This window comes from Eleginops maclovinus, chromosome 11 (genome assembly GCF_036324505.1).
Source record: "Eleginops maclovinus isolate JMC-PN-2008 ecotype Puerto Natales chromosome 11, JC_Emac_rtc_rv5, whole genome shotgun sequence".
Lineage (NCBI taxonomy): Eukaryota > Metazoa > Chordata > Actinopteri > Perciformes > Eleginopidae > Eleginops > Eleginops maclovinus.
The window spans coordinates 10,276,543-10,526,476 of record NC_086359.1 but is presented as its reverse complement, the minus strand read 5'-3'; the positions used below and the strand labels follow the sequence as shown (position 1 = coordinate 10,526,476).

The 249,934-nt window shown below is 40.3% G+C and overlaps 17 protein-coding genes, 1 non-coding gene and 1 pseudogene across 28 annotated transcripts; 6 read left to right on the top strand and 13 right to left on the bottom strand.

Moving 5' to 3' along the window:
- The window catches only part of LOC134872313 (transcription factor COE1-like), a 74,748-nt pseudogene extending 19,420 nt beyond the window's left edge, over positions 1-55,328 (top strand).
- Positions 55,329-95,434: 40,106 nt separating this feature from the next.
- Positions 95,435-97,399, bottom strand: LOC134872748 (golgin subfamily A member 6-like protein 22). Its single transcript, XM_063896178.1, has 3 exons — positions 97,240-97,399; positions 96,142-96,852; positions 95,435-96,020 (listed from the first exon to the last, which is right to left on the bottom strand). The coding sequence occupies exons 1-3, from the start codon at positions 97,267-97,269 to the stop codon at positions 95,739-95,741; spliced, it is 1,023 nt and encodes a 340-aa protein (XP_063752248.1). The 5' UTR covers positions 97,270-97,399; the 3' UTR covers positions 95,435-95,738.
- Positions 97,400-97,489: 90 nt separating this feature from the next.
- htatsf1 (HIV-1 Tat specific factor 1) lies at positions 97,490-103,010 on the bottom strand. The gene is given in 11 exon segments (XM_063894989.1): positions 97,490-98,408; positions 98,411-98,566; positions 99,051-99,188; positions 99,379-99,468; positions 99,552-99,648; positions 99,747-99,910; positions 100,085-100,239; positions 100,333-100,380; positions 100,545-100,770; positions 101,155-101,319; positions 102,800-103,010. Coding segments are annotated over 10 exon segments (1,350 nt in total). The 5' UTR covers positions 102,800-103,010; the 3' UTR covers positions 97,490-98,297.
- On the top strand, positions 103,004-118,206 carry LOC134872159 (uncharacterized). Its single transcript, XM_063895318.1, has 7 exons — positions 103,004-103,374; positions 103,809-103,933; positions 104,205-104,416; positions 107,524-107,655; positions 109,537-109,679; positions 116,270-116,481; positions 117,296-118,206. Exons 1-7 carry the CDS (start codon positions 103,225-103,227, stop codon positions 117,612-117,614), a joined length of 1,293 nt encoding a protein of 430 aa, XP_063751388.1. The 5' UTR covers positions 103,004-103,224; the 3' UTR covers positions 117,615-118,206.
- On the bottom strand, positions 118,113-121,197 carry bnip1b (BCL2 interacting protein 1b). The gene is made up of 6 exons (XM_063894990.1): positions 121,046-121,197; positions 120,495-120,587; positions 120,225-120,316; positions 119,761-119,868; positions 119,391-119,509; positions 118,113-119,245 (listed from the first exon to the last, which is right to left on the bottom strand). The coding sequence occupies exons 1-6, from the start codon at positions 121,127-121,129 to the stop codon at positions 119,049-119,051; spliced, it is 693 nt and encodes a 230-aa protein (XP_063751060.1). The 5' UTR covers positions 121,130-121,197; the 3' UTR covers positions 118,113-119,048.
- A 279-nt stretch (positions 121,198-121,476) lies between these two features.
- crebrf (creb3 regulatory factor) lies at positions 121,477-146,043 on the bottom strand. The gene is made up of 10 exons (XM_063894287.1): positions 145,902-146,043; positions 137,835-137,977; positions 137,510-137,635; positions 135,490-135,665; positions 132,421-133,541; positions 132,077-132,274; positions 131,663-131,852; positions 131,485-131,558; positions 131,229-131,348; positions 121,477-131,109 (listed from the first exon to the last, which is right to left on the bottom strand). The coding sequence occupies exons 2-10, from the start codon at positions 137,841-137,843 to the stop codon at positions 130,991-130,993; spliced, it is 2,133 nt and encodes a 710-aa protein (XP_063750357.1). The 5' UTR covers positions 137,844-137,977; positions 145,902-146,043; the 3' UTR covers positions 121,477-130,990.
- A 4,299-nt stretch (positions 146,044-150,342) lies between these two features.
- LOC134872570 (prenylcysteine oxidase-like) lies at positions 150,343-157,089 on the bottom strand. Its single transcript, XM_063895943.1, has 7 exons — positions 156,753-157,089; positions 155,753-155,959; positions 155,191-155,365; positions 154,340-154,551; positions 153,915-154,055; positions 152,794-153,205; positions 150,343-152,645 (listed from the first exon to the last, which is right to left on the bottom strand). Exons 1-7 carry the CDS (start codon positions 156,859-156,861, stop codon positions 152,396-152,398), a joined length of 1,506 nt encoding a protein of 501 aa, XP_063752013.1. The 5' UTR covers positions 156,862-157,089; the 3' UTR covers positions 150,343-152,395.
- A 505-nt stretch (positions 157,090-157,594) lies between these two features.
- tcerg1b (transcription elongation regulator 1b (CA150)) lies at positions 157,595-169,730 on the bottom strand. 5 transcript variants are annotated; one of them, XM_063895933.1, is made up of 21 exons: positions 169,618-169,730; positions 168,108-168,339; positions 167,677-167,817; positions 167,114-167,381; positions 166,783-167,025; positions 165,694-165,753; positions 164,923-165,120; positions 164,661-164,767; positions 164,295-164,383; positions 164,050-164,210; positions 163,787-163,874; positions 163,295-163,430; positions 163,089-163,178; positions 162,876-162,994; positions 162,437-162,587; positions 162,095-162,259; positions 161,777-161,959; positions 159,414-159,608; positions 159,209-159,292; positions 158,771-158,871; positions 157,595-158,378 (listed from the first exon to the last, which is right to left on the bottom strand). In XM_063895933.1, exons 1-21 carry the CDS (start codon positions 169,662-169,664, stop codon positions 158,177-158,179), a joined length of 3,060 nt encoding a protein of 1,019 aa, XP_063752003.1. In that variant the 5' UTR covers positions 169,665-169,730; the 3' UTR covers positions 157,595-158,176. The 5 variants fall into 5 exon arrangements, with proteins under 5 accessions (XP_063752003.1, XP_063752004.1, XP_063752005.1 ...); XM_063895934.1 differs by having other exon boundaries at positions 159,429-159,608; XM_063895935.1 differs by having other exon boundaries at positions 166,783-166,989.
- A 3,613-nt stretch (positions 169,731-173,343) lies between these two features.
- On the bottom strand, positions 173,344-183,791 carry LOC134871953 (clathrin interactor 1-like). 4 transcript variants are annotated; one of them, XM_063894991.1, is made up of 12 exons: positions 183,588-183,791; positions 180,656-180,760; positions 180,078-180,174; positions 179,686-179,794; positions 179,211-179,417; positions 178,527-178,695; positions 177,841-178,120; positions 177,663-177,744; positions 177,034-177,111; positions 176,375-176,691; positions 175,723-175,903; positions 173,344-175,610 (listed from the first exon to the last, which is right to left on the bottom strand). In XM_063894991.1, the coding sequence occupies exons 1-12, from the start codon at positions 183,626-183,628 to the stop codon at positions 175,246-175,248; spliced, it is 2,031 nt and encodes a 676-aa protein (XP_063751061.1). In that variant the 5' UTR covers positions 183,629-183,791; the 3' UTR covers positions 173,344-175,245. The 4 variants fall into 4 exon arrangements, with proteins under 4 accessions (XP_063751061.1, XP_063751062.1, XP_063751063.1 ...); XM_063894992.1 differs by having other exon boundaries at positions 177,847-178,120; XM_063894993.1 differs by having other exon boundaries at positions 177,841-178,057.
- Positions 183,792-184,734: 943 nt separating this feature from the next.
- LOC134871954 (pinopsin-like) lies at positions 184,735-188,866 on the top strand. The gene is made up of 6 exons (XM_063894995.1): positions 184,735-184,868; positions 185,703-186,058; positions 186,434-186,602; positions 186,850-187,021; positions 187,166-187,399; positions 187,524-188,866. The coding sequence occupies exons 2-6, from the start codon at positions 185,722-185,724 to the stop codon at positions 187,731-187,733; spliced, it is 1,122 nt and encodes a 373-aa protein (XP_063751065.1). The 5' UTR covers positions 184,735-184,868; positions 185,703-185,721; the 3' UTR covers positions 187,734-188,866.
- Positions 188,867-189,264: 398 nt separating this feature from the next.
- Positions 189,265-197,223, bottom strand: LOC134871955 (protein-tyrosine sulfotransferase 1-like). Of its 2 annotated transcripts, none has more exons than XM_063894997.1 (6): positions 196,965-197,223; positions 193,139-193,822; positions 192,455-192,613; positions 192,018-192,271; positions 190,564-190,765; positions 189,265-189,898 (listed from the first exon to the last, which is right to left on the bottom strand). In XM_063894997.1, exons 2-6 carry the CDS (start codon positions 193,541-193,543, stop codon positions 189,863-189,865), a joined length of 1,056 nt encoding a protein of 351 aa, XP_063751067.1. In that variant the 5' UTR covers positions 193,544-193,822; positions 196,965-197,223; the 3' UTR covers positions 189,265-189,862. The 2 variants fall into 2 exon arrangements, with proteins under 2 accessions (XP_063751067.1, XP_063751068.1); XM_063894998.1 differs by lacking the exon at positions 196,965-197,223 and adding an exon at positions 195,590-196,530.
- A 1,555-nt stretch (positions 197,224-198,778) lies between these two features.
- Positions 198,779-202,074, bottom strand: crcp (calcitonin gene-related peptide-receptor component protein). Of its 2 annotated transcripts, none has more exons than XM_063895475.1 (6): positions 201,553-202,074; positions 200,600-200,636; positions 200,409-200,507; positions 200,210-200,304; positions 200,030-200,087; positions 198,779-199,466 (listed from the first exon to the last, which is right to left on the bottom strand). In XM_063895475.1, the coding sequence occupies exons 1-6, from the start codon at positions 201,558-201,560 to the stop codon at positions 199,320-199,322; spliced, it is 444 nt and encodes a 147-aa protein (XP_063751545.1). In that variant the 5' UTR covers positions 201,561-202,074; the 3' UTR covers positions 198,779-199,319. The 2 variants fall into 2 exon arrangements, with proteins under 2 accessions (XP_063751545.1, XP_063751546.1); XM_063895476.1 differs by lacking the exon at positions 201,553-202,074 and adding an exon at positions 201,451-201,540.
- A 636-nt stretch (positions 202,075-202,710) lies between these two features.
- LOC134872255 (serine protease FAM111A-like) lies at positions 202,711-209,888 on the bottom strand. Its single transcript, XM_063895474.1, is given in 11 exon segments — positions 202,711-205,117; positions 205,120-205,222; positions 205,456-205,512; positions 205,730-205,786; positions 206,011-206,067; positions 206,245-206,331; positions 206,551-206,607; positions 206,821-206,892; positions 207,107-207,163; positions 207,554-207,663; positions 209,535-209,888. Coding segments are annotated over 10 exon segments (2,361 nt in total). The 5' UTR covers positions 207,611-207,663; positions 209,535-209,888; the 3' UTR covers positions 202,711-203,360.
- Positions 209,889-210,025: 137 nt separating this feature from the next.
- asl (argininosuccinate lyase) lies at positions 210,026-216,500 on the top strand. The gene is made up of 16 exons (XM_063894897.1): positions 210,026-211,645; positions 211,855-212,049; positions 212,709-212,792; positions 212,958-213,014; positions 213,121-213,218; positions 213,319-213,396; positions 213,475-213,552; positions 213,644-213,696; positions 213,844-213,906; positions 214,023-214,137; positions 214,514-214,598; positions 215,085-215,144; positions 215,236-215,319; positions 215,425-215,505; positions 215,832-215,938; positions 216,084-216,500. The coding sequence occupies exons 1-16, from the start codon at positions 211,631-211,633 to the stop codon at positions 216,226-216,228; spliced, it is 1,398 nt and encodes a 465-aa protein (XP_063750967.1). The 5' UTR covers positions 210,026-211,630; the 3' UTR covers positions 216,229-216,500.
- A 367-nt stretch (positions 216,501-216,867) lies between these two features.
- LOC134871900 (carbonic anhydrase 4-like) lies at positions 216,868-223,384 on the bottom strand. The gene is made up of 8 exons (XM_063894898.1): positions 222,707-223,384; positions 220,424-220,471; positions 219,434-219,598; positions 219,175-219,320; positions 218,871-218,963; positions 218,704-218,770; positions 218,410-218,573; positions 216,868-217,809 (listed from the first exon to the last, which is right to left on the bottom strand). The coding sequence occupies exons 1-8, from the start codon at positions 222,759-222,761 to the stop codon at positions 217,630-217,632; spliced, it is 918 nt and encodes a 305-aa protein (XP_063750968.1). The 5' UTR covers positions 222,762-223,384; the 3' UTR covers positions 216,868-217,629.
- Positions 223,385-223,527: 143 nt separating this feature from the next.
- On the bottom strand, positions 223,528-231,989 carry aldh3a2b (aldehyde dehydrogenase 3 family, member A2b). 2 transcript variants are annotated; one of them, XM_063894895.1, is made up of 11 exons: positions 231,881-231,989; positions 230,849-231,011; positions 230,004-230,235; positions 227,920-228,005; positions 227,428-227,636; positions 227,169-227,286; positions 226,576-226,717; positions 226,317-226,483; positions 226,113-226,212; positions 224,953-225,191; positions 223,528-224,325 (listed from the first exon to the last, which is right to left on the bottom strand). In XM_063894895.1, the coding sequence occupies exons 2-11, from the start codon at positions 231,008-231,010 to the stop codon at positions 224,311-224,313; spliced, it is 1,470 nt and encodes a 489-aa protein (XP_063750965.1). In that variant the 5' UTR covers position 231,011; positions 231,881-231,989; the 3' UTR covers positions 223,528-224,310. The 2 variants fall into 2 exon arrangements, with proteins under 2 accessions (XP_063750965.1, XP_063750966.1); XM_063894896.1 differs by having other exon boundaries at positions 223,528-224,322.
- A 4,009-nt stretch (positions 231,990-235,998) lies between these two features.
- LOC134872158 (homeobox protein otx5-B-like) lies at positions 235,999-237,577 on the top strand. Its single transcript, XM_063895315.1, has 3 exons — positions 235,999-236,113; positions 236,369-236,547; positions 236,966-237,577. Exons 1-3 carry the CDS (start codon positions 235,999-236,001, stop codon positions 237,575-237,577), a joined length of 906 nt encoding a protein of 301 aa, XP_063751385.1.
- Positions 237,578-237,841: 264 nt separating this feature from the next.
- Positions 237,842-237,915, top strand: trnat-agu (transfer RNA threonine (anticodon AGU)). Its single transcript has one exon. It is a non-coding gene; the product is annotated as a tRNA-Thr (tRNA).
- Positions 237,916-238,563: 648 nt separating this feature from the next.
- vtnb (vitronectin b) lies at positions 238,564-243,195 on the bottom strand. The gene is given in 9 exon segments (XM_063894455.1): positions 238,564-238,909; positions 239,036-239,356; positions 239,856-239,936; positions 239,939-240,013; positions 240,801-240,957; positions 241,092-241,231; positions 241,373-241,633; positions 241,744-241,860; positions 242,961-243,195. Coding segments are annotated over 9 exon segments (1,353 nt in total). The 5' UTR covers positions 243,025-243,195; the 3' UTR covers positions 238,564-238,772.
- Positions 243,196-249,934: the final 6,739 nt, after the last annotated feature.

Sequence of the window (249,934 nt, the reverse complement as noted above, 5' to 3'; positions counted from 1 at the left end):
ATAAGGCCTAGGAAACATGCCAAGACTTTTACCACCTGGTAAAAGCGAGGTGTGTCGGTCGGGCGCTGGTTTACCACTCTTGTGCCAACGTTCAAGGGCACAGAGGCATGTTACGCGGTTGCTAACAGGAAATAATTCAATAATATCAAACTACTATATAATTTTAATGTTGTCTATGGGAGAGAGAAAATACAACCCTGCTTAGCTCTGTGCTAAAATTATACATTTTCTCCCTCATATTTACAGTTGACTTATATTTACTAAAGAAAGGAAAGATGTGTTTACTGGTCACACAACATACTTTCCAAAAGTTTTTCTCTGTGTGCAGATGTCAGGGTGAATCATAGGCGATTGTGAAAGCTTGTACACCCAGCTTTGTAGCTTGCTTACGCACACATTGACAACATTGTTTTTTAATGTGCTCTAAAAACGCAGCATGTGTTTGGATCCTAAAGAGAACTTTTTGTTGTTGCGTTAAAGTATGAATCATCTTTCTTCAAAATCGCTGTCTATACATTTAACAATCTTTTTTTAATGTATTATTGTGGCATAAGACAAAGCCAAAAACCTCCCATAAATGTGAATATTCTTTGATTCAGCCTCCCTAAAGGCATGGCTCAATGTCGGTCAGCACCAGAGTCAATCACTGTTCACTTAATTGTGCCTACGAAACCTCTGATTGGCCCTGTTGTTCTATCAAGAGAAACGAGCATCAATAAACACAAAAACTCATTTGAATCTCTGACAAATATTGGATATGTGGGCAGTGATTCAGAGGTCTGCAACCCGGTTATATGGCACAGCGCTCCTGGGATTTATAGACTTGACTCAGTACATCAGAAATCATTTCAAGCCACAAGTATTACAGTTTACTAAATGTTGTATCATAAAGGGAAAAATTAAGCCTGGTTGTGCTGCAGGCCTGGAACAAGAGATGCAATTTTATGCTCAATCTATATCAATCATTTCCATTCAGTTAACGGACTAATCAGCTGACTGATGGATTTACCGCCGTGGCTGATTGATCAACAAACTTTACTGACTGACTCAGTGAGTGATTATTTAACCTACGACTGAACTGGATGACTTCTTCTCTGGCAATCTAACAAAACTCTCTGATGTGTGTGTGTGTGTGTGTACGGTGTGTATTCCAGTGGTATGTGGGTAACCTCCAGGTGGGCGATGAGACTGGTTAGAAGCCTCTGGGTACCTATACACAGAGATTGCTCTTGTGCACCCATTACTGGACAGCCATTAGTCTCTCTCTCCTTCTCTCTCTCTCACACACACACATACACACACACACACACACACAGTATTAAGGGGGAAAAAATACAGAGCGGCCCATTCACGATAGGTGGTTGATGCTGGTGTGCGCGCATGTGTGTGTGAATATCTTAAGCTCTGTCATTAAAAAGCAAACACATTTAGTTGATCTGGAAACTCCCTGCAGACTACACACACACACACACACACACACACACACACACACACACACACACACACACACACACACACACACACACACACACACACACAAAAACACACTGATGGGGTTGGGAATTTTCCCCCTACCACAAATTGAACTGGTGGTTGAGGTGTTTTGGGAGGCCGAGCGAGAGTGTGTTTACCTACTGTAAGAGAGTTTGTTCAACTGTAAAAAGGAATTTGTGCAGTAGAGGAGAGGAGAGGAAGAGTGTGTAAATGCGCCGGCCATGCATCATTTCATTATTAATAGCCGTGTCGGAATAAAAATGCTAACCTTGTCTGATCTAACGGACGGCTGAGTCTGCAAGCACTACACTCATCTGTATGTGTGAGTGTGTGTGTGTGTATGTGTGGGGGGGGGGGGGTCGTCCACAATGAAGTTTTGTTTCCCCTTTGTTAGGGCTGTGCAGGGCGAGCTGGTGAAGTCATTGTAACCCACACAGGTATTAATATCTGTGTGTGTGTAGGTGTTTGTGTCCGTGTGTGTGTGTGTTGGGGCGGTGTTTCCGTTACAGAGCAGGCCAGGAAGAGAGCACCAGTGTCCTGCCGAGAGGGGTATTGTTATCTACCTCCTAACACACACACACACACACACACACACACATACACACACACACACAAACACACACACACACAGACAAATGCATCACCACTCCCAGGCTGAGCTGCCTGATCTGCACACCGTCTGTGTCGCCACAGTAACACATAGCACACACACAAACAACAACAAACACTGTGTTTTGCACAACCATAGACACAAAACAACCCACAACAAACACGCACGCACGCGCACGCACACACACACACACACACACACACACACACACACACACACACACACACACACACACACACACACACACACACACACACACACACACACACACAATTACACATTTATAACATTCATATGAAATGGACTGACTGTTGTGAAGCTAGTGAAAGTGAAAAGCAGAGCAATACATAAACACAAACAGCTACACACACTCACACACACAAACAGACACACACAGAGGCAGGCAAATGCAGTCCTATGGAAGTGCGGAGGTGTAATCTGTCAGACAGAAAGCCAGCAGGGTCAGAGGTCACCGAGCAATAATCGATTAGCCGTCAGTTAGAGCCGCGCTGGAGAGGAGAGCACAGCTGAGGCCAGCTATTCCACAGTGTGTGTGTGTGTGTGTGTGTGTGTGTGTGTGTGTGTGTGTGTGTGTGTGTGTGTGTGTGTGTGTGTGTGTGTGTGTGTGTGTGTGTGTGTGTGTTTGTGTGTGTTTGTGTGTGTGTGTGTGTGTGTGTGTGTTTCATGCTGAAGTGTTCCGGTTTTTCAGTTTGTATGTGCCCATTATGAATGTGTATTTGTGTAATTGTTACTGCGTGGGTGGGTATATTTCTTGGACTTATTGATCACAGGGAACTGCATTTTTTGGTCTGACCCTCTGAGGTTAAATGCTGCTCTCTCCCTTTTCCTCCCTTTCTCTCTCTGCCTCTTCCTCTCCCCCCTCTCTGTATCTTTCTCCGAGCGGAGAGAGCGAGATAGAAACACTTGAACTTGGGTCACGCTGTGTAGGTGTAAGCCAGTTTAAGTGTCAAACCCACCGCTATCATCTGGGTGTTTATTTAAAATGAAAGACAGTTTCTGTAAATCTGCATTTCTTCTCTGTGACCTGTGGCTTTGGAATAAATATAACTGGTCTTTTCTGAGTATTTATGAAGCAACGCTTTCATAAGAAAATGCCCCAAGAGCCAAGAGGTGAAGGCAACTTTGTGGTTGTGTTGCTTTGCTGACAGACAGAAGAAGACAGACAGATAAAGAGTTTAAATCCAAAAGCAGCGATTTAACACCTCAGTGATATTTGCCTGCACATAACAATTTTCTCATGTCAAATATTTATCGAGACAGCTATGATTCCTAGTACAGTACCTGTTTTACATGGCTTATATGACTGTTACGTCAAAAGTCAGGTTTCATGCTACAGAGCAAGATCATATAAACATCTCCATCTCCATCTCCATCTCCATCTCCATCTCCATCTCCATCTCCATCTCCATCTCCATCTCCATCTCCATCTCCATCTCCATCTCCATCTCCATCTCCATCTCCATCCATCATTCATAAACCTATTTGTTTTGTCAGTTTCCTTCAACGAATGTTGTTCAAAGCACTGAAGTACTGCTGAATTTCAATAAGTACGTTTACCTTTATTATACCTTTTCCTGACACAGTTATGGAGGATTGCATTAATCATTGTCTAACTATGGACCTTATTGTCTCCAATGTCTGTGTCCCTGGGTCTAATTATGAGCCACTCACAGTGAGCGGGTCTCATGGGAGGCCGGTAGGTGAGAGCGAGCGAGAGACATCAGGGGATTAGTTTTCTGAAGGTTTAGAAGGTGACCACCTCATGTTATAATGATTTGTGGTATTGTGTGTGTGTGTGTGTGTGTGTGTGTGTGTGTGTGTGTGTGTGTGTGTGTGTGTGTGTGTGTGTGTGTGTGTGTGTGTGTGTGTGTGTGTGTGTGTGTGTGTGAGTGTGTGTGTGTGTGTGTGTGTGTGTGTGTGTGTGTGCTTTATAATGATACTGAAAGTCTCTTCCTCTGGGAGCAGCAGTGTTTGTTGTCTTTCTCCTGGGACCCAAGTTTCTGACCTTTCACCTCCCTAACTACCCCCTAAAACCTAAGAAGCTAAGATTTCCCAGCTTTGAGTTAACACTGGCATTATCCCAACACAAACATGGATAAAGAAATAACACTTACTTGACTTTGAAGCAATTTTGTAACAATTGCAGCTTCCAACTGCTGCTGAAAGTCAGATGTATCCCCTTCAGTCACTATGTGTTCATTTTGTGTATACGTGCTTGTGGCGGCTGTTAAGCAATAACAGATAGCCTGAGCGCGCTGCGTGGCGATGCTGTCATTACCGTTGTGCTTCTCCGCTGATGTGTCACGGCTGATGTCACACGCTCAATTGGCCCCGTCGACAGCCGCCATCACTCAGAGTGTTTACCACACTTTTACTACAGTTATCACTCACCCGCTGTCGCCGCCACTGTGAAGACTAGATGCCCCATGCTGCTGCCAAAACCATTCGCTGAGATAACACTACACACACTGAAACACACACAGTTGGTTGCTTGAGCTCTTTGTCTTGCCCATCAACACACGGAAACACTCATTTAGCCAGGAGTGTGTGTTTGTGTTTGGACGACTTAAAGGAAGGGAGTGAAGATCGGGGACAAGCCTCAACAAAGAATAAGTAGTTAGGTTTAGTGTTGACTGCTTTATTTTTGATGCTTGCCTATGTAATTTATAAAAGTGTTGTGTTAATCTGCAGTGTGTGTGTGTGTGTGGAAGAGTGTGAAGGAACTTCCATGTTTATTGTGGTGCACATGTCCTGTGTATCCACATATAAAGCTACATGTATGTGTGTGTGTGTGTGTGTGTGTGTGTGTGTGTGTGTGTGTGTGTGTGTGTGTGTGTGTCCATATTAGTGTGTGTGAATCTAGGTTATGCTTCTTATTTCCACATGATTAACTAACTTGCATCTCTGAGACTGTTCCCTCCACCTCGGCCCGTGCCTACCCATAAGGCCCGGTGTCAGTGGGGAGCGCTTGATTTATTCCGGTTGAATATGTAACGAGAGGTTGTAAATTCACCAGCCGGGGCTACATGCATCACTATTCTACACTGTCGTAATTTAGGTGCCACCCGCATATCTGAGATGCTAATGGGTTAAATTACTGAGTTAGTTCTGGAGATTTATACCCGGCTAACGAGAGTGGCGCGATGGGAGAGAGATGAGGGGGGAGGCATAAATAGGGGGGTGGGGGAGGTGGGTTGGAGAAGCAGAGGAGGGTTGAAAAAGAAGGCTTGAATAAAGAGTGGAGGGAGAGAAATACAGGAAAGCGTGACGGATTAAAGGAAAACACCAGAGTCTGGAAATCTAACCTTAAAGGAACTTTCCATTTTTTATGAGAGACACATTGTTACCTTTATTTAGCCAGGGAACTTTTTTCTACTTTTCTGATACGGTCAGGCTTGTTTGACTTTGGCTTTTTTACATTTTACTAATAACATAACCATTATTTAAGTAAAGTGTGCCAGTAAGTCATGACAGTGACACATTATGCACAACACCAAACCCTTAAATTGAAGCAGCTAAATGGAATTCAGCCATCATTGATTTTCCTACTGTTACATGCCAGTCTTTCATGAAAAAGGCCCATTGGAGATTTTGTGCTTTGCTTATCGGTAACTTGAGAAAAAGGACAAATGGAAGAATACATTATTCACAGAAGTGGCTGAAAACACAACAATGGCGGATTTTAGGCTTTCAAATTACTAGAGCACCATTAGCAATAATTCTGAGTCATGTTTCAGGCCACCCAATGAATGTAAGCCTGTCCTTTAAGCTTTTTTTGGTTTCCATTGATGTTTGAGAGATATATGTGTCCCTTCATCTTTTTAAATGCTTCATCAGTTAGTCTCTTACTTCTTCTGCTACTTTGAGCTATTTGGTTCAAAAAACGTTGGCTTCTACTGCTGGAAAGAAGGCTGATAAAAGTGGTGAAACTGAACTAAAACATTTTGGTTGCAAGCCGTAAAAGCTCTTGTCATTTAGGTCATAGGACTTGTTGACAGCTACTCAACCCATGCTAACAACCCGGCTCTTCTTTATTCATCCCCAAGCATTTGTGCCCATTGTATCAGTCAAAATGTGACAAACAAGAGGGGGATCTTTTTATTCGTAAACGTTGCCTCTTGCGTGGAAACTGGCGTCAGACATCAGCTCATAGTGTTCAGACAGTTCTTTTTTCAGCTGGAGGGTGGAAGGTAATTATTGACGCAAATTAGCTCCAATACACAAACGAACACATATACACGTGAACGAAAAATATATCTCTTTCCATTTCTCCATGTGTGCTGCTTCTCCACCGCTCTCTCTCGCTACCATCTGTCTGCACTCAGTGCCAGCCGTAATTAGTCCTTGTAAAGTCAGTGTAGTGAGGAGTCCCTGTGTTTGGATACTGCTGTCTAGTCAAACACTGGGGAAGGGGTTGTGGGTGGGGGGGTTGCTAACAGCCCGTGTTTTATCTGTCAAGTTGCTGCTGTTATGCAACACACTTCAGGGTAAAGGGTAAATCTCAGGAGAATGTTGTGACTTTATTTACCAGTTAAATCCGTTTGTCTGCCTCAGTGAGTGTGCAGCCACACATAAATGGTGTGAGAATCTTTTTTTATTTTTTAAATGTGTCTATTATTTTATGCTAATTCTTGTCTTTGAACATCTTATCCAAATAGAGTTTCTGGTTATTTATGCAATGTTTGTGTCCTGCTCGAATCAGTCAGTAAGAATATAAAACATACCGACAAAATGTGCAGAATAAAAAAGATATCATTATTATTTTACGGATTACATAACACATGTGTTTTGAAAATGATACTACTGGATTTATAGTGAAAAATATCTGTATATTTTTTATTTATTTATATTTATATAGAAGTAGTAGAGTGGTAAAGTTGTCCAACTTGTTTTCTTTATGTAGCTTTAATATCTAATATCCCTCAAAGTAGGAAATGTGTTATGAATAGAAAGAGCCACTTACGAGGTTACTGTCTCAGTACTGGCAATATCTCATTTGCACTTCTAGGGAGGATTCCTCCAATATCAACTGTTCAAATAATATAAATAAAGTGCTACCAACTTAATGTAACAGCTACTTTCCAAAACGTTTGCTAATCACTGCTAAAAGTGAGTCTAGTCGAGTAGAGCCATGCTGTACCATGCAGTGAAAATTAAGCTCATGGTATAATATCCCATAGTGCACGACACAAACTCAGGGGCCTTTCACTTGATACCACAGAGTAAGAATAGCAATTTATTAATAGGACTGTTGTTATTGGTTTATGTAAAGAGCATACACACACACACACACACACACACACACACACACACACACACACACACACACACACACACACACACACACACACACACACACACACACACACACACACACACACACAGAGAAAGCCCCCCTAAGCAGAGTTGTGCTGGGAACAAAGAGTATGTATTTACTGTATGCTCAGGTGACAATACATGACAAACTGAAATAGCTTGGGTGGTGGTCTGCAGTGTGTGTGTTTGTGTGTGTGTTCGTTCTTCCATATATTTATGCTTCAGCTTGTGTGCGTTTGCGTGTGTTTGTGTGTGGTAACACCCTGGGCAGCTCGCCCCGCAGATGAGATTTCCATCCGTACAGGAAGTGGATTGCTGCCACTTCCTGTGCAGAACACAGCCGGTACATGAATACTGTTTCATTACACACATGCACACACAGACATGCATGTGCAGAGGTGCTGTGTTTGATGGGCTTATTCTTACAGTTGATTTATATCTTACACTTCTCTGTATGTGTAAATGCAACATGCCGTTTCCCGAATTCCAAGAGACTAAGACAATAGGAGGCAGGTTCAGACTGATGTAGTATCTTTTCACGGTCTGGCCTTTCGCCTTTCTTACCCTCTCTACTCTGCTTCATCTGCTATCCATTTGTTTTTGGCCAAAGAAATCTAGGCAAAATTAAACATACGGCCTCGCATTTAATTTGAGTTTTAAACAGTTTATATTTAATCCATTTGACATAGGAAGACATATTTGCGGTATGTGTGGAGGGTGCAGAGTCAGATTTAAATCAACGTCTTACATGAATGAAACAGACAACACCACAGATATGTAAGGCTTTGCCAAACAGACAGACAGGCATTATAGTGGGCACCGTACAGTACTGGCAGACTGACTGACACACAGACGAGCGGGAAGGCTGAGTTACTGTTGTTGCTTTTTATAATTAGTTCAGGAAGCCTCTACAATCGTCTGTCAGTAAAGAGAGGCGGTATCAATCTCAGTCTGACAATAGCAGGAAAGACAAACACACACACATTGCACATGGTGCATTCCACCACATTCCACCCTGTGTGAGTGTGTGTGTGTGTGTGTGTGTGTGTGTGTGTGTGTGTGTGTGTGTGTGTGTGTGTGTGTGTGTGTGTGTGTGTACAGTATAGTCTGGTGTTGACTCTTGTAATGCATCTTGTATGCACAGTTTAGCCAAAGTAAGACTCAAAATGTTTATAATCTTTTTTTCAGTGATCAAATTACATTTTAATGAATGCGCGATAACACAAAATAGAAATAGAGACACAGAATATACACTAGGATAATCCAAAATCCTTTATATCTTTTATATATCCTTTGAAGAGTCATACATAGTATTAGTACTAGAAGAATAACACCCTTAGAGTTTGTGAAGGCAAATTGAAATAATAATAATACTAAATAGATGTGTTTTTAAAATGATTGTAATCAATGTTACAAAGAACAAGATTCATCATCCCATCATGTTTCATTAAAGAACACACACATATGATTTTGAAGTAAGATCAAAACAGACCAGGCCAATAAGCATAATTTAAAAGCCATGTTTAAAGATGATTCTTTTTTTTTAAATCGCATCACAGGTATGTGAGAAACCCAGTTGAGCTGACATGTCTCAATAGATACAAGATATTGTAAATGTCAATTAACAAAATGTGTATGTGGAAAATGTTGATTTAAACAATATGAAAGCATTCACGTGAAATACAAGATTCATTATAATGGGAATCTAAAACCAATCCAATCCAATCAAAAATATATTGTATATATATTGTCTATTATGCGTCATATTTTCAGAACCAAAATGCTTCAGGCGGAGGTTGCTAAAACTTTTTCGCTTTGGAGGTACCTTCACTTAACTGAAGTAGATAATAAATGTACTGAATGTGCCAGATTGTTTACTCCACCGCGTATTTTCTCTCTTCATCGCCTCCAAGTTTCTCCCCCCCTTCGGGCCACGGCTCCTGCATTTAGTCAGTAAACTGAAAATGTATTTTTTAGGAACTGTTTTACGGCGATCCCACGCTGTGTTTACGACTCGTCTCGCCCAGGAGGAGAAAGGCCGAGCCAGCAAGTAAAGAGGCCACAATCCTGATCCAGGAAGCTGCTGAACTTACCGTGGTCTCTCCTCCTTCACTCTCTCCCTTTTTCTTCCCCATAATACTCCTGAAACCCCCCCACTCCTAACTTTACGCCCTACTTTTGTTGAGCCTATTCCTTTACCATCTTCTCATCCCAATTAGCCTGCAGTTCTCTCTCACAACACTTATCTGGTTTCTTATCTTATCTTTTCCTCAAGTTGTCTCCCAGCTCTTACCTCCCTACTTTCTCACCCCTATTTTGTTTATCAACTGCCCTCACCTCCTCAGTTCAGTTCCTCTCCTCATCAATAGTCCTCAAACCATTTCCATACTGTTCCAGAAATGTACATGTGAGCAGGTATGCGCCTCCCCTTGGGTATGGGCAGAGGAGGAGGAGGAGGAGGAGGAGGAGGAGGAGGAGGAGGAGGAGGAGGAGGAGGAAAGGCAAATTCCAAAGCATTTTCTTTGCTCTATTCAGACATATCGGAGTCCTCCTCCTTCCCCTCGTTCTTCTTCCATTTCTCTTTCTCACCCACCACCTCTTGCTCCCTCACATTAATTCAGCGAGGTACTAAATATTTCTTTTAGTAGAAAAAGTGATTTCTCTCCGTGGCTCGCTGAGGCTGCCGCTGCGCTCGCCAGCGCTTTCACCCTCTCCGCACACCTCACCCCTCACCCCTGCACACATGGGAAGTGCTTTTTTTATGGACTAGCCAGAATTATAAATGTTCAGCTGTGTTTATGGCTTATTAGGCAGTTACAGGAAGGAGGGGAGCATGTGTTTTATTGGCTTAATTGGGAAAGAACAGCTTCCTTGCTGCATTAGCACTATTTTCCTCTCATCAACGGCCTTGGCTGGCAAGTCGGCGCTCTCGACAGTGAAAGGTGCCCTCGCTGTGCCACTCTTTCTGCTGAGGAAGAGGAAAGAGCTTCTGTGAACATGTGTCCTCCTGTCTTTTGGATGCAAGTGTGTGTTGCAGAGAAAGAAAGGTGTGAATTGGAGCTGAACGTGCACATTGACGCTACGGCTGAATAAAATCTGTGCTGTGTTGTGAATGTGAGCAAAATGTATGTCTGGTTGTTTTCTGAAGGCTAAGCGTGTACGTGTGTGTGCATTTGTGTGTGTGTTTGCAAGTAGGCGTGCGTCCTGGTACTTGACTGTGAAGCTGTTCCTTTCATTAGTCAAGAGGAGAGACGATCCTGGATAGTCCTTTGAATCTGACAACAGAGTGATCTTGTAATGTGTTTTATCTCTTTCTCCATCCCTCCTCCCACCACTCCATCCCTCCCAATCCCTTTAATTCTCCCCTCTTTCACCTCCCTCCCTCTCCGGCGCGTGTTGCGCTCTGTCGCTCCCCCAGCGTCTGAGGTGGAGACTAAACAGCCAAGTTATTTATTGTGATGTTTTCGTGGCCGCCTGGTTTAAATAACAGTTTGGTCTCTCTGCAATCCTCCGTCTCATCTCTCTGCCTTTATTCTCTCTTTTCGCTCCCTGCTCTGTCGCTCTTTTTCTTGCTCTTCCCCCTTCGCACACACCCCCTCCTCCCATCATGCTCTGGATAATGGTACATTGTTAACGGGCTGTCTATTGTTTGGGTTGTGTTTTTGGCTAAGTGGAGGGTGAATATTTTTTAGATGACAAACATGTAAGCTCGCTGCCAGCCATTCTGATCCGCTGGGCTGGAGCTAGTTATACACAGAGCCGTCTGAAGCCAGCTTACCCTCAATCAGTGGAGATTTACAGTATACTGCACCATGGTGTCACAGCAAGGCTGTGTGTGTCCATGTTTGTGTGTGTGGGTATGCATTTGGTCCATTACCGTGCCACAAGTAAGCTTGTAAGTTTGAAATACAGTTTTGGCCTCACTGACTGATTTGAAAGTTGTGAAAGTTTCTCAGTTTTACTGCAAACAAGTAAATGATCATCTCCAGGAACAGAGAGCCACATTAACCCAGTTCAATTCACTTTATTACCTCTTAAGGACGACAAAGCCCCATAATATACATATAACAAATGGATTAACAGCATCCATCTTTAAGTGTGTTTGCAAAGATTCTGTGTTGATAATTAAAGGGTAATGCTCTTTTGTTTGAAAAATGTTGTTTTTAACATTTAACAGTAGAAATCTGATTGAAGTCAAAGACAATGTGTCCTTAAACACACACGATATTCGAAACTACTTAGATTTGGCTTTTCGTTTCATTAAGCTCATGGACAGAGCATTTATGTTATATGGTGCTCTTGTAATATACATGTCCTCAATTATTAATATAGAATACAGAAGTGGCAAAAAACAAGTAATTTAGAGTTTGAACATAATGAAACACACTCAGACATACACTCACAGACACATGCATACTCACATGCACACACACATCCAACGATCTATATATATATATATATATACATGATATTATACACTGACCTACCTTAAACCTCCAGAAGCACATTTCTGGTCTCTCTATAGGCTTTTTAGACCTAGATCTATCACAGCTGAGTGATGCGTGTGTGAATGTGTGTGTGAATGTGTGTGTGTGTATACACACACACACACACACACACACACACACATATACGCATCATTTATGGCAGCAGTTCCATCGTGGACGTGATGGAGGGTGTGAAGCTGCATTTTAATGGATGATTATGTTTTATGTTTTCTCTACAATGACCTGCACTGGCAGACCGATATTGTTCCCCTCCCATCCCATCCCACCCATCAGACACACACACCACCCACACACACACACACACGCACACACACACACACACACACACACACACGCACACACACACACACACACACACACACACACACACACACACACACACACACACACACACACACACACACACACACACACACACACACACACACACAAACACACACACACATATATTGCCTCCTCCCCTCTCACCCTGGCTGTGCTTTAGTGACATTAGGTGCTCCTTTCTCTCTTTGGGGCAGAGAGGAGCGTGACTTAACATCCAGCCTTTATAGTAAAGGACATTCTCCTCTCTATTACCTACTGATGGAAAGGTCAACCAGCATGAATAGAAAGGTTGGAAGCACTCATAATGTAAAACGCATGCTCCTCTCCCCTCCTCTCCTCTACATGCCCTGTCAGCACTCTCCACATTTTACGTTTCTTAATCTGACACACAGAATAGACCTGATGGAAAGACAGACGGAAAAGTGACAGGACTCTGTCAAAATCACATCCTGTCAGTGTAGGGAGGGATGGAAGAGAGAGCAGAGAGTGAGATACCTCTCCTCTATCAGTGCTGAGTGGCAGAGTGGGACAAAGGAGAAATTATTTTTGAATTCTGAGGACCATTAGCATGACTATAGATGCATTAAAATGCTAGATAGTGGGAGCGGAGAGGGGGAGGAGAGTGCATGGAAGAGGGAGAGTGAAGGGAGGAGCATGATGAGGGTATCATGACAACTTGAATCCATCTTTACTCAGTAGATTCCACATTTATGGCAGTAAGGGTATATATGTGGGTGAAATCTTAAAAAGAGGAATTTTAAACAATCAGTTTGTTCTGCTAAATGTGGGCATAATAAACAGCATCATATAACCTCAGAGGGCCTGAAGGCCACACCTCACTTATCCGCCAGGGCAAACCATCTCCAAAAATGTCCACTACCTACAATACGGTATGAGCTCACAAAACCAAATACTGTTTTAAATAGTAAGTGGGTCTTCAATTACATGTATTTGGATACTTTTATGCATCTTGTTTTTTTTCCATTTTGATTTATGTTTCTCTTCTTTCTGCTGTTTGTCTTGTTGTGATTAACATCATTCGACGTTTTTCTATCAAGACCTTTTTCTGTGCAAATACATGAACTTAACTACATAGAAACAGACAGACAGACTCCTTCCCTCGTTCCATATCCGTTTCACCACGAATTTGGTTGATGTTGCCTGAATGAAAATGTGACGCCTCAGATCCCCCCATTACATCATTAATGGAAATTAAATTATAAAAATGAATACCTAAGGTCACAATGTGCTCACACATTGAAGGACCACCTTCAGACCAACTTTAAATGAACACATCTCTGTTTGTATTTCCAAACCCTTCCCCATCACATAGTTGGTATTGTGTGTGACTACCCTTTGGTAGGAATCAGTTTGAAGATGTGAATCTGTTGCATATAGATTTACAAAGCTGTAGCACTTTTTCCTTTCTTCTAAGGTTGAAACCCAAAGAAATATAATATGTATGGCTAACTCTTTAAAGCTCTGTAATTTATTGATTATTGACCAGAAGACAGCAGAATTATTCCAATAAAAGCTTTTAGCCCAGGTTTGGTCTCCACCAACTCCTGAAGAGATTATCTGCATTTTTTAACTCGAGCTATCATGTTCATATACAGCTGCGTACATTGTGTTCCATCTCTTTGGTGCTGTCCTTACAGTGTGTTTATCAAAGCTTTTTTTTTTTTTAAAGCAGCTGCCTGCTGAGCTAGAAAGGGAGTTGATGAGATCATTGACTAAACTGTAAATGTGCAGGCTGTAAAACAAAAAAAAACAAGAGCTACAAAAGACTAAAAGGCATTGTGCTATTATTGAGTTGGGTGATAATTCTTCCTGGGTTCATTAGTGGAAACGATCATGACCACTGTGTTTGTAGTAAAAATCAGACGTCTGCTGTACCTCTTCTTACATTTCTACTTTGTGTATCCCGGTGTCTTTCTACCTACATCTGCTATTGGACTCTGCCATTGTCTGGGTTAGCTGTTAGCTTTAATCCTATAAAGTGTGTGTGTGTGTGTGTGTGTGTGTGTGTGTGTGTGTGTGTGTGTGTGTGTGTGTGTGTGTGTGTGTGTGTGTGTGTGTGTGTGTGTGTGTGTGTGTGTGTGTGTGTGTGTGTGTCTGTGTGTGTATGTGTGTGTGTGTGTGTGTGTGTGTGTGTGTGTGTTGTGTGTGTGTTTGCAAATCAATAGTGATATATAATTCACTGCATCCCGGCCCCACCACTCTTTATACCCACACATACTGCCTATTTAATATTGCATGAGGAAACACACACACATACAGATGTGGGGGTAGGGGAAAGAAATAGATGTGTGATTTGTGTTTGTGTGAGATGTGTGTGGTGTGTGTATGCGTGTGAGCCCCCCTTTTGGATCGTGAAAGAGGGCCTTTTACGCCCCTCTAACCTCCTCTGTCTACGTAACCTGGGTGCAGTTTTTCCTCTTTAAACTTCCCTCTTTCTTACATTTCCATCTCTTTATCCATCTTTCTGTGTCTTTTTATTTGCCTTCTTTCCCTCTTCCTTTGCTAATCTTTGTTTTGCCCTTTCTTTTCGGTGTCTATATTCGTCTCTCTCACTCTATCCCTCACTCTCTCTCTGTATTGTTTTGAACCCTTACCCTTGGGGTCTCCACATTCACTTTTTTCTATGTGAATAAATAAGAATTCATCTCCACATTTAAATAGCTTCAGGGTTTCCAGTGTGCACACACACACACACACACACACACACACACACACACACACACACACACACACACACACACACACACACACACACACACACACACACACACACACACACACACAAACACACACACATATGCACTCACATACACTTCTCAGTCATGTTTATAAATCATTAGAGTTTAGGGTCACCGGGGGTCACATATCTCTCTCTGGCCACCGCGCTCCATCCTGATTGGTTGTTGACACTGCGGGCCACTCAGCATGCCTGTTAGCTTAGCTGTGCTTTTACCCTCACCTTGCCTCCAGTGTGTGTTTGTGTATGCTGAATTATTTAACAGTTACTGCCTCTGTTTATGTATTTTCATATGTGTATGTGTGCGTACATGTGTGTTTGTGTGTGTGTAGGAAAAAGCTCAAAGACTAAAATGCCCCCTGTCCTCCTCATCCTAGTTGTTAGCTTAGAGTTTCATCAGATTCAAATGTACTTTATTCGCTCACACAAATATGTGAACAAACACACACTTTCTCCTTGTCTTTGGGGCCTCTGCATTCTTAATTCATATCCTTATGACTCTCTATGTGTTGTTACACTGTGTTTTATTGCAACATGAAAGAGCCCGCTCCATAAACATGTTAATGGCTTTGATCACATAATGAGCTGAACAAATAGGAAACAACAGGGAGATTAACCAGAGAAGGATGGAAAAAAAGAAGCTGTATGCACACTGCCTGCACAATCTTGGTTGTCTGAGTGGGAGCTAATTAGTGGTTTACGCTCTGCAATTCTTCTACACTGAGAAACTTGCCATAACAGGAAGTAACACTGGCAATAGTCAGGGAGTCAGCAAACACACACACGCACACACTCAACACTATCACACATATGATATTTGTCATCATGATAACATCCACCCTTGACAGAGAACATGGGGGGGAAATTGTTAATTGAACTAAAGGCTCTAATTAAATTGGGTCATGTGTTTTTAAATAATTAACAGTTTTCTTTGTATAATTGGTTGAGCAAAAAGAAAGAAAGACAGACAGACAGACAGACAGACAGACAGACAGACAGATAAAGAAGGGTGCAATCAAACTAATCTTTGTTTATTTTTAATGGAAGATATTTTCACTTGTCACAGTTTAAAACATGATAGGTATACATAATAAAATTCACAGTGGCTGAATGGCGTTGAGCTGCTTCATTGTCAGGGTCTTGAACAGAAGAGAACAGAGTCATGGTTAATTATGAGTAGGTGTGCTTTACCTTTATGACAAGTCATAATGTGGGCAGTAAAAAAAGCAGGATTACTGAATATATGCTTAATTATTTGATCAAATTAAATAATACAACTACAAATGTTCACCAAACTACCAGAATGATTGCTAAGGTTCTGCAGGAAAACAATGTTAACCTTTAAAGCTGGAGTGCAGGCATTTTACATATAAATTAACATCCATTAGATTCAAGCCTTTGCCGAACAAGTTTAAACAGTTGTTTTTCAGATCTCCTCCTAGGCAAGATCTTTGTGGTGTCTGTGGCGACTTTACCCCGCTAGTGCATCAAAAAAGATGCGTTTGAAGTAAACCAGATGGAGCTAAAAAGAGGGAAAGAAGGGTTCATAAAGGCGAATCAGCAGCTAGAAGTATCGAAAAAAATATGGGAAATAAAGGTTCAGCTCTGGATACTACAGAGAAAAAGGAGAAACATGGAGTTCAGGTAAAGGATAAAATAAGGAAATATAACATATTTATCTTCCCCTTTATTCAGTGTCATTTATTTATTTAAAATCACAGTCTTCCCTAAACTTTACCTTGTGGTTATTCGTATACCTCACCTAATACTAACCAAAGCAAAATGTTTTTAAAAAGTCATTTACTTTGGTCTCAAACTAAATCAATCCATTAACCGTTGTGTTTGTCAACTTGTAACCGATTTCAAATTAAAAAAATCATAGAATGTAGTTTATGAATTACGTAACTTTATTTTAAGGCCTTTTTAATGTATCATTATAAGCATTCATAAGTACAAATGAAACACCAGTCATGAGGAAGGCAGCTTCAGATTCACACCAGCAGTACTGCGCTGCTATTTCTAAACACCTTTGGTTCATAAATGAGTTTGAGGGACACCTTTTTTAACAGTGTTATTAACGTTTATATTAGAATTCATTTGACTTGTGAATATGATGTAATATTTTTAATTATGGCGTTCTTGCAAAAACACATATATTGGTTAAGTTAAAGGCAGATTAAAACAAAGTGAGGAGGAGGGGAAAGATAAGTGGATGAGTGCAGATTTGTTTCTATTTTCATCATCATCCCATCGTCTGTTCTCCTCCTGAGTGGAGCTCCTTGCTTAGGAGTTCTGGCTTGTTTTGTAGTCGGAGCGTCTCGTTTGTTCTTGTTTTGTTTTTTTGGTGTTTTTGTCGTGTGTCTTCCTTGTTCTTCTTCTTCTGTGTTCTTGATCTGTGAGGTGTTGTGAGTTGTTTTGTCTGGTTAATTACCTACACCTCAGTTTGTGAGGTGAGTGCTTGACAGTTGTCAGCACTGTGTGTGTGTGTGTGTGTTTGTGTGTGTGTGTGTGTGTGTGTGTGTGTGTGTGTGTGTGTGTGTGTGTGTGTGTGTGTGTGTGTGTGTGTGTGTGTGTGTGAGAGAGAGAGAGGGAAGGTGTAAGTCTGATTGTATTGCAAGACCTCACTTATGTGACAACATGTAGACATGATGGCTTTGCTGTCGTTCAGGTACTACAATATTACTCACTCTCTCACTCACACACACACACACACACACACACATACACACACACACACACACACACACACACACACACACACACACACACACACACACAAATCAAACACACAGCGAGGAGTCTCCCATTGTACTTCGTATCTTGCTGTCACTTTCTGTGGAGGTAGTATTTCTTTGATCACGGCGGCGACACTGATTAAAAGGAATGATGCCTGTCATGAAGGCAGCTGTATTAATAAGACTAAAGGGGGACAAGGTAGCATCTTTCTCACTCTCTCTCTCTCACTCACACACACACACACACACACACACACACACACACACACACACACACACACACACTCGAATGCCTATCTTTCTTTTCTTCCTTAGTTTCTCTCTCCTGTTTTTCAATACTCCTCTTATTGTCAAGTAAATTTCTCTTGTGTGAGTGACACAGCCCACTTTTTCATTTTTCAGTGCTGTATGTGAACGTGTGCGTGTGTGTGTTTCTGCATGCTAAGCGGTGTGCCAGATCAGGTACTTTTGAACAGGACAGCAGAACCTGTCTCCTTCTTTCTCTTCATCTCTCTTTAACAAGTTCATTTATTCATGAGTGTGAACACACACACACACACACACACACACACACACACACACACACACACACACACACACACACACAAACACACACTCTGGTTCAGTGGCAGGCCGATAGACGGTTGGCAGATCAAAAAGAGAGTTCCTGAGCTGTTGTTAAATAGTCTGTCAGCATGACTCACATACACACACATACACACTGCCACATGCTCTCGATTGAAAGTTTGTGGTAAAAAAAACAATGCCATTTTGTTTTCAGATTTATAGATTTTAATTATTAAACATTTAAAAGGGAGAAAATAATGAGCATTAATTATTCATAAACAGCCTGTTAATTGGTTCTTGAATATTCAAAAACAAAACAAGGCCATGAATATTCAGATTTGTAAGGAGAGGATTATAGAGTGCAAATGCAGAGAAAGCTGCCGTTGTAATGAGAGGAGAGGAAAGAGAGGATTGACTACAAGAAATGAAGAGCATGGAGGAGGATAAGGCAGAAAATGAGAAGAGGAAAATGAATAAGGAGGGGAGGAGGTGCTGTGGAGGAGAGAAAATGAGATGAGGAAAAAGCGACATGAGGAGAGAAAAGGGAAACCGCAGAGAGAGTCAGGGGGGTCTATTGTGTTTTCGCCATGATGGATGACAGTGTTGACTAAACGAGCTAAATTAGAAGCTTTTCCTGCAACTCTGTTGAAATATTATTAACACGCAGCAACTTTAGTGAAACATATGATTCAGCTGCACATAATGACCTTGGCTATTGATCTGGGAATAAAGGGGAGCAGCAGTGTTTTGTACTGGGAGAGTGGGGGGTGGCATCACATGGTCTGTTGCAATGCAGGTTATATTGTGTCATTAAAACATTAACTCCTGAAATGCCTTAATATACACCCTCTAACACACATACACACTCACATTTAATAGCTTTAATTAGCCGGGCATGTGTCCAGTCTTGTAATTAGCTAATAACAGCAACATGGATGTGGTTAATTAGTGGTAGGAGGTTCTTGTGAATTAAAAAGCCAATGACACTATTACTGGAACCTGCAGAAACAATACTATCTGAAATACAGTCATAAGAAAGGTGTTTTAACTGGTGTATGTTTGAAGTCTGTTATTAACTGAACATGTATCAAATTGTGTTATGTCCTCTATCTAATCATCCCTTCTCTCTCCCTCTTTTTTTGGCCTCCTCCTGTTCATTCTGCTGTGATATCCACAAAGGTAAGAGACGCGTTCTGTTTGTTTTACATTTTGTGTCTTTAAAGGAACATTACATCCTTTTTGCTTAATCTCTCATTACACATGAAGAGGAAGGGATTATCTGAAGAGCTTGTATTCTTTCTTCTCTTCCTCCTCCTCTGTGCTCCTCCTCATCCTCCACTTAATTGGTGCCCCATCAACCCGTTAATCAAATTACTTCTGAACCAAAATTGACAGTTTTCATTAATTATAAAGGATTATTCTAATTGCAATTCAAATTTATTCATTTACAACAGACGGCGCTCAGTAATATTTCAGTGAATTAGCATATTAAATGGAGTGGTTCGTACATTAGTTATGGTAATGTATGCATATTTCCTTATTTGGACCGGGTGAGCCATATGCGTGCCACGCGGGCAGTTTATGTGTGTTTGTGTGTGTGTGAGCGCACAGGTGAGGAACCTGGACAGGGTTTAATTTGTTTGACAAACGTAGTGGGAGTCTAATCCTCCAGCGTGCCCCGCACATTTCCCTTAGGTTTCCTTTTTTCTCTTTTCCCGCCACCGCTTACCTCTTCCTGTTTGGATCACAAATGAACTTTGATTTCGCTGTTCTCCAAATGTTAAAACAGGGACTTATCACACAACTCCATTTATTTATTTTTTTCCCTTTTTTTGTTTTTCAGGTATGGGTTTCTGTGAAAATGTTCAAAAACTTTGTTGAGTAGAGACACAGATGTACGAACAAATCTGTTTTGTTCTCTGCATCTTTATCTAAACAGTCCAAATATAAAATAAAAGATTCAAAAGCGTAATACCAGTCAGTGTAACAGGGGTAGCCAGAGTGAATAGTCAGTGTGTGTTGCCAGACCAGAGCAGAGGAAGCAGTGAGTTTTTTCTAAATATTACATTTCACTAGCATGTTTTGAATAAACAACATATCACCCCTACAAATACACAATATATCAGAATGGAGTACACACATAATCCCCAAGGATAATGCACACAACTAGAAGCACCTGTAGAGAAAGACAATATACAGTATGTACCTCTTATATTCACCAATGTAAATACAAGCTCACACATATAGTACACCAACACACTAAGTCCTCATATGTCAATAACATAACAGGTACTTCTCTTATAGCCTTGCTAATGGACCTTCTGCTGCCCCAGGTTTAGGCTAGGGTAACTTCTGAGCTAATGCTAAGAACAGACTGTGGTTGTGGTTTAAAGAAACTAACATTGACTGGTAAGAGACGGGATGTGAACAAGGCAGTGGTCCACCCCTTTGAGGTTTTGCGTAGCTCTAACAACTTCATACACTTTGCTTCTGAGAGACAGCAGTTATCTTGTGAGTGACCACAAGATGTAATTGCCAGAAAAACATAAGCAGAGGTTGTTCGCAATGTTTGAACAGCTCATTTGCACCAATCATTAAATAAGTGAGGACACACAGAAACATATGGTGATAAGTTGAAGGAGTTAAAAAAAGTAGAGTTTTTCATTATAGCTCGGAATTTCTTCTGTAGTCAGTGTGTGTGTGTGTGTGTGTGTGTGTGTGTGTGTGTGTGTGTGTGTGTGTGTGTGTGTGTGTGTGTGTGTGTGTGTGTGTGTGTGTGTGTGTGTGTGTGTGTGTGTGTGTGTGTGCTTTTCAGTGAATGACTGATGGAGAGAGGAGGAGACAGGAGGAGAGAGGAGGAAGAGGTTCCTGTCAATATCACTTCCTTCATCACTTCCTTCCTCTCCACTCTTCCTTTTCTTTCCCCCCACCCAACATGAATTATTTGTAAGACCAATGACAAAGGAACATACACACATACACAGACACACACACAGACACACAGACACACACACACACACACACACACACACACACACACACAAGACTCCTGCATTGTTTCGATACAAAATGTGTGTGTGTGTGTGTGTGTGTGTGTGTGTGTGTGTGTGTGTGTGTGTGTGTGTGTGTGTGTGTGTGTGTGTGTGTGTGTGTGTGTGTGTGTGTGCGTGCGTGCGTGTGTGTGTGTGTGTGTGTGTGTGTGTGTGTGTGTGAAAGCAACTGAGAGATGTAAAGAGAGGGAGTCTGAGCTTTAGATCGATTTGAGGTAAGCTATATGTGTGTTTGTGTGTGTCCATGTGTGTGTGTGTACGTGCATACATGTTTGGCCCAGAGCTAGCGATCCTTTAGCTGCTCACCCTTCACTCCCCCCTCTCTCCTCTGTCCCTCTTTCCACCTCTTCTATCCTTTTTTCTTTGCCCCCCCACCCCCCCTCTAAATCAATCTCTCTCATCTATAATTCAACAGTTTGCCTTCAGCCTTTAAAATATACACCACAGTAACCTCTTCCTTTCCTCCAAGTCTGTCGAGCCCCTCATCTGCCCTGTTTCTCTCCCTGTTATGAGAAAGACCCCTGACAGTATTTGTCTTGTAGGAGAACATGTTGTAATTTAAAGTTGTCATGTCCCTAAACTGCATTACATTGGTTATTACCTTATTATGGTTTGTATATATGTTGTGTCTTCTGATTCACAGCATCACTGTTGTTTAAGTATTTGTCCATACAAATGACCATGACATTGAATCTATGGGCTTAATATACATCTTATATGGTTGATTATGCAGATTTTCCTGACAGCTAAAAGAGATAGTTTTTTGTTTGCAGGGCTTACCAAATAAATATGGGTTGACACATATACATAAAGTATTTGGCTAAAGATCATGCAGCTGTCTCTTTTTTGTTTTTTGACAATGCGGTCATCACTAGACAAAAGTACATCTGTAAACACTAAAAAACTCACGGACCATAGACCTGAGATTTTAAAGATCGATTTTTAGTTCAACTTGCCTCCTCTCTTTGACGGACAGTATGCGTTGTTTTAGGTGTATCAAGTGGTTTACATAATCTAGCTCATCATAATGTTGTCTGTAAGCGTATTGATAATCCTTTAGCTTATATACAGTTGCTGCTTGTGGTCCATACATAATGACTGCATGTCAGTCTGAGCGACTCTGAGCCGCCTTGTCACAAACTGCTGACATCAGTGTCACGGTTACATGTAACAATGATGTAATGACACTTGTTCAGGTCCACACCAGCGCTGCAGAAGTACACAGTGCAGGTTATTAATACTCATTTTATTTCAGCCCTGGCAGACAGTGCAGGCCTCCTCATAGACATCACACAGGCGGGCTATCTCCGCCCTGGCCTGTTCTGTCATTTAAATATGCAGAGATGACAACAATGACAGCATTAATAGTAATGATAGCAATATGAAGCTAAGCCCTCATCATCATCATCATTAGCATATCTCCTGGGAGACGAGCTGTGATTGACAGCTAGCTGGGTGTTTTTTGGGCTGCAGCTCAGCTATCAATTACCTCTGTGCATATCAACCATCATTATGTAAAATAACTCCGCTTCGCTCGGCTCTGCTCAATTCTCTTAAGTCTTGTTCCCTCGCATAACTCTCTTTTCCTCTCCCATGCATTTCCTCACTCCCTCCCTCCCTCCCTACCTCGCTTCCTTTTTGCTTTTTTTTTTTCACTCCACTTGCCCCCCCTTTGCTCACACTTTCTCCTTGTCTAGGTTTCTTATTCCCTCCTTCTCACTCTCCTGTTACCTTCAGTAATACTCATCCATGGCTCTGAGTGTGTGCATGTGGACGTCTTCCCAGGTCCCCTTTTTGATGCAAATACGGCATGTTTTCAGCCAAAGGGGCTACTTTATACAGTTAAAGTTTTGTGAGTCTCAAACAAACAAAGAAAACACAAAACATTAAGCAGGGTAGAAACACATATCAATCATGTTTTTACATCTCAGTTTGTCACATAACATTCATTGTGAGGCTTTGTTGTGGCCATGGTTAGTTGAGTAACATTATTGGCAAAATAAGTCAAGAGAAAATGCTAAACATCTGCTCTTTCCTTCTTCTCAAGTGTGAAAATGTATTTCTTTTACTTATGTTTTAAATCTTTGAAAATAGTAAATCTTTCAATGTGGACAGTGCCGACAAGCTCTGGAAAAATGTGTTGAAATTGATCGCTAATGAAAAGTATTATTAGTTGCAGCCCGATGTGCTGGAAAGACAAGAATACAATGAATCAGCTTTACACATTAAAGCTTTTATGCTCGCTTTGGCAGTACAGTTTCTACGTTATGCAAGACTTAGTGGACTTCACATATTATTGAAGCAAGAATAAAGTGGATTTCCAGTCATTCTTCCAAGTAAAATTAATTTATCTTCTATTTCAAATTTCTTCTCAGTTACTCTCTTCTTTCTGTTATTTTAATCTCTCTAACCCTTTAAAAATACCTTATCAGTTTATAAACCTACCACACCTCTGGCCTGTAACTCTTAATGACCTCAAACCACATCAAACCCTTTCTTGTAGTTTTTCTAACAGATATACAGAGTTTGGTTTTAGGGACTGTCCGTACACCGTGGACCCAGCCACGTACTAGACTTATCTCTGCTGAAGTGCTCTTGAACAAGTCACTACAAAGGCAAAGAAAAAAGCAAGCATTTCCTCCACAGGAAGCAATACACTATCACATTATTATTGTGATAACAGCAGAATGGAGGGCGTAATAGTATTTCATATCCTTGTTTTTCCTACTGCATGACTACTCAGATAGCGGGCACAGGGCCCAGCAATGCTATCTGATTTAATCACATTAAACAATAACAAGCACTCAGTGTAAACAGGAAGCAGGAAGTTGATCTCTGACAGATCAACAGACCGAGAGGGAAACTCTCAAATATTAGCTAGATTAACTACTTGAAATTACAGATTAGAAGGAAAATGATGTTTAACTGAAATAGTATAGTACACTTCCATGATATCTGATAGTGACAGTATAACCACACAGCTATTATACTGGCCTACAGTATTTTGAATACTACTCAAATGTGCTTTGAATCATATTTATGCATGAGTTTGCAAACAGGCTTCCTCTTTGTGCAAACTGGTGTTGTGTTTTTGAAGCGTGCAACTAGTAACTGATCAGTTACTGGCAGTTAGGATAGATACACACGCATTAGCAAGTGGTTTCACACACACGCACGTAGAGGAAGATGGTGAAAATCATCGTTCTGTCAGAAAGCTCTGCCAAGAAACTTGGCAGGCAGGTGAAATAAGACATCTAAAGGAAGCGAGGAGACAGAGAAGAGACAGAGGAGGCAGGAGCAGCGAAAGCACTGATCTGTTGTTCAGTTTGTCTGCACTAACTGACTGCAATTTCTCCACCTGTCAGCAACAACTCACCAGAACTCTGTGTCTGTTTCGGTGTGTTTTGTAGAGGTTTTTTTTTTTTTTTTTTTCCTCTTCCAAGGCAGCATCGTTATTCTTGGCTCAGTAGAATAGCGAGTCTTTAGGGAATAAGACGGACACAGACATTCAGTCTTAGACGCACTGTTTTTGAAACTCACACACACACACACACACACACTCACACACACACACACACACACACTGGAATTCCCCCGGATGTCACCCTTGCCCTGTTGTCATTGTAACTGTTTAAATGACAGGAGGGTGGTCAAAACAAAACTTCATTCTCTACTTCGTTTGTTTCTATATCCCCCTCTTCTTCTTCACTCTTCTTCTCTACAGTACATCCCAATGCCCCCTCTCCATCCCCTCACCCTGTCACTTCCTGTCTCTCTCCTCAGGTCTGTGTTAGCCCTATATATTAAATATTAATGTCAGTTGTGCTCTGAGCCATAATTGCCATCTCAGCCTCTGAATAATGGATGTAACTGTGCTGTTCACTACTGCGCCAGGGCTAACAGGCAAAAAAAAAACAGCATCCAACCATGGTTTCCTACAATAATGTGGGGCTAACGGGCTAAATAACACTAGCGTGGTTCATTACATTAACATGGTCAGGAATAAACAGCAACTTAAAACAAGACACGTGTGGTTGACTACCTAACGACTTATTTAGCTTAAAAAAACATTGTACTACAGGTAAACTTGATTCAAATTCACTAAATGGTCAGGTTTTCCCCCTTCACAGCAGAAGGAAGCAGAGGACAGACACACACACTTAGCAACTATCAGTTTAAGTATTTTACCAAGGAGTTAAACCAGAAATAGAAGGAGAGTGAATATTGGACTTACATTTATCAGGTGACCAGAAACACTAGCTCCAAATCAATGCTAATGTACTGTCATCTGGATTTATAGGTGTATAATGTTTTCTAACTTGTGAGTCATATCGACATAGGTGATTGACTGATGTGGGATTTTTATTCCCCAGAGAACTGCAGAGGTGTAAGTTGAAATTAATAACTTAATAATAATGACATCCATAACATGGAATTCCTTACTTTTCAATTGGACTTTTTTGAACATTGTTACCACCACGTTTCCTCCACCTTAACCAACAATAACAATACTGTAGCCATAATCCTCCATAACCAAGACTTTCTCATACACATAACTATTGTGCTAGTTATGAGCATATTATAATGCCGAAATTGAGAATTTGAAATGTTGCAGATAACATTAAAAAACAGAATTGAGTGAATCCAAGTTTTTTTTAAATTCATTCAATACTGATGATCTTTTCTTTGCGATTCACTCGGCAGTAACCGTGTAAACTCACTAACATGTGGCGTGGTGTGGCTGACACCCTTATTGTATGTCATACCCTTCTCAGTGGTACATCCCGTGTTTCCTGTCTGAATCTAAACCGTCACTATAAAATACAAAATTACATAAATAATCATCTTGACAAAAAAACCTCCTTTAGGCTACTTTAGCCTTCATACTTTCTACATTTTTGTTATCGATGTATTTGTTCTTCTTTCTTTGTTTTATACCTTCCGCTTTCTACCATTCTTACACTACCCTATCCAGATGGTGTGTGTGTGTGTGTGTGTGTGTGTGTGTGTGTGTGTGTGTGTGTGTGTGTGTGTGTGTGTGTGTGTGTGTGTGTGTGTGTGTGTGTGTGTGTGTGTGTGTGCGCGCGCGCGTATGTACGTGTGTGTCTGTGAGCCGGGTCAGCTCTCTGAGTGTGCTACTCACAGTATAGCAAAGGTCAACAGCGCTGTTATCACTTGAACATGATCGGGCCTCGGAGAGGGGGAGTGAGATAGAGGCGAGAGGGAGAGTGCTCCCCTCCCCCACAGTCATTCAGACTCTTATAATTGCCCGGTTTAATTGGAGGCCTCTTAACGACCAGTGACTGGACCAGCCAATCAATTCACACAAGGTGTCTGTGTGTGTGTGCAGGCGTGTGTGTAGCTGCAGGGCCTTTTTGTAGCGGAGTTGATTAGGCCAGATGGGGTCAAGTGAAGGGGGAAGAGGAAAGCACACATACTGCATTAAAATGTAGAATATCTTCTGTTGGCAATCAATGACAGAAAACGCTCTATCAGGAAATAAACGGATAGAGTAGAGCACTATGAAAATATGAAAAATAACGAGGGATATCATCAGATCAGAAGTGAGATAAGCCAATAATAGACAGAGATGGTTTGGCCGGTGAAATTGTTAAACGAATAAAGAGGAGATTATAGTGATGATTCAGTTTATGTTTTAAGACGCACATATCTTTCTTTATTAGGTTTAAGAGACGTTCTCATTCCCCTTTGCAGAAATAGTGGTCGACTAGTAATCGAGGAATGTTTTGATTAACAAAGGTGTTGCACTACCGTTATTGTTTGTATCTTGTGTTTTAACAAGCACAACATAGAAGTTTCTGCTGACTGCAGATTGTAGGAAGTGGCAGTAGTGAAATGTGTGTCTGTAGCAGCAAAGAAGAAAAATAAACACAAGCTTTCTTTAACAATTTTAGGCTTTAAAACTTAAAAAGAAAATCTGATCTGATACTTCATCTCAGGGTATCTTCGAATAGTGTTATCTCTTTTCCAAATAATAAATCTGTAAATAATAATAATAATAGATTTAATTTGTATTGCACTTTTCATTTCAGCAATCTCGAAGTGCTACAGAGCCGGGAAAAAATTTGTTAAAAGGAGAACCTAAAAAGATATTTAACAAAATGCTTTTTTAAAAAGACGTGTTTTTCGGTTTCATATAAAAACATCTGTAAATTATATTATGTGGAAGAAATTTGAAACATTTTAATGTAAAGTAACATGAGGCCAGAGATTGCTGTGGCCCTCAAAAGTGAATAAGCTGCCTATGAAACACTGAACTTTAAAAAATATATAAAAATCTAACTAAATGTTTTTTTTTTCCAGTACCTGATTTGCTTGATGAGATTTATTTGTACTTGTACCAGTGTGTATTTATTCACCTACATTTCACAGACATAAAGTACCAAATGAACAGATTTAGAACTTGAGTATAGCAAATATTATTGTTTCTTATATGCTAGATATTTAAATACAGGACTGAAGAAGTTTCTCATAAAGATCTCAACTCGCTGCTTTAGTTTTATCATTTTTCAGGCAGATGAGCAGAGTGTGTGAGCCTCTTTTAAACAGAGATGTACGGTGGAGGGTCAGCTGAGGTGGTTGTGTTAACGCTATGCTAGTGTTGTGAGAAGGAGTAGACAGTGGGAGGTCAGCAGGGGTCACCGTGGCTGTCCTCTCCTGTGATAGGCTGTCACCCAGGGGTGAGGGGTCAAGATAATTAGGCATGCGGAATCCAAGCGCCGGTGTTCTAACGAAGCCTGAGCTCGTTAACGCAGAGTTTTACACTCAGACCTGCCACTGGGCTGTGCTGCACCGTCACACACGCACATACACTCACATGTGGAGTACATGTTTGCACACACACACACACACACACACACACACACACACACACACACACACACACACACACACACACACACACACACACACACACACACACACACACACACACACACACACACAAAGCGCTTACCTCTGCTTTTGTTCTGGTGATCCGGTACAAGGGCTGTCATCTTTTGAACAGTAGAGCACCAGGCTCTGCCACGAAGGAATTGAGGTGATGCAGAAAAGTTGAACAAATTTAAGTATTGGGTTTCACTGCATAAAGATAAATACAGACAAGGGACACAATGGGATGAAATTAAGTATAAAACTCTGCTATCTTTGAGAAACGTTCTAATATAATATTTTGTTGTTAGAAAGAGATGCTGATTTTCCTTGATGATCCTCAACAAGTGGTGCCTTACTGATGTGTGCTTTCTAAAACACGACAATAATAGGAAACTAATGTAATGAAGAAAAGACAAAACGCTTTTGCAAACGAACTTGGGCTGGGCGATGTCTCAATCAAATATCATAACATTTAAAACAAAAATGTTGGTATTATTGTAGGGTTGACTTTGGGCGCTTTGGGGCGAGGAATCATTTCCCTGCGAGTGAAGTTGTGTTGCATTTTTTGAGGTTTAACACACAGATGTAACAAACATAAACGTGTATGCATGTGTAGGTCTTTGTTATTGTGCAAGTGTAGTTTTGTGGTTTCTGCCAGGCCGACCAGCTGGCTCACACCAAAACACAACCTGGATGTGTTTGTTAGCTGTTGATGGCCATCTGTGTGCGTGATTTACTCTGTAATATAGATTCATGACATATGGCCCCGTTTCAAACACCCAATGTCAACACTGTTCCCCTTTTCTTAATGCATTGACATCAGGGTTAGCCTCATCTCTGCAAGAAAGATTTCAAAATCTATCTTTTCACATGTTTTTTTACTGTATATGAACTTTAATCGACAAGGTTCTACATGCAGCCATGTAGGCATCACATGATTCTAGAGGGTTTTTAAGAAACATGATGAAATTTGGTTTCACAATAAATAAAACTGAAGGTTCAATTTAAGGTTTTCTAAAACTTAAAAAACGTCACCAGTTTTGTTGGAGTGTGCTGCTTTATTTGCCTTCTTTGATGTTCATCTGTAGCCTTTATGTGAAATTTCAAGGCCAATCTAAGTTCGCCTGGATTTAAAAATAAAAACTTGTTCCTAACATCCACAAGGAAATTCATTTATGACTTTCCAACAGTATGAAATATTAATTTCTATTTCTGTGTGTTGGGTTATGTCTGTGTTGGAAACTGACCTTGAATTCACATATATTGAAGAAAAGCTTTACTCTGGTTCCATGTTAACCCAAATATTGCCTGTCTTCCTACACAGATTCTTCCTCAAGTTTTTCCTCAAGTGCAACCAGAACTGTCTAAAAAATGCAGGAAACCCACGAGACATGCGGAGATTCCAGGTAGAAACCACAACACGTTTTTTTTTACTCTTGTCATTTAATTCTAGCTTTTTCTGTGTGTGGACACAGGAATGTGTGTGTGTATGTGTGTGTTTCTTTGTAAGTAAATAAGCTATCATCGGCTTTACAGGAAACATGAGACCCTGACCCTGACTAGTCAGAACATAAATATACAAACAATTCAGGGAGAAAGAGAGAAGGGTGTTGGAGGGGGGGAAAAAGGAAGAAGGAAAGAGGAATTGGAAAGTTAGCAAGAAAGCCAGGATGTTGTGGGGTTTAGAATAAGATTTAAGGCAGTGCAGACTTTATTATTTCCTTATCTTCATGGCCACAACACAATCAGGAAGACACCACTTGAGCCTGAGTGGAGATACTGGACGCACATAGGATAATGATAGATTTATTACTATGGTGTGTGTGTGTGTGTGTGTGTGTGTGTGTGTGTGTGTGTGTGTGTGTGTGTGTGTGTGTGTGTGTGTGTGTGTGTGTGTGTGTGTGTGTGTGTGTGTGTGTGTGTGTGTGTGTGTGTGTGTGTGTGTGTGTGTGTGTGTGTGAGAGATAGGACAGACAGAGTTGTACGGTAGTGTGTGACAGTATCTGTGCCTCTAATTGTGCAGCTCTATTGTAGTGGAACCACAGAAGACAGCTCTGTTTCCCTGGGAGATAATTAAGGGCTGGACCCATCAGGAACTATTGAACAGAGGAGGATAGACACTACACACACACACACACACACTTAATAAGTGTGATGGTAATAGCAGTGATAACGGGTTACATTTAAGGAGCTTTTCACAGTTTCACGCTTTAAGTCCTCCTTGTTATGATCCGTAGACCCCACACTGTGTAATTCCTCCTTTTTTCTTCACTCTTTCCCCCTTATCCCCCTCATTTCTCACCAAACTTTCTCCTCTTTTATATAACCTTGTTCCTGTCCCTTCTCCTGCCTATCCCCCCCTCTCACTCTCTTCCCTCCCCCCATCCTGTCCCGTCCCATGCCTCTTCAGGTGGTGGTATCGACTACAGTGAGTGTTGATGGACATGTCCTGTCAGTCTCCGACAACATGTTCGTCCACAACAACTCCAAACATGGCCGACGGGCCCGGAGACTCGATCCCGTGGAAGGAACGCAGTCTTACCTAGAACACGGTAACACAAGAGTGTGTGTGTGTGTGTGTGTGTGTGTGTGTGTGTGTGTGTGTGTGTGTGTGTGTGTGTGTGTGTGTGTGTGTGTGTGTCTGTGTGTGTGTGTGTGTGTGTGTGTGTGTGTGTGTGTATGTGTGTGTCTCTGTCTGTCTGCCTGCCTGCCTGCCTGCCTGCCTGCCTGTCTGTCTGTCTGTGTGTGAATGTGTGTGAGAGTAAGCAGCATGGCCACCAGATGGTTGATGGTTTAATCCTATCAGGTGATTCCTGCCCCTCCATCTGGCTAATCCAACCCACCGTGCACACACAGACACACAGACACAGACACAGACACACACACACACACACACACACACACACACACACACACACACACACACACACACACACACACACACACACACACACACACACACACACACACACACACACACACACACACTAGGTCTAATATCATTATGATTCTTTTATACAATACACCCAGACTAAAGCAGGTTGTTGTAATTCAATTGAATGGTGGTAATCCAACACATACTCTTGAAGGAGATTTGGTTTTTGAAAGACAAGCTTTTATTGTTGTGATATGTGATTTAGTTTTAGCTTATACACACTTACACAATGCTGGAGTGACATAAAGCTGACTGTATCCATTTTGTTTAAAGTATTGTGGTTCACGCTGAGCTTTTTGTGTGTGTTTATCCTTGTCATATCATTAGTTTAAAAAATAAGCTCCCATAATCTCATGTCAGTCGGGCTTTGGGATAAATAATTATATAAATGAACAGTACAAGTTCTCTCAAAAAGGTTGTGGAGTATCACATTGCTTGAAACTTGTAGGAGAAAACATGAACACATGTTTCTCATCTTCACTGGATAATAAAAAAAGTATTTCGAAATATTCTCTTTTAACAGCATCAAATTGCACATAGCAGTACATGTTTCAAGGAGAAATTTCCCGACCAAAGGACCAATTGAGAAGGACTCTTTGAATGTGCAGCCCATTGAGAGTACAGTATAAGTGTGCTGTGATGATCTGGACTTGTGCCAAAAGCCAAGGGTGTAGCATGAAGAAATATGACATGCACTTGCAACACAGATGAAAATGATTTGCGCTAGATTCCCTTCCTGTTTAGAAAGTCATTCCTCTTTAAATGAAACAGATTACTTTTTAAACAAGATTTCACACCAGGAGTGAATTCTGATGTAAATGACACCAAATTGCTGTCTTTTTTTTTACACTTTATGCTCTCTTCCCTCCAGGCTCGGCTCCCTGCATTAAGGCCATTAGTCCCAGTGAAGGATGGACTACAGGAGGCGCTACAGTCATCATCATAGGAGACAACTTCTTCGATGGTCTCCAAGTCATCTTCGGTACCATGCTGGTTTGGAGCGAGGTCAGTTTGTCAGAAATCATCATCCTGTCTTGATGTTGTTTCAGCCCCTCAACTGTGTGCCTCAGCCCTCGTAACGTTGGAAGTAATTCAATCTGAAAACATACTTTTCCTCTTGGCGAACTCTTAGCTGTGTGTGATCATGTGAATGTGTGTGTGTAAATGTTTGTCTAAATGAGGTTTGCCTCTCTAATGAGTCCCCCACCAACAAGCGACCGCCGCCCCTCTCTACCTTCCTCACCCACACCCCCTCTTGCTCTTTCTCTGTGGAATACTGATCAAATCAGCACATTTTTATAGCTATCGGCCTAATGCTCGCAAACACAAATACTCACACAAATACACACTGTCGTACTTTTCCCCAGCGCAACTCCTCTACAGAGTGTTTATTTGTCTTCTGACTCCACTCACCGTGTGTGCCGAGCGACCATGGCTCCTTTCCAACAACAACACCCAGTTTCTGTGTGTTTGCGTGTGCATACGCTGGCACACATGGATGGGTGTGTGTGTTAAGAGCTGAGGGGTTTGTTTACAGTGTTGAGAGCCACACTTACACACACTAACATGTGTACAGAGTCTCAGTTCAGTTCAGTTCAAACTGACCTGGCTCTCTTGGCGTTCCTCGGACAGCTTTAATGGATTTTGTTGGCCAACCGAATGTTCCATTTGCACTCAACCTGATTATTGATTCCGAAGCGTGAAAACACGGTTTGAGAAATTTGTCGGTGCGAAGCGATTGCATGTCTGCCAAGTTCCGTTTGTCTGCAGATTTCCCTCCTACCTGCAGATTCCTCAAACCTGGGCCAAGTAGTAAAAGCGTTTTTTGAAACCCATCCATAGAAATGCTGAAAAAGTTAGTGTTTGTCACTTACAGTCGTGTTCGGTTCAATACAATGATTCCTCTTTATCTAACATCAACATAGATGCTGGGAAATCTGTTTGTATCTGAAGTGGTTGTATTGTCTGTTGTACAGTAGGTCTAAGGTCCAGTAACACAATAAAAAACAAAGCATAAATAACATACAGCAATATGTGTTTTTACAAGATTATGATGGATACTAACCCATTTAAAATTATTCAAATGTATTCAACGGATATAAGAGGACCTTTTCATCTTAAATGTGAACTAAATGAGAAAAGGGAAACAATACATCTCGAACCCACTCACTAAATAAAACACTGAAGTTTTGCTCCAGCAAGAACAACACACAGCAACAGTCACAACTGGATTCAGAGTCCGATTTAAAAGAAAAACAGGAGTTTAAATGCATGGTCCAAACAGCAGAACCAGGCTGCACCAAATAAAGATCCTGTTAGAAATCAAACCCTAGAAGTTTCAGTGCTTGTTCTGATTTTTTAACAACCGACCAAACACCGGTTGCATTGTCCTGACGCAGAGAGCCGCATTATTTGGTGTGTTTGTGTACTGACTCTTGGTCCGCCTTTTCCTTCCTTCTTCAGTTGATCACGCCGCATGCAATCCGGGTGCAGACTCCTCCCAGACACATCCCCGGGGTCGTCGAGGTCACTCTGTCCTACAAGTCCAAACAGTTCTGCAAAGGCACACCAGGAAGGTTCATATACACAGGTAAGTCAGCTGTACACACCTATTAACACTCGTGATGAAAATCCACATGTACATGCTATCAATTTAATGATGTTGAGAGTTTTCTTCTATTTTCTGGAGGGTATGATTGCGTGTGTGTGTGTGTGTGTGTGTGTGTGTGTGTGTGTGTGTGTGTGTGTGTGTGTGTGTGTGTGTGTGTGTGTGTGTGTGTGTGTGTGTGTGTGTGTGTGTGTGTGTGTGTGTGTCTGTGTGTGTGTGTGTGTGTGTGTGAATGGCTTGTATGAGTTGTAGTTCAATCCCAGGCCAAGCAGTGTTGAACTAATGACTGTAGATTAGTCAACATTAACGACCCACACTCACTAGAACGCTGCCATAATCAGAGGCTCGTTAAAACCAGCTACAATTAAACAGTCTGCTCTTTATAGCTCTCCATACTGAAACTATTAGTGAAATCATCCAGAACACCCAGTTTACTTACACACACACGCACACACATGCACACACTGACACACCGACACACACCGACACACACACACACACACAAACACACACACACACACACACGTACACACACACGTACACGTTAAACATACAAACACACTCAATGTTGGAAAGGAGTGTGTGAATTCTGATTGTTGACTGTGAATGAGTGTTTTCCTGCTAAATTCAGTCTAGGAACAAAATTACAGAAATGTGGAAGAAAAAGTGTGTGTGTGTGTGTGTGTGTGTGTGTGTTTGCTCATTTTACTCTCACATACATGTGGAAATGGATGGAGGTGATGTGATGTCTGGTATTGATCCGCTCAACATGGCTCCATCACAACGTAATGATGACGTCATTCCGAGGGAGGAAAGACAGGAAAGAAAAACAGCTGCTGTATAAATTCTTCCAAGACATTTAATGACTAACAGATAAAGATGAGGATTTAAACCTGATCAATACATATGAAAAAAAATCCACCATGTATAAATTGTCCCTTTTAATGCTGGCGTCAAGCTCATGAAAGCTTTTAAATCTCCGGGAGAATGCTAAAGGAAGAGATGAGTTTGTGTTTCAAGATTGAGTCATTAAGACAAGGCTGTTAAATGGCAGTTAGGAGGCCTAGTTACCTGAATTGTTGTTAGTCAATATCCAACCAGTTATAATTTTGTTCAATGGAATAGATCCGTTTGCTTAGGATTTAGAAAGTTTGTAGCATCAAGACCGTCAAGCTCTTTGGGTTTGTATAGCAGCAGGAGTGTAGTTATAGTTTTTCTAATGCCATGCTGTACTTACTGAATCTATAGTTGTTGTGTGGGGGGTTTACTCGAATTATTAAGAAAAACACATTTTATTTAGTGTTATTATCATCTTTTTGAAGTTTGATTGTTGGTACTGTTCATCCATCTGTGGTTGTCATCTTCAAGTGGGTTGAAATTGCCGTTTATCAGTTGTGACAGGTAACATTGGGAAAATATTAACCAAAAAGGACCTGAATATCCTTTAAATCACATGCACTGTACAGATAATATATTTAAGAAACACAATGAAATGCAACGGCAGGAAAAAAACTCAAAAGCAGGATGACTAGACAAAGCAAATAGCTCCATCTATTGGAGCTCATTCAGCAATGTGTAATGCGTGATTGGAGTAGCTGTAAAGGAACTAAATAAATTGGTGAATAAACAGATGCAAAATATTGTTCAACGTGTCTTGACCAATTTCAGAAGGCTGAGACAAGTCAAGTTTATTTTTATGGGTAGGTGAGTGTTAGAAGTCGTTTTAATATCCCTACTCGGTAGTTTCTTTGTCCAGAAAAAGGTACTCGACCAGTCAGCCTCCTTCAATGTCCTTTAGTCAAAACATCTTTGGTCTGACCCTGAGGCTAGCCGGCTAGTAATTGGTCCGTCTGGTGTCTAACTTCATCTCCTATTGGGCGGAGATGACCCCCCGTGACCTCGCGATTGGCTGATCGCTTCAACATGTGACCCAGGAAACGCGATCCCTTACTGCGGTTGCCCGACCCCGCCTCAAGGTTGGCTTCTTTCTGGAAGCCGCTGGTGAAAGGTCACTGCGGTGGAAGCTGATTGGCTCTGAGGTTTTTCAGTGCTTCTTAGCTGTGGTTGCCTCTGGGTGTAAGGACCGAGCAATTAAACACACACACACACACACACGCAAGTATGCAAACGCGCACAACGTAAACACACACAAAGCCACCCTTGCATAGGGTCTTGTCTTACACAACTTACCACACACACTTTCAAACAGGGGCAGGAGTTGAAAGTAATTGTAAATCAGGGAGATATGAGGGAAAGATGGTGAGTAGTCTGGTAAACAGATGGTCTACCACACACCAACACACACACACACACACACACACACACACACATACACACACACACACATAATGCCGTATGGCTGCTTCATCGGCATGGTGGGAAAAATTAACATTCTCGACATCACACACTTCTATAAAAAATACAATGGTACAAAGTGACAATCAATAAATGTTCACACACACACACACACACACACACACACACACACACAAACACAAACACACACATATGTAGAGCTGATTTATTGTCAATGCAGCTGCATGAGAAAAATCCATATCTCAGCTGTGGATAGAAGAAACTTTTAGTAAAAGCTGTGAAAACGTCACAATCTCTGTCTTAGCTTTCTTTTTACGAGCAATTCACCTTTCATCTTGCAGACACAGAAGGAGAGAAATAAAAGAGATTGAAATATATAAAGACAGAGACAGTAAAACGAAAGAGACACATAAATAGTGAGACAGAAAGGTGGACTTTTAAAACAAGATTGTAAAATATTGATCCGCCCATAAGTGGATCACACATAAACTGATACACACATGCAGATACACACATGTGCATAGACACATAGACAAACACACAGAAAGTCGCTGAGAGAAGTGGAGCCAGAGAGAAAGAGATCTCATCTCATAAGGGGAAGAATGAAGCAATAATTCAGTGGTATTGAACTGCAGACTGGCCAGAGAATCGATTTTACTACACCTCCTCCTCCCCCCTTCTTCTCCTTTTACATCAGTTCTGTCTTTTCTACCCAGCCTCACCCTTTTTTCTCCCTTCCTGCTCACTTACCCACCTTACTTTTTTAGTTTAAACACTATTCAAAAGATATCCTCACAATTGTACAGTTTAATATATGCACATCAGACATCTTAGACATGCTTTGTTCTCTTTGTCACCTCCCCCTCTTCATCTCTTATGTCTCCCTCCTTCTGCTCTCATTTTATTGTGAAACAGGAGTGGAGGGTCTGTCCTCATGAAACTTCTATGAGTATTGATCTGCGGGCAGCTCTGGACTCTAAGAGGAAGAGCGAGGGTTGGAGGGGGAGTGATGGCGAGATGGATGGATGGATGGGTGGACGAAAGTGGCAGAAGGTGTAGTTAAGTTAGAGGGGGAGGTAGCAGAATAGAGGGAGGATGGGGGAGGTGGAGGAGACGCTTTAATGGACAGCAGGGTGTCAGATTAATACAAGATAAAACAGGTTTAATTCTCAGTATCACCCAAAAATCTGTGAATTGGTTTACTGCTGTTGTTTAGGTTGTCATATCTATAGACATATTTTATTTAGGAAAAGCGCAACTTGCTGTAAGATTGTTATCAGGAAAAGGGCCTGGTTAGATCCTGGAATAAGGCATAATTGCTTTGGGAGTGTCTCAGCAGGATTCACATATTATTTTAAACCTGTGTTCCTGTTCAAATGAATTTGTAATCAACTGGACCCCTTTTTGCTGCATTGATACTATTCCTGTTTTGTACTGTAAGAAACCTCCAAAGAAATCATTAGAGAAACCTGACCTTTTGTCCTCAAAGTACACACAACCTCTGACATGAGCAGCCACACACACATACGTACTTATCCGTACCCTTAAACACACACAAACATTCACACACCATCCAATGATTTAAGTAGGATTTTGTTCTATTAATAAAGAGTCGGTTGGAGACACTTTAGGCTTGAGGCATCGAAACTAAGGTCATCCTGTTATGTACATTATGTGTGTGTGTGTGTGTGTGTGTGTGTGTGTGTGTGTGTGTGTGTGTGTGTGTGTGTGTGTGTGTGTGTGTGTGTGTGTGTGTGTGTGTGTGTGTGTGTGTGTGTGTGTGTGTGTGTGTGTGTGTGTGTGTTGTATTAAAGCTAGCATCGGTTAAACGTCTCCAGAGATGTGCAGGGAGTGTGGATCTGACACTGGCAGTTAATTCTGACAGTTGATATCCCACCGAGTGTTAGGCAGCTGCTTTTCTAGTTTTGTTTTTCTCAACATAACTGAGCTTTTTTCTGTCTTTTTTGGATGGATTAACACATGCTCTCCTCTTTTCTTCTCATTCCCTCAACTCCCTTTTTTTTTTCTTTCATATATCCCTTGCTTAACTTCCTGTTTTGTTTTTTTTCTCCTCAACCATTTACCATTGTAATTCTCACGTAAGTCATACAATCATAAATTGTCCAGAATTGTAAATAGGACTTTTCGTTTGAGTGTGGGAAGTATTGTTCATGACTGTTAGCCATCTGGGATTTTTACAACACAGTTTATGAAGTTATGTTGCTAACAAATTGAGTGGTTTAGGACATAACTGCAACCAGAAACTTGGGTGTGGTAATAAAACAGACATAGGCCTACATGTAAAACATATGCAAAAAACACACACACACACACACACACATGCACATGCACACACACACACACACACACACACATACACACTCATGAACATGCAACTAGAAAAACTAGAAAACAACACATAAGACATTCAGCTGCAATTTATTAGTGTTGGATGTGGAAAGTACCAAATATCACTCCAGCTGCACAGTTGGACATCACAAACACACACACACACACACACACACACACACACACACACACACACACACACACACACACACACACACACACACACACACACACACACACACACACACACACACACACACACACACACACACACTCACACAAACCTTCTGCACAGCACACCTTTATTTCATACAGATTCTTTACCTCCTTTCTCCTTGAATGGTGACACCCTTCAGGCATTGACATGTTTTTTCCTCAATTTGTCAAATGTGAGAGTATTGGCTATTTCCTCAAAATGTTACCTAACTTTTGCATACTATGTTCAGAATTGGGGTGCATACACTTTTTCAGAACAGGCAAATAAATGCAGAAACACTTTAAATCACGGACTTTCTGAGCTTAGAGCCGACTTGATTGACATGCTGATGAGATGAAGACTATACGCACATAATGGCAACATTAAAGCCAACTTTAAGGATTCTTTAGGACCCTTTAAATGTACTCTGCAGTGTTATTATCATAAAGCTGCTTTTGACACCATTAGTTACTTTACCAGGTCTCTCCGTCTCTGTATGTTTGCATGTTTCATCTTGTTGAGCTGCTTCATTTACATTTGATGGGAACAGTTTAAATGCTCATCAACAGACAAAATATGGGAGGCTGCTTGTGTCACAATGTGTAACGTCACACAGTAGTTCCTGAGCGATGTGCTTTTGTCAGCTACAGTTCCCCAGCTAGATTTTAACTGCCGACCTTTCTGTCACAAGCAGCTCTCTAACCTCTGAGAGGCTTCTGACGTTTTTTTTAGAAATCATGCTGAGTTGGTTCATTATTTTCCAACCTAGTCTTACTAAAAAAAAAACGACTTGATACCAGCGTGGTGCTTGGGAACAAAATGTCACAAAATTGTATTTCATCCTCTCTCCTCATCGCTCAGTTTCCCCCCGCTGATGGGCACAGATGTTGTCTGTCTGTTTATCATGTGTGCAGGCTCAGGTTGAACACCAACAGTTTTAAAGGTGCACAGTGTAACATAATGTATTATTGAAATTTAAACATCATTAAGGTAGAGACTTTTTATAACCCTAGTGCCTCTTCCTGCACTCTAAAACCTGTATTACTGTATGAGTGAAATGTCTATGTTAAGCAATAGAGATTTCACTCATACAGTAATACAGGTTTTAGACATATTAGTTGGACATTTTGGTGCAGCATCACCATTGTTTACATTTTTAGATAGTTGAAGTGTTAAATCATGGTTTCTTTAGCCAACTTCTGTATATTGTATCTGCATTGGAGAGCTCCTGTGCTGTGGTTGGGAGAAATGTAGCACTTAAAAGGGTTTAGCACGTTCTAATACTAATGCTAACTAACTTAAATGGTTTTAAGGTAATATATCGGCTTTTTTCTTGTTGTTCTGAGTTTGTATCTTTATGGTTTATTGCCCTTATTGTAAGTTGTTTTGGAAAAAAATGAAATTTGATGTATGGGTAATTTTTAAAAAACGAATTCCCCCTTCCTGTGTGTCTTCTGCAGCACTGAATGAGCCCACCATTGACTACGGTTTCCAGAGGCTTCAGAAGGTCATCCCTCGGCACCCTGGGGACCCAGAGAGGCTGCCCAAGGTACAGAAAAACATATATTCACTTCTTACTGATTTATCTGATACCTAAACTGGACAGGGAACGAAGAACGAGCAAGGCTGCATCTCTTGCTTGGGGGCTCAAAGCACAGACGCTGAAGCTCTTACAGAGATCAAACCAAACTTCTTAGTTACATCGAGCTTCACTGACTTATTCTGCAATCAAAGAACAAGCACACAGAGATACTCACACATTGATTCTTAACACCAAGAACACAATTATTTTGTGTTTACGTTTCATTTATTTGTTTTTTGTGTGTTATTTTTATATTTCTAAGCAGAATATGTCTTTTCAAATCTCCTGTGGGTTGTGTTTTCACCTATTTGTGAACTGTCTGTGTGTGAGATGCTTAAACACATTTACAGGGTGAGCATTTGAATCTTCTCTAGATCAGAGAGTCATATCTGATTATTTGTTTATCAGCTGGAGATCAAGCAGAGTGTTTCAAGGATCAGCAGATGCTATCAATTAGCACCAAACGATGAGCGCTGCTTTGATACCAAACACTGTCATCTTGATCCGTACATGCAGGGTGACTTTTCAAAGTGCACATGTATGAGTGTGTCTGTGTGTGTGTGAGAGCCCAATTCAACTTGGAACTCACCTTTCTGGGTGGGCAGGGTCATGACCTTTCAAACAGCTGCTGTTGATTGGCTCCCCGTCCCCACTGGAGCTGATCCAGGATTGGCTGTCTTTGCTGTGACATCATTATAAATGGGCGCTGGTCATGATGTGATGATGTGGCTATGACGTGATGTCATCGCCCCTGGGCCAACACCCTGGCTCCAACTCATGTGTTAGCAATGTAGCGTGCATTAACACTTTGGAATCACACACACTTCACACCACATAAAGTTTGGGAAGTCCTGGACTCATGGTCACGAGTACGTATTGCTTTCACTTGTTTTATAGTATACTGTACTTTACAAGTGTTTTCACAAGCTTCCTTGGTGTATAAATCCTGGTATTAAAACCTGCAGGCAGAAACACAATAAGGGTCATGTGACTGATGGGGCCTAAATGCTACGGTATATTAGAATATCTACAGTAAGCGTTGAGTTAGAAATTGTAAAGCTGTTTATGTTAACTCAATGATCAAATAGGTGATTGTGAAGTGTATTGTGCTCAGATTCATACCAGAATCATGAAATGGTTTCCATATTGGCCGATTCTGCAGCTCAAAGTTTACCACCATTGTACTCAGTGCAGAAGGTAGTGTGCCCTTTAGGCTGCAACTAATGATCAATTACTCTGACTTTTATTTCAGGATTAGTTGATTAACTTTCAGGCTACAAGACACCACCAGGGTGTGTAAAGTGCCCATTCCAATTTCCTTGAGCCCAAGGTGATGTAATCAAATATGTTGTCTTTGTCCTGCCAACCCATTTAATATACTGAATGTTAACACAAGGCAGCACATTTGCATTTAAAAAAAGTTTTTGTTTAAGCTTTAAAATAACCACAAAAGACAAAATGTGCAAAAGGCTGAAACAGGCGTGAAAGAAGTCAACCCATCATAGAAAATGAAGCACTTTGAAAAGCTTTTACGTGTGACCAGGCCCGTTATATTTAGAGCAACTTACAATGGTGCAGAAAAATCACTGCAGGAAATGACATAAGCATCCCAGAGTGTTTGATACCGTAAGTGATGTTAGGTCCACCTTCTAGGCGTCGAAAGACTGAGTCAGAGCAGCAGAAGAAGTGACTCACTTTAAACGCACACACCTGTGCACACAAACACACACTCTGCACGATGTGCGAGAGATTTACAGAGCATGACACATACCTTGTTAACAGAGCATATGTAACGATTCCACGTTTTCCTCTCTGGATTTTCTTTGAAATGCAGAGGGGAAATAAAGCTGTACCACTGCTGTTGTTGTTGCTAGATTTATTCATACATCGCATAATTTGATCCAAGTAATGTATTAGGTCATGAAGCATGCTGGGAGTGTGGAAAAGGAAGTGGTTGTTAAAGTTTAAGTCATTCTTCTTGGTTAATTATTAATTTTACATGATCATTATTATGTTATGGCACTACACTCAATGTGCCAAAGACAGTACATGTGCATTCACTAAGCCAAATGTGACATTTTGTCAGTGAACAACAATAAACAATAAAACAAAGGAGCATTTAACTTGGACTAAATGGGTCCATGAGCATATTATGAACCAAATATTAATACCACTTCTGAACCAAGTCGACCATAAACCACATTAGCATTATAAAAAACAATATTGGCACTGTACTTTTTTAAGCCTGTTTGTATTTTCCTTAGTCCCGTGGATTACCAATCAATCCTATTTTAAGAAACATGGTGTCACACAGGCTGCTTCTAGGAAAAACATTGAGAACCAGTAAACTGATGGAAATGCAACCAGAGCAGCAGTAGGACGCATTGATCGGGGATCATGTTGGCGATAAAGAGACGCATCGGTGCTAAATGTGGAATATATGTTCCGTCATGACAAGATAAAGAGGAGGCAGCATGAGAAACTAAATATCAGAATTCAGATTGTTATTCAGATTAATTTATCTCTCTATAAACACACTATTTGGACATGCTAACTATGTCTTTCTGTTTAGAGCAATGTTCCTCTTACATGTGTGTTTCTGATACTGTGTATGTGTACATGCATGTGTGTGAATTTGTGGGTAATTCATTATAGTGTAGCCTAGTGGTCGACTTTATTACTGTTGCCCACCAGCCGTGTGTGTGTGTGTGTGTGTGTGTGTGTGTGTGTGTGTGTGTGTGTGTGTGTGTGTGTGTGTGTGTGTGTGTGTGTGTGTGTGTGTGTGTGTGTGTGTGTGTCACACACGTGCCTGCTCGTTGGGAGTATCGATCAGTCCTTTTATTGAAGTTATGAGAGAATTTGTTACAAGCACTACGAAGAAGGCAGAAGAGACACACTCACACACACACACACACAACACACACACACAAACACACACACAGACGAGGCAGTGAAGTGTATGAGAGGATTACCAGTGGACAGTCGATTCCATAATTGTTCAGTGAACATTGAGGGGATTGCACTTGCCACACACACACACACACAACAGTTGTCAGCTGCCATTTTGTGTCACTGTATTTTCTTCTAGATCCATCCTTATGTGCCCATTCAGTTACTGTAGACAGTGACACACATATGCACACGGAGGCCCAAAAACCGTCACACACAGACTGTGTTTGCTTTATCCTGTGTCCTGCCTTGGAAGATACATAGAACAGTCTGTGTTGGAAAATCAGGGACTTTTCCGAAACTCCAGCTGTTTTTTGCCCCAGTTACACACTCCCAGACCTGGAGCTTTTCAGGTCAACCTCATGTGCTATACCGGGAATACTGCAACCGTTATGACCTTAGTGTTTGTTCAGAATGTAAAAATTCAGTAGCTTTAACAAACAAACAAAAACTGTTATTATACTCTAATCTGCTAATGATCACCTGTGTGGGCGATCAGCCAGCAACTAAGAGAGAAGAAGCAGAAATGCCTCTCTAGATGCACAAAGAAATCAATCTCCTCTCTTGGCTTGTAGCCCTTTCTTCAGTGCAGCAGAAAAGTGGAGGAAGGAAAAAACAGCACTGGAAGGCAATATCCAATCTCTCAGGTTTCAGAAAATTCTCAGAATTTTAATGAATAAAAGGTGAAGTTTCTGCAATAATTGACAATTTGATTTAGCCCAGGTCATGTGAGAAATGTGTTTCCAGCACTCCTCGTTTCTTGTAGCTGCCTTTAAGGGGTGTGGAAGATGTTCCATGATGGCGTAAAGGGAGGAAAGGCAGGATACGTTAGAATAATGAAAAGCACCCATTGTGTACAGAAATGTGTGTTTTTTCAGTGAAGGAGTTCAAGGTATGAAGGGCTGACCAGTGTGTGTCACCGCGTTAGATTGGTGACTTCCTGTAGTGACTCACTGAGCTGACATCTGTAGGAAACTCATTCTGATGATATCATACATTGCACTGAGATCAGGTCATCAGCATCACCAAAATGAGTAATCCCCAGTGAACACATGGACATGAAACCATGAAACTCTCAATATACTGTATGTATATATCTGCGGCACTTACACATATTAGTAGAAGATGTTCCCCAGAGGGTGTGTGTGTGTGTGTGTGAGAGAGTAATATTGCCCCTCATGCCTCTGAGCCTACATGTACTGTATGACATCATCCCTGTGCGAGGTGTGACCCTGCATGTACGGCATCCCTAATGGGACATTAGAAGCGGATCAAGCGGCTAATGTACCAGCATTAGGGAGGAATAAGTCATGTGTGTGTCATGTCTGTGCTGGCCTGGCACACGCACATCACACACACACATCTGACCCCACAGATACTCAGCTCAGCGTTTCATGGACCTAATGCATACAACGTGTGTGTGTGTGTGTGTGTGTGTGTGTGTGTGTGTGTGTGTGTGTGTGTGTGTGTGTGTGTGTGTGTGTGTGTGTGTGTGTGTGTGTGTGTGTGTGTGTGTGTGTGTGTGTGTGTGTGTAATGCATGGTTATCACATTAGGTCTGGTCATAACTCAGACAGTAAAAGCACCTAGACACCTCCTGTTATTCTTTCTCTCTGCCAGCAGATCTGTCTTTTATTTCACTCATCCCGTGCTTCTCTGTCTGACTGTCAGTCTGTCAGCATATTTACCTGACACTGACACAAAAAGATTATACTAAAAATGTCTTGATGGCGAGTTAAATAAACTCAAAAGCCTTACATCAGTAAAATATTTTTAAAAGAATGACACGACATGACAATGACAGGTCCATGTCAGGTACATATCCATAAATAATTAACAGATAAAGACGATGTAGGACAATCACATACATCAAGGCAGACGTTTTACTTTTAGATTAAAGCTTTATAATCTGACTTTATTGCAACATTTACAGCAATTAAAGAAAAAGGCACCAATATGTGATTAAAAAAGACACTTTTCAGAGTTGATTTCTGTCACTCTGTTGTCATAATTCATCAATACTTGCTGTAAACACACAAAACAGTTAACGGAACAATAAAGCAGAGGGACAATCACTCAACTGAGTGAAAGTCAAAATTAAGTGACCTTAAATATAGATAAGATTCAAACGAAGGTCAAGCATTCATATTGAATCCTGGACAAAATCTGTTGGCAAAGTATTTTGGCGTTTATTTAACATACTGTTTAGCTTTTGTTTCTATTAGTAACTTGTGTTTAAAACATGTTCACTTATTAACCATGTTTCCCAGTTTTCATTTACAGGTATCTTTTTTCATGCATGATCACATAAGGAGATGCACGCTACATATTTGCAGTATTATGGCACTTAGTTCAGCTAGTTGAACTGATAACAGATTTATTAAGTCCCCAATTAAATGTTTTTGTTGCTGCTATAAGATGTATTGTCATTGTTGCAGCATGCGATCCTTTTGACAAAAGTCAACGCCCTCGGGGCGTCAAAGCCGGATTATTTTAGACTTTTCAATCATTTTGAAACAAAAATGATGCCCACAGGATGAGCACTCGTTCAAATTAATATCAACACAATGCAGCTTAAAGCAATACCTATTTGAATTGAGCAAGAATTAATCCGACGAACAATGCGCAAGGCGCAACCTGGGAGAGATTAATTAGGCGATGTGAGTAGCTGTGTGTCTAAATATGAAAAGACGTAAACAGGCAAAGTATTCAAAGTGCATCGATCCCAGCAGTGAGAGGCTTTGAGTGATTTAGTAGCAGAAGTCTGCAGACCTGATAATGATGATGTTACCAGAGGATCATCTTCCCTTCCCGTTTATCAGCTACTGCCTTACTGGAACCGCTCGAACATTTAGGATCAGGTTTCAAAGAGTGTGTATGTGTGTGTGTGTGTGTGTGTGTGTGTGTGTGTGTGTGTGTGTGTGTGTGTGTGTGTGTGTGTGTGTGTGTGTGTGTGTGTGTGTGTGTGTGTGTGTGTGTGTGTGTGTGTGTGCGTGCGTGCGTGCGTGCGTGCGTGCGTGCGTGCGTGCGTGCGTGCGTGCGTGTGAGCTGCTCACCAGTCTAATAATTAGAGGTTAACTGAGAGCCAGCCTGGCCTTAATAATGTGTAAAAGATTGAATTTAGCTCCATAGACCGCTGCTGACTGGGTTGTGACCTCTCATATCATCACATACACACACACACACACACACACACACACACACACACACACATACACACACACACACACACACACACACACACACACACACACACACACACACACACACACACACACACACACACACACACACACACACACTGATGGATATACAGTATGTTCCACCAGGCGCAAACTCAAAAGAGCACACATGCAGTACAGCCAACTATGTGTGTGTGTGTGTGTGTGTGTGTGTGTGTGTGTGTGTGTGTGTGTGTGTGTGTGTGTGTGTGTGTGTGTGTGTGTGTGTGTGTGTGTGTGTGTGTGTGTGTGTGTGTGTGTGTGTGTGTGTGTGTGTGTGTGTGTGTGTGTGTAAGTGTGTGTAACACAGTGTAGGTTAATACTGTGAAGCAGAGAGTAATTTTCTCTCTGTCACCAGGCGGCCTCACGCTGTGGAAATGACAACACATTAACTGTTAAACAAGACACCTTAGACCCTGAGGTGGAGATGGAGAGTGCGGGCGGCTGAGGAAGAGAGGAGAAACAATAAAGAGACTGAGAAATAGAGAGAATTGTAAAAGGTTTAGTGGGTGGGGAAAATGAGAAAGACAATTCCCAATAGGGAGGCAAAGCGGGAAGAAAGGAGTTGTGGAGGAAAAGGTGAAAATGGACTGGGGGAAGAAGAAGAGTAGGATATTGCAACATCCCATTAAACAAGAATTGGTCATATTAACGTGAATAAGAATGTGAGACCTCAGAGCCAAATACAGGCCGTTGCAAAACTGTTCAAAATAACAATTATAAATATTAGAGAAAACATTAAAGAAAATGCCCATTTAATGGCTGTCACTCCAAAACTCCTCAAGGATCACCGTGGTGAACAGCAATGCACTGCAGAAGAGCCTTCACAGCACTTTGGATTTACTTTGGAGTATATTCTAAATGCCTGTCATTTAGAAACACAGAAATAAGATGCATAAAAGCACTTGACTTGACAGGAGATAATCTCCCTTTAAAAGGAGTGAGGAGCAATTTGTTTATCATGAATAGATGGTGAAGTGGATGTTGTGTGATGGTGTGTTGGGAGGAGGAAGGCGGGTGAAAGATTGCTTGTGTGTTTTTTGATTCCACATCTTCCTTTATGTCTTCATATAGATCTAAAACATGTTATTGACTACTGAATTTTGATGTTTTTCCAAGAAGGCTACATTCCACATGTTTTCTGCATTTAAACTGGCCTCCTTTGTCTCTCTCTTTCTCTCAGGAGGTTATTTTAAAGAGAGCAGCTGACCTCGTAGAAGCCCTTTATGGTTTACCCCATAATAACCAGGTAATGAACACAAACACATGCAAACGTCCACAAAAAAGAATGAAGTGTTATTTCAGTCGCTTCATTTGTGGTAATCATTCCTTTGTGCTTTTCTCTTCCTGTAGGAGATCATCCTGAAGCGTGCGGCGGACATTGCAGAAGCTCTCTACAGCGTTCCCCGAGGACACACCCAGCTCTCCGGGTCCACACACAGCGGCATGATGGGGGTCAACTCCTTCACCGGGCAGCTGTCCGTCAACGTCGCTGAACCCCCACAGGGTAATCAGGGTGAGAACTTAGCCCTTAAATGGTTTCCATACCTTGGGGATACATTTATTTGACAGGCTGTGTCCATGTGTAAAATGGGTGTTATAACAGTGTAATTACGGTGCCATATCGGGTTAATTTACATGGGTGTAATATATCTAATAACAGTGTTATATTAGTCTAATATTGGTGTAAAATTGGTGTCATACGGGTGTAATAATGGTGTAGCGGGGGAAATAGGGGTCTATTAATGTACAATATGGTTGTGATAACAGTGTACTATGGGTGTAATGTAGAAAATAGCAATACATTTATTTTCCACAATAGTAAGTGCGCATTAAAAGGTTAAAAGTGTTGACAGGATCTGATAACACCTGTCTATTCTGTTATAATGACAAAAGACTAACAGAAAATGTGTGTATATGCATGGGGCTTCGAGTAAAAACATGTTAACAGCTAACTACACTTCTGGTGCCGGTGCTTTCCAAATTAAAAAACAGGAACGCATAAATACCAGACCCAGGAAATCGCATGAGTAAGCTGTTTTAATGCCACTTTGACTGTCTAATCACCACATGTTCTTCTTCCTCTCCATAACACTTTCTGCAGGTTTTGTGCGCAGCAGCAGTAGTGTCTCTCCTCACGGTTACGTTCCCAGCTCCACACCTCAGCAGACAAGTTACACTTCTGTCACCAGCTCAATGAACGGCTACACCAACAACACCGGCATGACAAACCTGGGAGGATCGCCCACTTTCCTCAACGGCTCTGCAGCCAACTCGCCTTATGCTAGTGAGTGTTCGCATGTGCATTTACACCTCTGTCATGGGTGTACACACTCTCAGTCACAAACTTCAACTGGGGAGAAACACATGTTTTACAAACTATTAGCTACTTCACCGTGGAAGAGCTTGATCCATACAGTAGTGAAATTACTTATTATAGAGTCCTTTAGCTGCCACCAAGCTACTTCAAAATGCAGTTAAAGAGCTACCAGTTTAATTACAGGTGCTCAACACTGCATATATGCATGCAGATCTTACGTTGTGTGCCTACACGTCTGTGGACAGGAAGTGAAAGTCTCAGATCTGCCAAGAGGAGATTCCCCCATGGGGCTTACTGTCTCTGTGTCTTCAAAAACATTCACCAACTCCATTTTGTCCTCCGTCCATCGCCTCATCTTTCCTTCCCTCGATACCTTTCATGTGACAGCCACACCTCTTTTCTCTCTGTCGGTTAATTGCATATATTTTCCATTTAGCAGAAAGCAAGAGAGAAAGAGGGGGAAGGGGGGGAGTGATTCAGAGAGATGTGATGTGTTTCTAACTGGTGATGATGCCGGGAAATGAGGATTTCACTTGAGAAGAGAAGACTTCAGTGGGACCTTCACGTGTATATGCAAAGTATAAACATCTTGCTCATAGACAATGGGCATCAATATGTTGCTATAACAGCCTGCACTTCTTCTGGAAATATTTTCAGTTGTCTAAAATCATCCCAAATGGTTTGAGGTCAAGATCTTGTGCAGGCCAGTCTGGTTCTTCCACAACAAACTCGGAAAACCATTTTTTATGGACATGGCTTTGTTCACAGGGGCATTAAAACAACAAACAGCCCCAAAGTAAGAAACACAAAAGTAAGTGGACAGCATTGTCTACAAACTTTTGTCCACAAAGGAAATTCTACAAAATCAAAAAAGGCATATCTTAAGCTCATTTCTACGGCTGGGTATTGTTAATTAGCAATACCAGTACCGATGTGGGATTGGAAAAGATTGAATGTAGGTGTCTCTTGATGGGTGATCTTTCAATATTATTTGGTACTGGGCTATTTCATCTTATCTTATCTTATAACATCTTAAAAACATGTATCATGTTGAATGTGATTGATGAAACAATTGGATGATCATCATAGTAACCATAATCTGTCTCTTTCCTTTATTCACACCTTTCATCCTTAATCCACCCTTTTCTCCTTCATCCCACCTCCCTCCTCCTCTCTTTCTCCTTTTTCCTCCCCTCTCCCCTAAAATAAAAAATAACCACCACCCCCCCAGTTGTTCCATCCAGTCCCACTATGGCCTCCTCCACCTCTCTCCCCTCCAACTGCTCCTCCTCTTCTGGCGTCTTCTCCTTCTCCCCAGCCAACATGGTGTCGGCGGCCGTTAAGCAGAAGTCGGCCTTCGCTCCGGTCGTCCGGCCCTCCTCCTCCCCCCCCGCCCTCCTGCACCAGCTCCAACGGCAACGGGCTCCAAGGTAATTTACCATGACAGCAGCCAGTGAGTCAGTGAGAGATGCTGAGCGGGAGGATTTCCCCGGAAACTCTGCCACAGACTCCCTGTTGAGTTTCACATCACCTTGGTGATGCTGAAATATCTCAACAACCATTCATTGGATCGTTCTGACATTTTGGTTAGACATCAATGATCCCTAAAGCGTGAATCTCAATGACTTTAGTGATCCTCGAGCTTTTCCCCTTGCCACACCTTGATATTCACATGTTTTTAGTGAGATGTCTCAACAGGTATTGATTTTTTTTACCATGATTTTAACAAATCATCTAGGCTCCCCTCAGGATGAGTTGTAATAACTTTGGTGATCCCATTTTATCTAGCCTTTTATAGCCTGTCCAGTGGGTTGGTTTATACTCTGTATTTATTGCTAAGCTACAAATGCTTACGTGCTACCAGGCTTAGCTTATAGAAACATTATACCCTCTTAACATGTTAGCATGTTGTAACATTGTTATACGTGTTTTTCTGGTAAATCTCTGATTACAATTGAGATATTATTTAGATACATATTTGTTTCTTGTGATGACAAATGATATCATGTCGGCTTTTTGCATTAATATTTTGTCCCCTCTCTCTCCTTTTCACCCTCCTTTTTCAATTCCTCTGATCTTTCACCCTTGCTTTGTTATTTCTCTGTCCCCTATCTTCCTCTTTGTCCTCCCTCTACCAGATCAGACATTTGTGGACTCTAGCAAGTACTCAACAGCCAACTCTCTACAAGGCCTGGCCTTCACCTGAAGTATGTCCCTCTCTTCCTTCAGCTCTGTTGAATAATTGCATTTGTAACTTTTTGTAAATTTACAAATTTCAATTAAGTAATGAATATTTGCCTGTTTCACATCTCTTATTTGTCAATGACTAACTCTCCTGATTTCTCACCCCAACTTTTCTTTCATGTCGTACTTTCTTGTCCATCTTGTTTGTCTCCCTCCATCTTCCTTTTGTCTCATCATCTCATCTTCATCCTCTTCCCTCCTAACTTTGCCATCTCATCACACAGTACAGATCTGTTGCCTAGTAACTCTTCCCTGTCTTCCTATTGGCCGAGGAAAAATACAGAAAGTTAGATATTTACAGAGACAAAAGAAAAGACATTTGGCACAAGAAATGTATCTCTCAATATCGCAGCCTTTGTTTAGTTGTATGTGAATGTGCATTTGCGTTTGCTCGTGTGAGTGTGAGAGAATGAGCCTGTGCGGGGGTGTGGGAACTCAAAGCTCAGCCTCAAAGCACAACTGAAATAAACACTCCCCACTTACAGCTATATACACACACTTTCCTCTGTCATACACACTCGGTAATCACACACTGGCAGCTTACTGGGGAGCGATCAACACTGACAGCTGTTCGACTCTCTCGACAGTTTATGCTGGCAGTATACCTATCTCCTATGGTGTGTATGTATGTGTGTGTGTGTGTGAGCACCTGAGACAAAAACAAAAAGGGGAAAGGAAATTGTAGATTTTTGTCCGATTCATTATTGAAATCCATTATTTAATAAAGTTTTTTACACACAATCAAACGTAGAACCATTTATGTCATCATGTTTTTGGTATGCTGTGTGCGCATGTGTGTTTGTGTGTGTGTTTGTGATTTTGGGCTGGGCTCTGGCTCTCACATGTTGACACCCATCCCTTGGGTTTTAATACAACACACGCCATGATGCAATCTGTCATGCACACACAAAAATACAGTAAAATTCACCAACTGTTCCAGCACAAAATTAAATATGTGTGTGTGAGTTTATGTTTGTGATAGCAACAGTGCCAAAAGCTAAGTTATGTGATGTGTCCCCGTTCAATTTTACTGATTTATTCTTCTATTGATGTTTAAAATGTCGCTGCGGTCACACAGCTGCACAGCTGGGAAAACACATTGATGTATTTACAAGGGAATTTTTTTATGATGAGAAATATTTGGCTGTGTTTTAAAAGTTTTTTTATCCTCTCCCCCCTTCTCTCTCTCTCTCTCTGTTTCTTTTTCCACCCAACAGCAATCCCGGGAATGATCGTCCCACCCATGTAAAGTTGTGAGTGTATGAATGTGTGTGAGTTTGTGTGTGTGTATGTGTGTGTTTGTAACCATGCGAGATGAACCAAGCACATTGATCCTGGCGGAGGATTTCGGTGCGAGTCAGACTCCGGTCGGGGATGGAAGCAGCTGTCCCGATCAGAAGGAACAAACCCAACTCAGGCCCTTTCTAACACAAAAACAACTGCAAGAAAAACAGATGAAGAACAAAAACAAACAAAGACTGCTTGCAAAGAAAATAAGTTGTTTAGACTTTGTACACCTTGATGCTTTTATAGGAGAACGGCCACGCCTACATTATTACTCTCCAGGGACACAGGAAGTGTATTTATTTTGGAGAGAATCCACTTCTTCTCTCGAGTGAGTTCTTTTCTTTTCGTGCAACAGTTAATGTGTGATAATCCTCTTCTAGGTGTTTCTCACATGAGGGATTTTCTATTTATGAAGTTTGGTCATTGATGAAGGAATATAATGTGAAGAAAACCTGACTTGATGGTGATGGTGATGATGGTGATGATGATGATGATGATGATGATGAAGATGAAGAGACTGAAGGATTCAGGATCAAATCCAGCCGACACAGACAAGCCAAACCAGACACACACTTTTTCTTTTTTCTATGCCAAATCCACAGTCACTCTTTCAGCACATAAACAGACAGCCAGTTCCTCCTCTGCAATTATCGATCAACTGAAGGATTGAGATACTTCCCTCCTGCGACTGATGCTGCAGGTTTAGCTTTTCAAGAAATCCCCATGTTTGCTTTGAGCTCGCTTGCACTTCTGCTCCACTTAACAAACTAAAAATAAATGTCCACCATGGAAGACTTAATAGGGATATTAGAATTGCTAGAGATTTGATTCAGAATAGATTGGACTGTGAAAAGGCCATAAGAAAGTACACATGGTTGTGATTACAGGGTGCCAACTGCATTCTCACTCTTGAAGATTTTTACCCAAAACTCTGCCAGAGTCCGTTCATCCTTCTCTTTAAAGTCGGACAATGCCACAGCACCCTTTCCGACAGAGGGAACTTAAAGACTGCTGCCATTTTCCCTTTGTTTTTGTTTTTTGTGATAGTTGCATTCTGAAATGTTTGTCTTAATACATAAATCCACATATTTTTCTTTCTCTTGGTTTGCTGTGTTTTTTGTATTCTTCAGAACAGCCAATCAGATTGTGTTATGTTTTGTTACCTGCCCTCTTATCTTGTGTGAGTGACAGCTTGAGTGAGGACATTATCCAATAGTGTGTCTTAAATGCTGCGCTGCAAAAAACGTCATCTGAATCGTCTACTGAGTCTTAAAATCCAACTTTTTAAATAATGAAAACATCTTCCACTGAGGTTGACTTTATTTAAAATCTGCCCTTAATTTCTGTTAAAGGTCAAGTGCAGCGTTTTTAAAAGTACACAATATTTGAATGTCATTTTGCACTTCCTAAGTGGTCAAATGAAATATGAATTCCCATATTGTGTAACACACTTTTTGATATACAACTCATAAGGACTTTTTTTGCAGTGCACAACAATTACACAGCTATGTCTTAAATAACCGGTGTGCAAGTACGAGTATGTATTGATTTGTGGTGAGAGTCACTGCTTCCTCAGCCCTGCAGTGTGTGTGCGTGGTTCAACAGTCTTAATTAATTTCTAATCATGTTAATTTTGCCAAAAGCCCTTAGTTGAGACATAGATGTCTCATCCAGTCTTATCCTACATCTCCTATATTATTTGTCTTTTCTTTTCAGCCAGAAACTTTGTAAGATTGCCATACAGTGTCAATCGCTGGTCATTTAGGTTGATAACACATTATTTGAAAGTAAATTTTCATTCTTTACTGGACAGAAAACCTAGCTAGCATCTAGTGCTGTTATAGTAAATCCAAGATATCTGATTAACAGGAAATATGTGAAACTCTTGTCTGATGGGATCTGTCCTGGAAATTAGTGCTTGATAAAAAAAGGGAAGAAAAAATTCATTCAAACCTCAGCCAGATATTAGTAGACTCAGACGGTAATAATGAAGGTCCGTCATTAAAGCAGTGAGCAGACATTTAGGATGAATTTTTATGACGTTATCAAGAATTTGATAAAAGACAGAAAACTAATTTTAAAAATGAAATAAAAACCGTTGTGATTTTAGTAGGAACAACTGAAAGACAGAAAACTCACGTCCTTGAAGTGTTGCTCCTTGTTTTGTCTCTTTTGTCTCGAGATTTGAATGTTCAACCATCTTCTTAGTTTTGTAAAATAGTGTCTGTATTTTTTAGAGCCATACTTTCACTGCTAACTTCAATCAAACTAAAATAAGCCATGGCGTATTTGTTTTAATATTTGTAAATGAAGGAAGCGGCAAATATTTTTAATTTTGTCACAATGTTGTTGTCGTATCATTATTGTTGGGGTTTGCATAATTTAGTTGCATTGACTAGTTGTAGAGTTGATGAAAATGTCACTATGATTATCTGTGTTTGTCTTCCATTTGATGGATTTAAGGAAAGAGCAGAGCTGCTTGATGAAGGCCTTCTCCTGCTTCGGTCAGGCTTTCTGTCCTCTCTTTGCTCCCTTCGTCCGTTCATTTCCCTCCTCCACCTTGTTTTGATTGTGCTTTTAATACACTCTTTTTTCCTTTCTCTCACAACATGAGCCACATATTTATTTTATCTCAAATATGGGTCTGGAGACCACTTTTCTGTTTGTGTCTACATTTGAGATTGCCTGTGACTGTGAGTGTGTTTTTTCTGAAAGAATATTGTGATGTTTTGAAGCTAAAGGATGTCTTTTTATAGTACATATATAAATACCTGTACAGGAAAGTACAACAAGGGTTTGGTTAGAAGAATTATGATCTGAAGCACTTGTCCAACAGCAGTAATAACATTTATCATGGCTTGTCTGCGTTTAGGCTTAAAGTGGTGGTCATCATTCATGCACGCATTATCAGCAGTGTGGAGGGGAAGAGTACACAGGAAACTACTGTAAAGATGATAATGTTGATTCTTTTTTTTAACTTTGAAGTGTAAAATAACTTTTGGACTCTCACTATATTTAATTAAAGTTCTTTCTTCTCTGTGAAAATGTGTTTGTTTATTATTTTGTTGCTGATTGCTGTCACTCAAACTGAAGTATAGTCAAGGGAGCCACCCATGCAAGCACCTCTTTACACTCTCTGTCTGAAACCAGAGCCCAGTCTGCTCTGATTGGTCAGCTGGCTGGCGTAGTGATTGGTCAACCCCTTTGTGATCTCCCGCTCCTTAGTAAATTCCATTCAATGTGTTAGAGCTCTAACCAAATCCTACAGTTTGATTGGGACATTTAATCGATTAGAAAGCTAAAGACTGTCTGAGACGCTTGTCTGAGGCTGACAAGTAAAAAAGATATTATTATTTAATGAAGTGAGAAAATAAAAAGTGAGGCTCTTAATGACTGTGTATCACTAAGCATTATATTAATTACTTCGGTGTGTGAAAAGGACAACTGAAAAATTATTTGAATTGTAGCTTTCATGCAGTGAACAGTTTGCTATTTGGCTGCTGACTCTCAAGTCAATGTAAGGTCTGAGCCATGAAACAGCACTCAATACCAGCTGAAAATGGCAGACATTAAATCAGAGACAGAAATAAGCGCGAGGTACGATTTCTCAATATATCTCATGCAGTGCAATTGGCGCATGCACAAATCAACAACCATGTGTTTTTCTTTTTGTTTTACTTCTGATGTCCAGTTTGAAAACTTAAAGCTTTGATAGATTGAAGAATGGATTCGGCTGAAATTAAGATGAGCATACTTTGTTGTTAAGATCTGTGTGCTTGCATCATTTTAACATTAATGGCAGTCTGTGTTGGTTGATGGCAAGTTCTTTCTGATCAGCTATTTAATAATTGTTTCCATAAAACAAAGTTTATTACCTAAAGACACAAAATGAGTGTTACATAAATTATGTGGGATTAAATATTTGAAATGTGTCTCATCAAAAGATGTTTAATCCTTCACTGTTCAACTGTTAAACTCAATTCCAATAATTATCACCCAACCAGAGCAGCTGTTCTGGGTCGAACTGTTACACAATATCTCGTAAAACTCAAACCAAAGAGGGTACATTAATTTAATAATTTAAATCTTTTTTCTCTTTATTTATTATCCATTCTTCTGTCACATCAAGCTGCTTCAGTTTCCAGCAACTCTGATGTTGAGCAAGGCTCACTGCACTGCCAACAATGCGGTCATACGCCGTGTGTGTGTGTGTGTGTGTGTGTGTGTGTGTGTGTGTGTGTGTGTGTGTGTGTGTGTGTGTGTGTGTGTGTGTGTGTGTGTGTGTGTGTGTGTGTGTGTGTGTGTGTGTGTGTGTGTGTGTGTGTGTGTTCACAAACAATACAAATTCTCCAGTGAGACCAGTTTTTGTAATGAGACAGATGGGCCCTGCCTGGAGTTAGCTATCAGCCCAACCACAGGCTATGTGTGTGTGTGTGTGTGTGTGTGTGTGTGTGTGTGTGTGTGTGTGTGTGTGTGTGTGTGTGTGTGTGTGTGTGTGTGTGTGTGTGTGTGTGTGTGTGTGTGTGTGTGTGTGTGTGTGTGTGTGTGTGTTGTGTGTGCGCGCATGCGTGTGTTTTTGAGGTGTTTTTCTCCTATTCCTAGCCTTCAGGCTTAATCAAAGAGGAGCCACAGATGTCTTATTGACACCAATTAGTTTCTGTCTCATGGCTCACACACACACACACACACACACACACACACACACACACACACACACACACATTGATACACAAGTATTTAGTGTGGACACGCATCTGTATTCTCATTCTATAGAGTTGATATGAGTTGAATTTGGTATTATTTATTGACTCATGTCGATAAGATGAAGAATGCAGTCAATTTGTTGAAAGCTGGACACATACATTAAAACATAGTTCGATAGCTTGTGCGTGTGTGTGTGTGTGTGTGTGTGTGTGTGTGTGTGTGTGTGTGTGTGTGTGTGTGTGTGTGTGTGTGTGTGTGTGTGTGTGTGTGTGTGTGTGTGTGGTGTGTGTGTGGTGTGTGTGTGTGTGTGTGTGTGTGTGTGTGTGTGTGTGTGTGTGTGTGTGTGTGTGTGTGTGTGTGTGTGTGTGTGTGTGTGTGTGTGTGTGTTGTGTGTGTGTCTGACGAAACAGGACCGAAGACATCCATTAGCTAATGGATCTCTTCTCTCGATTTTTTTTCCTCTCGCCTTTTCTTGTATCCCTCTCATCCTCCCTCCATCACCACATCACACTCATGGTGCTCTTAACCCTATCAGGAACAAATCATACACACACACACACACACACACACACACACAACAACACACACACCCTTAGCCCCACCCTTCTCCATACTCCTTCAGCTGTATTTAAAACCTTTATGTTCGCAGGCTGTACATGCTGACATCAACCCTTCTTTTGAGGTTTGACTCTGCTCACAGATCAGTTTCAGAATCATCAATGACCTTTCATTTCCTACTATACTCCATTTAATATCTTGGTTAATAGATCTACAGACAAAGTGAGTTTCATGAAAAGTCCACTTACTATATGAAGGACATGGATCAAAGATTTGTAGTCATACGATCAGGAGTGCTTTGATTGTTTGTGTTTGGCCAAGCTTCTGAGGGACCAGAAATGTGACTCGGTGAGCTGAAAAGATGAGAATTATTAGATTTATTTTGCTTATTATTATTTTTTGCATGTTTAGAAAATACTAAAAATAAATTACACCTTACGATATATAAAAAAACAATGGTTTTGCATGTTCAGCTGGTGATGCATTTTTAGCTACCTGTTCTTCTGCACACTTGGTGAATGAAGCTTTCTTTCATTTGAAAAAAGAAAAAAATCACTTTCATTACATTGTATGGCCGTAACCTTTTTATACACCCATCTCCTGTTTTCCAGAAAGTTTAGCCTACATGAGACTGCTTGACACTCAAAGGAATGTTTAGTTTGACTAGTTTCTCCCGGATTTTCAGGGTTATAGGTCTTTGTTACTTTAACTCAAACATGGGTTGTGTTGACTGACTGGAATTACTGAAGCCGTTATTCTCACGTGGTTGAGGTTTACAGTTTGTTGAAGGAAGCAAGAAGACTGTGAAAGAAAAAGTGTGGATCAAGGAGGGATTCTATCAGAAGTGCACAAGAGCAGAAGATAAAAAATTGAGATAAAAAAATAATAAAAAGGATCATTCAGGGATGGAGGAAGAGGAGCAGGTATCAGAGAGGAGGAGGGTGATAAGATGATAGTGTGTACGAGGGTTAGTGGTAATGGAGTCTTCTCAAGATAGAAAGGTGATTTCTAGGTGTGTGTGTGTGTGTGTGTGTGTGTGTGTGTGTGTGTGTGTGTGTGTGTGTGTGTGTGTGTGTGTGTGTGTGTGTGTGTGTGTGTGTGTGTGTGTGTGTGTGTGTGTGGCCTGTGCATTTATGAAGTGCTGAAGCTAAGTAAAGGGGATGACACTCCCTCACTGCTGCCACTCCAAAAGCACTTGTAACACACACTTGCACACACACTTTAACACACTCACACACACTCATACCCACTCACTTAAGTGGAGGGTTTGAAATTGAGCTGGGACTTGGAACGAATACTCCAAACAATTATCTTTCTCTCCTGCTTCTAGTAATCCATTTCCCATGAATATATTCACATCAGCCTATTTTTTTTTCGCAGTTTTCCCGCTCTTCCTCCCTCACCCTCATCCTCTTCTGTTACACATTCTCACCTCCCCCTTTTTGTCCTCCCGCACAGGTGATGGTGTCTTTCCCTCGGGGACTCGGACAAAATGTGACAATACAGCATCCTACTTCTGATTCCTGACAGCAGCTGTCTGTCACATAATGTCCACACTGTGGTCGCTAATAGCTGCGAGTGACACACTACACTAGGTTGGCAAGATGTGGTTTCTTCTTGATCTGTGACTAAAAGAAAAACATCAAATCAAAGACAGCTCGCCCGGTACAGACTGCAATGAAAATGATGGGGCTTCAAGAACATCCATCCCCAACAGAACATTTATAAACAGTCACTCATTAGACAGGCACAACAAATGACATCCGATCCCAGCCACATCCTCCCCCTGCAGTTCCAGCTCTTACCTTCTGGTAGGAGATTTAGGGTTCCTCAAACCAGGCTAAGCCTGGTACAACACTCATTCCTTCCAATTTCCATTAAGCTTTGCAAAAAAACAATGTAATGTGTAGTTTAAATGTTGTCTATGGGGTTTGTGCAATAGTGTCAGTGTCAGTAAGGCATGAGGACAATAAAGTGTGTCGTATGGTATAATCTAGACTAAATTGCCTTTTAGACCAAATATCACGACCAACTTTTGATCTGTAAAAGGCAGGTAAAACAGGGTTTAAAAACAATAATAAATAAAATAATAATCATTAATAAATCAAATCTGTACTCTTTAAAGGACAATGAATGGTCTGCTCCACTGTGGTTCAGACAAAGGCATTAGATGGAGTCTGCCAAAATTGCATTATCTTGTAATATCGCAAGAATCCAGCTGCAGAGTGAGGTACACATTCAAATCACTCAAAACAAAAATTGAAAACTAAATGTATCTATTAGTTGTGTTGCTCTTTTTCTAGTTACAAAACATGTTTCATTCACCTGCATCACTGTAGACAAAGATTCCTCTCTTGTTTGGGACCCTTTGGGTTTATATTTAAATTCTCTCTACCATCCACTCCAGTGCCAGCTGATGATTTTGAAAAATAGTCATGTTAGATTGCTGATTTCTTAGCACTTTTAATCTGGAACTGTGAAATCCTCATTTACTCCATAATAACATCATCACCCACTGCCGGGAAACTGAGATGATCAAAGAGACGATGCCCAGAAATGTGTGGTGATCAGCAGGGATGAATAATGATGATATCATCCTGTTCATCGCTATCGAACAAAAAAAAACACCTTGGTTTGCGTGGTGATGTTGATGATGTCACTGTCATTGTGTGAGGGCTGCGTGCACATGGTGTCGGATTATAAAATGTGGACATGATATCGTGACGTCACACCGGTAGTAATGCCAATCCCATCATCACAAGGATCTCACGCACACACTGAAACACACACACCAGACCACACACAATGTTTTGGCAGTGATCCTGTTGGAGCCAAATGTCACAGGCGTGAGTTTCTTTTCAGCTTGCAGAAATACTGAATCTGTTCTGAGCGGAACTGAGCTTCTGCCAACCAGCTGACATCAGGTCGCTCTGAAAGCGTTCAGTACTGTGAGAGCATGCACAGTAGAGTCATTTTGGGGAAAAGAGAACCTTTCTGGTTTCCACATGTTTTCACAATCATATACATCCCAATATTCACACGAAAATACAGTACATTAACACAGTTTGTACAGAAAGCTTAACACAAGTTTATTGATGTAATATCATACTAAAACGATTCTGGTTTTCCTTAAATTTTGGTAAAATCGTTTTGGGAAAGTTTGCGTCTTTGATAGTTTGCATTCAATTAAGACAGAAGACCAGAATTAGGGCACGGTCACATATGCATATATTAAATGTAATGGTAAGAAACTTGCGATTATCTGTAGGTTGCCGGTTCATCAGACTGGAATGATTGAAAAGAAATAGAAACACTTACACAAATGAAATCATCGGTATGCCTTTGATTGGCTCGAATGGTGTTCACACCAGGAAGGAACCCCTGCAGATTCACTTAACAGACATTAAAGTTCAGCCTTTTGAGGCAGAACATGGAGCCGTTGTTTGGTCTGAATAAAATAGACTTGAAAATGTGATTTCTAGTGAAACGTGTGCCAGCACTGAAAATAGAAGCAAATAGACGCGTTGTTTGGTGAAAATCATGGTGTGAAGCCAAGAAACTGTTGAAGTTTGTGCAAGTGCTATTCTTTTGTTTATCACTACACATGCTATGCCTGTTTGGTCAGTTTGAAAGTAACCGACCCTCCACAACTTAGCTAAAAGTTTTGTTCTCTGTCTGCAGTAAACCGCATTAGTTACTGCATCTTCATATCATTTTAATGTGAGCTACCAGCTAAATGTCAAGTTATGGAGAAGCAGATGTAGCATTTTGACCTGTACTGAATGAATTGAATCCCCACTGTTTTATTTCATTGAACAATAAAAAGTAGAGAAACGGACAGAAATACGTTTTACTTTAACCTCTTGGGCAAAGTTCACTCCACCCTGTAATCCTCTCTATCTCCCCGAGTGTTGCTGCTGAACCCGAGCCAATTGAATAATGCCGCTGCCCAGTCAACTGTGTGTGTGTGCCTGTGTGGGTGTAACTGAACCCCTGGTTTAAGCTCATTTGAGAATGTTTCAGCAATGGGAGCTTACAGCACATAAACACACACACACACACACACACACACACACACACACACACACACACACACACACACACACACACACACACACACACACACACACACATCCCCAGTGTTTTTACAGTTTCTCAACATATCCCCAGTGCGGCCCTCTGAAGCTCCCTGTTGCCAGCTGAGTGCTCAGGCAGGAGGTCTGCAGCCTCCTCTGACCCCCTCAGCGACCCCTGGGAGGCTTTCAGAGATCCGTGGCTCGAGTGTGTAACACTGAGCCCTGTGCGAGGTTTGATCTGCTGCTGTAGCAAACACAGAAACACCCCACCGGGGATCGAACAGTTATCAATAGTTCAGCAGCTGCCATGGACTTTAACCCTTCGATGCATATAGCTGCACTCCAGCAGCCTCATTGTAATGCATCGCCTTGAATTGAATTTGAAAAATGAATTTTAATTGTTTTCCTCAGCCATGTTTCACTTAAGATGTTTGAATAAAATCTACATTGTTGAAGAGAGCTAGACACCCTTTATATAACTGTTTTACTTTAATACTTTACTGTGTCCTATTTTGTATTGCTATGTCCTTCAGAGATTTAAACCAGATACCTTTGTGGAAACTCCTATGAACAAAACCGGCCCTGCTGAAGAGATTTCAGCTGCATTTTGAGCCAATATTTTTCAGGAAAGTTTTGTAGTTACTACAAAAAGAGAAAACTTCCAAAATAGTTTACAAGGAACCTCAATAAAACTCAAAGGAATAGCTCAAACTTTTGGGAACTACTTGATATTAAAATGTGGTGGATTGAACAAACACAGTGAAATATGTTAACCAGTGAGCTTGACATGGACAAAGCTAGGCTAGCAGTTCCTTGGCTTTCATTATTTATGCTAAGATTGGCTAAACTCGAGCTTCAAGCTTTTTGCTCTTAGCATAATTGTCTAGTAATTAAGGGGAGCAGACCATTTTCGATATGTAGAAGACCGGACACACCTACTAACTGTTCACCTTCACAGGTTTTTTTTATTATGTCGCCTGATTAGACCTCTTGATATAACTGTGTGACTTCTCTCTTTTCCAAATGTTGCCAGACAATGCTAGTCCAGACCTGTCTGGTAAATAATGACCGTGCGATACAGTGGCAGAAAAATGATTGGAGATAAAAGCATTAGGACAGAAAATAGTGGGTTATCAGACTCCAAACCACTGCACAGCGATTCCTTATACTCTGAGAAAAGGACTGTACCACTCTAAAACGTTATTAGGCTAATAGGAATGGTATCCTAAAAAGTAGAAATAAAGAAATACACCAGGACAATGCCATTGAAGGTTAATTTTTTTAACATGGCTGTCAGGAGACTGGTTGTGTTCTGATTCATTACTGAGAACCAGGATGAGTTTTTTTGGCATATTTTTTCATATTTGTGCATAAATATGAGGTAAAGAAAAGGTAGAAACTAATTGTGAACATCTGTATCATTGCATTCAGGAATAATTAAATCTCTCCTTTACAGTAACTTCTTATTTTGGCAACGCAGGAGCAACTGAACTCTCAACTAACTGCTGACAAGAGCGCTTTTACTCACTTCACTCATCACATCCTAATCTGCACACATTTACTGTAGGTCCGACACATACGCCACGTACACAAATATGTATCCCATTCTGTATGCACACTCTCTCCCACACAGAAGTGGACACACACACACACACACACACACACACACACACACACACACACACACACAGACACACACACACACACACACACACACACACACACACACACACAGGTCCAACTGGGTTGTTTTTCTAAGGAGTGTTTATGTAAAGGAAGTTGGATCCTGAAACTCTCTGCATACTTCACATTTATGAAGGGTGGAAACGGCCCAACTGCTGATATGATTACACCAAGAAGCAAGCAGGAAAAAGCTCTGACATTCTCATCTGGAAGCCATTATCCTTTCTCTGCATCACTTTCTCTCTATTTATCTTCACCTTTTCTTTTACCCCCTCTCCCCCTATTCTCTGACTTTCTCTCCGTCTTTCTTAACTTCTCTTTTCTTTCTTCTCAGTTTCTCACATGCTGTTAATGTTTATGAGTGTTTGCTTTGCACGAGCTGCATGCTTGTGCATCTGACGCCTGATGTGAAATGTGTAGACACAAGCATCAGTAGTGAAGCACACAAACACACATGCAGGCAAATGGTTTGATTAATGGTTACTTTGCCTGACTTTCCTCTATGGATCAGACACAGTGTTAGGCATTAAAAACCCATAATTCACTACACCACACCAGATCTGTGTGTGTGTGTGTGTGTGTGTGTGTGTGTGTGTGTGTGTGTGTGTGTGTGTGTGTGTGTGTGTGTGTGTGTGTGTGTGTGTGTGTGTGTGTGTGTGTGTGTGTGTGTGTTTCGCTCATAAGCCCCCTCCGCCCATCAACCAACTCCCAAATGACATCAGAAGAGTGAGGAGTGAAAACACAGTGCATGACTGACAGAGACCAGGACAAGACAGGGATAAAGTAAGTGTGAGTGTGTGTGTGTGTGTGTGTGTGTGTGTGTGTGTGTGTGTGTGTGTGTGTGTGTGTGTGTGTGTGTGTGTGTGTGTGTGTGTGTGTGTGTGTGTGTGTGTGTGTGTGTGTGTGTGTGTGTGTGTGTGTGTGTGTGAGAGAGAGAGAGCTCTTACGCCCTGGATGCTGTAATGACACAACCATCTTTGGCTGAACAGAGTTAATGCGGACAGAAAACACACACACACACACACACACACACACACACTGGAACTGAGATGCACCCCGCCTGACTGCAGCTCGTTTCCAAAAATTGCATCAAATTCCAAGAAATATGACAACAGAAACCTGAGAAGCCAGAGCGAGTCTGTCGTTGACCTCCAATCCCTGCTCTGACTGAGAGGAGTCACCGCTGAAAGTTTCAAACTCATTTAAACTGATATTTTGACATCACACATGTACAAAACAGCTCGCTCTCTCTTAACGTCAACATCTATAACAATTATTGATGGTTAGAGTTCCAAAGTCAATCATTTCAACAACCAGCACTTCACTTGCACACAATATCAAACAATTATTGTGGATTTTTACAAAATCTACAATGTTTTATAGTTCTGCTGTTTATTTCTGTTACTGTAACTCTAATGAATTTCAAATCTGATGTTTTTTTTAACATAATGTATATAAATATGGTTAACTAAGATCTATCACAGCAAGCTCCATCATTAAAATGATGTTTAGGTTTTGATGCAATATTGTGTGCATTTATTTGTAAGCTTACTTCTTCTAAGTGTATTAGGCTGATATTACATGCTTATACTTAAAGCTGTTTCAATCAATATTACAGCTTTGTTTGAAACCTGTCTGAGCAGCTGTCTGCTTGTGTTTATTTCCCCCTCGACTTCCTTTTAGATTTCTTCTGCTGCTTTCCCAGAGCTCAGCAATAATCTGAGTGAGAATAGTGTTATCATTACTATAATGATTGATGGAAAAACTACAAAAACAATATACGTGAACTGGAGTTATCCTTTATCATTTGTGATGGCACACAATGAAACTACAGTTCATGTTATTTTAAGTAGTTCCAGCCACTGGTTAACAAAAATAGAGCAGCAAGATAAACGCTGCTCTCAGAATAAGAAAGGTTTGAAATGTACACATAAGAAAAACCTGCTTTCATAAAAAATCATGCGCCGGCCTGTCCGTCTTCCATAAATAGAGTAGACCAGGGTCTATTTAGGAAAACTTTCACATTTGCAACACAATAGTTTGAGGTCTACCACATATCACCACCAGAGAGGAACAGGGGGTAAAGAGAGACAGACTGCGAGAGTGGAGACAACGAGAGAGACAAAATAAAATAAAATCTGGCAGAGGCAGTGGGGTCATATGCCTCCCGGACTTGTAGGTGTCCCCAGAGTCTCACATTGTTTTACTCCTGCGGTTGCAGCCTGCGTGTTTGGTTCTGGCTTGGGTTAGATCTGATATGTTACTCTATTGAAAACATTGGCATTGCAGTGGGACAGCCTGGGAATATAGCAGGGAAAAGGAGCTGTGAAATGTCTGTTTGTTTGCTGCGGAGAACCAAAAAGGGAAAAGTGAAGGCAATTTGAGTTCATCTTAGGAAAAAGTCTGGAGTTTAATTTACTCCTAGGTCCACACACTTTCCTATCGGTGGATTTGCACATGTCGGCAAGTCCAGCTAGAGAGAAGGTGGGTTTTTCTCCTCCCTGCGGTGTGATTGGTGGTTTGTTGTCCTTGTTGATAGATTGATCGAGGCTGCTCCCCTGCTGTTGGTTGAAGGGTTAATCAATCATTCACCTGTCTAGGCGCACCACAGACATTTACTCTTCTCTCACTTCATCTACAATTTCCTACTAATATAGTACGTCTATTATAATTGTTGCAACAAAATAACTTTCCAATACCAATATTTGTGGGATAGTTGCCTGTTAAGCATTTTCCATGTTGTAGGTTCAGAATATCACTCTTATATCATTGATATACAGTATATACCATGTTTTCAGTCAAAAAAGTTCATTTGAAAATAAACTAAACCAATCCGTAAATAGGAACTGTGCACAAACTGTATGTTGTGGTCTTGTAAGTAGAGTGTGGTAGTTTGGCTGCCAGCAGACGGAAGAAACTAAATTGCATGTACTGATGGTACTCAGAGTGCTTCAGACATCGGCCCATCACATGGCTTACATTAAGGGAATACCCTGCAACCTGCCATAATTGGCATTTTATGCCTGTTTTTTTCGAATGATAAACTGTACATATTGGCCTGGATAGAAGGATACAACAAAATACTTTGGGCCTGTACACATGCATTGTGTCAGAGCCAGGGATCACCCAAGTTGAACTCAAAGAGCAGATTTTTAAGGTGTTGCGTCGGTATCGCCTGCGTTCCAGTGTTCCTGTGATTGTCTAGCACCTGAGGAAGTGAAGGCTCCATTTATGGGTTTCTTCCCACCTGCATTGTTGGCGTGTTCATTCTTTAGCAAAAGGCAACACTTGATACAGAAGACAAACACAATTTAGTTTGCTTGACTGCAGCATAAACTCATTTCAGCAGCGTCGAGCAACAAAACTATCTAGAAAATAGACGTTACATTATATACATACATTCAAACGCACACACACACACACACACACACAAGACCCCAACAAGCCTCAAGTTCCTCTTTAACAACCACTCCTCCTGTAATTCCCTTTCCCCTACTCCTCCTTCACCCCCTCACCCTTTTACCCTGTGCTTCCCTCCACCCCTTGTCCAGTTCAATTTGAGTTGGAGAGTGTGGTGTGTTGGTGGTGGTCCAAAGGAAAGCACCTCCCACACACACACACACAAACACACGCACACACACATATTGTTCATACTGTGAGGGTGGTAAACCCACTTTCTGTGAACCATGTGGAAGCCATTGCTGTGTAATCTGTTGTAATTGTGTTGTATCTGAGAAAGAGCTGGCATACATTACCTACTTCATTAGTGTGTGTGTGTGTGTGTGTGTGTGTGTGTGTGTGTGTGTGTGTGTGTGTGTGTGTGTGTGTGTGTGTGTGTGTGTGTGTGTGTGTGTGTGTGTGTGTGTGTGTGTGTGTGTGTGTGTGTGTGTGTGTAAAATAACTACACTGCTACGTACAAGAGACATGGATAGAGAAAGAGATATGGTATGGAAACAAAAGATGGACAAAAAAGAAGGGGGAATAGATTTCTCCAGCATTAAACATGCAAGTGGTTGTGTTTTATCTTCAGACATACACAGAGCTGGACACACACGGATACACCATTACACACACAAATTGCATAATTAGCTGCACATAATGGATCGAGGGCTGCAGGCACTCTGAACGTAAATCTAGCGTGTTTGTAAGTACACAGACCTCACGCTGTGTTGTTTACCTGTACACAAGCTGAAATGAGCCATGAAATGCATGCTGCTTGGTTTAAGTGCTTATCTAAAGAAGCTTAAATTAAGAAGTGGTACATTATGACTCTAGAAAAAAAAGAAACGTACAATACAAACATGTTTTGTAACTTCTTGATGATACTATGAGGCTTAATCCTATCTACATACTGACTACATTTGACCTTCGATAAACAAGCTGTATATTAATATTCCCTGCATGTGTTTGAATAATAGAAGCTTCCTTTTCCAAGTCTGTCTTAAAAGAATACTGTACAGGAATGTTGCTGATATAAAATCGCATTCTAAAGCCGTCTAAATGTTCGTGATGGGGGACAAAATCCACAGTCTCCGTTCTGTGCAACAATGCATTGTGAAGTTCAGCTGAAGCATAAATGAGGCTTCAGTGGTTTAGGTTAGACTAAACAAGTGGCTTTCATCAGAGGTTTTAGCCTTTTTTAGTATCAAATTGCCTCTTTATGCTTCCATGAACAGTTTTGCCTTGCTGAGTAAAAGCAGGCTGTTCTTATGAACAGTTCATAGCTATGAAAAATAATGCTCTGTATTATTTCGAAATAAATTCAGATGTATTCTCGGCTATTGTGAGCCATGAAGTATAAAGAGGAAAGAAGTCTGCAAAGGGAGGAGGTCATTGTGCAAAATTACAATCTGTTGTATCGGGATACTTTGCCAGGATAGTAAGACAAAGTGTATTATGTGCTGCTAAAAAGATTGTAGCTCAAGTTGAACGTAATTATTTATTTCACATGGGACACCAACTGTTGATTTGCTGTACATAAAAGGAATGAAAAATAACACAAATTAAATATTAAGGCACTCATAATTACATAAAAAATTAAACACATAATGGCTTTAAATAATTCAAGGTGCCCAAATGTAAGTCAAGACAAAGACACAACTCAAAGTTGACTAAATGCATGAGTTGTGTGATGCAGTTCAAGTCCTGTAGAAGTCAGGTCCAGTTGCAGATGAAGATAAGCCAAAACTTTCCTGAGATATCGAGCCAGCTACCTGCCTCGTCCTCGCTGGTCTGAGCTCTGCCCTCCTGGGTAAATTCAGAGTGAAGCCTCCCGGTGCATCACTCACTGATCTGCTCACCGGTCAGCCCTGCCAATGCTGCAGTGATCGATGCATAGAGTTGCTGGCTTCACGCTCACCTTCATCCATCCTCAGGAGGGAGAAGCACAGGGAGAACAGAAAGAAGGATGGAGATGTGAATATCAACAGAGAAGCAGGGCCAGAGAGAAGAAGAAACACATTTCTCAATGCCCTGCAGAGTGAGATAAATAGGAAGGGCAGTCTGATACATGAACTGGTGAATGATTGACCAAACACCTCCCCAAAAAGCCTCCCATCATATTCCTCTTCGACTCACATCCTTACTCTCTCTGTTTATTTATTTACTTCAGCAGAGCAGCGTGAGATGTGATGAATGGAACAGAGAGTCAGACAGGCCAGTGTGTGTGTGTGTGTGTGTGTGTGTGTGTGTGTGTGTGTGTGTGTGTGTGTGTGTGTGTGTGTGTGTGTGTGCGTGCCCCATTTGTGTGTTGATCGTCTATCCTTTTGAGAACCAGTTCCAAGCCTTCTAAGTTATTTTACAGAGTGATGTAACAGTAGGTCAGTGAACACCTTACACTTCTGATAAAGGTCAGTTTATGGTTACTGGTTACAGTTACATTTAAAATTAAGCAGTGATTACAAGATGCCAAATGTTTAAGTCAGTGTAGAAGAGCATCAAAGTTCAGTACCTCAAATGGGTCCAAAAAAGTCTCACTGCACTGACATCAGTGGGAAAGTGCATTTACTTAGGAATGTTAAAAACAGTGCTGAGTAAATATACAAAGATCTATGTTATTGAAGACAGAAGGCTGATTCAGCCAGGTAATCTTGGTGATGTTTTTAAAATATATTCTGTTTGGAAACAGTACAGAACAAGTGCCTCTTGGCTATTGTGGATATCCCATTAAAAACTCTGAAAGCTACATCATTAGTAGTTGAGCAAATGAAACTTGTAAGATAAAATGAACCTGTTTTCAGATTAACAAGTGTTGTCAGAAGGCGATGTCCTGGTCCAGTCTGATACATTCCACATTTATGCTCAGCATGCGAGTGATGTCGATAAAGTCTCCCAAGTCTCACAAGTCTCTCAAGTCTCAGGGCCTATAAAGGATAGAATGGATATTAAGATTGGTCAGTGGTGACAACATTATGTTGATGCTGGCCACCTGCCAACTTCTGACCTTAGGTTATTCGTTTTTAGGCTGTGTGTCTCTAACTAATGAACATTAGTGAGAAACTAAGTTGTCCCACACAAACACACTTTAAATTATAACGAGTCACCTGGAATAAAGAACCAGGAAGTCTGTGCTGCTCAGGGACTAGAATGTATAACATAATATTATGAAAAAATAAATGTAGGGCTCTGATCACTTCCTCTTCATCATACAGATTTGACGTACAGTATAGAGATTTCATCTCAATGTGTGAACGCTTGTCTCTTTGCACTGAATGGTTTATTTACAAAGTATTCCGAGTGTTTTGAAGAATGTGTGTGAGCGATTTTCTTTGCTTGTGTATAAATGTTTACATGGCTCAGGAATGTTCTGAAATGTGATCAACTCACCAGAGAGTGCCAACAGCCACATTAACACACAAACACACACACACACACACACACACACACCCATACACACACACACACACACACACACACACACACACACACTGGTTGTGTGTGCTGGTTATACGGTTGGTTAGATCAGTTTATGCAATGATTCGTCTTTCATTCAAAACTGCACACATAGCACAGATATGTCCTGGAGGAATATATTGTTCTTCACACAAATACACACATGTACACACACGCATACACACTCAATATGTCATTGTTGTAGTGTCGGTTGCATCAGGGCAGAGGGACAAATAATGAATCAGAGCTTAGATACGTTGAAGTGACGTCCCATAAAACATATTCTGCAGAGCTAAAGAGGCCCCACTTGATCCCAAATCCCCACCACACCCACGCACCACACACACACACACACACACACAAACACACACACACACTGAAACACACAGGATAGTGGGCCAGGGGTGAGCACGGCTGTTCTGTTTGACAACTAATGAAGCAGGCCTCAAAGACAAGATGGCACTTGCTGCCATTTCTACTCTGAACACAAAAACACACACACACACACACACACACACACACACACACACACACACACACACACACACACACAAACATACCGGCACTCTGCCATCCATGACTCTGAATAACAATCACATCAAATGAAAGTGGCTGTGAGGGGGAAACTTTCCTCATTGTCTGTTTTAATTTGAGTCTTATTTAACGAGTCGAAAATCAAACGTTGGATAAGGGGGTGGGCGGCAGGCGAGGCAGCGCGCAGATACGACAAAAGACGCTGAGAGGGGGGAGAAGAAGAAGAAAACGACAGAGACACATCAGACTCCATCAGTCTGAAAATAGAGCAGTTTTTTGTTTCATCCGACAGGGAGAGGTGTCGATAATTAGGCTCTGTCAGGTAGAGTGGGGTGTGTGTGTGTGTTTGTGTGTGTGTGTGTGTGTGTGTGTGTGTGTGTGTGTGTGTGTGTGTGTGTGTGTGTGTGTGTGTGTGTGTGTGTGTGTGTGTGTGTCTGTGTGTGTCTGTGTGCGTGTGTGCGTGTGCGTGTGCGTGTGTGTGTGTGTGTAGAGTCTCCCTGACAGTATGTGCTGAGAGCACTGTAAATGCATGGGTAATGGTTGTCAGTGTGTGACAGCTATAAATGGCCCTTTAGTTTTCTTCTCAGCACCACATTGACACACAGACCCTCTTTCTCTTTTCCTTTTTTCTCACACACACACAAACACACAAACCGTCAGCATCTACACCTCTAAGTTAGAGCAAAGGATCTTCATTTTCATGTTCATCGACTTAATTATCATCAGAAACAACAGACGACTGCCTCTCCACTCCAGGGAGTAACACTGACAACGGGTATGATGGAGGTTCCCATGCAGCTTGTTGTACCTGTAAATACTCAAGATTGTGTTAACCTATAGTACTTTACCGGCTAATTTGTGTTACACATGGAGAGTGCTTATTTCAAACAGACATGAGATTAGTTTATATTATTTTCAGCAATAGGAGTTAAATGAAACCTGGCCAAAAAATTACTAAAACACTATCAGTTAACTTTTTTTAAAAAAGACAGAGAAAAGACTTGCGCTACTGCAACGAAAACATTTCCCAATTTGGGATCAATAAAGTACATTTTATTTGATCTTTTAGCTTAAGACAGACAGCCCAACAGTACACAGCAGACTGTCCCTCACTTTCAAGTGGGGTCTTCTTTCACTTCTGCCCACATATTGAGCTCAACTGAAAATAAAATAGGATCAAAATGGAGAGAAATCAATTTCACCTCAGGTAGAGAGGGTTAATTATGTATCACAATAACAGGAGCTTGATTTAAAATATGATCTTATCATGTACATGTCCTTGATTATTTTATTAGAGATTGTAGTAAGACATTGTATCACATTTAATTTGAGTGAGATTTCAGAAAATAGCTTAAACATTTGCAACAATTTATCAAAAACATGACTGATATTGCCCGTCATACCGCAGTAGGGAAAATATAGCCGTGAAACATGTTGAGTAAGACGGTTAATGCATGGTAAGAGATGGTTAAAGGGCTTATGTGTTGCTTTTGCAAATGATTCCCTTCAAAAAAATGTTTGGCTACCAAAATAGGCTCATCAACTCTCCATCGGTCCCTGTCTGTGTTGCTAAAGTAAACACACACCCTCCGCGAGGTCACAGTTCAGACAGCTGGATAATAACATTACAACTAATGGACTCTCATCTGTTTATTCATAAAGGTCTCCTCTCTCTTTTTCTCTGTGTGAACAAGTGCAGAAGTGTGTGTGTGTGTGTGTGTGTGTGTGTGTGTGTGTGTGTGTGTGTGTGTGTGTGTGTGTGTGTGTGTGTGTGTGTGTGTGTGTGTGTGTGTGTGTGTGTGTGTGTGTCTAGGCAGGCAGAGAAGACCGTTTTCAGCGGTTTCACGTTGCGTCTCGGGGGACGCTGTGGTGACTATACCCAGAGTGCTTTGCTGCACAGGCAGGTCTGTGTGGGAGTGAGCCGGTAGTTTTATTACATTACTGTCAGGCACAGAGACCCACTGTAGCACAGCATCATGATGCACACTAATCCACCCCCGACAAGGTGTGTTTGTTTGCCCATATCTGCACATAACGTGTATGTGTATGGTTTTGTTTTGTTTCAGACTCTACATCAATGAATGGCTATTAGAATTTATTTTTGTTTCTATTTTGCCAATAATCAAAAACGGCTGCTTAGAGTGACAGGTGGGTGCTCACAGGTTGCTAGCCACTAGCTTTCTGCTCTGTAGTCTTCTTGCAAGATGGTCCCTAGTTTATACAGTATGTGTTTTTTTAATGCAAACATGTGTGTCTGTTTGTGTTATAAAAGAGAAGGAGAGTGATGAGAGCTGCTTGTGAACATGTTTTGTTTATGGCACATGTCTGCTTCTGATGACTAAATCATCAACAGGCCACAGGTGCCAATAAACACCTGTTGATGACAGCAAAAGGTCCTCATGGGAGCTCGGTGCAGATAGAAGAGCCGGACAGACTGCTGCTGACAGCTGGCCAATCATCTTTGCTGAAACCCTGATGATATCACCAGACCTCAGCCTTTGAGCTGAATTGCTGCTGGAAAGTTTATGAATTCATTCATGCAGACGCAATGAAATGGCTGAATATCAAAGTGGATATTCAAGATTTTGATTTTTTTGTTTTATTTTCTGATGGGTCCACTCTGTGGCATATGGAGTATTAAAGCAAAACTTTATTACGTATATTATATATTTATCACTTACACTTATTATAAAAATGCTAAAATGTTTAAAAATGTACGTTGAAGTGCACATTTCTCCACCGGAGTTAAGGTGCAGAGTTCAGAATAGTTCAAACTTTTTTGTATACAGTAAAAGGTTATTTTATTCTTAATGTATACTTGATACGAAATTACAAGAAATGTATACGTATATCAAAAGGCACATACCATGTCAAAAAGTGCCCACTTGATTACAGGTGATACATAAACCAAAACAATAAAATACCCCCCATGTTTTACTTGAACTTTCATCAAGCTTCTGGAAAATGTGTTTTATGAACTTAAATGTAGATCACTTTCCTCCAAAGTATTTTTTATCATTTTGTGTTAGTGACATTACATTGGTTTCCTGATATATCTAACTGTTGGCTATGTATGTGGAAAAAAAGGTTGTAGGCTGCTGTGTTTCCCTCCGGATTATTCCAGGAGGTTGTGATTCCGATGTGCCAGCTGGGAATTTCCAACGTTAGACTTGAGTGACATCATCGAGTACAATAATATCCACGGAAACAAAGCTGCCTGGCAACGCAAAGAGTTCCAACATCATTTATTCCCTTTTAGGAGGACCACTCAAATCTGTTGATAGGTTTTTTAAACACCTCTAAAGACAAGATTCGTGGCAGATTTTTTTTTTTTATTGTTTTGATTTTGTTTTCTTGATTACATCGTAGCCCTTTTTTAGTTTGCAACATCTCAAAACAAAGTAATTTATTGTGTGCCAGTTGTGACTGAAGATGTATCCTTACCTGCTTAGAGATCTGAATATGTTCAAGTATATTTTAATTCACAATATATGTTTTAACATTCACAAATTTTGCCCGTCATTCATTTTTTGTTATTTATCAATCCGCGAACGTTCTGTGTTTTCATTTTTATTACTGCTGCCACAGTTAATGACCACTTTTACTCCTAAACTGACTCCACACAGCTGCTTCCCTTCAACGATTATTCAACCCAAGTGTTCTTCCCCATGTACATCTACAGTTAAACTCTCAGTTTGAATACACATTGATTACCTGTACCCAAAACCCTACATTGTTTTGATCATAAATATGTAGTTTGTCAGTTTTTCTGCTCTGTTTATCTTATCACAAACTCCCCGGTGGAACATACACATCATGAGTGCTCATTATGAAATATATTTAATAAAAATTGTACTTCAAAGCAACTGACATCACACAAAACCCCAAAGCCAATCAATACTATTTCTGAAACAAAAGCAAAGTTTAAAAGCAAACGTTTAATTATGGAGGTAAAACGAGAAGATCCTTCAGACCCTGTTGAGCATCCCCTCTCAAGTCTGGTTGGGCTTGTTGTTAGGGAATTAGCAACAATGTTAATCTTTGGCTGACTATTTTGAAATATGAAGGTGAACATGGAAAATGATGTTTGTATGGAAGAAAAAATCCTCAAAACACATACATAGTTAAGAAAGATCTACTAAATAAAGTAGCTAGCAGACGACGGCCACATGCAAACATAAATGTTAAAAATACGTCTTGATGTTATTTTTGGCTCCTAAATGGAAACAACTTATTCCCCCTGTGGGGGGAAGGGCTTCCAGGGTGACAGTTAGCTGCTCACAGAGGCAGGTGTGCAGTCTCTGATGGTATGTTGAGAAGTTGTCTAATGCTGTTCAGCCTGCCAGGAATGCAGGAAAGGGGCCTTAATGGTTTATCACCTCATCCATCCACTATTTTTGCAACTAGCTGGTCCCAGTTTCATTTGAATAGCTGCTGTTGTAGTTTTTGTGGATTAACAGACACTCTCATGTCTAAGTTTATTTTCAAGAAGGCTATGTCTGGTTAATTGACTGATATTTATTACAGGTCCACTCCTAGTCCACAAATAGCCTCACCGCCATTGAAAAGTTAGCTTTTCTCCGCGGTTTGAGCAGTCAGTTTGTGTGTTACTAATATGAGCTGACAAGTAAACCTGTGAGTCTCTCCCCCATGCCAGCGCCCACTGCTGAGACGCTGTGTTAGTGTGTGTGTTTGTCGTGCTGTGGGGGAGTAGCCAGCAGTGTGTCCAGGCAGTAATCAGGTCGTAAACTCCATCAGGTTCTGTTTTCTCTGGAAGACTTTGGAGGGGACGAAGGGGAAGTACGAAGGTGGGTGAGAAGGAAGGAGGCAGTAAAACTCTGGTTAGCTCTGTCAGCTCTCCTTCAATCAACAGCGAGACGGAGGGGGACAGAGCAAAGCCAGGTGGGTGAGGAACACATAAAGCATGCAGGGAGAACGAGGGGGAAAGTCAAACAGGTTGGCAGGGAGCGAGGGAGCAGCAGGGGAAAAAAAATATGGCTTCTTGGGGTTTTAAAAGTATTTGTAAAAATGTTTTATAGAATGTTACAGCCTTCTGTGCTGGCAGATGGTTGGCGTTTGACACATGTGACAATAAATAAGAATTATTGGACTAGAGTCTGGTGGGGGGCTTCTGTCCAGCAGCCACAGCCCTGCATAATCTCAGTCATCACTTGTCTCTAGTTTGTCAGTAGCAGGAGACACATGTGGTGCATGCACACACAAACACACTCTGCAGACTTCAGAGGTCATCTTTGGGGGGGGGGTGTAGTGAAAGAGGGGACTGATGATAAGTCGAGGCTATCTGTGTGTGTGGTGATGATGATGATACAGAGTAAATGGTGGTCACAGCAACTGTTGTGATGAATACATTATTTTATTTTAATGCGAGGGAGACACTGGACAAAGTCACATATGATAACATACACCTGGTTAGCTAATCTTCCCCTATCAGAGATATGACCCAGCTGTGTGTGTGTGTGAGTGTGTGTGTGTGTGTGTGTGTGTGTGTGTGTGTGTGTGTGTGTGTGTGTGTGTGTGTGTGTGTGTGTGTGTGTGTGTGTGTGTGTGTGTGTGTGTGTGTGTGTGTGTGTGTGTGTGTGTGTGTGTGTGTGTGTGTGTGCGTGTGTGTGTGTGTGTCCTTGTAGAGGACTAATTGTAACTGAACCCAGTCAAGAAGCTTTTCAGAGCTTCCTGTTGTGACTCTGTGCTTCTGTCGGGGGTCAAACACTCGTCTCCCCCACAGTAACCCAAACAACAGCACAGTGTTTGTTTTTTTAACTCGTATCAATATCATATCAGGCTTGAAGTTAATGTTATACCCCACAGTTTGATAACCGCAGGCAAATTATTCACCAAGTTAAAAGACCTTTTTCATAGAACACAATTTGCTATTTCCACGTACTACGTCATCACGGACATTACATTTCCACAGCTGTTAGTTAATCTGTTCCCAGGTCAGTATGTGTCCAAGGAAAAACTAATAATCTGGCATCTCTACATTTCTTTCATTTATTTGTTTCCGTACAAATAATAGTTTTTCTCTTTTGAATTGTTAAACGTGTGCATTTATATGGCAAACCATTTTAAGAATTATCTAATGAAAGATTTAGTTTGAAAAAATAATTTTCTTTCTTATAATAGAAAAATAAGGACTGAAATAATTACTTAAAGACACAAAGAGCTGAATCCAAGTGTTAAAAAAAATGTGCACATATATTCAACGTATAGTTATTTGAGCTACAGAAAGAGTGCACTGATAGAGCAGATTTAAATTCCCCCGCTCTCACTCACATTATATTAAAAGAAATGGCTCACTTTGAGAAGCTGATTAGATAACGAATATGCTTTGGTGTGAAAGGATGAGTGGTCTATTTGCAAGTGTAAAAGGACTTTTTTCTTCAAAGATTTAATCACTGATTATCCGAGGCAATAATAAACATTCACAAATGTTGACATTTCAGCTTTCATATCAAACAGCGTGTGATTTATTCTTTGTCAGGGGCGTGTGAAAAGCAATTAAGTTCTTAACCAAATCAATTTTCGCATCTCTAGTCCCCCCACTACCCCCCTCCATATAGCATACATTCATGTATGTAGACAAACACACACACACACACACACACACACTCTCTCTCATGAGATCTCACAGTCAGTGTTTGAAGGTGTAAAGATTGTCAGGATGCGTTTCTTGCAAGAGAAACCCATGGGCCTCATTTTCGTTTCTCATCTTTAAGAAAAGAGAGGTGCTTTCACGTGTCAAAAGAAGTGTGTGTGTGTGTGTGTGTGTGTGTGTGTGTGTGTGTGTGTGTGTGTGTGTGTGTGTGTGTGTGTGTGTGTGTGTGTGTGTGTGTGTGTGTGTGTGTGTGTGTGTGTGTGTGTGTGTGTGTGTGTCTCAGAGAGTTATATAGGCTAGGCATCAACAGTTCAAAGAATAAATAAAAGTGTATAGGATACACTATAGGTGTGCAGAGTGGAGTGGGAATGTATGTTTTACATAATGGTAAAGAAGCGTAATGGGTGAGAAAAAACATGCGGGTGCCAAAGGATAACATTGAATATGAAACACTATAGTGGAAGAGTTAAATATACCTCAGAGTAACATAACAATCGGTGCAATTTGAGAACCTTGTGAACACAAATTGACATTTCATACATGACCCTGGCTCCAGTCCTGGCTGTCGAATTTTGAATGGCGATACAACTGAGTTTCAAAGGGACCTTCAGTTTATCGTTACATTTTCATTGTCTTTTATGCTACCCCAAACATACTTCAAACAGGTTTAAACAGAGAAGATCAAAAAGTGCCGACTAGAAAACCATTACGCTCAGCTTCTAACTTGTGTGGCGTTCTAGTAAATTTAAAGCCAAAATAAACAATGAAACAATGAAACATTTCCAATGATACTTGGCATGAAAAAGAAGGCCAACTTTTGGTTTGATTGCATCCTTATTGTCTAAAAATAAAACATGACTTTGGCACGATGCTTATTATATAAGATACTCAGTAGATTGAAAGATTGGAAACTAATTTGATTTCCAATGAAAAATGAAGGTACAAGTCAATATAAGGTTGAACTGGTTATGCAGGAAAAAATGTACACACACACATACACCGAAACACACACGTACCATATTGTTTAGACCAATCAGCTGCAGAGACCATAAACGTCAACTGTTCATTATTAGGCTTGTTTTCTGAAAATTGATGGTATAATTAGCCAAATTAGTTAAATTTACTGTGTCCCCCTTAGTAAGTCCAACCAACACACACAGAAACAAATACACACATACACACACACACACACGCACGCACACACACACACACACACACACACAGTAGAGGTTAAGCTAACACTGTAAATTACTGCAGTGTGTAGTGCGTACATGTATTACAACAACAGCGGGTTGACTAGATTTTGTGCGTGTTTGTGTGTGTTAACAGAGAGAAATAAACAGACTGACATACTTTGTGTGTGCAGTGCCAGCAGTCCATGCTCTAATTGAGCAGCAGTTGTGTGTAATGGCTGTGATATTTATCCGGGCGGAGAGGTCAGGTATGATAACGATCTGAGTTGCCAGGTTTGGTCCCGGGGGTTACAGGACATGATCTTATCACAAGGGCCTCTCCTGCACTTATTATGAAGCCTGTAATGAGTGACAATAACCACTTAATTGAGCACAGGAGGGGGCATTTGTTTTCTGGTTCATTCTCACCAAACTGAAAGTCTATTATTTATCAAGGCCCAGATCAGAGAGTCTTACCATGTATTTATTAAATAGTATTACTGGTAGAAGTAGACGAGGTTTGTGTTGCTTTGGTTCCTTTATTTATCCAAGAGTGCTTTGACTATGGAAATTAAGATTGGAGTCTTAAGCCTTAATCACGAAAGCATTTCAAATGACAAAAAAATCTCTTCTTCTTCTTCTTCTTCTTCTTCCTGGAGGAGGATTCGACCAAACGAAAGACTGGAGAGTTCATTGTAGCTTATTGTCTTGTTTTTAAGTCGTTTTTATATAAAAAAAATATCACAGACTAGTACCCTAGACTGCACCAACTCAGCTTCAACTTTTTCAATATTACCAGTCCTATTTCTCCAACGTACTGTTCAAAAAACATAGAGCTTGCAGAGTTCACAAGCAAAAGAAGAGGAAAGTGATGAGAAAGATTCAGCATCGCTGCTGCATAACACAAACTGGTGTCAGATTGACACTCTTAATCCTTTGACCTTTTTTCTTCTGCGCAAACATACCACATCCTCACAGACACACATATGTTTAGACACTGTGGTCTAATGGTTCATCAGTCTGTGGCCTGGAGGGAATGATTGGTAAGTCATACTGTTGAACTTGGAGAGGGCTAGGGGTTAAGATCAGGTCCTGGGCAAAGCAAAGGGGCAGCTGCAGCCGCTCATTTGTGGCCACCCAGGACAAGCTTGTGTGTGTGTGTGTGTGTGTGTGTGTGTGTGTGTGTGTGTGTGTGTGTGTGTGTGTGTGTGTGTGTGTGTGTGTGTGTGTGTGTGTGTGTGTGTGTGTGTGTGTGTGTGTGTGTGTGTGTGTGTGTGTGTGTGTGTGTGTGTGTGTGAAGTGAGATAGCAGGACAGCTGCAGTGGTCTATTCATAGTGCCCTGATGTCTCCGATGTAGACTGATGACTCTTTTCTGCTCTTAAAACATGCCATCCCTCCATCACCATGACTTATTTCTGTCAGTTTGTCGTACTTCTTGTTCTGCACAACCTCAGGACCAATCTCATCTTCCTAACACACCTGCGAGGAGAGCAGAGGAGAGGATAGACCATCACTGTAAATGTTTTGTCGAAGGTAGAAGCCATTCCATATTAATGTTTTTATTGCAGGATCCTTAGAGATAAATTGTACCGATCACAGTGGTTAGGAAAAAGGTCTGTCTGAGATTCAGTTCACAATCATTTTCAAATATCAATATACAGTATATCAGATTATAGCCAATATGTGCAGAATTACATCTCAATACTTAATTTTTAACATTCAAAGCAACTACCATGGGTATCTTTTAAAGGAAAACAGTAACCTATGTACTCATCCAGTTCATTAGTTACATCTGTCAGCATTTATTTATGTATTGAGAGTCACAAGTCGTCAAATGAAAGTTCAGTTTTCACTCTCCCTATAGCTTTGTTTTTGGTCTGCACCATCTCCTATATTGATTAAGTTGCTTGACTACAACAGTATAATTCAGATTGGAAAAATGTCTTACACAATAAAACAATATTATCACATCATCATATCGATAGCCAATCCAAAGCAATTTATAATGTGATCAAGCCCATATGTTTAAACCTTTCATGGCTCCCTTCAATTAAAGATGAGACCCATGGAAGCCGTAGAAAGATTTTCTCTTCTGTTATATCCTAAACGAGGAAAGATGACCCCACATAGAAACCTGGAAAGGTGATACTCCCCCATCTGTCGTCCCACACTGAATTCTGATGGCCCTCGAGGGAAATTTGCCCTTGAATACTGACAAGGGAGCAGCTTCTCTGCACAGGATCCTACCATTAGTTGGGATATTGCAAAACTAGGCCCTCGTCTGTTGTACCGGTTACAACTGATTGCATCAGGAATCTGTTCTCTAAACACACAACATTTATTAAGTGACGGATGGTGGTGCTATCTATCTATCTATCTATCTATCTATCTATCTATCTATCTATCTATCTATCTATCTATCTATCTATCTATCTATCTATCTATCTATCTATCTATCTATCTATCTATCTATCTATCTATCTATCTATCTATCTATCTATCTATCTATCTATCTATCTATCTATCTATCTATCTATCTATCTATCTATCTATCTATCTATCTATCTATCTATCTATCTATCTATCTATCTATCTATTTTCTATCTATCTATCTATCTATCTATCTATCTATCTATCTATCTATCTATCTATCTATCTATCTATCTATCTATCTATCTATCTATCTATCTATCTATCTATCTATCTATCTATCACTCATCCTCATCACACCCTCTTCTCCACAATTGTTAACACACTCATTAGCACCAAGACACACTCCCTCACAAAAAAACACACACACACAAACAAGCCACAACTTGCCCAGCAGATACACATTTAACCATGATGCCTCAGGGGACAGCCAGAAGGTAGCCTGAGGGTAGAAAACAGAGAGAGAAAGAGACAGAGGGAATAAAGAAAAGTGTGAAGATCTAAGGTCACGTTCCTCCCGGTGCAGCCGGCCTCCCTCTCTGTTTGAAATCAATTAAAGTTGTGTACCAGCGATGATTAGAGTTAAAGATAATACTACTTGCTTCTATTTGTACATCACCTGGTGCATACCAACATGCAGTCTGTTGGCTTCACAACTCTGACAGACATCGTCTTGTTCATGTAAGCCACGTCCTTCCATTTTGGGGCATGTTTCCCATTTCCTGCTATGAATATGTATGCGAGTGGATGGAACCTACCACAAGAAGACCACAGAGAGCTCCTGACGCATACACACACACACCTGAATACCACAGATTGTTAGAGGATGTATATCATCGCTCTGGTGTAGCTAAACTAACAGGAAAAATATGTAGAGTTAACCACCGTTAAATGAACACACCAAATCTTGTAGATACTTCACTCAAGTGCTCCATGGTTACACTTAATCATTAAATACTGCATGCTGAGTGACAGTAGGATACTTATTAAAACAGAAGTTCAGTTATATTCATCAACAGATCAGTGGGTTATTTTTCAGTACCTAAAGTGTAAGTTTGTAATAATAGCTGGCAAAAAAAAAATGGTCAAATGGCAGCAAAGTCACGTGTGTTCATTTCCTGTTTTTGTACTGACAAAAAAGTATTTTGTAATCATTTTTACTCATATCTAGCTTAATAACACACAGAGTTTAACTAACTTGTGATCAGATTGCAAAGAAAATTCAAGATGTGGAGTAAAAAGTTAAAGCTTAAACAATATCACACAAGAAATTACATTCAATCTCTCTAAGAGATGGGAATTGAAGAGAAGATGTGTTTGCGATTGTATTCCGCTTAAGCAAACAATAACAAATAAGCTATCCATTCCCTAAAATAGAATATCTGATATTTCAGATAATTGCTAGACTTTCTTATCAATCTGCTACGTTTTTTATCTTTTAAGTGCAGACAACAGAGTTTTGTGGAAGGTACAAGTTAAACAGACAATGTCAGGAGAAATGACAAAGTGGGAAAAAATTGGAAACACCCCTGACATGTTAGCAGACTCGGGGGTGAGGTGAGTAACCACAGCTTTCTGAATCCACAGTGATTAGTGCCACAGCAACTTCCTCACTTCACCTCAGCACCTTACGGCTGCCTGGAAACACACACACACACACACACACACACACACACACACACACACACACACACACACACACACACACACACACACACACACACACACACACACACACATTGAGAAAACCTCTGTTTGAATTACACGCATGTCACACACACACACACACACCCACATTAACTCTGTTATGCTGTAATGTGTGACAGTGATGTGAAGCATCATTACAGAGAGACAAAGCAAACTATTTTTGTTTTGCAAAAACAAAACAGGATTCAACACTTTGTAGCATTCTGTTCGGAGACAAAGTATAAACAAGCAGTATAATTATGGGCTCATTTGAGACAAACAACCAGCGTCTGTGTGTGTGTTTGTGTGTCTGTCTGTACGTGTGTGTGCAAGCACAACTACGTCCTCTATCAGAGATGAGAGGAAAAGGATGAAAGATACTCTGTCTTACTTTGGCAGATGACAAATAAATGCACACACACATTGATACACACATGAAACCACATATACACGTGTGTAAAAAAAACACACAAACAAATGGAAGAAAGCACAGAGACACACACTCCAAACAAATTTGTTTGAAAAGTGACACTTTTCACACTGTCATTACACAGCTCACGGCTGTCATTTTAGTGTTTCTCATCAGTACATCACACAGATAAAAAAATATGTTCACGCACGCAGAGACAGGAGCCCACACACACACACACACACACACGCTGCTACAGTTCTATACTGAGCTGACAAATGCGCAAAACCATTTTAACACAAACAGCGAATGCACAGCCAGGGAGCTACAAAAACATCTTGTGTTTCTACAAAACAAACTGCCTTTTTTAGTTCTGATGAAGCTCCAACAGCAAGCGCTAATGAATACAAACACCCATGTGACGGAAACAAGGATGTATGTTCATATGGGGTAATATTAGCATCAAAAACTGTCAGATTCATTTTCTCAAGGGACTGAGACATCACTAGCATTAATAAGATGGGTTGAATATCATACAACTCTGATAAGTCAGAAGATTTGACCTCAACAAAGAAATGTTTTTCTAAACATAAATGATTATGTCTTGTGTAAAGTCCATTAACATTTCAAGATTAATTAGCACTTTAAGTAATGATCTTCGGTATTTTCTTGAAATGTATCACAGCAAACATTTTAATTTCTCTGACAACCTTGTATACTTGTTTGTTTTCAGTAAACCAACTAAAGTGTGTTATTGGATTCACCACAGACTTTGTTGTATGAAATGAATCACATACGCACAAATATGATTTTAAGGAAAAGGAGTTTGGTTTGATTCAACCATCATACTCACTTTAGTGCATGTTTCACAAAACTCCAAACTATAATTTCAGGATTTCTTTTCAGTTTTTGACCCCTCAGACGCCGAAATACTCAAATTACCCTTTGTTATTCTTGAGTAATCGTATCCTTTTTGATACAGAAGAAGGTTGAAATAAAAAGAGTGAAAAAATACATAGGAGCTCCAATGAAGTCTCTGATAGCAAGCTCACTGATCCTTATTTCGTTTCGCCTTTGCACCAACTACCAAACTGCAGTGTTGCATTTTCAGCATGTTGAAAAGAAGATGGAAAACAGGCAAAATCGAGAGCAGCATAGTTTTTTAACCGTGTCAAAAATGGGTTCAAGCTGTAAAGTTTCTTCATATATTTCAAAACTAATCCCTATACTTTTTTTTTTAAGTGCAGCAGATTTAGATTGATTGCAGCTGTACAAATTATATAGAGTTGCATTAAAAAAAGGCACACAAACCCTATTCTATCTGGTTTTATTGAAGTTCAAATGTTGTCTTCCATTACATTAAAGAGTATTTTGGTAAGCCTAAAGAGGTGATGGACAGAACCATACTGCCCCCTGTTGTGTCAGACAGTTCATGGCACTAAATGTCTTTAAACAAAGCAGCTGTCAGATAAAGACTTCAGATAAAGACTTTATTTGAATGGCTTATCCAGGTGAGATTTATTCAACATGACATTTACCTCTGGGAGACCTACAGAAGTGAAAGAGCCATTCAGATATTTTAGTTTAGCAAAAGTGCCAGGATGTGAATGTAAAATAAATCTGTTACGTCTTAACGTCCTGTATTCCAAATCTTACTTACGTAAAGGTAAAGAAGTCTTATCAGCAACATGTTTCAGTATCATATGTATTCTTTTTTTTATATAAAAGGGCCCCAATGACTGATAAATAATGCCATATAATATTATCAGACTGTTTCAATGAGGCAGCATTTTACCATTGCTGCTGTATTTCTCCTCCGTGGGGTCACAAGATAAATCTGAGGGGTCCTGAGATGATTCATGCAGAACAAAAAAAACAATTTCTGTTACTTTTTGGATCTTTTTGTGCATCAAACAGTTGTTTAAATGAAACAATCAGAAGTTTAAATGAGAAACATTTATTTGATGGAACAGCTAACAACAACAACAACAACAACAACATTTTAAACGTGACCACAGAACAGCCAAAAAGTTTTAAAGCCACTGACTTCAGGCATTTTATGTTTATAGAATTGGTGTTTTTCTAAAAGGAAAATATGAAATGGAATTAGTAAGAGATGTCAAAAAAATCAAGTAGAGTATCAGTATGAAGATGCATGAAAAGGAAATACCTCAACAGCAGGTACAGTACTATACCTTGCATCGCTGGAAATATGCATTTTTATCATGTTTGATTACATACAAATGCAGCTACAACATTATTTATTATTTCTTATTATTATTTCTTTAATAAAGGTTTGTACTGTATGACCCCACATTTCTCAAATGTTTCTAACTTTTTTATTACATGCATCCAAACATGGCAGCTTATTTCCTCCTGAAGCAATAGAGAGAAAGAAAGGAAGAGATGGATACAAGCATTGAGAAGAAGGAGATAAAGTACGGAGGAAAAATAGAAACTTGTGATGGATGAGCAACAAAAACAGAGATGCAATTGGAGAGATTGATGGCTAGCTGAGAGAAATATAGTGATAGAAGGAGAGAGATGGGTGAGAAGAGTTGAAGCTGGCAGAAAAAGTGAGTGAGAGGTTGAGAGAGGAGGATGAAAAAGTAGAGGAAAGGTTCATCTCTCTCCCCCTCTTCGTCTCAATACCTCTCCTCCTCTCCGTCTTTCTTTCTTGGCCAGTTGACAACTCAGTAGGAGTCAGACTACCATCTGTCTATTGGAGAGGAGCGAACAGCCCTCCACCTACTTCTCCCCCTCCTTCCCTCCTTATCCCCATCAATTTCTCCTCCCCTCCCTCCTCTTCATCAAACTCTTCCTCTCCATTCTGACAGCATGTGAGAGAAAGAGAACCAGACAGAGCCAATTGACAGACAGGATACTAATACGCTAATATGCTAATCCTGCTTTGCACTTCTATGCTATCTGGGCTGATTCATAGTGTGTGTGTGTGTGTGTGTGTGTGTGTGTGTGTGTGTGTGTGTGTGTGTGTGTGTGTGTGTGTGTGTGTGTGTGTGTGTGTGTGTGTGTGTGTGTGTGTGTGTGTGTGTGTGTGTGTGTGTGTGTGTGTGTGTGTGTGTGCGTGTGTGTGTGTGTGTGTGTGTGTGTATGCATGTGAGGCAAGGCCTAGCCCCTGGGTAATAAAACAATACAAAGAGAGCTTTAGGCCTGCTGGGCACGCAACAGCACTTGAATACCAAATCAGCCTGCAGAGATCACTGGGGGAAAAGTGTAGAGTGTGTGTGTGTGTGTGTGTGTGTGTGTGTGTGTGTGTGTGTGTGTGTGTGTGTGTGTGTGTGTGTGTGTGTGTGTGTGTGTGTGTGTGTGTGTGTGTGTGTGTGTGTGTGCAGCAGTAAGATAGCAGGAAGCGGCCTTGTTTTTCCAGTGGTGACCGTTGTTCGCTAACTCCTGCTTCTAAAAGTAGGAGAGCAACTTCACAACAGAACCGGGCACAGATGGATGAGTTTCTAAAAAAGTGAGGAAGATTGAGGACGGGGGGGGGGTGCATGAAAAAGCAAACAAAACAGGGATGTATTAAAAGATATGGAGTACGTATTGGCGTAGAAAGGATTTTACAGTTTTTTTACCAGTTTCACTTCTCTGTTGGGGCAACAGACCCGAACGCACCCATCGCTTTATTTCCCCTCTCTATCTCACCCTTGTCTGTCAGCCAGCCCTTGCCTTAATGGACCATACACACAATTACTACTGATTAATACACCACTTAACATTTTGACCCCACTCAGGCAACACACACATACACACCACTTAACATGCTGGCCTTACCCTGGTTTCATTGCCTTCTCAGGTACCCAGCATGCCACAGGGCAGCCCCGCTGAGACCACTGCTGTCTGAAGAGGACTATGTGTGTGTGTGTGTGTGTGTGTGTGTGTGTGTGTGTGTGTGTGTGTGTGTGTGTGTGTGTGTATGTGTGTGTGTGTGTGTGTGTGTGTGTGTGTGTGTGTGTGTGTGTGTGTGTGTGTGTGTGTGTGTGTGTGTGTGTGTGTGTGTGTGGCGGCAGTGCCAGCCCCCTGAGGGACTGCCATCCAGTGCATGTCCTCAGGGAGCCTATACACTTTAGGAATGGCACTACAGCGGCGCATCATCGCAGCCGAGGGGCCCAGAGGAGATGGAGGGAGAAAGAGAGGGGGAGAGAAAGGAGGTTGATTGGTGAACAGAGGGGCCCGATCATCTTCAAGGGCCCCAAAGGGAGGATCGATGGTTATATGTGAAAGGTCGATAAAAGATTGAGAGTGTAATGAAGAGGGGGTGCATGAAATGCTGTCAAGGTATCGCTGCATTAAAAATGAACTCTATTATATATAGAGAATGGGGGTGTGTGACGAAAGGAATTTAAGGAACCCTTTAGAAAATGATGTTGAACTCTAGGTCATGTAGTATTCTGACCTGGAGACTTTGAGTCAACATCAGCTATTCAATTAATTGTGTTTCTAAAAGAACAAAATTTAAACCTGCAATTGCTGTTTTTTGATGACTCATGGGGCAGCTTAAAAATGTTGCTGACATATTAAATTGTACTTCATTCTGGCTATGTTTACCAGAAAGCTGCTGAATTTGTCTGCATGCTGTTTAGAGTGGGTACTGTGTAGCTTAAAGACAAGGAGAGCAGCAAATTTTAGTGATAAATCCTGGTAGGTTGTGACTTCTTTCAAATTGTGTGCACATTCTCATTCATACATTGAAAATAACATCTCTTTATAATCAGGTTTGATGTCACAAAATGTTGCCATGACACAAATGTTTTTGTTAAATGTCTCTACTGCAACAAGAGTATTTGCAAAACTGTCTGCAAAACAACAGATGGGTGACAAATTAGTAGCAAAACCTTGTAGTTACCGATGATTCTTTGTGGGCATGTGGAGTGTGAATGTTGTGAATTTGAAAATGATGTGTATCATATGCTCTGGTGACTCAAGAGCGCTTTGAACATAAACAGAGACTAGTTTATTATTTTTTAAGCATTTGTAAACGGTGTCACGCTACTGTTTTCTGGACGGCAACAGTTGGTCATCACCAAACAGGGTTTTTTCGACAGTGTGTCTCCGACAGAAGCTAAGCCGGCACTCTCTACAGTCCAAGACCTGAGCTGTACTTTATTTCACCACAAACCAGCTCAATTTTGCAAACCATTCACCTCAATATGGTAAGATTGTCAAAGTGAGCTGAGAGCAAAAAGATAAAAGCACCTCAAGCAACTGAGGGAGTTAAATTATATAAAGAGAGCGGAAAAGGAAAGCCACATTACTGAGATAAAAGGTTTGAATGTGGCATAAAGGTAGCAGTGAGGGAGTAACAGATCAAGGTGTGCGAGGATCACAAGGGAGAGGCAGGGATGGTGTGACAGGGAAGGCTGGAGGGAGGGAGTGAGTCAAAAATACAAATCAGAGGAGAAACACAGAGAAGGGTATTAATTATATTCAGGTATTCACTGATGTGAACACACCATGGGCCTGATGTTCCCGTGATAGAGACATGAACATGCACATCACACAAACCCAAGGGGGTTACCTGGAGAGAGAAGTGTAATAGTGTGACAGCTCAGTCACAAAGTTTGTGTTTCTACTAAGTTGATGAATGCATGAGGTTTGTGCTGCAAGTTCCCAGAAGTGGAGGTAACTGGGGTTTCATTTGTGCAGGCAAAAAAAAATGACCCCTCCGAAAACTCTACTGTCACTATTGTTTTTTTCCTATATTTAACATTTTCTACACATGGGCGTATTTGGGCAAAACACATGAAGCACAACACAAGCACGACACATGATGATTGTCTTTGTTACATGAAATTGCACCTCGTTAAAATATTGTATTACACTTAAAAAGGTATGTTCCATACTGAAAAATCATTGCCAGGTAACGTCAGGCAGTATTTACAATTCACTGCAAAATGTAAGGTAGTAGTATACTACATGCATAGCCATATAGACATTTAAGACATCTACAGTTTGACAAGCATCTCTTGAAAATATTAGTCTCTTGCTCACCATGTGGATGGAATATGAAGATTGGTTAAAATTCCTGGATGAACAAAGCTGTTGAGTGACTGTGTTTTGAGTTAAGTGTTAGAAATGACGTGTGTGTGTGTGTGTGTGTGTGTGTGTGTGTGTGTGTGTGTGTGTGTGTGTGTGTGTGTGTGTGTGTGTGTGTGTGTGTGTGAGTGTGTGTGAGTGTGTGTATCAGTCTGTTTGCAGTCCACTAATGAGATATTGACTCCATTGTGACTTCGGTACATTGTTTATCTCACTTATTTATTTATGAATAAATTGATGTTTGTGTTCTTCTGAGTTTTTTACAAATACACACAGTGAACTAGCGATGCAGGGGGATCAATATGCAACATTACCACAGGATGGTCTTTAATGTTAAATTCATTTGGAAAACACAAACCCTTTGTTTATTTCCATTTCCACAACCCTCATTCTCTTATGATTGATACCTCTCAGTGTAGCTGTTACACCCCCATTCAAACACACACACACACCCACACACACGCCTCTCTCTCCTGGCTGTGTCAGCAGCCGTACTTGGGCCTTTGTGTCTCCTTCGTATCATCTTGTTAAAAATTAAAGTGATTCTTCTCTCCTCCATCTTTCTCTCTCTCTAATGCTAATCTGTTCCCTGTTGGACCGGTATGCAGATGAGACGCAAATATAGCGGAGCGTGATGAATAGTGATGAGGCTACAACACACACACACGTACACACACACACCTGAGCAGCCTTGGAATGCCCTGTGGTTTACCTGTCTGCCTGTCAATCAAAGCACTGACCGAGTGAAGGAGGGTTTGTGTGTGTGTGTGTGTGTGTGTGTGTGTGTGTGTGTGTGTGTGTGTGTGTGTGTGTGTGTGTGTGTGTGTGTGTGTGTGTGTGTGTGTGTGTGTGTGTGTGTGTGTGTGTGTGTGTGTGTGTGTGTGTGTGTGTGTGTCCTTAAAATCACTTATCAAACCACAAAATTAACGTTAGATTAGATTAGAAAAACTCTATCTTCTAAATATAATTTCATCAGAGCAAGTTTTTCCTTTGTCTGATAATATATTTTAGTTGCAGACTTTCCCTTGTCTGTTACCTACAAATGCTCGAATATCTTATCAAAATGTTATTTGTCCAGCACGTTTAATTCCATTTGGAAGCACGATGTACTGCTGTGAGCAACCAGAGAAGTTAAAGCCACAAACACAATATTGAAATTGTAAATATCAAACATAAGTAAAAGCAATTAAAATATACATAAACATTAGACTTATATATTCAAACCATTAAGAACTAGAAATACACATACAAAATTAGGATCAGCATAGGTAAGATATAATGTAAATACAAATAAATCAGTAAAACCAATAGTTAACGATACAAAAAGAGGAAAAGTGAAATAAAAAAAGCAAACTATTCAGTTTAGTTTTACGTTTTTTTTAATTATATTATAACAGTTGAGATAACAGACAAGCCAAGGAGTAAAAACCTGACGTGGCGTATTTTCATGGGAGTTCATACGGACTAGATGTTTTCATATGCTTATTAGTCAGTTAATATGAAGATATGTCAACCTCGAACCTCTAATGTATTTTCCCTCCCAACATTGTTCCCCCCTCTGAATATCTTTAACTGGGGGTGGGGTTTCCTCTTTGTCCCTCTGGTAGATGTATGGTTTCCTGCATTAGTGACCCGGCTGTGAATCGGCTCTATTACAGACACAGGCAGACAGGAAACAGAAGTAAGAGAAAACCCTCCAGGGTAACCATGTGCCAGAATTTGAATCTATGTTGTCACATTAATATTATGTGAAAATAAAAACAGCTTTTTGCAAACATACATGGGTGCATGATAGGTGTAAAGATCATCATCATTTTTATGCAAGGATCAAACAAACTGGAAGATTATTATGCTGAACATTTAAATATTTGTTGCACATTTATCTGCAAAAATCCAAAATTGAAAGATCAAATCTCATTGAATTTTTGACAAGAGAACCAGGGCAATGCTAACTTCCTGGTGGGCCAGCAACAATACGTCTTATTACTGTGTTCATATCGCCTCTGCAGAATATATAATATTCTATAATAGCAAACCGCTGGTACTAATCACAAGCATACATATAAATACTCACACACAGCTGCAGTGTAGGCTGTTTCCTGTATACCGTTCTCAGCGTGTCCACATTTCTGTTCCATCTGCACAGGCATTTCCTGTCCAACCTTGAAATCAGGCCCTCACCCACGACCACCATCATTTCACACACAGACACACTCTTCCCCCATTTCCCAACACATTCTGCTTTTGGAGAGAAGACATCCTTTTGCCATAACATTTACAAATCCATTCACATACTCGCCCATTGTCCGGACACACAACAATTGAAAACACCCAAGCACCACTACTTCCATTTAAGCACTGACAAGTGTCCAAACTAAAGAGTGAATTGGCAAAAACAAACAAGGTATACGTAAACGCCTCAAACCTGTAATTATCAGATATGAAAAATAACCCCCTTTGGGAAAAATATTGGCATTGTTTCCTGACTGGAAGCTAAAATACAGCAAAAACTCCAACTTTACGAGCACCCACAGTTACTCTAATCTGCCACTTTCACACCGGGGAGTCGTGATGTCATCAATCAGCAACCCGGCTCTCGAGTTTCCCCAAACACACCACATGTGTTTTTATTCAGCAGGAAAGTTATAGCAGAAAAGGTTAGGTCACAGATAGTTTACAATAATATTATTCATGTAAAGGAAAGTGGAAACGTTCCCTGCATGTGACTTCACCCTATTTACACAAGCATGCCCTGAATACATTCATATCATCAGCCAGCTAAACTCAACACGTACACATTACACATTAATTGCATGAACTGGATTTCATAAGGTGATGGAAAGAAACCAAGCCAAAGTAAGACAATTAGCAAAGATTTAAAATAACAACTGAGGGCCCGAGGCGTAGTGTTAAAGCAGAGGAGACATAATGAGAGTCAGAGTTATGATTCCAACTCACAGCAGAAACAGAGACACTGTTGTAGTGTTCAAATACCTAATGCCAAATACATTACAGCTTTTGGATTGGCATTCTGGTTGTTGTTTTAACTACTTACTTGATGAGGAAAATATTTATTAAATTACGGCACAGTAAATTTCTGGAACAGGCATTTGTTAAATTACTGCTGTTGGCTATAATTTAAGACCAGCGGCAGGAGAAATGGTTGGATTAAAACTATAAACTGACTATTTTTTATTAACAAATCTGTGTTTCCAAGTATGGGTGCGGAGTATGTGTTCATCTTGTATTTATCACAATGTGGGGACATCACTTTGTTTACACAGTGACATTATGGGGACTCACCTCCCGTTAGGGGTCTAGGTGTGTGTGTGTGTGTGTGTGTGTGTGTGTGTGTGTGTGTGTGTGTGTGTGTGTGTGTGTGTGTGTGTGTGTGTGTGTGTGTGTGTGTGTGTGTGTTAGAGTAATAGTTTCCGTGTGAAAAGGAGACACATCATCAGACACACAGGATACAGCACCGCACTTCCCACTGGAGAATTCAGAACACAGCAAAGGAGAAAAGAAGATGTGGTTATGACTCAGGAACATTCACACAGCTGTGGTCTCACTCAAATAAATGGTTGACACCATAGGCAAAAATCCTAGTTTTGATGTTGTTAAACCTTACTGCCTTCTTAGTTTTTGATATATGTTGCATTCCTCACTGATACATGTCTAGTTTTAAATGCATCAAGGGCTTCTTCACTCCCAGTAACTTCCATTCAAAATATGAATTAGTTAAAAGCAATCCTTCATTGATCATTGAGTGTAATTCCTGCCAACTGCCAGCTTGGCTAACAACTTTATTAATAAGAAGCTAACATTAAGTTAACCATATCAAGTTTCATCTGTTCTCTGTCTTCTTTCCCCTCTTCAATATTCAAACCTCATTATCAATAACTCACTGGTAGGGTCATTTAACTACTGCTGGCCCTTTAAGCTGGTTAAACTTTGTTTAAATGTTTCACTAACCCACTCACAAATATTAACACACCCATCTCCTTAAAGAATCTACCCTATGTCATTTTCCCAGTGGACTGCAGCATCTGCAACAAATCAACCTCGCCTTAATTTCAACTCCCTCTTTTCTCTCTCCCCACCCACTTGCTTCCTTCCTTATTTTGTTGCATTTTTCATTATTAAGATAAACTGTAACAGGCCAAAATCTAAATTATTCTATCTGTACAACAAACACACATTCATTGGCTCTTACTGTTTGCTGTTGTGCACAGGTGCTTGTCCTCAGCCTGTGGCAGCAGTTTCAATGCTGCTCAAAAACTACCATTAGAAAAACAAGGGAAAAATTCATCAATGCATTTCCCATAATTTCACAAGAGCCCTACTCTTTTGTCCTTAGGTGGACACCTTTTGATCCGGTTCACCATCTGTTTTTGAACATGTGAAAAGTGTGTTTTCCTTTACAGACACAAGAATGTTTGTCTTGTCCTCGAGTGGCCTTCTCCTCGTTGATGCCAACTACCCAGGTGTTGAGTTATTATCTCTGTTCTATTAAGAGTTAGTTAAATGTAGCCCTCAAAAATACTGCTGCTTTTGGGTCTTTGGCACATGGTCAGTAAAGTGTTTTGAGTATGTGTGTGGGAAAAACAGAGGAGATCAGTAGTATTGACTTGTGGCCTGAACCACCAATGTACATGACTTTGTGGCACCATACTGCTCTAGTTCACACACTGGAAGTCCCCCCTCTCCTTGTGCATAGTGTTAATGGAGCAGGACCTGTCGATGCTGCACAGCGGACACATCTACTTGCTGGAATTTCCCATGGCTGATCATCATCTTTGGTCACGGACGCCTTCCACCCCCACCATCTCGCCCACTCTCCATCCCAACCCAACAAAACAAATCAAACAATTTACAGTTTCCCATTATTCTCTCCTCTCTGTCTGTCAGCATCTGGTTCCAATCAGCTGTGTGTGTGTGTGTGTGTGTGTGTGTGTGTGTGTGTGTGTGTGTGTGTGTGTGTGTGTGTGTGTGTGTGTGTGTGTGTGTGTGTGTGTGTGTGTGTGTGTGTGTGTGTGTGTGTGTGTGTGTGTGTGTGTGTGTGACACCATGTGAATGTTTTTATTTTCCATATATGTTCTCCTAAGATACAAAGCTCTTTGTCCAAACTCTTTCTCCATCTCTCTGGCTCCTCCTTCCTCTCACGCCCTCTCCATCTTCCATCTCTCCCTCTCCCTCTCTCTATTTTAGTCTTGCTTTTCTTGGCTGCGAGTCAGACCTCAGGCAGACCTAGAGGTCTTTTTCCCAAGCGATCTCCAGGGTGGACTCCAGGGAACAGTACACACACACACACACACACACACACACACACACACACACACACACACACACACACACACACACACACACACACACACACACACACACACACACACACACACACACACACACACACACACACACACACACACACACACACACACACACACACACACACACAATTTCACATGCTCGGTCCATTTCCTCCTCCGTCTCTGCTCCTATCCCATATCTTTCTCTGTCTGCACCTCCTTGTTGGCTCCTACATTATTGTTGTATTACTGTTAAACTGTGTTGCAGTCATAGATTTTTGAAAAACAGAGAACACACTGTTCAAATTCAAGTATCATGTTGTATTCATCTTCTTGGCCCGGCTAAGCTCTCTTCACTACGTAAACCCATTTGTACTTTACATGCTTTGTGTGTGTTATAAAGCTTAATTTATCCAGGTTAGTCCCACTGGGATTAGGGATCACATTTACAAGGGAGACCGGGTCGAAAATGCAGCAGCACATTTAGTTAGACAGGAAAACTGCAAATACAAACGCACAAGGTTAAACTAGGGCGATAGCTTCTAATTGAAATCAGGATTGAAAAACCCTAAAGGAATATTATCAATAATAACAAGATCTGTGCTTATCCTTTATTCAAACCTATAAAAAAAGGTATTTCCAAAGAAACAACATACGTAAAAATGATTGAGCTCATATTCATTTTAAGTGGCAATGAGTGGTGAAGACCATAAACACCATGTGGAAATACTGTTAGAAGAAAAAGACAGGCATTTAAACTTCATACTTGCAAAAGCATCCAAACATACTTAAGGGATTACCCTTCATGCACATTGACCCATAATACCAGTAAAATATATATATTAATTAGTAAACAATGCATAAAATAAAATGAAGAAATGCATAGTAAATTATTTGCAATACTATGTTTGTATTTTTAGTTTGATCTGCAAAGGAACTAGAGTAAAAATAAAAAAAATACATTTATATTTGCTTCCACTTCCTTGGTTAAGTATAAAGTAACACAACATGTAAATACTCAAGCAAAGTAAAACTACAAAATTAAAAAGAAAACTTCATAACATTTTAAGGTTTCAAAATATAACTTTTAGTCCTTTTTTTCTATTGTGACATAACTGATATCTTCTATTATGAGAGGCAACCACAGGATTGTACTGCCCTCTAGTGTTTGACAAGGCAGAGTGAAGACCACTACAACTCTTTACACTCAGTTTTTGAGTAGTAGAGAGTTGCTAGTTTTGGGAAAATGTGTTCTTTTATAAAGAAAACTGTCCCTTTTTCTGTGACAATTAAAACAAGAGAATATCAAAGCAACATTTTATATGCACTGAAAAACAACATTTATGACATCTCTGTTGGTGTTGAGCTTGCTGGCATTGGGGAAGGTACGCGAAGAGACGAAAGGCAAAACAGGTTTGAGAGGATAAAGGATGTTTCTCTGCCCTCCTTCCTGTCCGTCTTCTCTCTTTGCTTCCTTTCCTCATTTTCTTTCTTCTCTCTCTTCACTCTGTCTTTCCTCTCTTTCTCTTCTCTCTTTTCCCGCTCCTTTCTCTCATTCCTTATCCTCTTCTCTTCCTCCTTCTTCATCTTAGTCTTCTCTTTGTCTGTTTTTGTAGCGAGCTCCTGAATAGACAGAGAGAACATATAATTCAGTATTCTTGATTTGTAAGACGATATCTGAAATCAACAATTACAAATAAACATGTTATGATTTAAATCAGAATGATCAGCTGGTGTAGCATACCTGAAGATGAGCATTTTGCTGGTTCAGGAGCTGCATCTCCTCCTTCATCTCCCCCTCCTTGATGAGCCACTCCCCTTCCTTGTTGAGCCACTTCTCCTCCACCTCGCTGCTCTGTTTCTGGTGAGATTTTTTAAGGATCTCCTTTGTTGCCAGCTGACACTCAAGCTGACCCTCAAGGACTTTGTGTTTTGTCTGCCACTCTGTCTCTCTCTGGCAGATCTCTTCCTCTTTTGCTCTCTGCTTGGCCAGATGTTCCTCTTCCAGTGCCATCATTTCCTTTCTGACACTGGTGATGGCCTCCTCCTTCACCTGGATGATCTTGCTCCTCATCCTCTCAGAGTCCTGCTGCAGAGATTCCAGCTCGGCAGCTACTTCCTTCTGTGTAACAGGCCGCCTGCTTTCCCAATCTTTGTTTACCTCTATCTCATTGAGCTGATGGTGCTGTTGCTGCCAGGCCATTGTTTCCTTTTTAGTCTCCGTCTTATGGAATTCAAGACTTTCCTTCACCGACTTGATGTACATTCTGGCCATAAGCAGATTTGACACAAAATATTCCTTTTCATCCAGCAGCATCTTTTTTTCTAGCTCCCAGCTGGCTCTCTGCTCCTTTAAAGCTGCATTTTCTGCTGCCAGCTCCACTTTTGCTGCCTTGAATCCCAGAAGGACCTGTCGCAGAGCCTGCAGTGTTCTGCTGAGACCACTTGTGAAGAACTGAATGACACAAATAAACATGTAGGAGAAAAGTGAATGAGTGTAGCCATTTGCATCTTTTGTAAAAGAGCCCTGCATTTCTACCAAAGAAAGAACATTAGGTTTATACTTTGCTTTAGCCAAAACATTGATATTGTCAATTTACTATGTGAGAAATAAAGTGTTTCTAAATGTCACCGTTATAAAGTAATTTGTTAGCAATTGGATAAATGATCAACAGTCAACTGCACAGTATTCACAAAAACAAATGCAAAATGTGTATGTCATGTCAACTAAAAACACTAAAAGACTGTACAGTTTGAATGTATTGATATAACTTGTTCAAGTGAAATACAAAACAAAATCTTTAGAAAAGATAAGGAAATAAAGAAAACTCAGAAGTCTCACCTCATCTTCTGAGTTGTCGCTTCTCTCCATGTCTGCTGACCACAGGTACTGCAGAGCTATTGGACTTGTAGTATTTTCTTGTAGTTCTGCAGGTACTTTCCATAAATGTATTAGTTTTCCTCAGAGATGTTCTTCAGGTGAAAGTCAGGATGTAACTCACTGGAGGTTTTAATTCTACACATGTTTGTTGTCATAACAAGCTGCAGTTTGAGCAGGGTTTAGAATGTAATGATGTCATGAGGCCTCAAAATGCTAGAAATTCAAAAACGCTTTATTTAGAACATTAAGGATCTTATTGACAAGAAGCATCTAAAGGGACTCTGTATTTAATATGTCTCTTGCTCTGCAGCGATCTGAAACATAAAGCAACACATTCATTTGAAACATTTTTGAATTATGATTTAAAATGGGAATAAAAACTTCAGGAATAAATTGTTTTAAATACTAGTTCTTATTGTTCATTCTTATTTTAAATGAAAAGTATATTCAAATGATCATGGTGTACTTTTTTTCCGACAATCAATATCAAAACATAAAAATATTCTGAATCTGTAGAACACAATTTGTACCCGGGACATCTCTGCAGCATGTTCTTTACATTACATACAATATACTCTGTCCATGTTGTGATAGTGAAGCCCTTATTTAAAAACTGTCCCTTTGAATTCAGCTCTAAAATTATGTTCCAATAAATAAATAACAAACCAGAGCAAAGTAGGCATTTGAAATGAACTGTAATTAGTTAACTGAACAATTTTCTACATCGCATATCCAACATAACTTCAGTCCATTGTCTTTTGTGAATAATTGATATTTTAGGATTTTCAGAACAACACTTAAACTGTAGACACACTGAAATACATGGAAAGCTGTGCAGGTCTATTTACAATGTAAATCAAAAAGATGAAAATAGGGAAGACAGAATCATAATTTTATTTTTCTACATTACAAAACAGCTCCACCTCGCCTGCTCACCACAGAGGTTTGCCACAGTTCTCATAAAAGCAGGACTGTCCTAATTGGTTGCCACTGGGAACCAAAAATGTGTATGTAGACATCTAGGCTTCCTCATCGTCACTTCCTGCCAGGCTGCTGTCTGTAGATCCTGCTTCCTCCTCCTGTTTCTGTTGCAGTGGTTCTGTCTTTGGTTGCTGTACAGGCTCTGTGGTGCTTGGGGGTTCTGTGGGTTCTGTAGTGGTGTTGTTAATGGTGGTGGTGTCGCCCTCTGCTGGCTTGGAGGTGTTGTTTTGCTGGCCCGGAGTGCCTCCTCCAGGAAAGTAGACCAACCCTTTAGTCGCTCCTCTCGCTCACGGGACGTCTCTTCCACCTGCACGATAAGAATTGTGAAGAATTGCAAATTCAACATTACAATAACTCAAATATCAAGTGAGACCAGTAGAAGGAACCTAAGAACTGCTCGTGATAGTCAAAGTTGGGTCAACGATTGTTCCATTTTTACATTACATGCTGAAAAACCACACAAAACACCAGTTCTACAGTGAGGCTTTCTGGGTACAATTTATTTTAAATAATGGCACATTTTTGAGAAATATATCTATATTTGCTAGAACTCATTCTTGTCATTAGAAATGGTATGACAATGAATAAATCTACCTTTTGTCTTTGTGTGTTTACAATGATTTGGCGATCAGATTCTAAAACTTTTTTTAGATATATAAACTAGATAGTCATGACAGTCTTTCACGACATCATTTTCCTGTTAGTTTTTAGCAAAATCTTAAGTATTCCAGTGAAGACACATTTAAATAGACCTTGCTAACAGCCCATTTTGGATAGAACATTTGGTTTACCTGATAGTCTGTCGTTCCATCCCAAAGCAAAGCAACGAGCTGCCTCCCTCCGAACCACCGCCCATTGAACGACTCAATGCAGGCATCGGCTTGTTCGGGCTCCTTAAATGCGACAGATGCCACGCCATCTGGGTGTCTCTGCATCACAAACACAACCATTACATTGCCTTGTTTTTATGCTGCTGCAAGGAAAACATTTCCCAAATAGGGATCAATAAAGTACTTCTATCGGTCTATCTATACACCAGCTCTTTATGATGCCACTAATATCAAATTCAAACCTTTCGTTCTACCTTGACTACAAAACAGCACAATTATATTAACTCACATCAAAGAGGATGACTTTCTTGACCTCCCCAAACTTCTCACACTCTGACCGCAGATCCTCACGATACTCGTTCAACTCCAGCGGGTCTTCCTGCAAAGACCAGAACCGAGGCCGCAGAGATTAATACCCAGAATGGACAGTGTGTTTGTGTGTTTGTGCCTTTCTCTCCTTACCTCAAAGTCACTGGGGTGGAACATGTTCCTAATAATGACCACTTTTTCATGCCGCTTCCTCAATTCTCCTTGCCTCTCTGGCCTCCAGTCCAGCTGTCTACAAAGACACAGACGGAAGAAATGCTCAGTTACTTGTGATCTCTTAATCCAATACAGGAGGTTAAAATTAAAAAAGAATAAGGAAGAATACTTTACTTTTGTTGCGCCTGCATCTTCTTCCTATACTCTTTGTTTTTCTTCTTCTTCTTGCTGACATCATATTGGCCCTTTAGCTCAAACCGTGCTGCTTCCACGTGCAGTCTGTAACCGCGGACCTCTGACTCGTCAATCAGACGCAATGCCAATGCCACAGACTCCTTCTGCAGAGAATCACAAAAACACAACACTGTCACTTCACTGGAGTGTAATGCAATCCAAACTAATAATTGAACTCTGCACTGTGTCATTCAAAGCTCATATCCATGAGTAGTTTATCGACATGTGTGTGTGGAATCTATAAATGAAGCTTAAGGCAAGCAGAAGGACGGACAAACCTTGAGATAGCAGCAGAGGCCATCTCCCTTCAGATTTCCCTCTTTGTCCTTGTAGAGTTTGACTTTGTACTCTTCAGTGATGGGGTCCCTCATAAGAATGCCGCACTTGGACATTATGTCAACAAACTCCTCAGTGCTGACATCAGGAGGCAAGCCTAATGAGAAACGTATGAGGAGAAAAATCAGAGAGACAGTGAGATAGGATGAACAGTCAGTGACTCAGCGGTCTCATTGTTAAAGATACCAACCTGATACGTAGACATTTGTGTTTTTAGTGTCCTCGATATCGAACCATCCTACAAGCAGGAAAAAGGGAAAAGGCATTTATCAAAAGAAGTGTTTGTGTAAATCATTACTTAGAAATTTACATACACCAATGAATTTAGATCTCCCCGGCTATATACCATTTGTGTGCTAGTTGCTGCCCTGGTTTTCTTTGTTCTTGTTGATTTCACTTTACCTTGTTCTGCTTTCCTTTTCTCCCCTTTCTGTTTGGCTTCTTTAGACTGCTGGTCTGGGTCCTGGTCCTCAGTTGCCTCTGCTGGTTTCTTCTTTCCTGATGACTTGCTGTCTGTTTCTGGGGCTGCAGTGTTGGAGCTGCTCACTGCAGCGATATTGGCATCGGGATCTCCATCTTGAGTGAAGCCATAGTTGGCCTGGTAGGCTGCAATGAAGTCCTCTGTTATCTAGAGAAAAGAAGCAGACCTGCTTAACATCAACATGGAAACTGTCCCTGGTTCAAACATGAAAGAGGTCTGCAAAAAGAAGTGACATTTGCCTTTAATGCTTCGTCTTGTGAGTTGGTTAGCAATGATGCATTTTATTGCCAACCGTGAACCTTACGACTCGACATTTGTGTTGCTTTGACATAGCTACCCCAAACGGAGCACAGTATATTTTACATGTCAGTCAATCATGCAAATAGCAGATCTAAACACAACATAATCAATGTAGTCAAAATAAAGTCACATACATGTAGAAAGAAGATCTGACGCTCAGAAACTGAGATACTACAAAGAACAAATATGACGTATGAAAACAAAAACTGAGAGGTAAAGAAAAGCTCATACTTTAGGGAACCAAGCCTTCTTTTCTGGGTCCCAGTCATAGACAGTCCCATCCTCTGGGTCAATGTAGGTGTTGGCGTCGGGGCCATCTGCGTTTCTCCGCTCATACATTTCCTGCATCCGCAGCTGCTCCATAAAATCTTTGTTGGCCATTGATGGATCACTCATCTGCAACAACAATGTTCAAATATTCAGGTCAACAAGCCATTACATTTCAGCATGAACACAACAGTTTTATTATGCCCCAATGTGGCAACACTGAAATCTTGTTGATTTAAAAGAAAAACTAAATACTATGCATGGTTGAACATTAACATTAATGTGCATGTGGCCGAAACAGCATAGTAAACGCATGTGCCACAATCCTGGACCAGTGCTATAAAATAATCAGCCCAATTCTACAATACCCAAATCAAAAAATAGTTTGTACACAACAGATAATATGTTGCTACTGTTACAGCCTGGTCAGTCGTCGATGATTAATGAACTGACAGCTTACATATGTTAGGAGATGTTGGCCGTGGTTAAAAGGCTGTTGAGACTCAACTCACATCTGGGTAATCTATTTATGCACGTTTTGTAACATCTTAATTCAAATTTCAAAGGCTTCATTGTCATATTCACAGTAACTACAGTGTACTTATGGCAATTAAATGATTTAGGTCCAAGACCTCTCCAACAATGCAACATAAAAATATAGAGGACATAAAACTAAAAACTATCAAAATAGTGCAAGAAGAAACAGAGTAGGGGAAAAATCGTGTACGGTTATATTGCAAGACAAATGTGCAAGTAATGCAGGGGAAGTCAAAACAAATACACTAAGATATTATATTGCAGAGAATGTTGCAAGTGACCAAACAAATGCAAAAAGATAAACAAGAACATAATGCAAAATCCAGCAGTGGCTCAGTCAGTAGGGGCTTGGACTGGGAATCGTAGGGTCGCCGGTTCAAGTCCCCGAACAGACTTGAAAAATGGAAAGTGGACTGCTACTTGGAGAGGTCCCAGTTCACCTCCTAGGCCCTGCTGTGGTGCCCTTGAGCAAGGCACCGGACACCTCCAATCCCCCCCCTCCCCATTGCTCCCCGGGCGCTGCACGATAGCTGCCCACTGCTCCTAGTACTAGGATGGGTTAAATGCAGAGGACTAATTTCACTGTGTGTGCTCTGCTGTGTGCATGTATGTGACTAATAAAGAGGGTTTCATCCTCCGATTCTATCTAAATGAAATACTGTGCAGTGGTAGTAATAAATAAATGTGTGAGATGCAAACAGATCAATGGTATGGAGTTAAGAAGGCACTTAAGAGAGCACAGGCGTTTAACAGACGTATGACCTGTGGGATCAAACTGTCTCTGAGGTGGTGGTTTTGGTCCTGATGATGTGGATGTAAGTATAGAGACAGAACATCACATAGACAGAAGCACAGTGCGTGGGGTCTTGCTTTGGGATTCTGAGGGTCGGACCCCTTTCGGACGAAGTGCGTTAAGTGGACTTAAGGTTTGTGAAAGGCCAACACCCCTGTGACAGTAGGGTATTACATTTAAAATGAATAAAAAATAAATTACAAAACGTGTTCTTCTTCTTTTGAAGTAACGTAGCAATGTAGTTGATGTTAGCAAACATAGCTAGTTAGCTATCATTACCTTTAACGACAGTAGTCCAGGCGATCTAAAAAGCTGGTTGGTGTGACGGCTAACAAAACAGACTCTCACCGTCTATATACCCAAATATAAAACACAATCGGTTTGTGTGTTTTATTTTGAATTTAAGATTAACGTAACCGCTCCGCGCTAACTAACGTCTACCCTACACCACCCGGGATTCAACTAAGTACTTCCGATGTCAAATCAAGGTTACAATGCGCATGCGTGACAACTGGGTATAAAGCGCTCGATATGTAAAATCGCTTCTACCGCTTCACCATAAAGACGCCCTGCTCAATAGAAAGTGCACATCAAACGCGCGTTCACTCCGCCTTCTGCACGTCTTGTCAAGAAAACAAGCGTCACTGGCCAGATTTCAAGTTAGCGGTTAAGCTAAATTAGCAGATCAACTTCTGCTGTTTGTCATGGCGGAGGGAAGCGCTAACGTTAACGTAAGTGCAGCCAATCTGCCTCCGGGAGACCCGCAGCTGATAAATATGATTGTGGAGCATCTGAAAAACCAGGGGCTTTTTGATGAGTTCCGTCGGGACTGTCTCGCCGACGTTGATACAAAGGTAACTCACCAGCTAACACGGCTATGATCAACGTTATTTCAGACATAAAGCCATGTGTAGCTTGTGTTGCTCAATATTGTTTTTACATTTAATGTGGCTGTAGCTAGAGCTAGTATTTGACTAGCTGCTAGGTTATTATGAAAGTTCATTGATGTCTCCATTAAAATTATAATATAGGAAGCAGGCGAACTCTTTCAAAATGACATGTCAAATGCTCCTCATGGATGTATTACTCAGTTTTTCCTCTAAAGCGGTTATAGATTTGCAATTTAGGTCTGTCTTAAACAATGCCTGCAGACATATTTTAAAAAATAGCATACATTGTGTATATCGCATTTTATTTTTATGTCAGATTAGATTTTACATCGGAATATGGTCCACTGGATAGAACAGGTGTTTTATGACCAAGTTTGAGTCATTGCGTTTTCTTCCAGCCTGCCTATCAGAACCTGCGACAGAAAGTGGACAACTATGTCACTTCCAACCTGAGCACACAGGACTGGAACCCCTCCATCAACAAGAACCAGATGAGGAACGGACTGAGACAAAGTGTTGTTCAGTGAGTGTTACCTTTACTTTCTAGTACTTGCCCTCTGTGTACAGTGTAAAGGAATACATTTGATTGTTTTAAATAGTGTTGCTGAGAATCGTTATGAGCTCTAAAAAGGTATTAACTCCATGATGATTAAACTGATCTTGGTTTTGTACCTGTGACTTTACCTAACCAACTTATCATGAGCAGCTTGGGGGGGAAGTATTTAGTAAATGTTAAAAATTACTGTGTTTCTTTGACTCCTATTTGTCTCTTCATTCTTTTCTTTTTTTTCTAGATCTGGCATGCTGGAGTCTGGGGTGGACAGGATCATCACTCAGGTCGTGGACCCCAAGATGAACCACACTTTCCGGCCACACATAGAAACTGCCATCCACGACTTCTTGTCAGGGGACAGGAGGGAGGAGAACGCCTCAAGTTGTAACTCTGCACCGTCTGAACAGATAGAACTGCAGGAAGCCCCGTCTGCCTCTTGCCCCAAAACCCCCTGAGGTCCATTTAGAAACTGAAGTACAATGTAAGAGCAAGAACAAGTACAGTAAAGACAAAAAAGTATATTTGATCTTTGCTTCAGGTACACATGGTGTATGGCTGTGTTAGCCTTTTGAAAGGTGCAGCATTAGACATAAGGAGGAAGAAGAAGATGAAGAAGACCAACAGGGGATTGTTTGTTTGCAACAGACTGGAGTCAGGAGGAGTGTTTCTGCATTCAAAATGTTCAGCATGTGATGTTGTAACATGTCCTGTCAGTGCTGCACAAGGCTACTGCTGAAGAAGTCGGAAAATGTGATGCACTCTTACTGCCCTGCGGGGCTTTGCACATAAGAAAAAAAAAGGCACAAACCCGGATTATAATTTTTGTATTCAGTCAGGAGGAATAAGATCCAGCAGTTTCCTTCCAAGTGAAATTGAATTGTTTAAAAACATTTAAGTAAATAATAAATACATGTCGATCAGTAGAAATCATATTCCCGTCTCACTTTTCTTATTGTACCCAGTAAGAACAGAGCATATAATCATAAAATAGTACCACTAGGTGGGGTTGTTTTTCTCAGGTAAGCATTTAAAAGGCTGAATCTGCCAAAAAGTAATCCTAGTATTATATTTAGAGGCATCCCCCATATTCCACCCCCAGAAACATACATATGTCCTAGCTGCACATTTAAGATCATACAATAACTGTTTGATTATGAGAAGATGCACAACGTGGAAGTCATGAATTACGTTGAGTGATGAGTGACTCGTTTCCTTTTGTATGATCCACGGACGTACTGTTGTGTCAGGAGGGCAGACTTGCACTCCAGCTATTTGTTTTTATTCTGGATTGTAAAATCGACCTTGCAGAGGCATGCATAACGTTCTTTAAGCATGTGTGTGTTTAAAGCTTGCGCAACTTTATTGATTAAACCACTTGTTTTTTAGCACGAGACTGATCCACAATTTTCCAAAATATGTGTCAACAAGGGTGTTTGTAAATCTGCCCTATATACGTCTTTTGTTTTCTATGTGTCTGTGTGGAATATGCTTTAAGGATTAAACTGAACAAATTGAAACATTGGATGAATATATTATCAAAGAAGGTAACTACTTAAGCTGTTGTGTTGAACTTTAAAACCAATAAATTATGCATTAGAAATGTTCAAACAAATGTCACACAAATTACATATGTTTTCATTGAACTGTCTGGAAATATGTTAGAACCTCAGCACACAAAACTATTTGCAGTTGTTTTTTGTGTGGGAACTTATAAAATAACCATAGAAAAACCAGCATATTGTCATTGAAGTCTAGTCTAGGTCTAGTGAACTGAAAACACAAGGGCAAAACAGTCAAGAGATCAGAGTTCATAAATTCAAAGGTTATGGTAATGTTTCCTCCTTCAAAGCAGACACTGAATGAACATAATGTATATACACACAAATCCAGAGGCATGCGTGATGTTTACGACATGATCGAGTGAGGGACCTCTGTGTGTACTGTTTGCACAGTGGTGTCTATGTGCATTAGTGTGTGATTTTGGACATGTGAGTGTTCATTGTCGGGGTGAAGGGTCATTGCGTGGGTGGTCATCAGGGGTTGTGTGAGGGAAGCTGCGGGAGGTTGTTTTGAGCATGATGAGACAGATTGAACAGGAAAGGTCAGGGAAAATAAGTCCTTCAACAGACGTCCAAACATCAGCCCCCCTATAAGAGAAGGTTTTCCCTCACTGGGCCTCTGCATGGACACACACACATAAACACACCCTGGCATTGTACCTTGACCTCTTGTTCTTAACCCTGTTTAGGAAGGCCTGTTAGATGTAGGGTATATTAACCTGACGAGCAAGGAATTAGGAATAGTTTGGACTTGCGCAGAGACAGGCCACCGTTATGTGACCATGATGTCACATGACTGTGGCCCATCTCTTTGTAGTTGTCAGGGATCGGAGGTCATGGCTGTTATGAGTCAAAACACAACCACAACAACTAGGCTGAGAGATTGATGTTATACAAAAGAAAAAAACAAAGCTTTACTCACCTTGGACTGGCAACACAAACCTGTTTCTCTTTGATGTGACCACTCTAGCTTGCGAAAACACCAACAGTTATAATAATAATCTAAAACTAAAATGTTGCAAGTAAATATCTTGTGTCATATCCTGTAGAGATTTAAATAGTTGACCACTCCAAACTACAGTTACATATTGTTTGATCACAGACATTTTCAACCCTGCTTTTTTTGCAAGGTATGTTCGACTGAAGTATCAGACACAACTCTCTATAAGGCCAGCTGTTGGCAATCACAAAGTTGGATATAATAATAGTGAGCATCTGGAATCTAGATAGTAGAAAAATACATCAATATTATAAACATTTTGACAGGAGATGTATCTATATATAAACTATGTCCCTGTGTATAAGCATATTATAAGCTTATTTATATGAGCATGTCAGAAAGATGTGATGTAAAAAAAAAGATTCAGTGCACAAGAATGCAGCATTATAAGAATTTGTAAAACCTGACCCCCTTCACAGACTCTCTTTCAGGCTGTGTGCTCCTGAGACGTTCCTCATTGCACGTTTCCCTGCCAGGAAAGCAGCTGCTAACCCTCAAAGAAACACACACACACAACACACACACAACACACACACACACACACACACACACACACACACTGGCTGTCGGGTTAATTGAGTGTGGATGTCTTGAGTGGTTGACCTTCACGTAACCCCACATACTGCAGAAGAACAGGAAGACCTTATATGAGCAATTTTGAATATTATAGCACCATGTTGAATTATACATAGTAAAATTAAGCCAGACTAAAGACAAACCGTATAATCAAGCTCTTGTTCCTTCACAACACAATAACTGTTTCTAATGATATTTTTCTTTTTTTTTCTTCTACCAATAATACAGATTTGGTTCCAGTTAGACGCTCGTTCACAGGGCTGCGCAATGATAGGTGGAGGCAAACGTGAACGTGCAACGCTCGTGCTCGTGTTATATATATCAGCCTTCATGCCCCAATCGTACTCTATAGTGGAAACTCCTCTGCAAGACTATCGTGTTTCAAACAAAAAAACGTTTCTAAAGCTGTGACTAGCTGAACTAAATTATGCCGGCGAACGTCTCCGCTGTGATTCTTCTGCTGCTGGCCTGTCAACAGGTGCTGACCATGGAGCTGCATGATGTCCAGGAGAAACCACTGGGCCAGGCCAAGAGACGCCTCTCTCCGCAGACCACAGGTGAGTTCTAACAGCAGCTGCCCCCCTGCATTCACTCTCTGTCACACTGAATCCATATTCAAAATGTTTGTCATGTCTCCAGAAAAACCACTAAGGGTGTATCAGTCACTGGCCCTTTAATTGTTAGAAAGTATTGGATTCAAAGTATGAGCAAGGGTGCCAAAAGCAATCTCTGCAGGATGTTTTTGGTGTGACTAAAACTCTGACATATCTGGGAGGCTATGGTTACATTTTTGCATGTCATTAAAAGTGTATAGCTCGTTTTTTGCACATGCAGTGGATTTAATGTTTTTAAAGCACTTCTTTAGGCTTGCTTTAACTCTGGGATAGACTAGTTTATGTGTGGTTTCCTTCTGGATCCCAATGTGCAGTGACACTGTCATGTCTAAAATTGATGATATGCACACGTAGATTCATACAAGTGTATTATTACTGACAGTTTTGTTGCAGAGTAATAACTGTGCTCCTTCGGTGCGTCTGCGGTCAGGTGAGGTGAAAGGTACGCTTTAAGACGCATGGTGACATTAACTTCTATATGTGGGCATATCATTGCGTCGTAAAAATCAGTTTAAATTATATCACATCTCCGCCTGACGTCTGTCTCGCACCGTGCAGCAGAGCTCTCCTCTCTCTGTGCTGCTGTGTGGGTGGCTGTAACTCAATGCGCAGCTCCGGAGCTCGATCCTGTCGAAGCACATTCCCCCCGTACCAGCACCTCGGTCCCGAGCTGACTTGCGGGCTGCACAACATCAACATCAGCAACAACCCAAAGTATAGACATAAAACAGCAAAAACCGCATAAAACATTTTTAAAAATCCGATATGCAGAGTGGGAAGAACATTTACTCAAGTACTGTACTAAAGTACAATTTTGAGGTAGGCTATTGTACTTTACTTGAGTATTTTCATGATATGCTACATACGTTTACTCCGCGACTTTTACAAGGGAAGTAACGTAATTTCACAGAAAAGCTTTACAAAATTAATTTAAAATATATATATATATATATATAAAATTAATTTTAAATATATATATATATACCTGATGCAACAATATTATCTAGAAATGTCCCATATATAACTATACACACACAAAGACACTTATATGCAAAATGATTACTTTTACTTGTTATACTTTAAGTACATTTTGCTGATAATACTTTTGTACTTTTACTTAAGTCAGATTTTGAATGCAGGAATTTTACTTGTAATTAAGTATTTTACTTTTACTAAGGCTTCCAAATACTTCTTCCACTCTGCCGACATGCTGGTCCATATATAAATGAATGTAAGAATCCAAACATAAAATGACCATAATCTCCACAGTTATAAAGGACAGAAATCTCTATTCTAAGCAATAACTTCATTTCAATTTGAATAAAATGAATTCATGTATAAAAAACTGACATTTGAAACATGGAGGTTCCTTACAATCGTATGCATCATTATGTACTTCTCAAACAATAATGAAACATTGGCTTCTGCAAAGGGAAAGCAGGTTGAGCCTGCTGCCTCCTCTAGATTATTCAACCTCCCATCATTATGTCCTGCTGTCCACTGCAGTGTAGCCTGTGTTGTATAGGTACACTTCAATTGGTATCAACAAGACATATACAAGAACATTGAAATTATAACTGCCTAAAATTGCATGAAAGACAATTCACACTACTCTCTGCAAAGCTGATGCAGTGCAATATCTGGACATGAGATGACAGGAATTTACCAAGGTCACCCTGACATGTGATATCGTTGTAACTAATGACGTTTACTTTTTTAAGGTGGAATACATCACAGTAGCACAAAAGACGGGCAGCAAAACTGATTTTGAAGACATTTGTTTCTATCACTGTATGTCAACACTTCTCTGTTTCTCTCCCTTAGCGGAAATTCAGAGTTGCCTGGTGAGTTCAGGGGATGTCGGCTGTGGGACTTTTCAGTGTTTCAACAACAACTCCTGTGAAATTCAAGGTCTGCACCAAATCTGTCTCACTCTGCTGCACAACGCTGGGCGCTACGACTCACAGGTGGGGAGGAGAAAGGACAAACAGACACCTCAAAACACGTATTAAGAGTAATTGTTTACCGTTTGACCCCCATCTGAACTAGATGACATAGTCTGAAACTGGGTCCAACAGCATCTTAAGGCAAGATTAGATCAGAAATATTGGGAAGCTTGTTTTTATTTCCTTTAATCCCTTCAGTCATTACAGTCATTTGTGAGGAATGTTTGCTGTATACGGTGTAGTGTATAGTTATGCATGCTAGCACTTGATACAGAACCAACTGAGGCGGGAAGTGAAATGAGAGAGGGAAGAGTGTGTATACTTTACTAGAATAGAAGGACATGAGGGAGTGATGCAATTATCTCCAGCATGATCAGGCACAGTGGATGATGTTCAGTAAGGATCTGTCAGCGAGTGAACTGGATGTTAAAAAAAGAAACCAGCAATAACAGAAGATATTTAAATGCTAATATCTTGGTGAATGTGTGCCCTTGTGACATGGCTACAAGCAGTATTTTTACAATGCAAAAACTCAAATGACATTACAAAAGAAGTCCCTGGTAGGATAAACATACAGAGAATTATCACCTGAATCTGAAGGTTTCAGCTCAATTTTAAGCTGTCTCACCAGCAACTTCACTTTATTATGGTTAGGGATTACTCTCACTACTCTATATGTTTCTTTTTATGCTGCAGAAGATCACTGTTTTAAGTGACAAGCTCTAAAATAAATTCTAATAAACACTACCTGCTCAACAGCAAACTGGAGACAGACAAAGCAAACATCTAGCTGGTTACCATAGTGGAACCATTAGCAGCTAAAGAGACAAATACTGTCCTCGGGAGATGGTAAAAACAAAGCTAAATGAGAGAGAATATTATAGGCTCAGTAGGTGGCCAGAAACGTGACTTCAAAAGAAATGATAAGTTTCCTGTGGGACTGTGTAATAATTAAGAAGACGTTAGCAGGAACGCTAATGTTGGTTGTTGTTCAATCTCTGTTGCTCTTGTGATGTTACTGCTTTTTGACAAATTTGAGAGGCTGCATTAAAATAAGGTCTTCCATGAAATTAACGGAAATTTAATAGAAGTCACCATGAAACCAGAAACACAAAGAATACATGTGCCTGTTAAGGAACCTAGTGATTACAATGTGTTAACGGCTATGGTGTATCACTGTAAAAAAAATATCCGTAGGGTCCTAGCTCAATTTGTGGCATTTGCAAGCAGTGGCAAGTAGCCTACTTCCGGTGGCAGCTGCAGATGCCACTACTTTCCGAGGCATCTGTGGTAACTAGTGGTAGTTGGACGACGGATGCCACTAGTTCACGCAGATGCCAGTACTTGACGACGACGGCTGAACGAGAATTACCAATTGATGCCGAGGCAAACGAATATTTAAGGTAGTTGCCATTCGCTTTCCGTGGCAAATGCTGCTGTTTTAACACTTATTTATCGTGGAAAATGTCTCAGTCAAGTAGAGGGCGCTTTCTCTGTGGAAAGTGTAATATCTATAATAATAATAATTGCTTATAATATATAGGGCCTATATGTTTTCATATTTCATAATAAAATGTTACTAACTATCATCATGTGTTTTAAGTACCTTACTGTTTAATATATACATCCAAACCATTATTACAGTATGTAACATTCAGAGTGCATTTTCGACTTCTGAACACTTTGCTGGGAGAAATATACGTAACGTAAAGTAGTGGCATCTGCCGTAAAGTACTGGCACCTGTAGTGGCATCGGCTGCTACCACTGGATTTCGAGTCAAACAAGCTGCACCGTTACCAGCATTTATAACACTTTTGTGCAACAATAATTATGATCAAATTGCCTTCCGTGGCATCTGCAGTAAGTTGTGGCGTCTGCGGCTAGAGATGCCACTACTTTGCGGCAGATGTAGTGCCATCGGCTGCTATGATTCCGAGTCGAACTAGCTGCACCTTTACCATCTTTGATAACACTTTTGTGCATCAATAATTATGATCCAAACATATATGATTCTGTGATCATATACAGAGTCGTTTTACTTTAAGTATATTTTGATGCGAATACTTTTCACTATTACTTAAGCAACATTTTGAATGCAGGACTTTCACTCGGTTATTTTCGGTAACCACGTGATGGACTGCCGATGACAACCCTTCCGCATTTCAAGGTTTTATATTTGGTCACGTTTACTTTTATTATTATTATTATTATTATTATTATTATTATTATTATTATTATTATTATTATTATTATTATTATTATTATTATTATTATTATTATTATTATTATTATTATTATTATTATTATTATTATTATTATTATTATTATTATTATTATTTTCATTGTATTCATGTTCTGTGCTTTTTTAAAACACTGCACATATTTAAAAATGTTGGACAAATAAAGTAAATCCATCCATCCATCCATCTTCTCCCGCTTTTCCGTCAGGGTCGCAGAGGTAACAGCTCCAGCAGAGAGCCCTAAACTTTCATTTCCCTGGCCACATCAACCAGCTCTGACTGGGGGATTCCATGACGCTCCCAGGCCAGTAAAGAGATATAATCCCTCCACCTGGTCCTAGGTCTACCCCTCGGTCTCTTCCCAGCTGGACGTGCCTGGAACACCTCCCTAGGGAGGCGCCCAAGTGGCATCCTCACTAGGTGCCCGAACCGCCTCAACTGGCTCCTTTCAACGCGAAGGAGCAGCAGTTCTACTCTTGAGTCCCTCCCGGATGACTGAACTTCTCACATTATCCCTAAGGGAGATGCCAGCCACCCTGCGGAGAAATCCCATTTCGGCCGCTTGTATCCGCGATCTTGTTCTTTCGGTCATGACCCATCCTTCATGACCATAGGTGAGGGTAGGAACGAAGATGGCTCGGTAGACAGAGAGCTTTGCCTTCTGGCTCAGCTCTCTTTTCGTCATAACGGTGTGGTAAAGCGACTGCAGTACCGCTCCCGCTGCTACAATTCTCCGGCCCATCTCACGCTCCATTGTTCCCTCACTCGAAAACAAGACCCCGAGATACTTGAACTCCTTCACTTGGGGTAAGGCTTCATTCCCTACCTGGAGTGGACAGTCCATCGGTTTCCTGCTGAGAACCATGGCCTCAGATTTGGAGGAGCTGATCCTCATCCCAGCCGCTTCACACTCAGCCGCGAACCAATCCAGTGAGTGCTGAAGGTCACAGATCGATGAAGCCATTAGGACCACATCATCCTTAGCCCACCGAACTGCAGACCCCCTCCCCCACGACTACACCTCGAAATCCTGTCCATGAATATCACAAACAGGATTGGTGACAAAGCGCAGCCCTGGCTGAGGACAACCCTCCCCGGAAATCGGTCTGACGTGCTACCGAGGACCCGGACACAGCTCTCGCTTTGAGAGTATAGAGATTGGATGGCCCTGAGCAGAGACCCCCTCACCCCATACTCCCGCAGCACCTCCCACAGTATCTCCCTGGGAACCCGGTCATACGCCTTTTCCAAATCCACAAAGCACATGTAGACCGGATGAGCGTGCTCCCAGGCCCCCTCCAGGATCCTTGCGAGAGTGAAAAGCTGGTCCGTCGTTCCACGACCAGGACGAAAACCGCATTGTTCCTCTTCAATCTGAGGTTCGACAATCGGCCGGACCCTCCTTTCCAGCACCTTAGAGTAAACTTTCCCGGGGAGGCTGAGTAATGTGATGCCTCTGTAATTGGCACACACCCTCTGGTCGGACGGCTTCCCTGACCACCGGTGTCCACCAGGAGGTTCGAGGGTTACCGCCCCTTGAGGCACCTAAGACCTTGAGACCACAGTTCCCCGCCGCAGCTTCGGCAATGGAGGCTTTGAACACCGCCCACTCTGGTTCAATGTCCCCAGCCTCCACAGGGATGCCTGAAAAGCTCCACCGGAGGTGTGAGTTGAAGGCCTCCTGGACTTGGGACTCCTCCAGACGTTCCCAGTTCACCCGCACTACACGTTTGGGCTTACCAGTTCTGTCCAGAGGGTTCCTCTGCCACTCGACCCAACTCACCACCAGATGGTGATCAGTTGACAACTCCGCCCCTCTCTTCACCCGAGTGTCCAAAACATGCAGCCTCAGGTCCGATGATACGATAACAAAATCGATCGTGAACCTTCTGCCTAGGGTGCTCTGGTACCACGTACACTTATGAGCATCCTTATGTTCGAACATGGTGTTTGTTATGGCCAATCCATGACTAGCACAGAAGTTCAGTAACAAACCACCACTCCGGTTCAGATCGGGGGGCTGTTCCTCCCAATCACGCCCCTCCAAGTATCTCCATCATTGCCCACGTGTGCGTTGAAGTCTCCCAGCAAGACTAAGGAGTCCCCTTCAGGAGCCCCATACAGGACTTCTTTCAGGGTCTCCAAGAAGGCGGAATACTCTGAACTGCTGTTTGGTGCATAAGCACACACAACAGTCAGAGTTTTCCCCCCCATGACCTGCAGGCGTAGGGAGGCAACCCTCTCGTCCACTGGGGTAAACTCCAACAAAGCGGCACTCAAACGGGGGCTTGTGAGTATCCCCACACCCGTTCGGCGCCTCACACCTTGGGCAACTCCGGAGAAGAGTCCAACCCCTATCCAGAAGTAAGGTTCCAGAGCTGACGCTGTGCGTTGAGGTGAGCCCCACCAGATCCAACTGGTAACGCTCCACCTCCTGCACAAGCTCCGGCTCCTTCCCCCCCCCCAGAGAGGTGACATTCCATGTCACCAAAGCCAGCTTCTGTCGCCTGAGTATGGTCCGTCGAGACCCTCTGCTTTCACTGCCACCCTTCTGGCAGCGCACCCGACCCCATCGCTGTTTCCCGTAGGAGGTGTTGCCCACGTTGCTTTTTCGGCTCCGTGGCAAGCCCGGCCACCAGACGCTCGCTGACGAGTCCTCCTTCTGGGCCTGGCTCCAGAAGGGGACACCGGGCTCCCTCCTGGCCGGGTAGCCTCGCTTTCATGTTTGTTTGTCATGAGGTCTTTTGAACCAATCTTAGTCTGGCCCCTTACCTGAGACCAATTTGCCATGGGAGACCCTACCAGGAACACAAGGTTCCAGACAACACAGCCCCCAGGTTCATCGGGGCACACAAACCTCTCCACCACGATAAGGTGCTGGTTTTCGGAAAGGCGTGATGTATTATGTCAAAATCTGTTTGTGCCTTATTTAGAAAGTATAGACCTTGGCATCTCACTGGCAGTGGGAACTGCAATCAGTTACAGCACACCCTTAAGTCTGTAGCCAAGCCTGATGACACCAGTCTACAAGTTGCTGTGTCAATACAGACATTTCTTTATGTTAATTATTTGTCGTTCTTAACTCGTAATAATACACTTGGTTTATCATCGCAAGCAGTGGAAACTCCTCTTCAGAAGCGACAGCGTCAGCTCGGCGTTCAACCTTCACTCGCCATTATTTATGTTATATTACAATATGTTTTTATTACTAGCAAAAATATAGCACGGTCATTTATTGTTAACAAACCACGTTCTCCAAGTAAAATTTAATATAAATTATAATTTAGAATCTTTTTGAAAAATAAAGATCGCACATCAGTCCTGTGTACAGATCAGTGATATTAAGTCAAGCCTAAACAGCGACATTTTACACGATAAATAAGTGTTAAAACAGCAGCATTTGCCACGGAAAGCGAGTGGCAACTACCTTAAACATTCGTTTGCCTCGTTATCCAGGGGTAATTCTCAGTAGCGGTTTTGGGCATGGGCGAAGCGGCCAGCCGCCCGGGGCGGCATTTCATGGGGGGCGGCACGAGCGAGCACTTTAAAAAAAAAAGTCATCTGGGCCGCGAAGCGGTTTCTATCTATCATATCACTGAGTGCAGAATTGGCAAATTGGCGCCCCCTGCATCTGCAGGCGCTCCTGCTTGCTGAGAAGGTGCCGTGCACTGAAGCTGTGTGAGAAGGGGAAAGGGGAGGGTGCGCGGCCGTGGTTGACAGTTCACCTCTGGGTCTCCCAAATGGAACGGACAAGGGGAACGGGGGATCCACTGTATAGAGCAATGTCACTGTCACACCTCGACTTTCTTCCAAATAACGCACATTTCTTTCATAATATTATAATTACAGGCCTATATTTCCTACACGTTATTGTTTGTCTGAATTGTGTGCATTGATTGATTCTTGAAAAGTAAGTTTGTCTTTCAGTTACATTACATTGTTATAATACAAAATTGCTGAAAGGCAAATGCCACAAAATGCGCTTGCTCTCTCTCAAAAATATTGCACTCGAAAACAACTCTCAACAATTATCTTCTCGTAATGGGACACACATGCACGTACTTTCATTCAAATGACCTGCTTTTCTAATGCTCACTATTTTTAACCAGTTTGGTTCACTGATGTAGCAAGACGTTAAAATAATAACGTGAATAACCGTCAGATTATTGTGGGTCCATGTACACAGAAAGTCTTTAGGTATTTAATTTTAAACAGGAAGTAGCAGAAGCAGGGAGTTGGCATACATCCCAGGCCAGATCTGACATTATGATTGCTCAGTTCATGCCCAGAGCCTTCAGAAATGAAACTGATTCCTCCTGTTGCTTTCCTCCATCTTCCCCTCCCCCTCCTCCTCCTGCTCCTCGTTCCAGGGTAAGTCCTTTGTGAAGGATGCGTTGCGGTGCATGGCGCTGGGCCTGCGGCAGCGCTTCAGCTGTGTGAGCCGCCGGTGCTCAGCGGTGAAGGAGATGGTGTTCTCGCTGCAGAGAGACTGCTACTCCAAACACCAGCTCTGCCTGGCGCTGCGAGACCACATGGACACCATGGGCAACCTGGTCCAGTTCCGCCTCATGTTCCCCCCGGGGTGAGAGACACACACACACACACACTAAAAATAATCTCTTAATTGATCATCGGAAGGAAAAAGTCTTAAGGGTAACTGTTACATGTTAGCAATTGTATATGTCAGTCCTTTTATCACTAAAGTAAAAAACTTATTTTAGTCACTGAATGTTTTGAAATGTCTACTGTCTTTTGGACTGATCTTTCTTGCGACTTACTTTATGACTTTTGAATTATATTTTTAACACATACTATAATTAAGCATCAATGACTTTCTTTTAGACCTTCTATACAAATACTCTATTTTTGTTACTGTTTATGCTATGATTGCTTAATGAAGTTTTAATGCAGCTTCAATATTCTATATGTTTTTATATACTATATGATGCTTTTATAACATACTAAACTATTACTTTCATGTATATTTATATGCATACTATGGCTTGTTAAATGTTTTTTTATGACATGCTAAACTTTGACTTCATGTTTTAATTCCGACATACTTTATATATATATATATACCATGACTTTATTTCGAAAAACAAAGAATTATTTTAAAAAAATGTTTTATGACCTTTTTCATGTTTGTTGTCTCTCGCTTGTAGGCCCAGACTTTTCTTGTCATGTCAAAGTAGGAAAAGCACAGTGGTAATCTTTTAAAAAGAGTTATTACTGAATTCTATTTAGACTTTAGTGTTTTACATGCTGGCTTAATGCCACGGCCTGTGTTTTTCCTTTCATGATGAGTCGAAATTGCTACTGTTAAACAGTCTAACTTTAGGTAGTTTTCTTCTGAAAGTCTCTGTTGAAAAGTTGTTTCCTCTTGTGTCTCTCAGACCATATGTGGAGCTGATGAACTTCCTGTTGAAGTGTGGAGAAGACGTCAGGCTGTGGGTCGGCCAGCGGCTGCGCGGACAGTGTGAGCAACACTGGGGGGGGCTGTGCAGCAGCTTTGGCAGCGCATGCTCTCTCAGCCAATCGGACGACCTGGAGGTTACCATCTCAACACCACCACCAACCCCGGCTTGGCCTACTGAAAGACCCCTTCAGCAGCCCGCCAGAGCCACTGAGGATGGAAACACGCTTGGTCAGCTCAACAGCACAACTGGATCTGGTTCACCTGTGCCTGAGAAATCCAATGTCACCGCTTCATAAACAGACAGGTGGTGCAGAAAGGGCTAACAAAGATGATGCACTTATTACTATTATATAAGCAGAATGAGTAAAAGTAGTGCTAGTAGTTTTGTGTTGTATTGCTGGTAAAAGCAATGCAACGTAGTTTATTAAATCTGTTGGGTATTTGTGCTATATATTACTATTTTCCTTTACATTTCAATTTGTACAAGAATGAAAACCAGTTATCTACCTCACTTCGACAGTTAACCAGTGACTGTATCCTTCAGCATAGGGCATGGACACACACGAGTAAACACTACAGGGAATCGCTCAAGGGCAGCTGAAAGTCAGTATTCTACCTATTTAAGTCTGTTTTTGTATTTATGAGGATTGTTATATTATGCACCGTATAGTTGACACATGGTCGACAGTCAGGGTGCTGTCTGCAGGAAGGGAAGCACTCTTCGGGTATGACGTGTTTTAAATATGTGTTTTTGATGTTCTACTTGAACAATCACATTTCATACAGACCCCAGGTTTCAAGCTATGTTTTGTACGTTTTTATTTAAATGAATCCAAAAATACATTTGTAAGCATTTTGATTGAAATTAAATAAACTACAATGATGTTACCGGACAAAGAGGAAGTGTGTTGATTCAGCCCTGTTCTGTAAAATAGTAAAACAGATGACCAATAAGCCATCCCTCACACGCACTCTCCGACTCAACATGACAGACGAATTTAAGAGGATGAGTGATACCACATTTCTGAGTCAGTAGAAGAAAGGCGCAGGGTAAACTCGTCAGTAACTAACTATGGCATCTTTGCAAAAGCTGTCTCGAGCAGACAACACTTTCTAGGTGTAAACACACACATATCCTAATTTAACTGATGGAAAAATAGGGTTATTGCAGACTATGGCTTAGTCCCTGGTTAGTTCTGAATTTCCAACTACAAATTCAAAATGCCTTTTCTAAAACACTCACCCCAGGTGATCAGGAGTTAAAGTAGGTATAATTGTAACATTCTCAAAGCTTTCCTCCTTGCTTTTACTCAAATGCAGCCCTTTGAATGTCTTAAGGGTAGAAAGATAGACCATATCAAATTGTGCATCGACATCTTATTATTTAACAAACTAAGACTAGATGATAACTCAATAGCTACGGAGTGCTTTAGCGATGTTTGGAACAGCCCAAGTTTGTTTAAAGCATGCTGAGGCTGTAAACCTATCACTGTTGTTGCACAAAACCTCAGAATGCCAGTTTACGATTTTTCTTTCATTCCCATTTAGTAAAGAAACATGTTGCATTTTGATGATCCTTAAAACAAAGGCCACTTGACTCCGTTTCTTTGTCCAGAAGTTCAGTCTCAATGTTAATTCCAACTACGTACTCACGTTTTTACTTCATACCCTAAAAGTCCTTGTGGTAACTAGGAAACATTCTTCCTGAAGTGTGTTTATTAGCAAAACAGCTAAATGAAGGGAAAGAGACGCTTCTTAAGGATGTAGAGGACGGTGGCGAGGAAGAGGGCCAGAGCGAGGAAAATGAGCAGCTTGTCTGTCAGCTCACGCCGGTTGTACTTCAGGATCAGTTTCCTCCCCAGGTGGATGGTTCCTGTCATGCTTTTAAACTCCTCGTTGGTTTCTAGCACTGTCCTGGAGGAGGTGGCTGTGTTAGGAGGAGGAGAAGGATTAAAGAGGGAAAAATATTGTTGGCTAGTGTAGGTGGTAATCCGGATATACCTTATGTCAATAAAATATAAATGACCAAATTCACCAAAGACATGTACAACTTATAGTTGCTGTTTTTTTACCCAGAGTGCCGATGGTGTCCTCACTCTGCTTCACTTGTTCAGACATCATTCTGCTTATAGACATCAAACTCTCTGTGATGTTGCTGCTGGTTTCCACAAGGCATTCTTTTGTCACCTTCCTGAAACAAAAACATACACACACACACACACAGAGCAGACCACTGCTGATGAATGGTGGCCATCACTAATATGTTGTGTATACAGTATATTGTTTGTAGCTAGTTAAAGTTACAGAAATGTGTGTTTCTCCTGGATCGTTTCTTTTAAGAGCATGTTTCTACTAGCAGAGAGAACCCTACATTAATATTTGCTATAGGGCTGATAGACTCGTCATTTTAGCGCCACATTAGATCCTCAGAATTGTACAAACCTCTGTCTGGTGCTCTGGTAATCTCCTCCACGCAGAAGCTCATCCTTCTCAGTGTGGTCGATGCAGAGTTTACAGGCCAGGTTTGCTTTCCTCCACACTGTCTGGTTACTGAAATCCAAAGAAATAGCAAAGTTTACATCTCATCTGGCTTGTTGTTTCTGAATCTGCTTAGTTTAGTAATGTTATATAAGTCGACATAAAAACATTTTTGGGGGGATAACAATAATAAAAAAATGTCTGCCTCTCAAATAAGGAGTTATGAACTTGAATATGTTTTGGCTTTGGACTTACAAAAGAAGATCTAAAAACATAATTCTTCACAATCCTTTGATATTTACAACATCCACTAATCTAAAAATGATCTGCCAATTAATCTTTAAGAAAAATGCATTTTAATGAACTGGACTGGACTGAACACTGACTTTTTATTTTGATTGATTGTTTTTCCTCCTGTCTAAACACACCTCAGCATTTGTCTTCGCTGGCTTTCTGTCTCTGCCAGGATTGCCAGTCTGTCCGTCTCTCTGTCCTGCTCTCTGGCCATCTGTTCCAGATCCTGACAACAGCACATTCGTACAGATATATAGACAATAACAAGTGGTTATATATGTGGTACATACTATACTAAGACTTAGTTATTATTTTTTATGACATACTATATGATGAATAGTTTTAATGCATTGTAACATACTGTACTATGATCTTTTTCTGACATCTGACATGTGAGGCCTGACCTGTATTCTGAGTCTCAGCTTGTTGAACTTCTCTTTGACCTGAGAGTTGAGCTCCATGAGAGTTGACTGAGGTCCAGGACAATCCCTGATGTCCTGCAGGTGACACACACACACACACACACACACACACACACACACACACACACACACACACACACACACACACACAAAATCAAATCATATTTGTATTCATGATTATATTAAGTTTATAAAGATCTGTCTTAGCTCAACTACACAGAAACACAACACTAACGACTTTCGGAAAATAAACCCCGACATGAATCATTTGAAGGAAACATATTTAATAATTTTTAAAAAGAGTTTCATTACTAAACTTCTGCATCTTTCTTTCTGTGTCTCTTTTAATCTTGTTTCATCGTTTAATCGGTAAGCTAAACACTGTATACATACAGACTATGGTTAGCTAACGTTAGCTTCACTTTGTTGTTGTGACGCCTCCACGAAAATCTTTACAGAACAAAACCGAAAACCAGCATGAGCATAAAACATTTTCAAAAAAAGCCAAACCACAAGTTTGGTTTTTTTTTTACCTGAACAAGTGCCTTAATTTCCAGGTCATACTTGATAATTTCTTGGCCACAAATTCGGACGTGGACATCCGCGGAAGACGCCATATTTGTTATTGTACGGCCAGTTGTAGGTTCAAAAAGAGAAAGCGCTCTCCTGAACGCGAAGCAATGAATCTGCTATACTGATGAGGGTGATGAAACGCACAACTTTTCTTAAAATGAGGTTACTAAAATATACTGTTAATATATAATACAATATATAATCAAATGTATAGCAATTAATATATGTATAGGCTACATAATATCATGGACAAATTCTCAGTAAATGTGTGTTAATTTCAATTGTATGAAAATAAAGTGAAAACATTTTGTATCAATCAGTGATTATATTCAGTTATTTACAACCCCATGTCCATAAAGAAACATCAACGAAATATGAAGAAGAGTCATGGTGGGTTGCTAATGGTTTTATTGTTTGATATTAAAATCAATGAACATAATCAGACTATTGTGGTTACAAGCAGAGCTGTGGTATCAACTCCTGGCTGATACAACAGAGAAAGAATGTTTTAAAAAATAAGAAATAAAAAGAGAGAGGCACAATAACACAACAGATATTCAGGGCAGGTGCTGCAGGATGTCAAGCAACCAGCGACAAATATTGTCAGAAGCTCTGAAACAGAATGAGTTGTTACAGTACAAACCAAATAAAACAGCTTTAACATTTCCAAGACTGTGCATAAAGCCCACCCACTGTGCCTCCAATATAGAAAGACAATGTAAAACAAAAAGAAACACTTAGATAAAACAAAAGTTAAATCCAACACAACACTTATTACACAACATAAATATAACAACTGTCAAGATATTGTATTTGAACAGGCATATATGTGGAATACAAATATAGACGTCATTGCTAAAGAAAGGATCAAGTTAGTTTCAGCAGGATACACTTTCTGCAAGTTGCTTCTTTATGAAATTATAATCACCAAGAGATCTATTATAGAGCACTCAGTAATGAAGTACAGCCCTCCTACCGAGACTGGGGAGAGGAACACACACAGGACTAACTACAGAAAGATCCCATGCTGTTGATCTAGTCATATAAGTTACCATACAAGACCAGAAGCATCATAACAATAGCATGTAGCTGTAGAGCTCATGATGACTAATACTTCCCACATCCTCTACATGTTTGGGCTTGTATGGATTTCCCATAAAATCATCTTTCTGTCTGTTTTTATTATCAACATAGAAAAAAAAAAAAGAAACAAAATATATACTTTTACATTTTCTGCTCATTAAATGTGTCTCGCTCCATGCATTTTGGCAAATCTGGAAGGAGATGTAAATCACTGCAGTGTTAGATAATGACGCGTGTAGATACGGAAAGAGGGGTTTTGTTTTTTATTTTTATTAAGGTTGGGTTGTTTGCGTCAAAAAAGATCAGTCTGCAGAAGAGGAAATGACTCCACCCCCCCAGCATTCATTGCAGGGGAGGTTGAGGGGTCTCTGCCCACCAGCCTTTAGTGGCCCCTATCTTATTTCAGAAGCTCCCTGACAAGACAGCTGCGAACCAAAGCCCTTCTGAAAAAAATTAAGCACCCAGAAGGAGACAAAACATCTCTGGCGCAGTGGTGAGTTTTCCCAGAAACTGATTGAATGTTCAAATTTCCCCCTCAGCGTTAGAGAGGGGCAACTCCTGACCTGTGGAGCACCAGACCTCGGCTTAGAGTCGTGACCAAAGAAGAGTTGTGTCAAGGAGAGGTTCTCTTTGCTGAGTCCATGAGTCTTTTTCCAGGCTTTAACGCTCGTCTGACTGCCTCAAACCTTCAATGACAGAACGCTTCATAGGCTTCACAGACCACTACTCAAAGTCACAATGAAACTGCACCTTGTTACTTTTATATTAACATGAGGACAGAACATAATGTTAAAGAAAGAATAGTCACTATCTGTTCTATTTTTATGTAATAATACCAATCAAATGTTCCTTAAGAGTCACTGTAAATCATGTTTTTAATGGACAAATCTGTAGTTGTGTTGTTACTTATTTGTTACAAATTGATCTCAGACTTTGTATGCAACTCCAACACAATCATTAAGGGAATGATTACATCTCTTTCTGTTTGTGTGTACAAGACGTTTGTTAAAGTTGATTTGCAAATATGGTCCTTTTTTAGGTATTTATCTATCCATCCCAATATATCTGTTGCTTTATTTATATATTCAAACTGATAATCAGATTTATATGTCTTTATAATATTGCCATCTATTTTACAAAGTGACCTATGTATTGATGCACTCCTTACTGTCTAATCAAGCACTAAATATTGATCATCCTTATGATGCTTGCATATCTTACGAAAGTTGGACATTTTACAAAATCGTATCTATGGTACATGAGATACTATAACTGATATATTGTGTACATTTTATAAGATACATTTTTTTGATGTAATAAAACATAAAAAAAATACATTATGTAGTTATATGTATAAAGGCAATTATAGAAAAGTACGTTTCATTGTGATTTTGAGACACGCCTGTGAACCTCATGTGAAGTCTGTGACACCTGGTAAAGCCTGCTTCAGTGGAAAAGCTAATGAGTCTTACAAATGTCTCCTTACATGTTAATTTACAGGATGAAACAAATAAATATCAAAGAAATGGTATGAACACTGGAATAAGGGAAAAAAGGCAACAAAATAAAGTTTAGGAAAAATCTAATTTCAATCGTGCAACATTTGACAAAGTCACAGCATAAATATCAAACCAAAATATGAATATAAAAAAATAGGTATAAACATAAAAGCAGGACAGCGGCCATATAAAGATACAACATTCATGATCCTTCTGGATCCGGACAACAAGAGTCTCCCCCTGTGTTCAAAACAAAAGTCTAAGGAAGTCGCACAACAGGAAAAGCTCCACCAGACACGTCTGTCTGTATGATCCTGCTGAGGAAGACTAGTCTACATTCATCAGCAAAGCAGCAGCAGCAGCAAAGTTATACCTCGCTATGTCAGCATACAGCAGTCAGAAACACAAGACTGACAAGAGTCATCGACAGTAGGAATAATATGGCTAAAACAGCTTTTTTACACAGCCATGTTAGCACCCAGCCACTGACAGATTAGCACCACAGTTTACCTCTATGCTCAGTTTGTCGCTTCATTCGCACCCTGCGACTCAGTGCCAACACTGGCTTCAAGGAGGGTCTGGCACTTCATTATAGCAAAGTTAAGAAACGGAAAGGTCTATTTTATGCTGTTTTTTTGTTTAGTTTATCTCAAAAAAGATCTCAAGAGGCAGCAACACGGTGCTCCATGTCAAAACCACAGAAGAAGAATGCATTGCAATCGACTAATTAAAGCAGGCCCAAGTCTCCCTCTGCTTCTGACACAGTGGAAATGTACTCTTCTCTAAACGGACACACCAGCGGTGATAGCAGCAGCAGCCAATACAGAAAACACAACAACGTGGCGTAGTGGGCAGAGAAAGAGTTGAAACTGGAACCAGGTTTCCCAAAACATGAATTTAGTTCACATTTACGCTCTTCTTCAGTAATACTAACGGGAAATCATATACAGACATGATAAAAAGCTTATTCACTGTTAAAGGCTGATTCTTTTATACAAAATGTTTTGATTTTGTGTTGAAATTAAATTTTAATTTCATTTCTGTACTTCAAGTTTAGGTTTTGGGAAACCCAGCCCCTTGTTTCTGAGGGGAAACCCCCTCCAGACTGACAGAAGGAGCAAATGTGTGTTCTCGTATATTTGATTAAGGCACCTGGTTCAGCAGGCATCATATTCAAAAACCAAGTGCAAGGTGAGTAACACTTTTGGTCTTTTGACTGTCGAAAAAAAGGGTGAAAAAAAACAGGGTATGTGTTAATATTATACTTTTATCGAGTCATTGACACACTTAATGAAAACATAATGCTCTTTGTGCTCATTATATAGCAGCGAGTATGAAATAATTTGACTAAGAGTGCAATGAAGGATCTTCTATAAGTGCTTTGCAGGGAATCGGCATGCAGAAACATTATTCCCGCAGTTTTTTTTTTTGTCACATTTTTGTATGTTTCTAATTTACACAGGGGAAATGTGGAGGGCATTAAGCATCCAACCTCTGAAGACAAGGTCTTTTTACAAGCAGCCCAAATGGGTCCAAACAAGGCAGAAAACATCTGAAAACAGAAGCCAAATTCTGAGATCTGACACCACAACCAGCAACAGGTGAGGTCAATTTGAAAAATATTTTTCATAAACCCAATTTAGAGAGACAAGAATATTTGGTAACGCTCATCTTTTAATAAGTTGTTTTCTAAAAAGTTCTTAGAAACATCTTCTTTATGTATTTGATGTATAAAGTTGTCGGGTAAACATCTTGTGAATAATTCATTTGGAGTTGTGTTTCTGAATGATGTTCAATGATTTGTAATACATATATTTAGATTATTGCAGCTTAAAACAAAATGATGCCACATGTATGTATGTATCCATATATCTTGAAATATATATTTTTTCTATGTTTGACTAGAACTAGTGTATCAATTTATAATTACTCTTCCTCTCCCTAATGGTATACTATAACAAAAATCTTATTTGAAATGATTGTTAAATTACTGATAACAACGACAAAGCATTACCAAATACTTCCTCTGGAGATTGTTCTTGATTAAATACCAGCATTTTAATAACACTACTGAGAAATCCCACTAACTATTTAAATCAACAAAATATGTCTATATCTCACCCAAATAAGCACATTTATTTTGCAGCTCTATGGAAAATGTTGTACCTCACAGATGATGTAAAGATCCTCTGTGACTTCAGGCTGTGGTATCAAACCCAGGAAAATGACTTTTACAAAAGAAACAATTGTTTGCCTAACAACAGCAATCATACAGCTCAATAAAACAGAAATCACCAGTTTGTTGTCATTCAAAGGGAAAATGTTCCTCTGTTTGGTCCAACAGGATAGAATCAATGAAAGAGATCGGAAGGGAAGTCTGTTGTGTTTGTGAGTGGATATAAATACAGATGCTATTTCAATTATTGGATGATTACTTGGATAATGAAAAGTAATCAGCACCATGTGAAATCAAATCCTTTGTGAGAGGAAAATGTCAAAGGTTGTGTATGTTTCAATTCCAATGTGGATAAAGCGGATAAACTTTGTGAATATTGGGACTGTTGGCCTTTTTTCAGTTTATGTAAAGAGCATTGCACTATATTGATTGACATTGAGAATTCATCACACACACCCAGACACACAACATATTTTTGTACAGAGTAAAGAATGGCGACAATAATTGGAATACATAAATATATTTTCTTTTGATTTTATGTCATCACATACGTCAGATAGAAGAACGATATTACCCTGATTTGCTGAAGAATAGCTTTATGGTAAGCTTTTATTGGACAAGAATAGCACAAAGATACATTATCAGCTTAATAGTTGACTGTATAGGTTTTATGTCACCAGAAATCAAAAAAGAAAAAGGAATAGTTTTACTGGCGTGGATTTTCACTCGTTTTCTTGACTTTTTAAAATGCCACAGAGTCTCCTTATTCGAATGTAAAGTTGCACAGCTTGCACCTATCATGTTAAATGTAAAAACCTGTGAGGACTCTTTCTTAAATCAGCCTCATAAGCGACTACAAAACTAGCCAACCAGCAACAATGTATCCACTGTTGACCCCTGGCCAGACCTGGGCAAAATTGTTGCTGAAAAATTTGCTTCAAATATTGTCCAAAAGATACAACTGAGCACAAGTAGTTCAAATTTCAATTCAACATTTGTAGCAATTTTTCAGAGATATTTCACCACGTCTGATACTTCAGTCAAGGTTTGTTTTGAGCCATTTAGGCTGAACGGTTTTGTTGTTGTTATTGTTGTTTGTTGTTATTGTTGTTGTTGTTGTTGACTGTATATTGGTGGAACAATGTCATAAGCCTTGGGCTCACCCTTTGGCAACTGACTTGTTCACCATTTTATATTATTTGTTTGCGTGTAAAAGTTCAAAAAGGCAATAAGTGTCCGGATTGAGTCTCCATTTGTAACTGGCTTGCCATACAGTACAGTGATATAGTAACTTCCCCTAAGGCGGCCCGGGACAACATTTTCAAACGGGCTATTCCTGGCCGCCCTAGGCTAAACCCTCCTCCTCATTAAGTCACAAGTAGAAATCAGTTTACAAATGATAACAATATAGCTCTCTGGAGAAATGTGTCTACACTGTACATCACCCTGAAGAGGAAGCCAAAGCAGAATCAGATTTTCCATAGGAAACCTCTACTGAAGGCAAATGAATCATGACGCCAAGGGGAGTCAGCATCAGGATCAAAGTAGGGGCCCTGGAATCAAAACCCTCTTTTTTTAAGACCACAAACACGCTATCCACGCGGTTCCCTGACCAGGAAATAGACCTATCCCGGGGCTTTCCAGAGCCAAGCAATGATACGGGTTTATTCACCATTCGAATCATTGCGTGACTCCAGAAACATGTAGACCTAACCCTCGTCAGGCCGTACACCTATTCCCTGCCAGTTTAAAGACCTAGCCAAGTCAGGAAATAGACCTATCCTTGCAAGTAGTTATCAAGTACACTTGCAGCATTCACACCAGGCCTTTTAGCAGCAAATGGAAGAAAAAAATGCTTTTTCTTTTTTTTTTTTTCTTTTTTCTTTTTTGGACAAAGTGCTTTTGTTTTCAAACATATAAGATAGAGTATTCTATACATATATCTAACATTTAGAAGATACATATCAACTTATAGTCTATGTACAAAAATGAATAACTACTAAGAAAATAGCTATGGACGGTAGGGGAGCACAAGTCATTAGGCTACAACTAAAACTAAGAATTCATATATGAGTAGATACTCCTCATTCTAGTTTCATTAAAAAAAGCACCATTTCTCCCTTTTTAGACGGAACAGAAATCAGTAAAAATATATATATGTAGCACTAGCACTGTTTTTCAATCACATGATACAGAAAGACCAAAACTAGGCATCTCCATTTTTCTGTGAAGTACTTTCACTTCGAACTAACCTGAATTTATCCTGGTGGATGTTTTGTTTGTATTTGCCCGCTAAATGACTGACTGAATTTCAAAATTCCTGAGAATGGCAGCATTTCCTCTGAGGAAGCTACAGAGAGGCAAGCATTCAGGCGTCATGCATTTCTAAAGGTTGGACGTGCTGAACAATTTGTGGCCAGGATATTTTATCTCTCGGTTTTCATCGAAAAAAGTTATTGTTTGCTGCTGTGAACGGTCAGGAAGGACTAAGGCCAGGAAGATACAAATTAGCATTGCAACCTCAAAGGCCTCCATCCCAGGAAATGTAAAATTCAACCAGTGTCATGGTCAAAGAGTGAAAACTTGCGAACATCTAAATGACATTGCACAGTGCTGAACCAAGATTAATCAGACTCAAATGGCTTTGGCTTTCTTACAGAAACTTTCCTCACACTTCCCTGTTGTTGTCCTAAATGTTTCTTGCTTTGCTGGAGAAGTTCCTGTCCCTGCTAAGGACAGCATGTACTTCTCCATACCATTCAAACTGGGCCATGTCTTTGCTGCACTGTGATTCGAATAACCCTCTGTATATCCCTCAGCCAGCAAAGGAGACGTGTGGGTTAAATGTTGTTTTAAATATCAAACTTTGAGATCCACTGGCTGCTCTTAAAAACCCTATCCTCTTTTCCTCCACATCTCCTTTCCACTGAACAAATACTTCCAAACAGGGAAGCTAGCAGACAGCTAAAGTACAAAAATATAACAAGAACTTTTTTTTGGTTTTTGTGTTTTTTTTTTCTCTAACTTTCTCAATGCAAGGATAGGTTTTTTTAGAAATGTGTCATGCTTGAAAATTAATAAATTGTCATGAAAAGTGGCATTTCACCATTGATAGATATAGCATTAAAGTTTATATTTACAGTACTTTAAAGCTAAATTAATATTTTGTAGAAGAACTAAACCTTGTCTACATACAGAAATCAAACAAGTGACAACAGGAACAAAACATTTTGGTTATTCTTGGTGACATTTTGTCAAACAAAAATGTAACATAGCTTATCTACTAGCGCTCTTGGTTTATGTCCTAAAACAGCGCATATAAAACAATTAGCACGTGGAGGGAGGAATCAGTTCAGGAATGAAGTGCTTGCAAAGCAACACATCTACTGGAGAAGCCCATAGATGGGGTACATTTTTTCAGAATTAAAAAAATGATTAAATGTTCCTTTTCTGTACAGAATTGGACCCAAGCTAATTTCACAGTTCTATGAAGTTCCCTGACCCTCCCACATTTCTTACATTCAATACGGCGTCAGGTAAGCTGTGCAAAACCTTACTTTAACTGGCTGGTCGCCATTTCGTTGCATGTGTCTTTGGTACAAAAAACAATCAAAATATAGTGTGCAAATATTTTTCTGTAACTCTAAACAAAAAATGTGTTAACCCCTCCCCCCAGCCCCATCCCTAAAGACAGAGTACCAAAAACCAAAAGTAATCCATTGCAGAGCTCTCTTATATACACACACAGACTCTGTGGCATGACGCAACGAGAGCTTCCTCTTGTTTTATGTACATTCAGAAAACCTTTAGACGACTGAAAAACCCCTCCTCGCATTCACAAACAATCTCCCTCAGTGTAAAGTAGTCCCCTCCTTGGCTGGACCTCAGGGAGTTCTGACCAATCATCTCTTCTCGTTCAGTCCCGCTCACACACACTCACTCAGACTACAGAAACACACACATACACAAGGCACAATGAATAGAACTCTGATCAAACACTAGTATGAAGACACCAAACTGTTAGTCTGGTCATCTCTACGGTACAAAAAGGGGAGCCTGTTCCGTTATTCACTGGGAGACGCTATTATGTACAGTTCCCTAGAGAAGATGGACTATTTCACCCTCACCCTCACTATCATCATCATCATCCTCACCATCTGCTCCCGTTCTGGCAAAATGCCCGTTTTACCCAGTCCAGTTATAACCAGCACAAGGCCAAAAAGCACCAAACTACATGAACTTCCTCTGAATATGATCGACTACCTCCTGTTGTTTAAGTTGTCGAAGTCAAAATAAGCTATAAAGCCTCTAATTTGAAATTCTTTAGGCTTCAGGTTTTTTTGTTTTGAGCTTTATGTTGCTTAAAGTTAACTCCTACATTTTAACAACAGCAGGCCTGATTGGCAAACAGGGGATGGCATGAACGTATTTAGGCCTTCAATACAAAATATTTCCTGCCATCCCGAAAAAGCCTCGGAGCACACAACTTTTTCTCTCTGCAGCTTTGTCGGCAACCAAAGCTGTTTTTATCGAAGTGCTTTAATGATCGGGTCAATTTAATCCTTATTTTATCCTGGAGTTAATATTTGTTGCCATGTAAGGTGACCCTCTTAGAGGAAATGATAACTGGAATTTTTCCCAACTTTTGATGGTGTCTGACGTGAAACCATTCTTCTTCTTGTCATTACAACCTGAAACGGATTTTGCAAAAGTATTCCAGTGGTTACACTCGTGTGACTGTCTCCCTGTCAGCCCTGAAAGCAGACCTCCAATGAAACGGACCCTACAAAACACTATGCACATCACATCTAATAATCACCAGTGGATTCAGGACGTGCTATTAGATATACATCTGACCATCACTTGCTTTTAGAGGCGCTTATCCCAACAGACACTCACAATGGGTTGGGAGACAGTGACGCACTGACTCGCGCAGTGTGCAGAGACAGTAAGCTAGGGTGTATGCCATACAGGTGCATGGCTGAAGCAAACACACATACATACACACAGGGAGTGGTATGTGTGTTTGTGTGACTAACAATGTGTATGTACTTTGGGCTGGAGGGGCATGCAGAGGGGAGCATAGTTACAATGGGACAGCACGGTGGTAATATTTAGCACGCGTCTCTCAGTGGACTGCAGTGCATTTAGATTTTGGAGGTTGGGACTCGCAGACCGAACAGCCCTCCGGTGGGATCGCCGCGTCCTGTGGTCTCCAAGATCTTGTTGACGAAGTCTGAAGTCTGCCCAGCAACAGGTGATGCCACTGCGTACAGAAACACATGAAGATACGTTCAGATATGTTTCTTTTTCAGACAGGGCACGTGTGTATTCTTGTAAAAAGCATTCATTTAAATGAAGTTAAATAATGAATTTTAATCTCACCGAGTGTCTCTTTGATGAGATGCTCCAGAGTGTCGGCCATGTTGGTCGGACGCGGAGTAGAGTCCTCCACTCGGGCAACTATCTCCTCCTTGATGGCATTGATCACAAACAGGAGCCGATCTACAGGAGCACCAGTGGTCGAGCACACAGCATTTACACAAAGATTGCACGCAGGAAGATATACAGAATATAAGAGCATGAAAGAATGGATGCAGATGTTGAGGAAATTGGTGTAAAAACTGTGAAAGCTGTTTACCGTATTCTGTGCCGAGTCCCCAGAGCTTCACTTTGTTTGCTTCATACTGAGCCTTCTTCTTCAGACGACAAGCTCTACAGCACACAACAGATGTGCCAAGTCAGCATCATGTCCACCTTTTAATAATTCATGATCCGTGGGTCAGCACGATGTGTCTGTACATGAATGCACAACCTACCTGGATGCCAGCTTGTTCTTCTCCTTGCGAGACCGTGGGCGTGCGGTCAGTGGCAACTCGCTTACGGGGGTCAAGTCGCTGATCACCTTGTTCAGTTTGCGGAGCTCGGTGCCGATCTGCAGCAGCTTGCGTGGATTGGGAGTCAGGTCTTCCACGTCTGTGCGGCGAGACTTCTTCAGCATGTACTTTCCTTTATGACATCAAATGAAAAGAAGGAATTATAGATGACCCACATCATGTGTCGTTTATCTAAGATAATATATTTCCAGTGAGATCAGTTTGGCTTTCATATCACTGCAGCATGCTGTTCACAGCTGCTGTTGTGGAAATATAAACTGTTGGGCTTATGTCCGACCGTGGTTAGTATACAGTATATATGTCGGTATGTGTATGTGTGTGTCTGCGTGTGTTTACCATGGAGAGGCCCATTCTTCTGGTACAGGTTGCTAGGCAGCGTGTGTCTGTCCCACTCAGATGGCTTGAGCATGCGTTCCTGTTTGGAGGGGGTGAGCTGCTCGCTGTACTCCCAGAAGTAGCGACGCTTGCCTCTCTTCCGGGTGGTGACTCCCGTTGTCAGGCCTTTAATGTCGTCCATCAGCTCCATGTCACAGCCTGGAGAAAACAAGACATCGGAGCCGGAAAATAAGACAGAGAAAGAAAATTAATGGAGGATAAAGACAGATAGGTCCTATTTAAAAGATAAATGACAAACAATGACAAGCCAGAGTTGGTAACACCAGAAGCATGAAGGTGGCTACCTGGCTCGGAGAAGGCATCGCTCATGTCTTCGTCCTTGTCCGCTTCGTAGTCTTCATCTTCCTCCTCGTCGTCGTCCTCCTCCATCTCAGAAAGCCCGTGCTCGCTGCCAAAACCTTCATCGTGGTCTTCGTCATCCATCTCAAGGCCATCGCCTTCCTCCTCCTCCGCCTCTTCCTCCTCTTCCTCCTCCTCTTCCTCCTCCTCCTCTTCGGGCAGGGACTGGCTTCTGCTGGCCAGTCTGCAGCGGGTGAGGAACAGAGAGTAGTTGTGCTCTTCTTCCTTGCTCTTCTCAGAGGCCTCTTTATCCAGGGCACCGCCACTAGCTCCTGCCACACCTTCGCTGCTGCTGGCGCGCTCGGCGGTGCTGCTCTCCAGGGCCAGACTCGCTTCGACCAGGGAAGGTACGCTGGCAGACCAATCTAGAGGAAGCTCCTTCTTCCCTCCCCCCTCTGCAGCTCTCTCATAGTTCATTTGGCTGCCAGAGCCACTGTCTGCAGTAGCAGGAATTACCACCAAGGTGGCGCTCGCTGAAGTGCCAGCATTCCTGTCTCCGGGGTGGGGGAGAGGAGGAAGGCGATCTGACCTCTCCAAGTTGGTCTGGGAGGGTATGTCGGGCTGAGTTTTAAGCCCAGCACTCACACGGACTTTAGCCTTCCGCACAAAGTCGATCGGGGCTGCCATCTTGGTTCCTCTGCCCTGGGGCTTAGTTTGAGATTGGCCATAATCCTGGGTGAGGCTGAGGAGGGTCTGGGTCTTGGCCATAGTCTCGGTGCTGGAGGGGACAGGTCTGGTGGCTTTTTGGAAGGTTTCAGGAAAGTCTGGGAGAAAGCTGCGGGAAGGACGGGAAGTGGAGCTGGGTGAGGGCCTTGCAGAGCCGGGGCCAAATCCTTGACCGGGGATCAGAGGTCTCTTACTATGACCGGGAAGTGGAGGGCAATTCATATCAGTAGGAGGGTAGAGCGCCTCACACACAGGTTGCGAATCCTCGCTGTTGAGCTGAGCCAGGGTCGGGGTTTGACCAATCACATCCTCATCCTGGTAGGGACTAGAGAAATCATCCAATCCAAGGAAATCCACCTCTTTGGTGCCCCAGATCTCACAGCTGGCCAGCCGTGTGTATCTGCCGAGCACAGAACAACAAAGTTCAGACAAAAGGGAAGCTCTTATTGTCTTGTCATATGTAAATAACCTTTCAAATTAAACTCGTAGCCTTTTTTGGTTTAAATAAGACGTTTTATAGACATCTTGGACTCTGGAAAACAACATTTTTTTCAGTGATCCATTAATGGACAAAGTATTTGAGATCTATCAGCAACGGAAATGATTGTTTGTTTCAGCCGTAGATCTAAAAATACCTTCTTCACTAATTAAAATTGGCATGGATTTAGCAGGAGAGCAAAGTACATTTGAAGTCTGACTGATCACCTGTGCCTCAATTTATACCATCCGGAGCGAAGTGGTATTTGTTGACTTTGGATTTTTCTACTTGTGCGTTTTGCTTTGTGTTCAGTTTAGGATTTTTACCTTTACAATAAGTGTTTAAAGCCGAAACATCAAAGTGATCGAAAGACATCGCTGGGTAAAACAACAGTGAGGAAAAAGGTAAATTACAGTTCACAGAATAATACTTACATATTAACACAGTAACCATATGAGCAACTTAGCAGCAGCGTAGAGCTAATCTAGACGGTTTTGTAGAAATGACTCACTCAGTAGCCAAAAGGAAACAGCACTTTCAACCCTCTTACCCTGCAACAGCCCGTTGCACTATTCCACCTAAGTAGTATTCCCCTCTAGACTCCAGAAATGGTTGTCTAATCTCCACTGACACTGTGCATCAGAGGAGAGAGTGCACAAAACTATTTTGAAAGTGAAACATCAGGAAATCTGCAGGACAGACGGAGAATCACCTGAGATCTCAGGAGACTGCAGCAGCCAGCTGCTTGGTTTGTTTACTGCCATCTTAAACCACTCCCTGCCATCCAGCTCGAACTCTAGCTGCCGCAAACCACCCTGAACTGCCTCAGTGATTACTGGTCTGACATGGTGAACTGCAATGCTTTAAAAACGTTTAAGCACCTGTCCTTTGGCACAGATCGACTCTGCAACTTCCTTTATACCAGAACCTTTTAAGCTAACCCTTAAACAATAAGTTGACTATTAGTTAAAAAAAAATCTACAACAATTCTAACAATGAATGAATCACTTTAATCAACTAAAATTACCGTCCCGCTGTTGTATGCCTTCAGCAACCAGTCAAGATGCAGTTTACATCCATGTCTGTAAAAATGTCATCACTGACATCAGTTAATCCTATTAAACAATTGTGAAAAATGTTCACAATCAGCATATGAATTCAGTCAGGCCAAAAACATGTGTGTTTTGTGACCTTTCAACAGCAAATTCTTATCCATGAGTTGTTAAACAATAATTTAGCTCTATAGATAGTGATTTCAGGCTTTAGATACACAGACCAAAGTTAAGTAAGTAATTAATCGCTGTTTTGGGGAATTTCCAGTAACATGTATCCCATTAAAGCTTGAGTGCGGGACTTTTGTCTCCCCCCTCTGGCGGTACCTGTAGAAACATTTCTGAAAGTGATGTTCTAGATTTAAAAAAAAACTTGGTATCAGTGGTAGGACTAAAAAATAAAAAAAGAAAGGTTGCTCAGGAAGAAGGGAGATACAGAGAGATGTTCACCAGTGATGGAAAGTCTCAACAGATGCAAAACACCACAACTCCACTATTGTGCAAAATATAGTTTTCCCAGGCAACAATCAGCATTAGGTGACCTCATTTGGCTAGGGGTTGTGTGTAATGGACATTCATTTTGATGTACAAGTTCCTCACTCCAGCTTTAAAAACAGACAAGTCTTGTGGACCCTTAATCTAACCTCCTGTTTCTAATCAAAACAATGCTATTAACTGCAGTAAATGTACATGCACCATTATTGGCAATCCACTTCAAAACATGTTGTGATATGTGAAAAAACATGAGACATTTTGACTTGCTGCTGCTTTTAACTCAGTCGATACAAACCACAGCATATGAATAAATAATCGATTACCTGGTGAGGTCTTCCCAGTAGGAGTCCCACTGTTCAAACGCTGAGCTGCTGTGGACCGTCTCAGTCTCGCTCAGACCCATGAGCTGGTCCACGCAGCCCTCCACATCCTTTCCTCCATCGCCCCCTCCTCCGGAGCTGTCGCTCAAGGGGCTCTGCCGGTGGGTAACGTCTCTGTCCTGCAGAAGAGAGGAAAACAAGGAGGGAGTCAAAGAGGTGGTCGCTCAGAAGACAGTCTATTCCTGATCATATTTGTTCTGTTTTCTATTCCTTTCCTCTGTTTTTGTTACAGTTGTCACAACTATTTTTTAAACTTCACCAAAGCATAAACTGCTACCTGAAACTATTGTTTTGACTTAACCATTTTATTTTAAAAAGAAATACAGTTAAAAGATGTTTTTGCAATACCTAACAAGTATACTGTTGGGACAGAAAATAAAACGATTGAAGTTTCAACATCAAAGAAATACTATTACTAAAAAATAACTTCAATACAACAATTAACAGTATTTTAAATATTGGGGGGAAATTTGACAATGTACGAAGCTAACAAAAGATGTGTCTATCTCAAACCATAGATTTTGTTAAAAATATAAATAAATTGAAATATTTTGAAAGACTTTTTTGTCTTGAGTGGCATCTAGGGTTGGAAATATGACAATCGACAGAATAGTATTGGAAATTATAAGATTGGTTTTATGGTTATTACATTTGAAATTAATTTTGCACTGTAGGACACTATTTTGTAAGCGTTTGCTATCTTAATATATCTAATCTAACAGGAGGGTTGAAGTTAACTGAACGTTTTAAAATGTGTCATCACAGTAACGTCTTACTATGGTGCAAAAAATGGAGAGAGCGCAGTGGTGAATCCCTTTTGTTTGGACTACAGCCGATGGTAAATTAAGGCAGACACCTGTGGCTGACAGGGTTAGGGTTGACAGGTGAGCCGTCACACATCAGCCACCTGTGAGCCCGGCAAATGTCACACGGCTGATAAACAATTAGGCATGGACCTCTCGGTTTTAAATACCACATGTCCTCATTCAAGCATTTGTTTACAGATTTTATTTAAATTCACACCATTTTCCCCACTAACATTACTATGACTGCGAGGGACAGTATTTTAAAATCAAACAAATGATTGAAAATATTAACATTAAAGAACAACAACTGTTTTTGTTCCGTAAAAATGTCCAGCACTTCACTAACATTTTAAAAAGACATATAAATGAACCCTTCATTTACTTCTACTCTTAAAATAGTTTATATGCAGGTCTTTTTCCTGTGATTACCAGGCAACCATTTTGACATTTTTGTATGTATTTAAATATTGGAAAATGCATCATTTGTTCTTGTAGTCCTTCTTTATAATGAACAAATATATCACTGCATTCCTTGCTCTTCTCTCTGGTGTTTGTGTCGAGCTTGTTTTGTGCAACATGTAAGTTGATCGTGTTTTTTTGATACGGGTGGGGTTACTCGTTCCGAGCTGTGAGTTACTGTGACCACTCGAGCCGCGCTGACGACGGTGCGAGTGTTTTTCCACTGCACTGCATAGCAAGGTATAAGAAGATGTTAATGAGGTGTAGGAGGTGTGCTAAATCTGGCAAACCACATTGAGAGTCTGCAGCTCTTCATCCAATTGTGGCAGTTTCTGCTTTCACTACTCCTCCCTGCAGTATTTCAAATGTTTGACTAATTGCTTAATAAACCAGAATATTTCCTTATCTCGGTGTGCACACCTGTTTTTATTCTAAATGCTATCTATACTCCAAACTACAGAGATTCCAGTTAGAAGTGCTGATAGGGTGTCTGGTATCTCCTCTATATTTCTTACTTTGTGCCTATGCTGTAATATTAGTTTGAAAGTGGTCTGTGTTGACTGTGTGTGTGTGTGTGTGTGTGTGTGTGTGTGTGTGTGTGTGTGTGTGTGTGTGTGTGTGTGTGTGTGTGTGTGTGTGTGTGTGTGTGTGTGTGTGTGTGAGTGCGAGTGTGTGTGTGTGTGTGTGTAACCACTCACCGGTTCATACATGAAATCTGGGTCAGAGCTGGTGGCGAGCAGGTCGGTGCTGGTGAGGGCCTGGTCAGCAAAAGAGTAGTTTTGAAAGGCGTCAGCAAAGGGAGGCTCCATCCCAATGATGCTGGGCTGCAACACAACATAAATAAATGAATAAACACTGAAGTAAAAGTAAATCATAAAATAAATCATCACCCAAACCAATTTCTCAGAAACTTGGTTCTTCTTTTCATGATCTTTTTATGTTTTCACACTGTTCACGAGGAAACCCTCTACGTGTTTGCTAGTGACAGTACAGTTTCTAACTTAGCGGCTTGGTCTCTCTTACCTGAGGCATTGCCAGGAAAAGCTAAGAGCTTTAGCTGGAGGGATCTCTGGGGCCTTCTCTCCAGTCCCAGAAGTCTGAGGTTGTTGGATTAGCACAGTAAATTACTGTTAAAGGACAAGATGTCGTGAATGCAGCCGGAAAGGCTGCGAGAAAGGGGAGAAAAAGGAGGATGTCAGTATTTGGGCTCAGCCTGGTCTGTTTGGTTTTGTTGTGATCTGCAGTGGTTCTGAGTATGCTTGAGTTCTGTGGTTAAAACAGAGAGAGTAGACAAAGCATGGGTATAAGAATCCACCAATAAATAGGTCAACAGTAACATGCAGGTACATCACAAACACAGCTGCAGAGTGTTTTTATTTCCCACTAAAAGTGATTAGGCATACAGACTTTCAATAGATCCCTCCAGGCTAATAACAGGCCGCTTTATGGCCTTTGTTAAGGCTCAGAAATTGAGACGCACAGAACATTTTTGAGTCATTTTAAACCAAAATACACAACCAATATATTATGTACCACTAAAGTGAGGCACAGAGACCAATCCCTGTTTTTCTACATCATCTTGACTTTAAGGGACCTGCAAGAGACAATTGAGCGAGATTCAACTCTTCTTTGTTTATATAGCCTACACTTTTCTACTATTAAAGTCATTTTATGGATAATAATTTTGCCTTTCTGAAGTATACAGTGAGAACTACTTGAACCAGTAAAGTAAATGTAAATAAAAGCAACAAACTCAGACAGCCAGTTGTTTCCTTTGTGGTTTACAACAATTGTAGTACACATATAGACCTTCTTCCATACATTTTTAATGTGGCTGATCTAATAACCCATTTAAAAGAATCGACAGAGGTGGGAATTTACTTCACGTCCCAAAATAAAGCTGGGACAGAAAAAGGTGTTGATGTGGTTGCAAAAATAAGCTGTAGGGAGCTTGCAGGCTGACATTATAAACGGTGTTCAATAAAGACTTATATGCCATTATTTATTAACATTGTCCTTCCATTCACTGCCAGCTATGCAGGACTTCTCCCTCTGTGCTGGTTATGCTATCTCACTACGCAGCTGCATACACAAGTGCATAAACAGGCAATGCCTCAACAGATAAAAGTGACCTGAAAATCAAGAGTTTCTATCTCACAGTTCAACAAAGCTAATTCATCACCGCCCCCTTCTCGGTTTGAAGTTTAGGTTTCTAGGTCGACTATGGACTGCATTAGTAAAGTGAGGGAAACTGAAACTACGTAGAATCCCCTTGATGTTTTTGAAAAAATACCCTCTCCTTCACATTAAAGTCTACAAAACAATGGAAACAGCCAGGCCTCCGTTTGTCACGTGAACAGGTTCTTTATCTTCAGAGGAAGACATCATGGGTAAACACTGTCCCAGTGCTGCTAAAAAGGCAAAACTGTTGCCTCCGGCCCGCTCTGTTTACTGATAACGGCTGGATAGGAGGCTGGGCTCTCTGCCTCCATCTCCAGAGCTGGACCTAAAGTCAACACAGCACCAGGCTGAGCTGGTCTATCGTTATCTCATCTTTCCTGTCCCTGTTCACAGACACAAATATATTACTAATGATCTGGGGCTTGCTATCTTTTGGTTTGACTAAGGGGCTGGCTCACATTCAACTTAGGTAGATCATAGGGTTATTGCTAAATTCACTTTTGTATTGATTCATCCATTAAGCATTTGTCTACAAAATGTCAGAAAACCGTGGAAATTATCTCCAGACCGCCAAATGATGTCTTCAAATATTGTGTTATTTCCAACCAACCTTCCATAACCTAAATAAATTCAGTTTGCAATGATATAGAACAGCATCAGGCAACACATATTCACAATTATGAAAATACCACAACTAATATTTTCAGGTCGGAAATAAAGTTAGAGTGTCAAAGGCATCAATGAATCTGTTAATATTTGATGATCTGTTTTCGTCCAATCAACAAACAAAGGTTGCAAGCAAAGGTAACAGGAGCTCTCTGTCTACCCAGCAGCTGCCGGAAGTTGTTGAGAGAATAAGCCACTGAGAAATGTGGTGTGAACGCCAGTCCCAACCCCATTACATGTTCGGAAAGCACCGACATTTCTGAACCAAAACTGCCTCTCAACATTCCTTCAGAGAGCCTCGGATTTGTTTTGTTTGCATTATTCTTTACCTTAACTTAGATTTTGGACAATCACTTCGACCCCTCTCTCTCTCTGCTTGATTTTCATCCTCTCACTTTCCTGCACCTCCTACTGGCGGCAGCGCTTGGACTGATCTTTTTTTGGGGCCTTTTTGCTGCTTTGCATAGCAAATACATCAGAATCTGCATGGAGACATGACCCCTGCAGTGAACAGCTGACACACAACCGTACACCAATCCCACTCCTCCGAGGCCGATGGGACGCCATCACTTCCTCTCATTGGGTGCTGATTGACTCAGATGAACTTCTCACCCCTGAGATCTGTCCCCCCATGTGTGTGAACACATTTTGCATAGAGGCGGTAAGTGCCCGAAAACACATCGGTACAGGAAGAGTACAGGCGTGTTTGTAAAAGCAACACCTTATCAAACATCAAAGCATGTGCAAGCACACATTTCTATGCATGCACAAAATGATACATGTCAAAACAAACTCTCTTCATGACCAGAATATATTTTAAATCTCAACCTCTGAAACAGAAATTGTCATTATCTTGCTTTTTCACTTCCTACCAGGGCAGCTGTGTCTGGCGAAGTAGTAGCAGAAGCAGAATGAGGAAACATGTGGCACGAACACAACAGTGAACGCCAGCATTGATCCAGACTCTTTCCTATCACAGAGGCAACAGAAAGCCCAAGTGTACAAACGGTGATCGTATAAACACACAGAAAACAAGTCGCAACGCTCCTCACCTCTCCAGGCAAAGCTGCACTGAATGCTTTGCAGCAGCATGATTTGATATAATCCACCTCACTGCTAAATGGCTAACACAGGCTGCAATGTGGAGCATTATATTTATGACTGAGCCCGACAGCCCTCTGAAAGATCGGAGCTGAGTGTCTCTCTCTCTCAGGCTTTGGTCAGATTTACCGTAGTGATGAAAAGTTCTGGCAATACATCTTTTCTTTTAGTTATTTTACTTAAGGGACTTTACTTGAGTTAGAGTCAAGGTTAAACATGTGGGAATATGTCAAAGTAAAGCTTTAATGGTTAGTCGGCTAATCGCATAGTCTAATTAAAATAAACTTTCATGGGAAAATGGCTGTAAATGCTGTTTAAAACCTCTCAAATGTTGAGGATTCCTGCATTAGAACAAAAAAATAATCTAGAAAAATAATCAGCAGATGAATACATAATTAATACAATTATTAACTGCAGCCTTAGTCAGAGTTCAACATTTCAGAATTCCTCCAGGCCTATTTTTCAGGATAGATGAACTGAAGAAGGCCAAAGTTGCTCAAAAGGACAGATTTTTTTCCAGGATCATGTTTCCTCCAAATGTACGTTTTGCTGAGTCAATATCAGGTTCACACCTGCGGCTGATTCAATTAGCTCAAAAGAGACACGGACAACGGCTCTGTTTTTTTTTTGCAGCATCAGCTCAGGTCGCAGTATTATCTGACACTATAAAAAATAAAATCACCATGCTTGTTTTAGTGGATTAATGAATTAATCAAGTGACATAGAGACACCTGTAATGCAATGTTGACAATTAAATGGTTTACAGTTTGTTAGTTGGAGCAAAAAGCTTTGCGTGTGGTTACAGCTAAAAACTGTGAGATGTGAAGCTTCATACTTTGATAAATGTGGGTTTCCGGCAGTTTGCTAAGCGAGCATTTTAAGAAATAACCAAATCAATAGATTAATAGATTGCTCTTGAATGAAAGTAATTATTAGCTTGAGGTTGAGATTTTAATCAATAGTGTTGGTCTGGTAAAAAAATAACAACAAATATTCATATTCTCAACATCCGCCGCTGAATGTTCCTTTCTTGCATGTTGCTTCAGGTCTTAACAAAAAGAGGAGTGTAGTGTGCTGAAAGCTCCACTATCATGCATACAGCTCACATTCTCCGCCTCAAAACATTGGACTCGTTCCAAGTAGGCCAATCAGCCGAGTCTTATCTGGAACGAGTTTCCTACTGATACCAGTCGGTCCCAGATATACTATATAGACAAAATTATTGAGACACTCCTCTTCACCATTGAATTCAGGTGTTTCCTTCAGTCCCATTGCAACAGGTGTATACAATCAAGCACTTAGCCATGCAGTCTGCCTTTACAAACATGTGTGAAAGAATGGGTTGTTCTAAAGAGCTCACTGAATTCGAACGGGATACTGCAATAGGATGCCACCGTTGCAACAAGTCAGTTCGTGAAATTTCTTTTCTCCTCGATATTCCACGATCAACTGTAAGTGGTATTATTGCAAAGTGGAAATGTTTAGGAACCATAGCAACTCATCCTGGAGGTGTCAGACCACGTAAAGTTACAGAGAGGGGTCGCCGAGGGCTGAGGCGCATAGTGCATAAAAGTGGCCAAAGCTCTGAACAATGCCAAGCGTGGAATTGAGTGGTGTAAAGCACTCCGCCACTCGACTCTGGAGCAGTGGAAACGTGTTCTGTGGAGCGACCAATCACGCTTCTCTACCTGGCAGTCTGATGGACGAATCTGGGTTTAGAGAATGCCAGGAGAACGTTACCTGCCTGTCTGAATTGTGCCAACTGTAAAGTTTGGTGGAGCAGGGATAATGCTATGGGATGGTTTTCTGCGGTTGGCCTAGGCCCCTTTGTTCCAGTGAAGGGGCTTCATCTTACCAAGTCATTCTAGACAATTCTATGCTTCCAACTTTGTTGAAACAGTATGGGGAAGGCCTTTTTCCGTTCCAGCATGACTGTGCCCTGTGCACACAGCAAGGTCCCTAAAGGCACGGCTGGATGAGTTTGGTGTGGAAGAACTTGACTGGCCCGCAATTGAGAGCCCTGACCTCAAACACATTTGGGATGAACTAGAACGGATTTTGCAAGCCAGGCCACCTCTTCCAACATCAGTGTCTGACCTCACAAATGCTCTTCTGGATGAATGGGCAAAAAGTCCCACAGACACACTCCAAAATCTTATAGAAAACCTTTCCAGAACAATGAAAGCTGCAAAGAGGCGACCGACTTCATATCAATGCCTTAGAATTTGGAATGGGAAATCATAAAAGTTCCTGTAGGTGTAATGTGTAGGTGTCTCAATACTTTTGTCTATATAGTGTACCTTGCGAAATAAAAAACAGGAGACAGATTGCTTATTGTAAGAGAAGCTCTGAAAACATCATGAAAAGTCATTATCACAAGTCCTAAATGTGTGTACAGATTTGCAACAATGGAGGTTCACTAACAGCCAATTGTGCTTCAAGGTTTGGGATTATTTTAAAGACAATTTGCGGGCCATTATATGACAAGTACAAGCAAGCGAGAAAAGTAGAGCGAGTTAAATTTTATTCCCTATGTATCAATTGAATATCAACTTTAAATCCACAAGTTATTTATAGTTCTAAATGTAAATGTTTTACTCAAGTTTTTACTTTCAGAAAAATTCATAAATACTATTATAAGTATTTAGTTTTATATTATGAAAGTGATTTCGGTTGTATCTCCAAGCTCTTCTTGGCAGATCAATTGAATAGATATAAAGGGATAGATTTATGGTTGGAGGTCAAGGCTAGTGAGAACAGCCAACTCATTCACCAAGATGCACTATGAGTGCAAATTCTTTCTTCAGTTCACTGAGCGGCCCTTGCACCAGAGTACTGCAGCTCTTTAAGACAGCTAAGTCATTGCTGCTGTGAAGCTATTTAGGGCTGCATTTGGTTCTGCATTTAAAAATACTTGCTCAACAAACTTTGAAGGGTAAATTAATTGTGTTGTTCTACTTATAAATGTTTTTGATTACCTCAATAATACTAAATTCTGTTAAATACTTCAGCATTGAAAAAACAATCAGCAATGAGAAGATATCATCAAGTATATGTCACACGTGATAGGTATTCTTTGATTAGATGTCTAATTATAGTCCTCTGCAGCTCTGCAAAACAAATACTACACACCTCCAGACGGATTACTGTAAGCCAGTGGGTCCTACAGTGGGTGGCTACTACTAAATGTCTACTGTGAACGAGGTCGATAAATATCATTCAATTAGGAATACAGATGATACAGAGTTAAGGAAGTAACAGTATAAGAAATATTTCACTAGTTATGAAGAAGTGGGTCTTGATTTCAAGTTTACTGTGAATATATCAGCGGATTCTTGTGTCTTGGAAATTATTTTGACATTTACTTTTCTTAAACAAGCAAAATTATTTTTTTGTTATATTATTTCAATAATAAACAAAATGGCTGCTTCTGTGGTCTCCTGTGTGGGTCATTTGCTGTAACCACACAAAAACATGGCTGAATCGAGAAATAATAAAAAAAATAATAAGCATGTGGGTAAAAAACTCAAATTAAAAAAAGACCTTGAATTTGATGCATGTAATGATTTGACATATGCAGTGTACCAGCCAATGTTGATGGTATACAAATATGTTTACCACACTGATACAAAGATGATAATTATGGATGACCAGCTTTAGTACAAACACAGTAACTGTATATAAAAGGAATCCTGCTTTCAGTTTTACAAATCCTTTTATATACAACCACAATGCCAGTAGGAAACTATCAATGAAAAACATCAAAGATCATCACAAAATGACATCCTAGCATCTCTATGTGATGGATTCACTACACTACATCTCAACATGCTAACAATCCCCATGTATCAGGCAGTTTTATATAACAAATGACCAATTATAAACGCCAAAAAAAACATAAATGTTACCAGATTATCCACAGGCTCTGCACTCATCACAGATCCTTAGGAAAGCAAAACAAATCTCAATCTAACCCAGTGCGCCCACACCCACGTAATCCTTCATTCCTATTGGTCGAACGGAGATGACGTCCCGCCTCCAAGCATGCCAGAATGGCCGCCACGACTGTCAATCACCAGAGCTGCTTCATTCAGATCAACCCGTTTCAATCTAGGTTGAGGCAGAAGATAAACAAGTTGGAGGCCCTACATGCCCGTGGCCTAGATAGCTTTATTAAAAGAGATATTTCTACAACCTATCAAAGAAGATGAACATAACACAATGTCGTACGTCAATCCGTGACATTTTTTTGTATATATATCTAACTTGACATTAAAAAAATCTAACGAGTTTCTGCCGAGGTCTGTAGATAAAACTATAAAATGTTCTTTGGGTGAAAAACCAAACAATTAAACATATCATAGATATTTGTACTTGAGTTGTTTCATTGGTGGAAACGTAAGACATCTCATGGAAATTTCTGGCTGTGTCGAGCCTCTTTTTCACCACCAATGGATGTCATGTGCAAAAGGAGGGGAAGGGGGGGGGGGGGGCGTGTACCTTACTGAGAACTCATGCTGTCCTTAAAAAGCTTCTCTGCTTGGCATTTCACGAAGTTTTTTACCCTAAACACAGTTAAATTATGTTTTGACCGACTACAATCTCATTGGTAAAAAAAAAAAAAAAACCCTGCGAAATTTAGAGGAAATATTTGGAAGAGGCGTGGCATTCTTTGGGTAGCTTAAAAGTCGAGAAAATCATCCTAAAGGAGTATAGGTTCAAACCATATTACATGTTACAACGTGATAGAACAAACTGACCAAAAACAATTGCAACAAAACCTGCGGGACGTTATTTTTTTTCTACGCGCTAAGACTCATTTGGATAGTGACAGAAATGAAGCGTGCGTCAGCTGCATTCTGCACAAAGACACTTCCTGCACAAATCTCTATTCGCAAAATACATGTTAATCATATATCTTGCCCTTAACTGTTTTTCTATTTAATGCGGAACTGATAAATCTTGCTTGCATTTCTCCCCGCACCTCACACTCAGTATGGCCTCCGTCCGCCCCCTTCCTCATCCAGCTGCACACACAACAACAACCTGCCGTTAGCTTCACAGCTAATCCTGCGCCGCAGAGAAAACACATATATGCTCGGTAAACTTCCTCTAAAACGACTGAATAACAGTCTTACTCACTTTTAGGACGTCCACGCATACATCTGGCTAGGTGTCGGATCTTGTGTGTGTTGCTCTGTTGAAGATAAAAAGGCCGTCTTTTCAATGGAGTCCACACGCTGCTACAGTTCTCTCTCGGGTTTGTTTTGTTTTTCTTCTTCCTGACGGGTTCCTGGAAAACGCGTGACTACCCGACCACGTGGTGCGGTCCTGGCCAATAGGAACAGAGCTCAGGGGGCAGGGCTGCAAAAATTCGTGCAACATTTCAACAGTTTCAATATACTGTAACAATGCTGTAATGAAAGCAATATAAAGTGTGCAGGCCCCTACCTCTACTTTAGATAACTTTGATCAAATACCACAAAACATTTTTCAGAAAGACTAGAGTTGCTTATCAGCTGTGTTACTACCAAACATCCTCACCCTTTGCAATAACTGTTGTATTTTTAAAGTGGCAATTATGAAGTGAATTGTTTTAAATTGATTGCACAATGTGATAGCTATAGTGATAGATACGTGTTAAGATTGCAGATAAGACTCGCTTTCACTGTAATTTATCTTTATATATACACTCCTGCGTTTGTTGTGGTTCTGCATGAGATTATCAAACTGATCCTTAACCCAGACATCCCATTCTGCCCAAGCCTGTTTATTTTAGGTGATTGTCTCCCTCTAAAAGTCTTCCTTGCAGCGTAAGCGGACATCCTTCAAGCTAAGGAGAAAGCTCATTCAGAGTGGTAGGTTAATACATCACCACATGTCAGGTGGGGTTCTTTTAGACCAACCAGGTGAGGAAGTAGAGTGCTAAGAAGGCAAGTTACTTTTCTCCTTTTTTAAAGGATCCTGAAACGTCTGCATATATGACAACATTTGGCTCAGATCCCCAAGAATCGTTTACACCTGCTTTTGATACCCAATTACCTTTTCATCCACCATTTAAGTGTTTTCTCTAAATGCTGTGTTTAGCAACTTATTTATTTTTCCTTTATTACATTTTTTGTACTTCACTTTGGCTTTGTAAGTGTTTTCCACTGTTCAGATGTATAATTGCATAATCTTGATTGTATTGCATGTGTCCTATCCCTCAAAATGGTGTATCTGAAGGGTTGTCTGTCCTACAAAAATCTAAAAAAGGAAGGGGAATATACTCGGCAGCTCTGTCAGACCCCAAGGCATTTTGGTGACTAACAATGAATGCTTATGGAAGCTCAGTTTACTTTGTATATGCTTGACATTGATCTCTTTACTATATTTCTGTGGATAATTCCACTTCATATGTGAACTTTCTCCCCTTCTTTGGCCACACATCTACATAAAAACCACCACTCCAGCTCTTTTGTTTGAATTCAGATTAAAATGTTGCATTTCTTTACATTTGAATTTGTATTTATGTATAGCAGTTTTCATTTTAATTCAAGAAATCTACATATTTCTATTGTAGTTGCAGTTTATGCAGCTTTTATTTGAATTCCGACATTTATTTTTCATTTTCTTCCGTTCTTTATTTATATTTATTGCATTATTTCCTTTCCTATGTCTACTTTCTGCAGCAAAACAAAGGTTGCATTCATTGATCATTTCTCCAATATAAATAGCATTCAGTCACACCAGTGGTAAACTGTTGAAAGATCAGTTTAAACTGCATGATTTTAATAACCTGATTAACATGGTAAAAATCTCCTTTGATCCCCACAGTAAATTCCCTATTAGCAGCTTTTCCCGGCAGTGCCGCCCTTTTTCAGTGGAAAGAGAAACTATGAATTAGTCTTCATCAGCATGTGACACAAAAGACCCTTAACAAACAAATAAATATTATAAATTATAAAAAACAAAGTATATTTAGTTTTTAGAGGGAGAAAAGGTCACAGATTAAGAGACTTGACTGTATTTTTCAGTATAACTCGGCTGACTTTAGTAAGGCATAAAAAAACAGAAACGGACAAAATAACATCACAAGATGCAGGGGATATATCTGAGTGACCTACGACCTCCATCCTGCAGCTGACAGAAAGGGAGAGGCCGGATCTTTCTAGAAATTCTGCTGTCATTGGATCTATCTATCGGTGCAGCAGCAACACAGCAGCTCTGCAAGCCTCCACTGTATCGATCTAACAGAGCTCTGCCAGGCTGGCAAAGCATGCAAGAGGATCAGTAGAGAATGTGATGAAACATGGAGTGTGTGTGTGTGTGTGTGTGTGTGTGTGTGTGTGTGTGTGTGTGTGTGTGTGTGTGTGTGTGTGTGTGTGTGTGTGTGTGTGTGTGTGTGTGTGTGTGTGTGTGTGTGTGTGTGTGTGTGTGTGTGTGTGTGTGTGTGTGTGTGTGTGTATTTGTGAGCTTCTCCTGAACTAAGACACATTTAGTAGTTATTGCAGGGCGCATTGCGTGTTCTGGCTTGCTAACTTTGTTTCTTTCTTTTTAAATCACTAAATAAATAATAAATAAATAGTTCTTTCTCACCATTGTTATCAAAGCACCCCATTTCTCCTTTATTGTTTTACTTTTATTTGACACTACCGAGTTACCCTGTACTTCATTCTTGATGCTGAGAATAGTTCTTGATCACCATTATTTCATTTTATTTACTCCCCTTTTATAATTATTCTTGCCTGGTTATTCAAACATTACTGTATGTTATTGGTACGTGTTGTAAAGCAATTTATAACACTGGTTTTGTTTAGTGCTTTACAAATAAACAATAATACTATTATCTTCATTCATTTGAAGTGTTAACCCACTGGTGACTGGATTATTTAATGTTTGTTGATTATGTCCTCACTCCATATGCATGATTTTAGCACAAACTCAGCTATTAGTCTGATTTATATTTTGTATAAAGAATAAAGTTGCCAGAAACACCAAAATACAAGAACAATGCTAGGTGCCTTTAAAAAGTCCAATATTAAGGTGATATTAACGCAAAATATCACTATAGAATATTTCAACGTTGAAATCATTTGAGTTTCACTTTCAATACATCTTATTAAATATGAATATTTCTAAGAGATGAAGCCGTGCTGCAATGAATTAACACGGTAAATGATTTTATATAGTCCTTCTTGTGCCTTTTTCCATTTTATTGTCACTGATGTACCATTGTAAACACTGAACATATTAACAGTAGACGTTTATTGAAATAAAAATGTCTTTTAAAATGCTGTTTATTATTTATGAAGTTGTTTATTTAACAGAAATAACAGATATTCTGTGTGGAATCCCATTTGCTGGTAGATCAACCCTAAAAGTAATAACATTATAAAAAGAGATCTTTTTTTCAAGATCCTTTTTTAAGGTTGTAATACTTATTCTGTCCACATGTGGCTGAATTGAACTACTGTCCCATGTTAGTGAGTTTTATTTCTCCAAGCTTTCTTATTCATGTGTTTTCACATATGAATCAAAATAACCATTGACAAAACATGTTCTTTACTTTGTTTAAGTCCAACACAAAGTAAAGGAATCCCTAAAGATCAGACTTAAAAATGATCATCAGAAGGATTTTTTTATTGCCTCTCAGGGCTTCTGTTCTATTTTTAAACTGTGGCATTGCTACTTTTATTTCAGTAAAATATCCCATCACACCTTCTACCACAGGAACAGTTCGACCATGGTGCCTCTAGCTCATGAACAACATGCAGAAAAGGGTTTTAAGTGACCCATTTTGATGAATTAAATCATATGTTTGAGTCTTGGGACCTTTTGTTTCAAATGTTCCCTTCTGATTATTTTATCAACATCGCTATTGTGCTCTTGCTGCTGGGAAACCAAAGAAGGCTGAGACACAGAGCCTCATTATTCACTACATGACAGTACACAGACTGCTGTGGAGAGCTTTGTTGTAGACCTCTCCATGGTTGCAACTTTCTTTAAAGCTTTATATTATTAAAAATGAATACTGTACAGTGCATCAATGCAGGAAAATACGTAATATATTTCAAACCCTTTAAAGCATAAGATGATAAATGGATCTTTCTCCACTAAAAGCAGAAATCTGTTTAAAATCATAGGTGGGGCTTCCCGGTCTGATGGACTTCTCTTTAATTTCAGGTTATGAAAACCTAAATAAATAACTGAGCGTGAATTATGCAGATTCAGCATCTCATAATTTGAACCCAGTATGAAAAGGTCCATCCCAGTGAAAGAGTTGCAGCATGCTCTCCAGTAAACTGCATGGATCAGATGTATTAATCAATGAACCAAGATTTGTTCAACTCTCCAGTGGAAATAATGTGGCAGGAGTTTACAGGCAGTTAACTCCCAACAGTAGACGTCCTGTCAGTGACATATCACTTCCTTTTCCTCCAATTCCAGTAGAATAAATCAAACGTTGACAGAGTGAATTCAAGCGAGAAAAGAGATTATGTTCAGTGCTCCGAGGAGGTTTTTTTTTCTTCCCTGCAATTATTAATAGACAGAAAAGAAAACCTGAATACCAACAGTATATCAGAAAAAAATATGGGGAATATTTAAGGTCCAATACTTTAATTGTATCAACAGTCAGAAGAGTGCACATTATTCATTATCACAACTGCATGATTTTGTTTATCAGGGAGATGAAATGTGTTGATATGTGCAGCATTGAGCAGAAAGCTACGCTCAAAGAGAAGCAGGATTTAAATGTGAACAGTCGTTTGTGTTTTTTGACAAAATAATCTCAAACCAAGGTTTCTTAAATTTCTATCATCACAACCTCCAGAAACACCACTTAGAGACCACTTAGTTTGTAAGTTCCTGAAGATGCTGTTGATATATATGACATAAGATCTTCATTGCCAACATATACGTTGTATGTGCTGTGCATATGACCAATAAAACCTTGAAACTTGAAATATAATGAGTTGACCTCTGATTAAAATTGTTTTGTCAATCCAAAAGATGGTTTCATTATACGCGCAGCCTGTTTATTTTTACAGCATATCATAAAAAGGTACTTCTACCAGACATTTCTGACTCTTCTATGAACAGAAGCTGATACTTATAAAGACAAGTCATTTTGAAAAAGATGAAACAATCCTCCGTTCAGCTCCACCAACATTTCTCTGGCATTTTGAATTCCTCCAGGTTAAAAGGTTGTGTTGTTTTTCTAATCACAGGACACAATCACATTTTCTTTCAACTGCAGCCCTTTGCAGTCACAAGATGTTCAGTTGACCAGAGTTGAATTGAGTCCAGAAATCTACTACTGTCCAAAATCAACAGTCAGCGTTCTCTCATCACCACACCAATCTTTTTCAGCATTTCCAAAAGCAAATGTCCAACTTCATGACTCATCAGTTTTTCAAAGATAACAGCATTTATTATAAATGCAGAATCTCAATAAAGCTTTAGGGAAAGAGAGAATGGTTTCTTAAAAATGTCATCAGCCAGAAGGTCCACAGATCCGTCCTGTGCTTTCATCTGGTCCAGTGCGAAAGCTTGTTGGCTCTGTTCCCGAAAAAAATATTTCCGCTGGATTACGCAACAAAAGCAGCAGGAAGTGGAGATAATGAAATCGTCTGATGAAAGACACAATAGAGCATAGTGGCCACTACCATGAGTCACCAAATCATAATTTTAATAATTTACCAACATCATACTGACATGACTAGATCACAAACAGTCCTTCAATGTATGCAGTCATAGGGCTGGTTTTTGTGCCACAAGACAGTGAAATAACCTTCCCAACAGTCCCACAGAGGTAAATATTAGCTGGTGTTTTCAACGTTTGCTTTGTTTCTATATGACTTGGCAAAGAAAAGCATCCTGCAGTAGAATTTTAGGAAGTGACTGCCAATAAGCAATCAATCCTCCACCAATACGGAAAAATGTCTGCAAAGTCTCTTTGGCAAAGAGGATGACGCAATCAGCAAAATAGTTGTGATGTGATTAGAATACTAGACCTGATTTGACCTTTATAACGGGCTGTACACGATTGGAGAAAAAAATGATGCCTTTTCTGCAATATCATAAAGAGAAAATAGAGGATTTTTTAACCAGATGACAACAAAGTACCCGTTTTTGTTCAAAATCATCCTTTTTGAAGCCAGATTATTTCCATACTACCAAAGTTGCATTGCCTTTGACATCAATTATTTCAGGTTGTAGTCAGGTCATGTCGCTCAATATTATCAGAGTAAATGATGTTATATCAGACAGACTTCTCCAGTCAATGTTTTCCTTTGATTTTAAACTGAAAACAAATGTTAGCATGACATGTTGGAGTTCATTTGCTTTAGTTGACATTGCACATCCTGCAGTGTGAATATCGCACATGCGCACATTGATTTTATTTTACTAGCTTCTTTGTTGCATGGTTACGTTTATTTAAGATAAGGCAGTGCAGCATTATGATCAACTTATATCATACAGTATATTCAGTGTACTAGATGTGTTCAGTAATAAATAACTTGGAAGTGTCTCTAAATCCATTTTGCTACTGGAGACGTATCACAATTCAAAATGTAAAATGTTGTACCTTAATACAGACATTTTCTGGGCACATCAGCTTTGTGATGCTACAATGCTTCCAGTTTACCCGGTCATAGTTCAGTCTTGATCCTGTGCATCAGGTCTTTCTGGTCCACCATGTCCGTCTGTCTGTTCCAGCGGTGGTATGCCAGCAGGGCGATGTTCTTGGCTGCAACTGAGCTCATCTCCATGGCGCTGCCGGCCAACTCAATGCCATTGAGGTAGTAGAGATTTGGATGGAGCTCCACAGCTGGGAGTCCCTGGCTGCTGCCATAACAAGGGTAGGCCTGCCACTCGGTCACCTGCACAGAGTAGTACGACCTGAGGTGAAGAAATAAAGTTAGAATGTTAATGCAAACTGAAATATCTCAATGACCATAGGATAGGAAGCAAAGAACACAATGATGAAGTAATAAAAGTTAGTAGCAGCTCGAATTAATAGGATTATTTACGAGGGAAAGTGTCTGACCTGAACAAGGTTTTCAGCTGAGCCTTGTCCAGAGGTTGTGGCGAAAACACTTTATAGACTCCGGCCTCCTGTGGCTGTTTACGCCTGAAGCCTGTCGAGATGTTGACGGGACAAACACTTCCAACGCTGTTGAAAAAAACATCCAGCGTCTCAGTTGTCAAGACGCTGGCGAAGGGGAAGAGGCGAGGGTCCGGGAAACCAAAGAAAGAAGTGTTTAGGTAACCATGGACGATGGTTGCTACAGTGCTGTGGTAGTTGCCGGGGAGCTCGTCAAAGGGAGGGGTGAAACCCTGGAACTGGACTCCGGATCTGACGCTGGCCTGCAGCGGTGTCGCCAACACCACGATGTCGTACAGCTCTGACCTCGTCTCTGATGCTGTGGTGAAGCTCAGCTGGTACTGAGGAGCCTCTCCTATCGGGGATACACACAGTTAACACTCTACTGATGATTCAAATACAAACTCATCAGTGATATCTACTGGCAAATATAACCTTAAAAACTTCCGGCTCAGTAATCAGAAGTTGTCAGAAGATGTCTGAGCCAAAAACCAGGGTTTAGATATTGCAATAAGGAAAATTAATTTCTATTGATAGGACAAAAAGTGTCTATATTTGAAATAACCTCTCTGATATAAACCGTATAAATAAATTCAGGTTCTGTAGATGGTTTTCAAACTAAAATATTTCCGTTCTTTCTTTTCAATATGTTACATTTCTACAATAAGTATAGAGTAGTTAAGTTTCACTATCAGATATTCAGTTGCTATACAAATCAAATCATCATGGCCTTTCTTTTAAATCCATACTTTTTCCCAGATATGTCCCAATTTGTAAAATTTATTTTAGAAACAGAGTGAAGAAACCTAGCGTCTAGCACAAGTTAAGTTTCTGCTTTGCAAAAGTATAATATTCTTCTGAGAGCAAGAAATTAATAACATGTTTAATTTAAGATCTTTTCAAGGGCTTTCCAGGCACAAATCTATCAAATTCATGGACCGAAGATGCATACTAACAACATAACAACAACAACAACAACCACAGGCTCCACGTTTTCAAATCTTAAAAACTGAATTAAATTAATCTGAATCTTGGGATGATATTCACTCTCAGGGTTGAAGTACCTGAGTAGAGGGGTAAGATGGAGTTGACTTGTGCTTGCAGCAGGTTAGCGTTGGCCAACTTAAGCAGGCCAGAACACACCAGCTTGTTGCCTCCTTCCACCGCCCACAGGTTGTTCTGGGCACCAGCTAGAGACACAGCGCCTGTAACACACACACACACAAACACACACACATGCTCACCCACTAACACAGACATTGCCAAGTGCTATAAACCAATTATCAGCTCCCCACACATTTTCCTGTTCTCTCGCTCCACCAGGCCACCCTCTCCTCTCACCTTGCGTCCCTCTCTTTCTATTCTCAACTCCAATGTCTTTTCTCTCTTCTGACCTACTTCAGTCCTAATTTCAGCAGCCTTCCTCTTCCCTGTCTCTTTCACTATCCCTCTTCTTCTCCTGCTGCTCATTTCCTCACACTCATCTGACCTACAAAGGCGGGAATGCTGACGTTCTGTCCGTAGTTGACCCTCATGACGGGCTCGATGACCTCGTCGATGAAGCGCTGCGACACACCCAGCTCCAGCAGAGAATCAGAGAGCGGTCTCCGGGTCATGTTGATAAAGCCACTCCCCCCGAGGGAGTCCAGTAGTTCCTCCACCGAGCTGAAGGCGTACCCGTGGGCCTGGTACTTGTAGATCCTGTATGACCCACAACAAATGGTTAATTATCAATAATATTAATAGACATTTGCTAAATCAGTTGCTCATTCCTCTCTGTGGTTTTGGATTATCACACATTTCTTTTCAATGTGTGCAAAACTAAAAGGCGGAGAGACAGACAGATGGATGTACAGTCTGGGTCACAGTTCTTCATTAAGACAGCGGTGCAACGTGACAAAGAGAAATAGAGATCATTGAAGTGTGATGTTAGAGAAATGAAATGCAAATCTGTGCCTGCTTTGACAAGAGTTGCAGCAAAAGACTTGATATTGACCATATTATTGTGAAGTTGAGCATTCATTCAATTCTCACATTTCTTTGACAATTTATAGACCAATGATTAATCAACTCATTATAAAGCTTATAGCTAAAATGAATCAACCATAAAAACAAATACTTAGTTGAAGCCCTATGATAGTGTGAAAACAATGCAGGCAATGAAAAAGTTTAAACCGGACTCCAGAAACATGTGGACATGTAAATTAAAGTGCACCATCGGACACATGACGGATATATTGACAACAACAGGTCTGACCAAGCCATGAGCACACATCAGGGTTCAGCTACAACACAGCTACATCCTTTCAAGCAAGCAGGGCATTAATATGTCAGCCTCACCTCATAAATTTCTCCATTATTTCCTCCACCCACATCTGAAGGCGTATGAAACTGATGCCATAGCGCCACCACAGCCGGAACAGGTCCAGCAGGTACCAATCTGTCTCCTCCAGGATCATCTCCTCGCCGTTAAATACCGCCGTCTTTCCCGCCACACTGCGGCGATACTTTAAACCTTGAGGGGCAGAGAGAGGCGTACACAAAGAGCAAAAACAGATACACACAGGTTAGAAATGTAATAAAGAGTGTTTGGACACAAATTACATTTTCATATTAAATATAAAAATACCTCTCTTTGTATTTTATAAACTTTGATCTGACATATCTACATAAAGTGCAGCAAAATGAAAACAGTCATTTGGCCTGAATATTATTTCAAGTATCAATTAATGCTACACCGTCACATACACTTCTTGTCCTCTCTGATTTTTAAAATGTGTATGCGTGTGTCCTTGTCTGAGGGTCAGTGAAGCTGAATGTGTGTGTGTGTGTGTGTGTGTGTGTGTGTGTGTGTGTGTGTGTGTGTGTGTGTGTGTGTGTGTGTGTGTGTGTGTGTACAAACCTAGCTGTTTGACAAATTCCTGCATATGGAGGTTGAGGGAGTGAATGATGGATCCTCCAGACTCATAGTCGTTGTTATTGACGGTTACAGTGGCGAGACGACCTCCAACCTCTCCCTTCTCGAACACGTCCACCTGGACCTCAGGGCCAAAGTGCTGCCGCAGAAAATGTGCTGTGGCACTGCCACCTATCCCCGCCCCGACCACCGCTGGAGGGTCAGAGCCAACAACAGAGAAGAAATGTAAAATTACAGTGTGTCATACAACTATTGAACATAAATTGATTGATTTGTATGTCCTATTTTGCTGAAACAATCAAATAATTATTCATTGAATAACCAATGTTGTACATCATTATACAAATAACATATTTGGATTTTAGTGTGCTGGTGGGACAATAATAATAAACTGTCTTATTACTTAAAAGTCCCAATTCGTGTTGCTACTCAAAATACATTACAGGTTTTGCCTTTCGTTTAAAGTGATGCTGCTCTTTAGTTACTTTGAGACTTTACCTGACTTTAGGTGCAATATAAACAGGTCGCATAAAAGTGATACACTTTTATAAACAGGTTGTAACATTTACAGTGCCCACCAAGAAGATTTAATGGCATTGTCCTTTATTTCCAGCCATGTAGCACCCTCCATTGATGTGTGTTTTTAATATACTCATAAGGTTCCTCTTTCTCTAACTGAATTCTTTGTTGTTAAATCTTATATATTTTTTAACTTGTTCCATCTGATCTATGATTGACCTCCATGTTTTACATCTTATTTGTCAATGAAATGTTAATATAGCTTAAAGCTTACAACATATAAGCTACCAAGCTACCTGCAGATATAACTAGACTAACTTTATTTTACGCATACCTAAAGAACGTAAGCTTACCACACTAACACTTACATACATATTTCTCATTTAGACTAGCATGTAACTCTCCCAATGTGGCTAACACAAGCTACATTACACGGATGCTATGATGTTTAACATTGCTTTCTTGCCTATTTTAGAAGGCGGCGCTCCGTCCACATGATCGGATCCGGCCGGGTCTCCGACAGCCGAGCATGCGGACAGCAGGACGATGATCAGCGGGAGCAGAGGGCCGTCCATAGCGGCTGCGGAGCTGAGATACCCAGGAGTGTAGTGGATACGGAACAGCGACCGTTAAAACATCAGGGTCAACGTTAGCTCCTAATATGTTTTGTTTTTCCTTATACACCAATAGTTTGTTAAGAATAAGAGACTGTACATTTCGGTTAGTCTCTGTGAATGAATAAGCTTTAACTGTGATGCTCCACAAAAGATGGCTTTATCATTGTCATGACGATGCAGATCCATTCTCCAATAAACGGACGTTTATACCCACGTCCGGAAATATCACGTGAGCACAAATACTGGCTTATTTCGACCAATCACAGCCAGGCATAGTAACTCCGCAGCAGATAATTGAGTTACGTACTCTACGTAGCGTTACTGCAACAACATGGTTTTAAAACGCAACGTTGAAACAAGATTGGAACATTAAAAAGTATTTGCATTGTCCAATTCAAACATGTTGCAGCATAAATGTTTCTTAGACAGCAAAAAATAGGCATGTAAAGCTTTCCAGCAGTAAAACGCAGCAGTATTTTTAATCCAACAGAATTTACAAGACACTCTGAATAATATAGGTACAATTTGTTGTTAATATGCACATCATTCTATTTAAGGAACGTTTTGAATGCATAATATTTACTTCTAGTGGACAATTTTCTATGTTGGATTGCTTCTCTTGAGTAAAGGGTCTGAATATCCAAGAGAATATGCAAGGTATTAATTTAGAACAGAAAATCAGGACAATATATTGAAAAAACAGTGGAAGTTGCCTTTATTTCATTCAACAGAGAAACTGCTGTAACATCAGAGTAAACCACTGAGCAGAAACTAACATTCACACTGAGCCGCTGAAACGATGACTGGCAAAGTGGAGCAGTAAGGCTTACGGACGCCTCAGTCACATGCACACACACGCATTCATGCACACACCACACAGACACAGACACACACACACACTCATTCTCACTCACACTCATTTTCCTTTACATCCGCTTACACCTCTCGTGCAGCTGCCTTATCAGTATTCCTCTCCCTCTAATGTTGTCAGTCAGAGACGAGGGCTCAACGGGTCACCTCCATATCAGGTGACTTCAGTTTCCTGCCTTAAATGCAGGGCTATTTCAGGGCTAAGAGGTGACATTACACAGAGACCTTAATCGTTCATCTCTATGGTACATCTCTAAGCGACATGAGCCCCAGATACAACACTGTGAGGCCAGCCGTGGGCCTGATGGGCGGGGAGATCAGGGGGGAGTTCATAGGAGATCATGCTCTGGCCAAAGGGAAGGCAAGGAGGAGTAGGAACCGGCCAAGAAGATGATGTGATTGGTCACTTGGTAGAGCGTCGGGTGGGCTCAGAGGCAGTTGGGGGAGGAGGCGGGCCACGGCGGTCCAGGTCTTCGATGTAGAACATGATGAGCTTCCTGCGCTCCTCGGGGACACACTCCAGAACGAGGTACCGCTTGTCATTTTGAAGAACCTTCTCCACATCCTTAAGGTGCTGCTCTGACTCCTGGATCAGCTTTCTCGACCTGAGGGAAGAGAAGAAGTGAGACAGGGGGAATGACAGGATGGTCATACTATCCATTCTGTGAGATTTAAGGACAACAACTGCTGTTTTGATTTAAGTTAAAGTCTCTTCTTTAGAAATCATTTCGTATGGTGAGACTTTGCTTTACAACAAAGCCAAAAAAGGTTAACTGTAAAAACTATTTAAAATGTAGACAATATGTTTGGTTTATGAAATATACCGTTTTAATCTGTTAAAACAACAAGATTTGAAGGAAAGAATAAAAACATGAATATACCAGGTGATTCAAAACTTTTGAACAACATAGAATACATGTCCAACGGAATATGTGGAATGATTTAGAGACACTGTTTCCATTTTGCACATCTAGTATATAAGAGAAATTGTACCGACCTGTATGTGATGAACTTCGTCTCCTTCAGCAGAGTTCTGAAGTCCGCTTTGGCTGTGATGTACTTGTCTTTGATGTAGTCTTCAAACTCCCTCTGTCTCTTCTACAAACACAGATCAACACATCAGACACCAACATTCAGATAAATTGCACCTTTACAACTTTGAGACATAAATACTAACAACTCTGTTGATCATTTCAGAGCTTGGGTTTGGTTTTCATGAACAATGACAGGTAATGTTCCTAGTTTTGCTCTTTTAAGACTGTTTTTGCTCACTTAGAGGAATTGCTTTGATATTTTCTACTTTGTTATTGTGCAGTGTAGCTACACAGTAGGTCTTGACCTGTCACTAGAGTAAAAAAACTCTAGTATATTTCCAATTGTTGTCAAGTAACTGTAATCTTCTTAAGAATTCAAGAATCATTGTAATAAGTCTTACTCTGTCACTGGAGGAGAACTTAATACAGCGAGGGTCCTCCTTGATAACCTTCTTCACCTCCTTCCATGTGGTTGTCAGCGTGATCTACAACAGAAACAAATGAATAATATATAAAATGGACATTTTTTTTAAAGCTGCAGAGTGTTTTATCCTTTGACACACTGGTTATATTTGCTGATCAAAGAAGTTGGACTGCTGTTGGCACCTTTTTACTCCTCACCATGCTGGTCTCATCTAGTAGCTGCCGGAAATGTTCTTTCTTTTTCTTGGCCAGTGCTTCTACGTGTTCGTTAAACAGCTTCTCCTTCTCCTCTCGCTCCAGCAGTGACGCCGACTCCCAGCGATGGTCTTTCCGCAGATTACGACGCGTGTCTGACCATGTTGCATCTGAAGATCGTACCTTAAGAAGGATTAAAAAGAAACACTAGTAAGGCAAGTCCTAGAGTAAATACTTTTGTGAGTTATACTGAATTTGAAACAAATATTTCTGAAATTGGAAAACTTTTTGGGCTTCTACATCAAACATATTAAAACAAAATACTTAATTGGAATAGCGGAGCTGCTAGAAAAAAATTATTGAAAAGGCTTAAGGCTTACCTTTTCTATATCTAATAAAAAAATAACCATGTTCTGTATTTGTAATAGTTATTTACATTTTGAAAAGATGGAATATTCTGTAAATATATGTTTAAAAAGATTATCGTGCACTGCTGCTGTGATTCCAAATAAAGTAAAACATTTTAATAACTAAAAACTAGTAAGTGTTGTGCTCCTGCCAACAGACTTGTGAAAGTGCTTTTACAGATGATATGTGAAATACAGTGGGGCAAAAAAGTATTTAGTCAGCCACCAATTGTGCAAGTTCTCCCATTTAAAAAGATGAGAGAGGCCTGTCATTTTTATCATAGGTATACCTCATCTACGAGAGACAGAATGAGAAAAAAAAATCCAGGAAATCACATTGTAGGATTTTTTAAATAATTTATTTTCAAATGATTGTGGAAAATAAGTATTTGGTCAATAACAAAAGTTCATCTCAATACTTTGTTATACACCCTTTGTTGGCAATGACAGAGGTCAAACGTTTTCTGTAAGTCTTCACACTGTTGCTGGTATTTTGGCCCATTCCTCCATGCAGATCTCCTCTAAAGCAGTGATGTTTTGGGGCTGTCGCTGGGCAACACAGACTTTCAATTCCCTCCACAGATTTTCTATGGGGTTGAGATCTGGAGACTGGCTAGGCCACTCCAGGACCTTGAAATGCTTCTTACGAAGCCACTCCTTCGTTGCCCTGGCGGTGTGTTTGGGATCATTATCATGCTGAAAGACCCAGCCACGCTTCATCTTCAGTGCCCTTGCTGATGGAAGGAGGTTTTCACTCAAAATCTCACGATACATGGCCCCATTCATTCTTTCCTTTACACGGATCAGTCGTCCTGGTCCCTTTGCAGAAAAACAGCCCCAAAGCATGATGTTTCCACCCCCATGCTTCACAGTAGGTATGGTGTTCTTTGGATGCAACTCTGCATTCTTTCTCCTCCAAACACCACGAGTTGAGTTTTTACCAAAAAGTTCTATTTTGGTTTCATCTGACCATATGACATTCTCCCAATCCTCTTCTGGATCATCCAAATGCCCTCTAGCAAACTTCAGACGGGCCTGGACATGTACTGGCTTAAGCAGGGGGACACGTCTGGAAGTGCAGGATTTAAGTCCCTGGCGGTGTAGTGTGTTACTGATGGTAGCCTCTGTTACTTTGGTCCCAGCTCTCTGCAGGTCATTCACTAGGTCCCCCCGTGTGGTTCTGGGAGTTTTGCTCACCGTTCTTGTGATCATTTTGACCCCACGGGGTGAGATCTTGCGTGGAGCCCCAGATCGAGGGAGATTAGCAGTGGTCTTGTATGTCTTCCATTTTCTAATAATTGCTCCCACAGTTGATTTCTTCACACCAAGCTGCTTACCTATTGCAGATTCAGTTTTCCCAGCCTGGTGCAGGTCTACAATTGTGTCTCTGGTCTCCTTTGACAGCTCTTTGGTCTTGGCCATAGTGGAGTTTGGAGTATGACTGTTTGAGGTTGTGGACAGGTGTCTTTTATACTGATAACGAGTTCAAAAAGGTGCCATTAATACAGGTAACGAGTGGAGGACAGAGGAGCCTCTTAAAGAAGAAGTTACAGGTCTGTGAGAGCCAGAAATCTTGCTTGTTTGTAGGTGACCAAATACTTATTTTACCAAGGAATTTACCAATTAATTCATTAAAAATCCTACAATGTGATTTCCTGGATTTTTTTTTCTCATTTTGTCTCTCATAGTTGAGGTATACCTATGATAAAAATTACAGGCATCTCTCATCTTTTTAAATGGGAGAACTTGCACAATTGGTGGCTGACTAAATACTTTTTTGCCCCACTGTATCTGCAGCCAATCCATTTTTCTTAGCAAATCTAGTTAAACACTCTATATAACGATGCACATAGATTAGTAATTACAAAATATTATTTGATTAATACATTTTAACACATTACAGCAGCTTTGATGTGGAAATGAAAAAGCAGCAGAGCCACTCACCATATCAGACATGAGAGCTTTGAAATGCTGGATGGCCTCCTCCCTCTTGTGCTGCTCCCTCTCTCGGTCGATCTCTTTGGTCTGCTCTGAGCGAGCTTTCTGCACCTCCCGCTCCCTCTCTCTGAGACTGGCCTCGATACGAGCCTGCCGCTCCAACTCTCGCTCCTTATCGATGTCCACACACTGTGGGGGATAAAACACGTGTCAGATCTGTTTGTCAGGTGATGTCGAAAATAGAGCTGTAAACTCCAAGTCAATCACACGTACTTGGCGAATTTATACTAAGGGTGTGGCTATACAGAAATACCATGCTCCTACCTTGGCTTGTTTTTCCATGTACTGTTTGAAAAGTTCTTCTCGGAGTGCGGAGCTCTCCACAGCCTTGTATCGTGGGTCAGTCTCGAGCCTCTCTTTTAATTTGCTCCACCGCTGGCCTCCCTCTATGTGCTGCTCACTAAGGAGATCGAAGAAGTCTAGCTTCACCTGGGAGCAAACACAAACACAAAACAAATTGGGAATCTCTCAGAAAAACAAATGATCAGCAGTAAGGCAGAACCCCTGCGGATGTTAAAGATCTTTAGATGGTTGGTTCAATTGACCCCTTTCACCTTAAGAAAATAATACTAATAAGACATTAGTATGAATGTGAGCGAGTGATACCTTCTCTCCTCTGGACTTGGAGTCCTCCTTCTCCCTTTTCCTCAGAGCAGTGATGAACTCGATGAAGATGGCCTCCCTGTCCTTCATCTTCTCTATGGTCTTAAATCGCGGGTCTCGGCCGTGCTTTACTGCAAATTCACTAAACGTTGTTCTGTAAAGATAGGAAAATAACATACATCAGTTTCAACTGTGAACAGTTTAAATCATTTCACAACAACAAATAAAACAATTACTAACTACTTAATACTAATAATAATATATTACCAAATATAGGAGATTGTAAAATAACTGTTTAAATCACATGTACAGTATGTGGCACTTTTTACTCATGCTTATTAACAGAAACACAAAAATCAGAACAGTTATTCTAACAAAATAGTGATGTTGCAATAAAGTTTAAAGTAACTTATCAATACTTACTTTAAAAATACAAAAATACCTTGGTGTGAACTTTGCCTCCTCCATCATCCTCCTGAACTCGTCTTTGGCCTGCATCAGCTTGTTCTTCTTCTCCTTCCTCTCCTCCTCCGCTCGCGTCTTCACATACTGATCAAACACCTTGAAAAAAAAGAAGCCGATACATGTCACAATACTGTGAGAGGGACAGTAAGGGAAAAGAGAAAAACACATCAGAAAAGGAAATGAACCGAACCTGTTTCCTCTCTTTTGGGTTGAGCAGAAGGTAGCGAGGGTCAAACACAATCTTGTGAAGCTCTTTGTCCCAAGTGGAGAATGCAGACACCTAAAGGTTATACAGACAGCGCTGGCATTAGGGTCAAAGAACATGTTTTCTACCTCCACAGAAGACAACATTTAAATCAATAAACCAAAAACAATTGTATGTAAAATGTGTGTTACCCCTCTCTCCAGCAGCATTTCTCTGAACTGGGTCATCCGGGCCTCTAATGGCACGATAGCTCGTTCTCTGGCAGCTCTGAGCTCGGCCTCCATTGCTGCTTCCTTCTCAGAGTCCGCCTCTTTCACCTCCTCCTTCCTGTGAGGGCAATAACACAAAGTCAGAGAGGTGGAGGGATGCAGTACAGGGGGAAAAGGATGCAAAAAGACTGTTATGGAGGGTTGACATTTTTTTTTACAGCACTTTTGTGATCACTAAACAAACAATTAAGCATTAGAGTCATAACTTCTCACATGATACCAAAGTGTTGTAAAATAGGCCAGTAAAGAAGTCCAAATTGGACCAAAATCATTTCTGAAGTCCACAAGGAAGCTCAAATTATTCCTGATTATGACCATCAGTAATAAAATGCATGCTTTCTAAAAACATTGGTCAATATCACTTTTAAAGACTATAGAAAATCCATCAAGTAAGGGCAGTCAGGCACAACTTACTTCCTCTTCTTGGCTTTGGTGGGCTCCTCATCCTGATTCTCTTCGGTAGCAATGGCTAATTCTGGCTCCTCCTTATTGACACCTATGACTGAACACACAGACATAATATAAATACTACATCAACTGCAGCAAACAACATTTAAGGTTATCATATAGCAGCTTTTTCTTACTTAGCATAAAAACATCAAGCACATCTCATAACAATCTAAAGTACTGTGTTGAATGTCAGTATCCTGACTGCATGCAAGTGTGTTTGTCCCCACCCGTCTTCTTGACGTCCTCCAGGCCTCTCTTGTGCGGCGGCTCCTGGATGTGCTTGTCAACGTCAGCTCGGCCGACCAGCTCATCAGGCCGGTCCCACATGGACAGCCGTGTTGTCGGGTTGTAGAAGAACACTCGTTCATCCCCTGTCCACACCACACACCTGATATACAGAAAACAAGGCATTAGGGTTTATTGCAACAAAGTGGAGCTGCAGGACGCTGTGGTTGGGATGAGGTGTGTGTACCATGGTGTGCCGGGGATGGGGTTGGTGGCTACAGGTCTTGCTTTCTGCGCTGCTTTTTCCTCCTCCGTCATCTCTTCTTCTTTAAGCTCCTTGAAAAATCCACAAAAGACAAGAATCATTCATTTCCATTACAGTTTAATTGACACTAATACCATAGCGTTATTCATTCGTTCATTTTGTGATGTCTTTGCAATAATGTGTGTTTTTCATATTTTATTATACTAAATTATACGATTTCTTGCATGTGGAAAAAAATATTATTATCCAACCCCTTAAGAATATTCTTTGAGAATATACTGTTCTTCATTATGGTCATTGCAACCTCGCCATTTGGAACAAAAAATATGTAAGTGTTCATTTAAATACCAGTTTCTCATTATTAGTGTTTTCCATTTTGTTCTCCTCGTCCTCCATCTCCATCGCCTCCGCTTCCTCTTGGGCCAGACGCTCTTTGATCCTTTCTGCTTCTTTTTCTGAAGACATGGAGGACACAATAATGAGATTGTTAAAAGAGCTGTTCTGTACATCAACAAGTTCAGTAAACCTGCTAAATAGCAACCATAGCTGCTGGACACTATCTTGGTATGTGAGGCTAGAGAAAGCCTGTGTTCTCGTCTGCAGTGCCTACCTTTCTCCACCAGGGCGGGTGGTTTCTCCCAGGTGGACTCCAGTGTCCGGTTGTTGTAGTAGTAAGTTTTCCCGTCAGCGGTTTTGTACTCTGACCATTCGGGGAGCTGCATTGATCCAGCCATTGAGGCAGGAGCGGCCGATAAAAGCTGTGGGTGCATCATCGAAACTAAAGGCGGGCCCATGCCAGGAAGCATGCCTGTTAGTCAGAGAGGGAAAAAACAGACCATGATCGTTTGAGACTCATATTTTTGTCCGAGCGACTGACAGTAGCTCTGATGGACTACACTAAAAAAGCTTTTGTTTATTTATCTTGTTGTGAAATGTAACTCCCCGGCTTTTCACAGGTGAGACTATTAAAAACTAGCCACATACACAAGAAACAAAGCAGTGACCACACACACAAATACACACTCATAACCATGCCACAAAAGAAGACAACAACACTAACATGTAGCCCTATCTGCAAGATCACTGCATCTCTACAGGGCGGAAGCATTATAGGAAACCTAAACAGGAAACCCCCATTTTCTTAAATTTAGAATGTAAGGTAACAGGGTGAGTAATGGATTCAATAATACATGTTGTGGGTGAAGAATTTAATAATAATCAGGCTGTTGGAATAGAAAACATTTCTACTGTGCTGTGGATGGATCATGTTCACATCGTTCAGTGTTTAGGGGTTCCCATATATACCACATGACTCATGTAGACATCATTCACTACCATGCCAGCTACTGTAGGTCTGAGAGGCGAGTTGCTGGGTGTTTACCGTTGGGGCCGGGGCCTGCCTTTACACAGGGGGCACCTACTATCTGCATCATTGCTACACCTGCAAGAACAACGGACAAGCAAGCATCTGGTTGAACACAGCAGGACACTAGACACAAGCTACCACGGTGTGTAAGAGTTTGTGTGTGTGGCCCCAAGCAGAACAAACGCACTCCTAACATTTGGGTTGTGCATTAGTGTTGTGCAATGTTTATTAGCAGCATGTAATGTAATTGTGACAGATGTTAGGAATAAGCACAGTATGTTAGATTTGCAAACTAAATCTCATTTGGAAGCCATAGAGAGGCCAAGTTCCTCCCATTTCTATCTCCTATGGAACCTACTTAAGGAAAAATGTGTGGGGCGAGAGATGAATCCTTTTTTTGTCAATTCAAAAGTTCATTTTTAACGTCAAGAAAGATGCATTTATTTGTTTAAAAAAAAATTGGTCAGTCTAACTACATTTTGTCGCATGGTGATCTTCCTGAAGGGGAGGGACTTCTCTCTATTTCTACATTAACCATTTTAAAAAAAACGATAAGAAAGAAAGGACCTGATATTATTATTATTTTAGTATGAAAGAGAGTTAACCAGAAAGAGCTTCTTTGATAAAGTGATGCAAGAATCAGGGACAGAGAGAATAAAAGAAGGAATCAAACAGATGACCAAGGGGAAGAGTAACAGAAAGCACGTGAAAGCAAACACACAGGAGCGTTCACATTAGCACATACTTCAGTTTTAGCAACTGCACCCAAGACTTGTAGTGTGAACCGTAAACCAAATTACCTGACAAACATGTGATGACTGAACGGATTTATGACCCGGAGATATTTGCTGGGAAGCCTTTAAGAGGCACGTGTGACGTTGACATGTATCTCTAAATTCCTTTCAATAACCGATCATTTTGGAGTCCACTGGCTAAACTCAGTTTTTGTTTTTTATCACACAGACTGAATATTAGTCGCCACAAAATATTTTCCTGTATTTTTTACTGGATTCCAAAATAATAAATCTGCAGTTCCTGTGGTAGCTTAGTGATAGCAGTTTGATATTGTGGTCTGTTGTTTCTTGCTGAGTTGGTGGTTCTTACCTGGGAGAGGGATGTGCATACCCGGCAGCGGAACTCTGAAAGGAGGCACCATCACAGGGGGGAAGGCAGGAAGTGCTGCAGTGGGCTGGGCAACATTGTGAGGCAGCCCTGCAGGAAGCAGTGACATGGTCTGTACCGCCGTTACAGGTGATGGCATCGTGGAAACTGTTACCACAGTGACTGGAGACACAGCTACACTTGAAGACACTGTGGCGACAGGGGGTAGGTCTGCTACAACAGGGGCTTTTTGTAACACAGAGACAGAACGGAGGGATTTTTAATTTGTATTTGTGTCTGTGAGTGTATGGTTGCTAAAAGAATGTGCACTTACCTGAAATAGTCACAGAGGGGGAATGCGTGCTGGAGTCTGGACTGGAGGCGAGTGTGCGGGAGGGGGTCGTGGACAGGGCCTGAGTCTGCATGGCTGCTGTGCTACTGACTGTGGTGTTAACACTGCTTGAACTAGCAGCTGCCGTCACCCCCACATTTGGACCAGACCCCGCTACAAGAAGAGGGTTCAGTTCAGACTGCTGGATGATTTTTACACCTTCTGGTTTACTCCACGATGACTCTCTAGTCCTGGCGTTGTAGTAATATGCCTGCGGAGAGGATAATAGACAAGAAAACATTTTGGACTTTTGGAAGTCTGGAATAACAAACCATACAAATCAGGGCTAATGTTGAACATTTATCATTTTACCCCTGTTTACATAATAAATTATATTCTTAGAGAGGAAAGTTTATTTCAAGTCTAACATCCATCTATTCCTCATCACTAAACCTTACTTTTCTACATTTCAAACTTGTAAATTGAACTGTAAAACTCAATAATGAATTCTCCATGTCATAGGTAAAGGGGTTGTACGATGTGCTTGAGTAAGACTTTTGGGTTACCTTTCCCTCAGACGTCTTGTTCTCTACCCAGATTTCCTCTGTCGGGGCTCCAGATGCAATAACAGGGGGCATCCCTGGAGGAAACAGCATCCCCGGAGGAGGCGGCAAGTTCCCCATGGGAGGCGGAAGGAACGGAGGTCTCTGCAGCAAAATATAGAGACAGAGCATTACATTTTCAGACTGTAAGCGGTAGAGCAAGGTAACAAATTAGCCCAAAAGATTTCTGGGGGGCGAGACAGAGAAGCAGTCGACAGTACTGGATCCTTAAATCAATTAAGTAAAATAAAAACGTTTCAGTCATATTCTTCCTTGTATTTATAATATGTCTATAAATGCAGTGTAGCACATCTCTGCAGGCAAAGGTAACATTTCTCTGCCCAAACTTCCATGAAGAGAGACATACATGTCTTATAGGAGTTTTGAACAGTCACCTGTAGATGTGGAGGTCCGATGGGTGGTGGCATGCCTCCTGGGGGTGGGATGGGCGGCATGTTGGGGTCAAAGGGTGGACGTGCAAATGGGGGTCGTGGCGGAGGTCCCCTCATCATCCCGAAGGGGGGTGGCGGTGGCCTGAGGAGAGGTGGTGGGCCTCTTAACACTGGGGTCTGGGCGGGTGCGGGTGCAGGCGCAGGGCTGCGAAACCGCACCGCCTGCTGCACCATTCTAACAAAGCAAAATAATATCAAGTTACTACATGTGTTCAATGGCAAAGCAATAAGGAGCATCTTCAAAAACCTACTATATGAGCACTTTGATCAGTACTGGCATACTAATACTTTACATACCGGATCTTTTCACCATATTCTTACCATATCTGCAGCGGTCTGTAACCTTTTACTATTAGCATTACCTATATTTAGACCAGCAGAATACATCTTTTTTTTCCTTCTACCTGCACTGCCCACTCTGCACTGATTATATCTAGTGTAATTCTACCTCTAACTGTTGAATCCTATTCTTATTTTTTCGTAATTATTAAATGCATTTTGTTGTCTCTGTTGCTAAAATCCGTGCATACTTCGAAAATTATGTTGAATCTAATCTAAGAATATTTACAACACCTATATAACGCAAAAGGCCATGTAAAACATGTTTAAGTACATGCTTATCAATCAAGACAAATCTTGTTTAAGTTTACTAGAGAGGGTGATGCAGTAGCTAGGCTAGTTTAGCAGACTAATACAAACAACTTTGTAGATCACTGATAACTCTAAGCAGTAAACTATTTTGCATGCATAGTGTTGTAAAGATACGTTTGCGCTGATATACCTGCAACATATCAGCTGCAGGAATACGCTTTTAAAGAAGCAATCACACTGTGACGTGGTGGATGTTTTTGCTACGGATCCAGTGGGTGAGGCACCGTTATAACCAACACAATGTTTATTATTCCACATGTTCTTAAGGGTGATATCCTGTCGGACAAAAGACTACACACTATGGTTCTCGGGTAAATCAAGCACTCAGTTAATCTCGTTTATAACAAACTAGGCTTACAGTACCCCAGTGCATTCAAAACACTGAATTGGCGGAGTTGTGCGCTCCTGCTTACTAATGAATACAGCATAGCTTAGCTAGCTTGCTATTTGGCATTAACATTTAAAAAAGCATACAAAGACTGGATCTGTGAGTGAACGCAAAACTCAAGGCCTGTTGAGGGAGGCAATCATAAGGAGAAAAACATCTGTCTGTGTTTGATGTGGATGTCCATGTTTACCGCGTGGTAAGAGATCTGAGTGCAGAGACGAGCCGCTTGGAAACACAGGCTAGTTAGCTGCAAGCTAGTTAGCGAGCAAGGCTACATTCACAACTTAAACGGCTGTTTATCGCCACCTTATAAAACACACACAACGCTAAACAACCTCGCTTGAAAGCTTTGATTATGGCTTGTAGTATACTGAGCGCAAATTCATTTTAACACTCTATTTGCTATTATCTGACCTGTTGTCGCTGAACCCGATAGCCTCGCTCTCTGTCTGGTCCGCCATTACAGGAAAATGTAACAACTCTCTTCCTGGAAACGCCCCTAAGTGGTTTCTACGTCTCGTACTGGCTAAACCTGTATGGCAGTCAAAGCGCAGTGAGCTCTAATTGGCTCATGTTTCTCACACGGAGGTTTGGTCAAGCATTCATTGGCTCCAGTTTTTCCTAATGTCTTTGTTCATAGACTGTACACATAAGGTTCATACAGTATGCAATGAGTAGCTGACTTCAAGTTGGACTCAATCACTACCACTTAAACCATTATTTTTTTCTACTTCTGTGTATGTTTACTCGTGATGCTGGTAGATATTTATATGCTATGATTATTTTTGTGTTATATTCTGTTGTGAACAGGTATAACATTTACATTTAAAAATAGATATATTTCACTTTAAAAAAATGATATACACTGTTTATATATTTTGATTTAGCATGGATATAAACAGAGTCCTCCCATTGAGATCAGATTTTTTTAAATGATCCGATAAAACATATTTTTAAAAAGACGATCTGGATGGAAGATTTAAGAAGACAGGGGAGACCCATCCTAATGTTAAGAGCATTGGGCTGCCATATGTATGGCACCCGGGGAGAGGCATAGATATACATTTTTTCAGGGTTACGATTTTTTCAATGTTAAGATGAGTCAGAAAATTATTCCATAGAGGTTTTATTTTCATAATTTAAGTACGTGTTGATGATAACGCTTGTGTGTGCTGATCATCTCCTAGATCAGTCCAACAACATCAACACCATCTTCATATTTACATTCCACTTTGATTTTGGACAAGGGCTGTTGACTGGGGAAAATATGAGGCTGCTCAGGTCCCTCTGATGCAGTCATCTGAGTGTTGTGGTAATTACACATTACCCCTCTGTGGAATACCTGGCATTTGGGTTTTAGCATACAGGAAATCAATTAGAAAAAGCTTCAGTTCAATATGTAAAAGAAAAGGTATTTGAGTTGTGAATTCGGTGAATACTTACAACATCTTAAAGCATCACGTCACAGACAGTGTGTAAAATGTAAGCATCTTGCATAGGTAAAAATCTGGCTCTTTGAATAAATATGAGAACACTTGCACACAAGGCCAAATAATTTTCAGCTCTCTGCTGTATTGGAGAAAGCTAATAGAAACAGTGCTTTTGCTTGTCCATGGAATTGATAGAAATTAATAAAAAATATTATAATAATTAATATTAGCAATGGATGAAGCATTGAAAAACATGAACTAGCTCTAAAAAATCACTTAACTGAATTCACTGAGGATGTCTGACCTTGAGGCGTCGATCTGTGCCCTTGAGTAGAGGCCCATTTGATCACATGGGCAGGAAAGCTCGTAAGGATAGTAAACTGCATAGCTCATCATGTTGGGATATTGGGCTGCACTGGGGCAACAACACTTGGACTGAGCTTGAGGCCAGGCATTTGAGAAGATAACACCCGGGTCCTGTCCTGTTGCCTTTTTTGAGGAAAACTGCACAATGTTTCTCTCCCTCTTGGGGCGATACTTATAATCTGGCATGATATGACAAAATCAAAAGCACAAGTAAGTGAAAGTCAGATGTTGACAATATATATCAGATCAGATCTAAACTGAAAACCTACTGTAAATCTGCAAACAAGACTGAACAGTAGGCTTGAGTTAAACCTCTTCACCCTGTAATCTGCTGTGTAAATGTCCATACCAGGGAAATGTTGCCAGTGAATGTATTTCAGTATGGCAGCCACTTCATAGTAGGGCCTCTTCTTCTCCTCACTGAGTTTGGACCACTCGTCGCCCAGCAATTCATAGGTGTACGTCATCTTGACTAGAGGGGAGGCTTTTTGAAGGGCACGCCGATGGATGCTAGCCCAAACGAAGAAGGCATTCAGGGGCCGTTTAATGTGTCCATTCTTGTCTGGGACAGTCTGCAACCGCCTAATATCTGAAGGAGACATTTGGGGATTTTTTCGTGGTAAATTTGTAAATTATTGGGTTAGTTACATGAATCAAGACTAGAATGGAGAATGCTGCATGGAAATGGAGGGTTTGAATCATATCAGCTCTAAATTGTCACACATGTACACAGCACCGCACACACAGGGACATTTAGAAACTTCATTAACCTGTTCTTTATTTTGGACTTCAGTGAATTTCAATTTGCTATCTGACTCAGTGTCTTTCAAGACTATAATAAACAAAAATCTCATTCTTTTTGACTTATTATAATAGTCTTAATTTAGGATGACTTTAATGTCAAAATTCTCGGAATATCCCAATTTTGATTTGCTTAGCTCATAAATTGTATAAAAAATAACATGTTGACTTTAACTTGTCTCAAAGTTTTGCTTCACCCCCATTACAATTATACTTTCCTATCCCTATACATTCATACCCCAGCTTTATCACACACAGGCCCTATGGGGCACTGTACCTTCATCCGTTGGCTGGACAGTAAAACTGATGACCTGACCATCAGCTCCTGTGGGTGAGGTTGGGGTGAGGTGGGCTCGATCTTGTTTCCGAGGTTCTCCAGCTGAACCCCGCTTTACCTTTGAGACCCGCAGCGGGACCATGTGATCCCAAGATGGAAAAGGGTTCACAGTACTGACCTGGAAACATTTGTGGAAAGTAATAAGTGCATTTACGGTAAGTACAAATTTGAAGTACTCTTTTATTTTCATGTCACTTTATACATTAAAAAGAACAATATTGAACTTTTTAGATCCCAATGTTTGTTCGATAACTTACCAGTAAGTATGCACATTTATAAAACATACTAAAAACAACAAACAAATGATTATGTATTTTAAGACGCCAAGGTAAAATAATTGAGTGAGAGGTTCACAAACTAACCAGCGGTAAATGGTCATAATAGATTGAAAAAGTATAAAGTAAAAATCGTTCTAATGATACAATAAAGGGGTATCAGCTTAGACAGATAGGATTGCATTTTTCGGCATTGAGTACTTTAACTTCTGATTTTCGCTAATGCTTAAGTTATTTGACTAAAGAAACATGTACAATGCAGGAGTTTTATTTTCAATAAAGTTGTGATTGGCACTAACCATTGGGGGCGTGTAAGCGTTGACCCCTTTTCCGGTCAAATCCAGCGGATGAATCTGATCCGTGGATCCGGTCTGAAGGCATGGAGAGGCGGGTTTGGCTGCCGTTGTCCTCGCTGGGTCCTGGCCCGTCTTCCTGGTTGTCCACAATGATTTAATTTTAACCTTCATTATTTTTTATTGCAAGGACCGTCGCTCTAATTCGGGTTGGCACTTTATTGTTTAAAAAAAATCTGTGTTGTGACAACTGGATTGCTCAGAGAACCCGTTTGGAAGAAAATAAGAGCAACGCTCCAGATGCAAAATGTTTATTTTCGATCTATATTCATTCTGTTAGCTCAGTTATTTAGTGAATGTAATTTCCCCTACATTATTTTTTTTTCAAGAGCTATAATGCTATTCAGTGTAGAAAATACTATGTTACAAGTAAAGGTAGGCCTACTGCATTTAAAAAGTTAGCATGCAAATACACTCGTAGAACCAACAGTAAAAGTATTCATTATACAGAATGGCCAAATTGACCATTTAATATCTCTTGAATGTTTTGCTTTACGCACAATCAGGAAGACAAACTCAGAACTATTGGTTTAAAATGTGTCATACATTGCTGATAAGAACACAAAAGTTGCATACTCTTACAGAAAAAGAAGAAATTGAATTTTTAATGTTATAATTTAATGTTGAATGAAGTACAGAAAATATAGAGTACAATCAAATGAAACGAGCTGTACCAAAAAGAAACAAAAACATGATTCCCTTCAACTTGATTATGTTATTAGTAGCTCTCCCATATGAACATAAGCTTACAAGTTAACTAATAAAAATATTAAACTAATAGCTATGGAATCATCCTTCTGAGAGTAACAAAATAAAGATTTGGTCTTTTGTAGTGCAGTGCCTCAGAAAATGACAAGAGGCTCTGCTAAGCTTTGCTAACACATCAAACAGCAAAAACTATACGAAAATTCACACACACACACATTCATTCTATTCTTGCACACACTTCACTCAAGACCTCCCGAACCCTTAAGAAATAATTAATTAAAACTCAGCTATTCCATGTCAAATTTAGGGGCGGTTATTTCCTAGGACACAGGTGGTGAAATGCAGATATGCAACCTTTGCACGAAGATACTTCCAAGTCAGCTTGTTTGCTGACGAAATGAAGTTTGCAATTAAAAGATACATTGCTAGGTTGACCGAAAAGTGAGAGACCGCTTTAAATAAGGACAAAATAAACAGGATCATAATGTTAAGTCTGTTGATAATCATTATTGTCCCCTTAAAAAAAAGAATAATACACATTATCCTATACCTCTATACATAAACAGAGTATGAAAAAGAATAAACAGTAGGGCTGTATACTATGTTGTTTTCCTATCATTATGTCAATGTCAACAACAGAAGACTTTGATATCGAACTCAAGGATTTTTTTATTTAGTTGAAAGAGTACCAGCAGAAAACTTTGCTTGAAAATGTAAGTATTATTCTTTGTCTGATCTGCCATTTCTGTTCAATTCAGTTCAATAAAAGAATGTTAGAAATCATTTCTTATATATTCTTTTCATTTGACAAACAGTTTGTTGTTTTTTAGCAGTATATTGGAAAGCAGCAGAAAGGTATAACTGATGACACATTGCGATATTCAACGAGGTTTTCACTTATCGCATATTTTCCTCATCTTGTGTGGCCAAGAGAGGAGAAACTATCCATTACTAGAAATCTAAACAAAACACTGATAAACACTTTAATCAGTCAGAGGCATCCAGAAACATAATAATCACCTTTATCACTATTAAAAGTGACCGATCATTATAATATTAAGAGCTGAAAATGTTTTGTTCTGAGCAGTTAAAGGTTTTACTCATCAATACAACTTTAATAAAACCTTAGGTATTCTATTGATCATTAAATGATTGTGAACTGCTACAAGACTGATAAAAAAAAGAGGAAGAGGAGGAAAAGTAAAACGCATTTATAAGGCTCAAGAATAAGCATACACTAATTCTGCCCTCTGCTGGAGGACCAGAGAATGGATTCAGTTTAATAAAGATTTTGTAATTGTATGCACTGACTTTTGTAATGACGGGAGATAGACTGTGGTTCATTTATAAATCAGGGAAAGAGGGTGAACCTTTTCCTTACAGGAAGTAATGACTATAGGCTTTAATCTCTCTGTATGATATCATTTCACATCTCAAACAAAGGTGAGGGGCACCTGTGGGTGCTTTGTCCCCATGAACGTGTCAACAGGCTGGCCACAAACAGCAGAAGCAGCGAGAGAAACATGCGAGGTTGTCTTCAAGTACAGCAGTCCTTCTGTGGCTCAAACTCTCAAAATGTCACACACACACACACACACACACACACACACACACACACACACACACACACACACACACACACACACACACACACACACACACACACACACACACACACACACACACACACACACACACACACACACACACACACACACACACACACACACACACACACACACACACTAAAACACACACACATTTGCACTCCTTCATTTTCCAAAACTGCCAAAGTTAGCAAAGGCATCCTGTTTAGGAGGAACCATGGCCAGGCTGATGGAGTGCGCTGCTCCTGGCACTCCCATGCCCGCCATACCGCCCATCATCACTGGAGCGGCCATGCCCAAATTCATGCTCATGTTCATTCCCATCATGCCTTGGTTTACAGGATGTCCTCCAATCCCCATGGTCCCTGTAGTCATAGACGGGGGGAGACTCGATGACAAGTTAGCAGGCATTCCCATGGCGTTGCCGGCCATCATGGGATTGGCTGGTGGTCTAATGGGGGTCACGTGAGGTGGGGAGCTGAGGTTCAGTCCTCCGAAGTTCTGGGACAACAGGCTGAGGGGAGGAACTCCTGCACATAAACACGAGTAGGGAGAAGTTAATGCTAGGTTTTACCAGTAAGTGAGATAGCAACACTGTGCAAAATGCAAACAAAAGATGAATCACAATTTGGAAGACGATACCTTGATGCTGGATGATGTTGTTGAGTGTGGGCGGTGTCTTGGTGGGGTTGAGGCCTGCTGATAGGAAGTCCAGGCTGATGTTGACAGAGGGGTCCGACCAGGTAGAGCCTAGCGATCCTGGACCTCCAACACCAACCTTCTGCTGATCAAAGGGCTGCTGAGATGTCATGCCTCCCAGGCTCTAAAATAAAGAAAAACACATTGTCAAGAACTTAAAACTCAATGCAATTTACTGCCAGAAACTGGAACTCCGTACTAGGAACCAACTGATATGGGCATGTCATCAGTATCAGGAGATAAAAGGCATTCAAATTAAATACTGGAAAGTGCCAGAAATGAATATTTCCTCAAATATGAAAGGCCTATAGTAGGATGTGTATACGCATTCTATGTGAACCATTGACAAAGAGAGTGCAACGTGAATGTGTATATAATAACAATAATAATAATAACATGTTAATTATAGTGGAAGAGACTTGAGACTTCTTCATAAATAAATATTGAATTATATTTGTGCAAAATTATCAAAATTGGGTGCATCCCTTACTTTAAATGTGTTGAACATTTGAACAAGAAGCATTCTTCAAAGGTGCACTGACATACATCCTTACATAGGCTAAGAGTCCCTGCCCAGGAAGTGAACCGTACATACCTGTTGAGAGCGAGAAAGGGGCATTGTTGGCATAGCAACAGATGCCCCTGGCGTTGCACCCCCCAGAGAGAAAGTCATGCTCTGAGAGGCACTCAGCGTTGCGTGTGGATTGGTTAGTTGGTGGTTCACTCCACCCATCAGATCAAAGAGCTCCGCAGAAGGTGGGACGGTGGCGGGTTTAGAGCACGGGGGCGACTGGACGCTGCCAAACAGATCAGTGACGGGCTGGGAGGAACCAGAGCCGGGCGAAGCTGGCTGATTGGCCGCAAAAGCATTCCAGTCTCCAAATTCTCCGTTTCCATTGGATGGTGCAGCAGCTGGCCACAGGAGATTAGAGACATGTTAAGATGTGATTATAACATTCATCTTGGACTTTGACATGAACAGCCCCACTCTTTCTCCTTCTCCCGAATGTACGCCAATTTTCTAAAAATCTTTAGGGCGCTGCCATAAACTGATAATCTACTAAGACTGTGACTGATATCAGACTCTAGATTTTTTTTTGTTCATCATTTTATCTTCAGTCAGTTTAATTGTCCCTTTTGTACAGACTCTCTCTATATCCTTACACTTTGTCCCTACACAATGTATAATTTTCCGCCTTGTTCTGTACAAAATTAACCAAACAAAAAGAGCTGATAGAAGTAAGACTCAGTTACCTGTGGAGTTAGGGAGGCTGGCAGAAGCTGCAGGAGAAGAGAAGTCAGCAAATCCACCAATGAGGTCTGAACTGCCACCTGGATGGAAAGAACCATGGGTATATAAAAAGATCATGGGTATATAAAAACAACAAAAAAATCAACATAATCAATATAATGTTGTTCAGGAGGAACAACATTAAAGTACAGGGAAAGTTATTTGTTTGGCACGAGAGTCATCCCCTTAAATCGAAGGCAAATCTGAAAGTCTGCATGTAGGATAAATTAAATTGCAGGGGTACTGGGGCTGATCAAAGTTTAACACTAGTGTGCCAAATTATTTGAGCCCTTAATAATGGCATCATTTTCCCAGCTGAAGGGCAGAACTTGCTGTTGTTCCCCTTTCTTGCTTTTCACACAAAATAATGAAGAAATCTCAACTATATTTGCATATTTCCTAATGACGTAATCCAAAAAGTAACGGAAAGTAATCAAGTGATTGTGATACTTAGATTAGTTAAGAGGCAAATAACCACTTTATCTTAATACATGTATGAAGTTACCTTACAAACGTTTTACAACACATTCCTAGACCGAGATCCTGGCCTTCATTTTTTTATATCTTTGCCTTCGTGAAAGTTTGTATTTACCTGTTGCAGTGCTCTGATTGGATAAAGGGTCAATCACTAATAGGTCAGCTAGGCCGCCACTGGAAGACTGCCTGACTGATGACTGAAGACAGAAGCAGAGAGTAGCAGTGATTTATAATTTACAATTAATAATCCATCCCACATTTTAAAGTGTGAGTGCGAGTGTGTGTGTTTGCACCTTCACCTCTGGGCTCTTGTCTCCGGTGTAGTGGGCTGCAGCTCCCAGGTCCAGAGTCTTGTTGCTTGTCGCTCCGCTGCGTTTCCGTGTGGTGGTGGTCGTTGTTTCTGTTGCCTGTGTGATCTGAATGCTCTTCGTTGTGACAGTTTCCTCCTCATCTTTGAACTCAAGGGTTTCCTGCCGACCGTTCCTCGATGCTCGATCCTCCTCGTTGTCACTATGGCATCCAGACATGAAGGACGAATGAGGACCAGCGCTCTTGAGTACTGATTGTTTTTTGCTGTGCAATTATTGTATTGTGTTTGGTTATTAAAGGATAGATATCAGGTAAATACTTATTTTAGGTTTCTATAAGCACATGTTTACATGCTTTAATGTTCAAATAATATCACATCATATTTCCCATACTGTCTGTCTGAGTATACCAGTATTAACCCTCTGTCTCTAACTCTTCATTAAGCACCCTTCTCTTTAAGCCCTTCTTTAGTGAAAGGGCCTGCTATTTGCCTTGGGAGATAAAATTTGAGGTGAAGCAGCGGGTAAGATACACAGATTGGGCCGGTATATTCTAATAGGCCTGAATGTGATATAGGAAGGGCATGTAGCCTTAATCAAATGACAGCGAGTGCGTGGTGAGGCGAGTGCATTATTTGGATATTTGTGATACTAACAGTGGTTGCATTTACCTGATTCTGTCGGGCGAGTCGTCTCGTTCCTTCTTTCTGAACTTGTTGATTGTGTCGTCTATGGTGCTGCCTATCTTGTCACTGATCTCTCCGAGCTTCTCGCTAAAGGGGAAAGCTCCTTTGCTCTTATCCCAGTCCTCATCCCACTTACTCCGATCCAACTCGTTAGCTTGAAGGAGGAACACATAGAAAAGGACATTTAAACTTGAGCTGTTTTACAGACTTCCTTCGAGTCTTAATCAAAAACGATATCATTTGAAATCATACAACAGAAAATCCTTGCATTGGAAAAGTTGGGAGAAGTTGATCGATAAATGTTTTAACTATCTAAAGCAGTTGATTTTCTGTGGATCGACTTCTTGTTATGTAGTGTATTATTTACTCTACAGGATAAATAATAGACTCTTTTCAACAATACTTAGATACAATTATAACGGTTTTAGTACATGGGCAGACGAGGCTTAACTATACATGACAGAGGATACTGTTTTGTGTTTCACATCATTGAAGACATCTTTATATATAGACTTTATATCTTTCCAAAAAGTCTACAATGCTTGCTTTACATGATATCCATTATTCAAAGCATTTGAATTCCTCTGGGTTTGTATAGGTAAAGTTATTATAACCATTTTAATTCACTTTTGTCATTAGCTGTCAAATACCGTGCACTGAATTACTCACAGTTCTTAATAATTCCTCCTCCTCCTCCTGCTAATACTATTGCTCCACCTCCTCCTCCCATACTGTCAGAGGAGACTCCAATGTATTTATCTTTGTTCTTCTTGGCTTTCTTCCTTTCCTCTCTCAGTCTGTCGTCGTCCTGGACAAACTCCACCATCTCCTTCACCTTCTGACGCACATTGATGCCCTGATCCTTACCGCTCTCATCTGGACAGAAGCACAGATAGAAAACTCAATCAAGAGGACTGGTAGTAATTCTGGTTAACTCATGACCTTTCATCTAGTGCAACCCACCGTTGGCAGGTTGTTGTTTTTTTATGCAGGAATGCTAACAATGAAACTAACAGAATTCAGTCTTGTTGAAGACACTGTATTCATTCTCCACAGAGGAAAAAAACTCTCTATATTTTGCAAACAAATTAACATAAACGTTGTGAAGAAATCGAAGTAGCTACATTTTCAAAAAGAGACTCACCAATGAAGTGGTAGTTTTCTAAAGATCGCAAGTCGTAGATGTGTTCTCTGGCACTGGTGACGACTCTTTCAGACCCGTTCCTGATAAGATAGGCCAACAGTAGTAAAGCCTGTGTGTAGAGGGAGGAAAGAGATGGTAAGAGATGGACTGAAAGACGTGATAAGAGAGTTCACTTGGGGGAGGATTTAGGTAAAATGACTGAGAAATAATCTTTCCTTTCAAAAAAATCTGTTCTGCTTTACTTAACTGTCCCTTCTCTAAACTAAACTTAAATACCATAAATATGTAAACACTGGAACACATATGGGTGTCTGACTTCATTTCAACACCACAGTTACAGTACAACACCTGCACATCTGGGAAACATCCAACGAACCACAGTGTAACGGTACCTTGTACACTCGTCTCCAGTTCTTCTTGTTGTCCTTCAGCATCCTGGTCCACAGCATGTTCATCACCTCTGGGAACTGCTCATACATAAAGGTGGATCTAAACACACAAACACAAGACCGCGAAGGTTAAAGTGCTTTGAAAACCCAATGCATGTTAATGTATTGAATGTAATGCTCCCACAGTAACTTAAAATAGGAGTAACGCATTGAAAAGGCATCCTAAATTCCCCAAATCTTCTCAAGCAACCAATGAAATATCAATAGGATTTCCTAAATTGTTTCCTAAAATCAAATATTAAACCTAAAACTCAATATTTGACCTTTTTTATTTCTGATAAAACTTTTTTTTTTTTAAAGACTTTGTGTTAAAATGTATGTTATACTTACTATACACCATTTACCCAAGTCATAAAAAGCATGTATTTGGTTGCACATAGAACTCTGTTTGTGTGTGTGTGTGTGTGTGTGTGTGTGTGTGTGTGTGTGTGTGTGTGTGTGTGTGTGTGTGTGTGTGTGTGTGTGTGTGTGTGTATGTGTGTGTGTGTGTGTGTGTGTGTGTGTGTGTGTCCTATACATACTTGGCTATTTCTCCCATCAGTTGTCCGGAGGGTCCCCAGGGGTCGTCGTTAGTGGCCTCTCTCACCTTGGACTCGATTTCGGAGTAGTTCATCACCACATTAGTGCTGTTGATACAAACACACATTTTCTTTATAATTTACCCCGACATATTTTTGGATTCACGTCACTATTTCACACATGTAAAGGTGAAACCCTGTGGCTTTGTGTTCCTGTCTTTCAGTTCGTCAGTCCCACTTGCAAGTTACCAGCAACTGTTCTGATGTCCTGATTCCCTTCACACTTCACTCCTCACATTTCCAGGTCAGGCAGACCCAAATACAGTCAAAAATACACACTTTTGTATATTTACACACTTCTAAACAACACAGATTGTACTGCTTCACATGAGAATGCCTCAATTATGCAGCACACGCTCAAGATGACAATGGGTGTAAAATACAGGATTATCACACCAAATATATCTCCATTCATGCAGGTGTCAAACACACAATGAAACAAAGTAAGACAAGAGAATCTCAGCTCCCTGAATTATAAATGAAAGCTTTCTAAAAGCCTGACCACTGCACTTCAGAGGACAAAATCGCAGACACGAGCGCTGTGTGAAAGAAAATATTCAGCAGTCCGGAAAACAAAAGAGAGATGAGATGAGTCGATGTGGGTACGAAAGAGAGGGGAGCAGGATGTGTGTATCCATCTGTGTGTGTTTGTAAAACAGTGAGGTAAACACAGTCAAACCTCGCCATAAGCAATGCCTGCTCCCTGCCTGCTTTGATTTTGTGTGTGCTCACCATCTGCCTGTGTTTGTTTTCCTGTCTGTGTATATTGCATCTCTTGATGTGCATTGCTTGCTTTACAGACCCCGAAGAACCACAGCACTAAAAATGTGAACCACACACCTTTCACTCCATTTCCTATCCTGTTGTATTCTCAGATACTCCTCGCCTCTCCAAAACTCATGATCCTGTCTTCCTCTTTTATTCCACAGCACCTTTCCTTGCCATCTCTTTCTCATATAAGCTGTGCCACTCTCCTGCTAAAGGAAAAGAGAGGCATCTGTACAATACAAGAGCTGCCTTTGACTGTGTTATTGTCAGCAGATAAGACAGACACAGAGACAGCGAGAGCTCAGTAGTAGTGTGACTCTTCATCTGCAGGGAAAGCAAGGCTGCTGCTGCCAGCTCTGTTGAGGTAGATCAATAATAGAGGGTATTCATCAGGCCCAGTCATGCACCACCAAAAGCTGATGGGAGCAGGTCCCTATTACTCCGTTTAAATCTCTGTTGAGCTCTCAGATTGTGCTACTTCTTTATTGTATTATTCCCTCTTCTTATCTCCTTTCTTGTCTCTCTACACTCATCTTTCCTGTATGCAAATGTATTCTATCAACCGGTCTTTTTCCCCTTATCACATTTTGCAAAATAATTGGTCCAATAAAGCATGAAGCCAACCAGAGAAAGAAGGGTCTCGAATGTTGAAATGTAAAAAAATAAATATATTTGATTTCTTCATGGCCTGTATTTCAAGAGGTATACAGGGCAAAATGCATTTGGAATATCGGACTCTCGTTGCCACTGGGCAGTTAGTTTATATAAATGTTTTCAAGGTTTCAGTATTCAGATAAAATAACTAGGCTATAGTATGAGTGCTAATACAACACCCACACAGTATGCATCTTACACTGCATTTAAGGTAGATATTTATGACTGAGGTTTATTGGATCACATAATATATATAATATATAATAGACACAACATTTAAAATTGGATTTAGTTGCTTCAGGATGGTGAAACAACACCACGTCAATTGGCAAGAAAGCCCAGCAGCGCCTCTGCTTCATCCGCAAACTGAAGAGAAGAGAACACATTGTATTCCGATAACAGACATGTAAGCCGTTAATAAAATGACGACATTAAAAACTCTACCAACAACATTTAAATGACTTGACAAACTGTATAACAAAATAAATAATAAAGATGTCTGAGTGAGCAACTGATAGTGAATAGTAACCGAGTACCACTCAGTACCAGAATGAAGTATATCAATATAAAGTGTTTCTATTTTATGTTATCTTTAATTATTTTACAGCTCTTGTTACTACTTTCTTTACACATTCATCTTATTATGACACATTAGAATTTGAACACAGGAATTTGTACTTCTACATGAAACAAAAGTTATCACACAGACACTTCACAATGAAGCATGCAGTCCAGCACACAAAAAAACCCAATTTAGGAGGCTACATCAACAACCCCAGCTATTAAAGCATAAGCTGTTTGGACCAGCTTTGTTGTCCTCACTGTCCGGGACCATGGGGTCATCGTGGGCTGCGATGAGACATGGATGCTCCGCTTATAGGCAGCAAAAGTACTATCCACAAACAATTATCTGGCATCTAAGATTGCCATCATTAATACTTAGCGTGTATGAGGATACAATGTTAGGTAAAAGCATGGAATAGGTAGAGGGCATCGGGGTGGGACAGGGCGTGATTCTGCAGCAGCACTTACAGTACACACAGAGCCGACCTGGGCTTAGCAATGCTATCGAAATTAGCTAACTGGATAGCGTTCGTTGTGGTTCGGATCTAAATGAAGTCGGATTTTGTAATATTATAATTGTCCTGCCTTTTTTGAATAGGTGCAGAATAAAACATGCAATGGAAGAATCTATTGTTAAACACAAATATCTATGTATGCCACAGTGTTGAAGACTGGCAGCTAGCCAGCTAGTAAACGCTAACAGCTGAGGGGCTATCTCCGTGACGTATCCTGTCCTCTGTCAGCGATAAAAGCTGCTGATGCTGCCCAGCTAAAGGTGCTGATGCTGCCTGGGTAAAGCCGCCTAGCTAGCCGGTTAGCTTAGCAGCCACTTAGCGGTTCAGATAGAGCAAACGGCCAACAGCTCCACCTGCTCCTCGGTTTTACTCACGCTTTGTCCACTAGCTCTCTGACTTTCCACATATTTAGCATCCCCGCACGGAACTGCGGGATCGCCGCTTCGATAGTGTGTCGCCCCCTTGTCTTTTCGCCTCTCAAGACAGAGGAGGTGTCGGTTTACCGACGACAATACCCCCCAGCTCCTTGATAAGCTCCGGTAGTACAACGGCCGCTGCGGTTAACGGATCGGCCCCAGTTGCTACGGAAACGTCGTTCTCTGCCTACGTCATAAAGCGTCGATATGTTCCCTCGCTTGCGAACTATACAAAAAAATGTAATATATATATCATAATAATTATATAATATGTTACTGCCGGCATATACATGGTTTTCATCTTCATGTTTAGTTATATGAATTAACAGAAAGCATGGGAAATCAAATACAGCCTAGGTTACTGTGTCAATGCAAAGCAATGTCTTTCAGAATTGTGTTGGAAACTTGAAATTATGAATCAATTTTATATTAATGCAAATTATACACTACACCAGGACATGAGGGAGCCTTGCCAAGGGTAACCTCAATAAAATAAAAAGCACATTTTTAATAACTGACCAGCATATGTTTACGTTTTTAGGAATTTGGCATTTTGTTGGTTTCTTGCTGTGGAACCAACTTAGAAACATTAAAATCATAATATATTGTGGTTTGGAGTAAATGTATAGTTTAAGAGGCTTAACACAATTGTCTTGGAGATATTTTGCAGATAAAATTCACCTGCAACTGTCATCAGACATTGGATTTTTAACAAACTCAGCTCCTTCAGTAACTTCTGTCTCTTTTACATCAACATATTTATTTACTAAATCAAAAGAAATATGGGTAGGTGCATCACATTAGTGCATCAGTGGCTTATTGTGTTAAAAGCTGTAATGGCAGGGGTGACCAAACGTGAGGAGCGGTATACTTGTATTACAATGTAACACAAATAACAACATCAACCCTATCCAGCTTGGTTGTGTATATTTAGTTTGGTATGAATCAAAATGTCTGAGGATTATTTTGTGGTGGTTCATTAGTGTCTTCCACTTCTGCTGCCAGGTTGAGTGTGTGCTTGGCGTATCCATTGAGTCCACCACAGCTTGTATTATTGATATGTTGGCTCAGTTATTTAGGTCTCCAATCTGGTCTAGAATAAAGTAGAAAAAGGAACATAATAAGGACGTGTCTGATTGAGTAGTGGTCATCTACGACAAAACGTCAGACTCTTCACCTTGGTTTAAAAAAAAATAATCTGTTCTTTCTTTGTGGGAGTGTGTCCTTGGTCCTGTGAAGGTTTGGAGATATTATTCACTTTTTGATGTTTCTATTAGTACTGTATTATGTTAATTAGAGGTTTGTTTAGCCAATATGTTTATTGTTAATTTATTCTTTTCAGGGATTCAATTTACTTAGATGGTATCTTTTTAAATGCCAATAGGCTATAGAAAAACGTCAAACATTAGCATAGCTAACTATATTTGTATTCTATTTAAACTGTGATTGAGTGTTCCTTTTTATTGAGGGTCTGTATTTCAGTTATTGTAACAATTAGGGTTTACAAATCAAATGTATTATATGTGAACACAATGGGGTGTTTAAAGACTAGGAGCATCCCACAAGTATTTGTATGTATGAGAAAAACAGAGTTAAAAATTGCATCCCTTCATCCATTTCTAAAGAGTACTATAGTGGTTAATAATTGTGTCTGTCTTATTATGCTCAATTTCAGGTTTATATTTGTGTTTTGTGCCTCTACTGTGACGTGTTAACATGCATTAATGTTGAAAAAAAGTTCTTTATTCTTCTGCCTGTGCTGCAGCACCTCTTTTCACCTTCTGTCTGAAACCAGTGCCAAGTCGGCTTTGATTGGTTAGCTGGCCGGTCTGTTGTGATTGGTTAACAGCTTAGAGATGTCCCATTCCTTAGACTATCACCTACAATGTGTTGGAGTGCTAACCAATAGAAGAGCATGTGTTTCATAGTGATGTCACTGTGTAACGGAAGAAAACAAAGGAGTCCAATCGAGGCGTTTCAGGCATGGGGGAGAGGAAAGGGGGCAATTTAATAATATAACTCCTTAATATTTTCATTGTTTTATGACTTGCTCTTTCAATCTTTTTGGTTTAGGCATTCTTACCAGGAAGTCATGGGTATTGTCCTGCAGCAAAGCTATAACATCAGCACTGGACACAGCTCAGTGTCGGACCCCGGTGTGCTTCCCCGGGCGGTTCACACCGCGGCAGCCATGTTTCTCGGGTTCATTCTGGTACTAGGCTTCCTTGGTAACTTCCTTGTGCTGCTGGTGTTCTCGCGTTTCCCCGGGTTGCTCACTCCCGTGAACCTGCTGCTGATCAACATCAGTGCCAGCGACATGCTCGTCTGCATCTTTGGGACACCCCTCAGCTTCGCGGCCAGTTTGCGTGGCAGGTGGCTGACCGGGTCCTCTGGGTGCCGCTGGTACGGTTTCTCAAATGCATTTTTTGGTGAGTGATCTTATTTCAAACTCCCCCATGATTAAAAGTGTTAGCATCAGAGTGAAAGTCAAGTAGGCTACCCAAAGTATTCAATTATTTCAAAAAGATTTTTTTCAAAGTATTTATTTTAAATAAATGTTGTAGTACAATCAGTAAAACCAATTTTAGTTAATCTAATTCAACAGTCAAATGCATTCTATTTTAGATGTTAGATTTAAATATAAAAGGTCAATCGTATCTACAGCTGTACTTGTAATGGAGTAGAAGTACACATTCTGTGATTTTAGGTCAGAGAGATTGATGAATGAAGGAATACTTTCATGATAGTGTCGTTTGATCTCTAGCTGCAGTTCTTCACTGTGTTGTGATGTTTCTCTCTGTCAGGTATAGTATCTCTGGTGTCTCTCTCTCTGCTGTCCTTTGAGCGGTACTCTGTGCTGCTCCACAGCCCCCCCTCAGACTCCTCTCAGTACTGCAGAGCCAGGCTTGCTGTCGGTGCCTCCTGGCTTTACTCACTGGTATGGACTCTGCCACCACTGCTGGGCTGGAGCAGGTCTGCACTGCCTAAACATTAACCTAGAATAACTTTATAAAGTATCATTAAACTATTTCACCAATAAGATCATTCTCGTATGCAACTATTCAATCAAATGATGCTTAAACTAGGAGGATAGGATGTGTTAGCCTACTTTAATGAGTTAATAAAATACATGATTAACAAGTGAGTGCCTTAAAAGAAAATGACAAAATAAAGTAGTTTTTTTCTGAACATTTCTGTACAATTGTATGTTATGGAACAGCTATGGGCCGGAGGGTCCTGGCACCACCTGCTCCGTCCAGTGGCACCAGCGCTCGCCTGCAGCTCGCTCCTACATCAGCTGTTTGTTCATATTCTGCCTGCTGTTGCCACTGCTGCTCATGACCTTCTGCTACGGGAAGATCCTGCTGGCTGTGCGATCGGTGGAGAGACAGGTGAGCTTTGACACCACTGTGTATTCTGTGTGTTATCCAATGCTTGTGTGAGTGTGTGATAGTTTAACAACTATAAAGTGAATGTCTTGGTCCTGTAGAGAGTGTGTTAGGGCCCATCATCTCATAATCTGCCCCTGTTTCCAGGTCACCAGGATCAACCGGCCCTCAGCTGAGAGGAGGGAAGGCCGTGTCCTTGTAATGGTGGTTTCCATGGTGACAGGCTACATATTGTGCTGGATGCCATACGGCGTTATGGCGATGCTAGCCTCATTTGGGCGGCCGGGAGGGGTGTCGCCTACTGCCACTTTAATACCAACCCTGCTGGCAAAGACCAGCACAGCCATCAACCCGGTTATATATGTGCTGCTCAACAATCAGGTAACAACAACTTCCTGTAAATATCCTTAACAGTTTCCCTCCTCTGACCTTCTCCTTAATTGTTTTTTATTCAGCTAAAAGGTGAATCAGTTTCATTCTGCCTCCTCCTCTGTGTGTCTCTCAGTTCTCCAGGTGTTTAATGTACATAATCAGATGCAGCGCAGAAGACCCACCCACCCCAGTTCAGCGCACCCTGCCCAGCAGCATGGCTGAGAGGCGTCACACTCCCCGATCACCAACAAACGAACAAAACACAGAGGCTGCCATGTTCACATCCACAGATGAGCAGGAACAGAGGCCTGCTCTGGGGCCAGTGGTCCAACATGCAACATAGAGGTCAAATGTCCCTTTAGCCCTATGATCAGTTTGTTTTGAATTAATTTGACCTCTTTTTAAGAATTCAATTCAAGATTCAAGAAGTTTTATTTATCCCGAGGGAAATTGAGGTGCAACAGTTCAATACAAAGAAGGAAGGAGAAATATACACTCAATATAACTAAACTACTAAATATACATAAAATATTACTAAATATAAACTAAAATAACTAAGTATAAACTAAGTATAACTAAATATAAACTAAATGTACCAACAATAACAGCAGCTTTGCAAATATGAAATAGTGAAATAGTTACAGTAACTACGTAGGTATATACAATATACAACAATAGGTATAGTGCAAATGGCAGTACAGTAATAAGATAACTAATAAAACTAAGCTGAATACTAAATACTAAATAAAGTGACATGTGAAAGTGACAGTAAAGTGAAATGACAGCATTGCGATGAAATAAAGGAAGAAAGGACTTCCTGTGGCGTTCTGTGGTACACCGGGGTGGAATGAGTCTATTGCTGAAGGTGCTTCTGTATGAGGTCAGCACCTGGTGGAGAGGGTGAGCGTTGTTGTCCATGATATTATACAGCTTGCGCAGCGTCCCCCTCTCAGACACCACCAGCAAAGAGTCCAGCTGCACCCCCAGGACAGAGCCAGCCTTCCTGACGATCCTGCTGATCTTGTTGGCGTCTGCTGACCTCAACCTGCTTCCCCAGCACGCAACACCAAAGAAGATGGCGCTGGCTACCACCGACTGGTAGAACATCTTCAGCATGGTGTTACAGACGTTGAAGGACCGGAGCCTCCACAGGAAGTAGAGTCGGCTCTGGCCCTTCTTATACACATACAATTGGAATTAGGGATTGTTTTTTTTATCTTATTGTAGAAACGTCAATATGTTTGGCTGAAGTTGTTGAATAGTGGACCAAACTGCGTAATTGTTTAATATCTGTAACTGTTTTTCCATGCAGTATTCGTATTCCTCATAGTCTGAGTATAGCTGTACACTTTATTACCTCAGTCCATTATTAAACCTTGCATCAGCTGTAACTCATTGTGGTCAAATCATATGGTTATACAAGTTTAGTTTAAACTACTTTTTGATTTATATTTGTATTCAACACTGTCTCAGGGTTTTATTTGAAACGTGTGCCATTTAACTTGCATGTTGTAAGTGTTAACAATATTCCTATTTATACTAAACCATAAAGACAGACATGCGGGTGTTTGGTCAAAATGTTTTGTCTCTTCTATAAAAGAAAACTTGGCAAAGAAGGCAACAGGATTATTCTGGGTTGTGTTTGCACCAAGAGTGGGCGCTGTGGTTTAGTTCACCGTCAGACATGCTCATACAGTATTATAGATGATGTGTGTCATAATACCAATAATAGGTTTATTCTCAAGCACCTAAAAAGTGGGCGTCACATCGTGCTTCAGAACAAATAAAAAAATACCAAGTGATGAACAGTTTGAAGTTTGAAAAAGTTAGTCCTAAGTTGGTACCTCAACAAGAAGTCAAATAAATACATGAAAAACATTATTAAAGTGACATTTAGACACTTTTTTTTATTCATGTCGAACAATTTACAACAATCAAAAATCCCTCTATAGAAAGAACAACATTAAGGTCCTGAATTAATTGTCAACACCAAAATAATTTATTAAGAAAATAAACATACGTCTTCAAAAATATACAGTCATTATGCTTCATGAACACTGACTGAGCTCTCAGAAAGTGAAAGATTTGTCTAAAGACACATTCACATTTGTGGTGAATTATAACAACTCTACAAACATGTTGAAATACTTTCAGTTACAAGGTGAGAGGACGCGTCGTTGCAGTGTAATACTGTCGATTCGGACATGTTGGAAAGTAAGAAACTTCTTCCAGCAGCTAATCCACATGGGATATAAAACACAAACCACTGTATGAGGCAGTATTTATCACACTCTTATCCGCGTTCAGACATATACACCAGACATTAGTCTTAAAAACAATTCAAAAATACACATGGAATACTTTAACATCTGTCCTTTGAGATGTAATTACTGCTGAACCAGAAGTCTTTCGTTAAGGTGCACCCAGAGTGTGGAACAGAGAATCTGGATTTCAGGGATGTTCCTCGTAGACTTAACTGGGATGTTGAGTCTCTGTTGCTTTCAAATTCTAAGAAAAGAAAGACACAATGTTGACTTATGGATGGAAATATTTTCAAGGGTGAAAAGTAGAAGTAGAGGCGTACGATTGGAGCTTTGATCCATTTTTGAAGGCTGTAATGAAAATAAGCTTTGCGTCACTGGAGGCCACTACAGCTGATTGGGAAATTTTGTTTTTGTGATTTGGGTTAAAGTTGCAGTAAGGGTTCGAATTCCAGCAACGTACAGTGTGATCATGTATGATGCATATCAGTGTTGCTGTGAAAATGTAAAAAGTACATTTCTTAAGTCTTAAATATTCAGTGTTTCTCTTTTGCAATGTTATCAGTGTTATCCACATTAAGGTTTATTAAGGGTTCATTCCATTTCCATATCTTTATTTTACACAACCTTTATGTTGATTTATAAAATAATTCACAACAAATATTAAATAAAATTACCCTGTAATGCTGAACCACATAGTGGATCAATCAAGGATACTACCTAATCAAACTATTTCAATTAATTAATTCTGAAATATTAAAATCATATTTACATTTAAATGGTCTTTTATCACAAATCAGGTTAAAGAAATGATTAAATAAATGAAAAGTCAGTATTCGGTATTTTTCATAAAGAAAAAAAGATATACGATTCATTTTTTCATTGAGCCGTGGTTCTGATTTTGAAGCTCACCTGTGAGTAGTTGAACAGTGACACCACGGGCTCTGGCTTGGTGTAGTCGGGTGGGTTGGCGTGGGGATTGTACCCGAGGCGAGCCAGCATGGGGGCGATCTCAGCCATGTCACTGATCACATCGGAGGGAATGTGCCCGACCCACTTGGAGAGGGCGTCCGTGTTTACCGGCTTTATCACCTGGTCTGTGGAGCGCTCGACCCTGCACACAAACAAAGGTCAGTTTTTTAGTGTGCGTTGGACTCTGCTGCGACTTTAATGGTACTTGTCATAAGCCACAAAAGAGTGCGAAAAATGTTCAATGTATGCGATTACACATAATGAAGTCAATAAAAACAACAGTTAAGACAAACAATTACATTAATCGTCTTTAATTTAGTTAGGCCTTCATAAAAAATGATATAACAATATCCAAGTCAGTTTTTATCATTATTTAAGTGTCTGATTTGTTTTGGTTTAGATGTTTAATCTCTTCCATGCATATTATCCCACCACCCTAAATAAATAGATGCGTATAAACACAGGGAACCACAACATGCCACATTTCTGAAGATGTTATAAAACATTCTTATGACTAATATTGCACCAAGCATTGCATAACTCATCAAAATAAGGGTGCTAATTCCCTCAGAATGTGGCCTAATTCCTTCAAATACACGCCAGGTTTGTTTTTTTTAGCAGGTTTGAAGCAGACAGATTTCCCACCAAATCCCCTGAGCTTGTGCCCTGCAACGAGATGCTCAACTTGAATCACGACAAGTAAGTGGATCAACACAAATTAAACATCAACTGAGGGAAAGTCTGGAAGCTTTACTTGGCCGTGAGAGGTTTGGCTGCTTCAGATGACGCTCTGGCTCAGTGGACTATACGAGTTGTTATTATTCAAAATCTGCCTCATAATGTGTGCTGCATCTGAATTCTGTGAAGTAAACCATCTTAATATACTTCAATAACAAGAAATTATGGGCTCTGTAGGTGAAGGTCATTGAGGTTTGATGTTCTCTGTAATATTTCAGGAAATTGGTTGATTGAAATAAGGTGGAACAAAAAAAACCTTATCCACGTTTTATTTTAATAGCTTATATTAATACATTTTATAGACAGATGCAAGTGGGTTTTTTCAGGGCTAAAGATGGAAAGAGAAGTGTGAGATTTACAGCAGCCTGTAAGAAACTACTGACACCCTTTACCTGAAATATATCTCAAAGCAAGCGAGGTGGGAATATGTAGGTGGAATAATAATGCCAAAAGAAAAACACAGATGGGTGAAGATCTTTGCTTTTTTCTACCGTTTACATCCAACCCTTACATCAGCTTTCAAAATTGAGAAAAGTAATACTGTAGCATGCCTTTTCAGTAAATGTGATAATCCTCCGCCCATGAAACTGAAACGATCTGCATGGTGAGATACCACTTGAGCTGACTGTACACACGCACACATTTCACACACTCACTTGGACAGAGACACACCGCCAACTTTCCCAATCAGCTCTTCATGGTGCAGCACTGACGGGTCCCACTGCAGCTCCAGGAAGTGAAGCAACTTCCTCATTTCCTCCTCTGAGTGGAGGACGAGCTGCTCGTAGCGGACGGGCAGACATCTGGACTCCCCGGCCGCCTGGCACTGGCTGAACATGGTCTCCACCGCGCTGCTCCATTTGGTCAGGCAGTCTCTGTAGCTGGTCAGGTCGAAGCCTGAGATAGTCACCTGTGCGTGGAGGCAGGGAGATAAGATAAACACAGGAGACCTATCATGCCTCATAGTAAACACAGGATGGAAAATATATTGTGTCACAATGTGCAACCAGTACTAATTTGTCAAGTGGCTGTGTGGAAACATGAGGAAGTTTGTCTGCCTGCAACCCCAATAAAAGAAAGACACCCAGCATACCTTGCGTGATATCATGGAATGGACGGTAGCCCGCCCATCTCGTAGCATGAGCACAAATTTGGCTTTGGGGAAGATGCGCGACAGATAAGAGAGAGATTTCAAGGCGAACGGGTCCTTGTTGCAAAGACGAGGTGCAGGCTCCCCGTGGCCAACGATCACCTGAAACACACGAAGAAGGAATATCATTGTTTAATTTGCACACACATACTGTAAGGGTACATGCAATTCAGATAATGAAAGTGAAGTTCAACAGGAGACCTACTCTCTCTTTAAGGAGAAATAATACAAATGAAAAAAGGAGAATGAAAAGCTGAGATAATAGAGTCTAGAAAAACAAAACTGGCAGAAAAACTAACCAATCAGTAGGCAACCATCCAGTAGAGTCAATACATATTTCTTATTCAAGCTAAAAATAATGCAATGAAGGTTTTTGGGAGGAAATGATAAATGCATTTTTTCATTAAAACACTTTTTATAGTCCAAATGATTCACAATTAAATAATAATAATAATAATAAGACATAATATTTACATAGCGCTTTTCGCAGTGCTCAAAGACACTTTACCAGAAAGTACCAAAAAATAAGAGAAAAGATTGAGGGAGTTATTCTTGTATGTAAAGACATCATCCTAAAGACAAAACATAATTTCTACACACAAACATGTTGGCAGATAGCCAGCTCACCTCTAACAGGAAGGCTCTGACGGCTGAATCCAACACCTGGTCGGTGACGCCGGCCTCGTCCAGTCGTATCCTCTCCTTCACCGAGCGGCTCCAGGTGGCCCTCATGGCCAAGAGGCGGGGAATCACTCGGGTCTCTTCCCCGCACCGCACAGCATTGTGGGCATCAAGCATGACGCGCATCAGAGTTGTGCCGCTCCTTGGAAAGCCTCCGATGAAGATGAGGGGCGTGTCTTCTGGGAAATGTTCGGTGAGGGATGAGCTGTGATTGGCTGAGCCTAGGTTCAGCTCCATCCACCGGTACCGATGGCTTTTCGGGGGGCACTCTATCCCGCTCATTCCCAGGTAGAGCAGGGAGGCGGAGCCGAGGAGCACGCAGCCCAGCAGCAGGCTCGATCTGTTCCTCATGGCTCAGATTCAGGGGGCATAAAACGGTATCCAGTGGCCCCTGAGGAGGCAGCTGGAATCAGAAGTGGATGTAGCTGCCTCTCAGAAGTCAGCAAATGTCAAGTCAAGACCTAGTTTACACACTGTCAGACTGGATAATGAAGATGACTGTGTGAAAGATAGTTGAAGCTGAGGGGGGAGTCTCCTCCCCTCTGCAGCTCCTCAGCCCTGGTGTTGGTGAGCAGGATCTAGGCCTGCTGCGCTCCACAGCCAGCCACGTCTCTTATCCATCGCTCCTACCTAAAATAGAAAAAAGACGTCAAGACAAGCGCTGCAGAATCAGAATAAATTGTTTGCGATAATCGTTCTGCAGCTAGAGCTGAAAAGACAAATCAATTCGAGTTTCTCGAATGTGCATATTCTTTGTTTTTTTTACTCCTCTGAGACACACATTGGGGTTTGCACAAGATCAAACATCATCTTAGGATAACGAGGGCACTGGTCCACATCTTACATAGTTTTTGGACATTTTATAAAACAGCACAACTACTCTCTTAATAGAATAAGTAGGTTGCATCCCTATGCAGTATTACATTTTTTTCCATGCATGGTTTCGCAGCTTACTGAGAAACAATGAGTAACTCCAAATAGTATTCACCACCCTGCATGAGTTATTATCAACAAGCAGGGTGTGATGGTGCCTGCTGCGTTTTTTTTTGCCAGTACTCCCTTTCAGAGGGGCTGAAACACATCCAGTTCTAGCTCTCAAAGCAGCTATTTTGCATCTTTCCTCTGGGGACCCATTGACCGTTTAGCCATATCGAAGTTCATTGCGGCAGGCAACGCAAACACACTCTCAGACAGTGTATCTGAATCCACTAATTACAGCTCCCTCGTTTTTTTATTTTTACTGACAGTTCCTGTCACACTGAAACACAAAGCATTTTTTTTAAATTAGAATACTGTTGGGTGTGCAAGCCGTCCTGCAACTTCCCTATTTTGCTTCTGCAATGTGCCCACAAGCAGTTCCCCAACATCTGATTCCCCTTATTAGCACATAAGAAAATAAAACTAACACAATTGCAAAAATAAAGAGAATGCATATGATTATTCAATTACTGATACTATCCCTTATGATGGTGATTTCACTGTAGTTTTTGAATTGAGAGAGCAACGTTAGTGCTCTGAAACTCAAATTCACAACTCAAACTATTGTTTTACGTCTTGCAGAAGCTCTAAGAAATATTAAAAACAGGTCCTTTCTAATTAGTGTTTTGATTTTGTTCTTGTTCCAACTGAATGTGCAAGGAGCTGAAAACATCTGGATGCCATGTGGGGAATCCTCCTCTCCCTAGGCCGGAGAAGCTTTCCTGTTAAATGTCTGATGATCAAAGCAAAAAAAGAAAGAAACAAGTGGAAATGAGGAGTTCCCATCCCGGCTGGGATACTTAGGTGCTGCCTAAGCCATGATTAGTCCAGCGGTATCCCCAAGCTTTGCGTGTAATTCGAATGCATTTCCATGCAGAGATTAAGCCACTTGTAGTTTGCAGAGAATTAGGCCAGTGGTTTAAGAGAAGAAGGCTGCTTTTTTTCTCTCAAAGATTTAAAGGGCCAGTTCACTTCAATTACAAATTAAAACAAACGTAACCATTTCTTTAAATGTTTTATTTTAAGGTCAATTGTTTCCTCGATTATTTGCTTGGCTATACAATAGCATTCAATGACTTTCAAAGTTCAAATGGCTGGTGTCTTAAGTCTAAAGCACTAAACATGTCCAGTTTATGTTCAATAACTAAACGTATTTTAAAGTTCCAATGTTTTATACATTTAAAAAAAGAAAGAAGAAAGCAGTTCCAATGAAGATAGGAGGACACAGTTTCCTAAAAGAAATGTTTCTGTTTATGTATTTCATTTTGTATTTATCTCCATTGCATTAAAGCAGAAGCAGAAATCTTTGCAACACATATCTGGAGCCTGGTTGAGTCAAAACAATACTATCTGATGAATTGTCGTGGCTAGGGTTTTTTCATGAAGAAATCTTAGCAAAGACTAGGAGTGGATACTTACTCTGATAAATCGGTGTATTGACCTTGAAAAGGCCACTGCGTCCACTCATCAGGTACAAGCCAACAAACAGTGTATAATAAGCAGAAAGCAGTGACCTTTGATCACAGTGAGCGGCTGGCGAGAAAGAAAGCAGCAAACTGATATCTTTGTGCAGAAGGTTGTCAGGAAACCCAAAGCCAGAGTCGCCTCCTCTTCACAGATTACTGCCAAAAGGAAAGTCTGACAGGAAGAACAATCCCACATCTAATCTGTACATGAGTTAATGTGTTGATTTATTACTGTGCAAACACGTTGTTTCCATGCATGTTCCCTAAGTTATTTAAACATCAGCTATTATTCTTGTCTTTAATACACGCTGCAAAGACAGATTCTACTTAGAGACAATAAATGTGAAATTAATTCAATATTATTCCTTTTTGTGTTTGAGATGCTTGCTGGTGGCATTTTTGTCTAGCAGGATGTCAATACATCTAAACGTCTTATTTTACTCACAGGAAATAGAAATGACATTGACCTCCTGCTGAGGGGAAGATGTGGGAGACAAAGCAACTTCAATATTTTCCCTTTATTCTGGTTGATACGAGATTTAAAAGAAAGTCTTCAAATCTTAATTGTGCATTAGTGTCACGAGCAGGTATTGATTCATCTGTTTCCTTCAATACCGTCCTTTGAAATAATTTTCCTTTTACATGCTACACTTTTTTTCTTTTTAAAAATAGTGTAAATGGTTCATTTTGTTGTCCACCTGTACTTTTGTAAATTGTAATTTGTGTAATCTCTTAATAAATATTTTTGCTATTTACTTTTGCTATAACAATGTAAATGTCCCCTCTTTGGGACGAATAAAGGTATTCTTATTCTGATTTTATATATATATATATGTATTGTATTATTGGTATGAGCCATTCTTTCCATGTCATATCTGCAATAACACCCTCCTCTCAGTGGAAATGAGTATCCTAAAAAGGTACACATTGCAGCCTTTTTTTGCCGCGTTGCACAAAACATGTGTCGAACCAGCCAGGTGCATATTTGCTGAGATAACATAGAGAGGTCAGAGCTTAACCAGCAGTCAGTGGTTCAATAGGATTACTCCACGGCTGCAGATTGGAGGCCCAGCAGCCAACATCTGGCCAGCCTTGATGATGCATATTTTCAGTAAAAATGCACCCGAGGCTCAGGCGGCCACCAGGTGAATGACCTATCAGTCAACCAAACCGTGACAGACAAGCGGCCACCTACAGCTCACCAAGAAAAGCGCTGTCAGTGTGCTATTTAACCTTACAAACCGGGTACTTATACTAATTTAGCTGTCTGTAGGTAGCTAACACACGTCGTAAATATATCAGATCCGTTGAAAATGGTGTTCACTCACCAGCGTCTGTGAAACTGCCGAAATCTGAAGAAAAAAAACCATGAACCTTGATCCAAAAAGCTGAAACCATCAACTCCTCCGTCCACATTGGGGTTTCCTCTCATGTGGAAAACATATCGGCGAAGGTCTCAACGCTTTTTAGTGTTTCAGAAACCACATAATTACACAACGTTTCGCTGTTGATTTCCGATGTAACTTTGCACCGTGAGAAGTCGAGCTATATCTACCGATGAGGCAGAGAATACTGAGCTCTGATTGGTCGGTGGACGTTCTGAATACTAAATCACATCTGCTTGGGCGATTCCTATTGGTCGAGGTGTTAAAGGGCAATTCCGCTGCAGAGTTAAACCCTCGTTTTTTTTTTCCTTTTTCAAACTCGAGGCTAAAATTACTTTACCTCATCGATCCGTGTGTTCTCAGTAAAAGCCCCCAGGGGAAATGTAATCACATACATGAGGTGGGTGTAACCCCAACTCATTTGATTAAGTGGCTTTTTTATGTGTAAAACATTTGGGTAACTCTGTTTCAGTAAAACATGGATCTTTATGATACATTGCAGCGACCGTGGAGGACCAACTGTGATTAAATTGCATTGCCCTATCAAAAGACAATAAATAAAACATAAAAAGACTACAATGTTCATTAATATGTAATGAGATACATTAATAATATTTCTTTCTTATAATACATTTCAGCATTAGGCTGAATAAGTATGACATATAATAAGTTAATAACTGAATGACTTGCCCCTTGGTTTGATGACCACATGTATTTTATTTACACTATGATTCATCTTAGCAAATGTTAATACAACCTCTAAGCTCATTTCAAGCTGATTTTACAACAAAAAAAGATAGTCAATAGACACACCCAAGTCAACACAAAGTGAAATGCACATGGCCTTTGCTATTTAAAGAACATGAACATGTGATAAAGAAAAACAGGGTTTTAAAGGGACATATATTTGCTTGATTATCTAAGTCCCCACTCAGTAAAGGACTGCATCTGAATGTTCAATAGGTCCCTTGAAATGTTGTAATTTAGCAGCTTTGTGCATTTAATGTGCATGTGAATATGAGGATATTTTAAGGTAGGTAAAGATAGGTCATTACGGTTTATAACCTCTGCACTGATCAGACAGGGAGGCGCCGGTGTTCCTCATCCGACTGTAGGGTCCACTTTGGGTTCCTGAATGAGCGGGTAAAAGATATGAGCACAGCTTTCACTTTTTCTTGGTATCTTGCCTTAGCCAAGTTCTAAAAGAGCACAGGAAGCTTATGTGATACACCAACAGGAAGCTCCTAACAGAAAGGTGCATGAGTCTAACCAGCACATCCTTCCTCTGCTACATCAACACATCCCAGCACAGAAAACATGTGCAGATCAAGATTCTGTAACAAAAAACAGTTTGTGGGTTTATATATGAGTCAAGTAGTTAATATAATTTGCTATCTATGAGTTTTAGGAGACAATCTCCTAAAATGTGTAAAAAAACCTCAATGACCAATGTGTTGCTTTTCTACATTTGTGTTGTATTCACAAACCTGCAGTATAATGCACAGAACAGATGCATTGAAGATGAAATCAGCAATATTCTGACTTTGAAATGGGTTTCAGGTTATAGTCCTAATTTAGCACAACTGTCTGTCATGTTGCACCATGTTTCTTTCTTTATATGCAACTATATTCAACATTTACAGAACATAGTGTAAACGTGCCTGCTTGCCAACCATACCCTGTGACAAAAAGTTTTAGACACAATTGAATTTACAGAACGAAAACATGTTTTAAAATGAATAAAAAAAACTATCACCTTTGGTCCCAAAATAATTTTATTACATAGCCGCACTAATAATACTCTCTGAACTTATGTTAGGGCTGTGCCAAAGTTTAATTGCATGACTGACTAATATTACAGCTTGGGAAATCATACAACAGCCAAAAGGGGATTTTTCTATGCAGAAAACTGATGACTAACCTTGAGTCAGAAACCCAAAGTACACAGGGTTAATAGCACAGTGTCTCTGCATAACATTATCTGAAGTAAAGTACAAATTAGACCAGTGAAGTGCAAAACAACACATCTGTGACTCACTGTCCAAAAACTCTATTTATAAAAAAAATGTTGAACTTGTATGTAACAATCCTATTCCAATCGTTAAGTGGTTCACCTTAATGTGAATCATTTAATGAGAAGTTTTAAGTGTTATAAGACAGGCTGCTGTTATGTGTCCTTTCAGACGGCATGTTGTTCAGTTCAAACTGGGATAAAAAGCTGCATGTAAGAGCAATAAGTCCAGTTATGTTATAATTTCAGCAATCCCTCCGGTTCTCTTCCTGTGGGTTGTTTTTGTGTCAGGACTGTTGAACGGCCTCCTCCATCTCTGCGTCTGCTGGAGCTGCGTTCTCCTGCTCCGGGTCACCAGGTAGGACGTCTGCGACCGTCTGGATGAGCTCCTCGATCTGCTCCTCTGATAACCGCTCCTCACTCTCCTCCACCATCTGTTTGGTATAACACATTTGAAAAAGGCTATGTAATCCTTAACTTTAGCTGATTACATTTTAGTATATATTTAATTTATAATACACATCAATGTGTCTTGTCTTAACTGTAATAAATCATTTTATCAGCAGTTATCAAAATACCCTTGGCTAAAAACATTATTAGAAACAAATATTTTCTACAGCAGATAAGGTTTTCCAGTTGTCATGGAGTGGTAGATGTTCACATTTCCAAAATTGACAAGAATTGCTGTTCACATATTCGTGGTCATGAAAGAAAAATGTGAGGCTCAGGAACGTGTTTGGATTTTATACGAGCAATAATTTTTAGTAAGATTAATTCAATGTCAGTTTTGGAATTTTGTGAAATGTGTTGACAATAACAAATACATGGAATATCTCCAGACTTGTCCTTTAAATGTAACCTAATGACACCCTGCCTTGTTTTGTACCACACCAAATGTGTAAGAATCATGGAAATGGACACCAGAGCGAGAACTAAGATAGAGAATGGTAAAGTAACATGTAATAGTAATCGTTGACAATTAATGTTAAACACTCACTAGCTGAATTTCCACCGCTGTCTGTGGTCGTTGGTTCAATAGCTGCAGCTTTTCTGCCCTGATTTGGGAAAATGTCAGTGAGTATGTAATGTACAGAACAGTTCATACATACATTATGTGTTTATATGGGTTACATTTCAACTGAATCTTCTAATCGTGCATTTTTCAGATCTCACTGACTTTGTAAGTTTGTGGGGCATCATGGTGGTGAGGAACTCTTTGACGATCTCTGGATTCTGCCTGCTGCAGGGTGTCTTTGACAGGTACTTCAGCGTCTGTGTTGAAAGAGGAAACTGTTGGCATGCTTTTGCAAAAGTGTGAAAGTGAAACATTCAAGCAGGTTTAAGTGAGTTAAGAGAAGTACAGGATGTGTGCCGACCTCATACATGATGGTGTTGAGGTTCTGCTGCCCAGCGCTGTTTTTGTTCTTCCCGCTATCTTTCCTCTTTTCCTTCAGGTCTGTCAGGAGTTTGAACACCTAACAAAAATACACAGAAACACAAATCAGAAGTGATACTCAATAATTGTATTTTCTCTAAAGTAATTAAAAAGTGAGACATAATACATTACCTCATAATTACTGAGCATAGCAGCGTTAGCGTTTTTCCTGAAAATAAATAAATAATAATGTTAAATTAAAGAGGTTTATTTGTGACCTTTGTAAACTGTATACATAAAACAATTATCAAAGCTTAAAGGTTTTTGCAGATTTAAACTAGATCTCAGTCTTCTCTTCGTCCCTTAATGAAGACTGTGAGATGTGACAGAGAGCTCCAAAAGTTTGATGGTAGAGTTTTAGCTTAGATCACTCTGGTAAACATTAGAATGAAGGTTAAATAGAAGTGAACACACACACACACACACACACACACACACACACACACACACACACACACACACACACACACACACACACACACACACACACACACACACACACACACACACACACACACACACACACACACACACACACAAGGCCAGGTTCACTTGTGAAATGTGATATCATGCTTAGTTGTATTAAACAAATTGGTAGGTCTACCTAATAGAGTACATTTGGTGCTAAGGCTAAATGCTTGACTGTACATAATCATTATTTTCATTATCAATGTATCTTTTGAGAACTTTCTTTAACTCAGTAGTTAATTGCTAGTTCTAAAATGTCAGCACAACTGATTGTGTATAATTAAACCACACAATTGCTCTGGTGTGGCCTGGATCAGATTGTAACGTTACTAATGTTTTAGCTTATTTACACACCTTAAGAGAGTATCTTTACTGACTTATTAATTTAAAGTTTACAACCTCCTGTTTTAAGATTGACATAAGAGTGGCTTGAAAATATGTTTGAACACAGTTCACTCTACTGTTTCCTTTAACTCGATCAACCGGAAACTGTGACAAAGACTTAGCTGTTGTACCTCAAATTCGGCTTCTGTTGAAATAAACAATATATAGCTGCAGCTTAGCAAAACACACATAGAAATATGAATTTAAAATCAATAAAATAAAAACATCCTTACACTTCCATTTCGCCAAACACAGCGTTGGTCCGTTATAGAATGTTCCCGTGTAGAAACTGTGAACCACGACAAACGTTCCGCCAAACCGCAAGTAGCTCCAGTAGAACTTTGTTCTGTGCTGCTTTCTCATTGTGTAATACAGAATGTTATAACACAAATGTGGTTTATCTTTAATATAGTCTCTAATGAATACATGACAACCTTGTGGGAGTAAATGGATATCCAACTGGAAAATAAAGCATCAATTTATATATATCCCTTTCATATATCCAGACGCACAATCCAGTAACAGGATTTGTGAAGGAAGAATGACAGAAGGACATCAAAAAGAGATCTTATAATTTAGGGTGTGACATTCGTTCACAAATAAAAAAAAACACTATGTAGCAATACTAATCGAACTGTATATGAAATGAAGAAACCATGTCATTAGCGTCACTCTTTAGCTACATTATCATATAGATATTCAAGGTGACATATTCCGATTGAGTTGAATATTGCATTTATCATCAAAAAATACATTAACAAAACAATCAAAATCAAAATGTATATGATTTCTGTCACGATTTGTCTGGGTTTTATTTAGAAAAGTGTGCACTCCCCTATTTCCGGTTCTTCCTGTCTGTGTTCCCCTGTTGTTTGATTACCTGATTGTGTTCACCTGGGGCTCCTGTGTTTCCTCCCTCCCCACCTGTGTCTTGTCTTTGTGATCACTGTGCTTTTATTTAAGTTCTGTTTGTCCTTCACTTGTTGTAGGATCCTCCGTAGATTTTGGATGTCTTATCCTAGAAGAGAGTTCCTATAAGTTTGTTTAGTTCTCTAGGCCTTGAAATAAAGGTATTTTTTAGTTTAACCCTGTGTCTTCCCTGCATTTGGGTCCTGGCTGCTTCGCAACAACTTCAATTTATTGAATATAAACAACTCATCTTAATTCATGTTTTAAAACAGTTTTCTTCCTTTTTTCCCCAACAAGGTTAGTTTTCTTTGCAATCAACACAAGAATGTGAAGAATACACCATTTTACAATATTGTACTAAATATTTTTAAAATTATATACATTTAAAAAAAAAAAAAACATATTTAACCAACATTCAAAATGTTACATAATCTTAAACACAGCCTAAAGTCATTAAAACGTATAAAGTAGATCTAAAAATACTCAATCAGAATCCCTTTATTTATTTTGTTGCAGCAGCCAAATACAAAAAGAACAAATAACACATAATTAGAACTAAAAAATAAAAATGAGAAATATACGAATGTACAAATAAGGCAATGAAATGGAATATTAAATCAGTATAATGTAAATGTAAAATGTTAAGTGTCAAATATATGGGCAGGGTCGTATAGCTCAGTGGGTAGAGCTGGCGGCCATATACTGGGGTTTGACCCATGCGGTGGTCCCTTTGCCGCGCGTCTTCCACTCTGTCTCCCTACTTCTCAACTGCATTATATTAAAAGGCGCAGGTTGCCAAAACAAATCTTTAAAAAAAATATATATATATGGGCAGTTAAGAAAGCACAAATGTCTGCCAAGTCCGTAAAAACATGTGAATATCCCACAGTGATTTATATTCACTCGAAATTTCAATGGGTTTCTTCCATGATTTTTTAATGTACCTTTTACATAATCCTTCTCAAACACAAACAAACAATAACACAAAACATAACCTGCTTGCCTGAGGGAATATATACAGCAAGTTGTTTGAGGTCTCCTTAAAAAATCAAAACAGATACTTGTTTTGCACACAGCTTAAACTGTTTGCACTGTATCTTATGTCAGCTGGGTTACTTTCTGTGTCGCTCAATCAATTTCCAATGTCCATTGGGACAGGTTCCTCTCTCTGTGTGAAGAACTCAAAGAAATTCCTCAAACTCTCGTCATTACAGGACAGTGAACTGTTGACTCTGTTTTTAAATGCCATCATATTTCTGCCCTCAACCAGGTTCTTCAACTTGCTCATCACTGTTTGCTGATGTGCATATTCACAATCCAGGTATTCCTTCAAAACATCAAACTTGGCGCTTTCCACCATCTGGATAACAATGCGTTCCATAATATCGGACAAAGGATAGCCAAACTCTATGACGCTCTGGATTTCTTTCTTTGTATTGTGGTAGGCATACCCGCCTGAATGCATTGCAACAACATTGCAGTGTTCGTCAAAGACAGGAGAGCCAGATGAGCCAAAATAAAAACAAGACTCGTATAGTAGAGTGTGTCTCTGGCGTTTGAGAGATTCTGCCACACTCTCAAAGAACTGGTGAGTAACCAACTGAATGTGCCCTTGATTGTAATGACTGTGTTCTGTAATAACGCCCTCTGGGTTATCTTGTTGATGCTTCTCCACAACCTGATTCTGGCCTTCCGTTGGAATAATGAAGCATGGATCTATCTTTTTCACACCTCCCTCAGGATGCCCAATGATGCAGATTCCACCCTTTCGGGGAAGGAAACTGAAGTGTTTTAACAGAGCATCAGGCAGTTCCTGATCAGCAAAGAGCCTCAACAAAGCCCAGTCATAAGAATGCCCTGAAACATCACCACATAACTCAAAGCCAACAACATCCTCCACTGCTGCACCTGGGTCATTATGGTCAAGACTTTCATAAGAGAAATGAACAGTGACTTTCTCGCTCAGCTGCCTTGTACTCTCATCATAAATGTTTTGAATTATATGGCCATTTGTGAGGACATACTTGCCAAACAGGAGGAAGCCACTTCCCTCTGGTCTACCTTTTATTCTCACATTGCAAACCGAATCACTTAGATCCATCAGTTTCTTCATTGTTTTCACTTCGTTACATGTCTGAAAGTTCTTTCCGTAATCTACACGGAAGAGTGTCTGGATCCGAGAGAGCTTACTTGCCTGCTCAGTTTTCCTGTTGTTCACCAGATTTTGGAACTCTGAAAATAGCTGACCCTGTTTATCCTTTGAACCAGGTATCTCATGTAACATGCTTCTTGGTGCCATGTTACCATTTAGCTTTGGAGGATCTTGCTCTCCAACGGGATCACCTTCCTGAGATTCATTTGGCATGTATTCAGGCTCAAGACTGCCATTCTGACTTTCTGGGGGCCTGTCCTTATTGTAGAGTATGATCTTATAAGTTTTACCATCAAGATCATCCACCAGGTTGGACATTTCAGTGATTACTTCAGAGCTTGTGTGAGAGAGCACACAGTTCCTTATGAACACAATAGGCAGAAAACGACCATCTCTTCTCAGAGCATGCTTCACATATTCATTTTTGTACGCATAAACAGTTATTTCCTGGATATCCTTTTTTAGCATTGGGTTTTTCATGATATTAACCACCTTTTTACCGCCCTTAGTCAGTACATGAAACATCACAAGCTTGCCAGACGGCCTCTTTCTTTTGCGATGAACAGAGCAATTAACCGGTTGCTTTGCATTGGCAACAGCTTTAACATACCTGACAGTCAGGCGTTCATTGTTAATTAAGCAGCATGGGAAGTGGGAACTGATGGCTTTTCCATCTTTCATAATAACCAGCTCCTTGTTTAGGTTCTTTCCTGCAACTTCTTTAAATTGTGGACTCTTTTGAGCACAGCCTCGACAGAACCTGCTTTATTGCAGGTGAATGTTATTGGTTTCTTGTCACTCGAGCACCACTCGAAAGAATGGGTTCCATGTGGCTCATCTTCCTATGAGGGAAACACAAAACACAAATATGTCTCATTTCATTCAATAACAATTAAATTAGTTCCTTGAAGTTGGAGACGATGCCTGCTGACTTTGGGTGAGAGGTGACATACTCCCATGAGAAGAGTGCAGCTCATCACGGGGCTGGCAATGACACTACAAATAAACATTCATCTAAAAAATTGGCTGAAATGAAATGAAAACATACACTACCGGTAAACAAAATATGACAAACCTCTGCATCCGGTTGTACATCAGAGGGTTGGCTGCTTCCCCCACTCTGGTTGTCTGTCTTCATGGAAATAATGGACAGACTTGTATTAATGTGTGTATTAGGGAATAAACATATTATTACGTGTTGATAATATAAAATAAACTGCTGTGACGAAGAATCTGTGCATCAAAAGTTAAATTAAAATGTATGACGTGACACATGTACAACAGATCTCTGTATTGACTATGTATAACTTTAAAATGGCAAAAACCATATTTGAAAACAAATTACAAACCTGTGCAGCAGGTTGTAAATCAGCAGGTTGGCTGCTTCCCCCATTCTGGTTGTCTGTCTTCATGGAAATAATGGACAGAATGGATATCAATAGCATGTACTAAGGTTTAAACCTATTTGTATGTGCTGCTGATATAAAAGACACTGATGTGATGAAGAATATGTGCATCAAAAGTTAAATTAAAATGTAAGAAGTGTGAGACATGTACAACAGATCTCTGTATTTATTATCTATAAAATCTTTAAAATGCCAACAAAGATACAGAATAAAATATGACAAACCTCTGCAGCAGGTTGTACATCAGAGGGTTGGCTGCTTCCCCCACTCTGGTTGTCTGTCTTCATGGAAATAATGGACAGACTTGTTATTAATGTGTGTATTAGGGAATAAACATATGATTACGTGTTGATAATATAAAATAAATTATATGACGTGAGACATGTACAAAAGATCTCTGTATTGACTATGTATAACTTTAAAATGGCAAAAACCATATTTGAAAACAAATTACAAACCTCTGCAGCAGGTTGTAAATCAGCAGGTTGTACATCAGCAGGTTGTACATCAGCAGGTTGGCTGCTTCCCCCACTCTGGTTGTATGTCTTCATGGAAATAGTGCACAGAAAAGTTATCAATAGCATGTATTAAGGTATAAACCTATTAGCATGTGCTGCTCAAACAAGAGAAACTGAGGCAACAAAGAATCTGTGCATCAAAAGTTAAATTAAAATGTATGACGTGAGACATGTACAAAAGATCTCTGTATTGACTATGTATAACTTTAAAATGGCAAAAACCATATTTGAAAACAAATTACAAACCTCTGCAGCAGGTTGTACATCAGCAGGTTGGCTGCTTCCCCCACTCTGGTTGTATGTCTTCATGGAAATAATGGATAGACTTGTTATTAATGTGTGTATTAGGGAATAAACATATGATTACGTGTTGATAATATAAAATAAACTGCTGTGACGAAGAATCTGTGCATCAAAAGTTAAATTATATGACGTGAGACATGTACAACAGATCTCTGTATTGACTATGTATAACTTTAAAATGGCAAAAACCATATTTGAAAACAAATTACAAACCTCTGCAGCAGGTTGTACATCAGCAGGTTGAACATCAGCAGGTTGGCTGCTTCCCCCACTCTGGTTGTATGTCTTCATGGAAATAGTGCACAGAAAAGTTATCAATAGCATGTATTAAGGTATAAACCTATTAGCATGTGCTGCTCAAACAAGAGAAACTGATGCAACGAAGAGTCTGTGCATCAAAAGTTAAATTATATGACGTGAGACATGTACAAAAGATCTCTGTATTGACTATGTATAACTTTAAAATGGCAAAAACCATATTTGAAAACAAATTACAAACCTCTGCAGCAGGTTGTAAATTGGGAAGTGGATTGCGTCTCCCATTCTGGTTGTGTGTCTTCATTGAGATAATGAACAGAAATGTTATTAATAGCATGTTCTAAGGAATAAACCTTTTGTAATTTGCCGCTCAGATCAAATAAACTGCTGTTACAGAGTTTGGGTGCCAAAAGTTGAATTTAAATGTAAGAAGTGTGAGACATGTACAATATATTTCTGTATATTAATATTTATGTATTACAGAATAAACAGATTAACATTATGTTTCATGTGTTGTACACTTCAAAAGAGATACAAAGCTAAAGGAAACTTACAAACCCATGTAAATCAGTAATCTAACATCTCAAAATCCTGTAATTAAAAGTCCATCATTATAAATAAATATCATATACATTATATTATAAGGGCAAAAATGTACACTTCGATTACAGGAGAAAAAAAGTTGTACCTTGAAAAATTTGTCCATCGGTCCATGATTTGTGGGCTTCAACTTCTTGGGACCCATCTTCAATGTGATGTGTCCAGCACAAATTTAACAAATATAAGGGGATCTTCTTTCTTTAGGAAAAGGCAAATACTTCATTTTAATGCTAATTACTAACAGTAGACATGATGTCATTTTAGTCTAGTCATACTAACATGGAGTTTATTGTGATCTATTTCAATAAAAGCACAACAAGAGGCCAGATGCTGTTGCCATAACCCCTCGTCAGGCACATTGGGGTATATAATATCACAAGCAATCAATACTACAGATATTGATTTTTGTCAATTGTCAGCACTGTGTTGAATTCAATCAAGATCAATGTATGGCATTTGTAATACCCACTCCAGTTCAAGAAACACAACATGTTATTAACTGCTGTTGATAATGTTCAGCTGCCAATTATTAGTATACTACACGAAGCCATTTAACACAGAACTAAATTCAACTCTGACTTGTGTAGAATCTTAAGCAGACACATTGTTTGTGCACTCCCATATTGTTTCTACATTTCCTGTGTAACAAGTACTCAGATCTAACCCTTTCGTGCATGGCGTCCCCATGCCTGGACAGTTAATTAAACTCCATTTAGTTTTGGATTATCATAGTAATATTCTCCAAACCACATAGGGGCAGTATCAGTAGACCCAGGGCAATATAATAACAATATGTATCATCTTGTATTTGAAATGTTGACTGTGTAATGACATCATAAAACCAAGATGGCTGACGGTGATGGACATGCACTGAATACTCCAGGCATATCTGTTAAAAACTTCTAACCAAAAAAGAAAACTCAAGTAGAAAAAAAAGTATGTAGGGGGAAGTGTGTTCAACACATCTGTGTTGAAAAAAATGTGTTCGATGTCAAATATAGTTTGTACACCCTAAAAACCAACTGTCCACGTATGTGGACGTCATGCATCAGAGGAATCGGATGACATTAAATCTGATTATGCAACCTGCTATTATTTTTATTTGCATTGTTCAAAGATTACTTGAACTACCTTATATTTGAAAGAAACAATCATATAGCAAACATATCAACAAACATAATGAGTCAATTATATGAAAATGATATACACTGAACAAAAACATAAACGCAACACTTTTGTTTTTGCTCCCATTTTTCATGAACATTTTAGAGTGGCCTTTTATTGTGGCCAGCCTAAGGCACACCTGTGAGGTGGGATGGATTTTCTCAGCAAAGGAGAAGTGCTCACTAACATGAAGAGTGTTTTTTGATGATAATTACTTGACTTTTCCAATGTTTCCGAACACATCTAACCAGAAATATTAATACTACTATGAGGGGTTTTCCATCTGTATGCTTGTAAAATCAATTGAGTGTTCTCTTTTAATGTTTGGGCTTACATGCACATCTAAAAACAACATTAAACACACATAATGTTCCATATTTTAAACCTTGGATATTAATTTGTTACCACCCCTTTGTTGCATTGGTGTCCACGTACGTGGACAGTAAAATATCTTTTTAATAAAACCAACATTTTTTAAAATTCAAAATGAATTTCTAATTTAGGTTCATTTTGAGTAATAAAATCAATCTTTAAAAAAATCTAGACTAGTTTTTTCATAATTCATGCATGAAAGGGTTTAACTCAAGAAAAAGCAATACTACAGTGTAAAAATACTCAGTTCTGCCTTCAATTGTGTACTCAAGTAAAGTACAAAAGTATTGGCATCAAATGATACTTCAAGCTAATGTTCCAGTATGGCCCATATCAAGTGTTTTCTTCAAATGTATATTCTGTTTTATAAATCCATCCCTGCAAAGTAGCTACATTTCTAAAGTAGGTACAGCCATCCGTGGTTTGCTTTTTAAGAATGTTTGCTGACAAGGCTCAATAAGGACCATAACTACGTTTGCTATCTCTTCTGGAGTTGTTACAGAGCGCTTAAAAGGAATTTAGATTGAATTTACCGAAAAACAGAAACGTTGAACAGACAGCCACACAGCATGGGTCGAGGTTTTCCTTGAGAAATATGGCGTTTTTCCTTTTCCTAACGTCTTGGATTTGAACTTGGCTTGTGTCAAAGAAAACGAAAAGTGGCGGTACTTTTCACTTACCTTATTTGTCATTTCCTCTGTTCTCGGTCTCACCGGAGTTGATTTGTGTGCGCCACCTTGAGGAGTGTCCCATGAAGCGTATTTGTGCAGGAGGACCGAGGAGAGAGGATCGAGGAACCACAAGACCATCCTCCGATGAAGTCCTCAGCCACTCGTCCCGCCACCTTAAGGCCGACATATGGTTCAACGTCGACGTAACGCAAGCTACCTTACGGACCCGCTGCGTCGTTGCGTGCACCTCCCAAAAATTTGACGTTGAACCATAAATAAGCCTTTACTGTATCCGTCACTGATTGGACGCTGCAGCGCATGCGCTGATCTGATGCTTCTTAACATGAGAGAAGTTTAACAGCAGTGAACTAACAGAGGCGTGATGTGGGGGGGTGATTGTGTGAATGAAACGGGGACAGAGCTGGCTGCTGTCAGACGATCCAGCTGTACCGACGTTATCACAAACGGACGTCGCTTCACGTGACCCTACGAGGAAAGGACATTCCATTGCTCTTAAAACTAAACTCCTAACTTCCTCTCTCTTCACGTGGTTTCCTTGCGTCTCTCCGTGCATCCGTGGTGGGAGGGATAATAAGGCTGATTTATGGTAATGCGCTAAGAAAAGACGCCAGTGATGGACACAGGATTCTCACCGCAACATGGTTCTCCCTGTCCTTTGAGCGAGAAACAGAACTGACTTTTTTGTACAACTTTATTGAGACAACGTATACAACAGCTTCTGATTACAACTTGCTATAAAATCATGCTTTATTGTCATGTGCAGAAAATGTACGGCAGTAAAGCTATGTCAATGAAAATCTTCAGTCCTAGGTTCCTCTAACAATGCAACATGAATGCAATTAAAATAGTGCAAGAAGAAACAGAAATAGACATAATATAGTGCAAGAGCATGCTGAACTAAGTAAACTACATGTAAAGTAGTATGTGATCAAATAAAACAATGTTGAGTTAAATACTGTAGTGAACTGAAATAATGCCTATTGTAAAATATTTGAGGTGCTAGCTATAGCTAGCAGATGTACTATAAACTAATTAAAGGGAAGGCACTTCACATATCTAAATTTGTTCACAGTTTAAATATATCAGGGGACTTTGAAAATGGCACACATCACAAGTTAAAAACAAACAACAAGAAATTCCCCTGAGATCAGATGTTAAGACCTTTTCAGATACATGCAGCATAGCAAAAAAAATCTAACGTTTCAACAGGTCAAGAGACACATTGAGGTAAAAGGTATGATCAGAGCAGTTTATTGAACAAATAAAATAAAATAAAAATAAATAATGAATCTTCTCGGAAAGATAAGACACAAGACTAAGTGAATCCATGCAAAAATATAAAACCTAATCAAATAAAAGTAAACATGTATGTATAGCAAAAATTAAAAAACGATAATACTAATAAAAACGTCCGAATGAATAATAAATAAAGGTAAAACGATTAAAAGACTAAAAGGAAGGAAATGTTGCTTTTAAAACTGTTACATACATAATATTAAACCCTTCAAGACCTATAAAATAAATATAAAAGTAGGTAAATAATAAAGACTAAAAGCCAAATTAAAGGGGGGTGTCGCCAGTAAAAAAGCTAAAAAGATGTGCCTTTATCTGTTGTTTAAAAATGTCTACTGAGTTATAAACGCCGAGAGTAGCAATAACAGTTTTCGAGTATTACATACATTTGAATTATAATAGAAATAGTTGTAAGTTTAGTTTTCTTCACTTTAAACGGGTGACGTAATATGAGAAGCAGCATGGAACGTCTTCGGTGACGTCTTTTAAAGAGGTACACACACCGTTAGAGGGGAGTCTGCCTCGCTGTAGCCTCACGTCTAGAAGCTACGTTATTATTTGGTTTTAGTTGGCATTCAACTTCCCCTCAGCCTAAATATTGTTTCACTGGACAAAACCGCTACAGACAGCAACCGGCGACAAACATGGCCAGCACAGAGGTAAGGTAAAGCTTGAGGCACACCGACCAAAGGCATGCATGTGTTTTTGTTGTTTTAACACACACCTGGAGCTCAAGCAAGCCATCAAACTAGGACCAACATTGTATACATTCACATGTAACGGTTCATACTGTATTGTTTCTGCCATATGTGTTGCATCTAACATTTATGTAAACCCATTATTGCTCCCTGTCGGTTCCGCTTATCAGGGAAATAAACTTTGGGGAGGTCGCTTCGTGGGAGACACTGATCCTATCATGGAGAGGTTCAATGCATCCATCGCTTATGACAAGAGGATGTGGGATGCTGACATCCGAGGGAGCAAGGCTTACGTGAAAGCTCTGGAGAAGGCAAAGCTGGTCACTACAGATGAGATGAATCAGATTTTAAACGGACTGGATCAGGTGATCACACACACACACACACACACACACACACACACACACACACACACACACACACACACACACACACACACACACACACACACACAGAGCTGCATTCATGGGAAACACAATGACTTAAAGTCCCCACATGATAAGCCTAAGACAGTGCAGCAAATAGTCTGTGTGATTATGAACTTTGTCACCGCAAAGCTCACATTTGTCTTGGGAATACACTCCTGTTTCATAATGGGTATGTTTGTCACTGCCTGTCCTACACTGTTTATGTAGGTTAATAGATGACAGCTGAAAATGTGCCCTGGGGCCGAATTCCTCTCTGTATTATGCTGAGTTTGTGCTGGACAATAGTATCATCATGTGACAGATGTAAGCTGCCAAACAGCCTGAGCTTCACAGTCAGCTCAGGTTTTAGGATGCCTTCTTTACCCTGGTGTTATGCTTTGACAATGCAAGTGACATTAAGTAACTAAACAAAACAGAAACACAAATAATGTTGATGTAAAATGTGATTTAAGTGGCTCATGCTGCCAAAACTCAGTAAGTCCAAAATGCAAATTTAAAAGTAGCTGTCCGTGTGTTTATGAAACGCAAAGCAGAACTATTTAAATGCACTGTATGAATAGCCTACTTAGTGATACAGTTTTTTTTTGATTCTCCAGATTTCAGAAGAGTGGTCCAAAAGTGCTTTTGTGATCAAACCTGGAGATGAAGACATTCACACTGCTAATGAGCGCAGGCTAAAGGTGAGATAAGGCTTGTGTGTTTACATAACTCTGCAGTCAAAACGATATTTCACATAATAATTATTCCTTTAGGTACGGGTTATTAACATACTCTCTCTTTCATCCTTGGTGAATCGGTGTTGGCTGTGATCAGGATTTATTTTGTTCCTATTACTTTTTTTTCAGGAGCTGATCGGTGCCCCTGCAGGCAAGCTGCACACTGGCAGGAGCAGAAACGACCAGGTTGGTTTTTACACTTTTAAAATGACTGTTTGCAGCCTATGTATTACTTTTCTGTAATAACTAGCTGATATCAGTAAACCATGCTGTGTCTGTTTGTGTCGTCAAGGTTGTGACGGACATGAGGATTTGGCTGCGAGATGCCATCACCACCCTGACGGACAATGTCCTACAGCTGATGTCTACCATGGTGGAGCGGGCAGCAGCGTGAGCGAGATACACATGCATACACATCAAAACAAATACGCTTTTCCCTATTCTTTAAAAAAGTTTTTGGTCTCTACTCTCATCTCTTTTTGAACCTCAGAGAAATTGACGTCCTGTTTCCCGGTTACACTCACATGCAGAGAGCTCAGCCAATCAGATGGAGCCACTGGATTCTAAGGTGAGCTTTTTATAAAGTGACCTTTTATTTGGGACAATCTTTTGTTAATGACAGTGAAGTTTGTCTCTTTGCTTTTAGTCATGCTGTTGCTCTGAGCAGGGATGTGGACCAGCTTCAGGAGATCAAGAGAAGAGTTAATGTCCTACCTCTTGGCAGGTACGCTGTGAACACAAACTCACTGTCCTGACACTGACTTCCTCCCATAGACTAGACCATTTATTAATAAGGATTCTTGTTCTTTTTGCAGTGGAGCGATTGCTGGAACACCATTTGACATCGACAGGGAGCTACTGCAGAAAGGTCAAGCCAAATAATGTCAAGATTGTCCTGTGAAAAAGAGTTTGAGAGCACTTTTGTTGCAGCTATTTTTCACCTGTGTGTGTGGTTTATTCATAAAAACGTGATTTTTTAATGAAGTTAAACTATACAATTTCTCCTCATCTATAGAGTTGGAGTTTGATGGAATCAGTCTTAACAGCATGGACGCCACAGGCCAAAGGGACTTTGTAGGTACGTAAAACCTTACATGTCTGTCAAGTCATTTAAAACGTAAAAAAGAAATGAAACAGTCCTTTTCTGTATTCTCTAAGTTTCTTCATGTAATGCTTCTTTGTCTGTTTCTTTAGCTGAGTTCTTATTTTGGGCTTCATTGTGTTTGACCCATCTGAGTAAGATGGCAGAGGACCTGATGCTGTACAGCACAAAAGAGTTCTCCTTCATCTCGCTCTCTGACGCCTACAGGTCGGTTTGGGTTTTTTAACATGGTCCGAAAATACATTTTGCGCATGATCTTCACACTACATACTCTCGGATCAAGTCGTTGTAGTGAGGCATTTTATGTTGTTTGTACGAAGCTCCACATATATTCAATATGGTACATTTATATTTGAAAATGTCTGGGGGAATTATAATGGTTAGTCTGCCAACAAAAGCTTTGTCAAAACATAATGTTATACACGTATGATGACCGTTCTTACTGTCACTGAAGCTTTAACACCTCAACCATCAGCTTTATGAAATCTTAGAGCTGCTTGAAGCCCAGTGTTTAATTGTGCAGTTAAAGATGCATTTACCTTATCTCCCTTCTTCTTCTCCCCTATACTTGCTGATTGTGCAGCACAGGCAGCAGTCTGATGCCCCAGAAGAAGAATGCAGACAGTCTGGAGCTCATCAGGAGTAAAGCAGGTCGTGTCTTTGGCAGAGTAAGACCTATGACTCAAGATACACTTTTGTTAAATTATATATTCATCAAAGGACCTTTATTGCCACTCAATATTCTGTCTGGAGAGCTTACACCACATAAAGTGGGAAACACTTTCAAACATGTAGAAGCACTGCAAGTAGTGTAATCAAAGAAAATTTGTCATAGCTTACTGTTCTTCTTAATAGAAAAGGAATTATTTAATGAATGAACTGCATAACTTTCACCATTTGCTAGCAGCTTTATTCTTGAAGAGCAGCTCCCTCATGTGTCATAGAGCTATAACTATGTTTTACTTCAGAATCGAATCTGGCAACCCTCAGTGTAAAAGATGTCAGGTTTGACTAGTTTTAGCTTCATGTTTGATCCTTTTTACCTCTCAGAAGCAGAGCGGCACATTCAGGCTGGCTATTTTTGTCAAGTTGTGTTAGTTAGTTTTTTATGACTCTTTATTGTCAAACACAAGTGTGTACTGTGTGTATTCCAGTGTGCAGGGTTCATGATGACTCTGAAGGGCCTGCCCAGCACCTACAACAAAGACCTGCAGGTGTGAAAGTGTGCGTTTGATTTCATTTAATTGGAAGGACTTTATTTCTGTGTCTTCCCGCTTTAATGCTTTCTTTGTCATCCTTGTGCAGGAGGATAAGGAGGCCATGTTTGACTGCTATGATACTGTCCACGCTGTGCTGCAGGTGACAACAGGAGTCATGTCAACTCTCAAGGTCAGATATTAAGTCACCTATTAATATTTAGAATGAAAAAACATGCTGCTGAAGCTGCAAGGAGGTCCGTGATTTTGTTTACTCAGATGTTTCTCCTGCTTTCAGATTAACAGGAGTGTGATGGAAGCGGCCCTCAGTCCAGACATGTTGGCTACTGACTTGGCCTACTACCTTGTGAGGAAGGGGGTGAGTCGTGTTTCTGTATATTTCTATCCAAATGCAAATTGTAAGAATATTTCCATAAAGAAATTCAATTTTAAATAAATGTTAAACAAATATTGCAATGTGAATATTCACTGTATCACAATCACATCTTCATGTCAACCGTTCAAAGTAAAAAAAACAACTTATTAGCTGTATCGAAACATTATCTCACATTTTTGATGTCCCCATTAGCAAATCAGATAAAAGAAAATGGAACGATGAAAAAACATTAGCTGAAGTCGAGACAATAGCAAAAATGTTTGTTTTTTAGGGTTGTACATGTATTTCTGTGTCACCCTGTGTTGTAGATGCCATTCAGAGATGCCCATGGTATCTCTGGTAAAGCGGTGTTTGCTGCTGAATCCCAAAATGTCGCCCTGAATCAACTCACTGTGGAAGACCTGAGTGCTCTTAGGTGACTGTATTTTTCTCATTCACACACACACACACAACTAAAACATGATCCTTGGAACAGGATTAGTATTAATTCCTCTCCCATTATTTTCTCCTTCAGTCGTTTTGATTTTCACAACTTCCTCTTTTCTCTTCTGTGGTTTTAGCCCTCTGTTTGGAAGTGACGTGTCCTTAGTGTGGGACTACAGCAGCAGTGTGGAACAGTATCGCGCCCCTGGAGGCACGGCCAAGAGTAGCGTTGCTGCACAGGTAGACCACCTGAGGGAGTGGCTTAAGAAAAAGACACAGTGACATCCACCCACTTCCAGCGTATCAATTTGAGTCAGGTTTACTGCCAAAATGTAGGTTGCTATGAAATGTCAGAATGAGGTCAATGAACTTATTTATGATTTAAAAACCATGTAGCTTTTAAAACATTTCTCCTCTTCTTTTACAACATTTCTCCTCTTCTCTTTTTAATTGGTTGGTATATAACCGAGGGATGTTTCTATCGCTCATGCATTGATCACAAGTGTTACAAAGGACTGGAGTTTACAAAATAAATGAATGTTACTGAAACAGTGTTTTACAGCTGTGTCTTTTGAAGCTGATTGATTTCCACCTCACAGCATCTTAGGTAATTGATTTTCCTTTTCACACCCACACGGACTGAAGGTGGTGTTGTTTAATGGCATAAAAATACTTTTGTAATTCATGAAACTCATGAACTTGTTCAAACACTAAATATCTGCACAAAGTAACAGCTATATCAGTAAAATAGGTTTGGCGTTCTAGTGAATTTATAATATCACTGTCAATTTTTCTGTGATAAGTCACAAAACTTGAATCCTCATAAATCGCACACGTAAAACAAAAGGTGTAACAAGGCTAACATATTTCATAGGCAACCTATGCTATGACATTGAATAGAAGACACAAAATCAATCAGTATTTAGTTTCATATTTCATTAACATGGTATCAATAATTAGAATTATTTCTAAAAATCAAATGATTTCTAACATAAAATGATTCAGGTCTATTTTGTGATTGTACAAGGATTTAAATACATTCACTGTTTTTTTACAACTCATTTGGTTTGTCTACAAATTAACAAGTGTACAGAATATTAAGTAAAAGCCTTGATTGTTTAATTTTCTACACTGAGTTGTGTGATTGTCAGTGAAGAGAACAATATGCAGGATAAGTTACAAAAAAGTAGCAGTTATTGAAAAAGGAAAGACCATCAGATTGTTATTGTCAGAAAGGCAAAATAAAACCTATTGTTAACCGTTAATTATACAGCTATTTTCATCACTCTTCTATCACACTGGAAAACACATTTAAGAATAAAGTAGATAAGCGTTACTCTAAAGCAACAGTTTGCATTTATAAAATATTGACTCCACTAATGACAACAATAAGGAAAGTTGACGTAAAGGCCTGCTGAGGTAAAGATCCGCCTCACACAGAAACTGAATATTATCCAGACTTAAATGGAGGTCATGATGATAACAGGTCAACAGACCCGTTCCTCCTAAATAGCCTGTATAACGCTCACTTCTTCACTACTGGTAAAAGGAAAATACACATTCTACAATAGCACAAAAAATCCCTCACTGTCACAGACATCATCATGGATTAAGTAGGCTGTAGTTTATATTCAAATACAGGTGACATTTAAAGCAGATGTTGTGCTGTGCTGAGTCAGTGTATCAGACTCGTTGTCCAAGCAGGACTGAGAAAGCCCCGACCCACCAGTGCATCACACTCCCCATAGCGGCGCCTGCCTTGGACCGATACACCACTCTGCCGTCTAGAGGCTGCGTAGGTCTGAAGATGTTCATCATGGGCTGTCCCGTCCAAAATCGACACTGCTGAGTTATCGATTCCAGCTGAAGTGGGAGGGAAAATAAACCTTTAAAGTCAGGTACAAATTTAAAACTGAAAAAAGGAGTGTCTTAGAATGAATCAACGGTTACTTTTCCAGGCACCGATACAATTACACGCTTTAACGTGTTTAAATAGTTAACTGCTTTTTATTTTAAATAGTTACCGGGATTCAATATAAAAGAATCTGTTCAAGCTTTCTCAAGAACAGTTCTAACAAAGAGTCCTACCTACAATTCTTCATGCTGAAAAAGTTGTTTGCAAAGTAAACACAATAGGTATTGGCCTTTTCACACTTTGTACTGTGCATACAAGTTCAGGGCAAATGCTTGAGTCTCTATAAGTAACATCCAACCTTGCTGAACAAAGAGGACAATGCCACAACAAGTGCATCAGTGTACATTACAACTACTTGCATCCAAAGTTACATTTTGCATTGGGATACAAAATCTATTTACCAAACATTTTGTTATTCAGCAATAATTGAAAGACTCACAATAGCTTTAAAAGGGTTTTTTTTTGTATTTTATGTCAAAATGAAGTTTGAAGGTTCACCGATTTATTGAGGACACTGAAGTCTGAAGCCTTAATGTAAAGTAGCTCACCTGGCGACTGCTGATGGAGATCATCCTGTGAAACAACGTCCAGGCTACGGCCTGCTCACATCCTGGAGTTGTCATGGAGCCGACATAGCGGTAGTAACTGTGCAGGTCCTTATCTGACGGGATAATATCACTGAGCCTGAAGTCTGGGATCACAGTGCTGCTGCCTAAACACACAAAGAAGTGCTTTTTGAAACAACATTAGTTTGGTAAAAGACTACAAATAATGATTTATTTCAAAGGCTAATGCCATTAATACGAAGAACGTTCTTCAGATTTGAGATGGAAAACTCATACCATTGGTTTGTACTCGTCCCAAAGCAGCTATTACTATGTCCAACTGAGGATTATCATCTGGGGTTTCCTGTGAGGAAGACGGCAACATTATGACACAAGCCAAAATAGTCCCTTTTTAATTGTATTAAGTAGTGTAGAGTAACAAATTAATTAATGTAGTCTATTACCTCAAACAGGAAGGCAAGCAGAGCTATACCAGCCATATCATGTTCGGCCTCCGCTAGAGAGCCGTACGGTTCCTTGATGTGGACTATGTGCAGCTGAAGCCCAAAACAAAGCAAAATGAGATACAGTAGTTGATGACATGTTATACTGTGCACTGTTTAAAACACACATTTGTTAAAAGACTTGAAGAATTAATGAATGGTGGCTTTTCCACCTTGTTTGTAAAACATTGGCCCTCAATGGTCAATGAGAAAAAACAGTTTGACTTAATAGCAAACATTTTTCATTGGCTCTTGCGTGACGTACCTCCATGGGGAACTGCTCTCCATCAATGGTGTGCTCTGATCCAGGTCTCCCATTGCCTCCCCAGTGGAAGTGAAACTGGGCGGCTCGGTAATGACCGGGCAGAGCTCCTCCAGTCAGACGGACTGACTGCGGCAGAGCAAAGTGAGCTACAGTGAAGAGAATACATATGTTAAACTTAAATTTACCAGCCAGAGGTATTTAACATCTGGTAAATAACGACCCGGAGGGGAAGACACCAAGAAAGCAGGCTCCAAATCACCAGAGTGTCCTTTGTTGTCCACCGTGACGTTGATAGTGTTGGTGTGACCGATGAAGTTGAAGGGCGGCAGGGCGCCGTTGACGTGCACTTTAGTTGTGACTATGTTGATTGGGGATTGGCGTAGTCCTCCACAGCTGGGAAACTGAGCTGCCCATCGAATAGGATCTGAAACATGAACAACATCAGGTTTAAAACTTTTCTACCTGATATTTACCCCCAAAATGCTGACAGAACCGGTCAGCCGGGACTGCACACATTAAGTTCTTCTTTCTCAAAGTACTTTAAAACCTCTATAATACACAATAGCATTTATCCTCCAGGATGAGGAAAGAGTAGTACTGTTAACCCAACTGAGAATGAGCACAAAGTCTGTTTGGGTAACCAAATGTTCAATTACTTTTGAGAAGTTACTAAAAGCAGGAGTAAAGGTGTCATCTGGTTTATCTCTGCTTTGGGTTTGTGTGTCACAAGGCCAGAGGTGTGTGTTTTAAATAAGTGAGCATTTAGACAGCAATGGCATCACAAGAGTTTCACTTGGACTGGGACTAAAGGTTAGAATCTCTCAATCTCTCCCCTTTAAAAAAAAAAAAGAAGAAAAAGACTGTTGTAAATTTTGGCAACTTTATGGAATTGTATGCACAAATATTGAAATCTCATAATTTAAATGTTTGAGCTAACAGTTGCTTATTTACACATCCAGATGACTTAATAGAACTATCATTTGCAGTGTTGTATCTGTTCCCCTAAGGGCCTTTTCTTTTAATACAGCTGCTTGCTGTGGTCGAAAAAAAAACTATGAATATAAGCTAAAGCTGCATAAACTGCAGAGTTGGGAGATTATTCTCTGTTGATTCATCACTACGAGTGACCCCTTTCACATCAAAGCGATAAATTGTTAATATAGAAATATATTTATTATGGATTATTAGTGTTTTTTTGACACTTTGGGGGTTTTCTCTTGAAACGTGCGATAGTCTTTTCGTCTCTTACCTCTGCATGTGTCATCACAGGAGTACTGGCTCTGGTAACACCACTGGGCTGCAGAGAAAGCACAGACACACAAACTGTATATAGTAAAGGCTAGTCACTTCTCTCTTGTGCTAAACAATATGGCTTTCTCTGGTTAATACATGAGGCATTATTCTTCTCATTTTCACGCCCCATTAGTCACATTGTATTTGTTCTCGGTCAGCGATCTCACCGGCTGATCTGCTAATGTGTTTGTGCTCTGTGGCTGAAGTCAGATCAGGTAAACACTTTCTCAGACACACAAAGATATATTTTTTATTCTCACATTACTAATCATGTCCTACAGAGTCTTTTTTGTGCTCATCAGTTTTCTCATAGCAGTTATATTGACAAAACAAGACAATCAGCATTGAAATTGATGATGTGAAATCGTCGCAGGACACACTCAATGCGCTTTAACCAGAGGTTATATAAACACTGAAAATAATAACTAGGACTACAGCATATTGGGTTAAAAAGTAACCCGATGACTGCTTTAATTTAATGATTTACTGTTTTGTTAATAGGCTAAACAAAACAAAACTTCTTTATTTACGGCATGCGATTTTGTGTTGAATACTTTGAATTCTAGGAAAATTCACGTTTTTCTTCAAAAAAAGTATCCACTGTTAAAAACAGACGAGACCCACTTTTAAGAATATATTGCACCATCATCAATGTTGTTTTCTCATTTGGCAATAAGCAAATAGTGTTCTTAAAACTATAAATGCTCTATGGGACAAATCTAATTTCCGTATTCACTGTAATCACAGGACATGACCTCTGAGTGACCTCTACGTGAGATTTTTATTTGCAACAGTTGAACATAGTCCTAGTCCACAAAGGCCAGCTGCAGTACATGCCTAAAGTAAAAACATAAGAACAATTAAATCATTTAACGTTGTGTGCATTTGATGTTTTCATTGCTTAACATGGCCTAAAAATAAATTGTTGATAATGGAAAATGTTTGTATAATATTTGATTCTGTGTACATGTACTTCCTTGTTATTTGTCTTTATTCCCTTCTGTTGGAAATAAGCTGATATACTGATGGAAATTAAAACAGATACTGGGGGCCTGTATGGCAATGGATTCACCCTTCAAAAATCATAAGTGCTGTTCATTTGTGAAGCATTAAACATGTCCATCCAACAGGTGCAGTCTCAGTGTTGTGCTGTGGTTGTGTATTGTGTTGCTGATGTGAATGTAACTCCAGTGTTTGACTCTGCGGTGGGAATGAAAGGCGCTATAGAGAACCATTTAGCTAATATAGGAACACAGATTAACCCCGCTGCTTCCCACAATGCAATTCTGTGAAAGGGGACAACAGTTCTCACCAACTGAGAACAATGCACAGGTGGAGGCTGGCTTTGCTCCGCCTGGCTCGTAATACACCAGAGCCAAACTGAGAAAAGTCAAACCTTTCAATATTCTTTCCTTTTCTTTTCCTCATTATACATCATATTTTTCCAGGCTGGGATCAAGTCTTTGTTTTACAAGTCACAATTAACCAAGTCTTTGCACTTTTTTTTACGTCCCAAACAAGTCATAATTAGGTCTTTTAAACTGCATGTTTGAAACCAATATACTATATATATATATATATATATATATATATACTAGAAAGAGTCAGTTGTGTTAAGACAAAGTGGAAGTTGTTTTAGAATTTTCATAAAATATCAAAATAGTGTTTCCAGCCATATGGCTCGAGTCCACACCTAATATGTTCTCTAATAAAACTGCATTCTAGATAAACACATCAATTAGCAACTTTTGGTGGCAAATCCACGCTTTCCTAAAACATCTTAAAAGTAGAATGTTTTAGATTTAATCTTTTGGACTGCTTGGACAAAACAATACATTCAATGTCAAGTCACCCTGAACATTTATTTTCTGATGTTTATAGATAGAGGGTTTTTGGATGAATTGACACACAAATCAGGTATATTGTTAATAATCTCTCATCACTTGTTGAATGTGTCGGTCATTTGTGGCCAGTTCAAGCAAAACACATTTATTTTTCCTTTTTGTATTTGAACTATCCAAAAGAGGTCAAATGAACCACTGGTTTACATAAAAAAATATGTATTTCAAGAAAAATATGCATATATTTTCATAGCAGAAATGCTTTTTTCTGCTTTTTAAATTGTCTTGTGACCCCTCTCTTACCTCCAATTGCAAATCACTGCTTTAATTACGTTAGCTCTTTAGCTGCTTTTCATTATAGAGTACTTTATGTGTGTATGTGTGTGTTTGCATCATACCTGTGCACTGAGAGAAGAGAGAAAGCAGAGTCAGGAGGTAGACAGAAAAATCCATGATCAGCACAGAGACCTGAGAAGATCCTGACAGACTAATTTCAGCTGCCTCCACATGCTGACAATGAGCTGCACTTGAGAGAGGGAGGGAGATTTAATGAAAAAAGGTGTGTGAGTGTATGTCTGTGTGTGTCTCTGAGAAAGTTGCCAGGTGTGTGAACAGGGAAAGAGAGGCCCCTCTGTGGCCACATCTGAGATCAGATACCATGGTGCTTTCCAGATAGTTTCATAAGTGTTAAACTTAAATCTGTTGTCTCCTTCATCAGACTAAAAAGTGTGTTGAATTCCAGGAAATGTAAGATCAAACTTTTCAAACGTTTTGACGACAAGTCTACAAGACATATGTGAAAAAAGTTATATAAAGTTTTTTCTGGTTCCAGAGAGGTACCATTAAGTCTTGTGAAGTGCCCGAAGTGATGTCACTTGAGTCATCTGACATCATTTTAAAAAATCTGAAAGAATGTGAGTGTGTGGTGCAGGGAGACTAACAGATTCGGTGACCTGCTCCTCATCTTTGCTTTATACAATGCTACATTAGCCACTATTAGCATAATACACATGAATCCTGGTATGGTGCATGCTTAAACAGTCATCGTCAGTTTTATAAGCACCACCTGGTTTCCAACAAGTCAAGCCTAACTTTCCTGATGTGATATAGGCCTATTTCTTACCAAGCTCATAGTGTGCATGCTAGCTCACTTAACTGGCTTTATATGTATAGTATTATGATGATACATTATGAAAATTAAAGTCATGTCACAAACGGACAAATGCGCAAATATATTTATTTGAGTATCTATCTAATATAACGATACCTGCATTTATTCAATTCATTATTAAAAATCCCTTAACATTTAAATTATGTGCTAAAACAAAAACATTTAGAAAATAATGTTATTTAAAAGTAAACAAACAATTGACATGATTGGTTCAATTTGTTACAGGCATATGGTTTTTTTAGAAAAAAGAGATCCTACATATAATTGTGTTAAATTCTTTCAGGTTTTAGTCAACTAAAGGAAGACAGGACAAATTGTCAGAATCTCTGCAGTCACAGTGAGGAAAATAAACCTACACTGGACAGAAATGCTAAAGTACCTTCAGGCTGAATGTGGAGTTAATGGATCATCTATCATTGAAATGGAATGGACACAAAGTGAACTGTAGGTAACTCCTACATAATAAAAACAGCTTCAGATTACTTCATTTTCTCGGCCCTTACATAAAACATTCTTCGTTCAGATTCTGCTTGTCTATATCACAGTAGAGTTTCACATTTAAAGCATTCATTAGCCAATCACAGCATTACATTTTACATTCAAAAGTTAATATGATTCTTTCTATGATTCTTAAGTATTTAAGTGTGCATTGATAGGACTAAATAATTACCTTCATTAAAATAAGATGCGTGCTGCAGTGAGCTACATGACACTGGATAACATAACACCCTAAAGCTGAGACAGCAGTCCTGTGCAGATGCTGATGATTCAGAGTCTCCTTGATGAAATGGTTTGCAATGCATGTTGCTCGTGGGAAGGAATGGGAGGTCTTCAAAGGAGATACTTCTGAAGGAAATAATTAAGAACAATCTTTAAAATATAATCAACTTTTCTTTCATTAGAGTATTCGCACCGCTTGCAAATCGATAGCCAAGTCTTGCAGAGTTAAGTTGAGATGTTTTGCCAACTATACAGGGCATTACAAGTTTAGTTAAAAAGTATTAATAAAAAAATATGTAAAAATATGCAATTACACAGAAGTTGTGTAATTGTATAATGAGGTAATAACTGCATTCCACTTAAAATATCTTCTCATGCATATATCTATTCAACACATACATCGTGTGAAATGTCTGCATTAATTCACTGCTGGAACACATCATCTTTTTTGTTGTATACTGTATCATATGTTTTGTAATCAGCATCATTAGTGGCTGTTTAGTCCATGTTTTTTTATTGATTTATAAATTAAACGTTGAGGTCTTGGCATAAGCGAAATAAACAGTAAACATAATATACCATAACATGATAAACATCATTTCCCAGTTCTTTTTAACTTTACAATTAAAGTTTATGCTTGAATATCTATCAGTGTGGTCAATGTTTTTTCTTCCAGTTTTGCTTCCGCATGGCACACAATTAAAAAGAAATTGTCTGTGCAGCACATCATTTCTTTCTTCCTGTGAGACTCACCTGCAGCACGACGGCAGCCACCACAGCCATCACAGCCAAGAGCGCCATCCGTCCAATCCAGCCCAGGTCTACAGTGTTCAGGATGAAGAAGCGAGCCCAGCCCAGTTTCTTGGGTGTGTGAGGCGGGTAGCGCATGCTGTTCACACCCTCCATGTTCAGCTTTTTGATGAGACAACTGCGCAGATGGCTCAGCTGGTCAAAGCTGTACTTCCCGTGGTAGCAGCCCATACCGCTGTTTCCTGAAAACATGAAAAAAAGAGGGAGAATGTTATATTATTATTATTTGTAAAGTGCAAAAATGTAACTGCTTCAAGAGTTACATCGTCGGGAAAATAATCCATAAGAAAAGATAAGATGTTAAGAAAGACACAAGGAAAAGAGTGTACTCCTGCACCCCTAACTTCGAGCAGCTTCCCTTAACCGTTCCTTCAAAATAGAAGTACACGTTTAACATAATGACATGACAAGGAATGACAGGAAAGGTACAAAATATGGTATAGGAATTTAATATGATAATTCCTAAACTAGAGAAAACTAGAGAGCTGGAAGATTGTTTAACTTGCAGTGATCTCAATTCTCCTCTTTTAGATAAAAACCAAGGAGCATTTTTGTTCTCTTTAAGTCTCTGACACATTTTCTTTTCTGTTCAACAAACTTCAATGAATAACAACGATTGATAAACACTGTACAGAAATGATCTTGTAATATTTCTGCATCTAAATGTGCAGACTCACTCAATGGCGCCACCTGGTGACAGAAGTCATACAGCATACTCACAAACATCTCTGCGTGAGGACATACTGATGTAAAGAAACGAGGATGCGATCACAAATTCACCTCTCCATAGAATATATATATCAAAAAATGCAGTCCCATTATATCAAACATTCAGACAAAAAAAACATAAAATAAGCGACCTTCAGAGAATCCCTTACAGGCTTTGCCAGCATCAAACACACATTCAAAGCCATATTACTTTATAGTGAGGAAATGCAGGAAAGCATGTAACAACACATAAATTCAACTCAATTTGACTCAATATACATCTAGACCCCTGCTTACTGCTCAAAAGGTATACTTACAAAATGTACAATACATTTTCTTAATTTTTTCTTAATGCTTGTTTCTGGTACCATTTCTGTATTCCTATATGTACTCACCCACTCCTCCAAAAGGCAGGGAGCCTACAGAAAAGTGTACGAGACAGTCGTTGGCCAGAAATCCTCCACTGGATGTCTCGTCTGTCATTCTGTTTATCACCTTTAGAAAGAAGATGTTACACGTGTGAGTCAGAATCGACAGTTACAGTTCTGTGAACTACTCTGCTACGCATCTGCATGTGTGCAATGATTAATGTTAGATACCTTGTTATCTGAGGAGAAGCAGTAGAGGGCTAGTGGTTTTTCTCTTTTGTTGATGAACTTGATTGCTTCATCCAAGCCGCTGACCGACAATATGGGAAGCAGAGGTCCAAATATCTCCTCCTGCATCACCTTCGCCTCTGGGTTCACGTCACGCAGAACTGTGGGGGCTAAACACAGCACAAAAACAATATTCATCCAATGCCGGCTTGATTTGTGATTGATTTTCATGTGAAGAGTTGGTGGCTGTAAGAAGGATTACCTATGTAGCAGTCGGACTCATCGTTGTCTCCTCCTACAGCGACGGTGCTGCCCTCCAACATGTTCATGATCCTCTTGAAGTGGCGTTGGTTGATGATGCGTCCATAGTCGGGACAGGTCTTTGGGTTGTCTGTGTAGAAGTCCTGCCAAAGGAGACAATATTATTGCTCCATAAATATTCTTTTAAAACTGCAACTGAACTTGTGGGTGAGTAATTACACAAACATTACTAATGCATGGTTAAGACCTATGCCTGCAGATGGGCTCCCTACATCTCCCCCGCCTCCAAGAAGTTCTCTTTTATTCTATTATTGTGTTATCCACAACCTACATGACTTTCTGATATTACAACTTAAAGTTCTTATTAATTTTGTGGCCTTTAATAAATAATATTTCAAACAGAATCAGAACAAATACAATTACAACAGCTATAACTATATGTTTTTTTATTGTTAGAGGAAAGTCTATAGCACACTTTGAAATCTTTGGACACTGTCTGCCTTCTTAATAAAAACAGGAAGTTGGTTCCAAAGAAAGGGAGCTACTATATATATAATTATAATTGTTCTTATTGTGTTTTAAGGTGTTACGTACCTTTATGGCCTTCTTGACCTCTGCGATGACCCGGTCCTGGATGCTGGGCTCACACAGGATGTAGTCTGGTGCGATGCAGGTCTGACCACAGTTAGTGTACTTTCCCCAGGCGACACGCCTATAGAGTAGCAGATGAGGTAAGAGGAAGGTTTCAGGAAGAAACAGCTACAGTAAGTAAGACTGGATGAAAACATTTTTAGTATATTAAGAAACAAGGAAATAACCATTAAGCTAAATCTTATTGAATCATCTTTCCGACCTGCAGGCTATGGATATGTCACAGTTCTTGTCAATGTAGCATGGGCTCTTGCCTCCCAGCTCCAGGGTGACAGGCGTCAGGTTTTTGGCAGCAGCCTCCATGATAAGTTTGCCCACCATGCCGTTTCCAGTGTAGAAGATGTGATCAAACCTCTGACGCAGCAGCTCCTGAGTCTCTGACACTCCTCCGGTTACTACGGGGTAAAGCTCCTGTCACGCAGGATAACAAACACACATTCGGACGTCACAAAGTGGCATCTTTCAAAAGCAAAAAGATAAATGTTTTGTTGTGACATTACTTTTTTTTGTCTTAGCATAAAAACACCTTGACTCCCTGTCTATATATATTTTTCGATCACCTTTTTTCCCTATTTTTCAGTGTCTGCTTAAGAAAACTACAAAAATATTTTTACATTTGAAGAATACCATTGTTTTGTTGACTTTGTGAATGGGTGGATAACTGTAGTGTGTATGTTATGTAGTCCATCCTTACTTTGTCGATGTAAAGAGGCAGAAGGTCCTCCATGACCTTTGCCGTGTGAACACACACCTCGGAGGGCTTGATCACAGCTGCATTTCCTGGAGAGGTAAATGACAACAGCAGACTATATCACAAAATAGAAGCACATGGTCTTTCATTAAAGTATAATTTATTATTACATTAAGCAGAAATTCCCAATTGCTTCCTCCATTGCTCCTCATAATGTTGTTTATTTTAAAGTAGCATCATTTGAACCTGCTGTACCTTTAATTTTTGGCCACTTGGAAGCATCAGAACACGTTAAAAATCAACACACATGAAGTTAAAATGCAAATTTCTTGTTTACGAAACCAACAGCCTAGAGGCAAACGATTCAATTTAGTCAAAAATCGACACTTAAATGTGTTATATCTAAATCATTTTGTCAGCTGCTGATGTTGACAACTGCATTTGGCCATGACATTTAACCTGATTACCTGTATTATGTATTTGCCAATAACTGACTTGGAACTTGCTAGAAAGATATGACTGTAGAATGGTATCTGATAATGCTGGAGCAAAGGATAAAGTCCATGCAGTGCAAACACGTCCTGTATGGGCTGCAGTTCGACAGTCCTCAGTTCATTTAAGTCCTTTAGCCAGCAATGTTTTAGTCTAAACAAGCTTTGTTCAAATGAAACACAAATGAGCTGTCTACACGCGGAAGCTCTCTTAACACAAATATTTAAAACTATCACTGGGGACACGTTACAAACAAAAGATCCAATCGAATAAAGAACAACAGCAAAAAAACTGCAGTGTCATGCTAAGCAACCACAAACCAACTTTCCCAACTGAGGTTTGCATAACAAAAAGAAGACACTCAGGACGTTTAGCTTCTGAAAAAAGAACTCAATTATTCGTTGCTTCACTGATTATTTTGGAGCACAGTGATTCACCCAAAGATCAACCTTGTCCTTTGAGCCATCTGATAGGAACTATGCACAAAGTTGAGAGATGTAGGTCCACACGTGCACAAAACCATTAACACCATATAGATGTAGAAAGAGGCTTAAGGGTAAATAATGTTGGGAATCCACTGGATTAACCATGAACTGAAGTGGTTATGATCACAAGACAAAAAAAAAAAAAAAGAAGACCAAGAAAGGACTGAAAATCACACTGCCTCCAAAAATGAGTCTTGGTGGTTTGTGTGTATTTGTTAATTTGTTTAACAGACAGTTATATAAGCTTTGAGATGCCTCTACATGCAGTGACCCCTTGTGCAATTGTGTGGATTCATCTTGCTTCAATGTTTCAAAATTATAATAATGACGCCTGAGATGAGACGGATCTCTTTTCAAAGTTCATCACACAGGAAGTGATCAATGAAATCAGATAGAAATACTGACCTTGTTATGTCAAATACAAGTGCAAACACACACACACACACACACACTGCTCTTTCACCCACCACACCTATCCTCAGTGGTGTGAACAAACTAAATACATTTACCCAAGTACTCTACTTAAGTACACTTTTGAGAGACTTGTACCTTACTTGAGTATTTCATTGTTGTGCTACTTTGTACTTCTACCCTACTACAATTCTGAGGTAATAGTGTACTTTTACTCCACTAAATGTATTGTATTTGTTTAGTTACTTTGCACATTTTGACTAATAGTGTGAAATATATTCAACACTTAAGTAAGACTTTGGTTACACCTGGAGTAAATTCACAAGCTACTCTGCAGCATACAAAGTAATTAGAAGTAGTTGCACCTTTACCAGATTTGATAGTACATTAATGCATCAACAATTATAATCAAAACATATGTTGTTCTAAAATGGACCAATTTGCATATGATTACTTTTGCTTTTGGTACTTCAAGTTTATTTTGATGCTTATAATTTTGTACTTTTACTTGAGTAACATTTTAAATACAGGACATTTACTTGTAAAAGAGTATTCCTAATCTGGTACTTCTACTTTTACTTAAGGACAAGACCTGAGTACTACACTTATCCTCCCCACACACGCACACGCACACGCACACGCACACACACACACACACACACACACACACACACACACACACACACACACACACAGTACCAGCGGCGATGGCTCCTATAAGCGGCTGGATGGTGACAGCCCAGGGGTAGTTCCAGGCCCCGATGATGAGCACCACGCCCAGCGGCTCCGGCTTTATGTACACGGTGTCCGAGAGGGTAAGCAGGTTCTTCTCAACGGACCGAGGGGCAGCCCACTCCTTCAGATGGTTGATGGCTGTGTTGAGCTCCCCCTCCAGACCCAGAGTCTCGTACAACTGGGTCCCCACATCGCTCTGGGGAGGAAGACAATAACGTTGAGTTTGCTCATTGCTTATGTTGTATTTTCTCATGTCTTTTTGTCTCTCTATGTACTGAATTTATAGCCTGTTTGCAAATCGAGGTACATTTTAAAATAATGACCAATGTAATAATTTGCTTTGTGGAAATATAAAATGGATAGTTTGGCCCTCTTGAAGTTTAGGGAGTTTGAAGATTTAAAGGGCTACTTCAGATTAAAGTCATGCAATAACCAAAACAAATGAATCTAAACTAAACGCTCACTTAAACTGTTTTTTAAGGTGGCTAAAATGAGTTTTGCTGCTGCCCTTACACTCAGCAGTATTTTGTCTTTCCACTGGCCTTGCTCTTGCAAAGACAACAGTGGAAATAAGTCCAAGATTTTGTTGTTTTCTCCCTGAAAGATTTTGACCCTTTTGTTTTAAAAATGTAACCATGAAAACAGTTTATAGCAGCAGCAAAAGGACTATACGCTAATAGTACCTTGTTTTATTGCTTAAACTCAGAACTGACTCTAAATTGTTTTATTCTTATACTCTGACTCTCAAGATGATTGGAGACCACTCATTGATTATTTTGTAAGAATAAAATGTGCTTGTCACTACTCACCTTATTGAGATCTTTCTTGACTGCAGCTGAAATCACACTCTGTTTCTCAGTGAATAACCTCTGCAGGTTCTTCAGCTGTCGGATGCGGTGCTCTATGGATTTGGACCTTCCTGTTTCAAAGGCTTTCCTAGCACGAGCCACCGCTTGCTGCTCTTGGGACATACTAGAGAAAGTAAACATGTTTTAATCGCTGAATGTTTAAGACTGCTCTTCCACTGTATCACTAAGAGTGTATAGATTTTATTTATTTTTTGCAGTAGAAATCATGGTTAACACACTTGCATATCATATCATTAGCTACAGGCCAGATAATGCAATGTGTGTATACTTGCAAAGAATTAAACTAGTGTAGTATACAAAATATTACTACTATTAATAATATTGTTGTATTAAGGATCTCATCAAGTCAAGATGCCGGTGAAAAAACAAACTAAGAGTAATTTTACATACAAATACTTTTTTTTCCTTCAGTTCAACATCACAGTACTTTTAAACTTTTTAGAGTTTAGCTTTTAAATTCCGTCTTGAGGAACCAGATCACCAATAAGCAATACATGATCTATTTTCGTACATCTAGTAATGCGCAGTTTAAATGACCCTCCCACTATTTGGTATACTAATACTGCTGTATATGCTGCCCTTTTTTTGTTAATAGCAAACGGAGAATGTGTTATAATAGGATTGTAACAAGAAGTCTGGAAGAAAAGTATACACTTAACCACTGGGTCAACGTTGAAGTGCAGTAAAAAGAATCAACAGTGACACACAATCATTCAATACATCGTTAATATCCGGTCCAGATAGCGGAGCATTAAAAACCCTTTAATTACTCTACAGATGTAATACCATATCTTCATTTATGAATTTGTTTTCTTATACTTAAAAGGTCGTTTGTTATTTAGAAATTAAAAGATGTTTAGACTCCGTTTCGCTAACTTTGCACAGTCCGTCTGGTCGTTGACGACAGCAGTTTGACAAACTGTAGTAAACAACAAGAAAACATTGCACATTTTGTTTTGTTCATATTCCTACCTGATGAATTGGGATCGGTTAATGCCTAAGATCCCCCTTCGTCTTGATGGTTGAATAACAGAGGATCAACAATGACAGAGGCTCTCCTTCCCCGTTAGGTCACACCCCCACATGGGCAGGGCCAGACTGGAGCTCCGTTAGCCACATTAGCATCATGGCTCCATGGAAAGCTGTTGCCTGACAGTAGACCTCCAACAGAAAGAGGGGGGAGAAGTACTCAGATTGTGTTCTTATATAAAAGTAAAAATACCAAAGAGCAGGAATTACTTTTACAAGTAAAAGTCCTGCATTCAGAATCTTACCTATGTAAAAGTAAAACAAGTGTTGTAGCCTACTTACACTACCTCACAGGGTATAGTTTATGTTTAATAACACTGTTTGTTTGTTTGTTTTTACCCAAAAATATTATCATGCAAAATGTTAGAACCATTACTTATTTAAGAATAAGGGAGATTGGGTTGCAACACTTTTTGCCTTTTCTCTACTCACAAACGTTTTGGTTATAAAACTGGCTAGAAACAATCAAGGTTCAACAGGTGAACGATCCTTCCTGTCCTCCCTGTCATCCAAGACAGAACGCTATGTGCTAGATAAACACTGGGACCTTATACATGCTAACAATGTCCCTGAAAAATCAACAAAACAATGACTCAAACTAAGCAATTCAAGGGTAGCAAAGGCCAGGATAATGTCTTAGCAACGTATCAGCTGAAATGAACAAGTAGTCGGCCTATATGATAATCAACAGTTGTGCACATATTCACTTACCTTCAAAAACACGCTAGACTTCCACTACACTTTAAATGTTGTTTAATTTATAAAATGTTTGTTTTATAAATTAAACAACTGTTTAACTTATCTACCTCAGGTCAGAGGGACAGTGGAGACACTTCGTCCTGAGGCCAAAATGTCACTTTATCCAATTCCACTGTATCACTTTATTTAGTTTATACTTACAGTATTTTATTTTTATATAGGCTGCTAAATTGCACAGTGCGTATTGTTGTATATTGTATATACCTATACTAACTGTAATTTTATTGCTTTTACTTAGTACTTAGATTTTACCCCTATATTTTAATGAGACAGCATTACAGTTCAACTTTTTACATAATTCATTAAATATAACAACAAATAACCCAGCTTAGGACCACAAGTGACTTCATACATGTTATGCTTTGCACTACTGCTTTCATACTTTCAACAAAATCTTCAGTCACACCAGCCTGCTAGACTACTGTGACAAAAATGCTACTGACAGAATAGGCCCAATAGCAGGCCTTGTCATCAGCATAATGGTCGGTTATACTGTAACTATTCATGTTGTTACTATAGCTGCTCTAAGTCATGTCTCCTGCTTTCCCTGCCTTCCCATACAAAGTCGGAGGTTCTTTTATCTACAGCCAGGCTGAAATCACACTCAACTTCTATGTCTCAGATCCAGAAAGTATTTTACAACATGTGACTTGGTGCAAGGAGTAACCTAATACCTCAGCCACATGCAGCACATGGATTAGGCGCAAAAAGCTTTCAGGATGACAGGAAATGTGGAAGGAGTTTCCACATCAAACAGCGGGCTGAGAAACGGTGTTTGTGTATTGTGAAGGAAGGAGAGAGGATGTAGGTGAGGGAGAGGAGGACACAGCGTCATTCACACTTGAGTGTCACCTGATTTCTTAGGGAGGAGTGTGGGCACAGAAGACCAGCGTTTCTCTGTATGCACACCTGAGTTAGTGAGGTACAAACTGAAGCATTCGGATACACGAGGAAGGATATTTTGTGTATTGTAAGTTTTGGAAAAGGAGCTGAAGAGTGTCACTTCTGTGTGAGGTGGAAAGGAGAACATTTCTAAACTACACACCATCACTGTATGTCTATGTGTGATTTGACCCCGGACATTTTAGAATAATTACTAAATAAAGTGTATAATATAAAAATGTATTTAAACTCAATTAAAGTTTAAATTAGTTTTGTTTTCACAAATAGATGGGTGCCAAATCAATTCAAAAAACGACTTCCTAATTTAAATTTGTCACTAGTCTGTATAGTGGGCTTTACCATGCCCTGTACCTGTGTAGCTTTTGTATAGGTCTTTCATATTTCTTATGCATATATTATTTTTTTAATCTGGGTTCAACAGCTGAAATACAATGAGTTCATCCTCATCCAACACTCTCGATATTGAAGATAAAATATGTTCTGAAGGGCTATATTGAGCCCAATTTATGAATATTACATGCAAAATAAAAGTAATGAAATATAATTAATGTTATTCCATGAATTCCATCAATAAATGAAGTAAGACATGTATATCATTCAAAAAAGGTGATATACATGTCACGATAGATAGATAGATAGATAGATAGATAGATAGATAGATAGATAGATAGATAGATAGATAGATAGATAGATAGATAGATAGATAGATAGATAGATAGATAGATAGATAGATAGATAGATAGATAGATAGATAGATAGATAGATAGATAGATAGATAGATAGACTATATTAAATATGCTGTATAATACTGGCACCTAGTGGCTTATTTTCATATCCAACTCTCCCTTTGCAACAAATAACCTATTCTGAGCAATTTGTGAGATGTATAAATATATCACAAATATGCCTTTAAAAAAAGGGGGAAAAGACTAAATCAGACTTGAGATTGATAAACCATAACACTTTTAACTCCTGTTTATGTTCTAACATGTTCAAAGTCAGGGGTCACATGGGACATGGGACATGTGACCCTGTTTCGACATTCAATACAATTTTGGTTTCGATATGTTGCTGTTTAATGGAAGTCATGTGACGGCCAGCAGTGGTTTGAGTTATGATCGTGAAGGTCCATTGTTCGCGGGGAGTAGGAGCCAATGTGGAATACTCCACTGTTAATGTGTGGCAATCATGTCAGTCAATGTCTCATCTGCTGACCGCTATTGCTCCAAAATAAGTTATACATCACGTGATATCTCACGTACCTGGTTTGAGATACTCAACCCAAATGCTTGGCATGTCATAATAGTTATCTGAAGTAATCAGAGATGGGAACTCACTAAGTATTGTGACAATAATGTATTGGTACTTTTACTCAAATAAAGCATCTGAATACTTCTCCCACCACTGGAAATAATCATGAAAAGCAAGACCTACATTTAAAACTGAAGACATTTTAATTTGTAGTTTCCATTTATTTGTTATCATTAAGTGTATGTTTTATTTGAAACATTTGCATTCTTTTCGTAATCACCCATACACTGTGAGTCTGACACTAGCCTGCAGGAACTGGCTGTGCATTGGACTGTGTGTTATCCGGTGTTTTGATGTCTCGATCGTTGGAAACGCAACCGACCAGGAAGGAGAAAAAGTAACCCGATTTGTCACCTCAGCACATTATAGCTGACTGAAGCCTCACACTCCGGCAGCCTCTTCAATACACTTCCACTATCCACACAGTGTTTTTATTTCTTCTGGTGCACACCAGGAGGGCAGCGAGCTGTAGAGCAGAGGATGTGCCACAGACTGAAGTGTGAATAAAGTCTGATTGTGTTGCTTATCATCCGAGCCTTGTGTAACTTAGTCCAGATATATTTTAGTTTTTACATTTGTTGGGGGGAGCTCTTAATGATTAAATAACGTTGGAAATCTGAAAGTCAAAAACACTTCATCTAAACCCTGTGCGTAAAGGCTGGTATTATAGTATATTAGAAATTGCACACATATACTGTTATTTTGCATTCTCCAATTCCCTACCACCTAAACTGTGGTTTGAGAATAGTTTTAATGCTTGGTTCCAGAATTGTAACAAAAATCTCAAGTGTTGTGTGACCTTGAGCTCCTGCAGGATAGAGCTTGTCGTCTAGGCTAAATGGGCATATTAATGGGTCACCTGGGATCAAACAGACACCTATTAGCCGGACAGTCGTTAGTAGGTGTGTATCACATCAAAGGCACGCGTTTGTAAGTCTTGCAAATATCGACTGAGATGAGCAGGGGGGCGAGTCTTTTTGTGTCTGTCAGGCTGAATATAAAACCCTCTGGTGTCCTGTGAGTTCATCAGTGTCGAGGAGAACCTTGAGGACTCTTTATTGCTTTGTAGTTAAACTCAAGAGAGGAAAATGGCATTCGGGGAGGATTTCACTGGCTGCAACACATTTTACTCGGGACAATATTGGCCTGCTTCAACCCTGGACATGAACAACAACGATGATTACGTACAAGAATCCAGCAGAGGTGAGTGTCTAACATTTATTTGTGTTACGACTTTAAAAAAAACAAGATAAAGGAGCTAGTTTTAGATTGAGGATATTAGTGTTTACGATATAAACGTTCTTGTTTACATATCTGCACAAGTACGTTTAAAGCATTTCCTCAAGTCGCTCTATCCACTTCCAAATGTTGGTGATTTTTATACTTGCAGTTTCTTAAATGCAATTGATAAGGTCAGAAAATTCATTCAAACTGTAACATTTCGTCTTCTCCATCTAGTGCACCATGACGCTCCTCAAATGACACACTCGGATACCCACCGTCGCCGGAAGCGCACGACCTTCAGCAAGGCACAGCTGAGCGAGTTGGAGATGGCCTTCTCTGTCACACAGTACCCTGACATTAAAATGAAGGAGTCTCTTGCATCCTTAACCGGGCTCCCGGAGTCTAAAATCCAGGTATGACACGAGTTTCACAGACTTCTCATGCGTAATGTTGGATATGTCCCCAGTGGGCCATAAAAACAGAAGTGGGAGTACTCCTATCTTTTTCTTTAATGAAAGTAAACATGTGTAGGAATACTCTGTTACACATAAAAGTCCTGCAGTTAAAATGTTACTGAAGTAAAAGAGCAAAAGTATTCAGATCAAAATATAGTTAAAGTACCAAAAGTAAAAGTACACTTTATGCAGATTGCCCCCCCCCCCCCCCCCCCCCCCCCCCATTGTACTGGGGTAGCAGTACAAAGTATCAAAACATTGATATAACCAAAATGCTACTACCTCAAAATTGTACTTAAAGACAGTAATTGAGTGTATGTACATAGTTAATGTACACCAATGCATAAAAATAACCACGTTTCATTCTCTTCAACAGGTCTGGTTTCAAAATCGACGAGCTCGCTATTTCAAAAGCAAGAAATCCTCCAGAGAGATCCCCAAACACTCATCAGACTTCCTCCACCAGTTCTCCTACACACCGTCACCCAGTCCACCATTCCCACAGTTTGCTCCTGCTTTCCCTCATTACCCCAGCCTGCCGTCCCCACCAGGCTACCCTGCTCCCAGTCTACCTCAGTCCACCAGGCTCTCCACCATCCTGGGGGATCAGGCCACGCCTCTGCATGCACCTACATCCCCGTGCGCCGCCGACCAAACTGCGTCATGTTACCCTCATGGACAGCGAGTTACCCAAGACTACCAAACCCCAGACTTTACCAGTTACTGCCCATTGTTCCCACACAGTGAACTCGAATGGGATTTGACGGAGGATTTTGAGGCTTTTCTCGGTGAAGCACATGTATCCCAGCCGGTGGAGAGTCGCTGCGCAGCATTGGGACTTCCTGAACCCAATGAGAGCATAGAGAGACAACAGAGCTTCTCCAGCACCGATGTGTCCATAAATGACCTGTGCTTTCCGGAGCTGGAAGACTTTAATTTGTCGGAATTGGACATTTCTGCTGCAATGATTGAATATATTTTGGGTTGACTGATGAAATAAGTTGTAAATAGAAAAGTTTACGTATTTAAAAAAAGCAAATTGTAAAAATGTGTAATGTGTATTAGGTTTACAGAATATTTATGGAGAGATTGCCCTGAAGAATGTGTGAATTAAATGTATGGAAATGTTCATATATCCTATTTAGACATTGTGAACTATTTAATGAGATTTACAAATAAAAAAAGATGTTATATCTACTCTAGTGATGTATGGTGTAATATATATTATGTTCTGCAGTTGTCGCCGTCACGTGGCGCCGTGGCTTAGTTGGTTAAAGCGCCTGTCTAGTAAACAGGAGATCCTGGGTTCGAATCCCAGCGGGGCCTTTTTGAAAACTGTTTTCATTCAAGAATTACCAGTAAATTAACACGACAGGACTAGGAAATGGTTGATTTAAACGTGTACAGCGGTTTCATTTACATAGGCCCGCAGTAACATAAAGGACACATGCTTCACATTGGAAACCGGAAGTGATTTCTGCCGAGATTATCAGGCATGTATGCAAACAGCATGATAAATAAGAGTTACAAATTATGTTTTGTGCTTTACAGACGAAGAAATATGAACAATCATATTGCCCTAAACATATTCAAAAAACGTTTTAAACATTTATTTATAATTATTTATTTAATTTAAATTCTTGCCTCCCTTACGATCTTTAGTCCAGCAGAGGGTGCAACAACTGCCTTCACAGGAGAATAATGTCCTCAGCACAGGGTCAAAGTAGGCCTTGTAACAATCCTTTACAATGGTAGGGATATCGTGAATACACATAGAGACCAACAGGGGTCAGTATGTGCATGAATAGTTGTTTGAGAGAGGCTTTCACTTGCATTTACCAGTAGGCCTATGACCATTTTTGTTGGCTTTTGGAGGGAATTCATTTGTAGGGTTAAAGTCAGAATTTGGTTATATCTAGCCAGAGAATGCAGCAGGTGTCTGTTGGTACAAAAAACAATAATAAAGCACTCACATAACTGGAATCTCAAGTTTATTAAATCCTGCAGAGTTTCAGCCTAGTCGCTTAAACATGTTAAATGTGAGACATCACATTTAACACTAACTTGCTTTAAGAACCAAAAAAACACAAGCTATTATTCATATTATAATTACTGTAATCAAGACTTTGTCACTAAGGTGTGTTTAAAACACAGAGTGAATTCTCCTCATTGACTTAGTTGGTCTATCTCTTCTCTGCTTTCGATGCATCAGGTGTCTCTTCGCTCTTGCAGCCCAGCCAGTATTTCGCAATGGATCGTGGATAAGGAGGGCTGGCAGAGTCCACACGTTTTGTCTGCAGATCCACTCTGTAGTATTTATCTGTCATCATAAAAAAAGAAACAATACAAATCAAGTTGTTAAAGTTATTAATTCTTGTAAAAAATGTTACTGGAATTTTAAGAAAACCTTTTCCTGAAACCAAACTTTCCCCTCTAGTATTCATACCTCTCTTGAAAAAATACACATTTTGAGCAGGGTTGCTTTTGTATTCCTGTGTGGTTGTTTCATCAAAGATGTCGCTGAGGTCGCTGTAGTCAAACAAATCATCCAATCCCCATATATCATCAAACAACGCTTGGCGACTCTGCCTTCTTCGCTGTGCACGCTTCTTGCTGGGCCTCCTCCCCCTGCTGCTGCGTGTCCTTGCTGGTGGAGATGTAGGCATGGGACTGATGTAGACTCGTCCCACCATGGCAGCATCTACAGGGGCCCTGATGCCCTGCCAGTCCCTGCTGGTGAAACGAGGGCCTGTATGAGGACTGCCGACTGTAAGAGGATGAAAAATAAGGGATGTTTAGAGACAAACACACATGTCAATATACGCGACAGTTTTTGTCCCACAGGCTAAAAGGGATAATCTGTAAAGTGCCTTCATAGCCTATAGCATTCATCTGTTTGCATCTTATAATTTATTTATTCATTACTACAATAAACAGTATTTCCTTTCACTGTACAGTATTTAATTTTACATTCTGTTTGTGTTATTCTATTCTATCTACATGTACTGTATATATTCTCCTTGCATTTTTATTTGGACATCTAGTTTACTTCATCTGCATTACTTGCACATTGGTCTTGCAACATAATCTTGCACAATTTTATTTTCTACTCAGATTTGTCTTGCACTATTTTATAAATGTTGCATTGTTGGAGGAGTCTGGGACTTAAGATATCCATTGCCATATCTACACTGTAGCTACTGTGCATATGATAATAAAGCCCCTGAATCTTTGAAAGTTTGAGAAACCCAACAGTTGAGCCTTACCGGAGCTTCCAAAGAGCTCTGTGAAGAAATCTTCCCATGTTTGATCGCAGAAGAGGTCAGTGTATCGTGAAAACAGCACGACGGAGAGGACATGCTCATCTTGACACACTCCTCATGGGAAGGCTGGTTCTTGAACTCATACTGGAAATACTTGTCCCCTAAAAAAATAAACAAACCCCTTGTAGGAAAATACAAGTGTGAAGAATAACAATAAGGAGTTCTGATCCCCACTTAGCTGCTGCCATTGTTAAAGCTCATAATAACACATGTGCTTTACTTACTGATGCTAAAGATCCATAGAGATAAATACTGTCACATTTCCTCGATATGAAAGTATGATGAGTTGATATAATATCACTGTAGAGTAGATATCTCCAGAAGTGCTCAGTCCTGGATTCAAATGTTTATTTAAATCATTATTGGAAATACACTATACTCAGTGTCAAATTGAAAGTACTAAGTATTTAGAAGGGCCTTCAGAATCATTCATATTATTATTAATTATGAATTCATTTTCATTACTGATACAGCAATGTAGACATCACTTTACGATAATGTTGCAGCTGGTAAATACTAGACAATTTTTAACTACTATTTAGCTATATGTATTTTTGTATTGCATTTCTTAAGTAGTTGATTATATTGGAGTTGTTTTATGAGGTAGCATTAAATGGAATTAGTTTAATGTGAAAGTAGCTTAAATCCTTAAATGAATACACACAAAATAGGTTAAAAATAAATAGAATGTGTCTCTTTGCTTTTTGAAAATTATCGATAACTTTACATTTAAATTTCCCCGAACCAGTCAAATAAAACTGCTTGTTGAACTCTTCCAAGTTAAGTTACTGTATGAGAAGACTGCATTCATCTATTGATCATGTATCAACCCATTACATCTAAACTGTGCAAAAGGAGTTTTTAAATACTGAAAAATATAACACATACCTTTGAAAAAATAGCTTTTCTCTTTGCCACGATGACTCGGTGCTGATATTGCAAACGCAGCATCAACGTCATCTGGTATTCCATCAAAGCCGACTGAAATGTCCCGAGGATAGTCCTCATCCAAGACATCTCCGTCAAACCTCCAGTATTGGTTCCCCTGAGGGAGGATAAATAATAAACACACAGCCGTTAGAATAATGAAAGGGAACAATTCCAAAAAAATATGTTCAAAATGTTTTATGGTTGGTCGTCCTTTACATGATAGAAAGTCAAGTAGCCTAAAGTACCTACCTTGAAGATGTAGGATTTTCCCTGGCAGTTGATGCGTGTGAATGCAGCATCTATTGGTCCTGATAACCCCCACACATCCTCAATGAGTTTTGGGTAACCAGGTAGAACGGACTTATCATCCAACTCGAAGAAATATTCACCTATGAGTGAAAGTACAGATTTTTGGATCAGTGCCATTTTTAAAAGTTATAATATGCAAACATCTCATATTGCAAACAAGAACTGTGAGATAGTTTGTACACTTTAAGACAGTACAAACTCTTTTGGAGCTCCAGATTTACCTCTAAATGCATATATCGACCCATTCTTCAGCTGCAGAAAAGCATCAAAAGATCGACCGCTGCAGACCGCTGCATCAGGGTCTACAGGTGGAGCAGGCCCTTGTGTGGTCTGGGGCAGTTGTGTGGTGGTGGGCTGGGGATAGGCAGTTTCTGCTAATGTGTTGAAAGTTGGGGGTAGAGTTGTTGGTGTGCTCTCGATCATAGTCATCGTCGCTGCTTCTGTTACTTCATCTGTTTCCCCGAAAGTATCGCCACGAGCAACTGAGGGCAGACAAAAGTCAGGGAAAGGACTTTCAGTGGAAATTACAGAGTTTACAAAAGCAAAGAACATAAACAAAATATAAAACATTTATTGATAATATTGTACTGACCTTTTTTAGGGCACATATCATCAAAGTCTGCACAGCAGCTTCCATAGTACACACACATGGAGTCACACTGACATTTTGACTGCGGGTTGAAGATTCCACAGCGACCAACACAGGTCTCTGTTGATGTAGAGGGGAGGAATGACTTTTCCTTCTTAAAAGTAGTGAAGAAGTATTAAATACAATACATTTGAACTGTTAAAATAAATTACAAGTATCTAATTCTTGAACTGTAACTGAACACTCTAGAGTTTTAATTCAACATTATAGAAATGTACATTAACATTCTAGAATTGTAATTCAACATTTTAGAATATTTAAATTAACACTCTAGAATTTGTATTCAACATTCTAGAACTGTTATTTAACATTATAGAATTGTAATTCAAATTGTAGAATTCAAATTCGACTTTCTAGTAGTGTAAAGAACATTCTAGAGTTTTAATTCAACGTTCTGGAGTTGTAAGTTAACTCATTCTTAACTTACCCATGTGGGTAACTTAGCATCATTCTTATTAAAACCATGGAGACCTTCAAAGTATCTGCGCTATCAACCAGTAAAACCAAGTTTATTCCTTCAAGTGGCAAATAATATTATTAATTATAAAAGTATTTTATAAAAGTATTTTTTTGCCAATTTGCTGAATTCGGCTAAAATGTTTTACTTTGTAAAATGTTTGGTTGTTTGTGTTCTTCTCAAAAAAGTTTGAAAAACACTGGGCTACAGTAACTCAGTATACTGTTTGTACTTAGTATCTGTCCACCACCACAGCCATACACATAGACTGTTTTTTTGTTTGCAGTCTGAATCTGCATGATGACCCTGCGTACGCAGCTAGGTTTAAATGTTTGTAAGTAAATCCACAATGATGTAACATAAACTGAAAATCACATTGTATAAAAAAACACCTTAAACAGGAATTAAAAAGCTGCACATTTTCACCAAGATTAAATATAAATAAAATACAACATCACATTATCTTCTTATGTTCAGACAAACTGTATGGTAAATGCATGGGTAAATATATACATTGAAATACAAAGTAATATGTAGCCTATACATTTAATTATTAAAAATGTCCCTCCTGTGTAATACATACATGAACATATGAGGTCAGTCTTTTCAATCTACAATGTATTGACTCTATATTTACTGTTCCTCCCTATGTTACTTTTAGCTGTAAGAACTTTAATTAAACAAGTCAATCTTGAAGATTTACCTTCCGCAGCAAAGGTGGCGTCCAGCAGGAGGACGAGACCCAGCAGAGCCACTGCTGGCTTCATGCTGACTCACAGAAAATATCCCTTCTTTAAATAACAAACTAAAAATGCAGGAAATTAAATCAGAACACAACTGGGCCTCTTACACTATTGAAGTAGTCAGAAGAGTTTGAGTGCCCCAATTTGGGATGTAGCATTGTGTGGAGATGATCAATAGACATTTATCAGAAGCTGTTGACCCCCAGGCGTCTGCTTTCCTGATTGGTCAACCATCGACTGTGACAATCATTAAACTGTGACGCCGGACCTCTTGTCCCAGAAACATCAGCCCAACATCAGCATGATCTCTTTACGCCACAGAATATACACACTTACTTTCGAGTTGTGTGGTAAATTTAACACCCAACACCAGTTTATTAAGATAATCCAACTTAATATTGTAATGATAGACTGAATGGCTTTTTAGTATGGAAAATGTTTTCAAATGTAAAACTGTAAACCAGTCAAGAAACAACAGAAGTGTGCTGGGGGCATTTTACAATGAAGACTTTTTGACATGAAACAGTTGGTATATCCAAGTTCTAATGATACAAATGAGTTACAGTTACATTTATTTGTAGCAGCTTTGATTTCAGGTTCCTGGTCACACTCACTGGCAAGTTTGAATAAAACAGCCATCGTTAGAGCTATGAGCAATGCCTGTGCTTTTCCTACAATGACTAATCAAATTGTCTGCTGTGAAAAAGGTATTTGTTATCTCTTAAAGTCAAAGTTATACTGTAAACTAAATGTAACTTCTGGTAAAATGAGGGAATGTGAGCTCAAAAATTATGTAACCAGGGTCGTCTTTTTTCCTGTTATCGATCTGTCAGGGAAAAAACAACCCAAACGCAAACACAATGCCTTCTTCCAACTGTAGCCCCGATAATGCAAAAATACAAAATATATTTCTGATATGGAGTGCCTGCTCTCTTAAAAAAATATGACTAACAGGAGATAATGTGATGATCTCATTCAGCACCATGGAGAGACGTAGAGGCAGAAAACATTAAACACATTGAAGACACGGTATATTATTACTTCCTCATCAATCAGTTAAACAGTAAAAGGAAACTAGATGTCTTTGTCAAAGAGCCTTAACACATAGGTATCTTAGCTTTCCTCTACACTTTAATAGAAGCACACAGAGGTGAGTCAGTAATGTTTAAAACAGTATTTGTTTTTAGTGAAGTGCAGTGAAAGTGGTGAGTATTAGGGCAGGTGGACTTTGCTTTCTCAGTGGTGATTTTATCAGTGAGTGAGGATATTAACATTTTGGTTTCTGTCACATCTTAAACAGACTTACATTTTTTAACTCATAAAATGTAAAAAGGTTATTTAAAGGAATACACACATATGGATTATTCCACAAAGTTGTGGCAATTTGTTGTATTTATTATTATTATTATTATTTATTTAGTGTATATATCCTTAAGGAGGTGGTGTGAGGCCTGCACCCTCCTTGATTTTATAAATATTATGTTAATATGGTTGAGAATAAGAAGTTTCAATGATAATTTAATTAAAACTATTGATACAAAGGTTATGTAAATGTGGTAAAAAAATGCACAATTGAATATAATGCAACATTTTTTTTTGCGAAAAGCAGGTTTTGTGCTGCATAATCTTAAATTAATATATATTATTATTATTATATATTTTAAAAGTAATTTTTTAATCAGTATAAACACAACAATAAAGTTAAAATATATAGTCTTTAAAGTTGTTCTCCAACAATTTAGTATATTTATCTTCTATAATGTGGAAATAATTAGGGTGATTTTCCTCCTAAACTGAATGTGATGATACAAATTGATGATGCTTTAAATCAATAATAATAATGCTTATTATATCAGTTTGTATGACGGTGAGACACTAGCAGGGAACATTTTGTGTCAGTGGAGACACTTTATGTGGAAATGTAACTTTAATGAGTGATGCATTATTACAACCTGTAACAGAGAAACAAAAGGTATACACATAAATAAAGGTTTTTACACGTACTCTCCTTTCATCATTTTACATATAACAAGTTATGTAGTAACTTAAAGGTCCACTGTTTATATTTTATTGTCATGCACCTTTAAATGTCAAATATTAATCCAGTCATTAAAGGAGTCAGCGGTTTGTGAAGAAAAGGTGGCCGGGTTACAATATACACCAAACCTTTAAGCTCATTTCCCAACATCTCCCTTACTCCTTAAGCTACAGAAATAACTTCCTGTGTTCAGAGATATTCAAAGAAAAAAACATTCAATGAGTTATAAATTAGAGAGATCAACAGTCAAGCTCACAATCTTTCTTCCCATGAATGCAGTGACTTTTTATGGAGTTGGATTGTTTTTATTGAAATATGTAAGGCAACTTTGTACTTGTGAATACAAAACCATTTATTCACTTAACACCAGTCTCTAAATTGTGTGGCTTTCTGTGATAGGACATAAGCCCCACTTGTTTTAATGTATTGATTGACTTGAATTGAGCTTTCGCTGACCATAACTCACACATGAACCTGCAGGAGATAATAGGATCAGCAGAGATCACAATGGTTCTCCGGGGGTTGCTTTCTGCCCGTCCCCAAATCTATTTTCGTTTAAAAACATTAAAAAACGTACCCCCCGGGCCCTTTGGGTTACCTTTTCCCCTTTTTAACCCTTTGTTACCCCCCGGGCAAACCGAATTTCTGGGTCCTTTTTCCTTTGACCAAACCTAACTCGTTCCCCCTCCCCTTTGCATTACCCCGGATCACCACTTTCCACCCCCTTTCCTAAACCCCCCCCCCCCGGTTTTTCCGCTCCCTCCCTCCCTTTCCCCACCTAAACCAATAAACCCCCTTGCAAAATTTTTTCAACACCGTCTCTTGTCCTTTTTTGGGTTCAAATCGTTATCTTTAACAGAACAAAACCTTCCCAAGAGGACCCAGGACAGGGAACAGAAATCCGCGGACCCCGGGCCCCCCAAAGGGCCTAAATGCTAAACACAGCCAAGCCCTCCGGAACAGGGAAAAGCCTTTAAAATCTCGCAACCCAGCCCACTTTTTAGGGTTTCGCAATTGGACTTACTACCCCCCTTACCACAGCGCCTCCACCGCAGCTTCACCCCGCCGGCCCCCCTCTCCCGACACACCGGGCCACACTCGTGACCCTCTCTTTCCCCTCCCCCTAGCGCTACCGGGGCCCTGGAAATTGCAAACCCTTTTTTGGATCCAGGTTCACTATTTTCCCACCCAGCACCCCCACCTACCCCACAAAAAGGGCAAATCGCCTACATTAGGGGGCCCATTTAAAGGGTTTAACGAAATAGAGGGGCCTTCAGCTTAAAGGACATGTTTTCCCCAGTCAACGATAATTTTAAATTTTTTTGAAGCCAAATAAAAGGGTTTTTGATCACCCAAAGTAGGGGGGGGAACCCGGGCCAAGGGGTTTTAATTCCCTTTCGTCAAGCCCCGCAGTGACGATTTCCCCGGGGCGAGTTCCCGGGACCCATGCACCGGGCCCTGGAACAAAAGGTCACAAATTGGGCCCTTTTTCCCTTTCCGCCTCACCCGAGTCAATTAAGGATGCCGCTACAGGGGGGATCTAACACCCGGGGATGAACTGATCTCCCTTTCCACCCGGGCTATAATCGTCTACCGGGGGCGAGGAGAACGGGCATTTCCCGTCCCCCCGGGCCCCTCGCGGGCTTCCTATTCTCCTCACTTCCCGAGAGCTGCCTCTTTTCCCCCTTACCATGAGTCACAAAAGGACCCCCCTGCACGGGGGCGCACTGGGGCTTACCCAAGGGGAGGGGGTTTTCATGGGATCAAGCCCGGGATTGTCTGTACTGGGGCCTCCCCGGAAAATCTCATCTCCCCCTTTCCCCTCACGCCCCAAAAGAGGGGGCTCGGCAGTGAGCCCGGGGGGGCCCCTCTAAACCACGCCCCCCCGCCCCCGTTCCTCACTATAACCCCAAAACGCTGATGCCACTCCTGTCCCCGTAAACCCCCTTAGGGTATCGGCCCGGTAAGGGGACGGAGAAACCCTTCATCACGCCGGTTTCGCGTCTCGGGTTGGCATTCACGGGAAAAAATTACCCTCCCATTAAACGCAATGCCTTAAGGGGCCCCCAAACCTGCCCTTTTACCACGTACTAAGCCCCGGGATTAAATTTTTTCCCGGTAATCACCACGAGATTTTTTCATTTCACGTCACCCGGGCCCACCCCTTTTTCCCCCGGGTTCTGGCCCCCCCGGGCTAAAGCGGGCCAACCCCTTGTACGGGTCTTTGCAATGGTGTTTTTGGACATTTTTTTGGTCACCCCCCTTTTTACGGGGCTCCCTTTTTCCAAAACAAGGGGGGGTGTCCCCTTCCCCCAAAACCCCCCCGACCTCCCCGGGCCCCCCCCTTTTTTAAAATTTCAAAAAAAAAAAACCTTTTTTAGAAGGTTTTAGAAATTTTGTTGAAACCCCAACCCGGCCCCCCCCACGCCCCAAAGACGTGCCATTGATTCCCCCCCGGGCCCCCGCCCCTTTGCCCATACCCCCCTTAAAAATTTTTTTGCCCCCCCCCTCCTAAGGGGGAGGCCAGGAGAATTTTTTAAGGGATTCTTTTTCCCTTTGGCCTCATAACCCTCCTCTTCCCCCTTTTGGGGTGCGGGAAAATTTTTTTTTTGCCGGGGAAGGGAAAGGGAACCTTTCGTCCATGTTTGATTTCGGGGGACCAAAAACTTTACAGTAAAAAACAAGTATCCTTTGCCCCTCACAGTTCCCATATAGCCCGGGCAGGGGCACACTTCTTTTAATTGGGAACTACGCAATGCCTACCACCGGTGCAAACCCGGGGAGGCGTAGGGGAAGAGGGTTTTTAAAAACCCCCCCCTTTGGGCCACTTTGTTTACCGGGTCATCCCTTTCGGCCTCACTAACGCCCCTGCCGTTTCCAAACCGGGAAACCCTTTCCCCCGGGATTTTCTAAACCCCCATTTTTTTCTTTTTTAAAACACCCCTTTTTTTTCTCCCCAAACCCCGGGAGGAACATTTCCACTTGTCACCAAGTTCTTCACGGCTTTTTGGAAACAAATTATTGTAAAGGGCCGAGAAGTGTTTTCAGTGTCACCCTTACCCTTTCCCGGGGGTTCACTTGAACGGCAAGTAAAGGAAACCTGCCCGAAATTCCGTGAAGTGACAGACGGGCCCCTTTCCCCTTTTCCCCAAAAACGCAGCAGTTCCTGGGATTCCCCAATTTTCTACCGAATTCACCCGGATTACACAGGGGTTCAAAAACCCTCCCCTCTCACCTCTCCTCCCGCCCATTTCCCGGGAACCCCGGGGGGAAACCCTGCCCTCGGGGCTTAAAGACTTTTCTCGTTGCCCCCATTTTTAAACCAAACCCTTTACCCCTCCAGGCTTTTCACGTATCATCTCTACAGGGGGTGGGGGGGGTCCGCCCCCCACCTCACTTCAAAGAAAATTCACCCCTGCGCCTTTTTCCCTCCCCGGCGGGTACCTCAAACCCGTAACAAATATGTTTTACCCGAGCTGCGGGCGGGGAAACGGAGGAAAGAAGGGGGAAACGGGCTGGGGGGGCAGAAAAAGCCGTTCTTTTTTGGGAACCGACCCAAGAATTTGTCAAACTCCAAACAGCTAAGGGGCAAAAATTTCCCCCCAAAGCCCCGGGGGTCCCTTTTTTTGGGGGGGTTTAATTTCTCCCTCCCAACCTTCCCATCCCAAAACCCCAAACCCTGACCCCCTTCCCCCATTTAACACTATGAACACACCCCGGCCCCCCCGACCTATCCTCTCCCCTTTCCCTCCCCAAAAGGGTTTGCTGTTTCACCTAGATAGACCCCCTCATCCGGGGGCCCCAAAACCCCAAACCCAATCCGGCAACGCCCTAAAAAACCTTTCTTTTGCCCCTTTGGGTTTTCCCTCAAAGTTCGGGTTGGGGGCCACACATCGGTTTTGCCTGTCACCCTGGCGGGGGCCCACCCTTTCCCTCCTAAAAGGGGGGGAATTTTTGGGGGCCAGCGATGGACGCTGACACCCGGGCTTTCTGTTTTCCTCACGGGGTGTGCTCCCAAGTCCTCCCATTCAACCCCTCCTGCGGGTCTTTTACCCCCTCTCCCTTCCCTTTGGGGGCCCGGCCCCACTTTGGGGCCGTTTTTTTTCGGGTCCCCCCCCCTCGGGGCCACACGGAATACTCACCCGTTGGGACAGATTTTCGAAGGGGGTTAAATTCATTGCGTTTCCTAAAGCCCCCCACTGCCCAAGACTGCCCACTTTTGGGCACTTTCCCGTTCGCCTCCAGGGGATTCCCGCAAACCTCGTCCCCGCCCCGGGGCCCCCATTTCTTTCCCAATTGGGGAACCTTTTTCCCGACGCGGGGGGCCTCTGTCACCTGCCCATCGGGTACCACCGCAAACTAAGGGGCAGGCAAAAGGGGCCCCAATCAACCTGGGAACCCGGGCTGCGTTGTGGGGCCCTGCCGCAACCCCCCCTTTTTGGGAGGCCCCATCTCTTTTGATCAGTATCCCAAAAACCCATTCCTGTCTGCCCCGGGAAAGTCCCCGTTCGAATGCCCCGGGGGAACCACCCCCCTTTGGGCCCGCAAGGGGTTTACATCTCCCCCCCCTGGGTCCACACCATCCCCGCCTTTTCCCCAGGCCCGTAACGCCGCACCGCCCTCGCTCCGCAAGCAGAACCGGCGCTTTGCTGACGCCCCCCGGCCTCCCGCTCCTGCCTACGGGTAAAAAAGGTGTTTTTCCTCGGGGATCCCCCCTTACGAACGGCTCCAAGAATTTAACCCCCCGTTTTTTTGGCCCCCTTTCCCTTTTAATTTCCCACAATCCCTCACGCCCACACTAAAAGCGGCCTCCACCCCACACGCCACCCCCCCTTTTCCTTTCCTCTTTTAAAAGCCATTCTCCCCTTTCCCCTCCCCCCCCGACTTCCCCCCCCC

Coding starts and splice junctions, on each gene's coding strand:
- LOC134872748 (XM_063896178.1), bottom strand. CDS start 97,269: ATGGAGAGAAGCGACAACTCAGAAGATGAG. Junction 96,853..97,239: donor GCGACAACTCAGAAGATGAG/GTGAGACTTCTG, acceptor TGTGTCATTCAG/TTCTTCACAAGTGGTCTCAG. Junction 96,021..96,141: donor AGCAAAATGCTCATCTTCAG/GTATGCTACACC, acceptor CTGTCTATTCAG/GAGCTCGCTACAAAAACAGA.
- LOC134872159 (XM_063895318.1), top strand. CDS start 103,225: ATGGCGGAGGGAAGCGCTAACGTTAACGTAAGTGCAGCCAATCTGCCT. Junction 103,934..104,204: donor CTGAGACAAAGTGTTGTTCA/GTGAGTGTTACC, acceptor TTTTTTTTCTAG/ATCTGGCATGCTGGAGTCTG. Junction 109,680..116,269: donor CTGGGCGCTACGACTCACAG/GTGGGGAGGAGA, acceptor TCCTCGTTCCAG/GGTAAGTCCTTTGTGAAGGA.
- bnip1b (XM_063894990.1), bottom strand. CDS start 121,129: ATGGCGTCTTCCGCGGATGTCCACGTCCGAATTTGTGGCCAAGAAATT. Junction 120,317..120,494: donor AGCTGAGACTCAGAATACAG/GTCAGGCCTCAC, acceptor TGCTGTTGTCAG/GATCTGGAACAGATGGCCAG. Junction 119,869..120,224: donor CAGCGAAGACAAATGCTGAG/GTGTGTTTAGAC, acceptor TTTGGATTTCAG/TAACCAGACAGTGTGGAGGA.
- crebrf (XM_063894287.1), bottom strand. Junction 132,275..132,420: donor CGATGCCTTCTCCGAGCCAG/GTAGCCACCTTC, acceptor TGTTTTCTCCAG/GCTGTGACATGGAGCTGATG. Junction 131,559..131,662: donor AAGAACAAGCTGGCATCCAG/GTAGGTTGTGCA, acceptor TGTGTGCTGTAG/AGCTTGTCGTCTGAAGAAGA.
- LOC134872570 (XM_063895943.1), bottom strand. CDS start 156,861: ATGGACGGCCCTCTGCTCCCGCTGATCATCGTCCTGCTGTCCGCATGC. Junction 154,056..154,339: donor CAGCATTCCCGCCTTTGTAG/GTCAGATGAGTG, acceptor TGTGTGTTACAG/GCGCTGTGTCTCTAGCTGGT. Junction 153,206..153,914: donor CATCTTACCCCTCTACTCAG/GTACTTCAACCC, acceptor TATCCCCGATAG/GAGAGGCTCCTCAGTACCAG.
- tcerg1b (XM_063895933.1), bottom strand. CDS start 169,664: ATGGCGGACCAGACAGAGAGCGAGGCTATCGGGTTCAGCGACAACAG. Junction 168,340..169,617: donor ATCGGGTTCAGCGACAACAG/GTCAGATAATAG, acceptor TTGCTTTGTTAG/AATGGTGCAGCAGGCGGTGC. Junction 164,768..164,922: donor ACCCGCCCTGGTGGAGAAAG/GTAGGCACTGCA, acceptor CCATGTCTTCAG/AAAAAGAAGCAGAAAGGATC.
- LOC134871953 (XM_063894991.1), bottom strand. CDS start 183,628: ATGCTAAATATGTGGAAAGTCAGAGAGCTAGTGGACAAAGC. Junction 178,696..179,210: donor AGGAGGAATTATTAAGAACT/GTGAGTAATTCA, acceptor TCCTCCTTCAAG/CTAACGAGTTGGATCGGAGT. Junction 178,121..178,526: donor GACTCGCCCGACAGAATCAG/GTAAATGCAACC, acceptor ATAATTGCACAG/CAAAAAACAATCAGTACTCA.
- LOC134871954 (XM_063894995.1), top strand. CDS start 185,722: ATGGGTATTGTCCTGCAGCAAAGCTATAACATCAGCACTGGACACAGC. Junction 186,603..186,849: donor CCACTGCTGGGCTGGAGCAG/GTCTGCACTGCC, acceptor GTTATGGAACAG/CTATGGGCCGGAGGGTCCTG. Junction 187,022..187,165: donor TGCGATCGGTGGAGAGACAG/GTGAGCTTTGAC, acceptor CCCTGTTTCCAG/GTCACCAGGATCAACCGGCC.
- LOC134871955 (XM_063894997.1), bottom strand. CDS start 193,543: ATGAGGAACAGATCGAGCCTGCTGCTGGGCTGCGTGCTCCTCGGCTCC. Junction 192,272..192,454: donor ATTCCATGATATCACGCAAG/GTATGCTGGGTG, acceptor CTCCACGCACAG/GTGACTATCTCAGGCTTCGA. Junction 189,899..190,563: donor CACTGTTCAACTACTCACAG/GTGAGCTTCAAA, acceptor TTCTTTTCTTAG/AATTTGAAAGCAACAGAGAC.
- crcp (XM_063895475.1), bottom strand. Junction 200,508..200,599: donor CTATGCTCAGTAATTATGAG/GTAATGTATTAT, acceptor TATTTTTGTTAG/GTGTTCAAACTCCTGACAGA. Junction 199,467..200,029: donor CAGCGGTGGAAATTCAGCTA/GTGAGTGTTTAA, acceptor TATACCAAACAG/ATGGTGGAGGAGAGTGAGGA.
- asl (XM_063894897.1), top strand. Junction 213,697..213,843: donor CAGGGAGCTACTGCAGAAAG/GTCAAGCCAAAT, acceptor CCTCATCTATAG/AGTTGGAGTTTGATGGAATC. Junction 215,939..216,083: donor GAAGACCTGAGTGCTCTTAG/GTGACTGTATTT, acceptor CTGTGGTTTTAG/CCCTCTGTTTGGAAGTGACG.
- LOC134871900 (XM_063894898.1), bottom strand. CDS start 222,761: ATGGATTTTTCTGTCTACCTCCTGACTCTGCTTTCTCTCTTCTCTCAG. Junction 219,599..220,423: donor CTGTGATGACACATGCAGAG/GTAAGAGACGAA, acceptor TTCATGTTTCAG/ATCCTATTCGATGGGCAGCT. Junction 218,964..219,174: donor GAGAGCAGTTCCCCATGGAG/GTACGTCACGCA, acceptor TTTGGGCTTCAG/CTGCACATAGTCCACATCAA.
- aldh3a2b (XM_063894895.1), bottom strand. CDS start 231,010: ATGTCCCAAGAGCAGCAAGCGGTGGCTCGTGCTAGGAAAGCCTTTGAA. Junction 228,006..230,003: donor TATAGGAGCCATCGCCGCTG/GTACTGTGTGTG, acceptor TTACCTCTCCAG/GAAATGCAGCTGTGATCAAG. Junction 225,192..226,112: donor CCTGCCTTTTGGAGGAGTGG/GTGAGTACATAT, acceptor TCATGTTTTCAG/GAAACAGCGGTATGGGCTGC.
- LOC134872158 (XM_063895315.1), top strand. CDS start 235,999: ATGGCATTCGGGGAGGATTTCACTGGCTGCAACACATTTTACTCGGGA. Junction 236,114..236,368: donor CGTACAAGAATCCAGCAGAG/GTGAGTGTCTAA, acceptor TTCTCCATCTAG/TGCACCATGACGCTCCTCAA. Junction 236,548..236,965: donor TCCCGGAGTCTAAAATCCAG/GTATGACACGAG, acceptor TCTCTTCAACAG/GTCTGGTTTCAAAATCGACG.